General features: G+C 42.1%; 3 protein-coding genes across 7 annotated transcripts; 2 read left to right on the top strand and 1 right to left on the bottom strand.

Annotated features, from left to right (window-relative positions):
• The first annotated feature begins 18,923 nt into the window (after positions 1–18,923).
• Positions 18,924–144,404, top strand: DMXL2 (Dmx like 2). 4 transcript variants are annotated; one of them, XM_060755281.2, is made up of 45 exons: positions 18,924–19,127; positions 43,927–44,049; positions 46,771–46,842; positions 49,881–49,959; positions 50,352–50,508; positions 53,263–53,329; positions 57,515–57,693; positions 59,136–59,325; positions 62,015–62,189; positions 66,716–66,943; positions 67,408–67,685; positions 70,152–70,845; positions 71,236–71,357; positions 72,026–72,115; positions 75,850–75,967; positions 76,345–76,464; positions 77,808–78,035; positions 81,108–82,784; positions 84,045–84,155; positions 84,848–85,017; positions 85,508–85,605; positions 87,700–87,865; positions 89,432–89,696; positions 92,040–93,124; positions 94,840–95,031; positions 95,432–95,508; positions 95,955–96,085; positions 97,456–97,704; positions 101,513–101,554; positions 104,970–105,151; positions 106,696–106,826; positions 108,630–108,715; positions 111,654–111,855; positions 113,598–113,715; positions 114,200–114,259; positions 115,176–115,262; positions 116,628–116,749; positions 117,799–117,949; positions 119,945–120,005; positions 120,145–120,272; positions 126,221–126,298; positions 130,379–130,470; positions 130,573–130,625; positions 138,669–138,886; positions 141,455–144,404. In XM_060755281.2, exons 1-45 carry the CDS (start codon positions 19,041–19,043, stop codon positions 141,662–141,664), a joined length of 9,249 nt encoding a protein of 3,082 aa, XP_060611264.2. In that variant the 5' UTR covers positions 18,924–19,040; the 3' UTR covers positions 141,665–144,404. The 4 variants fall into 4 exon arrangements, with proteins under 4 accessions (XP_060611264.2, XP_060611266.2, XP_060611265.2 ...); XM_060755283.2 differs by lacking the exon at positions 114,200–114,259; XM_060755282.2 differs by lacking the exon at positions 101,513–101,554.
• Positions 144,405–149,460: 5,056 nt separating this feature from the next.
• GLDN (gliomedin) lies at positions 149,461–196,507 on the bottom strand. The gene is made up of 10 exons (XM_060755280.2): positions 196,006–196,507; positions 180,194–180,245; positions 173,691–173,708; positions 169,807–169,905; positions 168,570–168,716; positions 167,597–167,716; positions 160,497–160,580; positions 160,285–160,410; positions 159,117–159,267; positions 149,461–150,121 (listed from the first exon to the last, which is right to left on the bottom strand). Exons 1-10 carry the CDS (start codon positions 196,366–196,368, stop codon positions 149,602–149,604), a joined length of 1,680 nt encoding a protein of 559 aa, XP_060611263.2. The 5' UTR covers positions 196,369–196,507; the 3' UTR covers positions 149,461–149,601.
• Positions 196,508–237,708: 41,201 nt separating this feature from the next.
• CYP19A1 (cytochrome P450 family 19 subfamily A member 1) lies at positions 237,709–280,894 on the top strand. 2 transcript variants are annotated; one of them, XM_060755278.2, is made up of 10 exons: positions 237,709–237,831; positions 259,247–259,418; positions 261,502–261,652; positions 263,269–263,423; positions 267,254–267,430; positions 270,209–270,323; positions 272,933–273,047; positions 276,405–276,567; positions 278,001–278,242; positions 279,710–280,894. In XM_060755278.2, the coding sequence occupies exons 2-10, from the start codon at positions 259,274–259,276 to the stop codon at positions 279,953–279,955; spliced, it is 1,509 nt and encodes a 502-aa protein (XP_060611261.2). In that variant the 5' UTR covers positions 237,709–237,831; positions 259,247–259,273; the 3' UTR covers positions 279,956–280,894. The 2 variants fall into 2 exon arrangements, with proteins under 2 accessions (XP_060611261.2, XP_060611262.2); XM_060755279.2 differs by having other exon boundaries at positions 259,250–259,418.
• Positions 280,895–288,358: the final 7,464 nt, after the last annotated feature.

The raw sequence follows: 288,358 nt of genomic DNA on the forward strand, positions 1-288,358 counted from the left end.
CAAATAAATAAATAAATTTCCTACTTAACAGATGCAACTGTCTTTCAGGCTGCATAGGTCAGCAGCAAGCTAGACTATTAATGGTCGGGAGCTTACTCGCTTCAAACTCATGACCTCTCGATCAGTAGTGATTTAATGCAGATGGCTACTAACTAGCTGCACACAATGGGTTGGCCAATCCACCTAACCATGGTAAGAAAAGCAACGTATAGACTTGATAGTACCAAGAATGGCTCACTTGATCCTTAAGTCCTTGTTCAAAAGCAACAACTGCGCTTCCTTGCAGAGCATTAATAAAAAGCAAAACAGAAATGTCCGAAATATGGTTAGAAACATTCATTTAGGCTTTAGAGTGGCATCAGGGGAGAGATTACCAAGCAGCCATCGACCATGGTATCCTTCTGGGATGACTCTCCAGGATGGGCCTTAGAGGCACGGCTTTGTCATGGCTCCGGTCCTTCCTGGAGGGTCGCTCTCAGATGGTGAAGCTGGGAGACACCTGCTCGAACCCCTGGCTTTTGACCAGTGGGGTTCCACGAGGTTCCATTCTGTCTCCCATGCTTTTTTACATCTACATGAAACTGCTGGGTGAGGTCATCCAGAGTTTTGGAGTTGGGTGCCATCTCTATGCAGATGATGCGCAAATCTATTACTCTTTTCCACCCAACTCCAAGGAAGCGCCTCGGGTGCTGGACAAGTGTCTGACCGCTGTGGCTGTCTGGATGAGGAGAAACAGGCTGAAGATTAATCCTGACAAGACAGAGTTCCTCCTGGTCAATCGTAAACCGGATCGGAGTATAGGGTGGCAACCTGTGTTGGACGAGGTTGCACTCCCCCTGAAGTCACAGGTCTGCAGTTTGGGTGTCCTCCTGGACTCATCACTTATGCTTGAGGCTCAGGCATCGGTGGTGACCGGGAGGGCCTTTGCACAATTAAGACTTGTGCGCCAACTGCGACCATACCTCGTAAAGGCTGATCTGGCCAGGGTGGTCCACGCCTTAGTCGCCTCCAGATTGGATTAGTGTAATGCACTCTATGTGGGGCTGCCCTTGAAAACGGGCCAGAAATTTCAATTGGTTCAACGGGCAGCAGCCAGGTTGTTAACTGGTGCTCCTTACAGGGAGTGGTCAATCCTTCTGTTCAAGGAGCTCCACTGGCTGCCATTCATTTTCCGGTCCCAATTCAAGCTGCAGGTTCTTACCTACAAAGCCCTGAATGGTTTGGGACCTTCCTACCTACGTGATTAGATTTCTGTGTACGAACCCACACGACCCCTTCGATCATCTGGAGAGGCCTGCTTGCCTCCCACCTCCATCGCAGGCGCGATTGGTGGGGACGAGGGAGAGGGCCTTCTTGGTGGTGGCCCCTCGACTATGGAACTCACTCTCCAAGGACATCAGGCATGCCCCAGTTCTGGCAGTCTTTAAGAGGAGCCTGAAAACGTGGTTGTTCCAGTGTGCCTTTCCAGAATAAGGAAACTCCCAGCATCATATCCTCTAAATGCACTTTACTATGGATTTAGGAATGTCTGCCTGCCCCATCCCTCTCTGAAAACTCTATCCTAGTTCATATTCATCTGTTCATGCTCGGCATTATCTTTAAATTTTAATCATTGCATCTGGCCCCGCCATAGGTTTTAACTGTCGCTGTGTTATTGTTAATGTTTATTGCTTTTTTGTTATGAGTTTTATTTTATTGCTTTGTATTATTTGTTGTTATTGCTTTGTGATTGATGTGTTGTGGGCTCGGCCTCATGTAAGCCGCACCGAGTCCCTTGGGAGATGGTAGCGGGGTATAAATAAAGTATTATTATTATTATTATTATTATTATACACAGCAAGTCCAGCAAGTGAAGATTGGTTCCATTTTTCATATCCTGTGCAAAGGCGTCTCCTTTGAAATGCATCTCCATTGCAATCTTAAAGCTGTGATCAGGATGTGAATGAGCCACACTCTATTAGCACCACTACACCCTCCTCCCTGTTGCTATATTTAAACACTGGGAGAAGAAAAGCAGAAATATCAGATATGATTCAGCGTAGGTATTGCAAAACACATAATGGCTGGTTCTGTTAAAGGGATGAAAACAAAAGATTTCTCCTTCTTCCATAATTCAGAGTCCATTTTGCTGAACCTGCTCAGAAATGACCTTGGAGCAAGGACGCTTTACGTGGAAACTAGAGATATATTCATGCTCTCACTGCAGTTCTTCCTTCCTGATATCGTCCCAAATCAGACCATTGAGCAAGCCCTCTGACTTATTCTATGGGTCAATGGAAACTTCATTTCCCACTCTGGTAAACTCACCTGACACTTCCACAGAGCACTCCCATATTTTTATTGGTAACCCACGATACAGTCGGGCTTCCACACATTTTGAACAGAAAATAGCTAATTCTGCAAAGAATTTCCTGTGCAACTAATACTGATTTTGTGCAAAAATGTTTAAATTGTGTGCAGAATAAATCCGTAATGTAATGTTCGTTTGTGGGATTAACATAACTCAAAAACCACTAGACAAATTGACACCAAATTTGGACACAAGACGCCTAACAACCCAATGTATGTCTTTCACTAAAAAAAAAAATTGATATTGTCATTTCGGAGTTGTAGTTGTTGGGATTTGTATTTCACCTACAATCAAAGAGCATTCTGAAACCCACCAATGATGGAATTGAACCAAGCGTGGCATACAGGATTCCCATGACCAACAGAAAACACTAGAAGGGTTTGGTGGGCACTAGAAGGGTTTGGGAGTTGTATTTCACCTACATCCAGAGAGCACTGTGGACTCAAACAATGATGGATCTGGACCAAACTTGGCACAAATACTCAAAATGCCCAAATATGAACACAGATGAAGTTTGGGGAAATATAGACCTTGACATTTGGGAATAGTAGTTAGCAGGATTTATAGTTCACCTACAATCAAAGAGGTGGAAGGCGATCCTGGTCAAGGTTGGTTTGATGTGCCTTCCTCTTGGCACGTTTCTCTCTTTCGCCCTCCATTCGTGCCTCTTCAAATTCTACAGCACTGCTGGTCACAGCTGACCTCCAGCTGGAGCACTCAAGGGCCAGGGCTTCCCAGTTCTCAGTTTCTATGCCAGTATTTAATTCTATGATTATTGTTATATTTAAACATGCAGGCAAATTGACACACTCAACAATATGGTTTTATCACTTTAATTTGATGGGGTTTTCTCCTCCTTTTTGTTGTGAACACTGTGGATTTGTGAGGAAGAATGGTTTAAAAATATATTATTTATTAGATGCAATAATGTTTTACATACCAGGGTCACAGCATTTCTACCAGTACGTTTGTATTTGTTTTGTGAATGTTTTGTGGTTTGGACAGGTTTTGTTTTGCGAGGCTTATAAACGGGAAAGAGTTAACTTTCTTTTACTGCGAGGAGGAACCAGCAGCATTCATCACTGAAAGACAGGCATTTTCTGTCCCTAAGGAGATAAAAGAAAGCTGTTGCAAAGGTGTATTTATAGCTCCTGCTGTCCTCCAGGAAGTGAAAAGACCCAAAGTCACTTCCTGCTGTCTGTTTCGGATGACATAACTCTTGAGGCTTAGAGTTTTGCAAGTAATTCCCTTATTCAAGCAGGGCTTGCATGAAGTCACGCAGCTGCTCCCCCGATGCACAGCTTGCTTTGCATGCAGACTTTTCGCCCTGCCAAATTTACTCAATTTTTCTTTAAAAAAGCAAAGCATTAACATTTTGATCTGTCGTTTTCTGCCCCTCCCTCCCTCCCTCCCTTTCTTTCCTAAACAATGACAACAGCAACCCTCGCCAGCCCTTACAACTTCAAACGTGCTACGGGATTAGATGTTCATTGCTTTTATATCCATATCATTGTGGAATAATCCTATTACAAGTTGGAATAGATTTTGTAGGGCTGAAAGAGGAGATCAGAATGTGGCCCGCTTGTATGCAGCTGCGAATTCGTATACTTACTCATCTAATTGGTTACATTTAAAAACCAAAACTGTTTTACAAAAAAGTAAAGGGAATTTGTTCATAATATAGGCACCTCAGATTTATCTCCTCGGGCTTGTATGACTTGATTCTCTTGCTACAAAATGGTTAAAGGAGTTAGTATACTTACTTACTTAGGCGATCCCTTAATTTCCAATTAGGATTGTCTTCCAAGATCGGTGTCCTGGTGGTGGGTCCATAAGTGACTGTGGAGCCCTATTCTTGATCTGCATCTTCCCCCGCAGTGAGGGCATCGGTTTCCAGGTGGAAGGTGGTCCCAGTTGGGGTTGGCTTGATGTGCCTTCCTCTTGGCATGTTTCTCTCTTTCGCCTTCCATTCGTGTCTCTTCAAATTCTACAGCACTGCTGGTCACAGCTGACCTCCAACTGGAGTGCTCAAGGGCCAGGGCTTCCCAGTTCTCAGTGTCTATGCCACAGTTTTTAAGGATGCCTTTCAGCCCATCTTTAAATCTCTTTTCCTGCCCACCAACATTCTGTTTCCGCTCTTGAGTTTGGAGTAGAGCAACTGCCTTGGGAGACTGTGGTCGGGCGTCCGGACAACGTGGCCGGTCCAGCGGAGTTGATGGCGGAGGACCATCACTTCAATGCTGGTGGTCTTTGCTTCTTCCAGTATGCTGACATTTGTCCGCTTGCCTTTCCAAGAGATTTGCAGGATTTTTGGAGGCAGCGTTGATGGAATCATTCCAGGAGTTGCATATGATATCTGTAGATATTCAATAGCTTTATATACAAGCACTGTTCTGTCGCGCGCTGGGCCTGTAACAGCTGTACTTTTCTATAGGACGTATGAAGCTCCTGGTACAGCCGCACCAGCACAATCACCTTGGTATCCCTACGGATGTCCCAGTCCTCAAACACTCTGTGCTTCATTCGGAAAAAAGCTGCACTTGCAGAACTCAATCAGTGTTGTATTTCAGTGTCAATGTTGACTTTTGTGGTGAGGTGGCTGCCAATATGTTAATTACAAAGTCGGCTGTGCATATTCAGAAGAAGACCTACAAGCCACTCTAAACACCTTCGCAGAAGCATACGAGAAGCTCAGTCTGTCATTGAACATCAAGAAAATCAAAGTGCTCGTCCAGCAGTCACCGGCCAATCCCTCTCCAATGCCAGAAATACAGCTTAATGGTGTAACGTTAGAAAATGTTGATCAGGAGTTAGTATATTGAGTTAGAAGATAGAAAGACTTTGGGTTCAAAATGGTCATTTATCTACAGTGTTTCTTGTAGCATCCTTGTACCTATCATTACAGGTTAAGTACGTGGCAGAATGAAAATCACACATAGTTCATGTCTTCACCAATCCACAAACGTTCTTGCTAGAGAAAAGATATGCCACATAGATGATCCATAAAGAATAAGGTGTTTACTCTTTTTTATGCAAAGCAACATATATACAGTCATGTGAACAGTTGAAATGACTCACACAATGTCCTTTGACTCACACAATGTCCTTTGAAAAATTAGAGAGATGGGCCAAAAGTAACAAAATGAAGTTCAACAGTGACAAATGCAAGATACTCCACTTAGGCAGAAAAAATGAAATACAAAGATGCAGAATGGGGGACGATGGGTTCGAACTACAAGAAAGGAGATTCCATCTGAACATTAGGAAGAACTTCCTGACTGTGAGAGCTGTTCAGCAGTGGAACTCACTTCCCTGGAGTGTGGTGGAGGCTCCTTCTTTGAAGGCTTTTAAACAGAGGCTGGATGGCCATCTGTCGGGAGTGCTTTGAATGCAATTTTCCTGCTTCTTGGCAGAATGGGGTTGGACTAGATAGCCCACGAGGTCTCTTCCAACTCTAGGATTCTATGAGTCAATGATGCCTGGCTCAAGAGCAGTATGTGTGAAAAAGATCTTGGAGTCCTCGTGGGGAACAAGTTAAACATGAGCCAACAATGTGATGCAGCAGCAAAAAAAGCCAATGGGATTTTGGCCTGCATCAATAGGAGTCTAGTGTCTAGATCTAGGGAAGTCATACTAACCATACTCTATTCCACTTTGGTTAGACCACACCTGGAATCACACTGTCTCCAATTCTGGGCACCACAATTCAAGAGAGATATTGACAAGCTGGAATGTGTCCAGAGGAGGGCGACTCAAATGATCAAGGAGGTGGAAAACAAACCCTATGAGTAGCGGCTTAAAGAGCTGGGCATGTTTACCCTGAAGAAGAGAAGGCTGAGAGGAGACATGATAGCCATGTATAAATATGTGATGGGAAGTCACAGGGAGGAGGGCGCAAGCTTGTTTTCTGCTGCCCTGGAGACTAAGACGCGAAACAATGGCTTCAAACTACAAGAAAGGAGATTCCATCTGAACATTTGGAAGAACTTCCTGATGGTGAGAGCCGTTCAACAGTGAAACTCTCTGTCCCGGAGTGTGGTAGAGGCTCCTTCTTTGGAAGCTTTTAAACAGAGGCTGGGTGGCCATCTGTCGAGGGTGCTTTGAATGCAATTTTCCTGCTTCTTGGCAGAAAGGGGTTGGACTGGATGGCCCATGAGGTCTCTTCCAACTCTATGATTCTATGATTCCTTAGGTGTCCATGTGAAGGACCTTCTTCCAGCAGCCAAGAAGCAAAAATATAAAACTGTCCTTGGCCTGCACTTAAAAACAATCAGTGCTGACAAAATTCCCATCTGTCAGCTGCAAAAGGACATCCTACTTGAATCCGCGCACTTTATTCGTCGATAGATCACACAATCCTAGACACTTGGGAAGTGTCTGGCATGTGATCCAATACAAAAGCAAACATAATGATCTTGTTTGCTGTTTACTAATCTTGTTGTGTATCAAATAATAATAATGATGATGATGATAAATATATAATAATGCATAATTTTACATCCTACCTGCCTCACTTCCTGGCTCACAGCGGAGCATAACATAGTTAAACACATCATCATAAAAACATTCAGTAAAGTGCATATATTAAAATGCTTATCACACATATTAAAAATACACAGAACAATTTAAAATTCATAGTTAATAATGGACTGGGTAGGTCTGCCAGAATTGGGGGGCCTGGTGGCGCAGTGGATTAAACCACTGAGCTGCTGAGCTTGTTGACCAAAAGTTCACAGGTTCGAATCTGGGGAGCGGCGTGAGCTGCCGCTGTCAGCTACAGCTTCTGCCAACCTAGCAGTTCGTAAACATGCAAATGTGAGTAGATCAATAGACTCCTTATGCTCCATGGGATTAATCTCAATGCTATTTTCAGCGTCTATTTTCCCCTTGTCTTCAGTTATCACCCCAAGGCAGCTATCAGTCGAGTTGTCTTGAAGTAACTCATACTTATTTTTGCAAAAAAAAAAAAAAAAAGTCAGATATAAAATCCTCCTTTGGAGAAACTTCTCCATTCTTTAGCAATTTGCTTGCTTTGCCATTCTGTTTGTCTCGTTCTCTCTTCCTTTTTCCCATTACAAATTAAAAGAGAGAGAACCAATAAGCTTTGTCAGTGATTAAAAACTGCAACCAAAATAATAATAAAATATGGGTAAAAATATAAAAGAGTAAAATGTCTTTGTCTCTGTGTTTCTTGTTCGTAGAAGGAAAGGACCATCCACTAAAGAAAGGGGGGGGGGAGCCTTTACCTTGCAATAGATATCCATAGAAAAACAACTCAAGAGAAACACTGAGTCTTCTGATAAGAGAGTTCTTCAGGGTTTCAAATTAGCTTAGATAAATTGTCACTCCCTTTCGAAGAAGTCAGGAAATTATCTTGTTAACATGCTTCGACCTTCAGGCTGTTTAGGATTCTTAGTTTTCATTTTTAGAAGTTCTTAGTAAGTAACCCACGGACAGGGGTGGCTCAACCCATTACGCAAAGTAAGCATTTGCAGTATAGTTGATTTTGCACAGGGGCGCTCTTGGGGGAAAATAGACCTTGACATATGCGAGTTGTAGTTACTGGGATGTATAGTTCACCTACAATCAAAGAGCATTCTGAACTTCACCAATGATAGAATTGAACCAAATATGGCTCACAGAACTCCCACGACGAACAGAAAATATATATCAGTGATTGGTTGGGGGGGGGGGGGCACCAAAATACTGTTTGCTTACCGTTGAAAATTACCTAGAGCTGCCTCTGCTCACGGAGCAAAGTTATCAGGGTGTTTCACTCTGCGCCCCTCCTGTGAGTTGTAGTTTGGTAAGGCAGCAGCAGCTCTCTCAAGTAGATCAATAGATACTGCTCTATTGGGTGGGAAGGTAACGGTCCTCCATGCAGTCTTACTGCCCACATGACCTTGGAGGTGTCTACGGACAACTCCAGCTCTTCAGCTTAGAAATGGAGATGAGCACCACACCACACTTAATGTCAGGTGAGCACCACACCCCACTTAATGTCAGATGATCACCACACCACACTTAATGTCAGGTGAGCACCACACCCCACTTAATGTCAGATGATCACCACACCACACTTAATGTCAGGGGGAAACCTTTACCTTTACTAGGCCTGCCGGAAGAGAAAGGTCTTCAATTAAACAAGTCACTCCAATTTGTACTTCTCAGACCAACCTGCCAATCGGAATACACTTACTTTCCAGTCTCTAACAGTTTGAGAAGTGTACGGAGAAATTATTTAAGAACTCCTTTCAGGACTCTAGGGGGAAATGTTTGGGATTAATCATTTTTGGACCACAAGGAAACATCAGTAGACTATCAAAAACTACAGGTGAACATGTATATCGTAACGTTGTCTATATAAATGTCCCTAATATAAGCTTTATTTATTCAGTGTCGTAAAGTTGTGTGTCAAAAGCCTTATTAGGGTAAGCTGCACATTAAAATGAAGGCAATCTATGAGCTCCCCCAAAGCACAAAGTAGCTGCATGCACTAACATCCTATGGAAACTTACTGGCAGCACATGGAGTGCAGACCCAAAATTAATAAGAACATCAGCCCTAGCCTTGTCTTACTCAACTGCCGTGTATCCCTGCCATGTTTGGCATAGGTCTGCCTATGCAAAGCAGGTGAACATAGCATTGAATGAAACATGCAGAATAATCACAGGATGTCTTAAACCTACACTTGTTGATAAACTCTACAAGATAGCTGGCATTGCCCCCCCCCCGCCCCCCCCCCCCGATGTGCGACAGGAAGTTGCTGCTAAATGTGAGAGAAATAAGGTTGAGAGAAACACTGCAAAAGCCATTCACTACATGGCTACCAACCTCCTCCCAGTAGACTCAACTCAAGGAAAAGCTTTACGAGAACTACCACTTCTTTTGGCGTCCGTTCAACAACAGCAAGGGTACCCCTCTGGGCAACTAGACCAGAAATCCCAATTGGATGGCCCCCCACAAGGGTCTTCTCCAGAGGCAAACCAAGAATGGGCGACTTGGAAGTCCCTGAACAGACCCAGAAGTGGAGTGGGCAGATCAAAAGACAACCTGGCAAAATGGCACCACCTAAAAGAATCCCACACCTTGTGTGACTGTGGAGCAGAACAGACCACTTCGCATGTATGTATGCTTGTCCACTATGCCCTGCCTCATGTTCGGAGGAAGAATTTTTGGAGGCTACAGACAATGCTGTTGCTGTTGCCCGTTTTTTAGCCACCTGCGCTCCTTCTATTTTTATCAGTTTTATACTAATTTATGCAATGCTTTTGATATGAAATAAATAAATAAATGCTCCCCCAAACAAGGCAAATGTTGCTGTAGTTTGCAGTACATATTCATGTTATTTTAATGTGTTTCTTTCATTGTCTTGGCATTTCTAGCTGTAGCCCAAATCAGTCAAAGAGTATCCAGCAGGACTAACAGAGAACAGATAGAGCTGATGCCAGTCAGTCCAAAGGTTGTTCAGCAATGCAATAGTCCAGGTAAACAAAGCCAGCAAGAAATAAAACAGAGTTGTGAATTTCAGCCAGTCCAAGGTCAAGAAAACACTGATAGTCATCAAGAAGGAAGGCTGAAAGCAACAAAGCTGTCAAGGAGAAGCTGGGAGATTTATAGACAACTGTCCCAAGGCCCAAGTAGACAATCTCTCTTGCTGATGGCAATGGGATCTCAAATAGGGATCGGACCCCTCTCTGCCTTGACCTCCAGCTGCTCCAACTCAGAGGAAGCACCAGCATCGTGAGCTGTAAATTATTAGCAAATTCTCATTCTCTTTGTCTGAATTTTCTAACTGCAGAGGATCAACTGTGACACCTAAGCCCCTCCTCATTCCTCAAAGAGGCAAAGCATTCCAGGTAAGAAAATAGATGAAAATCATTGTCATGGGACGTGTGCTGGTGCAGACCAATAAAAGCATAGGGGAGGATGGCCTTGCCTTTTCTACAGTTGTCCACCCATTAGCAGGCATGTGCAAACTTTGGCCCTCCAAATGTTTTGGACTTTAACTTCCACAATTCCTAACAGCCTATCACAGTGTTTCTCAATCCAATGCCACGACCCCTCAATACAGTTCCTCATGTTGTGGTGACCCCCAACCATAACATTATTTTTGTTGCTACTTCAGAACTGTAATTTTGCTACAGTTATGAATTGTAATGTAAATATCTGATAGACAGGATATATTGTCATTCACTGGACCAAATTTGGCTCAAATACCCGATATACCCAAATTTGAATGCTGATGGGGTTGGGGAGGAGGGGTTGATTGTGTCATTTGGGTGTTGTAGTTACTGGGATTTATAGTTAATCTACAATCAAAGCACATCCTGAATTCCACCAATGATGGAATTGAGCCAAGCTTAGCACACAGAACTCCCATGACCAACAGAAAATACTGGAAGGGTTGACCTTGAGTTGACCTTGAGTTTGGGAGTTGTAGTTCACCTACATCCAGAGCGCACTGTGGACTCAAACAGTAATGGATCTGGACCAAACTTGGCATGGATACTTAATATGCCTAAATGTGAACACTGGTGGATTTTGGGGGAAATAGACCTTGATATTTGGGACTTGTAGTTGCTGGGATTTATAGTTTACCTACAACCAAAGAGCATTCTGAACTCCACCAACAATGGAATTGAACCAAATTTGGCACACAGAACTCCCATCGCCAACAGAAAATACTGGAAGGGCTTGTTGGACATTGACCTTGAGTTTTGGTGTTGTAGTTCACCTACATTCAGAGAGCACCATGGACTCAAACAATGATGGATCTGGACCAAACTGGGCATGAATATTCCATATGCTCAAATGTGAACACAGATAGAGTTTGGGGGAAAATAGACCTTGATATTTGGGTCTTGTAGTTCCTGGGATTTATAGATCACCTACAATCAAAGATTATTCTGAACCCCACCAACGATAGAATTGGGCCAAACATTCCACACAGAACCCCCATGACCAACAGAAAATACTGTGTTTTCTGGTGGTCTTTGGCAACCCCTCTGACACCCCCTCATGTCCCTCCCCTGGGGTCCCAATCCCCAGGTTGAGAAATGCTGTCCTACCACTGTTAGAAATTGTGAATGTTGAAGTGCAAAACACCTGGAGGGCTGCAATTTGTCCATGCCTGCATTAGAGAGCATCTAAAAGGTCAGGATTTCATATTTAGTAAGAACAAAACCTACTGTATTCCATCCTAATTAATCTAAATATCCCACTATTTGAACTCTCTGCAGTTTGGTTGTGTAAAGGCTAGATATGGGTATGATGCATATACAAATATGTTCACACACTTAGAGCTTACCCTTTCAATATAGATGGGGAAGATCTCAAAGAATCTTCTATCAATATTATCTTGAATGGAAGACAAAGTCTCAAAACAGCTAATGGATGTTTAATTCCAGGGTTGCCCAAGCACTGGGAGCTGCCTGGGGTCCATCCAGAAAGCCACCCAGAACACCAAAAGACATGAGAAGAGGAAACTTCCATGGCCACAGGTCCAGAGATTATCGGGGCACTTCTTCTACCTTCTTTGCCTAGAGTAAAGACTGCAAGTATTCAAAATGCACGGCTTCATAGTAACCAATAAATTCAGGGAGTTAATTTCCTGTCCTTGGCAGAGATAGAACATTTCCAGAAATATCCTCCTCTGTCTCTTCATGCGCAGGCGTTCACAGCTGTAATACAAACCATGAGCACAGTGGAGCTCAATGGAGGATCAAATAGGCGGCAGAAAGACTTCAGGACCATGGACAGCTCTAATACAACAAACTGACTCAAGTTCAGCAGAGGCTTTTGATTCTTGGGCTGGAGTGCATTGTCATAACTCTAACTTGGTATGGTTCTGTGCTCAATGGCTCTGGGTGCTTTTACACTGGAATTAATGCCATTTGATACCACTTTAACTGCTATGGCTCAACTCTGTAGTTTTGATTTTATTTATTTATCGTGTCAGGGGCAACCGGACCGTTGTATTACATTTCTAACAGAACAAAACAAACAGATAAAAAAACACAAAGTTTGCAAACTTGATAGTTAATTAAATGTCCTTTGACCAGTATCTGGCCACTTGGAGTGCCTCTGGTGTTGCCGCAAGAAGGTCCTCCATCGTGCATGTTGCAGGGCTCAGGTTGCATTACAGCAGGTGGCCAGTGGTTTGCTCTTCTCCACACTCGCATGTCATGGATTCCACTTTGTGGCCCCATTTCTTAAGATTGACTCTGCATCTTGTGGTGCCAGAGCACAGTCTGTTCAGCACCTTCCAAGTCACCCAGTCTTCTGTGTGCCCAGGAGGGAGTCTCTCATCTGGTATCACCCACGGATTGAGGTGCTGGGTTTTAGCCTGCCACTTTTGGACTCTCGCTTGCTGAGGTGTTCCAGAGAGTGTCTCTGTAGATCTTAGAAAACTATTTCTTGATTTAAGTCGTTGATGTGCTGGCTGATACCCAAACAAGGGATGAGCTGGAGATGTCACTGCCTTGGTCCTTTCACTATTAGCTGTTACTTCCTGGCTAAACAGTGTAATTTCTCCAGTGATGTAGGGTGCAGACACTCCGTGATAATGCAGCATGTCTCATTCAGAGCCACATCCACTGTTTAGTGTGGTGAGATGTGTTCCACACTGGGCATGCATACTCAGCAGCAGAGTAGCATAGCACACGGGCAGATGTCTTCACTGTGTCTGGTTGTGATCCCCAGGTTGTGCCAGTCAGCTTTCATATGATATTGTTTCTAGCACCCACTTTTTTTTCGCTTGATGTTCAGGCAGTGCTTCTTGTAGGTCAGAGCACGGTCCAGAGTGACTCCCAGGTATTTGGGTGCGCTGCAATGCTCCAGTGGGATTCCTTCCCAGGTCATCCTCAGAGTTTTGATAGTTTTGATAGTAGATGGAGGTAAAAGTAAAAGTTTTCCCATGATATTAAGTCTAGTCGTCTCTGACTCTGGGGGTTGGTGCTCATCTCCATTTCTTTTATTTTAAATAGATTTTTATTTCATATAAAGGAATAAGAATAAAGGAAAATGTTTAATATTCCAAGTAAAGTGTGGGAACAATTTAATTAAAGGAAAGTAGGAAAAAAGATAGAGAGGGAAGTGGGTACAAACTGGGAGAACCGAATAATAGCAAAAAAGAAAACAAATATATAAAAATAATTGTAAAAGTGAAAATGAAAAAAGTGAGAAGTAAAAATAAAAAAATAAAATTGTGACTTCCATCTCATCCTTTGCGATTTAGAATTTATCCCAACCGTGATCTTCCAAATAGTAGCTAATGATAATAAAAGTAGGGTGGGGGGAATTAGAAAATGTTCACAAGAAAAAGACTGTAGCCACCATTATGTCCATTTTGTCCATTCTTGATATATTATTCTTAATATACATATAATATTTATAATATTATAATGTAATACAATGTAATACTAGTAATAATAATACAATATTATAGTTATATATTTTCATTACATGTAATATTACTAATGATATTACAATATAATGGTATAGTGCAATATAGTAATATATAATACTGATATTTTACTAAGCTAATAATATAATATATTGTATGAATATATATATTGTAAGCCACTCTGAGTCCCCTTCGGGGTGAGAAGGGTGGCATATAAATGCTGTAAATAAAATAAAATAAATAAATAAATAAATAAATAACATTCACACCTAGCTCCAGCAGACAAGAGTCCTTTGTCCCACCCTGGTCATTCCATAGATATATAAACCCTTTTTCCTAGTTCCAACAGACCTCACTACCTGTGAGGATGCTTGCCATAGATGCAGGCGAAACATCAGGAGAAATGCCTCTAGAACATGGCCATATAGCCAGAAAAAACCTACAACAACCCACTGATTCCAGCCATGAAAGCCTTCGACAATACAATAAATAAATCATTTTTCTTTTTTCTCTTTTATTCGTATTCCTCCACCTGTAGCCAGTTTGTTTGTTTAATGTCCATTTCTAAGACGAAGAGCTGCCATTGTCCATAGACACCTCCAAGGTCATGTGGCTGGCATGAATGCATGAAGCACTGTTACCTTCCCGCTGAAACTGTACCCATTGATCTACTCACATTTGCATGTTTTCAAACTGCTAGGTTGGCAGAAGCTTGGCTAACAGCAGGAGCTCACTCCGCTCCCCAGTTTCAAACCACAGACATTTCCATCAGCAAGTTCAGCAGCTCAGTGGTTTAACCCACTGTGCCACCTGGGTAGTTGTAGTCTTACTTGGTCTTTTTGCCTTGTCTGCCAAAGAGGACCGGGCCTCGCCTAACTACTCATTCCAGGACTCCACGGCATTGAGCCATGGCAGTTAAACTGGTGCCAAACTGCATTAATTGTACAATGTAGATGTATCCCCCATGACTTCCTCATCTAAACGGTTCCAACTCCTGGCTACTATTCAGGAGGCAAAGCATTTAGCATGGCTAATTAACACTTTTTTGGAAATTTGTACTACAGCCCCAAGTCAGGGAATCTGGGGGAATCTGGGAGCTGTAGTACAAAATGTAGCTTCACCAAACTCTGTTTGACTTCTGCATGACAACAAGGTGTTCCCAAGGAGCTTTTATAGAGAGTTTGCCAGTTCCACAAGTGATGAACCTCTTCTGCTTGTCACATGAATGAGAATCCTATGACTGTATGCACCATTTAGTAATAGAAGACTGGGCTCGACACCAAGGTACCCACAGGTATAAGGAAATTTGACTAAATCCATGGCACTCTCACTAATGGAAAGCTTATGTGCCAAAAAGGAAGAGAGAGATGGGGAATGCAACTTTTGCTAAATGGGAAAATATGATCTCTTTTAGGTGAGATGTTTGCGAATTATTTATAACTCTTTGCTCCATTTGCTCCAACCCTAACACCAAAGGATCACAATCTTAGACTTCAGCGCTTCTCCCAAAACTGGTCCAACCTACCCAAAATCAACAAGATCTGGCTACCAGTATTTATTTACTTTATTTACTGTTATAATTTTAAACTCAAACACAGGAAAACTCCAGACAAGAAACAATCAGGAACACCTAATCACTTCTCAACAAAAGGTTCTCCCAGGCAGTAACAACTCACACCTAAAAATATGTGTGTGTGAATCATATATATCTATCTATATCTATGGCTGGATGGCTCTTTGTCAGGAGGGCTTTGATTACGTTTTCTTGCCCTGGTGAAGGGAGTTGGATTGGATGGCCTTAGGTATTTTCTGTTGGTCAGGGGGGTTCTGTGTGGGAAATTTGACCCAATTTTGTCATTGGTGGAGTTCAGATTTTAGGTGTACTATAAATCCCAGTAACGACAACTCCCACATGTCAAGGTTTACTTCCCCCAACCTCCATCTGTGTTCACATTTGGGCATATTGATTATTCATGCCAAGTTTGGTCCAGATCCATCATTGTTTGAGTCTATAGTGCTCTCTGGGTGTAGATGAACTACAACTCCCAAACTCAAGGTCAATGCCCACAAAACCCTTCTAGTGTTTTCTGTTGGTCATGGGAGTCCTGTGTGCCAAGTCTGGTTCAATTCTATCATTGTGTGGGGTTCAGAATGCTCTTTGATTGTAGGGGAACTATAAATCCCAGCAACTACAACGCCCAAGTGACAAAATAAAAAAAATTGTGATGGTCACTCCTTGCGTTAGTAGCTGTCTTGTGTCCAAATTTGGTGTCAATTCACCCAGTGGGTTTTGAGTTCCGTTAATCCCACAAACGAACATTACATTTTTATTTATATAGACTAGCTGTACCCTCCACACATTGCTGTGGCCAACCTTCCCTCCCTCTTTCTCTCCTTCCTTTCCTCTACTTCTTTCTTCCTATATATCTTCTTCTTTCTTCCATCTCTACCTGTTTCTTTCTTCAATTTCTTTGCTCTTTGGTTACATCCTCCCTTCTTTCCCTTTCCCTTTTTTATTTCCTTCTCTCCTTCCTTGTTTCTCTCCCTTTCTTTCTTTCTTTCTTTCTTTCCTTCCTTCTTTTCCTCCCTCCTTCCCCTTTCCCTCCTTCATTCCTTCCCTCTTTCCCTCCTTCTCTCATTACTTCTTGACAGTCCCTTCCAATTCTATTCTGTAAGTCTATTTAATTTGTATTATATAGTAATATATAATAGTAAAATATTATATAGTAATGTATATAACAATATATAAAATATTGTATTTTTATCTTACATAGAAAGAAGGAAAGGAAGAAGGAAGGAAGGAAGGAAGGAAGGAAGGAAAAGGGGGGAAGGGAAGAGGGAAAGAAGGGAAGGAAGGAAAGGAAAGAAGGAGGGACAGGAAGGAAGGAAGGAAGGAAGGAAGGAAGAAGGGAAAGGAAGGAGTGGGTGAAGAAAGGAGGGAGGGAAGGAAATGAAGGGGAAGGAAATGAAGAAAGGGAAAGGAGGAGGAAAGGGAGGGAGGGAGGAAGGAAGGAAGAAGGGAAAGGAAGGAGTGGGTGAAGAAAGGAGGGAGGGAAGGAAATGAAGGGGAAGGAAATGAAGAAAGGGAAAGGAGGAGGAAAGGAAGGGAGGAAGGAAGGAAGGAAGAAAGAAGGGAAAGGAAGGAGTGGGTGAAGAAAGGAGGGAGGGAAGGAAATGAAGGGGAAGGAAATGAAGAAAGGGAAAGGAGGAGGAAAGGGAGGGATGAAGGAAGGAAGGAAGGAAGGAAGAAGGGAAAGGAAGGAGTGGGTGAAGAAAGGAGGGAGGGAAGGAAATGAAGGGGAAGGAAATGAAGAAAGGGAAAGGAGGAGGAAAGGAAGGGAGGAAGGAAGGAAGGAAGGAAGAAGGGAAAGGAAGGAGTGGGTGAAGAAAGGAGGGAGGGAAGGAAATGAAGGGGAAGGAAATGAAGAAAGGGAAAGGAGGAGGAAAGGGAGGGAGGAAGGAAGGAAGAAGGGAAAGGAAGGAGTGGGTGAAGAAAGGAGGGAGGGAAGGAAATGAAGGGGAAGGAAATGAAGAAAGGGAAAGGAGGAGGAAAGGAAAGGTGGGAAGGTGGAAGGAAAAGAAGGAAAGGAAAGGAAGAAGGAAGGAGGGACAGGATGGAAGGGAAGGAGGGAAAGAAGGAAAGGAAGGAGGGAGGGACAGGAAGGGAAGGAAGGGGGGGGAAGCAAAGGAAGGGAAGGAAGGAAGAAAAGGGGGGAGAAAAGAAGGGAAGGGAGTGAGGGAGAGGAGGAGTGGAGAACATACATTGGGTTGTTAGGTGTCTTGTGTCCAAATTTGGTGCCAATTGCCCCAGGGGGGTTTTGAGTTCTGTTAATCCCACAAACGAACATTACATTTTTATTTATATAGATTATATTATTATGATTATTGTTGATTTCAATGGCTTCTCTGTGTAGCCTGGCATGGTAGTTGTGAAGAGTGGTCCAGCATTGTGAATAATAGCATTGAATGATCATCAAGGCATGATCATCAAGTTTGCAGACGACACCAAATTGGGAGGGATAGCCAATAGTCCAGAGGACAGGCTCAGAATTCAAAACGATCTTGACAGATTAGAGAGATGGGCCAAAACTAACAAAATGAAGTTCAACAGTGACAAATGCAAGATACTCCACTTTGGCAGAAAAAATGAAATGCAAAGATACAGAATGGGGGACACCTGGCTCGAGAGCAGTACGTGTGAAAAAGATCTTGGAGTCCTCGTGGACAACAAGTTAAATATGAGCCAACAATGTGATGTGGCGGCAAAAAAAGCCAATGGGATTTTGGCCTGCATCAATAGGAGCATAGTGTCTAGATCTAGCGAAGTAATGCTACCCCTCTATTCTGCTTTGGTTAGACCACACCTGGAATATTGTGTCCAATTCTGGGCACCACAATTCAAGAGAGATATTGACAAGCTGGAATGTGTCCAGAGGAGGGCGACTAAAATGATCAAGAGTCTGGAGAACAAGCCCTATGAGGAGTGGCTTAGGGAACTGGGCATGTTTAGCCTGAAGAAGAGAAGGCTGAGAGGAGATATGATAGCCATGTATAAATATGTGAGAGGAAGCCACAGGGAAGAGGGAGCAAGCTTGTTTTCTGCTTCCTTGGAGACTAGGACGTGGAACAATGGCTTCAAACTACAAGAGAGGAGATTCCATCTGAACATGAGGAAGAACTTCCTGACTGTGAGAGCCGTTCAGCAGTGGAACTCTCTGCCCCGGAGTGTGGTGGAGGCTCCTTCTTTGGAAGCTTTTAAGCAGAGGCTGGATGGCCATCTGTCAGGGGTGATTTGAATTCAATATTCCTGCTTCTTAGCCGAATGGGGTTGGACTGGATGGCCCATGAGGTCTCCTCCAACTCTAGGATTCTATGATTCTATGAGTAGCCATGAAGCTGCAGTATATCTCATAGGCTACAACCTCCAGGATGCCCTATAATATTTCCATAATATAATATGTCCATAAAATGATAATAGCAATGTGTCCCCTGAACTCCCCTGGCTGGAGGAGCTCTTCTGCGCATGCGCACCTGCTGCGGCCAGACTCCTCTCTTTCTCTCCACCTAGCATGGACTCTACTACATAGCCGGGCTCTATTTCCCTGGCGCGCGCATGCGCACTTCGCCCTTTCGCTCCCAATTGCCGCTGAGGCGGCGCCGGTGTCGGGAGCGCGCACGTAAGAGAGAGAGGGCGAGAGCGAGCCCAGCCGAAGAGGTTCCCCTCTTCCGTCAGGCGAGAGAGAGGGAGGGAGGCGGCGGCGGAGGAGGAGGAAGGAGGCCGCCATGCATCTGCACCAGGTGCTCACCGGGGCCGTCAACCCGGGAGACAACTGCTACTCGGTGGGCAGCGTCGAGGACACCCCCTTCACGGTGAGGAGGATGGTTTGGACCAAGGCAAACCCTCATCATCATCCCCCCCCTTTTTTACTCTGAGTTGGTTTGGCCCAGCTCGGCCTCTCCCTTCAGAAAGGCCGATCTGGGCCAAACCAATACAGAATAGAGGGGGGGGGGGGAGTGTGGGATGTCATTGTGAGAATGATGCCAATGACATTAGGTTTTCCAAATCCCTCTCTGGGAATTCTCTCTCCCCCCCCCCCCCCTTTAAAAAAAAGGCTGACTGGGGCAATTAATATGTCTGAATTGTTGTTTTGTTGTTGTTATTGTTGTTGTTATCATTATTATTGTTGTGATACATTTGCACCCACTTTGCCCCAGGAAGCTCACAGTTTAAACAGCAATATGTGTCATGCTTGCAAACTCATCCTTGTGTGCATTATATAATGTGGACATATCAGATATACTGGTACTGATGCCATTATTATTATTCATTTGTGTGTGTGTATATATATATATATATATATATGGTACTGGTGCCATTGTTATTACTTATTTCTGTTTGTGTGTGTGTGTGTATATATTCACATATCAGATATACTGGTACTGATGCCATTATTATTATTATTTGTGTGTGTGTGTGTGTGTGTGTGTATATGTGTGTGTGGTACTGGTGCCATTGTTATTACTTATTTCTGTGTGTGTGTGTATAATATGTGTGTGTATATATATATATATATATATATATTCACATATCAGATATACCAGTACAGATGCCATTATTACTATTTATTTGTGTGTGTATATATATTCACATACCAGATACACTGGTACTGATGCCATTATTATTATTATTTATTTGTGTGTGTGTGTGTATATATATATATATATGGTACTGGTACCATTGCTATTACTTATTTCTGTGTGTGTGTGTGTGTATAACATATCAGATACACTGGTACTGATGCCATTATTATTATTATTATTATTATTATTATTATTATTTATTTGTGTGTGTGTATATATATTCATATCAGATACACTGGTACTGATGCCATTATAATTATTATTTATTTGTTTGTGTGTGTGTGTGTGTGGGGGGGGGGTACTGGTGCCATTGTTATTACTTATTTCTGTTTGTGTGTGTGTGTGTGTGTGTATTCACATATCAGATACACTGGTACTGATTCCATTATTATTATTATTTATTTGTGTGTGTCTGGTGTCTGCCTATATATATATATAGAGAGAGAGAGAGAGGTGCTGATGCCATTATTATTATTTACTAGCTTGGGGACCCGGCGTTGCCCGGGTTATTAGAGAAAGTGGGTAATGGCGGTTCTGTATGCCAAGTTTGGACTTTATTGGTCTTTGGATAATGGCTGCATTATTTTCAGGAAGTGAGTGAAGGTACCTGAAGTCCCATCATCCATGGGCCATCCTCCTACAAACAGCAGCAGGATATAGAGTGGGTCATGGGGGCTCTGTGTGCCAAGTTTGGTCTTTATCAGTCATTAGATGAGGGTGGCAGTGGTGTCAGTAAGTGAGTGAAGGTACTGCAAGTCCCATCATCCATTGTCAAATTCTTCCAAACCGCACCAGGATGTAGAGTGGGTCATGCTGGGTCTCTGTGTAAATTGTGGTCCTGATCCATCATTGTTGTCAGTTGTAATGGTCTTAGGAAGGGAGTGCAGGTATTGCAAGTCCCATCGTCCATGGTGCACCCTCCTTCAAACTGCACCTGGATGTAGAGTGCGTCATGGAGACTCAGTGTGCCAAGTTTGGTCTTTATCGGTAATTGGATGAGCGTTGCAGTGGTCTCAGGAATTGCGCAAAAGTACTGCAAGTCTCATAATCCATGGTCTATCCCCAGCCAAACACACACCAGGAGGTAAAGTGGGTCATGAGAGGTCTATGTGGCAAGTTTGGTCCTGATCAGACATTGGATGAGGTTAACAGCGGTCTCAGAATGTGAGTGATGGTACTGTAAGTCCCATCATCCAAAGTCGATCCTCCTTCAAACTGCAGCAGGATGCAGAGTGGGTCATGGGGGCTCTGTGTGCCAAGTTTGATCTTGATCAGACATTAGATGAGGGTTGCAGCTGTCTTGGGAAGGGAGTGGTGGTACTTCAAGTCCCATCATCCATGGTCTGTCCTCCTCAAAAGTGCACCAGGATGTAGAGTGGGTCATGGGGACTCTGTGTGCCAAGTTTGGTCTTGATCAGTCATTGGCAAGGATCTCAGTGGTCTCAGGAAGTGAGTGAAGTGACTGCAAGTCCCATCATCCATTTTCAAATTCTTCCAAACCGCACCAGGATGTAGAGTGGATTATGCGGGCTCTCTGTGTAAATTGTGGTCCTGATCCATCATCGTTGGCGGTTGTAATGGTCTTATGAAGGGAGTGCAGGTATTGGAAGTCCCATCGTCCATGGTGCATCTTCCTTCAAACTGCACTTGGATGTAGAGTGCGTCATGGAGACTCAGTGTGCCAAGTTTGGTATTTTTTGGTAATTGGATGAGGGTTGCAGTGGTCTGAAGAACTGAGCAATGGTACTGCAAGTCCCATAATCCACGGTCCATTCCCGGCCAAACCACACCAGGACGTAAAGTGGGCCATGAGAGGTCTCTGTGCGAAGTTTGGTCCTGATCAGTCATTGGATAAGGTTAACAGCGGTCTCAGAATGTGAGTGGTGGTACTGCAAGCCCCATCATCCATCGTTCATACTCCTCCAAACTGCAGTAGGATGTAGAGTGGGTGATGGGGGCTCTGTGTGCCTATTTCGGTCTGTATTGGGAGTGTTCTGACCCAGCCCCCGGCCTTTCCTTTCCTCTCTTTCTCATCTCGGAATGTTGGATTTGAGGCTGGCCAATCAGAGACCATATGCAAATTTCCTTCTGTCATGCCCCGTTTCTGCCATGAACCCTCTTCTCCACCAGGGGCTCCTATTGAAGCTGGCCAATCAGAGACCATATGCAAATAGCACCACAGCGGCAGCCAATCAGAACGCTGGCACATACACCGCCCTCCACAATTCCGATACAAACACTCTTCTTTATTATATATATAGATTTCTGTGTGTGTGTGTGTATTCACATATCAGATACACTGGTACTGATGTCATTATAATTATTTATTTGTGTGTGTCTGCATATATATGGTACTGATTCCATTATTATTGATTTCTGTTTGTGTGTGTGTATATATATATATACATATATATACATATATTCACATATCAGATGTACTGGTACGGATGCCATTATTATTTATTTCTGTTTGTGTGTGTATTATCTATCCATCCATAACTATCTATATATATTCTTATATCAGATATACTAGTACTGATTCCATTATTATTATTATTATTATTATTATTATTATTATTGTGTGTGTGTATATATATATATATATATTCACATATCAGATATACTAGTATTGATGCTATTATTTCTGTTTTTGTGTGTATGTGTGTGTGTGTATATATATATTCTTATATCAGATATACTAGTACTGATGCTATTATTTATTTCTGTTCGTGTGTGTATGTGTGTATATATATACATATATTCACATATCAGATATACTGGTGCTGATGCCATTATTATTATTATTTGTATTTGTGTGTGTGTGTATGTATGTATATATATATATATATATATATATTCACATATCAGATATAGTGGTACTGATGCCATTATTATTAAGTATTTATTTATTTGTGTGTGTACATTTGAACATATTAGATATACTGGTACTGATTCCATTATTATTATTTATTTGTCTCTCTCTCTCTCTCTCTGTATGTGTATGTATATTTATATGTATATACACACATACATATAATGTATGTATATACACACATACATTTAGACATACTGGTGCTGATGGTACTTGTGCCATTGCTATTATATATATATATACATATCAGCACTTTTATCTCGATAGAGATACAAAGCCACTCCCAACCTGAAGAAACAGTGTGGTTTAAAATTCACAACATACACATATTAAAATAGATTTAAGCAAACCAGTCAGTTAAAATCCCATAAAGCATTTAAAACATTTTTAAAAAGTCAAATAACACTACAGCACCCCCTTGGCTTGAGATAGATAGATATGACAGATGCATAGACTCTTGTCTTGTTGGGGGTTTTTTTGGGGGTGGGGATGTTTGTTTTTCTAGTTTTTCTCCCTCTATTTAAGCAGTTTCATTTTTTCTTGGTCTCTACTTGCTGTATAATTTGCTTAAAAGTTGAAAAATTTTAAAGATCATATAGGGTTGTATATATCATACATGTTGTACATACATTAATGCAGGTGTACACATAAGCACAAGCTTAATTTGATTATTTTTGCAATTCTGAATAGAAATCAATTCTGGGAGACAAGAAGCGTCGACAGTGTTCTGTAGGCATATAGGTCTTGCTTTTATGGTTCTCTATAGATGTATATATTAAGTACAAAACTACAGAAGTACATACGATTTGTGTATATATAATTCCTGTGCTGGGTTGTGTAGTTGATCCCAAAGAGGCTCACAATGTAATGTATTTGGTACTGTGTATATGCTGCTTATCTCTGTTTGTCTTTTGGGATAGATTAATGTCTGTGGTTTCCTTTATCTCTCTTTATCTCGCTGAGTTGCTGGGGAACTGGCTGAGGGTTAAAGATTACTAATAAATGCATAGGAATTTCCTATAGTGTCCCAGCGGGGTTTTGAGTGAATAATTGAGGGTGTTGGGTGGGCAATAAAGTTGACCATTGACTAAACATATGTACATACATGGCCTGGCCTCTTTCGTTGGTATGTTTTGAGATAGATCTTGTAGAAATCAGGCAGCAAAGCTTCTCATAACATAGGAGATCAAGTGGCTGTTGGCTTGGCCTATACCTCTCGCCCGTGCCTTCCTTGTAGTGAAGATAACCTATCTTTAGGTAGGGAAAAATGCAATTATTCATGAAGACTGAAACAGTGTGCTGGGCCTTCCTTGTGCAGTGATTATTTATAGATGGGGGCTGTAGGCAGTCTAGCTTCTCAAGTGTGTTGCTAGAGGCGTGTTGAAATACCAGGACAGAGCTGGTGGCAAGTCACTGCTGTCTGGTTTTCCATCCACACTGTAGAATTATTGTACTTTGACTGCCCTAGCTCCATCCTGTGTAATATCGGGATTTGTCGTTTGTTGTAGCACCTTCTCTGACAGGGAAGGGCAAATATCTCACAAAACTACAACCCCCAGATTCCCATGGCAAACAATGTGGTGTCAAACTGGGGTGATTCTGCAGTGTGGATACAACCTAGATTAGGTTGGGTTGTTTAGTTGCTCGGATGAAATACCAGCATTGGCCTTGCCTCCTTTTATGTTTTCCTGATGTAATTATGTGTGTGTTTTTGTCCCCCATTTCCCCCCCCCCCCAGTGCAGTAATGACTTTTTTCATGTCAGGAGAAACTGCAAGTCACTTCTGGTGTGAGAGGATTGGCCGTCTGCAAGGATGTTGCCCAGGGGATGCCCGGCTCTCCCCAGATTCGAACCGCTGACCTATCGGTCAGTAGTCCTGCCAGCACAAGGGTTTAACCCATTGCACCACTGAGGGCTCCAGTAATGACTTTAGCCCCCCCCCCCCTTTTTTTTTGGTCGTGTCAGGAGCATTAAAATGAGAAACTGCAAGTCGCTTCTGGTGTGAGAGAATTGGCCGTCTGCAAGGACGTTGCCCAGGGGACGCCTGGATGATTTGATGTTTTTATCATCCTTGTGGGAGGCTTCTCTCATGTCCCCGCATGGGGAGCTGAAGCTGACAGAGGGAGCTCAACCGGCTCTCCCCAGATTCAAACCGCTGACCTATCTGTCAATAGTCCTGACATCACAAGGGTTTAACCCATTGCACCACCGGGGGCTCCAGTAATGACTTCAGGCCCATTTTTTTTGTCGTGTCAGGAGCGACCTGAGAAACTGCAAGTCGCTTCTGGTGTGAGAGAATTGGCCATATGCAAGGACGTTGTCCAGGGGACGCCCGGATGTTTGATGTTTTTCCATCCTTGTGGGAGGCTACTCTCATGTCCTCGCATGAGGAGCTGGAGCTGATACAGGGAGCTTATCCGCCTCTCCCCAGATTCGAACCTGCAACCTGTCTGTCTTCAGTCCTTCCGGCACAAGGATTTAACCCACTGCACCACCAGGCCCATTGATAAGTGGGGAGATAAATGCTTATCTGAAATAGTCCAGCTTCCCACAGAATATGTAGTAACACTGTTCTCTGATATGACATTGAGAACTGGTCTCTCTCTCTCTCTCTCTCTCTCTCTGGATATATATATATTCAAATTAAATATAATGTATAATGGTATGAAATGCCATGTCCTGTGTTCTGATAAAATTATATTTAGTTGCAGCTGTCTCAAATACTTTTTCAGTCATTGATGAGCTTTGTCATTGAACGCCATTGAATGGAATGTAAATATTGGCTCAAAATAAAACTGGAAGGGAGAGAGAGAGAGATCTGACAGCTCACAAAATGCTCTCTCCTCCTGCCCTGTAGTTTATTAGCTTATTTACTTATAAAATACTGATATTTATAATTTGGGAAAATATGTTGTACATGTTAATCTTTATGACAGGGTAATGCAAGCCTTTTTGGTTATTTCTGCTACATTATGATGAATATTATATCTATAACAAGAACCTCCGGGGCATGTTGACAGACGTTTATGTGTAAAATTATCTTACATTTTTTAAAAGTAGTCTAGTCAGTCTAATGGAAAGTATAGGATTCTGTAGTATTTCTCTTTTCTGCTGCTATGCAGCTTTACTGGTGTCTAAAAGCACTGCATGGCCATTGCTGGTTGTGACATTTGCAGAAACCATAGTAGTTCTTCCAACACAGAGAAATTCAAGTCTCCATTCAGTAATTTGTGGTCGACAGTAGATGACAATTTTGGTCTACTTTTCTCCGAATTTTGATCAAATCAAAAGGAATGGATTCGTTTGTGAATGAGCTACATTTCTTTTCATACTGATTCACTAGTAGTGCCAAAACAGGCCATAAAATGAAGGATTGAAAGAGAGAGACTAGAAAGGGACTCCCTTTCATAGAACATGTTTGGCACAAAAGTGCTCTGTGTATGTACGCTGTGGATGAGAAAGTGTCTGCTTTAAAGTCATGATTAAAGAGAGAGTAATCATTTTAATGCTCCAATAATCTACTTCCGGCCAAGCACTAAATGACGGTAGACTTCAAGGTCTTTCATTGTTGTGATGCCTCCTCCTCCAATAATATTGCTTTTGTTTGCTTGTGCTTTGGTTTTTTTATTGTACCAATGCAGTAAGCTGTTCTATTCCAAAGCGACCTGGTTTTCTGTTGGTCTTGAAGTCTCAGGATTAAAACATTTGAATTACATCCTGAGCCCACGATCTTAAATATTCAATTCATAAGTGGAATCCTAGAGTTGGAAGAGACCTCTTGCACCATCCAGTCCAACCCCATTCTGCCAAGAAGCAGGAAAATTGCATTCAAAGCACCCTCAGTAGATGGTCATCAAGCCTCTGTTTCAAAGACTCCAAAGAAGGAGCCTCCAACACACTCTGGGGCAGAGAGTTCCACTGCTGAACAGCTCTCACAGTTAGGAAGTTCTTCCTAATGTTCAGGTGGAATCTCCTTTCATAGAATCAAAGAGTTGGAAGAGACCTCATGGGCCATCCAGTCCAACCCCCTGCCAAGAAGCAGGAATATTGCATTCAAATCACCCCTGACAGATGGCCATCCAGCCTCTGCTTAAAAGCTTCCAAAGAAGGAGCCTCCACCACACTCCGGGGCAGAGAGTTCCACTGCTGAACGGCTCTCACAGTCAGGAAGTTCTTCCTAATGTTCAGATGGAATCTCCTCTCTTGTAGTTTGAAGCCATTGTTCCGCGTCTTTCATGTACTTTGAATCCATTGTTCTGCATCCTTGTCTCCAGGGCAGCAGAAAACAAAAATAATTAAATTAAACAGATCCGGTAGTGCTGATGTCTGATAATTTGGAGCTATTAATTTCCGAGTGAAGTGGTAACATCATACTATCTGTAGCACTACCTATTTGGGAAATTAAAATATCATATGGTAATGTTGGAAATGTTCCTGGGTAAGCTGGAGTTCCCAGTGATGTTGCTCAGAAAGTGCAAGTTTGTCAGCCATCTACATTTTTTGGAATATTTCCATATATATTATATTATATTATCTATATAAATAAAAATGTAATTTTCGTTTGTGGGATTAACAGAACTCAAAAACCACTGGACGAATTGATATCAAATTTGGACACAAGACACCTAACAATCCAAAGTATGCCCTTCACTCAAAAAAATTGATTTTGTCATTTGGGAGTTGTAGTTGTTGGGATTTATATTTCACCTACAATCAAAGAGCATTCTTAACTCCACCAACGATGGAATTGAACAAAACTTGGCACACAGTTCTCCCATGACCAACAGAAAATACTGGAAGGGTTTGGTGGGCAGTGTCCTTTGGTTTTGGAGTTGTAGTTCGCCTACATCCAGAGATCACTGTGGACTCAAACACTAATGGATCTGGACCAAACTCTACACAAATACTCAATATGCCCAAATGTGAACACTGGTGGAGTTTGGGGAAAATAGACCTTGACATTTGGGAGTTGTAGTTGCTGGGCTTTATAGTTCACCTACAATCACAGAGCATTCTGAACCCCACGAACGATAGAATTGGGCCAAACCTCCCACACAGAACCCCCATGTGGGCCACAGCAATGTGTGGCAGGGGATGTCTAGTAAGATGATGATGATAATAATAATAATAATAATAATAATAATAATAATAAACAACTTTATTTCTACCCCGCCACCATCTCCCCGATGGGGACTTGGAGCGGTTTACATGGGGCCAAGCCCGGACAACATAATACAGCAATAAAAGCAAAGCATATACAACAGACAACAACAACATTATCAAAATGACATTAAAATAATAATAACATAATAAAATAAAATAAAAATTCCAATAGACACAATCATGATAAAGATGACATATTCCGAATAAAAAAAAGATATCTTGGAGATGAGACCCAAGCCTAAGCACAAAATTCATTGATGTATTATATACAATGTATGTGAATAGTTTGAAGGTTATTTTATATACATTATTTTAATAATTTTGTCCCTGAAACAAAAGTTTGTGTAGACAGAACCATCAAAAAGCACAAGTGTCACCATAGCCACCATCATGACCATTTTTGGATTTTGGAGCATTACAGATTTATGTATCAGGGATATTCAGCCAAACTAACTTTGTTTATTAAACTGTATTTTTTTAATGCCACCTGGATAGGGAAACTAGTCTGTGAAACTAAGGTATTGTGACTAAAGCTTGACATGTGAAAGAAGGAGAATTTTAATGGAAGTGTATAGGCACATGGTTTATTATTGGACTCATGCTGCTTAAACATACTGGTCTGGTTTGAAAGAATTGATCTCAATAAGGTGAAGATAAAGGGCTTTTGGAATATTGGAAGGTGATTTGGTCTTCCCTTGTTTGCTTGATAATGGTACAAAACAACATAGTGTTTAAAATTTCTGGCTACTTGTACAAGGGTTGAATGAAAAGTAATTCCTCCACCTTCGTAACTCCTCAATGGATGGCAGTACTGATATGCAGCAGGTACTGGCTTGTTCAGTAGACTCTCCTCTACAGTTCCATTTTGGCAGGAAGCTTTAGCATTGAACGGTTATGTTGTTAAAGTGCAAAGTATGGAGCCCTGCGTAGACAGTCGGTCAATGCAACTTAAGCAACGTGCAGTCATTGGATTATTGACAGCAGAAGGTGTCACCCCAAAGGGTATTCATCAGAGAATGCAAGCTGTTTATGGTGATTGTGTTGATGTGAGTCCTGTGCGTTGTTGGGGGAGTAAGTTTAAAGATGTTGAGGTGGGAAAATCTGACTTGCGTGACAAACGAGTTGGACGTCCTGTGACAGCAACCACCAAGTTTCACAAGCAAAAGGTTGACAGATTGATTCAGGATGCTTGTCCTTTCACTCAGAGAGAAATTTCAAGCATAATTGTAATTTCACAATTACGTGTGGGTCATATTATTGCTTTGCTTGGCTATCAGAAGATCTGTGCACAAAGGGTTGCGGAAACAGAGTATCATCTTCCTCTGTTACGGCTTCAGAAAACTTGTTCATTGTTGGCAGAAATGTATCCAATTGTCCGGCGATTATGTGGAAAAGTGTATAGTGGTAGTTAAAGAGCACATTCTAAGGATTATTTTTGCATTTGATTTATTAAAATATTCCCATCCAAACTCAAGGAACGAAGGTGGAGGCATTACTTTTCATTCAACCCTCGTAAATTAGAGCTCATTAGAGTTGTCTGTTAAGCTCGTCTTTGCTCTACCTTTGCAGTTTTGACTTTTGCAGATACAGTTATTCATAGATTTGATTAAAATGTTCGTACGATTCTCTGGATCCTCCATAGTTACTGTATGGTCAATTGCCTCCAGTCAGATTGGAGGTCCTCGAAATTTCTACAGAGCACACCTTTCTAGAACTCTCTAGATCCTCTAAATAAGTGGTTCCCAACCTTTTTTTTTTACCACTTTAACCAGGGACCACTTTGTCCAGGTACCACTCTCCAACATTAGTACCAAAAGGGTTACGAATCAGTTTTTTGTCAATTTTAGATTTGTTTTGATTATTTGGGATGCTGATACAAAAAAATTGTATTGGATAGACCACATCAATTCTAGCTTCAGATACAGAACATATACCATCCAGTAGTTGCCATCTGCTCACTCACAGAATCATAGAGTTGGAAGAGACCTCATGGGCCATCCAGTCCAACTCCCTGCCAGGAAGCAGGAAAATTGCATTCAAGCATCCCTGACAGATGGCCATCCAGCCTCTGTTTAAAAGCTTCCAAAGAAGGAGCCTCCACCACACTCTGGGGCAGAGAGTTCCACTGCTGAACAGATCTCACAGTCAGGAAGTTCTTCCTAATGTTCAGATGGAATCTCCTTTCGTGTAGTTTGAAGCCATTGTTCCATTGTGTCCTAGTTTCCAGGGCAGCAGAAAAAAAGCTTGCTCCCTCCTCCCTATGACTCCCCCTCAAATATTTACACATGGCTGTCATGTCTCCTCTCAACCTTCTCTTCTTCAGGCTAAACATTCCCAGCACTTTAAGCTGCTCCTCATAGGGCTTGTTCTCCAGACCCTTGATCATTTTAGTCGCCCTCCTCTGAACACATTCTAGCTTGTCAACACCTCTCTTGAATTGTGGTGCCCAGAATTGGACACAATATTCCAGGTATTTAATAAGCCTTGGCGCTAGAAGAGGGTTTCACAAGACCAGTCGCTCTTGTTGCAGCGGTGTAGTAATGGTGAGGCCATGGACCTTATTTTAGTTCTTGTGGAGCTCTGGTGGTTCACGGACCATAAGTTGGGGACCACTGCTCTAAAGCAGTTCCATAGTCAGCACACATTAACCGTAATGCTGGAAGACCTAGAAATTCTTAGAAAAGTGTCCTCTCAGATTAAAAAAATAGCAAATTATTTATTTTTGTAGACATACACCATTTTTGCACACAGAATACAGGAACAGTTGTACACTGAAAACATCTTCCTCTGTTCCTTGCCAACTGGAGTTCATCACCTACATAAGCAACAGGTGTTTTCTGTAGCATTTAATCAAAACCACTGGCTCAGGCATTGCCAACAAGATGTCACTCAAAACGTAAAGTGTCCAGGGACTGCCGACACTGTTTAATTTTATTGGAAATTGCTGATGGACTTTCAAATTCCATTATACCAAGTTATTTAACATTTTGCCACCTGGCGCACAGCTTACCTGATCCTGCAAGAATGTCAAAACAACATGATTTGTACCGAAGTTTAGTTTAGCATTATGTGTGAACCAGGTCTATATATTCCTGACATGAAATGTCTACTTTTAAAAATAAGTATCCTAGGCATGAATTTAGAGGGAATATCCCAACTGAAAGTTTTGAAAGTTTCTGCTTTAAGGGGCCAAAAAAGGGAAAAAAGAATGGAGCTGTAGATATGAATTGCAAAGAGATGCACATGGAGGCGTTTAAAACTAGCTTCTGGAACTCAGAGCCCTTCCACACCACGATCTAACCCCAGAACAGCGTTTCTCAACCTGGGGGTTAGGACCTTACTTTCTTACTTAGGTGATCCCTCATAGTCCGAGGATGATGGTCCTCCAAGTGTAATATCCTGGTGGTGGGTCCGTAGGTGACTGTGGAGCCCTATTCTTGATCTGCATCTTCTCCCACAGGGAGGGCATCAGTTTCCAGGTGGAAGGCGGTCCCGGTCGGGGTTGGCTTGACGTGCCGTCCTCTTGGCACGTTTCTCTCTTTTGCCCTCCATTCGTGCCGCTTCAAATTCTGCAGCACTGCTGGTCACTGCTGACCGCCAAATGGAGTGCTCAAGGGCCAGCGCTTCCCAGTTCTCAGTGTCTATCCCAGAGTTTTTGAGGTTGGCTTTGAGCCCATTTTTAAATCTCTTTTCTTATCCTCCAACATTCCGTTTTCCGTTTTTGAGTTTGGAATAGAGCAATTGCTTTGGGAGAAGGTAGTCGGGCATCTGGACAATATGGCCGGTCCAGCAGAGTTGATGGCAGAGGACCATCGCTTCAGTGCTGGTGGTCTTTGCTTCTTCCAGCACGCTGACATTTGTCCATTTATCTTCCCAAGAGATTTGCAGGATTTTCCGGAGGCAACGCTGATGGAATCATTCTAGGAGTTGCATGTGACGTCTGTCCACGTCTTGCAAACATATAGCAGGGTTGAGCTTTATAAACAAGCACCTTGGTCTCCCTACGGATGTCCCAATCCTCAAACACTCTCTGCTTCATTTGAAAAAATGCTGCACTCGCAGAGCTCAGGTGGTGTTGTATTTTGGTGTCAATGTTGACTTTTGTGGAGAGGTGGCTGCCAAGGTAGTGGAAATGGTCAACATTTTCTAATGTTACACCATTAAGCTGTACTGTATTTCTGGCATTGGAGAGGGATCGGCCGGTGATGGCTGGAAGAGCACTTTGGTTTTCTAGATGTTAGGGTTAGGACCCCTAAGGGGGTCACGAGGGGGTTTCAGAGGGATTTCCGAAGACCATCATATATTTCTGATGGTCTTAGAAACCCCTTTGGTAGAGAAGGCTTAAGATATCTCCACCTGTCATTCTCTTCCTTTTTGGAAACAGGTGGCAAGTCCCCCATCAAAAGCCCTCCTCTGCTGTGATTGACCAGCCTCTCAGCCAAGGGGAGGGCTGTTTCTGAGACTCCAAGGGGAGAGGGGAGAGCAGGCATGCTCGGCGCATGGCAGTTTGGTGTGCATATGCGGGTGAGGGAGAGTGTGCAAGGTGGGAGGGTGGTTCACGCCAGCAAGTTCCTTTAAGGCATGGGGGTTCTGTGTGGGAATTTTGGCCCAATTCTTTTGTTGGTGGAGTTCAAGGGTCTCTGTGATTGAACTATAAAACCCAGCAACTACAACTCTCAAATGTCAAGGGCTATTTTTCCCCAAACTCCATCAGTCTTCACATTTGAGCATATTGAGTATGCTCAAGTTTGGTCCAGATCGATCATTGTTTGAGTCCACAGTGCTGCCTGGATGTAGGTGAACCACAACTCTAAAACTCAAGGTCAATGCCCACCAAACCATTCCAGTATTTTCTTTTGGTTGTGAGAGTTCTGTGTGCCAAGTATGGTTCAATTGTGTCATTGGTTGAGTTCAGAATGCTCTTTGATTGGAGGTTAACTATAAATTCAAGCAACTACAACTCCTAAATGACAAAATCAATCCTCCCCCCAACTCACCAGTATTCAAATTCAGCATATTGAGTATTTGTGCCAATTTTGTTCCAGTGAATGAAAATATATTCCAGTTCAAAGCAGATAATGTGGGATTTTATTCAGTTGTGTGGAAGGGGCCACAAACAGATTTGACCCTTGGAGCTTACCAGAAGGGCATTCCAAACTGCCCATGGCAAATAGAATATTACATAATCATATGCTATTTAAGATGCAAGATACTTTTTATTTATTGAAAGATTATCTCACTGTTTGTTGATTTGAGGCCAGCTACTTAATGTATCTAGATCTTCATCATTAAGGTTAAATAGAGCCAAACAGTTGTGTCTTAATGCAGGCTTTGGTAAACTGAAATTTATCTCACATTTGCTGATCCTGCAAGTCATTCTCACTCCTCTGGTAGCTTGCAAACTCCATCTAGTTTTCTCTTGCAGGTAGCAGTGTGATTAAAAACCAAGCAGACTCTTTGTGTGGGTGGTACTTACGCTTGCTTTCTGCTTCTTGCTTCTGTCAAGCTTTATAATCTGCAGAGCTCGCACACTGCTATCATAACTGCTGCAAGAGACAGCTTGGCTTTCCTTGGTATTTCTGTGTTTTTGGGAAAGCTCTGGTATGTCCTTACCCTCTTAAACTGGTCCAACATGTATTTAGCCTTCTTCGTATTTGAGATCATGATTCAAAAAGCAAACGCCAGTATTGCTGAATGCTTAGAATTTATTGCAGCATTACATATTTTGGCCTCTGTATATTTTCAGCATGCACTGTGGAGTTAATAATATTATTTTAAAAACTTGCTACTGATCCTGATTACCCAGAACAGCATTTCTCAACCTGGGGGGTCAGGGGCCGGGGGGGGGGTCCTGAGGGGGTGTCAGAGCGGTCGCCAAAGACCATCAGGAAACAGAATTTTGTTCTGAGTGGGAAGTTAAGCCCAATTTTATCATTGGTGGGTTCAGAATGCTCTTTGATTGTAGGTGAACTATAAATCCCAGCAACTACAACTCCCACATGTCAAGGTCTATTTACCCCAAACTTTATCTGTGTCCATATTTGGGCCTATGGAATATTGGTGCAAAGTTTGGTCCAGATCCATCATTTTTTGAGTCCAAAGTGCTGTCTTGATGTAGGTGAACTACAACTCCAAAACTCAAGGTCAAGGCCCACAAAATCCTTCTAGTATTTTCTGTTGGTCATGGGAGTTCCGTGTGCCAAGTTTGGCTCAATTCCGTCATTGGTGGAGTTCAGAATGCTCTTTGATTGTGGGTGAACTATAAATCCTAGCAACTACAACTCTCAAATGACAAAATCAATCCCCCTCAACCCCACCAGTATTTGTGCCAAATCATCATTGTATATTTTGGCTTCTGTATTTTTTCAGCATGCACCATGGACAATAATATTTTTAAAACTCTCTATCAAACCTGGCTGTAAACCAGTTACATGGAGTCAGGCATGTAACTGGTTTGTTATCCTAAATCATATATTACATCTTATGACGCAGTGGGTTAAAGCACTTAGCTGCTGAGCTTGTTGTCTGAAAGATCGCAGGTTCAAATCTGGGGAGCGGCGTGAGCTTGTGCTGTTAGCCCCAGCTTCTGCCAACCTAGCAGTTCAAAAACATGCAAATGTGAGTAGATCAATAGGTACCGCTCCGGCGGGAAGGTAATGACGCTCCATGCAGTCATGCTGGCTACATGACCTTGAGGTGGTTACAGACAATACCAGTTCTTCAGCTTGGAAATGGAGATGAGCACCACACCCCAGAGTTGAACACGACTGGACTTCATGTCAGGGGAAACCTTTACCTTTACCTACAGTGCATGTTTGAAAACCTCATCAATGTGCTTTCTCCTTCCTACATCCTATCAAACAATTGCTGTTGGATCTGTGGATATGGAATCTACAGGTTCTTTATTCACAGATTCAGCCACCCACAGCTTGAAAATAGTTCGGATAGCTTGAAAATATTTTGGATAGCTTCCCAAAAAAGCTAACCTTATTTTTACCATTTTATATAAGGAACATAATTACTATTTTTATTATGTCTAATTAAAAATAATTAAATTATTATTATTATTATTATTATTATTATTGCTACTATGTCATTATGTTCAACAGGGACAAATGCAAGATACTCCACTTAGGCAGAAAAAACGAAATGCAAAGATACAAAATGGGGGGATGCCTGGCTTGAGAGCAGTACATGTGAAAAAGATCTTGGAGTCCTCGTGGACAACAAGTTAAACATAAGCCAACAATGTGATGTGGCGGCAAAAAAAGCCAATAGGGTTTTGGCCTGCATCAATAGGAGCATAGTATCTAGATCTAGGGAAGTCATGTTACCCCTCTATTCCGCTTTGGTTAGACCACACCTGGAATATTGTGTCCAATTCTGGGCACCACAATTCAAGAGAGATATTTACAAGCTGGAATGTGTCCAGAGGAGGGTGACTAAAATGATCAAGGGTCTGGAGAACAAGCCCTATGAGGAGCGGCTTAAGGAGCTGGGCATGTTTAGCCTGAAGAAGAGAAGGCTGAGAGGAGATATGATAGCCATGTATAAGTATGTTAGAGGAAGCCACAGGGAGGAGGAGCAAGCTTGTTTTATGCTTCCCTGCAGACTAGGACACGAAACAATGGCTTCAAACTACAAGAGAGGAGATTCCATCTGAATATGAGGAAGAACTTCCTGACTGTGAGAGCCGTTCAGCAGTGGAACTCTCTGCCCCGGAGTGTGGTGGAGGCTCCTTCTTTGGAAGCTTTTAAACAGAGGCTGGATGGCCATCTGTCAGGGGTGATTTGAATGCAATATTCCTGCTTCTTGGCAGAAAGGGGTTGGACTGGATGGCCCATGAGGTCTCTTCCAACTCTTTGATTCTATGATTCTATGTATAGCAAAACTTGAGCATCTATGAATTTGGGTATCCACAAGGGTCCTGAAACTAAACTCCAGCAGATACCAAGGGCCCACTGGATATAAAAGTATAATATACTTATGCATAAATGCAGTGGACCTGATAGTGGATTTCACAAGGTGTGAACCATTAGGTCTGGTGTGTGCTGCAGTTACAGCTCTTAAGTCTTTAGCGTAGGATCCATTTGTCACGTAGATGGAAAAAGTTACAGCTTGCCAAGGCAAGAAGCTAATTTCAAGGGTGATTAATAGTTGTTCATCTTTTTAGGAGATATGGGTTAACAGCTTTAAGAAATAAATGAATCGTAATCATTCTAAATTACCCCCTGCCCTTGTTTCAGTAACAGATACCAAATTATCATAGTATACTAACAGTATGGATCTTTTGCATGTGTAAAGAGAAAAAAAAAACAATTTTGTCACATCCTCACTGAGCAGTTCTTTCTATTCTCTCACATTTCCACTGAAATGTTTATATTTCTCGGTTTTTGAACTGCCTGAAGAGAAGCAGGCACTTGTGCTTGTTTTTATCTAACCTTATTGATTAGGAACTTACTTGCAGTAGCAAAGGACATGTTTCTAATGGTCTCTTCTTCCAGCCAAGCTTCTCTATAATGAAATTAATCTTGAAATAGAGCTACTGCATAAATATCTTAAAAGCACCAAATCCTGTCTGATCTTGGAAGCTAAGCAAGTTCAACCCTAGTTACCGTATATACTCAAGTATAAGCCGTCCTGAATATAAGCCGAGGGACCTAATTTTACCACAAAAAACTGGAAAAACATATTGACTCGAGTATAAGCCAAGGGTGAGAAATGTAGCTGCTACTGGTAATCGTCAGTAGGTTAAACGTTTTTGAGTATTTACACAAAACTGTAATTTAAGATAAGACTGGCCAACTCTGATTCAACCATTATTCTAACCTCCTTCAATGTAAATGTAATGATAGAATAAAAAATAAATTTAATCTATATAAATAAAAATGCAATGTTTGTTTGTGGGATTAACATAACTCAAAAACCACTGGACGAATTGACACCAAATTTGGACAGCATATACCTATCAGGCCAACGAGTGACCATCACTCATAAAAACACTGAAAAACACAGCAGAAGGGACTTAAAAAGCCACTCCCCCAAAAATTACATTGCAACGCATGCAATGTAATGTAAATGTAATGATAGAATAAAAAATAAATTTAATCTATATAAATAAAAATGCAATGTTTGTTTGTGGGATTAACATAACTCAAAAACCACTGGACGAATTGACACCAAATTTGGACACAAGACATCTATCAGGCCAACGAGTGACCATCACTCATAAAACACTGAAAAACACAGCAGAAGGGACTTAAAAAGCCAAAAACCCCACAAAAATTACATTACAACGCATGTGCAAACCACATATATATGCAAACACACATATATGCGCATATACACAAACATACACACACTCATATACACACACGCAAAACACATATACACAGACTGGGCCACAGCAACGTGTGGCAGGGGTCGGCTAGTAACGTAATAAAAATAACAATCGAGTAAATAATGGTAATTTAATAATAATCTATATAAATAAAAATGAAATGTCCGTTTGTGGGATTAACAGAACTCAAAAACCACTGGATGAATTGACCCCAAATTTGGACACAAGACACCTAACAACCCAATGTATGTCCTTCACTCAAAAAAATTGATTTTGTCATTTGGGAGTTGTAGTTGCTGGGATGTATAGTTCATCTACAAGAAAAGGGCATTCTGAACCCCACCAACAATGGAATTAAAGCAAACTTGGCACACAGTTCTCCCATGACCAACAGAAAATACTGGAAGGGTTTGGTGGGCTGTGTCCTTTGCTTTTGGACTTGTAGTTCACCTACATCCAGAGATCACCGTGGACTCAAACAATGATGGATCTGGACCAAACTCTACACAAATACTCAATATGCCCAAATGTGAACACTGGTGGTGTTTGGGGAAAATGGAATCTTGACTTTTGGGAGTTGTAGTTGCTAGGATTTATAGTTCACCTACAATCAAAGAGCATTCAGAACCCCTCCAATGATAGAATTGGGCCAAACCTCCCACACAGAATCCCCATGTGGGCCACAGCAACGCATGGCAGGGGACGGCTAGTAGTAATAATAATAAAGTGATAAATGTAGTACTAACAATAATAGAGTAAAATAATAAAGGCAATAAATATAATAATACAGTAAAATAATGTAAATGTAATAAAAGTAATAATAGAGTAAAATAATGTAAATGTAATAATAATAATAGAGTAAAATAATATATGTAATAAAAATAATACTAATAGCAGAGTAAAATAATAAATAACCTTGACTCGAGTGTAAGCCAAGGGAATTTTTTTCAGTCTAAAAAAGGGGCTGAAAAACTAGTCTTATACTCGAGTATATACAGTAGTACCTGAAAAAGAGATTGTCAGTGAATATCAGGTGCTATAAGATGTATTTCAGAGGAAGGAACTAGAAAAGCCACCTCTGAGGATTCCTTGTCTAAAAACCATATGAAATTCATTGGGTTTCCATAAATTGACAGGCAACCTGAAAGCAAATATATACACACACAACTGAGCTGTGGAGCAAAGGGAAATCTGTTCTGATGCTATTATTAGCAGCGCCAGGACAGCAGCCATCGCAGTCAGGGTAACTCTCTGTGTGTGAATGAAATGGATGAGATGAAGAGAAAGCTTTCCCCTAACTATGTATTTATTAATATACAGGTTATCCAAAATTCTGAAATCTGAAATGCTCCAAAATCCCAAATTGTCCACATGGTGGCCAAGATAGTGACACCCTGTCCTTTGTCCGATGTACGTGAACTTTGTTCCATTCATAAAATTAAATAAAATGTGGTGTATTAAGTTAACACCAGACTCTCTAAAAGATATATCTGAGACAAAAATAAATTTGGACTTGGATTTGAAGCCCATCTCCAAGATATCTCATTATGTATGTATACATTTTTCCTGTCCTAAATATCTTGGTGTCACCTTAGATCAATGGTTCTCAACCTGGTGTCCCCAGATGCTTTTGGCCTACAACTTCCAGAAATCCCAGCCAGTTTACGAGCTGTTAGGATTTCTGGGAGTTGAAGGCTAAAACATCTGGGGGCCCCAGGTTGAGAACCACTGCCTTAGATAGAACGCTAACATTTAGGAAACACTGGATGAACACCAAGCACAAAGTAACTGCATACAATAACATCCTGCGGAAACTTACTGGCAGCACATGGGGTGCAGACCCAAAATTAATAATAACATCAGCCCTGGCCTTGTCTTACTCAACTGCTGAGTATGTCTGCCTGGTTTGCCACAAATCTGCCCATGTGAAGCAGATGAATATAGGATGCCTCAAACTTACAGGATGCCTCAAACCTACACCTCTGGATAGACTCTACAAGCTAGCTGACATTGCCCCCCTCCCTTAGTTGCTGCTAATTATGAGAGAAATAAGGTTGAATACTGTGAAAGCCACCCACAGCCTCCTCCCAATAGACTTAGATCAAGGAAAAGCTTAATGAGAACCACCAATCCTCTAAAAGTTCCCCCAGCAACAGCAAGAGTCTCCCTCTGGGCAGCTAAACCAGGAAATCCCAAATGGATGGCCCCCCACGAGGGTCTTCCTCCAGGGGCAAACCAAGAATTGACAACTTGGATGTCCCTGAACAGACTCAGAAGTAGAGAGGGCAGATTGAAAGATAATCTGGCAAAAATAGGACTACCTAGAACAGTGGTCCTCCACCTTCCTTATGCCGCAACCCCTTAATACAGTTCTTCATGTTGTGGTCACCATCAACCATAACATTATTTTTGTTGTTACATCATAACTTTAATTTTGCTACTGTTATGAATCGTCATGTTAACATCTGATATTCCTGCTTCTTGGTAGGGGGTTAGACTGGATGGCCCATGAGGTCTCTTCCAACGCTTTGATTCGATGATTCTATGTATTTTCATTCACTGGACCAAATTTGGAACAAATACCCAATACGTCCAAATTTGAATACTGGTGGGGTTGGAGGGAGAGATTGATGTTGTCATTTAGGAGTTGTAGTTGCTGGGATTTATAGTTCATCTACAATCAAAGAGCACTCTGAACTCCACCATGATGCAGTTGAGCCAGTCTTGGCACACAGAACTCCCATGACCAACAGAAAATACTGGAAGGGTTTGGTGTGCATAGACCTTGAGTTTTGGAGTTGTAGTTCATCTTCATCCAGAGAGCCCTGGATCTGGACCAAACTTGGCACAAATACTCAGGATGCCCAAATGTGGACACTGGTGGAGTTTGGGGAAAATAGACCTTGACATTTGGGAGCTGTAGTTGCTGGAATTTATAGTTTATCTACAATCAAAGAGCATTCTGAACCCCATTAATGATAGAATTGGGTCAAATTTCCCACACAGAACCCCCATGAACAACAGAAAATACTGCAGTCCCTCTGACACCTCCCAGGGGTCCCACATCCCCAGGTTGAGAAACGCTGGACTATGAGAATCCTCTACTTTTTGTGACTGTGGAGCAGGACAAACATCTCTGCATCTGTATGCTTTCCCACAATGTCCTGCCTCATGCACAGGGGAAGTATTTGCTTAAATCTACAGACAATACGATCGCTGTTGCCCATTTTTGGTCTAAAATTATTTAGCCACTCGTGCTCCCTCTATTTTATGAATTTTATACTTATTTATGCAATGCTTTTGACATGAAATAAATAAATAAATAAATATGCATACACAAACTTAGATATTCTTAAAAGATTAAACAGTGAAAATCCAAAATACTTTTGATTCCACCTTTTTTGGATAAGGGATACTCAGCCTGTAGTTATATCCCACCTTACATCCAAACATCTCAGGGCAATGTAGTTTGATAAACTTTAAAGCAATAATATATATCAATAGTGTTATAGACTCATAGAGTTGAAAGACCAAAATATGTTTAATGTGTTATCAGTTAACAAACAGGCCATTAAAAGCCAATTAATAGATTTTAAGGTAGCACCAACCATAGCACATAGGCATCCTAGATAAATTCAGGTCTGAAAAGCAAGGTTTTGACCAAAGGATACCAGCATTGGACACAGTTGGGCCTTGGGCATTGGGAGGCATTACATAACTAGAGTGTCACTACACAGGAGACCCTATCTAGTGCAAACTGTTGATCGGACTGTGTTCCTTTACACTGAAAGCCTCTTTCAGCCTCAGGTGATCCAGCTTCTGAGATCATTATTTCATATTCTCAGTGGACCCAGGTATCATTGCATAGAATCTAATTTATCCCTGGGTTGCTCTTGAACATGAGTGAATTCTAGATCAAGTAATCAAAATGCAAAGCGTTTTCTCCATTACATGTTGTCTGGGATTTAGAAAAAATAGCACATTTTCTTGCACATCTTTTGAGAGAAAAATCTGATCTGCATTTTTGCTTATTTTTGTCTCACATTCCTTCCTTTCCTGGCAACTTTGGGCTCAGCTGCTCAGAAGCATTAGTACAAGAGCCATGAATTGCTAGAGGTGGGAATAAGGGGGGGGGGGGGAGAAAGGTAGAAAGTACTGGATAGGGTTGGCGAGAAGGAGGGAGGAAAAGCACTGCATGAGAACCATTGTGAAGAAGAAATAGGAAGACAAGAGAGGGCAATGAACCTCGGCCAAAATTATATTGAGCTGGAGTATGCCCCGAAACTATGGATGTGGTTTCATGAGAAGGCTGGAAACCCCATGACAGATTTCTCCTCCATTGGTTCTCAGAGCTGATTATTGGAGATACTACAAATATATGTGTAAATATAATAATAATAATAATAATAATAATAATCCTTTATTTATACCCCGCTACCATCTCCCGAAGGACTCATTGCGGCTTACAAGAGGCCGAGCCCAAATACATCAGTAAAAACAACAACAACAACAATACAATACTAACACCGCGACATATTAAAAGAACCTATGGCAGGTGAAATAGGATAGGTATTTTGGAGATAGGTGGGGCGTGCAGACGATCCTAAATCTCTAATAAAGTGCATTCGGGACAAATTGCTTGGAGTTTACTTATTCTGGGAAGGCACACTGGAACAACCATGTTTTCAAGCTTCTCCTAAAGACTGTCAGTGTTGGGGCATGCCTGATGTCCTTGGGGAGTGAGTTCCAGAGTCGAGGGGCTACCACCGAGAAGGCCCTCTCCCTCGTCCCCACCAATTGCGCTTGCGATGCAGGTGGGATCGCAAGCAGGGCCTCTCCAGATGATCGACGAGATCGTGTGTGTTCGTATATGTTGTAATGTTTGGCACACTTTTGGATGAATAACAACAACAACAACAACAATAGAAGACCACATTACTGGGATCTGCACGCATTATTCGCCGATACATCACACAGGCCTAGACACTTGGGAAGTGTCCGAGGTGTGCTCCAACTCAACAGCCAGCAGAATGTCTGTTGTGGACTTATCTTGTTGTGTTTAAAATAATAATCTTTATTTAATACTTTAGTAGTCTTTGTATTGCTTTAGTAATCTTTGTATTAGCTTTGCAGGAGGAAAAGAGAGCTCTTCAACAGAAAAGCTACAGCTCTGTTAGTTATAACAACATTATAATATTCCAAACATATGTGTTTAGGTTTATAGTTTGCTTAGGCAAGAGGTTTACTAATATACAGAGGGGAAAGGGCTGATTTCTTGTACAGAGAAGTGGCTTATATTGGGCAGAGAGTATTCCTGAATTGCAAAGGTGAGGGTGACATTCAGAACTGCAATTCTATAAGTCAGCTTCTATCCAAAGCTAGCTCTATGTTGGGTTGAGTTGTCCACATGCTTGTGGATTTCAATGGCTTCTCTGTGCAGTCTGACATGGTAGTTGGGAGAGTGGTCCAGCATTTCTGTGTTCTCAAATAATATGCTATGTCCAGATTGGTTCATCAGGTGCTCTGCTATGGTTGACTTCTCTGGTTGAAGGAGTCTGCTGTGCCTTTCATGTTTGCTGACTTGTGTTTGGGCAATGCTGTGGTCCCTTTGTAGACTTGCTCCACAGCTGCATGGTATATGGTAAACTCCTGCAGGGGTGAGAGGATCCCTCTTGTCCTTTGCTGAACACAGGGTTTGTTGGACTAGAGACTAATTCAACCAGAGACGTCAGCCATTGCAACATTCACAGACAAGAGTTCTTTCTCCCACCCTGGACATTCCACAGATATATAAACTGCACTTGCCTTGTTTCCAACAAACCTCACAACCTCTGAGGATGCCTGCCATAGATGTGGGTGAAACGTTGGGAGAGAATACTTCCGGAACATGGCCATACAGCCCAGAAAACTCACAGCAACCCAGTAATTCTGACCATGAAAGACTTTGACAACACAGCTCTATGTTATTCCACAATTCATATTTTAGAAATAGTCCTTTACAATTGCAGTGAGATTCTTGGCATTGCTACTACCTCTAGAGCAGGGATCCACATACTTTTTAAACAGAGGGCCAGGTCACAGTCCCTCAAACTGTTGGAGGGCCGGATTATAATTTGAAAAAAGCATGAATGAATTCCTATGCACACTGCACATACCTTATTTGTAGTGGAAAAGACACTTAAAAACAATACAGTAATTAAAATGAAGAACAATTTTAACAAGTCTAAACTTATTAATATTTCAATGGGAAGTGTGGGCCTGCTTTTGGCTGATGAGATAGGATTGTTGTTGTTATTGTATGTTTTCAAGCCATTTCAGACTTAGGTTGACCCTGAGCAAGGGCCGGGAAAATGACCTTGGAGGGCCGTATCCAGCCCCTTGGCCATAGTTTGAAGACCCCTGCTCTAGAGGAATAGTTTTAGCCATATATATGGTATATCTGTAGTTTAAATGATTTTGCAGTTTAGAATCATAATGGCATTTTATTAAAATAACTTGTTTAATTGTGTTATAACTTTTTATTATTAGAGCATAGTAAGCTGCCTTGAGTTCCATTCTGGGAGAAATGCAGGGTATTAAAAAAAGAAAATATAACTGTGTATTACATCTCCTCAGAATAAATATTCTCACAATAATGTTTTGGTTTCTTTTAGGCATATGGCTCCGGATGTGATATTGTTATTCTGGCAAACGACTTTGAATGTGTGCAAATTATTCCTGGTGCTAAGCATGGAAACATCCAAGTCAGCTGTGTGGAGTGCTCCCAACAAGGAAGGGTAAGGGGTTTAAAGCATTTGAGAGATGGGAGATGGAAAAATGACATTGGAAATCAACAGTAACTTTTAAATAAGACTTTGAAACTTAAAATTTGCAGAACTTGGGCTCAACAACACATACTCACTCATGTCCTCCAGCAACTAATATTGAAAGATAATAATAATAATAATAATAATGTTATTATTATTATAACTAATATTGAAAGACACTCTTTCTCTAATACTAGAGCTAACACATACGTAGTATGGCTATGAGCTCTTGCAAGGCATATTATTCTGTGTGAATTACTATAACTGTCTTTTGTTGATGATCTGTAAGCATTTGCGCTACTATAACTGTGTTCTGTGCATTGAACAGCCTAGTTAAAACAAAGTCTACGCAGCTATAATAGCAAGCATTACCCTAGAATAGATATTCCTTTCATATAAGAGGAAGGGGCAGCCTCTCTATAGCTCGAGGGCATCTACTAACCACCAGGATTCTTGAATTTAAAGAATTAGATTTTCCTTAGCAAAATAAATCATTTTTGAAATATATGCATCTATATAAATAAAAATGTAATATTCATTTGTGATATTAACATAACTCAAAAATCACTGGGTGGACTGACACCAAATTTGGACAGAATACACCTATCAGGCCAACGAGTGACCATCACTCATAAAAACACTGAAAAACATAACAGAAGACACTTAAAAAGCCAAAAAAAAAATTACATTGTAATGCATGCGCAAAACCACATACTGTATATACTCGAGTATAAGCCTAGTTTTTCAGGCCTTTTTTGGGCTGAAAAAGTCCCTCTCGGCTTATACTCGAGTCAAGGTTATTTATTATTTTACTCTGTTATAAATACGTAATAAATGTATTATTATTATTACATTTATTATTTTACTTTATTGTTGTTATTATTACATTTATTATTTTACTCTATTTATTGTTATTATTACATTTATTATTTTACTCTATTATTGTTGTTGTTATTACATTTATTATTTTACTCTATTTTTGTTGGAAAGGTACACAAGCACATTTACATTGAAGAAGGTCAGAATGGTTTATTCAGAATTGAACAGTCTTATCTTAAATTACCGTTTTATGCAAATATTCAAAAACATTTATCCTCCCGATGCCTCAATTAATGTAATTTTATTGGTATCTATTTTTATTTTGAAATTTACCAGTATCTGTTGCATTTCCCACCCTCGGCTTATACTTGAGTCAATACAGTTTCCCAGTTTTTGTGGTAAAATTAAGTGCCTTGGCTTATATTTGGGTCGGCTTATACTCGAGTATATATGGTATATGTACACAAACACACATATACACATTTACAAAATATATACAGACACATATACACACACAAAACACATATACACAGACTGGGCCACAGCAGCGCGTGGCAGGGGACGGCTAGTTATAGATAAAAAAAGAAACTGCTTTACCTAGAAGTGCTTACCAGCTTTTCAATGTCAATTATTCTCCTGATCATCTGTGGTCAGAAGACAAGTGTGGTTACAAATGCAGTCTTGAAGGTCTACCTTCCCTTTTCCAAACAAACAAAAATAACATGTAGAATAAGGAATCTTTCTTGCTTATTTACTCATTTCATTATGAAAGCCTCTTGGTTTGGTAAACAAAATAGAACTAACAAAATAAGCAGATACAAAGGACTATCCCAAGCAGAAGACCTGCTTGTGCAGCACCCTTCCTGTATATTAAAAATATGACCCACGGCTAGTGGAAAGTAGGAGAGAAAGATCGTAGAGACTAGTCATGGGCCTGATATCTGTATCATCGGTTTGATTTGTATTTCTGCTTCGTTCCATCCATTCGGATGGCATGGAACGGGAAGGCCCCTCCTGGAACGAAAATTAACTCGATATGAAAGGCAGGCGGGTACCGGCTCCAAGTCTGCTTTTTGGAATCGATTGCTGTGTGCATATGCCCAAAGCACGTGGCCTTGCCAGAGCCTGCAGCCGATTACTGAGTAAGGAGCACTGCTTAATCAGCGTTTGGGTTCAGGTTCTTGCACGCCCCAGCGTGTTGGGCCTACATTTTGAGTTGCGGAGCAAGGCCACCAGCAGGAAACGTGATGGGTCTTCAGCCCCAGCCATGAAATCCTTTGACTCCCCAGATGAAGGTGAGGCAAACCCCATCCAAACCTGTGCACTGGGAAGGGGAGCCTGGATGGGAAGCCCCAGGTTTACTATTACATATAATATCAATAATTGTATATTGCTAAATCTTATTGATGGGAAGCAGCTATCTGTGGGCATGCATATTTTAACTTCACATAAACTAGACTAGCTGTTCTTCCTGGATATTTTGTCATGATTTGGATCAGTGGTGAAGTTCTGGGTTAGATTCACTATTAACTAATTCTATTTTGGATTTGCAGTGTGTTTCTGCAGTGTGTGTTTCTGTTTTACAGGAGTAAGCAAAATTTGACCTTTTATTGAATGCTACAGTTAACTGACCTGGAAATTATGCCTGTCAGAAATAGCTTTCCCACTGTTTTGCAATATCTTCTCTTAATGGCCAAAGAGTATGGCTCAGTATAGTGTATCCCTTGAAATCTAGCCTCTGGTGCCACCATCAAGTGATATTTGTAGAAATTTACTTTTGCTCTGTAGAAGAGGCATAAATAGAAATAGAGAATGTTTTTTTACTGCTATTTTTGGAGACCTTTAACTTTTTGTCCACTTGCTTTGCTCTAGATTGCAGCCTCGTATGGAAATGCTGTGTGTATTTTTGAACCTCTTGGGATAAATTCTCACAAGAGAAATTGTGTAAGTACTACACTCTCCCATTCCCTTGAATCGTAAAATGGTATTGCGGGTGTCATTCCTTTTGAAACTTCAATATTAAAGCACCACATGCCACAGCCTCCTGGTTTACTCAGCTTGCATGACTAGGAGATGATTTGCAGGGGAGAAGTGGCAGATGTAAGGAAAGGTGCTTCATTCCTTTTGCCATTTTCTTTTTATAACTTCACCTCAACTGAATGTTTGTCATCTCAGATGCATTCTTAACGAAGTAGTGCTACGTTTCTCAACCTGGTGGTTGGGACCCCTAGGGAGGTCTCGAGGCGGTTTCAGGAGGTCACCAAAGACCATCACAAAACATATATTTCTGATGGTCTTAGGAGGAGGAGAAGGCTGAAGGTCTCTCCACCAGTCCTTCTCTTCCTTTTTGGAAACAGAAGGTGAATCCTCTCACCCAAAGCCCTCCTCTGCTGGGATTGGCCATCCTCTCAGCCAAGGGGAGGGCTGTTTCTGAGACTCCAAATGGCTCCCCAGGTATGCTTGGCGCATGGCAGTGAGGCTACAGGGAGACTCGCACAAGCGAGTCCCTTCAAGGCATGGGGATTCTGTGTAGGAAGTTTGTCCCAATTCTATCATTGGTGGGGTTCAGAATGGTCTTTGAATGTAAGTGAACTATAAATCCCAACAACTACAACTCCAAAAGATCAAGGTCTATTTTCATCAAACTCCACCAGTGCTCACATTCGGGCATATTGAGTATTTATTCCAAGTTTGGTTCAGATCCATCATTGTTCGAGTCCACAGTGTTCTCTGGATGGAGGTGAACTACAACTCCAAAATTCAAGGTCAATGGCCACCAAACCCTTCCAGTATTTTCTGTTGGTCATGGGAGTTCTGTGTGCTAAGATTAGTTCAAGTCCATTGTTGATGGAGTTCAGTATGCTCTTTGATTGTAGGTTAACTATAAATCCCCGCAACTACAATGCCCAAATGTCAAGCCTCTTTTCCTCAAACTCCAATTCCCAAATGACAAAATCAATCTTCCCAACCCCACCAGTATTCAAATTTAGACGTATTGAGTATTTGTGCTAAACTTGGTCTAGTGAATGAAAATACATCCTGCATATCAGATATCTACATTACGATTCATAACAGTAGCAAAATGACAGTTATATAAAATAGTTTTTATTAAACATCTTTTACAATGGGGATTGAGATAAAAGAAAAACAAAAAAAAAGAGAAAAGAGATAAGAAAGTAGGGAAGAGACTGGGAAAGGTAAGGGTTTGGGATGGGAGAGGTATCATAAGGGTATGGTGCAAAATTGAAGGGGAGGGAGAGAAAGGGTCAAAGGGTGTGTGTGTAGGAAATAAAAGAGTTGGGAGAGTAGAAAGAGTGATTCCGACTTCCAGTCGTCTTCGTATCCGGCCTCACAGTCTCTTTAATTGGTATTTGGAGGGGGGCGGCTAACCCACTTGCACCTTTTCTGGTTGTAGTATTATAATATTTTAAACTGTCCTTATATATTTATCCTCCATTTAAAATTTTCTTGGATTAGATAATTCTTTACCGGGGACCAATCTGTTTTTATTATTTTTTGATTCACCTTCATCAATTGTATTACTCTGTCCATACTCATAGTATCGATTACCTTAAATCGCCACTGCTCTTGTGTTGGAGTTTCCTTCAATCTCCAGAACCTTGCATAGCAGATTCTGACCGCAGTTATAAGATAATTGAAAAGTTTTTCTTTGCTAATTTCCAAATCTTCCTCTGATATTCCTAGCAGAAAGTGTTCCGGTTTAAATTCAATCTTTATTTCTATTTTTTTTTCAATTTTTCTGTGAATGTCTCTTCAATAAGATTTTGCTATTCCGCATGTCCACCACATATGGAAGAAAGAGCCAGGTTGTTCTTCGCATTTCCAGCACAAATTACTTATATTTGGATAGCATCTAGCCAGCTTTTAAGGTGTGATGTACCACCTATACATCATCTTCATCCAGTTTTCTCTTAGGTCCATTGCATAAGTGTATCCAGGTTCTTGTGGGGTTTTTTCGGGCTATAGGGCCATGTTCTAGAGGCATTTCTCCTGACGTTTCGCCTGCATCTATGGCAAGCATCCTCAGAGGTAGTGAGGTCTGTTGGAATTAGGACAATGGGTTTATATATCTGTGGAATGGCTGGGGTGGGGCAAAGAGCTCTTCTCTGCTGGAGCTAGGTGTGAATGTTTCAACTGACCACCTTCATTAGCATTTGAAGGCCTGGCTGAGCCTGGGAAAATCTTTTGTTGAGAGGTGTTAAGATGTGCCTGGTTGTTTCCTCTCTGCTGTTTTGCTGTTGTAATTTTAGAGTTTTTTTAACACTGGTAGCCAGATTTTGTTCATTTTCATTGTCTCTTCCTTTCTGTTGAACACCTCTTAACACCTCTCAACAAAAGATTTTCCCAGGCTCAGCCAGGCCTTCAAATGCTAATAAAAGCCTTTGACAATACATAAGTGTATCTGATTTTTCTATTCCAGATTTTTTCCCAGTTTTCAAGATTAATTGGGTGGCCTATATTCTCAGCCCACTTGATCATACAATCTTTGATCAATTCAGTCTCAGTGGACCACTCTAATAATTTTTTATACATTTTCGTTATTAATTTATTTTCTGTAGCCAGGACAAACTTACAGTTATGAAGTAGCAACAAAAATAATGTTATGGTTTGAGGGTCAGCACAACATGAGGAACTGTATTGAGAGGTCAGAACCACTGATAGAGAGAGTATTAGCTGTGCATGCAGAACAGAAGGGACACGTTCTCATTTTGGGGTTGCATTCCTGCTAGCCCTGTGACCGTGTTCTAGGAGCTTAATTTGGTTCTGTTGCAGGCACGAATTGTTTTCACTGCAGAATTCTATTTGACAGCAATGTAGTTGCTTAATCTTGTCAAATGAAGTGGTCGCAAATAATGAAATCTGAAGGACAAGTATATAGCTTTGTGTAATAAATAAATAAATAAATTTTCTCTCTCTTGTTATTGTCTCCTAAAAATTAATTCTTAATATTTCCATTGCAGCAACTGAAGTGTCAGTGGCTGAAAACAGGACAGTTTTTCCTTAGTTCCATGACCTTCAACTTAGCCTGGGATCCTCAAGGTAAATTGACGTGGAGACAGTTCTCAATATTGAAAATTATGGAGGTTGCTACAATGGGTGTCTCTATCAGGGGACAACATTTGATGCTCACAAAGCAGCAGTTGCAAGGTGCAAGTAGAAAATACTTTGTTGGCAAATTTGCCCAGCACTCTACAAATAATGTATCATCGGATAAATAATTTTTGGGGTCATCACAGAAATAACCATGTATTGGAAGTGGCCTTGGAATATAATTATGTTCATAATTTTCTTTTGAATATATTTATGTAAACACCCATTTCCCAATACTGTCACTTGAAACTATATTAGAAGGCATTTAATTATGAGTAACATGAAAATATTAATGAATTCTCCACCCTTCTCTATTTCACTTAGTTTTTCTTTGCTTCCAGGTAACCGGTTATTGACTGCAACAGATTACTTGCAGTTGTGGGCCCCTCCTTCTAGTGACATCCTGGAAGAGGAGGAGGAAGATGACCTTGATGCAGTGGCCAAAGAGGATAAAGTCCACCCTGTTCTAAATGACTGGAAATGTGTCTGGCAGTGCAAGTATGTGGTCCATTTCCCTTAGTAGTAATTTTAAAGGACTTGAATTCATGTAATCTGTAGAATTCAAAATAAAATCTTATAACTCACTATTACCTTTCAGTTATATTACTGGAAAACATATTGTAGAGTAGTAAAATGCGTTTGGATATTCTGCTTGAATACTCTTACTTTTTTGTTGTGTTCCAATGTCCAAAGGGAACTACTTACAGGGAGTGAATTGCTAAGATGATTTCTGCAGATGTTTTGGACTACAGCCTCCATTATTATTTACCGTTTGCTATCATATTGCTGGAACTAATGGGAGAGGCATTCCAAAGATATTTGGGAATCTATTGTCAAAGGTTTTCATGGCTGGAATCACTGGGTTGCTGTAAGTTTTTCAGGCTATATGGCCATGTTCTAGAAGCATTCTCTCCTGACGTTTCGCCTGCATCTATAGCAAGCATCCTCAGAGGTTGTTGCAACCTCTGAGGATGCTTGCTATAGATGCATGTGAAACATCAGGAGAGAATGCTTCTAGAACATGGCCATATAGCCTGAAAAACCTACAACAACCCAGTATTTGGGAATACTTTGTCGCCTGTTACTGTTTTAAAGAAAATCTATTGACTATAACATATAACATGGAGCGAGAGTTGCCAGATGTAGAATCTGGGTTTCGAAAAGACAGAGGAACGAGAGACCAAATTGCCAAGGTCCACTGGATAATGGAGAAAGACAGTGAGTTTCAGAAGAACATCTTTTCTGTTTTATTGACTATTCTAAAGCCTTTGACTGTGTGGAACATAATAATAAATTGTGGCAAGTTCTTGGTGGTATGGGAGACCAAGCCGCCTTGTCTGTCTCCTGAGGAATCTGTATAAGGACCAAGTAGCAACAGTAAAAACAGACCACAGAACAACAGACTGGTTCAAGATTGGGAAAGGAGTACAGCAGGGAAGTATATTCTCACCCAACCTGTTCAACTTGTGTACAGCACACATCATGCGACGTGTGGGGTTTGACAAATCCAAGGCTGGAGTTAAATTTGCTGGAAGAAACATTAGCAACCTTAGGTATGCAGATGATACCACTTTGATGGCTGAAAGCGAGGAGGAGCTGAGCAGCCTTCTAACAAGGTGAAAGAAGAAAGTGCAAAAGTTGAGTTAAGTTAAACATAAAAAACCTCAAGATTATGGCAACCAGACTGATTGATAACTGGCAAATAGAGGGAGAAAGCATGGAGACCATGACAGACTGTATTTCTAAACATGAAGATGACTGCAGACACAGACTGCAACAAGGAAATCATAAGATGTTTACTTCTTGGGAGGAGAGCAATGACCAATCTTGATAAAATAGTGAAGATTAGAGACATCACACTGGCAACAAAGATCCGTATAGTTAAACCAATGGTATTCCCCGTAGTAACCTACGGATGTGAGAGCTGGACCATAGCGAAGGCTGAGCAAAGGAAGATAGCCGCTTTTGAACTGTGGTGCTGGAGGAAAATCCTGAAAGTGCTATGGACCGCAAGAAGATGAAACCAGTCCATAGTCCAGGAAATAATACCCAGCTACTCACTGGAGGGAAGGATATTAGAGGCAAAGATGAAGTACTTTGGCCACAACATTAGAAGACAGGAAGCTTAGAAAAAGCTTAGATAACGATGCTTGGGAAAATGGAAGGAAAAAGGAAGAAGGGCCGACCAAGGGCAAGATGGATGGATGGATGGTATCCTTGAAATGACTGGCTTGACCTTGAAGGAACTGGGGGTGGCAACACCCAGCCGACAGGGAGCTCTGGCTTGGGCTGGTCAATGAGGTCACAAAGAGTCAGAGAGATATTGTGTCCAGAGGAGGGCGACTAAAATGATCAAGGGTCTGGAGAACAAGTCCTGTGAGGAGCGGCTTAAAGACCTGGGCATGTTTAGCCTGAAGAAGAGAAGGCTGAAAGGAGACATGATAGCCATGTATAAGGATGTGATGGGAAGTCACAGGGAGGAGGGAGCAAGCTTGTTTTCTGCTGCCCTGGAGACCAGGATGCGGAACAATGGCTTCAAACTGCAAGAAAGGAGATTCCACCTGAACATTAGGAAGAACTTCCTGACTGTGGGAGCTGTTCAGCAGTGGAACTCTCTGCCCCCGAGTGTGGTGGAGGCTCCTCCTTTGGAAGCTTTTAAACAGAGGCTGGATGATCATCTGTCAGAGGTGATTTGAATGCAATTTTCCTGCTTCTTGGCAGAATGGGGTTGGACTGGATGGCCCATGAGGTCTCTTCCAACTCTATGAAATGACTGAATGAATAAACAACAAAATAACAAACCTCTAGCCAGTTCAGACAACTGAGAATTGAAAATGACCTATAGGCCTCCATCTATATAAATAAAAATGTAATGTTCATTTGTGGGATTAACATAACTCAAAAACCACTGGACGAATTGATACGAAATATGGACACAATACACCTATCAGACCAACGAGTGGCCATCACTCATAAAAACACTGAAAAAACACAACAGAAGAGACTTTACTTCCCCCCCCCCCCAAATTACAATTCATGTGCATACACACACACACACACATATATATACACACATACACACATATATATACACACACACACAAAACACATATACACAGACTGGGCCACAGCAACGCGTGGCAGGGGACAGTTAGAGATTTCATAAAATCACATTCTAATTGGCACTAATGGTTACTTAGAAAAGTAATTTCTCCTTAAATTGGTAATTGTGTTGCCTTCTCTCTGTTTTAGGACTGCTGTGTCTGTCCATTTGATGGAATGGTCGCCAGATGGTGAATATTTTGCAACAGCTGGGAAGGTAGGGATAAGCACAAGGGTCAATTTTTATTTTGTGGGCGGTACAAAGACTACTGCCTTTAAATGAAATAATAATATGTTTAACAAAACTCTGTGGCCAGTGACACCTTCCAAAACAGAATTAATAAGCTGTGTGTGTGTGTAAGAAAGAGGGGGATACAGAACGTGAGAGATAGAGAAGTTGACATTGCAGGCTGTGGTCTGCATTAATACTAAAAATAGAAAGTAATGCTATTATTAACTCAGTAAATTGAATTGTTTGTGATTAACCTTAAAAATGACATCTGAGCTAGTGAAGAGACAGAAAGCCTTTGGCCATATGTTTCAGCCATTTAGCATTTATCTCTCTCTCCATCCCCGCCCCCTTCTTTCCGTTTAGGGATTGCTGCCTTTTTTAGAGAAGGAAGCAAACAGAACATAGAAACATGCCTTAAAACAAGTTATTCTCCCATCTAGCACAATTATTCAAATGTCAGAGTTTCCAACAACACACTAGGGAGTCTTATCAAGCTTCTCTCACACTCCTATTCTCAACTCAAGTCCAAGTGATAATAACATTGACCTATATTTCAGAGTTTTCTTAAGGTCACGTGTTTAAAACCCTGTAAATGTAAAGCCATGTAAATGCTCAGTTTTAAAACCCAATGTTATTTTGAGGCAGCTGTTTAACTTCTTAATGAATTACATTTTTAAGGCTGGTACAGCCATTAGAAACTTTCAAGATTTCTGTTTTGAGATGTGTCAAAGGAGATTGAAATCTGGAGCTAGAATATCCCTCTAAGATAATGAAGTGCATCCAAAATTACAGGGAACAAGCAGTCATGTTGCCTGCTACCTAATTGCAGTTGATTCTGGAACTAAACAAATCAGGAGAAACCTCCACCCATTATTTGTTTAGCATTACCATATGTACTCGAGTATAATTCAACCTGAATATAAGCAGAGGCACTTAATTTTACCACTAAAAACTGGGAAAAACGTATTGACTCGAGTATAAGTCGAGCGTGGGAAATGTAGCAGCTACAAGTAAATTTCAAAATAAAAATAAATACCAATAAAATTACATTAATTTAGGCACCAGTATGTTAAATGCTTTTGAATGCTCCTACAAGAAAGGAGATTCCATCTGAACATGAGGAAGAACTTCCTGACTGTGAGAGCCATTCAGCAGTGGAACTCTCTGCCCCGGAGTGTGGTAGAGGCTCCTTCTTTGGAAGCTTTTAAACAGAGGCTGGATGGCCATCTGTCGGGGGTGATTTGAATGCAATATTCCTGCTTCTTGGCAGAATGGGGTTGGACTGGATGGCCTGTGAGGTCTCCTCCAACTCTTTGATTCTATGATTCTATGGATATTTACATCAAACTGTAATTTAAGATAGTACCGTCCAACCCTGATTAGATCATTTTTAAATAATCTTTATTTAATTTAAAACAAAAGTACATGATTATGCTAAAATATCAGATAGGTTTTGATAGACAGTACAGATGTAGGTTAGTTAAAGATAGAAGTGTAGAATAACGGAAAGGTTTAGGATCCGTCAATAGCGACGGGTGGGACAGGGATACGTGATGAACAGTAAAGAATAGTAAAAGTGATAGTAAAGAGCTATGTATTTAGATAGATTTAAAAACAGATAAAGTATAGAGTGCTTGACTTCCTGGTATCTTCTATGAGGTTCTTTCCTTTTCCTTTTTCATATTCCCTCTTTTCTCTCCTCTCTCCTCCCTCTTTTCGTATCATCTTTCACTGTCTCTTCTTTGAATAAGTATTTTCATTTTTTCTTCTTTTAAATATGTTGTCACTTGTTTCCAATCTGTCTCTTCCCTTGGGATGCCCTTCTTTCTAGATAATAAATATTAGGCCTGGGTAACAACGCAAAAATTTGTTTCTAAAATCGATTTGTATTTGGGGGGTTTTTGCGTTTCGATATTTAAAATAATTACAAAACTTTCCTTTAAAAAAGTTCAGTATTTACAAAATTTCGTTAATATTAACGAATCGATTCGTTAAGATGGCGGACCCCCCCCCCCCCCGCATGCGCAAATCACCTCTGAAACTTCGTTATGAAAACGGGGGTCGATTCGTTAAGGTGGCAAAGAATCGATTAGTTAAAAAAGAAATATTATTTATCAGAATATAAAATGGAAAATTAAAATTAACAATGCTTGCCCTGTTGTGGAGCGAACACAGCCACAGGACAGGGACAAACTCACACACACAGGCACACAAGGGTCTTTTCTTTTTTTAGAATATTTTTTGAATTTTTTGAAGAATAAAAGAAAGATATTTTTCAGAAATATTTAAAAATGGAAAATTAACAATGCTTGCCCTGTTGTGGAGCGAACGGCAAAGCCTCCCCACTGCTCCCAGCCCAGGGAATGAATGAATGCAAGCAATGAATGAATGCAAGCAATGAATGAATGCAAGCCAAGCCTCCCTCCCGAACCTCCCGTCTCCTCGCCTTCCCCAGCAATGAGCAATGCGGCCACACGGAGCCGCTTTTAAAGGGCAGCCCGCCCAATCACAATCAGCCACGGTGCTTGGGAGCGCAGGATTGGCTCCTAGCGCACCCAGCATCCTCCATCCCTAAAACGTCATTTCCGAAACGGGCAGAAGCCCGTAAAAAAGATGGAGGATGCCATTTCGATATTTAAAAACACTTCTGGGTTTGAAAATATGTTTTGTAATAGTTTTGTAATTGTTAAAAATAACGAATATTTAACAAATTACAAAATTAACGAACGAAACCGCCCAGGCCTAATAAATATGTGAGTTTGTCTATTCTAACCTTCTTCAATGTAAATGCTTACATATCCTTCCAATAATAATAGAGTAAAATAATAAATGTAATAACATTAATAATAGAGTAAAATAATGTAAATGTAATAACATTAATAATAGAGTAAATTAATGTAAATGTAATAATAATAATAATCATACATACAGTAAAACAACAACAACAACAACAATAATAACAGAGTAAAATAATAAATAACTTTGTTGAAGGCTTTCATGTCTGGAATCACTGGGTTGTTGTAGGTTTTTGAGGCTGTATGGCCATGTTCTAGAAGCATTGAACATGGCCATACAGCCCCAAAAAACCTACAACCACCCAATAAATAACTTTGACTCGAATATAAGCAAAGGGAGACTTTTTCATCCTAAAAAAGGTCTGAAAAACTCAGCTTATGCTCGAGTATATATGGTATGTCAAAATATTTTAGGAGAGCTTGCTGCTCTCCTAAAAAAACTGAATTTATCAGCTAAAATTTATTGCTTTCAACTGTGAATGTACCAATGAAACATCTTTATTTCCACTTGTAATTTTCCCTTAATATTACATTTGACCTGAGTTATTCCTACTATTAACTGGCCTAAAGGAAGATATTCAAAGAATCTTTTTTCATCGATCCCCATCTGTTGTCCATGTTCGTGTGTAGCGCCAGAGTTCTGTGACTAAATAACTGAAGCAGATGGTCTTAGAAGCCATTTTCTCTCTTTGGCAGGAAGGTTTCCATTTCAGTTACTGCATGGAACTCAATTAGCTTTACATTAGCAATTGCAATTTTTAGTGTGTTTGAAGCGTACATTTTCTTGTTAGTTTTATTTTCATTGTGTTCCTATTCAGAAATAATTCTTTTTTTTAAAAAAAAATAGGATCTGTTAGCTATAAATGGTGCACTGACATCTAATCATTCTAATCCCATCTAATTATTATCCCAACTTCATAACTAAGTTATGTTTATTTATTTATTTACAGTATTTATATTCCGCCCTTCTCACCCCGCGGAGGACTCAGGGCGGATTACAATGTACATATACATGGCAAACATTTAATGCCATAGACACACAACATATATAGACAGACACACAGAGGCTATTTAACATTCCAGCTTTTTCATGAGGTTATTCTGGCCACCAGGGGAGCTGTCGCTTCACCGTCCATTTGTGACACTGATGCAGTACTTCCGCATTCTTTACATGCTTTTCACAGATATGCCTGGTTTCAAACAGACCTCAAAACCTCTGAAGATGCCTGCAACATGGCCATCCAGCCCGGAAACCTCACAGCAACCCATTCCTAGCAATGTTGGGATGTGTTGGGAATTTTGGTTTGGGCAGTAGAACTGGTGAGAAGTATTGTGTCATTTTACCTGCCAATTCGCTCTGTGTTGATTTGTCTAGGATGACTGTCTCTTAAAAGTCTGGTACGCAATGACTGGCTGGAAGTCCTCTCTTCTCCCACAAGATATTGATGAGCCAAGGAAAAGCTCCACTCCTGTCCATTTTGCATTTGTGTACCTGGCACATCCTCGAGCTGTGGCAGGATTTTCATGGAGGAAAATGAGCAAGTTTATGCCCAGGTTAGAATGATCTGGTACAACAACAACAAGAATTACCGTTGTTAAATAATAACCTAGTCATGCTACTGGTGTGGTTGAAAACAGCCCCAAGGAGTGAAATATATCTCGAAATGAAAAACATAAACATATATTGCCACTCTAGGAGCCCTCGGTGGCACAATGGGTTAAACCAGCATTTCTCAACCTGGGAGTCGGGACCCCGGGGGGGGGGGGTTGTGAGAGGGTATCAGAGGGGTTGCCAAAGACCATCAGAAAACACAGTATTTTCTGTTGGTCCTGGAGGTTCTTTGTGGGAAGTTTGGCCCAATTCTATTGTTGGTGGTTCAGAATGCTCTTTGATTGTAGGTGGACTATAACTCCCAGCAGCTACAACTCCCAGATGTCAAGGTCTATTTTCCCCAAATTCCCTCAGTGTTCATATCTGGGTATATTGAGTATTCATTCCAAGTTGGTCCAGATCCATCTTTATTTGAGTCCACAGAGCTCTCTAGATGTAGGTGAACTACAACTCCAAAACTCAAGATCCATGCCCACCAAATCCTTCCAGTATTTTCTGTTTGTCATGAGAGTTCTGTGTGCCAAGATTGGTTCAGTTCCATCATTGGTGGAGTTCGGAATGCTTTTTGATTGTAGATGAACTATAAATCCCAGCAACTAAAACATTCAAATGACAAAACCAACCCCCCCTTCTCCCCAACCCCACCAGTATTCAAATTTGGGCATTTTGAGTATTTGTGCCAAATTTGGTCCAGTGAATGAAAATACATCCTGCATATCAGATATTGATATTACGATTCATAACAATAGCAAAATTACAGTTATGAAGTAACAATGAAAATAATTTTATGGTTGGTGGTAACCACAACATGAGGAACTGGATTAAGGGGTTGCAGCATTTGGAAGGTTGAGAAACACTGGGTTAAACCCTTGTGCTGGCAGGACTACTGACTGATAGGTCAATGATTTGAATCTGGGGAGAGTGGGTTGAGCTCCCTCTGTCAGCTCCAGCTCCCCATTTGGGGACATGAGAGAAGCCTCCCACAAGGATGGCAAAACATCAAACATCCGGGTGTCCTCTGGGCAATGCCCTTGCAGACAGCCAGTTTTCTCACACTAGAAGTGACTTGCAGTTTCTCGAGTTGCTCCTGACACGTCAAAAGAAAAATTGCCCCTGTGCAATATATTGGGGTGGGGGTGTTGCATGAAAATTTAGCTTGCCTTGTAGAAAAACACTACAAAAATAATTGAATGACCAGCTTGCAAGGACTGACTACCAGAACCTTGATGTGGAATGCTTCTTTCTTTAGAAATAATTATTTATGATATTTTAATATGTGCCTGCAAGCTCAGTTTGTTATTACTCATCCCCATATACATTGTGTTATTCTGCGCTTCCCTGGTTGCATTAAGTGCCAAATAGTAATGCTTGTCTTTCTCTTTAGGGGCTCTGTCTGCAACGTGCTACTTACTTCATGCCATGATGGCATTTGCCGACTGTGGGCAGAGACATTATTACCTGAAGATACTCTTCTGGGAGAGCAGATCTGTGAAACTAGCACATCCAGCATTAGCAGCAGCAGCAGCTTCTCTCATTCTGGGCGGCACAAAGATAACATTCAACATGCTTTGGAGGTATAGTGAAATGAATACACTGACACCGAGGCTTCATTTTGATTTCTGTAGCTCAGTTTTGGAGATAATGACCTAGGAGTAACCTAGAGGAGTACCTGACGAGACTGTTTTATTGTTTGAATGCTTGTTGATGTATTGTTTTAATTATGATTTATGTTTAATTTATGTTTAATTATGGTTTTACTATTGTAATTGTTTGTATTGGCATCGTATCGGTGCCCAATGTAAGGCATTGAATTTTGCCATTATTTATGTGTAAACCGCTTTGAGTCTCCCTAGGGGTGAGAAAGGCAGTATATAAATACTGTAAATAAATAAATAAATAAATAATAAAGGTACTTGATTCATTCCATGCCCCTTTTAAAGCAGCTCAACTGGCTTCCGACAATTTTCCAGGCTGAATTCACGGGGAAGAACTTCCTGACTGTGAGAGCCGTTCAGCAGTGGAACTCTCTGCCCCGGAGTGTGGTAGAGGTTCCTTCTTTGGAAACTTTTAAACAGGCTGGATGGCCATCTGTCAGGGGTGATTTGAATGCAATATTCCTGCTTCTTGGCAGGGGGTTGGACTGGATGGCCCATGAGGTCTCTTCCAACTCTTTGATTCTATGATTCTGTGCTGGTTATCACCTATAAAGCCCTATCCCAGTGATTCTCAATCTGTGGGTCCCCAGATGTTTTGGCCTTCAACTCCCAGAAATCCTAACAGCTGGTAAACTGGCTGGGATTTCTGGGAGTTGTAGGCCAAAACACCTGAGGACACACTGGTTGAGAACCTCTGCCCTATACGCTTTGGGTCCAACCTATCTTCAAGACCACATCTCCTTCTATGAACCAGCATGACATTGAGATTTGCCAGGGAGGTTCTTCTCTTGGTCCTGTCACCATCTCAAGCACAGTTGGTGGGGATGAGAGAGAGAGAGCCTTCTTGATGGTGGCTCCCAGGCTCTGGAATATCCTCCCTAGAGAGATTACGTTAGTCCCCATTCTTCAAGGCTTTCGGACTAGTTTTAAAACATGGCTTTTTAGGCAGGCCTTTGACATGTTGTAATCTATGGCCAGATTAGAGGATCCGCCAATTGCTTCACTTTGCACTTTGATCTGACATCTTTATTTACAGCTTCTACTATGTTTTAGGAATTTTACAATTTTATCAGATGGGATTTTATGTGTGATATTTTTACGTTGAGCTAGCACTGAACACAAGGATTACCATAAAACAGAGGAAGGGAAAATGCCCTTGTACATTTAAGTATTTATTTATTTACGACATATATATGCTGCCCTTCTCACCCCGAAGGGAACTCAGAGCAAACACACAATATATTATATTATTAGCATAGTACAATGCTATGCTAATATTGTACTATATCATTATATTGTAATATTATTAGTAATATTACATGTAATATAAAATATATAACTATAATATTGTATTATTTATTTACTTACTTTATTTATTTATTTATTTTTATATATGCTGCAGTTTCTCAGCCCGTAGGCGACTCAACGCAGTTAACAACAAACAGCAGAAGCAAAAATTCAATGCTAGCATCATACAAACCATTTAAAAACAATTAACACAATAATATACTAAGTAATTACACATCAATAAACAACTCATTAGCATCTCATAACTAGAATCATGATCCAGCTCGTCATCCATAGTTCCGTTTTCCTATATTCATTGTACTGCCTATCCAAACGCCTGTTCAAATAACCAGGTTTTCACTTTTCTCCGAAATACCATTAGTGAGGGGGCTGATCTAATGTCCGTAGGAAGGGCGTTCCACAGCCAAGGAATTATTATTATTATTAGAATTATATTGTACTATTTATATTATAAATATTATATGTATATGCAATATATTATATTATATTATATTAGCTGTCCCCTACCACGCATTGCTGTAACCCAGTCTGTGTATATTGTTTTGTGTGTATATATATGTGTGTAAAATATCACACATAAAATGTGTGTTTGCATATATATGTGTGGTTTTGTGCATGCCTTGTAATGTATCTTTGGGGGGGGGGTTGCTTTTTAAGTCTTTTCTGGTGTGTTTTTCAATGTTTTTATGAATGATGGTCACTTGTTGGCCAGAAATGTGTATTGTGTCCAAATTTGCTGTCAATTAGTCTGGTGGTTTTTGAGTTATGCTAATCCCACAAATGAACATTATATTTTTATTTATATTATATTATATTATATTATATTATATTATATTATTATATTATATTATTAGCAAAGCACAGGAGACAAGATGGAACTGTCTTCTGCCCCTCGCTCTCTTCACTCTGGTCCAGAGCAACAGTTGGTGCTGGGGGTTGGGGGTGGGGGGCTTCCAAATAGGCACTAACCCACATAGCCAATGATATGAGATGTTGGGAGTTGTAGTCCAATAATACTTCAAGGGCCACATGATTCCGATCAGGTCATAAAGCATCTCCTTTTCTGTTTCTCTTTCTGTGTCTCTTTCTCTACGCATGTCTTTCTCTCCACATCACTAATTCTCTTTCAATCACAGTGTGAAGCAATGTTTAAAAATGTTTATTTGACTAGAAAAGGAAACAAATATTTTAACATATATTAGCTTAGCCCACATTTTTTAGAAATCTGTGTTTTGCATAAGTTCATTTTCATTATAAAAAGCTAGCTACTTATCATTTGTGCTTTTCTCAACTCCTTCAGACAATCCACCATTTAAAAAACCTGAGAAAAGGTCAGCGAAGATCTTCAGTACTTATAACTCACACAGAAGATTTACCTGATCAGCTGGGAACCCATGAAGTGCAGCGACACATTTCTCACCACGCAAATGCTCTCTGTCATTTCCATATAGCAGCAAGCATTAACCCCAACACAGGTGAAATAAGCGATTTGTTCCTCTGAAACCAAATTATCATTTGTCCTAAGAATGTTTGAGCAATTCTCTCTTTGTGTGTTTCACTTCAAATTGTACTTAAATGCACCATTTGTACTTGGAATGTGATTTTCCTGCTTCTTGGCACGGGGTTGGACTGGATGACCCGCGAAGTCTCTTCCAACTATGAGTCCCCTATGAGCTCCTCCCCCACAAATGTACCTTTTCATTGCTATCTCATCCAGTGTTTTATCATTTTATGTCATGCATTTGGCCCGCCCACTGTGATTTATTTTCCATTATGTTATTTTGTACTGTTTAATTTACTTGATTGGTTTATTTATTTTATTGTGATGTTATTTTGTTGTTTATATTTTATGTTGCTGTAATATATCGCTGGGCTTGGCCTCATGTAAGCCACTCTGAGTCCCCTTTGGGGAGGTGGTGGCAGGGTATAAATAAAGATTGTTATTATTATTATTATTATTATTAATATTATTATTATCATAATCATTATTATTATATGTTTCTATGTGCAGATAGAAATAGAGATCTTCATGAAGTTGTCGAAGGCTTTCATGGCCGGAATCACTGGGTTGTTGTGGGTTTTTCCGGGCTATATGGCCATGGTCTAGAGGCATTCTCTCCTGACGTTTCGCCTGCATCTATGGCAAGCATCCTCAGAGGTAGTGAGGTCGCTTGCCATAGATGCAGGCGAAACGTCAGGAGAGAATGCCTCTAGACCATGGTCATATAAGCCCGAAAAAACCCACAACAACCCACTTCATGAAGTTTTCTCTGAAACAATCTTACAAAAAAACATATGCTTTGTGTGTGTGTGTGTGTTTTTTAAAGTAGTTAATTCCTGTCTTTGGTTAGTCAAGGAAGCGGTGTTTGCTCTCCTGACTTATGGGTATGAAATCTGTACAACTTTTATCTTCAACTAGCTGTACCACCACACATTGCTGTGGCGAACTTTCCCTCCCTCTTTTTCTTTCTCCTCCTTCCTTCCTTCCTTCCTTCCTTCCTTCTTTCCCTCCCTCCCTCCCTCCCTCCCTCCCTCCCTCCCTCTTTTTTTCCTCTCTTCTCTTCCCTTCCTTCCTTCCTTCCTTCCTTCCTTCCTTCTTTCTCTTCTTCTTCCCTTCTTTTCCCCCACCTTTTCTTTCCCTTCCTCTTTCTCCCCTTTCTTCCCTCTCTACCTATTCTTGCACTGCAACTCCCAGCAATCTCCTGATCGATCTGTCTGTCTACTTACCTATCTATCTGCCTGGTGGGTTGCTGGGAGTTGCCGTCCAGGAACAAGAAATTGGAAATATGTAGTCATTGGGATGCTCTCAAAGAAATCCAAAGAGAAGAAAGCTTGCAGCTTGGAAGCAGTGCATTTGGATCATCATCCTCTCCTAAAGGGCCTGGTCTAGGGGATGCTGGGAGCTGTAGTTCAGAAGAGAGTGTGGATATGCTATTGTGTGTTTTGTTTGTCAGGGGGAGTCGTTTTTGCACATGCGCTGTAGCATCTTTTTTGCTTTTTTGACTTTTTAAGTCCCTTCAATTGTGTTTTTGAGTGTTTTTATGTGTGATGGTCACTTGTTGACCTCATAGATATATTGTGTCCAAATTTCATGTCAATTAATCCAGTGGTTTTTGAGTTATGTTAATCCCACAAACGAACATTACATTTTTATTTATATAGCTTGTACTTCTTTGAATGTTAATTCTCTGATTGATGCAGAGAAGCAATCCACTTTGGGTTATCCCTTCACCACCCAGAAGATAATTAACTTTTTTGAAAGACTCAAAATAGATATTTTTTAAAATCCTGTTCTAGTTTATCCTTTTCCTACAAAGGCTTACATCTTATTGCTAGTACTAGATAGAACAGATCTTTATATTATAGTTATCCTTTCTGACATCTTTCTCACTCAGGCATGGGCAAAATTTTAACTTAGGGACCACATAATGGGCCAGAGTGAGGTGGGTGGGCCAGGCAGGGAGGGGGAGGTCAGGGGGGTTGGTGCAAGGTGGAGAAGGGTTGGCCTCCACTGCCATGGGGTTCAGCTGCTACTCACCAGCACACTCCCTTCTTCTGGGCCTCTGCCCCTGGTGACAAAAAGGGCAGCTTCTCCTCCTCTTCCTCCTCAACTGCCACCACCTGGGCATGCAACTGCCTAGGGTTCTCCTTCCCTTCCCTCCTGCTCCTGTTGTTCTTCTTTCCAAGGGGGAACTTGCCCTTGAGGAAGGTGGTGACAGCAGAGAAGAAGAAATAGGAGGTGGAAGAGGAGCTGCTGCCCTCCTCCTTGTCAGGGGCAGAGTCCTGGAAGAAAGGGAACACACTGGCTTCACCAGCACCAGTGAGGAACAGCTAAATCCCATGGAGGTGGAGGCCAAGATGCAGGCCAGGAAGAGGTTCTGTCTGGGGCTGCTTCAGCCACATGTGTCTTCTCTAGCCTCCTCTCAGCATGAGGACATGAGCAGGCCACCACGTCCTCATGCTTGTAGGAAGATGAGAGTCTTACTTAGGCAATCCCTCGTCCGAGTAGGATTGTCTTCCAAGATCGATGTCCTGGCGGTGGGTCCGTAGGGGACTGTGGAGCCCTATTCTTGACCTGCGTGTTCTCCCGCAGTTAGAGCATTTGTTTCCAGGTGGAAGGCGGTCCCGGTTGGGGTTGGCTTGATGCACTTTCCTCTTGGCACGTTTCTCTCTTCCACCCTTCATTTGTGCCTCTTAAAATACTACAGCACTTCTGGTCACAGCTGACCTCCAGCTGGAGCACTCAAGGGCCAGGGCTTCCCAGTTCTCAGTTTCTATGCCAGAGTTTTTAAGGTTGGCTTTGAGCCTGTCTTTAAATCTCTTTTCTTGCCTACCAACGTTCCATTTTCCGTTCTGCTTTGGGAGACATTGGTCAGGCATCCGGACAGTGTGGCCGGTCCAGCAGAGTTGATGGCGGATGACCATCTCTTCAATGCTGGTGGTCTTTTCTTCTTCCAGCACGCTGACATTTGTCTGCTTGCCTTCCCAAGAGATTTGCAGGATTTTTCCGAGGCAATGCTGAATCGTTCTAGGAGTTGCATATGACATCTGTAGATAGTACATGTCTCGCAGTCATATAGCAGGGTTGGGAGGACAATAGCTTTATAAACAAGCATCTTGGTATCCCTATGGATGTCCCGGTCCTCAAACACTCTCTGCTTCATTCGGAAAAATGCTGCACTCACAGAGCTCAGGCGGTGTTGTATTTCAGTGTCAATGTTGACTTTTGTGGAGAGGTGGCTGCCAAGGGAGTCAAAATGATCAACATTTTCTAATGTTACACCATTAAGCTGTATTTCTGGCATTGGAGAGGGATTGGCTGGTGACTGCTGGAAGAGCACTTTGGTTTTCTTGATGTTCAGTGATATGCCAAGTTTCTCGTATGCTTCTGCAGAGGTGTTTAGAGTGGCTTGTAGGTCTTCTTCTGAATGCGCACAGAGTGAGAAAGGAGGGCCTGAAAAAGAGCCCAAAGGGCTGCATCTGGCCCCAGGGCCTAGGTTTGCCCATACCTATTGTAACTTATTTTATCTAAGCCTACCCTCCCTCATGGAAATAATATATGTCTTAAGTATCTTGTTCAAGGTCAATAATGTATGGATATTCCACCTCAGACATCAGAAGAGCTGTAAGACCAAGAACAAGCCACAAGAGTAAAGATGAAGATCCACCCAGAGGAAAAGTGTTCCTGCCATACATCAAGGGAACCACTGACCGCATAGGGAAGCTGATGAGGAAACACAACATACAAACAATCTACAAACCCACCAAGAAAATCCAACAAATGCTACGTTCAGCAAAGGACAGGAGGGATCCTCTCACCTCTGCAGGAGTCTACCGTGTACCATGCAGCTGTGGACAAGTCTACATAGGGACCACCAAACGCAGCGCCCAAACAAGAATCCAGGAACATGAAAGGCACTGCAGACTACTCCAACCAGAGAAATCAGCCATAGCAGAGCACCTGATGAACCAACCTGGACACAGCATTTTATTTGAGAACACAAAAATGCTGGACCACTCTCACAACCACCATGTCAGACTACACAGAGAAGCCATTGAAATCCACAAACATGTGGACAATTTCAACAGAAAGGAAGAAACCATGAAAATGAACAAAGTCTGGCTACCAGTATTAAAAAAAAAAAATTCTAAAATTAAAACAGCAGAGAGAAAAACAGGCAGGGACATCTAATCACCTTTCAAGAAGAGTTTGCTCCAGGCACAGTCAGCCCATTGTATGCTAATCAAGGTGGTCAATTGAAAAGATTCACACCTAGCCCACTTACAAAAGCCTTTTGTCTCACCCTGGTCATTCCACAGATATATAAACCCCTCTTTTTCCAGCTCCAGCAGACCTCACCCTCTGAGGATGCTTGCCATAGATGCAGGCGAAACGTCAGGAGAAATGCCTCTAGAACATGGCCATATAGCCCGAAAAACCCCACAAGAACTGAATAATGTATGTGTTTGTTCATTCTGAAAAAATTTTTTTTTCCTTCAGACATTCCAGCTGCTTTGGTTAAGACAGCTTTTAATTTAGAAGACGGAAATGATGGCTTCGTGGTCCATTGGCTTAACAACAAAGAATTCCACTTTACGTCCTCGACTGAAATATTTATGCAGCATCTTCGAGAACTTACTGATCAACAGATGGAAAAGGCCGATGAGTATTTTGAAACAGAGAAGGAAGAAGAGAGAGAGAGAGGTTTACTTATGAAGCTTGATCATGGTTAGCAATGTGCACTTCCTTTCTTTTGTGGGTACAGCTGGATATTTGGGATCAGGACCGCTTTGAGTCTCCTTGTGGAGAGAAAAAGCGAGGTATAAATAAACATAACAATAATAATATTTAAAAGTAATTTTAAATTAATTTTTTGAATTAAAATATCTAAATATTAAAATTAAAATAAACAGTAACTGTTATGTTTGAGATTTCTTGTAGTACAATATTTATTTTAGGAACTATAGCTTTTCCTCAATAAATTTACTATTAATATATTGATCAAGAAACCATAATTACTTTTATACTCATTAATATAATTTGGCCTCATGTGTAAATTGGGTGCAAGATTTGGGACCAGCTTTTAGGTCAATTTTTTGACTAAAATTCCTAGACTTACCCACGATCAATTTGTTTTATCCTGTACTTTATGTGGAAACAGATAATTTCTTGTATGTTCCCTTTAATTTCAGAATTGTCTCTAGATAGAGAGTCTGAGACTGGAACTGGAACGGGTTCCTCAGAACATGAAGATGGGGAAAGAGAAGGGAGCCCCAAAATAGTTTCACCAGCTGCCTCACGCATGCCACTCCCTACCGTCTTGTTGGATCGAAAAATTGAGTGGCTCCTTAAAGAATGGAACAAGAATCCAGACATGCTCTTCACCATTCATCCAGTGGATGGTACCTTTTTAGTGTGGCATGTGAAGTATTTGGATGAGTACAACCCAGGGATCTTTCGACAAGTTCAGGTATAGGTTTGGATTGAATTATTTATTCAGCTACCTTTGTCATAAATACTTTTCAAACATCAAAAAGCATTTAAAATGTGCTTTTATTTTGTTCACATTGAGATAGTATACCACAGAGTAATACAGAGAAAGTAAAAAGACACACAGACTAATATGACTACACCATAATGTTTATGGACTGGATCAACGTGCAAAATAATCTGACACAATGCCACAAGAATGATGTTGTTGTTTTAAACTATTTATTTTATTATGGTTTATACTTATTGATGTATTTGGATTGTTGTTTACATGATTTTAATATGTTGTAAGCCGCTTTGGGTCCTGTGGGGGAGAAAAGCTGGATATATAAAAATATTATTATTATTATTATTATTATTATTATTATTATTATTATTATTATCAGAAACACAACAAGATTAGTACACGGCAAATTTTATTTATTTATTTATTTATTTACTTACTTACGACATTTATATGCCACCCTTTTCACCCCGAAGGGGACTCAGAGCGGCTTACGAGATATATGTACATATTACTGCATTGTATTATACTATTATTAGTAATATTACATGTAATATAAATATATAATTATAATATATTATTATTAAATTGCATTACATTGTAATGTTATAAATATTATATGTATATAAAATATATTATATTACATTATATTATACTATTAACATAGCACAGGAGACAAGGTGAAACTGTCCCCTGGCCCCCTCTCTCTTCACTCTGGCCCAGAGCGGCTGTTGTTGCTGGGGGGAGGGATCCCCAGCTGATGACATTATTGTTGTTGTTGTTGTTGTTGTTATTATTATTATTACTACTATTACTATTAGAGACACAAACTAAGGTGCTTTTTGCATTTTGCTCAACATTCACACACATATACACATTCATTCCTCATCATGCATACATTACCATCTCTTCTTCCTTCTCCTGGGAAACAGATCCCAAAGTAGGCCAGATTGTATTCCCTGCAAATTTGCCATTCTGCGAATACACCATCTTCCTCCATTCCTTGGAGAAGATGGTGGGTGGAGCAGACTCCTCCTGTCTGCCACAATTTTGGAATAGTAAAGTGTCTCTTATAAAGCAATAATGCTGGCTGATGTTGTTCCAAAAAGTTGTAAATGAATGACAGGTATTTTCAGGTATAACGGCCTGACTCTATCAGTTCCTGGACAGATGTTGACTTTTCTTTTTAAGTGATAATTGGTTTTCCTTCTTACATAAGGAATCCTTGTAAATACTTACTTATACAAAAGAGTAATTGTCTCTGTTAATGTAAATATGTTGTTTTCCACCAAAGGTTAATCATTTGTCTCTGGTCATCAATGCAGTTTGTCAACATTTAATTACAATTCATGAATTCTTCTTTTGTAGTCTTCCAGGCTTCATTTCTTAGGATGGCATCTTTAGTCTCTATAGGTCCCAACCTCACACGATTTCATTCAGTCCATACATCATATATTTATCACAACTTGAGAATGCAAAAAGGATAGCTTAATCACTAATACAGGCTGGGACTCCCTTGCCAAAATTCTTGGATTTCAGGATTTTTTCCCCTGTAATACCCATATTTGCATATATGTAGTAAAGGAGAGATAACATGAAAATCATATGCCCAGTGTGACAGCTTTTCCTCAGGAAGCCCTTGCTGCACAGCTTTCAGAAATTTGATAAGGAGGGAAGAGGGGAAGACCCTGTAAACAGCAGATGTAACAGATCTTTTTTACTGTAAGAACTGTTCAGCAATTGAATAATATTGACGACAACAACAGTTTGTTACCCACCTCTCCCTGTGGCCCGAGGTGGAGTACAATATCTTTTAAATAAGAGATTAAACCCTATTGAGACACATACAATAGGGTTGAATTTGCATGTTTTTGAATTACTAGGTTAGCAGAAGCTGGGAATAATAGCAGGAGCTCATCCTGCTCCCTGACTTCAAACTGCCGATCTTTCAGACAGCAAGTTCAGCAGCTCAGTGGTTAACCTGCTGCGGCACCAGGGGTATAATTGTAAACACTTACCTAAAAGAGTCATTGCCTCTGGTAATGTAAACATGTTGTTTTCCACCAGTGGTTGTGGATTCTCCATCTGTGGAGGTCCTTGAACTGAGGTTAAATGGACATCTTTCAACAATGCTTTCTTTGTTTATTCCTGCATGGCAGGTGTTTGTGGTCTCTTCCAATGCTATTATTCTTTCTCTTCCTCTCAATGTTTCTGCCTTTCTCTCTTACTCCTTTCCTCTTGTTTTCCCTTAACTCGCTTTTCTTGCTTTCTCAATTGATTCTGAAAGGCACATGAAGTTTGGCTGAAGCAACAATTAGCCTATGCATGTTTTAACATCAGATCTGGCTCCAGTACTTTCTTAATTAAGATGAATTCTCATTGAGGGTGTTATAGAATCAACAGTAGTTTTGACATCTCCATATCTCCCTTCCTCTTTTCTAGGTCACATTTTCTTCTCAGATACCAGTTGCATTCCCTTCAGGTGATGCAAGCTCCCTTAGTAAAAACATCATGATGTATGCCTGCACTACCTCCACAAAAGGAGTCATCAATGCGCCACTACAAAAGAGGAGTAGCTTTTCTGACAGCCTCTCCGGATGGAGACCGAGCTGTTCCCAGGACAGTTCCACCGTGAACATTACCATTCCTACAGTCATGATGGTTTCCAAGCACATAGATGGCTCCCTGAACCAGTGGGCGGTTTCCTTTGCGGACAAGTCGGCTTTTACGACTGTGCACACTGTAACTCACAAGTTTCGGTATTGCGGGCACCGGTTTCATCTGAATGACCTTGCCTGCCACTCAGTGCTGCCACTTCTGCTAACATCTTCCCATCACAATGCCCTCCTAACCCCTGAATCCAGCCAGCCGTGGGATTCAGATGGGTTAAATAAAATGATGGACCCCATGAGACATTTGAAAGCATCTTCCAGGCAGCAGCTTAGAAATGCTGCAACGCGTACATTCCACGATCCCAATGCTATCTACAGCGAACTGATTTTGTGGCGCGTGGACCCCATTGGACCTTTGTCGTACACCGGAGGAGTATCGGAACTGGCTCGCATTAATTCTCTCCATACCTCAGCTTTCTCTAATGTGGCCTGGCTCCCAACCCTTATTCCTAGCTATTGCCTTGGTAAGTGATGCTGTGCAAAATAGCCTTGTAAAGAAATTGGGAACATCTTAGGTGTTCTTCCTTTGCCTAATAATAATTAAATTGGCAGGGGGTTGGACTGGATGGCTCATGAGGTCTCTTCCAATTCTAGGATTCTATGGTTTTTTACCAGTCACCCATAGAAAACCATATCCAAGGAACTAGAGCTGATATGGTCTATCCAATCCAATTTTCTGAATCGGCACCCCAGATAATCCCAGGAACACACCTAAAAACCGAGACGCCAAGAAACATTTTTGTTGTTGTCACTCTGTGTAATTTGTCACCTGATGGCATGTCATATCTTTCCAGCACTAATTCTTCAAACATGGCTCACATTAAATGCTATATTGGCTTTTGTTTTTAAATTAGGCACATACTGCAATTCTGCTAGCGCTTGCTTTGTGGCATCGGATGGGAAAAACCTGAGGTTATACCAAGCAGTGGTGGATGCACGGAAGCTTTTGGATGAACTGAGTGATCCTGGATCCTCGGTAAGTCCCATGGTTTATGACTCCTGATGTATAAACAGCCAAAAGATATCGACAGAATCTCATTTAGATCAAAATGCAATCTTTATGCCAATATGGAGAGTGAAGTATTTTAGTACAAACCTAGAGAATTACTGAAAAGTTAAATATTTTTGCCTTGTTTGTGTTTGGCCATATCTTATTAAGTATCTCTATCCACGTCCCACCAATCTAAGAAAACACACCGACAACAAATGGAAAACACCAACTTAATTGCTTATTTTACCTTCAGGGAAAACTGTTTTTGTATCGTAAAATGTAGCATTAGTGTTAATTTTGGTTTAGCTCATTTTCTTGTGTAGTTACAGACCTTTTAAGCCAAACACTGCAATTAAAACATAACTATTAAGAAATACAATAATAAAATAAGCAAAAAGGCAGAGAAATGAAATCTTATTCATTTTTAAAAAATCAATATTTAGAGCAAATACTAAAGTAGGATTTGACCTAGAAGGAAAAAACATGAAATATTGCAATTAAGGAAAAGGACTCAGAAAGTCAAGGTGCACATATTATTTAAGTATTTTTATTATAATCATGAGGTGCTGGAAAACAATGGTCCCACTTGAGCATCAGCTTGGTGATGTAACCTAAAATACAAATCATCTTCTAACATTTCCTTCCTTTTTTAGAAACTCATTGGGGAAGTTTTTAACATTGTGAGCCAGCAATCGACAGCTCGACCTGGATGCATTATTGAACTAGATGCCATAACAGACCAGGTATGGATTGATTTTTGTTTCTTAGCTAATGATCCAGAAGGAAAAGACTTAATGCTTTAAAACACAGAGAATTGCATATATTAATGTTTATTTTCTGTAAGTTTTTGGCGCCCCTGGTGACACAGCAGGTTAAACCACTGAGTTGCTGAACTTGCTGAGTGAAAGGTTGGCAGTTCGAATCCAGGGAGCAGGTTGAGCTCCCGCTGTTTGCCCCAGCTTCTGCCAACATAGCAGTTTGAAAACATGCAAATGTTAATAGATCAATAGGTACTGCTTCTGCGGAAAGGTAACAGCATTCATGCAGTTATACTAGCCACATGGCTTTGAAGGTGTCTATGAACAATGCTGGTTCTTTGGCTTAGAAATGGAGATGAGCACCACCCCCCAGAGTCAGACACAACTAGACTTAATGTCAAGGGGAAACCTTTACTTTTTTACTATATGTTTATGGAAGTAGGTTAGATCAGCGATGGTGAAACATTTAGTTGTGGGAAAACATTTTAGAGATGGGGGGCACTCAAGGGGACAAGTGGGGTGGGGAGTAAATTATTATTATTATTATTATTATTATTATTATTATTATTATTATTTTACCAGCCTCTCCTCATAGCTTGAGTTGGATTACAGCATAATTAAATCACATAAATACTATAAAAATCTATACACACATTATAATATATTTCTATAAAACAGTGGTTCCCAACCTGTGGTCTGTGGACTACTAGTGGTCCCCAAGAATGAAAATATGGCCCGCAGCCTCACCATTACTACACCATTGCCTCAAAACCATGTGGCAATGAGAGCAACTGGTCTCGCAAAACCTTCTTATAGTGCCAAGGCAATGGGGATGTTGGGAGGGGAGAGACCGACTACCCATGAAAGATTTCTACTACCACATCAGCTCCAGATTATTAAATACAGTTTTCTGTGTGTGAGCAGATGGCAACTACTGAATGGTATATTTTCTGTATCAGAAACTAAAGCTAATGTAGTCTATCCAATGCAATTTTCTGAATCAGCACCCCAAATAACTAGCTGATGTGGTCTATCCAATGCAATTTTCCAAACCCCAAATAATCAAACCAAATCTAAAGTTGACCAAAAACTGATTAGTAATCCTTTTGGCACTAATGTTGGAGAGTGGTCCCTAGTCAAAGTGGTCAAAGAAAGGTTGGGAACCACTGCGATAAAAGATATGCGTAGAATTGATATGTGCCTTTGTGTTTGTGGTGGAAATGTCCAAACTGGTAAGAATTAAAACTTCCCTTTCACACTTCCTTTTCCCTATCTACTGTATGTACTCATATATATGTCTGGGAAATATAGTCAAAACATCTACCCAAAAAAACAGGGTTGACTTATCCATGGGTCAGTGAAACAAGATGTTGATCTAAATAATGCCACTAATTGATCGCAATTAATATTCATAAGTATGAGGAAGAGTTATTTTGGAATCCTTCAAGGATTTTAGTGCCTATGCTGCAGCCTTACAAGCACTAGGCTTTTTTGATATGCAAAACTAAGTAATGTTTTGCTTTAAAAAATGAAAATGAAATCCTCGGAAAGGAAGTCCCTTACGCATTATGTAAGTTGCCTGACTCCTCGGGGAATTAGCATAATTTTGTTCCCTCCTGTGATAAATTAATCAACCGAGTAGATCCTTTGTAATTAAATTAAAGAGAGCTTTATTCACTGACTACTTCTGTAGCGAGCTGTTGCGTAGGTTTTAGCAACTGATTTTAAAAACACACACATTAGGTTCACTCTTTTTATGTTCACGTTTTATCTTCACTGCAATTTCTGATAGATTAGGTTTGTACTTCAGTTATAGCTGTTACGTTTAAGTTGTCCTTTTATGTTGAGTTATTCTGGGTGATTATATTTGTACTTATTGTTATTGAGGTATTGAATGTTTGCCTTTGGCTACCAGTATTAAAAAACTCTAAAATTAGAACAGCACAACAACAGAGAGGAAACAAACAAGGATATGTAATCACCTCTCAGCAAAAGATTGCTCTAGGCACGTCCAGGCAATCATATGCTAATCAAGGTGGTCAATTGAAACATTCACACCTAGCTCCAGCAGACAAGAGTCCTTTGTCCCACCCTGGTCATTCCACAGATATATAAACCTCTTTTCCTGGTTCCAACAGACCTCACTACCTCTGAGGATGCTTGCCATAGATGCAGGCAAAACATCAGGAGAGAATGCCTCTAGACCATGGCCATATAGCCTGAAAAAACCTACAACAACCCAGTGTTTGCCTTTGTTTGTTGGAATCTACCCTGTTGGAATCTACCCCGGGGAGATAGGGCAGAATACAAATAAAGTTTTATTATTACTCTAAGAAAGACTCTGTTTTTTTAAAAAAATTCTAATCTTGATCTAAACCATGTTGCCTTTGCCATTTTGAAGACTGTGATGGAACATCTGGACCGTGAATCCTCCCACCAAAAGCCCTGCTGGCCTCTCAGCTGGCCTCTCAGGCAAAGGGAGGGCTGTTTCTGTGAAGGGGAGAGCACGCGTGCTGTCTCCTAAATCACTCAATTCTTCCCAAATCCCTCCAGAATTTTCTGTTGGTCATGGGGGTTCTGTGTGGGAAGTTTGGCCCAATTCTATCGTTGGTGGGTTTCAGAAAGCTCTTTGATTTTAGGTGAACTATAAATCCCAGCAACAACAACTCCCAAATGTCAAGGTCTATTTTCCCCAAATTCCACCAGTGTTCACATTTGGGCTTATTGAGTATTTGTTTCAAGTTTGGTCCAGATCCATCATTGTTTGAGTCCACAGTGCTCTAAGGATGTAGGTGTACTCCCAAACTCAACGTCAATGTCCACCAAACCCTTCTAATATTTTCTGTTGGTCATGGGAGTTCTGTGTGCCAAGTTTGGTTCATTTCTATCATTGGTGGAGTTCAGAATGCTCTTTGATTGTAGGTGAACTATAAATCCCAGCAACAACTCCCAAATGACAAAATTAACACCACCATCCCACCACCACCACCCCAATCCCACCAGTCTTCAAATTTGGGCATATGGTGTATTTGTGCCAAATTTGGTCCAGTGAATGAAAATACATCCTGCATACATCAAAGAGCATTCTGAACTCCACCAACAATGGAATTGAATCAAACTTAGCACAGAGAATTCCCGTGACCTACAGAAAATACTGGAAGGGTTTGGTGGGCATTGACCTTGTGTTTTGGAGTTATAGTTCACCTACATCAGGAGAACACTATGAATCTGGACCAAACTTGGCAAAAATACTCAGTATGACCAAATGTGAACACTGGTGGAGTTTGGGGAAAATAGAGTTGTAGTTGCTGAAATTCATAGTTCACCTACAATCAAAAAGCACTCTGAAGCCCAACAACGATTGAATTGGGCCAAAAATCCCACACAGAACCCCCATGACCAACATAAAATACTGTGTTTTCTGATGGTGTTTGGTGACCCCTCGCGACCGCCCATGGGGTCCCGACCCTCAGGTTGAGAAACGTTGTTCTAGAAGCATTCTCTCTTGATGTTTCACCCACATCTATGGCGGGCATCCTCAGAAGTTGAGAGGTCTGTTGGAAACTAGGAAAATTGGGTTTATATATCTGTGGAAAGTCCAGGGTGGGAGAAAGAACTCTTGTCTGTTGGAGCTAGGTGTGAATGTTTCAATATTAGTACAATGCCTGGAATGTTCATTGTGTGTGGCTGTGCTAATTCCTTTCTAATGTGGTTTCTAGTGTGGCTCCAACACACAGCTCCTTCATGTCTTCCAAGAGGACTTCATTTTGGGATACAAACCACATAAGGAAGATGCAGAGCAAAAGGAAGCAGAGATATTTTTCCAGCCCTCAAAAGGTAAAGTTGAAACAGTTCATGGGTTTTGAATAACCAAGGAGCCAAATTTAAGCAACAGCTCCATTACCATACGTTGTGTGTTTGATCTTAGTCTTCATTGCCTAGTTAGCTATACTTTCCTGGATCACATCCCCATTTGGACAAAGGATACAACAAAAAGGAAGCAAAGGTGCATGGGATTTGTGTATATCCAGGCTTAATAAACTACACCATAAACTTACTAAACTTTGCACCATGAATTATTTTTTAGTGCATTAGCATTTTTAATTCTGTCAGAATTTGGCAGTGCCTTACTATATGGTCAGGGTCTTGTAAATGCCACTGGAATTTGCGTTTATTGCAAAATCAGGTTTGCGCTTTATTTGATTTCCGAACAGGCTATAGACCACCACCCTTCTCCGAAAAGTTTTATCTAATTGTAATTGAAAAAGACACCAATGGCTGCTCAATACTTCACATGTGGCACCTCCATCTAAAATCTGTGCAAGCATTTATGGGTAAGTGCAACTTTTCTAGATGTACATATATTTTTACCATAAATATAGTATTTTACGTATTTTGTTTGTTTCAAGCAGTCTAATGAAAAAATCTGTCAGTGCAGCTTAGAAAACATATAAAACAGAACCAACAAGTAACAATTCAGTGAGAGAATTTCCAAACATCAGGAGAATCCTCTCAGAATATATGAATACTTCAAATCACCAGAGCACAGGACGGACTTTTTCTTGGAACCTAAAAATTAGGAGTTCGAGGTTCCAGCTCTGTTTGCATGTAGTATTGGGAAGTATTTAGTGTATTCAGATTCCAAACTTCTGCGCTTTGAAGCATTTGCATATATTAAATTTATGGACACATATAGTGGAAATGTTGCTGGGATTAACCGAATGTACTCGAGTATAAGCCGACTCTAATATAAGCCAAGGCACCTAATTTTTCCACCTAAAACTTGGAAAAATGTATTGACTCGAGTATAAGCCGAGGGTGGAAAATGCAGCAGCTATTGGTAAATTTCCAAATAAAAATAAATAGAAATAAAATTACATGAATTGAGGCATCAGAAGGTTAAATGTTTTGTAATAATAATAGTAGAGTAAAATAATAAATGTAATAACAATAATAGAGTTAAATAGTAAATGTAATAGTAATAACAGAGTAAAATAAGGTAAATGTAATAATTACAATAATAGATAAAAGTAAAATAATACCATAATAATAACTAAAATAATGTAAATGTAATAATAATAATAATAATAATAATAAATTGATTAAAATAATAAATATAATAAGAATAAGAATAATAACACAGTAAAATAATAAAAAACCTTGAATTGGGCATAAGCCGAGGGGAGCTTTTTCAGCCTAAAAAAGGACTGAAAAACCCGGCTTATACTGGATTATATACGGTGCATATCAGAAAGTGATGTCATATTTTGAATTGATGACATATTCCTCTTGCTAGGGTTAAAAGCTGCTTGAAATCTGTTAGATACAGTCCAATATGGAGTCATACATACTGTAGTTAACTTTCAGTGTGATCATGACCGTAATTTTCACTGAGATTTAACTACTCTTTATACAGAATTGTATCTTCAGAATGGGAAAAATATAGAGAAATACAGTATATGTACCTTTAACTACATATAGATAGGATTGCACTGAAATGTTCATCAAGTAAGTTCACTGACACGTTTAAAATCACAAGCAGGGAAGGATAGCATGACCTGCCAAAAATTACAGTGCATATTTTAGCTATTTCTTTAGTTGTGTGCGCTTAATGAAAGATAAAGAAATCTATCCTTGTCGCATACCAATGCTGGTTGTTCACTGCGTTTTTTTAAAGCAAAACCAACTGAGATTCCCACATCGGGCAACCAGCTGAGTATACCTGGGCAAGTGGCTGCCGATTCATTTCCGGATACCTCCCCCGGCGCAACTCCCATGCCACGTTCTTCATCTGTTGCCAATCTTCAGACAGCCAGCAAACTTATTTTGAGCTCTAAACTAGTGTATAGCTATCCTTTGAATCTTCCGGTTGGTGTAGAAGTTGTACGAGCCACTCCTTCTGCAGGTAAAACCGTATTGTGAAATTAGTTGATGCTTAGCCATTGCATTCTCTGTCATTTCATATGGCCATTCAGGCAAATCTTAGCAAGTCAGAAAAGATCTGATTAATTTGTTTGGGCTCTGAAAGCACCATGAGCAACTGACATAGGCTACATTCAGACATCATGAGGATTCAAGAGATGAAGCAAACAAACTGTTAAGTTGGGTTCCCTGGCTTATCTCTCTTCCAATACAACAGAGGAATATTCAGGATTTGTTGTAAGGTTTTCTGGTTTGTCAAGAGAGAAAAAGCTACATTCTGGATTCACACAGTAAACAAGCCACAGACTAAGACCCCTTCTACACTACCATATAAAATCCAGATTACTTTGAACTGGGTCATGTGGAAGTATAGAGTCAGATAATAATAGAATCTATATAAATAAAAATATAATTTTCATTTGTGGGATTGACATAACTCAAAAACCACTGGACGAATTGACTCCAAATTTGGACACAATAAACTTATCAGGACAATGAGTGACCATCACTCATAAAAACACTGAAAAACACAGCAGAAGAGATTAAAAATCCCCCAAAAATACATTACAATGCATGCGCAAAACCACACACACACACACACACACACACACATATATATATAGATACACAAACACACATATATAGACATATACACAAATATATACACACATATACACACATACACACACAAAACACATATACACAGGCTGGGCCACAGCAACACATGGCAGGGGACGGTTAGTATAATATAAAACTTTATTTATACCCCGCCACCATCTCCCAAAAAGGACTCAAGGCAGCTTACAGAAGCACATACAAGTGCCATAACCACATAAAGTACAGGTCAAATCACATCAGGACAAGAGACAGGGCCTTCTCAGCAGTGGCCCCCTGCCTATGGAACACCCTCCCTAGAGATATCAGATTGGTCACCTCCCTCTTGTCTTTTAGAAGGGAAATCAAGACCTGTTTATGGGACCAAGCGTTTGATCAGTGAGCAGAAGGTAGAAGAAGATCACACAACTTAGGGCAATGAATTGACCCAAACTGGTTTTTGGATTTCGATTTTAATGGATGTGTCTTAATTCATTGTTTTAATTGTTGTTTTAATGTTTAATTTTTTGATTGTACTGTGGTTGTTTTTATGATGCTAGCATCTTATGATGCTTTTGTTAGGCCTCCCTAGGTCCCCCTTCAGGGGGAGAAGGGCGGGCTATACATATAGGAACTAGATAAATAAATAAAATATTAGACAATGACAACATCAGTTCACATAAAAACAGCACATTACACAAATAAAAACTCATCCCAATTAAAATCAATAAGCCATATTACTAATTGGCATTAAAATGAAGAGTACAACATTCCAGCCACAGCCCATATTCGACCATTAAAGTACCAGTGTCAATATTATATTGTTTGGTCCATAGATTTACAGGTGTCTTAATCATTTCCAAAAGCCTGCCTGAATAGCCATGTTTTCAGCTCCTTGCGAGAACATTGTAATGTGGGGGAAAGCTTAATAATCCAGTTCAAAGCAGATCATGTGGATGATCTGCTTTGATAATCTGGATTATGTGGCAGTGTTGAAGGGTCCTATGGCACATATTTAAAACTGCAGACTTCAATGCAGACTTCCATGTCTTTTTAGGTGACTCTCCAGATGTTGGGCTAAAACTCCTGTATTCCTCATCATTAGACATTTGGCTAGAGCTGGTGGGAGTTGGGATACAGTAACTCTGGACAATTGCCATTTGTCCCTTTTAGTCAGGATACTAAGGTCTGAATTCAGATACAAGGCTGGTGGAGTTTAAAATGTCCTTTAACCTTTCCCCATCCCCAGAGCCATAAGTGCTGTTGGCTTGCAATTCCCACTATCCCCAGTCCATATGGCAGATAACGAAAAGTAAATGTCATCCAATAATCTCTATGGACCCCCCCTCCCCAAAAATAAAGAGCACTGACCACTATGTAAATACAAATATAAATATATAGTTGGCCCTCTGTATTCACAGATTCAGCAGCCCTTTGAAGGCAGCCATAAGGCGGATGTGTCCCTTGATGAAATGAGTGTGACACCCCTGGACTAAGGGGTAGAGTTTGTTTAACTGCTTTTTTGTTCTCAGTGAGCTAGTATGTACTAACATGCTGTTTATATACGACAAGCTGTGTCCTGTGGTTCCCTGACATTATGTGACATGCAGAGTGGGCCCACTTTTTGTGGTGCAGTGGGTTAAACCTCTGAGCTGCCGAACTTGCTGACCGAATCCGAGGAGAGGGGTGAGCTCCCACTGTTAGCCCCATCTTCTGCCTACCTAGCAGTTCGAAAACATGCAAATGTGAGTAGATCAATAGGTACTGCTTCTTCAGGAAGGTAATAGCGCTCCATGCAGTCATGCCACATGACCTTGGAGGTAGCTATGGACAATGCCGGCTCTTTGGCTTAGAACTGGAGATGAGCACCACCTCCCAGAGTAGGACTTACTTACTTAGGTGATCCCTCGTCTGAGTAGGATAGTCTTCCAGGATCAGTGTACTGGCGGTGGGTCCATAGGTGACTGTGCAGCCCTATTCTTGACCCTGCAGTGAGGTTGCCAGGTGGAAGGCGGTCCCAGTGCCAAGAGGAAGGCTTGACGCGCCTTCCTCTTAGCACGTTTCTCTCTTTCGCCTTCTATTTGTACATCTTCAAATTCTACAGCACTGCTGGTCACAGCTGACCTCCGGCTGGAGCACTCAAGGGCCAGGGCTTCCCAGTCCTCAGTGTCTATGCCAGAGTTTTTAAGGCTGGCTTTGAGACCATCTTTAAATCTGTTTCCCTGCCAAATAGACTTAATGACCTTGGAGGTGTCTACAGATAACGCTGGCTCTTCAGCTTAGAAATGGAGATGAGCACCACACCCTAGAGTCGGACACGACTGGACTTCATGTCAGGGGAAAAGCTTTACCTTTGCTAGACTTAATGTCAGGGGAAACCTTTACCTTGACTATTTTGAAGTCTTAAGTCACTTGTGTGTTTCGTATTGAATAATACTGAATGTTTCTTTGGTTTATCCAGGGCATCTAAGCTCCTCGTCCATTTATCCTGTTTGCCTTGCACCATACCTGCTGGTGACGTCCTGTTCGGATAACAAAGTGCGATTCTGGAGGTGTTCTGTAGAGACAGTGATGTCCAGCAAAGGTGAAATGAAGGAGACCTATCTTTGGAAGAGATGGCCCTTGATGAATGACGAGAGAAACGAGGACAGCAGCACCGTAAGCATCGTGGGAAGGCCAGTTGCTGTCAGCTGTTCCTATACGGGGCGCTTGGCTGTAGCCTATAAGCAGCCTGTGCAACACAATGGCTTTGTTTCCAAAGAATTTTCTATGCACGTATGTATATTTGAATGTGAATCTACAGGAGGATCAGAATGGGTTTTGGAGCAGACAATACACCTGGATGACCTAGTTAAAGTTGGGAACGTCCTTGATTCGAGAGTTAGTGTGGACAGCAACCTATTTGTATATAGTAAGTCGGATATCTTTTTGAACAAAGATCGATATCTTATGCCAAATATCAAGCATTTGGTACACTTGGACTGGGTTTCCAAAGAAGACGGTTCGCACATACTTACAGTTGGCGTGGGTGCAAATATATTCATGTACGGACGGCTTTCGGGAATCGTGACGGAACAAACCAGCAGCAAAGATGGCGTCGCTGTCATTACTTTACCACTAGGTGGTAGCATAAAGCAAGGCATAAAGTCCAAATGGGTGCTATTGAGATCAATAGACTTGGTGTCTTCTGTAGACGGCACCCCTTCGTTGCCTGTCTCTCTTTCCTGGGTCAGAGATGGAATCCTGGTGGTCGGAATGGATTGCGAAATGCACGTATATGCACAGTGGAAGCATGCCACAAAATCAGGAGACGGTGAAAAAAATGGCTTTCTCGGTGATGACTCTCCCATTCAAGACCCATTGAAGACCAGTTTGATGGCTAAAAAAACCAGCGTCATTGATGGAACAGGCGTGGTGGATGATGTCTTTGGAGCTCCCACCGTGATCCAAGATGGCGGCCTTTTCGAAGCCGCACACGTTCTTTCTCCCACGCTTCCACAGTATCACCCAACTCAGCTACTGGAACTGATGGATTTAGGGAAAGTCCGCAGAGCAAAAGCCATTCTTTCGCACCTCGTGAAATGCATCGCGGGGGAGGTTGCCATCGTGAAAGATCCAGAAGCTGGAGATGGTGGCTCCAAGCGCCACCTTTCCCGTACCATTAGTGTGAGCGGTAGCACCGCAAAGGATGCTGTTACTACCGGGAAAGACGGCACGCGGGACTACACAGAGATCGATTCGATCCCTCCGCTGCCGTTGTATGCTCTGCTCGCGGCAGATCAAGATTCCACGTACAAAACGGAGGAAACAAAGAAAAGGCCGCAGGGCCTGGAAGACCACACTAAAAGGAAAACCGAGGATCACTATTCGGACCTTTTCCAAGTTCAACAGGTCACAACTGACGATTTCATTGATTTTGAGCCAGAAAGAAGAGAGCATAAATCCAAAGTGATCAATCTGTCTCAATATGGACCGACATATTTTGGCCAAGAACATGCTAGTGTCCTCTCAAGCCATCTCATGCACTCTAGTTTACCAGGACTCACTCGCCTAGAGCAGATGTTCTTGGTCGCCTTGGCAGACACTGTGGCCACAACAACGACTGAACTTGACGAAAACAGAGATAAGCATTACTCAGGTAATATATTGGTCTTACTTTTATGTATCCATATGACATTGCGGCCTAAATTCTATTACTAATCTGGACTATAATAGAGTCATTTAATAAACATGATTTGCCTACATGTTGACTCAACATTCACCTATTTACTTATTTATTTATTTAGGACATTTATATGCCGCCCTTCTCACCCCGAAGGGAACTCAGAGCGGCTTACAAGTAATAAGTAAATACAATATATTATATTATTCCGATAGCACAATATTAGTATTATATATTACTATATTGTACTATAACATTATACTGTATCAATCAATCAATGATTTATTACGGCCTTTGACTGGCACACTATAGAATGGGGTACAGGTGCCCAAGGAAGGGAATCGCAGTTCCCAAGTAGGTCAGATAAAAAAGCAGATTAAAAACATGTTATAAAAAAGACAGATTAAAAAACAGACTAAACTTACAGTTTAAAGTGCATGTATGAATCTAAAATAGGGGGGCGGCTAATAGGAAATATCAAACCACTGGGAGACTCTAAAGAGGGATGAGAGGGGAGCATTTACAACATTTCAGTTATTACAAATCACTCTAGCTGTATTATACTGTAATATTATTAGTAATATTACATGTAATATAAAATATTATATGTATATACATTAAATTACATTACTATATTATATTATATTATTAGTAAAGCACAGGAGACAAGATAGAACTCTCTTCTGCCCACCCCCCCCCCCCCCCGCCTCTCTTCACTCTGGCCAGAGCAGCACTTGGTGCCGGGGGGGGGGGGGGGGGAAGAGGCCTTCCAACTGATGATATAGGCAGGAGACAAGATGGAACTGTCTTCTGGCCCCCTCACTCTTCACTCTGACCAATTGATTTGGTTCATCTACTCAGCGGAAAGCAAGGAACAAAATGCTATTCTATATGTGTTCATAAAAGTAGAATGGCATTAGTAATAATTACACAAATCTATTACAAGTTTGTGGAACAACAAGAAACTTATTAGATTGATTGAAACTTACTAGCTTGTTATTCCGTACCCTTTATATAATATACTGTTTTTATTCTGACTACTACCTTGAATCTTTTCTCTTATGCATTGATTAAATAATAGTACTTATGAAATATTTTGGGATGTTTTTCAATTACAGCCCTATTGCTTGTCTCTGATTACTATTGAAATGCTTTTAAAATTCGTGGACACAGTAGGGGTGTACAAAAACATGTTGGTCAATATGTGTTGCACTACCGCATTTTAATTTCTTCCAGGGAGAGACACTTTAGATGAATGTGGCTTGAGATACTTATTAGCTATGCGTTTACACACCTGCCTTCTGACATCACTCCCACCTTTATATCGTGTGCAGCTACTCCATCAAGGTAATCTACAATTTTATCTTTGCAATTCACTCTACGTGGGGCTCCCCTTGAAGACGGCCCGGAAGTTTCAACTGGTACAACGAGCAGCAGCCAGGCTCCTTACTGGAGCACACTATAGGGAGCATACAACACCCCTTTTAAAATAGCTTCACTGGCTGTCAATAAGTTGCCGAGCCAAATTCAAGGTGCAGGTCATGACCTATAAAGCCCTAAACGGTTTGGGCACGGCCTATCTCCGCGATCGCATCTTTTTCTGTGAACCAACGCAAACTCTAAGATCTTCTGGGGAGGTCCTCCTTTCGCCACTACCGTTACAAGTCCGGTTGGTGGGGACGAGAGAGAGGGCATTCTCGCTGGTGGCCCTCTGCCTCTGGAACGCCCTCCCCGGGGAAATTAGACAGGCCCCATCCCTCCCCTCCTTTCGTAAGAGCTTAAGACCTGGTGGTTTCAACAAGCATTTGAGAATGACTAGTTCTAGGTCAGCCCTAGACATTGTTGAATATGGCCTTATTCTTCCTACCAATTACCCAGGTCACTTCCTCTAATAGGCCCCAGAAATGAACACCCATAGACCCTGCTGTAGCGTTGCACCATTATTAACAAATGGTGGATTTCTACACCCAGTTCTTTACACTCGAGAAAATATTGGTGACGTTACCAAATACATTATTCGTGTTCTGCTTTTCATTTAGGTGTTTCTACTTGCCACTTTGCCTGGGCTTTTCATTCAGAGGCAGAAGAAGAGTTAATTAACATGATTCCTGCAATTCAACGCGGGGATCCACAATGGTCTGAATTAAGAGCTGTGGGCATAGGCTGGTGGGTCCGAAATATTAACACACTCCGACGGTGCATGGAAAAGGTAACTTGAACCCATCTTTATCGGTTTTCATGCTAACTAGGAAGTCAAGAACCTATGGATCTGCCTTACAACAAATTGGATCATGCGTCCATCTAGTTCTGTATTATCTACACCCCCTGCTGTTTTCTGCCTTAACTAACACAGTCACTGTGTTGGAAGTTGCAGCCCAGAAATGTATAGTAGGCCGCATATTCCCTCTCCACAGTCTGCATTATCTTGTTGCCACTGTCCCATCGTTTTATGAATAATGCCAATTTCGAGGACAGAAGGCTCCCTAAAAAGCATAAGAATCTCTTACCCAAACTTGTATTTTATGATTCTGTATCCTTTTTGAGAGTAAGACCACTCACCACCAGCAAGCCGAAGTATATTAACATATGCAAATAAGTGATCCTGCAGATTTGATGTGACTTCTGTAGTCTAACTTTGCATCCCTTTGTGATAATGCATAAAATTTTCCCTTCTCTCCCTTCTCCCTTAAATGTAACAGGTTGCAAAAGCAGCTTTTCAGAGGAACAATGACGCTTTGGATGCCGCCCTTTTTTATCTTGCAATGAAGAAAAAAGCAGTCGTATGGGGTCTGTTTCGGTAAGTTTTATTAACTTGGCATTGATGAATAATGAAAACATGTTTAAATTTAAATTGTACGTTAATTCTTTTCTTGGTAATTTTTACTACGGTTGATCCTCTATATTTGCAAGTTTAACTTTTGCAGAATTGGTTATTCAAAGATTTGATTAACATGCACCTTCTAGATCAATGTTTCTCAGCCTGGGAGTCAGGACCCCCTGGGGGAGGGGGGTAGCAAAGGGGGTGACAGAGGGGTTGCCAAAGACCATCAGAAAACACAGTATTTTCTGTTGGTCATGAGGGTTATGTTTGGGAAGTTTGGCCCAGTTCTATCTTTGGTGGGGTTCACAATTCTCTTTGATTGGAGTTGAACTATAAATCCCAGTGAGTCCCTTCAAGGCATGGGGGTTCTGTTTGGGAAGTTAGGCCCAATTCTGTTGTTGGTGGGGTTCAGAATGCTCTTTGATTGTAGGTGAACGATAAATCCCAGGAACTACAACTCCCAAATGTCAAGGTCTGTTTTCCCCAAACTCCACCAGTGTTCACATTTGGGCATAATGAGTGTTTGTGCCAAGTTTAGTCCAGATCTATCATTGTTTGAGTCCATAGTGCTCTCTGGATGTGAACTACAACTCAAGGTCAATGCCCATAAAACCCTTCCAGTATTTTCTGTTGGTCATGGGAGTTCTGTGTGGCAAGTTTGGTTCAATTCCATTTTTGGTAGAGTTCAGAATGCTCTTTCATTATAGGTGAACTATAAATCTCAGCAATTACAACTTCCAAATGACAAAATCAATCCCTCCCACCCCACCAGTCTTCAAATTTGAGTGTATCAGGTATTTGTGCCAAATTCCATCCAGTGAATGAAAATACATCCTGTATATCAGATATTATTTACATTACGATTCATAGCGGTAGAAAAATTGTAATTATGATTTTATTTTTATGGTTGGGGGCCACCACAACATGAGGAACTGAATTAAGAGGTTGCAGCATTAGGAAGGCTGAGAAACATTGTTCTAGATCCTCCTGTGCAACTCCAGCAAAGATTGACCATAGAATCACACTGGAGGACCAAGAGATGCCTAGACAAAGTGTTTTTTTCTGGGTTTTTTTTATTAATGGTTTTTCCAGATTTGCAGGGGCTGTGTATTTTATTTATTGATTTAGGTTAAATTCTGTGTCTATTTTATGTATTTCACTTTGCACTGTGTTGCTATATAAGCTACCCCGAGTCCTTTTGGGGAGATGGGGCGGGATACAATTATTATTATTATTATTATTTGAAACACAACAAGATGAGTCCACAGCACACACTCTGCTGGCTGTTGAATTGTATCACACGTTGGACACTTTGCAAGTGCCTAGGACTGTGTCATGTATCGGCAAATAATGCGTGCAGATGGTAATTTTGTCAGCGCCGATTGTCTTTAAGTGCAGGCCAAGGTTTTTAGGCACTGCACCCAGTGTGCCGATCACCACTGGGACCACCTTGACTGGCTTGTGCAACAGTCTTTGCAGTTCAATCTTTAAATCCTCATATCGTGTCAGCTTTTCCAGTTGTTTCTCTTCAATCCTGCTGTCACCTGGGATTGCAACATCGACGATCCATACTTTGTGAGGTCAGGAGTATTGTGCTCCAAAACTCTGTCTGTCTGAATTCGGAAGTCCCAGTTTGGCATGTTCATTCCCTGTAAATTATTATTATTATTATTATTATTATTATTATTATTATTATTAGTGTACATTTAAACCCAGAGTATGTGTGAAGTAGTTTATTAATGGTGTAATTTATTAATGCTTTTGTGTAATGTAATTTGTTGATACTGTTGTTTATTAACGCTTCAGCCTTAGATGTACAAATTATATAAGTGCGATATAAAAGCAGTATATAAAATTAATGATATATAATTAATGAAATATAAATAACATTACTATAGGCAGAGTACTCCCAGAGACAATTCTAGGTTAATTGTACATGGTGCAGTCTTGACTGTGTCTACTCAGAAATGATACCCGTGGAGTTCAGAGAGTCTCGCTTCTAGGTTAATGTGTATAGAACTGTAAACTGGACATAGCTAAGTCTGTTTCCTTTTATTGCATTTTACACAGTTCTCAACATGATGAGAAAATGACGCAGTTCTTCAGCCATAATTTCAGCGAAGACAGATGGCGCAAAGCAGCTTTGAAAAATGCCTTCTCTCTGTTAGGAAAGCAACGCTTTGAACAGTCGGCTGCCTTTTTCTTATTAGCTGGTTCGTTAAAGGACGCTATAGAGGTATCGATTGGAACATATAACGTATTGAGTTTGCATAGGTTTGTCCAATATAGATATTAGGGCTTGGCAGATCAGCAACCAAAGAAAAATGTATGCCCTGTAACAGAAGTCAGATTTAGTCAGTCTGCATAGTTAAATATGAATACCTGTCTGTTCTATTTTCTGCCATAATGCTGCTTCAGAATTGTTGTTCCTTGTCTTTACTGTATAGGTAAGAAGTAGCCTTAAAACAGTGGCACAGTATTTCTTATGTCCATTATCAAATGGATTTTTGCAATGATTGAAACTACTGTATATATTCGAGTATAAGCTGATCCGAATATTAAGTCGAAGCACCTAATTGGGAAAACATATTGACTTTGAGTATAAGCCAAGCGTGGGAAATGCAGCAGTTACTGACAAATTTCAAAATAAAAAGAGATGCCAATAAAATTACATTAATTGAGGCATCAGTAGGTTAATTTTTTGAATGTTTACTTAAAATTGTAATTTAAGATAAGACTGTCCAACTCTGATTAAATCATTATTCTAACATTCTTCAATGTAAATGTGCTTATGTATCCATCCAATAATGATAGATAAAATAATACATGTAATAATAATAATAGAGTAAAATAATGGAAATGTAATAATAATAATAGAGTAAAATAATAAATGTAATACTAATAATAAATAGAGAAAAATAATAATTGTAAATAATAATAATAATGTTAATAATAGAGAAAAATAATGGAAATGTAATAATAGAGTAAAATAATAAATATAATAATAATACAGTAATAAATGTAATACATGTAATACTAATAATAAATAGAGAAAAATAATAAATGTAAATAATAATAATAATAATAATAATAGTAAAATAATGGAAATGTAATAAAATAAAATAAATATAATGCAGATGTTCTTGTATCAGGTCATTATTTTGCACATTATTTATTGATTGAGTGATTGATTGATTGATTTATGCTATTTCTATCCTGCCCATATCAGCCCGAAGGCAACTCAGGGCGGCATACAGAGTCGACACAATTCAATACTATATATATAAAATACATACATTGATAAAAATCGGAAAAAAGAAACATTACAGTACATTTGAAATAATAAAAAAGTGAACAATAAACATTTTAAAAACTATGTCCTCTCGTTCAAATCCTCATCTGTTCCATCGTCTTGGCCGTTACTAGGTCATTTTCTGATTCAAGTTCATTTGTTTATGCTGAGGTTCCGAACGCTTGCTCGAAGAGCCAAGTTTTCACTCTTTTTCGAAAGGTCAGGAGGGAGGGGGCTGATCAAATATCCCTAGGCAGGGAGTTCCACAGTCGAGGGGCCGTCACAGAGAAGGCCCTGTCTCTCGTCCTCGCCAAACGTGCTTGTGAAGCAGGTGGGATCGAGAGCAGGGCCTCCTCCTCCGACAATTTCAAGTTCCTGGTGGGATCATAGGAAGAGATGCGTTTGGATAGATAAGCTAGGCTGGAACCGTTTAGGGCTTCTATCTTTTCACTTCTATCTTTTCATCCCTAAGTAGACATCACTAACATCCTGACTGTGCTTGTTCCATAGGTGTGTCTTGAGAAAATGGAAGATATCCAATTGGCGATGATTATAGCTCGCTTATATGAGTCAGAGTTTGAAATATCCTCCACCTATACAGCCATCCTATATGAAAAGATTTTGGGCTGTGAGAAAGATGGGACGAAGTTCAGCTGTACCAAACTGCACCCGGATCCTTTCCTGAGAAGCCTTTCATATTGGGTCATGAAAGAATACACAAGAGCACTCGACACTTTACTGGAACAAACACCAAAAGAAGAGGAGGAAAACCCAGGTAAAGAAATAGCAAATAGTTCTACAAATGGCCAGGCCAGATTCTGGAAAGATCGTTAAGGAAGTGGTCTGCAAACACTTAGAAACATATGTGGTCATCGCTAATAACCAACATGGATTTATCAAAAACAAGTTATGCCAGACAAATCCGATCTCTTTTTTCAATAGAGTTACAGGCTGGGTAGATGTGGGGAATGCTGTGGATGTAGCGTATCTGGATTTCAGTAAGGCCTTTGACAAGGTCCCCCATGACCTTCTGGCAAGGAAACTAGTCCAATGTGGTCAAGGCATAACTATGGTTAGGTGGATCTGTAATTAGTTAACCCAGAGGGTGATTCTCCCCAGTGCTTCCTCTTCATCCTGGAAAACAAGTGATGAGTGGAGTGCCATCAGGGTTCCCTCCTGGGCCCAGGCCTGTGCAGGATCTTTATGAATGACTTATTTATTTATTTATTTGCAACATTTATATGCCGCCCTTCTCACCCCAAAGGGGACTCAGAGCGGCTTACAAGGTATATATACATACAATATATTATTAGCATAGTACAATATCAGTTTTAAGTATTGCTATATTGTACTATATCAATTATACTGTAATATTAGTAATATTACATGTAATATAAATATATAATTATAATATATTATTATTATTTCTATTGTATTGTATTACATTATAATATTATAAATATTATATGTATAAATATTATATGTATAATTATAAATATTATATTATATGTATATACAATATATTATATTATACATTATATTATATTATTAGAAAAGCACTTAGATGAAGGGTTAAAAAGCACGATCATCAAGTTTGCAGATGGAACCAAATTAGAAGGGAGAGACAATATGCCAAAAAACAGGAGCAGAATTCTAAACGATCTTGACAGATTCAAGCATTTGTTCTCAACCTGGGGTCGGGACCTCTGCAGGGGTCACGAGGGGGTGTCACAGAGGTCACCAAAGATCATCTGAAAACATTCTACAGCGTTAAAAGCAAATGAGATTTTGGCCTGCATCAATAGGAGCCTAGCATCTAGATCCAGGGACGTCATGCTATCCCTGTATTCTGCTTTGGTCAGACCACACCTGGAATCACGTTGTGTCCAATTCTGGGCACCTCAATTGGAGGGAGATGTTGACAAGCTGGGAATGTGTCCAGAGCAGGGCAATTAAAATGATCAAGGATCTGGAGAACATGCTCTGTGAGGAGAAGCTTAAAGAGCTGGGCATGTTTAGCCTGAAGAAGAAAAGGTTGAGAGGAGACATGATGAGGGCCATGTATAAATATGTGAGGGGAAGTCATAGAGAGGAGGGAGCAAGCTTGTTTTCTTCTGCCCTGGAGACTAGGATGCAAAACAATGGCTTCAAACTATAGGAAAGGAGATTCCACCTAAACATGAGGAAGAACTTCCTGACATTGATAGCTGTTCAGCGATGGAACTCTCTGCCCTCAAGTGTGGTGGAAGCTCCTTCTTTGGAGGCTTTTAAACAGAGGCTGGATGGCCATTTGTCAGGGGTGCTTTGAATGAGATTTTCCTGCTTGTTGGCAGATCTTGGAAAGGATAGGTGCTTTTTTTGTAATTATCTTTATCCATTGCTTTATGGTTTGAAATAATCCTTAGGTGATTTACAAAAAATATATAATCAGCACTATGTTTTTAAAAAATATAATGAGATGGGTCCAGGTAGAGATAAGAATCTTCACATCTCTGTGACTATACTCATTTTCTTTCTCTTTGTTTCTCAGTTATACTTTTGATGTTCTCTTCATTATCATCTATACTAATAAAATGTAATGTTAATTTGTTAATTTGGTTAATCCCAAAACCACTGGAAGAATTGACACCAAATTTGGACATAATACACCTATCAGGCCAACGAGTGACCACCTATATAAATAAAAATGTAATATTAGTTTGTGGGATTAACATAACCCAAAAAACCACAGGACGAATTGACACCAAATTTGGACACAATACACCTATCAGGCCAACGAGTGACCATCACTCATAAAAACACTGAAAAGCACAGCAGAAGAGATTTCAAAAGCCAAAAAATAAATGCATGTACAAAACCTCACATATATACGTAAACACATATATACACATATACACAAATATATACACACATATACACAGACTGGGCCACAGTGAGTCGTGGCAGGGGACAGCTAGTATTTTGTAAAATAACAAGCTCCACGTTGCTTACTTGTATCTGTATTTTCTTACGTCTATTTAAAGTCTTGCTCTTCAACCCCAAAGAGGTCTCCAAACAATTAAATTCACCATTTTGATGTTTCTGTGTGTCTTACTGCACCTGTTTCTGCTTTCCCCAGTCATTGTGAAATCCTGCAATCCTGTGGTGTTCAGTTTCTACAACTACCTTCGCACCCACCCCTTGCTCATCCGAAGGAACTTTTGCATACCCGATGGCACTTTAGCCACCTTAGGGCTGCAGACAGAGAAAAGCTTTGTGGACCAAATCAATCTCATTGAAAGAAAGCTCTTTTTCACTACTGCAAATGCCCATTTTAAAGTGGGGTGCCCCGTGTTAGCTCTTGAGGTTCTGTCCAAACTTCCCAAGATAAGCAGCACGTCCAATATTTTTATCAAGAAAGAGGAAGGAAGTCCAAGTCCCACTATGCAAAATGGCGTGAAATTGGAGCCAAAGACATTAGGTGAAGCCAAAGACCTCGACTGGTCACAGCCCATGACAACTACATCGGATTTGCTAAGTCACACTGATTCCTCATCTCTGGTTGACTGGAGTAAGCCAGCTATAACATTTGAAGATGAGCCCCTTAAACTTGACTGGGAGGATGAGAAAAGTGGTTCACAGGAGGATGAAGAGGAAGATGGGTTGCAAATGAAGGCTTCAAAGTTGGAACCAGACACCAAAAAACAGGATGAAAAGAGCCCCGACACCAGTCACAGCGAGGAAGCAGAGGCGGATGAAAGTGAAGTTGATGTGATTGCCGAACAACTGAAATTCAGAGCATGTCTGAAAATCCTCATGACAGAACTGAGAACTTTGGCTACTGGTTACGAAGTCGATGGTGGGAAACTCCGCTTTGAACTTTACAACTGGCTGGAGAAAGAAATTGCCGCTTTGCACGAAATATGCAACCACGAAGCACGTGGCAAAGACTATTATAGAGCAGGTGCCAAAATAAACGGAGACTTACTTGATCACGAAGAAGTGGTGGAAAAGTCGGATGTTGGCTCCTACGAGCGGCATCAGATTGAACGGCGCAGGTTGCAAGCGAAGCGAGAACATGCTGAGCGACGGAAGTGGTGGCTGCAGAAGAACCAAGCCTTGCTGAGGGTTTTCCTGAGCTATTGTAGCCTCCATGGAGCTCAGGGTGGTGGCCTTGCCTCTGTGAGGATGGAGCTGAAGTTCTTGCTGCAAGAATCACAGCAAGTAAGTTTTCCTTACAGTGTCTTTTACTATAGTTCATTCTTTATGGTAGAATTAATAGCAAAGATGATTTAAAGTCAGAGCTTCACCTAAACTCCCTTGTTGTGCCAACGCCACTGGCTGCCAGTTTGCTGCCAGGCACAATTCAAAGTGCTGGCTTTAACGTATAAAGCCCTAAACGGTTCTGGCCCAGCTTACATGTCTGAACGCATCTCCCCTTATGAACCATCTAGGACCTTAAGATCATCTGGGGAGGCCCTGCTCTCGTTACCGCCTTTTTCACAAGTATGTTTGGCGGAGACGAGAGACAGGGCCTTCTCTGTGGTGGCCCCTTGGCTGATCGGCCACCTCCCTTCTAACATTCTGGAAAAAAGTCAAGATGTGGCTTTTTGAACTAGCGTTTACAAATTCAAAGTAACTGACACAGCAAAATGGGACGACTAGACAATGAGTCTGGACAATGTTTTTAAAGAGGAGACACTATGAATTTATATTTTATTGATTTGTTTAGTTTTATATGTTATGTTTTTAATTGCATTTATGACATTGTAAGCATTGAATTCTGCCCTATCGACTGAGGGCAGTTGCCTATGGACTGAGAAAGGTGGTATACAAATGCAGTAAATAAATAAATAATAAATAAATAAACACTGCAACCAGGCTGTTCTTCTGTTTCCGCCATCTGCTTCTCTGGCCCTGGAATTCAACAAAAAAGCTCCTGTTTTGTAGCTGATTTCCTATGAAGCGGGTGAGGCAGTAGTCCTTTGTGATATTATTTTTTTTTCTCCAGAGAAGGCAATGATGTACAGTATCATATGCTGCTGACAGGTCTATAAAAACAGCTCCTGTAATCCTCTTACCTCAGTAAATAGACTTAATTCACTTTTTGTATTTTGTGTTTCTTATGTTGATGTAAGTTACTCTTTCAACAAATTTGTGAATAATGATGCTACGGAAGGCTGGTATACCACCTCCAGGAGCAGAGAAAGTATCTCTCTCAAATTCATTTGCTAAGAAATATGAGCAAGAGGGTCCTATTGGCCTTATGTCATGGAATTATAGATCTAAAGAGGCCACATGGGTCATCCAGCCCAACCACTTGCATGCAGGAATCTGTTGCTTATTGGATTCCCATAGATTGCCCACTGTACAAATAGCATGCTGGACTAGATATAAATTTGAATTTGATCCAGCAGGTCTTTATGATCTTATATTTCAACTTTTTCATGATCTTGTTTCAACATGTAAGTTAGGAGTGCCTGGTGGCGCAGTGGGTTAAATCCCTGTGCCGGTAGGACTGAAGACCAACAGTTCATAGGTTTGAATCCAGGGAGAGCGTGGATGAGCTCCCTCTATTGGCTCCAGCTCCTCATGCGGGGACATGAGAGAAGCCTCCCACAAGAATGGTAAAGCATCAAAACATCCGTGCATCCCCTGGACAATGGCCTTGCAGATGGCCAATTCTCTCACACCAGAAGCGACTTGCATTTTCTCAAGTCACTCCTGACATGACAAAAAAAAATGTAAGTTTAGAAAAGTATGCATAGGTTAGTAAGGTATGTTTTTGTCAGAAGTTAGGGTGCCCAAATTTCAGATATGTTTCAAACTTCAAGAAAAACATGAAAAGATTAGACTTGATGAAGTTTGGATATTCTGAATTCAAACTATAACATGATTGTTATTCTGCTATTTTGTTGGCTATGTTTTTGTTCCCACAGGAAACTACAGTCAAGCAGCTTCAGTCGCCGCTTCCTTTGCCCACAACTCTGCCCTTGCTCTCTGCAAGCATCGCTTCCACCAAAACAGTTATAGCCAATCCTGTGTTGTATTTAAACAACCACATTCATGATATCCTTCATACTATTGTACAGATGAAGGCACCGCCACATCCCAATGTTGAAGATGTAAAGGTAAGATGAGGAAAGAGGGCAACACGTTTTATGTGCACAGTTCATATGGGTTTTGCAAGAACTGTATGTGTGTAGGCAAAGCCTTGTAGAGAAGTATTCCCCAATCTCAAGCACTTTAGATCTATTGACTTCAATTCCCACCATACTCATGCTGGAGGTTTTCTTTACTTCCATTGTGATAGTTGTCCCAAAAATACCTTCTCTGAAGTTCGCTCAAACCCACATCCAGGTTCAGCCAAGCCCAGGAGCACATCTAGAGGGAATGCATCCCCATCCAGCACAGGGTCAATCCCTATTCCCTGGTCTACCTTTTGACTGAGAAATACAGTACAACCCTACTTTGCAGAGCTGTATGTTTATGGCACCATAAAATAGTTGTTTATTTGTTTGTTTCCATTAGGTACATACTCTCTATTCATTAGCTGCTTCCCTCTCTGCATCAATTTACCAGGCATTGTGTGACAGCCACAGCTACAGGTAATTCATTCATCTATTAGTATTTAAGAGCTATTATCCACTGGGATTTAGGGCATGCTCCTCTGAGCAGATATGCAAGTGCAGATTTAAAGACACTTCAGAAGGGAGTAACCTTGTTGAAAAGTAACTAGGCTGAGGTGTTTCTAGGTTGCAAAAGTTATATCAGCTATATTATGACAAGAAGCTAGGGGACTGCCTGTACACTTAATTAAATAGCTGATACAGACTCCTTGCTATTGTTTCTAAATGCAGCAAAAGTTAATAGCTTCTGCATTTGTAAATACTGTTGATTTTGCAGTACTAACCTCACTCTATGTGTTTGTCATCCAAGTATATAATAAGCTTCTGGTCCAAATGTAAAAGGCATTGAAAGTAATTAGTGACTTTTTTTTTATACACAATTCTGCCATCGCACATTAAGAAAAAAATTAAACTTTGTTTTTAAGCACCCCAACAGAAACAAATCAGTTTACAGGAATGGTTTACCAAGGATTATTACTGAGTGACCGCCGAAGACTCAGGACTGAAAGCATTGAAGAACATGCCACACCAAATTCATTGCCTGCCCAGTGGCCTGGTAGGAAATATTACATACATTACCCATTGTCTTTCTAATGTTTGTAGTGATGCATAGGCTAAGTTCATGTCGATCATATTGCAATAGCAGAGAATCCACATGTAGTCTCAGTTGATTTCTCCAGTCCTGGTTTTGAGCCAGTTAAATTCATGTTCAGGCAGTTAAGATGTTCATTTCCTCTCAAAATGTGATGGTTTTTAGTGTTTAGCTCAGTTATATCCTACATATATGAAAACTGGTGTGATATACATTGTTGAGAGCCCTTCACATATGTTAGGACTTGTGACTCACATAATACCTCATGTAATTGTGTCAATGCGCACTAAAATGGATCAGAGCTACAATCAGTAACATTTGGAGAGGGTGACTTGAGAAACTTCAAGTCGCTTCTGGTGTGTAAGAGTTGGCCATCTGCAGGAATGTTACCCAGGAGATGCCCAGATGAGTTATCATCTTGTGGGAGGTTTCTCTCATGTCCCCGCATGAGAAGCTGGAGCTGACAGATGGGAGCTCACCCCACTCCCCGGATTCAAACTGCCAAACTTTCGGTCAGCAGTCCTGCCAGCACAAGGGTTTAATCCATTGCGCCACCAGGGGCTTTATTGCCCAGACTGATGAAGATGATGAGGAGGAGGAGGATGATGATGATGATGATTATTATTATTATTATTACTAATCTGTATCATCTCCGCATTTGTATGCTTGTCCACTATGCCCTGCCATCAAGGTTACTAAGATCTTCTGGAGGGGCCCTGCTCTCGGTCTCACCACCTTTGCAATCGCGTCTGGTGAGAATGAGGGACAGGGCCTTCTCGGTGGTGGCCCCTCGGCTTTGGAATTCCCTCCCACCAGAGATTAGATCTGCTCCTTCCCTCCTGACCTTTAGAAAGCTAATAAAAACCTGGCTTTGGAATATGGCATTCAATGATTGAGTCAATAACCCTTGTCCACACGGAAGGATTGCGATGAATTGTGACTGTATTTGATGACTTGGCTTGTGTAATGTGATGATGTATTTTATTGTATTTTATATTTTAATGTATAATGATGATGTACTGTGCTGTTTTTATATTACTGTATATGAACACATGCTGTGAACCGGCCTGAGTCCCTCCTTGGAGGTGAGAAGAACGGTATATAAAACTTCTAAATAAATAATAAATAAATAATAAAGAGGAAGAATTGTTGGAGGCTACAGACAATGCCGTTGCTGTTGCCCATTTTTGGTCAAAAGATATTTTGCCGCCTGCGCTCCTTCTATTTTTATCAGTTCTATACTAATTTATGCAATACTTTTGATACAAAATAAATAAAGAAATCACCTTCTGTTGTTCATTATCTCTTCTTTTCTTTGCTTTTGTTTTATACAGGTGTGAGCTCACTTATAAACCTATTAAGTACAGCCCAAGATGAGGACCAACCAAAGCTCAACATCTTGCTGTGTGAAGCAGTCGTAGCTGTCTACCTAAGTCTTTTGATCCACGCCCTCGCTACTAACGCTTCGAATGAATTATTCCGATTAGCTGCTCATCCTTTGAACAACCGAATGTGGGCTGCTGTCTTTGGAGGAGGAGTGAAGCTTGTGATCAAACCAAGACGGCAGTCAGAAAACATTCCAGGTAATCATAGCATCTTCTAAGAAACTAGAACCAAGGGGGGAAATGCACAGGGCAGATACTTTGCACAGAATTTCCCACAAAAAGAATATTAAGTAACAGAATGAGCAGCAGACTTAAAAAAAAAAGTTTTTTCGAATTCGGAACTATGGTGCTCAGGCTTGTCATGCATTATAAGGGCCCACTAAAATAAACAAAGAGCATGCCATTTTGTGAAAACTTTATTTTTGAGAAGGTAAAGTCTTAAACAGAGATTTGATGGGTGTCGGATGGGAGTGCTTTGATTGCATATTCCAGCATGGCAGAATGATGGTCCTTACAGTCACTTCCAGATCTAGGATTATATAATGATTATTTTTTTCATGTCAGGAGCAACCTATGAAACTGCAAGTCTCTTCTAGTGTGAGAGAATTGGCCGTCTGCAAGGACGTTGCCCAGGGGACGCCCGGATGATTAGATGTTTTATCATCCTTAGGGGAGGCTTCTCTCATGTCCCCGCATGAGGAGCTGGAGCTGATAGAGGGAGCTCAGCCGTCTCTCCCCGGATTTGAACCTGCGACCTGTCGGTCTTCAGTCCTGCCGGCATAGGGGTTTAACCCACTGCGCCACCGAGGGCTCCTCTATATATAATGATTGGCTTCCAGTTATTTTTATTTTTATTTATCGTGTCAGTATCAACCAGACAATTGTATTACATTTTTAACAAAATTTTAACAAACAGACAAAACAGAATTTGCAAGCTTGGTAGTTGATTAAATGTCTTTTGACCAGTATCTGGCCACTTGGAGTGCCTCTGGTGTTGCTGCAAGAAGGTCCTCCCTTGTGCATGTGCTGGGCTCAGGTTGCATTGCAGCAGGTGGTCAGTGGTTTGTTCTTCTCCACACTCGCATGTTGTGAATTCCACTTTGTAGCCCCATTTCTTGAGGTTGGCTCTGCATCTCGTGGTGCCAGAGTGCAGTCTGGCTTCCAGTTGACCTAATGTAACACAACTATATAAATAAAAATGTAATGTTTGTTGTGGGATTAACATAACTAAAAAACCACTGGGCGAATTGAGACCAAATTTGGACACAATACACCTATCAGGCCAACCAGTGACCATCACTCATAAAAACACTGAAAAACACAGCAGAAGAGACTTAAAAAGCAAAAAAAAAATTAAAATTAATAATATTATTAAAATAATAATAATAATAATAATAATAATTAGAAATCCAGCACTGCAAAGCTAGGCTACTGTTCCTGAGCATGTGCTGTGGGTCATAGAAATATAATAATAATAATAATAATAATAATAATATAAAATAATAATAATAGAATAATAATAAAATCTATATAAATAAAAATGTAATATTAGTTTGTGGGAGTAACATAACTCACAAACCACTGGACGAATTGACACCAAATTTGGACACAGTACACCTCTCAGGCCAATAAGTGACCATCACTCATAAAAACACTGAAAAACAAAGCAGAAGAGACTTAAAAAGCCAAAAAACAAAAAATACATTACAACGCATGCACAAAACAACATATATACACAAACACACATAAATACACATACACACACAAAAAACCACATATACACAGACCAGGCTACAGCAATGTGTGGCAGGAGATAGCTAGTAATAAATAACACTGCGCCCCCAGTAGTGCAGTGGGTTTAACCACTGGGTTGCTGAGTTTGTTGACCGAAAGGTCGCAGGTTTGAATCTGAGGAGTAGGGTGAGCTCCAGCTGTCAGCCCAGCTTCTGCCAACCCGGTAGTGCAGTGGGTTTAACCACTGGGTTACTGAGTTTGTTGACTGAAAGGTCGCAGGTTTGAATCTGAGGAGTGGGGTGAGCTCCAGCTGTCAGCCCAGCTTCTGCCAACCTAGCAGTTCAAAAGCATGCAAATGTGAGTAGATTAATAGGTACTGCTCCGGCGGGAAGATAAAAGTGCTCCATGCAGTCATGCCGGCCAAATGACCTTGGAGGCATCTACGGACAACACCGGCTCTTTGGCTTAGAAATGGAGATGAGCACCAACCCCCAGAGTCGGACACAACTGGACTTAATGTCAGGGGAAAACCATTACCTTACCTTTTACTTTTTAACACATCATAATCCAGATAATTTAAAATAATTAATGTAAATATGTTTCAAAGGGCTGTGTGAAATCTATAAACATGTAGGGCAGGCGTATCATTTGGTTTTGTGTGGGGGTTTTGTCTTGAAAAGGATCAATTGATGTCCAAGTGACTGTAAGGGAAGGCTTAAACCTCTCTGGAGAAATCTCAGATCCAGCCACTTGGGTTTTTATGGTCTCTCTTTGCATTATGTTGTCTCCAATAGAAGCAGGATGAATCGTGTGGAGCAATAAACAAAGATGCGACGTTGCTTCCCTTACAAGTCAAGACAGAATTATTTCCTTTTTTTGGTGTAAAGCTTTTGCAGGAGTTGACAGAAACATCTCTGTGTTATATACCGTCATTTTCTTAATGTGTGCAATTCAGCCTATTTATTGCTGCAGAAGCTAAACTCTCACGGCCAGTAAAATAATTGTTTTCCTAATCTGTTCAATTCAGATGAACCGCAGTGCTTAACAACCAACGCAGAAATTGTAGCACCCTTAGAAAATCCACAGTCATCACACCACATTATTTTATCAAATAGCAATGAAATTGCTGCTGGCGATGATACAAAGCATCGAGGGCAGAGGGATGGTGAGGCACATGTGTGCTGATTGCTGTGCCTTTTCTTTTCCATTAGAATGATGTTCAACAGAGAAATATGTAGCATGGATTGCTTCCCTTTTTATGAGACTATTCTGTTTCTTCCTTTGCCCTTTCTTTGTGATTTTTTTTTAAAAAATGAATGAGTTGTAATAGAGGCAATTTCCAGATTGAGATGTTGGGTTTGTTAAAAATAATCATGGAAGGGAAGGTAAATAGATGAACAGAATTTTTGAAAAAGTAACGTTTCTTTCCTCAAATAACATGCCCAACTATCCATTCAATTCAGTATCAATCCAAGGCAAATCAAAGCTTTCCACACCAAACAGTTCCTGAGTAGTTAGCAAGTCCCTGAGAGTGACAAAACTTTACATCTCAGTGGAATTACTCAATAGAGTTACAAGCTGGATAGACACAGGTAGCGCCATGGATGAAGCTTATCTGGATTTCAGTAAGGCCTTCAACAAGGTCCCCTATGACCTTTTGGCAAACTAGTCAGATTTGGGCTAGGCAAAACTACATTTAGGTGGTTCTGTAATTGGTTAAGTGAACAAACCCAGAGCAGGGCAAAACAAACCCTCAATCTGTCTCCTCTCAGCCTTCTCTTCTTCAGGCTAAACATGCCCAGCTCTTTAAGCCGTTCCTCATAGGGCTTGTTCTCCAGACCCTTGATCATTTTAGTTGCCCTCCTCTGGACACATTCCAGCTTGTCAACATCATACTAAACCGCAGACACAGTGTGATTTTTGAATACTAGTTGTGTTTCTATTAATAATCGTAATAACAATAATTATATAATAAATATAATAATTATTATTATATAAATGTTAAATAATAATAATAATAATAATAATAATAATAATAATAAAGTAAAATATTAAATATATTTGACCCAAGTATAAGCCGAAATGGCTGAAAGCCTCGGCTTATACCCGAGTGAATATGGTAATAGTTGTGTCATAAGAAGACAGCATATTTAATACATAAGGGAGAGGAGCATCCAGCTTTCTTTAAACTATATTCTCAAAATAGGTTTCAAAATTCAACTTCTGCCATGTCTTTTGCCCTTCTAATGAAGATTGCTTTCTTTTAATCTAGTAGCTGATCCTGTTTCTGGTGATACAAAGGACATTAATGAAGGTCTGTAAAGGTGTGCACTGTAGCCAGAAGCTGCTAGTGTGTAGGAGTGGGAAGTCAATCAGTTTGGCCAATCAGCTGATACTGTTAGTTCACCGTGGTCAAGTATTGTCAGATATTCTGTGAGACTAAGGGCATTTTGGACTACAACATTGTTTATTTAATATCCCTCCTTTCTTCTCAATGACTTAGAGGCTGACTTTCATATTTATAGTTGCTCTGCTTATTTTTTTTTTTCCTAATCCAAATGGGTCAGCAAAGCTGTTCACTTTAAATTTTAGTAACCTGGAGATACTAGTATTCAAAAAAATTAAAAAGAGGAGGAAAAGTATATAGTATCAATACAACAAACTATGTTTCTTTCTTTCCTCTTGTGATTAGAGTCAATCTAGAGTTTTATTTATTTTAGATATTTACATTTATGCCTTCTCACTGCACAGGGAACTCAGAGCGGCATACAAGATATATATACATACAATATATTATGCTATTAGCATAGTACAATATCAATATTAAATATTACTATATTGTACTATAACATTATATTGTAATATTATTAGTAATATTACATGTAATATAAATATATAATTATGATATCATATTATTAGTGGTAGTATTATATTGCATTACATTATAATATTATAAATATTATCTGTATATACAATATATTATATTATATTACAAGCATAGCACAGTTTGCTGAACAATGAAAGTCTCCTTGCTACCCCTTTCTGACTCTAAACTGATACTTTTAAAAATATTTGACAATATTTGAGCAACGTTACAGAGGTTTGTCTGTTTCAAATCCAGCCTTGCTTGTCTTGGAGAGAAGACCTGTACTTTATATTTGAGCACTTTTCTTATAAAGTAAGTGTAATCTTCAGGCCCCCTGGTGACGCAGCAGATTAAACCGCTGAGCAGCTGAGCTTGCTGAATCAGCAATTCAAATCTGGGGGGGTGGGGTGAGCTCCTGCTGTCAGCCCCAGCTTCTGCCAACCTATTTATTTATTTATTATATTTGTATACCGCCCTTCTTGGCCCTCAGGTGACTCAGGGCGGTTGACAGAGTCAATGATTCGATGCCCAAGAACATCATAAAACAGTTAAAACATTAATACATAGTATAAAACCAAACAAAAATAATGAAAACATAAGCCATTTGCATCTCCTAATTAAAAACATTATCCATCTCGTCGTCCAGTCATTCTATTTCATCCAGTCGTCCTAGCAGTTCAAAAGCACGCAAGTAGATCAATAGGCAGCACTTCTGCGGGAAGGTAACATGCTGGCCACATGACCTTGAAGGTGTCTATGGACAACGCTGGCTCTTCGACTTAGAAATGGAGATGAGCACCACCCCTCAGAGTTGGACCCAACTAGACTTAATGTCAGGAGAAACCTTTACCTTTAATCTTCAGGGCTGTCTAGCCAAAGAAAAGCGGGGAAATCCAACTTTGTATATGCATTCTTTACATTTTCCATTACTGAAGCACCATCATAATGTGATGTGCACTTTGAAAAGGCTACATTATAAACAAGTGTATTTCTACTACTTTATTTATTTATTTATTTATTTATTTACAACAGTTATATGCCGCCCTTCCCACCCCAAAGGGGACTCAGTGCGGCTTACAAGATATACAGGGTTAGTCAAAATGAATAGGCCAATAAGATATACAATTAATTTTCTTATTGGCCTATTCATTTTGACTAACCCTGTATTTTTTATTTATTTCCTATATTTATACCCCGCCCTTCTCTTGTTAGGGCGGCCTAACAAAAGCATCATAAAAACAACCACAGTACAATCAAAATATTAAACATTAAAACAACAATTAAAACAATTAATTAAGACACGTCCATTAAAATCCAGTCCGGGTCAATTCATTGCCATAAGTTGTGTGATCTTCTTCCACTTGCTGCTCATTGATCAAGCACTTGGTCCCATAAACAGGTCTTGATTTTCCTTCTGAAAGACAAGAGGGAGGTGGCCAATCTGATATATCTAGGGCATTCCATAAGCAGGGGGCCACTGCTGAGAAGGCCCTGTCTCTCATCCCCATCAACCGTGTTTGTGATAGTGGTGGGATCGAGAGCAGGGCCTCTCCTGAAGATCTTAAACTTAGTAATGGTTCTTGGCAGGAGATACGTTCGGACAGGTAGTTTGGGCCAGAACCGTTTAGGGCTTTAAAGGTTAAAACCAGCACTTTGAATTGTGCTCGGAAGCTGATCGGTAGCCAGTGGAGTTGGCGTAACAAAGGAGTTTTATGTTCCCTGTACGTTGCTCCGGTGAGCAACCTGGCTGCCGACCGTTGGATTAGTTGAAGCTTCCAGGCAGTCTTCAAAGGCAGCCCCACGTAGGGCACATTGCAGTAGTCTATTCGGGATGTCACAAGAGCATGGACCACCGTGGCCAAGTCAGACATCTCAAGGTACGGGCGCAGCTGGCGCACAAGCTTTAATTGTGCAAAAGCTCTCCCGACTACCGCCGAGACCTGGGCTTCCAGACTCAACAGTTAGTCCAGGATCATTCCCAAACTCCCAAATAATATTATATTATTAGCATAGTACAATATCAGTATCAAATATTACTATATTGTACTATACCATTATATTGTAGTATTATTAGTAATATTACATGTAATATAAATATATAATGATAATGATAATATATTATTATTATTTTAGTATTATATTGCATTATATTATAACATTATAAATATTATATGTATATATAATGTATTATATTACATTATATTATTAGAATAGCACAGGAGACAAGATGGAACTGTCCCCTGCCCCCCTCCCCTTCACACTGCCCCAGATACTATATGTCCTCTGACTGAGTTATAGCTTATAGCTGAGTTAAATTGCCTCCAGAACATGGCCATATAGCCCGGAAAAACCTACAACAACCCTGAGTTATAGCTTGATTTTTTATTTATTATTCGAACTTATATGCCGCCACTCCCCTGGGGCTCGGAGTGGCTTACAAGAACAGGCTAATATCTAACACAATTTAAAAACATTTTAAAACTATTTAAAAACAGCAGAGCCTAAAATAAATCTGTTTTTTGGCTATAACTTCCAGAATCCCATATGATTATTGGCTGGAGGATCACATAAGTTGCAAATTGTACAAGCTTTCCAATCATTGCCACTCTTAATGTTGTCACCAGGGAAGTAGCAGTCCTGTTTGAATAGGGTCTGTCTGAAGATTACAGTTATTTTTATGGTATGAATTTTAGATGTAGCAGCAAATAGTTTTAGCACGTCTTATTATTTTTTTCAATCTAACAGCTTTTATTATTCTCGCACTTAAAAAAAAAAAAAAAGATTGGAACTGGCACACAAGGTCCGGAGAGTCATCAAAGCATCAATGTGCAGCTGTAACTGTTTGAACTCTCTCTGCATTCAGCTCCTCCGGTTCCTTCCGAAGAAATGGATAAGCACCGTCGCAGATTCAACATGAGGATGTTGGTGCCCGGGAGACCAGTGAAAGACAGCGTCGTCCCTCCCCCTGTCCCCGCAGAAAGACCGTCGTACAAAGAAAAATTCATCCCCCCAGAACTCAGCATGTTAGACTACTTTGTCGCAAAGGTAGATTCTTCTGAGTATCATAAACTTGTCCATTTTGGTCATTAAAATAAGGGTAGGGAACGCATAGCACATCAGTGTTGCTAGACTATTTTTGCTAACTCTATAGCTTACAGTAGTCGGAATCGTAACACCATTTGGAAAGCCACAGACCCCTCCTTCCTTTCCAATATGGTTATGCGATGCTGTGAGTTTTCTGGGTTGTATGACCGTGTTCCAGAAGCATTCTCTCCTGACATTTCACCCACATCTATGGCAGGCATCCTCAGAGACTGTGAGGTCTGTTGGAAACTAGGCAAGTGAGATTTATATATCTGTGGAATGTCCAGGGTGGGAGAAAGAACTCTTGTCTGCTAGAGGCAAGTGTGAATGTTGCAATTGGCCACCTTGATTAGCATTGTATAGTCTTGCAGCTTCAAAGCCTAGCTTCTTTCCTGCCTGGGGGCATCATTTGTTGGGAGGTGGCCCTGATTGATTTAATATGTAGCCAGATTTTGTTCATTTCATGGTTTCCTCCAAATTTTCTCCAAAATGGACATCCCAGGGTTCCTTTCTCTTTCCAAATTTGTTTTAGCCTTGTGGACATTTCCATTTTGCCATGCAAGATTTGAGTCATAGTTGGATGTAGATCCCATGTCATCTTTCTCACATCTATAAACATAATAAAAGTGAAACTGTATGTGGGGGGGGGGGATTCATGGTATCCCCCTTTTCTGTTGAAATTGTCCACATGCTTGTGGATTTCAGTGGCTTCTCTTTGTAGTCTGATATGGTGGTTGTCAGGATGGTCCAGCATTTCTGTGTTCTCAAGTACTGTGCTGTGTCTAGGTTGGTTCATCAGGTGCTCAGCTATGGCTGACTTCTAAAGTTGAATTAAAGAGCAACACTAAAAAACAGGAAAATTCCTGACAAGAATCAATCAGGGCCAACTAACAACTCCCAACAAAGGATTTCCCCAGGCAGCAATCAGCGAAGCTACGAAGCTGCAAGACCATAAAATGCTAATTGTTGAGGCATCGAATTGTTGCCAATTTGTGAAGCGCTCCGAGTCATCTCTGGATTGAGAGGGGCGGTATATAAATATAGTAAATAAATAAATATTTAAATTAAGGTAGCCAACTGCAACATTCACATTTGCCTTAAACTGACAAGAGTTCTTTCTCCCACCCTGGACATTCCACAGGTATAAATTTCCCTTGCTTTGTTTCCAACCGACCTCTCAAACTCTGACGATGCCTGCCATAGATGTGGATGAAATGTCAGGAGAGAATGCTTCTGGAACATGGCCATACAGTCTGGAAAACTCACAGCAACACAGTATATGCATTGTTGTGTATATTATATGTAAAGATATACCACTTTTTAAAAAGACAAGGCTGGTTACAGTTTCTTCGTTAACTTGAAGTCAAGGGAGCGACTCCATCTCCTTCCAGTCAAAGATTCCTATGTTTTTTTGTTTTTGTTTTACTTGTGTGAAATACAATAACTTGTAAACATATGATATGGAAAAGCCTATTTTGATATCTCATTTTGTCCTCTCTTTACAGCCATTCCTTCCTTTTTCAGACAGTGGTGTGATATATGATTCTGATGAAAGCATCCATAGTGAAGATGAGGATGATGATGCTTTCCTTTCTGATACGCAGATCCTGGAACACAAGGATGCCAACTCTTACAGGTAGCACACGACAAAAGCAGAACTGCAATGATAGAGAGGCATTCTGTCGTTGCAGATTCTTTCCAATGAAGAGTCTCTTTGACTGTCCTTTTAATGTACTCTATACTTTTGCATCCCATTGTTTACCCATCTTGCAATTCGAAGCAACATTTGTAGGATATCCAAGTGTATACGTTCCAGTAAATGCAGTTTGTGAACCTCAGTAAAATGAGCTGGGAATTACATCATTGAACATAGTGAATCTTTGGGATGAATAACCTTAGGATCAGAAAGTAAATGTTCCACGAGGCTTATGGCGGAATATGATTATTTTGTAGGCCAGCGATCTGTTTTGGTCTCGCACCGTATCAAAAGGAGAAACCTGTGATGCTTGTAAGCTGGAGTACTGAGAGGGTTTGATAGCACTTTAAGTGCCAAGACCTGGGAGTTGCAGTTTTACAAGGTCTTTCGACTGTCTGCCAAAGAAAGATGTGCCTCACCAAACTACAACTCCCAATATTTGATAGCAATGAGTCATGACAATTAAAATGAGAATTAATATGTAGATGCATCCATTTTTGTAATTTGATTTTTCTTTTCATTACTGAGATGAATAAAAAATTAAATGACAAAGGCCTTGGCCTTTGTAAGCCGCATCGAGTCCTTCGGGAGATTTTGCGGGGTATAAATAAAGTTAATAATAATAATAATAATAATAATAATAATAATCAAGGGTCTGGAGAACAAGCCCAATGAGGAGTGGTTTAAAGAGCTGGGCATGTTTAGCCTGCAAAAGAGAAGGCTGAGAGGAGACATGATGAGGGCCAGGGATCAAGATGTGAGGGGAAGTCATAGGACTGAAGATTGACAGGTCGCAGGTTCGAATCCAGGGAGAGGCGGATGAGCTCCCTTTATCAGCTCCAGCTCCCCATGTGGGGGCATGAGAGAAGCCTCCCACAAAGATGACAAAACATCAAATCATCCGGGCGGCCCCTGGGCAACGTCCTTGCAGACGGCCAATTCTCTCACACCAGAAGCGACTTGCAGTTTCTCAGGTCGCTCCTGACACGATAAAAAAAAATAGGGAGGAAGGAGAAAACTTGTTTTCTGCTTTCCTGGTGAATAGGATGTGGAATAATGGATTCAAACTACAGGAAAGGAGATTCACTCCGAACATTAGGAAGAACTTTTTTTATGTTTGTATTGATTCTGTTGTGGCTTTACATTATATATTAATGTTTTTCATTATATTTATGGTATTGTGAGCATTGAATTGTTGCCTTGTAAACTGCCTTGAATCGCCTGTGGGCTGAGAAAGGTGGTATACAAATACAGTAAATAAAAATAAATAAAATAAAGTTCCTAACTGTGAGAGCTGTTCAGCAGTGGAACTCTCTGCTCCAGAGTATGGTGGAGGTTCCTTCTTTGGAGGCTTTTAAACAGAGGCTGGATGGCCATCTGTCGGGGCTGCTTTGAATGCGATTTTCCTGCTTCTTGGCAGAATGGGGTTAGACTGGATGGCCCATGAGGTCTCTTCCAACTCTAGGATTCTATGTTGTATATATGCATCTTTTAAACCCTTATTGCTTTGCTAATTTAGGATGCAACCCTATGAATTTCTTCTGCTAGTAAAGTACTAAATCAAAGGCACTTCCCTCTGACAAAACGCGTGTAGAAGTTGACTTTTGGTTAATAATTTGTCAATAATTTACTTCTGCCTAATTCAGCTTTAATAATTGTGGTTGGGGTCATTGGACTAAAAGAGAATTAATGTATAATTTTGCATTTGTTCTGCGCTCTATAAGACTTCTGTCTTTTCCACAGCTGGGCGCTTATCCATTTGGCGATGGTAAAACTTACTTTGCAAAATGTGAAGACCTTTTTCCCCATTGCTGGTTTAGAAATATCTGGTGAGTGGGCCTTCACTTTTTACAGCTTTCTGTATGAAGGGACAAACCCTGAGAATGAGCTGGATGATGTATTCCAGTGCTCAAAAACAAGTCTTACTTAATGAAATGGGGTTACTTAATGACCTCCTGATGTTTTGTATGCATCTATGGCAAGCATCCTCAGAGGTTGTGAGGTCAGACCTCACAACCTCTGAGGATGCTTGCCATAGATGCAGGCGAAACGCCAGGAGAGAATGCTTCTAGAACATAGCCATATAGCCCGAAAAAACCCACAACAACCCACTGAAATGGGGTTGATAAAAATATATTTTAGCATACCACCTTTTTTACATAAATGGCACCCAAAGCTCCTGATTTAATTGTAACAGAATTAATTCAGTTGCAAAACAAAAACACCAAACATCAAGAAGAGAAATTGGCACAGTATTGAGCTGACAGGTATCTCCGAATGCAACATTTATGGAGTTAGTGTTGGATAGTTAAAACCTGAATGCTAAACCAAAACTAGAATCATGTAGAAAACTGAAACAAAACAATATGCATAAGTTAATTACCAAAGCCTAAGTAAGCAGGTTCATTTTTCCCAGGTCTTTAAATAAGATAAAAAAGGAATTAACCCGGTCTTTCATAGGATGAAACCCTCAAATTTTGTCTGCAATGCTAGTAAAAACCTTTTATTCTGCAGACAAAAGGCCTCTCAGTAAACAGTAGCCTTGTGCATTTGTATAGAATCACTATCCATTTCTGTTTGTTTTATTCGTAAGGCCCCACTTTTGTTTTTGAGCACCTCTCCCAAAAATGGGCACCTTTCTAAGTGAGCTTTTTCATCCCAGGTCCAAAAAAAAATAAATATTTTGTCCCATTGGCAGAAATACGAGGGGTATTTTTTAAGTAAGGTCCATTTGAACATAAGTACACAACGAAAGTTTATTTCAAAAAAGTAAATTTATTTTCAGAAAGTACATACTTCACTCTATTTTTCGACATAGTTGCCAAGTTTGTTCAAACACTTATCATACCTCTGAACCAATTTTAAAATACCCTCTTCACAAATCCTCGCTTCAACTGAAGCCACCAAATCGTCTGTAATCAAAGAAGGGCGACTGGAGCGGTCCTCATCATGGACGTTGTCGCGGCCATCTTTGAATTGTCGTACCCACTTACGCACTTTGCTCTCACTCATAACAGTATCACCGTACACTTCACAAATCTGTCGATGAATTTCTGCAGCAGGCAGGTTCCTTGCTGACAAAAACCGTATCACTGAGCGAACCTCACATGCGGAGGGTGAGTTGATAGTCTTAAACATTTTTAAATCACAGAACAGAACCGTACAGGTTAGCTACAGAGCGGAAACTGAGGACAGTTGTTCCCGAGGCATGCCGGTACACGACGCACGCGCTCGTTGCGGTATGCGCGCGAACTACTAGTGTCTACAACAAAACGGACCTTACTTTAAAAATACCCGTCATAGATGGCCTTCCCACACTCCCCTTCCTTTCAGTTTTAAACACTGGCAGGTGTGGGTGCTTTCTGGGCCTGCACGCCACACACACACTCTCCTTGGAAAGAGAGTGCATGTGTGGCTTGCAGGTCCAAAGCGCTCTTACATGCCAGGGCCTGCAGCTGAGTAAGAGGCGCTCGGTGCTCCGTGGGCACTTTGGGTGTGCAAGCCACACACGCACTCTCCTTGGAAAGAGAGTGCATGTGTGGCTTGCAGGCCCAAAGTGCTTGCGCTTGCCGAGGCCTGCATCCAGGTGTCAAAAATCAGGTGACCAAATGGTTAATGTTCCCACTTTCCTTTCATTTCACTGATATCTCCGTACGAGAGGGGTGTGTACCGTTTTGTGCCATCCAAATGAAACAAACGGTACGAAAACACGAATTAAACGGCTGAAACAGTTACCAGGCCCATGACTAATAAATAGTAGTAAAATTTTATCTCTTCTGTTTGTTCCCAGTGTGCTGCAAACAACTCTAGGACATACTCCAAGCCATGCCTGACATTTTGGTCTGTTTCTTCTTGACTTCTTTGTCTCAGCCTTTAAGAAAACATTCCCAGCGCTTGGATGTATGCTTACAATGCCCGAATCCCTCAGCCAGTATGGACTTGAAGGATTCTGGGTATTGTAGATACCTAGAGGAAGCATTCCAAGCTTTGCAGCGGTCCCCGTGCTCCTCTACATCTCTAGATAGAAACTGGAAGTTTTTGTGATGTGTGCAAGCCATCCTATAAAGCTTGTACACTTCAGGTCCAACCTATTTTCATTACCACATCTGCTCCTCTGAACCGGGACGGGTTCTGAGATCTGCCAGGGAGACCCTTCTCTCGGCCCCACCACCATCTCAAACATGGTTGGGGACGAGAGAGAGGGCCTTCTTGGTGGTGACCCCTCGGCTCTGGAATGCCCTCCCTAGAGAGATTAGGCAAGCCCTATTTCTTGAAGCTTTCCTGATCCAGTCTAAAAGCCTTTGATCTTGAGTAGATTTTAAGGGTTAGTCTAAGGACTTGGCAGCAACATTTTGGCACTGGGTTCATTGTTCAACTAGTTTTGAACTGCGTTTTATGAATTCAGAATTTTAATTTTATTATGTGATATTTTATTGATACCTGCTTATGTTTTTGTTGCTTTTATGTCTTTGCAATTGTTTTTATTGTATGTGTGGCACTTTGGAGTGCTTTGTTAGCCACACAAATCTCTTTGGGGAGATGGTGACGGAGTACAAATAAATTATTATTATTATTATTATTATTATTATTATTATATTCTATAGTTATTAAGACCCATTCCTCCACAGAAGTGCCATGAGCACACAGCACAGAGTGTAATAATGTAAAGAATTGCACAGAGCTTTTGCTTTGCCTCAAGGGAATGTTTTATTGTTAGTACATACTGCGTTACATGAATGGAGGCTGAACTTTTGATTGCTGATTTAGAGCTTCCTGTTACATCGCCATTGGGCATTGCGGTGATCAAGAATCTGGAGAATTGGGAGCAGTTCCTGCAAGAAAGAATGGACCAGTTTGAAGGCCCACCACCAAATTACATCAATACCTGTTTCCCTGAATCTGGAATGGGAAGTGGAGCTGCTGCGGCCCGAATAAAAGCAATGGTTGACCCTGAAAACACACCATTCAAGTATGAAGGGTTTGGGGTTTTTTTCAAAAAAGAAATAATACTCTATGTTTTTATCTAAAGGGATCACTGTTATTTAAAAACAGTGAACATTATTTTGGTTATTAAGAACACTGTTAATACACAAATTACTTTACATTGACAATAACTTCTTAATTGCCTTTTATTTTTCTTGTTTTTCAATAATGTGGGCAGTAGGCTTGGTTGATTAAAAAAATGGTTCATAACTAGTTTCGGATGTAGGGGGTTCGATTCGAAAGTCAATTCTGATTTTCACAGAAAAAAAATTCAAAACTTTTGGAAATTTCCAAGATTTCTGAATCTTTTCGTTAATGGTTTGAAAATGTTATTTCCTGTTTCATTGGGTGGTCTTTACTTTGAAAGTAGTTGTTTTACTCCAGAAGCGGGGAAAATCAAGTGGAAGAAATTCTTTCCTTCACTAGTTTCGGATGTAAGGGGTTCGGTTCGAAAGTCAATTCCGATTTTCACAGAAAAAACATTTCAAAACTTTTTGAAATTTCCAAGACTTCCGAATCCTTTCGTTAATGGTTTGAAAGTGTTATTTCCTGTTTCCTTGGGTGGTCTTTACTTTGAAAGTAGTTGTTTTACTCCAGAAGCAGGGAAAAGCAAGAGGCCAGGAAATTCCTTCCTTCTCTGGTTTAAAAATGGCTTCTCTGGCTTTAAAACTGGCTTCTCTGGCTTGAGCCGAGGTCAGGAAATTCCTTCCTTCTCTGGTTTAAAACTGGCATCTCTGGCTTTAAAACTGGCTTCTCTGGCTAGAGCCGAGGCCAGGAAATTCCTTCCTTCTCTGGTTTAAAACTGGCTTCTCTGGCTTTAAAACTGGCTTCTCTGGCTTGAGCCGAGGTCAGGAAATTCCTTCCTTCTCTGACTTTAAAACTGGCTTCTCTGGCTTGAGCCAAGGTTCGGAAATTCCTTCCTTCTCTGGTTTAAAACTAGCGTCTCTGGCTTTAAAACTGGCTTCTCTGGCTTGAGCCAAGGCCAGGAAATTCCTTCCTTCTCTGGTTTAAAACTGGCTTCTCTGGCTTGAGCCGAGGCCAGGAAATTCCTTCCTTCTCTGGTTTAAAACTGGCTCCTCTGGCTTGAGCCAAAGCCATGGACCAGAAGCGAGGAAAAGCTGAATCATTTCCTACTCACTTCCTGAGTCGTAACAAAAATGGCGGAAAAAACTTCGGAAGGGCAAAGGGACTTCCGGTTTTTTAAAAAGCTTCGATATCGCTTCAAAAAGATAATTTTAATGAAAGTATTACGACCAACGAGTTATCTGACGCGACTCTATCCATGCCTAGTGACCAGTTTAAAAATTCCATTCCCAACCAATACTATTTATCACTGCTTCATTGAACAGCAATTCATTATGCTTCTGGTTAATAAAACTGTATGAATAGAACTGAATGTGATCCTATTCTTAAAAACATTTATGAAATCTGGTAATGGATAGTTAAATGTATGCTTCGTTCATCAGTGTGGTGCATCGAAGTGTTGTGTGGTCTGTAAGGACCAAATCAAATATATTCTTTGTTTGCAAGACTCTTTGTAGTTCGGTTCTAGCAATACCCCTTGAATTCTGCACAGCTTCTGAACTTATTGTATACACTTTGATAAATTGTGTACATACAACATTTCCGTGTGATATGTGTGCCTTGCGTGACCCTGTTGCATTTCTTGCATGTTGGAGTGAGGAATATTACAATAATGCCATTTTCTCCCCCTCTTCCTTTGTTTAGATCAAAAGATTATTCAGCACTGCCTGCAAAGAGACTCTGGCATTTTCTGGTGAAGCAGGAATTGCTACAAGATACTTTCATCCGATATACATTTACAAAGAAGAGGAAGCAAAGCGAGGTATACAAAAGGCAGCATTGATTGAGATTCCTTCTGTCTTGAAATGGTTTTTTCTTTTTGGTGCTTTTTATAGTGTTTCTTCTTGCTGTATTTTGGTTTAACAATGTGTTACATTATTTCAGCCTTCCCCACTGTGTATTTTGAGCAGCAACTTCTATCAACCACAAACAGCATAGCCAAATGTCAGTGTGAGAGGGCAACTCGAAAAATATAATATTAATTTTACAATATAGTTTAGAATTAGAATCCGTCCTCACATGTCGTCCTTTGCTGCGCTTGGTCTACTTAAGTATTTCTATTCCTCTATAAGACCTTGCTTTCAAAACAATCCAAGTGCCCATCCCTAAAATAAAGAGATAATGCATTAATTATTGTTAGTTGGCATAAGAGGGGGTCCGTTTAAGTTCGGAATGTTTTCATTCATTTTTTTTATATATTTGTTTGTGCATGTGTTTTGTGTTTGTGGCCCTGTGGTGTGGTGTAGTCTGTAGAAGTCCGTGCGGAGCAGGTCACACAAAACAGCCTAGCAGAAGACAAAAACAAGGTAGTATCCCATCTCCCAAATCTATCAGCAGCTTAAAGATATTACTATCGGGCTGTATTTCCTTTTTCTCGCTTGCTAAAGAGAAAATAATACGCTCTGTGTAACCTTTCTGGCAAATACTTGATCTTTCTATTAACACAATGAACACTATAGCTGGGATCGCACTGACACATTAGAACATTCACTTGTACACTGATTTGTGTGCTAGGCTTCCAGAAGTACAAAGGTACAAAACTACAAGGGTTGAATGAAAAAGTAATGCCTCCACCTTCTTAACTCCTCAACAGATGGCAGTACTGATATGTGGCAGGTACTGGCTTGTTCAGTAGACTCTCCTCTACAGTTCCATTTTGGCGGAAAGCCTTAGCTTTGAACAGTTGTTTTGTTAAAGTGAGAAGTATGGAACCCTGCGCAACGTGATCATTGAATTCTTGACAGCAGAAGGTGTCACCCCAAAGGAGATTCATCAGAGCATGCAAGCCGTTTATGGTGATTGTGATGTGAGTACTGTGCATCATTGGGCAAGTATGTTTAAAGATGTTGAGGTGACACATGCTGTCAAGAATTCAATGATTGCACATTGCTTAAGTCGCATTGACCGACCGTCTGCGCAGGGCTCCATACTTCACACTTTAACAACACAACTGTTCAATGCTAATGCTTCCCGCCAAAATGGAACTGTACAGGAGAGGCTACTGAACAACCCAGCACCTGCCGCATACCAGTACTGCCATCTGTTGAGGAGTTACGAACATGGAGGCATTACTTTTCATTCAACTCTCGTACTTTCTGGAAGAATGCCATATCTACTAAACTTCTTTTTGCTTTCTTCTTTGTATCATTTTCCATTTATTCATGCCAGTCTAAATAGATGAATGCAGTCATTCAGTGTATGTTGTGTTAATGTTTTTTTTAGGTCGAAGCAGAGCTTGGCTATCCTGGAGGAAGAGCAAAAATTATTCATAAAGAATCTGATATGATAATGGCATTTGCTGTTAATAAGGTAAGGCCCCTGCGGTGTTCTGGACTATTGTACGAGTGTTGTTATGTTTATATACAAGTGTGGATTTCTTCCGTGACAGCTTCAGAAATGTATCCAATTGTCTGCTGATTATGTGGAAAAGTGAATAGTGGTTTTTAAAGAGCACATTCTAAGGATTATTTCTGCGATTGATTTATTAAAATATTCCCATCCAAACCCAAGTAACGAAGGTGGAGGCATTGCTTTTCATTCAACTGTCGTATTTGTATTGTGAGTATTATGCAAGATAAAGTGCATAATAGGAGCCCAAGGTGGCACAGCGGGTTAAACCACTGAGCTGCTGAACTTGCTGACTGAAAGGTTGGTAGTTTGAATCCAGGAAGGGGGGGTGAGCTCCTGCTGTTAGGCCCAGCTTCTGCCAAGCTAGCAGTTTGAAAACATACCAATGTGAGTACTGCTCCAGCGGGAAGGTAACGGCGCTCCATGCAGTCATGCCGGCCACATGACCTTGGAGGTGTCTATGGACAATGTCTGCTCTTTGGCTTAGAAATGTCCCCAGAGTTGGACATGACTAGACTTAATGTCAAAGGGAAATCTTTACCTTGAAGGTTCGCAGTGTTTTGGGAAGAAGAGAAAATGGAATCTTGGGGTTGGCTGGCTGAGAAATTCAACCAGAATTTTAACAGGTTGATGTGTATGGAATAGGAATTAGAATAATAGATATTGACAGAGAAGAATGGAGTGGGGTATGAGACTGAAGGGAAAGAGTTTGCATTCTGGGTCACTTAACAGGTAGGTCATGGGTTACATTTAAAGTTATGTCAAGTAATGTTTTACTGGTCTTTTACCTAGCATTATTTTCATTTATTTATTTATTTATTTATTTATTTAAAACTTTTGTATCCCAATCTTCTCTAACTCCGTAGAGGGACTCAGACCAGCTAAGAGCAAGGATTCAGTGCTAACAATACAATCTAAAACATCGTACATCAACAATAAATTAAAATACATAAAAGCCAGTTTGACAAGATAAAATCATGTCCCACTCAGTCCGCATATGTGGTCAGTAACTTTAGTCAATTGCCAGTCTCTGCCATCATTCTGGGAATACCTCATTCCATAGCCAGGATTTCACTAGCTTCCTGAAGGTCAGGAGGAAGGGGGCAGATCTGATCTCAATCAGGAGAGAGTTCCATAGCTGAGGGGCCACCACAGAAAAGGCCCTGTCTCTCGTCTCCACCAGCCGCGATTGCGAGGGTGGTGGGTCCGAGAGCAGGTCTCCTCCAGAAGATTTTAACAGCCTTGATGGTTCATAGGGGAGAGTATGTTCGGCTATATGACTGGTCTCAGGGCTTAAGGTGTCACTTTTGTCCTTGTGCTTTGCAGGCAAACATCAGTGAAATAGTTTTAGCTTCGACACACGACGTACAAGAACTTGATGTCTCTGCTCTCTTGGCTGCACAGTCATATATATGGATTGGAGAAGAGTATGACAGAGAATCAAAAAGGTCAGATGGCCTTCTGCTTTGCATGTAATTCAAGCCTAACTAGCAGGGTTTTTAAAAAATATATATTTTATTAGGGTTTTGTTTAAAGAAATGAAAAAGAAAATGCATATTGTAACATTGAAAGTGGGAGAACAATATCATATATACTAAAGTAGGAAATGTAAAAAAAGAACAAAGAAAAAATAGAAGGAAAGAGAGAAACACCTCTCTCTCTCTCTCTCTCTATATATATATATATAGAAAAAAGAGAAAAAAGTATATTAAAAGTAATAATAGTAAGGGAGGGGGGAAAGGGGGATATTTTAACATTGAAAGTGGGGAAACAGGTATAGTACTTTACTTAGGCGATCCCTTGTAGTCCGAGGACGATGGTCCTCCAAGGTCGGTGTTCTGGCAGTATGTCCGTAGGTGACTGTGGAGCCCTATTCTTGACCTGCATGTTCTCCCGCAGTGAGGGCCTTGGTTTCCAGGTGGAAGGCGGTCCTGGTCGGGGTTGGCTTGACGTGCCTTCCTCTTGGCATGTTTCTCTTTTTCGCCCTCCATTTGTGCCTCTTCAAATTCTGCAGCACTGCTGGTCACAGCTGAACTCCAGCTAGAGCACTCAAGGGCCAGGGCATCCCAGTTCTCAGTGTCTATGCCACTGTATAGTATAGTAAAGTAGAAAGAAAGAGAGAGAAAGAAGAAAAAGAAAGAAAGAAAACCACCAAAAATATTGTTGACTTTCTTCTTTCCGATGGTCATTTAGTCTTTCTTAAGATAGCGTTATCTAGTAGTTAGTTTATTTCCCCTCCGTGTTCTTTGTCTTTATGATTGATTCTATTTAGCATATCAATTCTATTTTCAACTGAAAAAAAAGCCTAACTAGCAGTTGGCATACAGAATAACTCAAGGACCAACATTATTAGTATTTAAATGTGTTCAGTTCACTACAGCTGAATAATAGATGCATTCTCATTGTTACCAATGTCATCCCAATGCCTGATGACAAGTTAACTTCTAAAATGACCGCAGAGATGAAGAATTACAATGCTCTATTTTTGCTTTTACAGTTCAGATGATGTTGACTTTCGGGGTTCCACTACGACACTCACCCAGTCGAGCACAGCCTCTTTTGCGGTGGCTCAAATGCAGCCGACGTCTTCAGTGACATCATCGATGCCGTGGTTAGGCAGTGGGCAGACCAGTACAGGAGCTGGTATTGTACGTCATTTGGGCTTTTCATATTGTTCTAAGCCAGCCTTTCTCGTACAGATGATCGCCATGGGTCTCAGTTCACACACATTGAAGAACACCAGGCTTCTAATCCTTTGTAATACAATCAGATGTTTTGTCTTGGTGCAATGACCACTAGATGGCAATAAATACTAAATTATTTGTAAACTAAAATTGCCCAGGTTATTTGAAGATGTCATTTTTTAAATTGAACAAACTGCATAACAAAATATAATATAATGTACTATAATATAAAATATTGTATATACATGTAATATTTATAATATTATAATGTACAGCAATATAATGCTAATAATAACAAAATGATATTCTAATCATATATTTATATTACATGTAATATTTCTAATAATATTACAATATAATGGTATAGTACAGTATAGTAATATTTAATACTAATATTGTACTATGCTAATAATATAATATATTGCATGTGTGTGTGTGTGTGTGTGTGTGTATATATATATATATATATATATATATATCTTGTAAGCTGCTCTGAGCCCCCTTCCGGCATATAAATGTCGTAAATAAATAAACAATAAAGGTGCTAATCATATATATATAATATTACATGTATTATATATGTGTGTGTGTGTATGTTATATTATATGATAATGTAATACAATATAATAATAATACAATACTATAATTATATATTTTATATTACATGTAATATTACTAATAATATTACAATATAATGGTACAGTACAATATAGTAATATTTAATACTGATATTGTACTATGCTAATAATATAATATATTGCATGTGTGTGTGTGTGTGTGTGTGTGTGTGTGTGTATCTTGTAAGCCGCTCTGAGCCCCCTTCCGGCATATAAATGTCATAAATAAATAAACAATAAAGGTGCTAATCATATATATATAATATTACATGTATTATATATGTGTGTGTGTATGTGTGTGTGTATGTTATATTATATGATAATGTAATACAATATAATAATAATACTATACTATAATTATATATTTTATATTACATGTAATATTACTAATATTACAATATAATGGTACAGTACAATATAGTAATATTTAATACTGATATTGTACTATGCTAATAATATAATATATTGTATGTATATGTGTCTTGTAAGCCAGTCTGAGTCCCCTTCGGGGTGAGAAGGGCAGCATATAAATGTCGTAAATAAATAAGTTTGTGGGTGAACTACGATTCACATCATGCCAGGTTAACCCCCTGAAACTCCCATCAGTGGTTGAAGTCAGTGGTTGAAGTCATGGGGGGTCTGTGTGTCAGATTTAGTCCAGGTACATCATCGGTGAAGGTCACCATTTCTCTGGTTGTGGGTGCACTACAAGTCCCAGAAAGGAAGGTCAGTTCCCTCCAAACCCCTCCAGTAATCAAATTTTGGCATATCAGATATGTGTGCCAAGTTTGGTCCAGATCCATCATGTTTGGGTTCACAATGCTCTCTGGATGTAGGTGAACGACAACTCCCCCAAATCAAGGCAAAATTTCCCCAAAGACCTCCAGTATTTTTTGCTAATCGTGGGGGCTCTGTGTGCCAGGTTTGGTTCAGTTCCATCTTTATACTATATACTTAATATCCTTAATACTGTAGCTTTCAGTCTGGAACCCAAATATCATCTGAAGCCCAAATTTATTTTATTTATTTATTTATTTCAGGCACTCCCCCCCCCCCCCCCAGAAGGAGGACTCAGGGCGGCCTCACACAAGCATCATACAATGCTGCCAACAAGTAAACAATTTGAAGTACAATTAAAGCATTAAAAACCGTTAAAACATTTAAAATCATTAAAGCACATTATACAATTCATTACACAGTAGATTATACACGCCGGTAAAACCAAATCCAAGTCTAGGCAGATTCAGTGTCCTAAATATCCTAATAAATGATCCTTTCTTTTTAAAAATGATGGTAAAATTTTCCCTTTCTCTCTCTTTTTTTCTCCTTTTTTTGCATGAAGCTCATCAAGCGGAATTTGAATAATGTGAAACGAATGACTTCTCATCCAGTCCATCAGTATTGTAAGTAATCCAAATTTGCACAGTGTGTGGGGCGGTTACAGTATGTGTTTAGTTAACTTTCCGTAACATTTTTCTTTCTTCCATTTCTTTGTTGTTAATACCTTGGCCTCTCACGAGTGCGCATGTGGCTCTTTTCCAGACCTTACAGGTGCTCAGGATGGTAGTGTTCGAATGTTTGAATGGACGAGACCACAGCAGTTGGTGTGCTTTCGTCAAGCAGGCAATGCGAGGGTTACTAGATTGTATTTCAATTCTCAGGGCAACAAGGTGAGTGCTTCCAATTGTGCTTCTAAAATTGTCATAAATTTTGTAATCCTGTACCATCTTCAGAGAAGAAAGAGTAGATGGATGGAATGATGGGTGGATGGATGGAGATAGATAGATAGATAGATAGATAGATAGATAGATACACACACACACACACATAAATACATACATATACATGCACACACACATATACTGAAATAGAAAAATAGATAGGTGTGTGTGTGTATATATATATGTGTGTGTATATGTGTGTTTGTGTATGTGTGTGTGTGTGGTTTTGCGCATGCATTGCAATGTTTTGTGTTTTTTTTGGCTTTTCAAATCTTCCGCTGTGTTTTTCAATTGCTTTATGAGTGATGCTCAATTGTTGGCTTGATAGGTGTATTGAGTCCAAATTTTGTGTCCGTTCGTCCAGTGGTTTTTGAGTTATGTTAATCCCACAAACTAGCATGACATTTTTATTTATTTTTATTTTTATTTTTATTTTTATTTATATATATATATATAGAGAGAGAGAGAGAGAGAGAGAGAGAACTTTTATATACCGGTCTTCTCACCTCCTACAAGGGTACTCAGGCCGGTTTACAACAAGGGAGTTCATACACAATAGTTAAAAAACATCACATCAATAATACACTAATATAAACACATTAAAGTACTATCATATAATTATATAAAGCCTATATATATATATATATTCAGGAGACTTGAATATATATACCCTATATACTTGAGTATAAGTCGGGTTTTTCAGCCCCTTTTTGGGGCTGAAAAAGCCCCCCTTGGCTTCTACTTGAGTAAAAGTTATTGATTGTTTTACTTTGTTGTTATTATTATTTTATTGCATTTTACTCTATTATTATTATTAAAGGTAAAGGTAGTCCCCTGACATTAAGTCCAGTCATGTCTGACTCTGGGGTGTGGTCCTCATCTCCATTTCTAAGCCGAAGAGCCAGCGTTGTCCGTAGACACCTCCAAGGTCATGTGGCCGGCATGACTTACATTTACATTATTTTACTCCATTAGTGTTACATTTATTACTTCACTATTATTACATTTATTATTTTACTCTGTTATTACAGTTATATTATTTTACTCTATTATTATTGTTATTATTATTATTACATTTATTATTTTGCTCCCTTTATTATTATTGGAAGAATACATAAACACACATTTACATTGAAGAAGGTTAGAAGCATGGTTTAATCAGAGTTGGACAGTCTTATCTTAAATTACAGTTTTATGTAAATATTCAGAAACATTTAACCTACAGATGCCTCAATTCATGTAATTTTTGGTATCTATTTTTATTTCTAAATTCACCAGTAGCTGCTGCATTTTCCACCCTTGGCTTTACTCAAGTCAATACATTTCCCCAGTTTTTTGTGGTAAAATTAGGCGTCTCTGCTTATACTCGAGAGTGTGTGTGTGCACGTGTGTGTGTATTGCAGTCTCCTGAAGCCAAATGCTAGGTCACAACATCTGAGGAGAAGACCTCTTCCATGTTTGAGGGCTTCCCAGAAGTATCTTAAGATGTTGTGTTATTATTCTGCTGCATACAGCAGGGTTCTGGAATTTTTAGCCATAGTCTTACACAACTTTGTGGAGTTTTTCTTCTCTGTCTATGTTGCAGAGATGTACCACCTCTCCCAGCTTCTTGTTGTCCACATTTGGTCGGGATCCAGCTCCCATTAGTTCTTGCCAGCTTATCGATAATAAGGAATTGTTGGAATCTCCATTCAGCAACATCAGGAGATGTTCCTTATCTCTGAGATAGACATAGCAGCAGGACTATCCCTTCTGTTCTTGTAATTAATAGTGCTCTTCTCTTCCTGTAGAGACATATGGCTATAATTACTTTTTTTCATGCCTGGTATTACTTTCCTAAAGTGAGAGCAGTGGTTCATGAAAAATTCCATATGGACCCAGTTGGGAAATGTTGCTCTCCTCTATGCACAGTGAGGAAGAAGAAAGGGGCGTGAAAAAGGTCGACTGTTGATGTTACGGATTAGAGAGCATGACGCTAATTAGGAAGTGAAATGCTGCAGGGATTGGGCTGGAGCAAAACGCACATCTTCTCAGTTGCTCAGTCACTCCATCAACGAAGAACCTGCCAAGTTGGGGGAAGTATTCTTCCATCATAGTTTTCACATTAGGAGAGTTTGACTTTCCTGACTTTTGCAGGAAAACTTGTTCTTCTATTTCATTATAAAAAGAGACACTGAAGGATTTGATTTATAACCATGGTTGTTGTTTGAATAAGCTTCCATAGCTTTTCTGGCTGTGAATGGCCATTTCAACATGGAACCCTACCTACAGTGCTACCATGGAATAATAATACTATGGAATAATAATAATAATAATAAGGTTCTTGTGGGTTTTTTCGGGCTATAGGGCCATGTTCTAGAGGCATTTCTCCTGACGTTTCGCCTGCATCTATGGCAAGCATCCTCAGAGGTAGTGAGGTACCTCAGAGGTAATAATAATAATAATTACTTAACAAGAAGCAGGGAGAGGTGGTACATCTCTGCAACATAGACAGAGAAGAAAAACTCCACAAAGTTGTGTAAGACTATGGCTAAAAATTCCAGAACCCTGCTGTATGCAGCAGAATAATAATTACTCAGAGGTAATAATAATAATAATGTCATTATTAACCATGGAATAATAATAATAATAATAATAATAATAATAATAATAATAATAATAATTGGAATAATAATAATAATACCATGGAATAATAATAATAATAATAATAATAATAATAATGTCATAGTTAATAATGATAGTAAATAATGTCAGTAAAATAATAATAATAATAATAATAATAATCTATATAAATAAAAATGTAATGTTCGTTTGTGGGATTAACAGAACTCAAAAACCACTGGACGAATTGACACCAAATTTGGACACAAGACACCTAACAACCCAATGTTTGTCCTTCACTCAAAAAAAAATGATTTTGTCATTTGGGAGTTGTAGTTGCTGGGATTTATTGTTCATCTACAATTAAAGAGGATTCTGAACACCACCAACGATGGAATTGAACCAAACCTGGCACACAGTTCTCCCATGACCAACAGAAAATACTGGAAGGGTTTGGTCGGCAGTGTCCTTTGGTTTTGGAGTTGTAGTTCACCTACATCCAGAGATCACTGTGCACTCAAACAATGATGGATCTGGAGCAAACTACACAAATACTCAGTATGCCCAAATGTGAACACTGGTGGAGTTTGGGGAAAATAGAATCTTGACATTTGGGAGTTGTAGTTGCTGGGATTTATAGTTCACCTACAAACACAGAGCATTCTGAACCCCACCAATGATACAATTGGGCCAAACCTCCCACACAGAACCACCATGTGGGCCACAGCAATGTGTGGCAGGGGGCAGCAAATAATAATAATAATAATAATAATAATAATAATAATAATAATAATAATAATGGAAAAACTCAGCTACTATCAAGACCTCAAAATCGAACTGCAAAGACTCGGGCATAAACCAGTACAGGTGGTCCCAGTGGTCATTGGCACACTGGGTGCCGTGCCAAAAAATCTCAACCGGCATTTGGAAACAATAAACATCGACAAAATCATGATCTGTCCACTGCAAAAGACCACCTTACTTGGATCTGCGCGCATCATTTGAAAATACATCACACAGTCCTAGACGCTTGGGAAGTGTTCGACTTGTGATTTTGTGATACGAAATCCAGCATAGAGATCTTGTTTGCTGTGACATACTGTGGTTTTGTGTCAATAATAATATTAATGCCATCAAAGCCAGAATTGAAAAGTCAACGACAGACTCCAAGTGTAGACTCTGCAAGGAAGGAGATGAAACAATAGATCACATTCTCAGCTGCTTCAAGAAGCTCGCGCAGACAGTCTCCAAGCAGAGGCACAACATTGTTGCTCAGATGATCCATTGGAACTTGTGCCACAAAAACCATCTGCCTGCGACAAAGAACTAGTGGGATCACAAGCCGGAAAAAGTTACAGAAAATGAACACGTCAAACTACTCTGGTACTTCTGAATTCAGACTGACAGAGTTTTGGAGCACAAGACTCCTGACCTCACAATCATGTTAAGGAACAAAGTATAGATTGTCGATGCCTCAATCCCAGGTGACAGCAGGATTGAAGAGGGACGGGGCTTTCTCTGTGGTTGCCCCCCAACTTCGGAACACCCTCCCCAAAGACATTAGAGTAGCACCCACGTTGGCAGTCTTTAGAAAGAACTTGAAGTCTTGGTTATTCCGATGTGCCTTTCCAGAATAGGGTAACTTCCAGCACTCTGTCCCAGAAGAACTTTATTAGAGTTTAATACTCTCTGCACATTGCAGCTGCCCAGAATTCCAACATACCACCTCACACACCCAGCACACCTGTACCCATCATTGGCCCGGCCCTGATTTTATTGTGTAATAGTGTAATGTTTTGTTGTGTTATTGCTTATGTTTTTAATTTGCTTGCATTGTTATTGTTTGTTGTTGTTATGTTGAGGCCTTGGCCTTTGTAAGCCGCATCGAGTCCTTCAGGAGATGCTAGCGGGGTACAAATAAAGTTTAATAATAATAATAATAATAATAATAATAATAATAATAATAAACAATTGGAAAAACTGACACGATATGAGGATTTAATGATCGAACTGCAAAGACTCTGGCACAAGCCAGTCAAGGTGGTCCCAGTGGTGATCGGTACACTGGGTGCAGTACCTAAAGACCTTGGCCTGCACTTAAACACAATTGACACTGACAAAATTACCATCTGTTAGCTGCAAAAGGCCACCTTACTGGGATCTGCACGCATTATTTGACAATACATCACACAGTCCTAGACACTTGGGAAGTGTCCGACGTGTGATCCAATACAACAGCCAGCAGAATGATTTTGTTTGCTGTGAACTCATCTTTTTGTGTTTCTAATAATAATAATAATAATAATAATAATAATAATAATAATAATGGATCATTGATGTTGCAATCCCAGGCGACAGCAGAATTGATGAGAATCAACGGGAAAAGCTTACACAATACGAGAATTTAAAGATCAAACTGCAAAGACTGTGACACAGGCCAATAAAGGTGGTCCCAATGGTGATTGGCACACTGGGTTCAGTGCCTAGAGACCTTGGCCAGCATTTGAAAACAATTGGCACTGACAAAATTACCATCTGTCAGCTGTAAAAGGCCACCCTACTTGGACCTGCATGCATTATTTGCTGAGACATCACATAGTCCTAGACACTTGGGAAGTAAGTTGCTGCGAGTTTTCCGGCTTGTATGGCCATGTTCCAGGAGCATTCTCTTTGAAAGAATGCTTCTGGAACATGGCCATACAGCCCGGAAAACTCACAGTAACCCAGTCATCCCGGCCATGAAAGCCTTCGACAATACACTTGGGAAGGGTCCGACATGTGATCCATAGGATCTTGTTTGCTGTGTACTAATCTTGTTGTGTATCAATTTTGTAATAATAACAATAATACCCCACTTTTTTCTGTTCAGGAAACAGACTCAAAGCGACATAAAGTAAAACGGATATAATACAATTTAAATCCCCAAAATCATACAAACATTAAAATAGAATTAAATATTAGCGGTATTAAAATAAACAGTTTAATGATAAACGTTGATGTGCTTGCATAGGGTAGGGATGTGGAATATTTAGCCTTCCAGACAGTGTTGGAGTGCAGGTCCATTTTGTCTCAACCCGAACCCATTACTTGTTTAGAATGATGGTTGCAGTTTTCTTAAATGTTCCTTATAAAAAATTCTGAAAATTAACATTCATATCTAAGTAAAAAAGAAAAATCTGTAGCCTAGCGTATCAGATATCTTTAGAAATATATGCCCTAATTGCAGACAACCGCTATTGGAACATTTTCAGTAAAATCACAAATGTTATTAAGAAAAATGTGTCTTTTTTATGCAGTGTGGCGTAGCCGATGGAGAGGGATTCTTAAGTATCTGGCAAGTAAACCAAACTGCATCCAATCCTAAACCTTATATGGTAAGTAATCAGGTTAATTCTTTACAGTTTTTTATTCTGAATGCTCACTTATTATAAGAGACACTTCCAGATGAAACTAAAATTATGCCGTCAGTTACAGCTTTTATGTTTGTCTTTCATTTGGAAAGTAGGACTAATAACTGTATGGCGTTCCAGGTGGTTTTGAACTATGGCTCCCAATACTTAGGCGATCCCTCATAGTCTGAGTAGGATAGTCTTCCAGGATCAGTGTACTGGCTGAGGGTCCGTAGGTGACTGTGGAGCCCTATTCTTGATCTGCATGTTCTCCCGCAGTGAGGGCATCGGCTTCCAGGTAGAAGGTGGTCCCAATCAGGGTTGGCTTGATTCGCTTTCCTCTTGGCACGTTTCTCTCTTTCACCCTCCATTCGTGCTCTTCAAATTCTGCAGCACTGCTGGTCACAGCTGACCTCAGCTGGAGCACTCAAGGGCCAGGGCTTCCCAGTTCTTGGTGTCTATGCCAGAGTTTTGAAGGTTGCCTTTGAGCCCATCTTTAAATCTGTTTTCCTGTCCACCAACATTCCATTTCCATTCTTGAGCTCGGAGTAGAGCATCTGCTTTGGGAGATGGTGGTTGGGCATCCAGACAACGTGGCCGGTCCAATGGAGTTGATGGCGGAGGACCATTGCTTCAGTGCTGGTGGTCTTTGTTTCTTCCAGCACTCTGATATTTGTCTACTTGTCTTCCCAAGAGATTTGCAGGATTTTCTGGAGGCAGTGCTGATGTGATGGCTGTAGACAGTCCACGTCTCACAGGCGTATAGCAAGGTTGGGAGGACAATAGCTTTATAGACAAGCACCTTGGTATCCCTATGGATGTCCCGGTCCTCAAACACTCTCTGCTTCATTCGGAAAGATGCTGCACTCGCAGAGCTCAGGCGGTGTTGTATTTCAGTGTCAATGTTGACTTTTGTGGAGAGGTGGCTGCCAAGGGAGCGAAAATTGTCAACATTTTCTAATGTTACACCATTAAGCTGTATTTCTGGCATTGGAGAGGGATTGGCTGGTGACTGCTGGAAGAGCACTTTGGTTTTCTCAATGTTCAGTGACAGGCCAAGCTTCTTGTATGCTTCTGCGAAGGTGTTTAGAGTGGCTTGTAGGTCTTCTGAATGCGCACAGACAACATTGTCATCATCATATTGGAGTTCTATAACAGATATTGTTGTAACCTTGGTTTTGGCTTTCAATATCCCTTACCTTTGGCTATACTTTCTGGGCCTTCTATTATCTTGACCTCCCTAGGAATCTCTAGGTTCTCCAGCACAACATAGAATCACAATCAAAGACCAGAGATTCTGAAAGAAGTGTTCTTTAGAGGAATCCCTAGCTCCTCCAGCATGACTCTATGAATAACATCCAGCAAAAGCTGAGTAAAGAGTAATTCTGGAGGACCTAGAAATAACATTTTAACATTTTAAAAACATTAGTGAATAATCCAAACTTGCAAGTGTGGAGAGGCAAGTGTACTATATTGAAAGAGGAGAGGAAAAGTGTGGCCTGTGGGTTGTATGTGGTTTGGTTCCCCCTCCCCTTCTGCTTCATTTCAATTAAAAGGAAAGCAAGCTGTTAGTCGCAAACTGTGACTAATATAATTCCGTGTAATATTCTGCCCAGTAGCAAAACACGACTAAAGATGCCCAGCAGAAGCAGCAGATTCAATCTATCTCCTTCCTGAATGTCTGGCTCTGGAACTAAGTTTTGTCGGAGAGGCAGAGCAGGATAGCAAAGTTGTGTACACCTTATTACAGAGCCAGGGAATCAGAAGTGGCAGTGATGTAAAGGCCTCTTTGCCTCCTTTCAGAACCACTCCTGTACTTCCTCCAAATCAGTCTCTTCCTCCCTGCATTGGGCCTGAATTTAAGGAAAGATTTGTAGTTTTCGGAGGGCCATTTTTGTTTAATTTCTGAAAACAGAAAGGGGAAGAAAGGGACAATAAGACTAGTGAAACAAATTCAGAAACAATATTTTCGGAAAAGTTAAGTACACAAAATACCCGAAGCAGGGAGATCTCTGGCGTCTTTTTCTCTCCCCGGCAGAAGAAGTCTCCTTTTTCCTTGGAAAGTTCCCTCCTCCCTTAGAGCTCACTTTCCCAGAGGCACTCACATAGGGTGGTCCTTGAAAGTTTGTCTCGGAGCATGAAGTTTCTCTCTGAGTGTGTCTGTCACCTAATAAAAGATAATTCATTGACACAACCAGTGACTACAATTCTCAAATGTTATGGTTAAAACTTAAAATAATTTTAAAAAAATCAGTAGATTTGTTACCTTTTGCATAACTTTCCAGTATTTATTTATTTATTTGTCATGTCAGGGCAACCAGGGGGGAGTCTCTCATTTGGTATCAGCCATTGGTTGAGGTTCTGGGTTTGAGCCTGCCACTTTTGGACTCTCGCTTGCTGAGGCATTCCAGTAAAAAATGAGGAGTCAGGCGGTTTGTCTTATTTTTTAAAAAACACGTTTAAAACTTAAAATAATTATTAAAAACATCAATAGATTGGTGAATTGTTTTGAATTTTAAATGGGGTCTAAAACTGAGGTAGGTTTCATGCAGATAGGCCGTAAAATGACTGAGGATTGAGCCTTCAAAGTTTCCCCTTGTAGCCAATGGGCCAAATCTCTGCCAAATGAAATGGAAAACACCCCTTCCCTTTTGCGTAACAAAATGAGACATCAGATGAAAACGGACGTGGAAACTGTATGCTTTTTGACCTAAATGCACATGACTAAAGACCACACAATGTAAGAAGTAGTAGGATGGCCATGTGGGCACCAGCCTGCTGCCCTTTCTTCCTGGAGCCAGCTAAGCCTTAATGTGGGAGTTAATGTCTTCCACCCCTGATGAGAAAGTCACAGGTTCAGGCGGAGCTGAAAGAAAGGGGCAAACCAGAATTCCTTCTTTCCATTTCAAGCCCTGATCCCAGTATCATGAGTGGGAGAGGGATGCATGAGGAATGGAGAGAAGGGCAGAGGGTCAGACCTCTTCTTTGATATCGTGAGCCTCACAAATAAGAAGGGCATTGTTTTGCCTGGTTTTTCAGTTCCAACGCGATGGTAAATATGTGTATTCAAAACATTGTCGACTGGGAAAGATATTTTAAAAATCAAAACCAAAACAACATGCCTGGGGAGTCCAGTGGAATCTCCTTCTCTGGGAGTTTTTAAACAGAGACTGGATGGACATCTGTCAGGAGTGCTTTATGTATTCCTGAGTGGCAGGGGGTTGGGCTGGATGGCCCCTGGGGTCTTTTCCAACTGTTATTTATTTATTTGTCGTGTCAGGACAACCAGTCATATTATATTACATTTCTAACAGAACAAAGCAAACAAACAGACAGAATACACAATTTGTGAGTTTGGTAGTTTATTAAATGTCTTTTGACCAGTATCTGGCCACTTGGAGTGCCTCTGGTGTTGCTGCAAGGAGGTCCTCCATTGTGCATGTGGCAGGGCTCAGGGTGCATTGCAGCAGGTGGTCAGTGGTTTGCTCCTCTCCACACTCGCATGTCGAGGATTCCACTTTGTAGCCCCATTTCTTGAGGTTGGCTCTGCATCTCGTGGTGCCAGAGTGCAGTCTGGTCAGCGCCTTCCAAGTCGCCCAGTCCTCTGTGTGCCCAGGGGGGAGTCTCTCATCTGGTATCAGCCATTGGTTGAGGTTCTGGGTTTGAGCCTGCCACTTTTGGACTCTCGCTTGCTGAAGTGTTCCAACTCTGTGATTCTATGTTTAGTTTTGATCAACGCTGAAATGAGTACACATGGCATACTTTGCTAAGAGTGAATCATGATTTCTGATCCAACATTCCTTAGAAGTGTCATGTTTTCATTATCCTGCAGTCACCTTCGCATTTACAAAACAAACAACACCCACATTTATAAACGAGAGTTTGTACCTTTCCATTATCTGTACTTTAGAGTTGATATTATACCAGTATTTTTTTTTAAAAAAAAAACTAATCCATTTTCCAGCTGTTTTACTTGCAATTACGCTGCTCACTAGACATATTGACATTGGTGCAGGGAATTTTATACTGTGCTACAGGCAATATTGTGTCACTTGTTTTTCACAGAGCTGGCAGTGCCACAGCAAAACCACAAGTGACTTTGCGTTTATTACCTCTTCAAGTCTGGTGGCGACTTCGGGGCAGTCGAATGACAACAGGTGCGTTCAGAGGGCAAGACAGTGGAAGCACTGTTACTGGGAAAGCTAATATAGACTCGGTGAGGAGCACTGATTTATTTTTGTGTCTGCTTCCTCCTGCAGAAATGTGTGTTTGTGGGATACCCTGGTGTCACCATCGAATAACCTCATACATGGTAGGTTTATTACAGATCATCTCTTTATGGACAATATTCTAATTGTTGAGTTGATTGTTGATCCTTTCCTTTGTTTCTGAAAGTTGTAATATTAGTTTTGTGCAAAGCTGGCAGTTCATTATTGTTCTGAATAGGCATTGTTTTTATGCTTCTGCTTCCCAAGATCACATGTCAATTATTACCAAAGCACTTACCATTGGGTGAACTCGTTTTCAGAGTGCTAACTTTTGCATTCATCCCTGTAACTAGGAGAATTTATTTTCTCCTTCTTTAATTACTAGAATCCTGTGGACATCCAGTGAAGCTGAATTATGGGAGATATGGGACATATAGAATTATGTCTTCACACAGGACATAAACTATGGAATCCAGTATGTATTGTTGACCACCAGCTTGGATAATAATAATAAAACTTTATTTATACCCCGCTACCATCTCCCCAAGGGACCCGGTGCGGCTTACATGAGGCCGAGTCCACAATACAACAATAATAAAGCAATAGCAACAAACAATACAATACAGTTAAAATATAACTCATAAGCAAAAATAAAAATAAGCAATACAGTAACACAACAAGAATTTAAAAACCTATGGCTGGGCCAAATGTAAAATTAAAATTTAAAAAATAATGCTGGGCATGAGCAAGGAGATAACTGAGATAGAAATTTCGTGCAAATCAATCCTAAATCAATAATAAAGTGCATTTTGAGGACATATTGCTGAGAGTTTCATTTATTCTGGAAAGGCACCCTGGAACGACCACGTTTTAAGGCTCCTCCTAAAGATTGCCAGAGTTGGGGCATCCCGGATGTCCTTGGGAAGCGAGTTCCAGAGTCGAGGGGACACCACAGAGAAGGCCCTCTCCCTCGACCCCACCAATTGCGCCTGCAATGGAGGTGGGAGCATGAGCAGGGCCTCTCCAGATGATCGAAGAGATCGTGTGGGTTCGTACACAGAGATGTGGTCAAACGGGTAGGCGGGTCCCAAACCATTCAGGGCTTTGTAGGTAAGAACCTGCACCTTGAATTGGGACCGGAAAATGAACGGCAGCCAATGGAGCTCCTTAAACAGGAGGGTTGACCGCTCCCTGTAAGGAGCACCAGTTAATCTTGATAGGTGGTCAACAATACATATCTTCCTTTATGTACCACCTCAGAGATTAAGATCATCTGAAAAGACCCTGCTCTGAGTCCACCTTCCTCGGATTTATTTATTTATTTATATATTTATACCCCGCCCTTCTTACCCTTGGGTGGGGGGAGGACTCAGGGCAGCCTCACAGAAGCACCATACAATGCCAGCATCATAAAACATTCAACAATACATTTAATATATTAAAAATAATTAAAACAATAGATTAAAACATGCCTATTGGTTCCGCCTTCCTCGCAAGCATGACTGGTGGGGATGAGGGACAGGGCCTTTTCAGTGGTGGCCCCTCGGTTGTGGAATGCCTTCCCCAGCGACATTAGATCAGCCCCCTCCTTCCTGGCCTTTAGAAGGAAAGTAAAAAAAAAACTTTGCTTTGGCATCAGGCTTTAGGAGAATGGTGCAGTGCAATAACAAATTTGGAATATGTGCAGTGACTGCAATTATGGATGGCATGATTTTAGTATTGAATGAAATGCTTTTAAATGCATAATATGTATTAATTTTAATTTAATTTTATCTTAATGTTATTGGAATGGTATGTGTTTCAAGGCATTGAATATGCCTATATGTAAGCTGCCTTGAATCCCCTTCGGAACAGAGAAAGTCGGGGTATAAATAGGGTAAATAAATAAACAATACATATCAAGGCAATCATTGGCCACTACATTAAGGTGCTGCATGAGATTGTCTCCTGTACAAATCTCCTTGTACATTTGTTGAAAATTTCATGGGTTGACAAAGTCAGATCGAAGATGATATTTGGGGTGTGGTGAGATTGTGGGCGATGACTCTACAGGAGTGGGTCCCCAGGTGTTTTGGCCTACAACTCCCAGAAATCCCAGCCAGTTTACCAGCTGTTAGGATTTCTGGGAGTTGAAGGGCAAAACGTCCGAGGACCCACAGATTGAGAATCGTTGCTGTATGGGGAAATTTACAGAGGACTCTTCCAGAGGAAAGTTCATCAACAGAGCTGTAGCAGGTCAAGTCAAGGGTTTGTATGGTCCAGCATTTTTATTCCCACAGTGGCCAATTACCGTATTGTATTGTATTGTATTGTATTGTATATTTTTTTTCCTTTTTTTAATTATTTCTATTGCATTTATTCAATTTAACATAAACACATTAAGTAAAAATACCTTTGTCACTAAATTATTCCTATACTCTATAACTACTACAAATTCTAACTAACTATAAATCAATTCAGACTTCTCTCAATTTACAAAACAAAATAATAATAATTAGAATCTGACCAATCCTTATAATCAAGTCACTCATTCACTCTCCAAATACAATATGATAGTAACATATATGCAACATGCAAATTCTAGACATGTCCCATCATTCAATCTTATTCTGTTTTGGTATATTATATTATATTATATTATATTATATTATATTATATTATATTATATTATTATATTTGAGGTTTTTTAAACAATGAAGGTTAAAAATGAAGAAATTTCTCAGATAACTGAAAAAAACATTAAAAAAAATAGATAGGAAGTGAACTGAAAGCAAAAGCAAAAGATATTAAAGAGGAGTAGGGAAAAGAAAGAAGAAGGAAAGAGGAAAGAAAAGAAAAAGATAATGATGAGGAGGAGGAAACCGCATTGATCTTCCCAGACTTCTTCATTGTGGTTTATTTTAGTTCTTTCTGTTTTTATTTGTCCGTCCGCTCCTCCTCTGTCTAACCTTTTTGGAGCTCTTTATCTTCAAGTTAACTTTGGTCTCTTTCAAATAGTCCTTAAGTAGTGTCCAGTCCGTGGTTTTTATACCTCTTTCTTGTGATTTTGCAACTAAGAAGGTCAAATTCCAATTATCAATAGGACATCTACAAGCAGTCCTGAGTGAATTGAATATTTACTCCTGAGTGAACTGAACATTACTGTTTGTCAAGTACGCACTCCTGAATAGACCAGTGATTAAAATATTTAAATATTTTATGGAGTACTTTGAATGTTTTATTGGAAGGTGCTCAGGAACAGATTTAACCAAAAAATGTTTGAATTGTTAGCAAAAGCTGGGCTTCCTTGATTCTTGGCAATGAGCGCCAGCAATGGCATGCATCCTAGATCTACAAGTGTAAAGGATTTGCACCTCTAAGCTACTTCAGATGTTGTCAACAGACAAATGTGTTCCAAAGTCTCTTTTGTGTGATGCATCCTGTTTTATGGAGATCTTTATGTCTGACTGCTTTGTAAATAGGCTTTATACTGCTTCATAGACACAATAATCTCATCACATCTCCAGAATGCATCCAGATCCATTTAAAAACTTTATTACATACTAGCCGTCCCCTGCCACGCATTGCTGTGGCCCAGTCTATGTATATGTGTTTTGCGTTTTTTTGTGTGTCTATGTGTATATGTATATTTGTGTATATGTGTATTTATAAATACACATGTGGTTATGCCACAGCCCCCGGTGGCACAGTGGGTTAAACCACTGAGCTGCTAAACTTGCTAACCGAAAGGTCGCAGGTTCAAATCCAGGGAGTGGCATGAGCTCCTGCTGTCAGCCCCTAGCAATTCGAAAACAGGCAAATGTGAGTAGATCAATAGGTACCTCTCTGGTGGGAAAGTAACTATACTCCATGCAGTCATGCTGGCCATGGAGGTGTCTATGGATAATGCCGACTCTTCAGCTTAGAAATGAGCACCACCCTCTTGAGTCGGACACGACTATACTTAATGTTAAGGGGAAACCTTTACCTTTTTAGCAGTGGGTTAAACCACTGAGCTGCTGAGCTTGCTGACCAAAAGGTCGCAGGTTCGAATCCAGGGAGTGGAATGAGCTCCCGCTGTCAGCCCCTAGCAATTCGAAAACATGCAAATGTGATTAGATCAATAGGTACCTCTCCGGCGGGAAAGTAACAGTGCTTCATGCAGTCATGCCAGCCATGGAGGTGTCTATGGACAACCCCGGCTCTTCGGCTTAGAAATGGAGATGAGCACCAGATCCCAAGGTTGGACTCGACTAGACTTAATGTCAAGGGGAAACCTTTACCTTTTTAGCGGTGGGTTAAACCACTGAGCTGCTGATCTTGCTGACCAAAAGGTCGCAGGTTCGAATCTGGGGAGCGGCATGAGCTCCCCCTGTCAGCCCCTAGCAATTTAAAAACATGAAAATGTGAGTAGAGTAATAGGTACTTCTCCGGCGGGAAAGTAACTGTGCGCCATGCAATCATTCCAGCCATGGAGGTGTCTATGGACAACGCCGGCTCTTCGGCTTAGAAATGGAGATGAGCACCACATCCCAAAGTCGGACACGACTGGACTTAATGTCAGGGAACAATATGGTTATGTGAATGTACTGTATTTCTTATTTTTTGGCTTTTTACAGTCTATTCTGCTGTGTTTTTCAGTGTTTTTATGAGTGATGGTCACTTGTTGGCCTGATAGGTGTATTGTGTCCAAATTTGGTGTCAATTCGGCCAGTGGTTTTTGAGTTATGTTAGCCCCACAAACGAACATTACATTTTTATTCATATAGATGTGCAATCTCTGGCTGTTTGTCTCCCACTCACACATACATATACACATGCCTTCCCTCCCTCCCTAAGTAGATAGGGAACTGAATGGCCTCAGAGCTTTAAGAACTTTGGCTCTTCCTATGCTAGACTAAACACCAGCTAATCATTGTGATAAAGAGCCCAAACACTGCCAAGTATGCAATGATAGGCAAGCTCCATCGTAACAACCCGAGCTCAGTTGGAGAGTGTCATATGTTATAGAAGAATCCTAGTAAAAAAGAATGGGTGCAAAATCTTTTTACAGAGAAACCATGGAGTATTTGAATGCAGCAACCACGACACTGCATCATTCTTAGCTTTGACTTCAAGGGCAGAGCTTGAAAGTAATGCATTGCAGATAATGAATCCCTTGAAATGATTTCCTTTTCCCAAGAAGAAAAATATAATTACATGAATGGCGGACGATGCCTGGTTCGACAGCAGTATGTGTGAAAAAGATCTTGGTGTCCTCGTGGACAAGAAAGTAAACAAGAGCCAACAATGTGATGCAATGGCTAAAGAAGCCAATGGGATTTTGGCCTGCATCAATAGTACAGTGTTTAGATCAGTGGTTCTCAACTTGTTGTTCTCCAGATGTTTTGGCCTACGACTCCCAGAAATCCCAGCCATTTTACCAGCTGTTAGAATTTTTGGGAATTGAAGGCCAAAATATCTGGGGATCCACTGGTTGAGAACCACGGGTCTAGATCCAGGGAAGTCATGCTACCCATTCCGCCTTGGTCAGACCACACCTGGAATATTGTGTCCAATTCTGGGCACCACGATTGAAGGGCAATGTTGGCAAGCTGGAAAGTATCCAGAGGAGGGCGACTAAAATGATCAAGGGTCTGGAGAACAAGCCCTATGAGGAGCGGCTTAAGGAGCTGGGCATGTTTAGCCTGAAGAAGAGAAGGCTGAGAGGAGACATGATAGCCATGTATAAATATGTGAGTGGAAGTCACAAGGAAGAGGGAGCAAGCTTGTTTTCTGCTGTCCTGGAGACTAGGATGTGGAACAATGGCTTCAAACTACAAGAAAGGAGATTCCACCTGAACATGAGGAAGAACTTCCTAACTGTGAGAGCTGATCAGCAGTGGAACTATCTTCCCTGCAGTGTGGTGGAGGCTCCTTCTTTGGAGACTTTTAAACAGAGGCTGGATGGCCATCTGTCAGGGGTGCTTTGAATGTGATTTTCCTTCTTCTTGGCAGGGGGTTGGCCTATGAGGTCTTTTCCAACTCTGTGATTCTATGATTTCATGACATTGTGACTAACTTACTTGAGAGATGATACATGCTGAGCCTCCCTTATCCGAAATACTTCCAATCAAAGATTTTTCAGATTTCAGACTTTTTTTCATTTTTGGGAATACTTGTATTTGTTTATACATAGTAAAGAAAGCCTGGCAAGTTGTAAGGAACTCAAGCAGGCAGTCTCCATTTTTTATTCCATTGCATCCAACGTTTTTTAGCTGTTGAACTTGCTCAGTATTCAGTGTGATATTTGGGGAGAGTTAACCTCTTGGATTAATATATCAGAAGTGAACAATGGCTAGACCATTATATGTTGTGGAATGCAGTTCTCATTAGCCTGACCTGCATAGCCTACACTGAAGGAAGAGGGAAATCGCAGTCCGACAATGTCTGGAGGCCCCATGTACCCTATCATGAGTTCAAAGCCAACCCGGATCAGAGTGAGCTTCCGACCATCTGTGTAGCTTGCTGTTGACTTTTGCAGCCCGGGCCAGAGTGAAGAGAGAGAGGGGCAGGGGGCAGTTCCATCTTGTCTCCTGTGCTATGCTAATAATATAATATAATATAATATAATATAATATAATATAATATAATATAATATAATATAATATAATAATGTATATACATATATTTGCAATATTATAATGTAATACAATATAATACTACTACTACTACTACTAATAATAATAATAATAATAATAATGTCACTCTTTTAGCAACTCCTATGGACAACTTTGGAGTATTGTATTCCTATTATATTTATTTAATCTAAACTGTGTTTCATGCTCAATATAATTTAAAATATGAGTGTATAAAATGGACTGGGTTGTGTTTCAGCTGGTTGGGAGTCAGCTGCATTAAAATCACTACTGACCGAAAGATCATGAGTTCAAACCTGGCTCGGGTCGGAGTAACCTCCCGACCATTTGTCTAGCTTTCTGACGACCTTTGCAGCCCAAAAGTCAGTTGCATCTGTCAAGTAGGAAATTTAGGTACCGCTTATGCAGAAGGATAATTTAACTAATTTACGATGCCATAAAATTTCCAGCAAGCAAGCAAAAGAATGAGGAAGTACTCCATCAGTGTCACAAATGGACAATGAAGCGACAGCTTCCCTGGTAGCCAGAATACCCTCATGAAGCTGGAATGTTAAATAGCCTCTGTGTGTCTGCCTATATATGTTGTGTGTCTATGGCATTGAATGTTTGCCATGTATATGTAAATTGTAATCTGCCCTGAGTCCCCTGTGGGGTGAGAAGGGTGGAATATAAATACTGCAAGTAAATAAATATCTCTGATCTGAATAGTAGTACCTCTGGAGGCCTCAAGTGTAAAATAGTACGTCTATGGTCTCTTTTTAACTGTAAAACAGTGGTGCATCAGGTATACTGAGACTTCCTTCTCATGGCTTCATTTCAGCTTGGTTCATTATCATAGAATCATAGAATCATGGAATCATAAAGTTGGAAGAGACCTCCTGGGCCATCCAGTCCAACCCTCTGCCAAGAAGCAGGAATATTGCATTCAAATCACCCATGACAGATGGCCATCCAGCCTCTGTTTAAAAGCTTCCAAAGAAGGAGCCCCCACCACACTCTGGCAGAGAGTTCCACTGCTGAACGGCTCTCACAGTCAGGAAGTTCTTCCTCATTTTCAGATGGAATCTCCTTTCTTGTAGTTTGAAGCCATTGTTCCATTGCGTCCTAGTCTCCAGGGAAGCAGAAAACAAGCTTGCTCCCTCCTCCCTGTGACTTCCCCTCACATATTTATACATGGCTATCATATCTCCTCTCAGCTTTCTCTTCTTCAGGCTAAACATGCCCAGCTCCTTAAGTCGCTCCTCATAGGGCTTGTCCTCCAGACCCTTGATCATTTGAGTCGCCCTCCTCTGGACACATTCCAGCTTGTCAATATCTCCCTTCAATTGTGGTGCCCAGAATTGGACACAATATTCCAGGTGTGGTCTAACCAAAGCGGAATAGCGCATGACTTCCCTAGATCTAGACACTATGCTCCTATTGATGCAGGCCAAAATTTCATTGGCTTTCACAACACAACTTCCCTATAATCGGGGAACTAACCAAAACTTGTAAATTATTTAAAATGTATTTTGTGTCCATCTCCTTTAGCCTTCACTTGTCATGACCATGGTGCTACAGTGCTTCAGTATGCACCGAAGCACCAACTGCTGATTTCCGGAGGCAGAAAAGGGTACATTTCCCTCTTTGACATCAGACAGAGGCAAGCCCTTCATACCTTCCAAGCGCATGACTCTTCAATCAAAGCCCTGGCGCTTGATTCCTCCGAAGAATGTTTTTGTACCGGTTCTGCTGAAGGCAATGTGAAGGTAAGCTTCTCCTATGTCTTATGGGAACATCTCTGATCCAAATGTTTTGGTGTGGCCCAAAGTAAAGATAACATGTTTTGTCCTTGTGTTCCATGTAAAGACATGGTTATGGAACCAAGCTTTTGGCTTATTTATTTATCGTGTCAACCAGACAGTTGTATTACATTTTTTTAAAAACAAACAGACAGAACACAAAGTTTGCAAGCTTGGTTGTTGATGAAATGTGATTTGACCAGTATCTGGCCACTTGGAGTGCCTCTGGTGTTGCTGCAACGAGGTCCTCCATTGTGCATGTGGCAGGGCTCAGGTTGCATTGCAGCAGGTGGTCAGTGATTTGCTCTTCTCCGCACTCGCATGTCATGGATTCCACTTTGTGGCCCCATTTCTGAAGGTTGGCTCTGCATCTCGTGGTGTCAGAGTGCAGTCTGTTCAGCGCCTTCCAAGTCACAGTTTTCTGTGTGCCCAGGGGGGAGTCTTTCATTTGGTATCAGCCATTGATTGAGGTTCTGGGTTTTAGCCTGCCACTTTTGGACTCTCGCTTGCTGAGGTGTTCCAGTGAGTGTCTCTGTAGATGTTAGAAAACTATTTCTTGATTTAAGTCATTGATGTGCTGGCTGATACCCAAACAGGGGATGAGCTGGAGATGTCACTGCCTTGGTCCTTTCACTATTGGCTGCTATTTCCCTGTGGATGTCAGGGGTGCAATACCGGCTAGACAGTGTAATTTCTCCAGTGGTGTAGGACGCAGACACCCCATGATAATGCGGCATGTCTCATTAAGAGCCACATCCACTGTTTTAGCATGGTGAGATGTGTTCCACACTGGGCATGCGTACTCAGCAGCAGAGTAGCATAGCGCAAGGGCAGATGTCTTCACTGTGTCTGGTTGTGATCCCCAGGTTGTGCCAGTCAGCTTTCGTATGATATTATTTCTAGCGCCCACTTTTTGCTTGATGTTCAGGCAGTGCTTCTTGTAGGTCAGAGAACGGTCCAGAGTGACTCCCAGGTATTTGGGTACGCTGCAATGCTCCAGTGGGATTCCTTCCCAGGTAATCCTCAGAGTTTTGATAGTTTTGATAGTAGATGGAGGTAAAAGTAAAAGTTTTCCCCTGATATTAAGTCTAGTCGTCTCTGACTCTGGGGGTTGGTGCTCATCTCCATTTCTTTCTTATTTAAAAAATAGATTTTTAAATACACCAGCTCTCCCAACACATTATCACAACTGAGGATGATCAAGAGTTTTCAAATGGCAGGAAATTATTAAAACTTTCAGGGATTTATAGTTCACCTAGAGGCCCTGCTCACGATCCCACCTGCGTCACAAGCGCGATTGGTGGGGACGAGGGACAGGGCCTTCTCCGTGGTGGCCCCCTGACTCTGGAACTCTCTCCCCAAGGACATCAGACAAGCCCCAACGTTGGCAGTCTTTAGGAAGAGTTTAAAGACGTGGTTGTTCCAGCGTGCCTTCCCAGAATAGGAAACTCCAAGCATCATGTCCCAAATGCACTTTATTAGAGATTTAAGATTGTCTGCACACCGCACCTATCTCCAAAAACCTATCCATTTCACCTGTCATGTCCAGAATTTTTAAAAATTTTAATCATTACATTTGGCCCGGCCTGAGTGGTGTTATTGTCTAATGTTTACTGCTAGTCTTTTAATGTTTATTGTTTTGTTTTATGAGTTTATGAGTTTATTTATTGTTGTATTTGTTATGCTGTTGTATTGTCGAAGGCTTTCATGGCTGGAATCACTAGGTTCTTGTGGGTTTTTTCGGGCTATAGGTCCATGTTCTAGAGGCATTTTTCCTGACGTTTCGCCTGCATCTATGGCAAACATCCTCAGAGGTAGTGAGGTCTGTTGGAATTAGGACAATGGGTTTATATATCTGGAATGGCTGGGGTGGGGCAAAGAGCTCTTCTCTGCTGAAGCTAGGCGTGAATGTTTCAGCTGACCACCTTCATTAGCATTTGAAGGCCTGGCTGAGCCTGGGAAAATCTTTTGTTGAGAGGTGTTGAGAAGTGTAAACAACCAGGCACATCTTAACACCTCTCAACAAAGGATTCCCCCAGGCTCAGCCAGGCCTTCAAATGCTAATGAAGGTGGTCAGTTGAAACATTCACACCTAGCTCTAGCAGAGAAGAGCTCTTTGCCCCACCCCAGCCATTCCACAGATATATAAACCAATTGTCCTAATTCCAACAGACCTCACTACCTCTGAGGATGCTTGCCATAGATGCAGGCGAAACGTCAGGAGAAATACCTCTAGAACATGGCCCTATAGCCCGAAAAAACCCACAAGAACCTTGTTATGCTGTTGTTTTATTGATGTGTTGGGGCCTCGGCCTCTTCTAAGCCTCACCGAGTCCTTTGGGAGATGTTAGCGGGGTATAAATAAAGTATTATTATTATTATTATTATTATTATTAGGAAGAGCTGCATTCGGATAGGGTAAAATTGGGGTCCGCCACTGAGCTGTGGCTCCTTCTTCAGAGCGGGCATGATAGGATGACTCTGGACCCAGGTTCTACTAACAAAGCTGCTTATTTGCCCTTGTTTTTGATCTAGGTGTGGAGACTGACCGGCTATGGCTTAATCCATTCATTTAAGCATGAGCACGCCAAGCAGTCCATCTTCCGAAACCTGAGCACCGGAGTCATGCAGATCGAAATGGGGCAAGGCAATCGCCTCTTCTCCTGTGGAGCGGATGGCACGCTGAAGATGCGGGTGTTACCCAATGCTTTCAATATCCCTTCGAGCCTTTGTGACATTCTGTAGGCTTTGCTGCTGCCGCCGCTGCTCCGTTGTGACAAGGTTTACGTTCCGAGAGAACTGTTAGGTGCTGTAGGAAGCATTTCAGAAGGAACGCTATCATACTTTGCTATCTGAGTAGTTTATTATGGCACTTTAATGCTACAGTTGAGTCACAGAAAGACCAATGTTTTGATCTTTTTACAAACAACACACACACACACATATTTGTATTGTTTCGAGCACTGCATCTATGGATTCATGGGGATGGAAATGCATGTTGCGATCCAGCAGCGCACTAGCTGGGCCTATGCTCTCTGACCCACGAACCTTGTTTACTGAAGTAAGCGGAAATCTGCTTACATTCCTGCAGTTGCAGCAAATTACCTAAAATAAGTGGGTTTTTTTGATGTAGGTTTGGAATATTCTTCCAAATCCACGCCACTGATTTGAAGCATGTCTTGCATTATTTTTTCCCTCTGTTTTCAACATAATTCTCTATAATGAAGGATATTCCAAGTGAGTGTGGTTTTACGTTGTTTATTATAATTATTATTATTATTAATTATTGTTGCTATTATTTTGGGTCATACCACTACGACTTTGTGATAACCACCCAATCAGTGGACCAGTGTGCAATGAGGAATGTACTGTGGGCTAAGTGTGAATATTAATTTAATGCTGGGATCCTTTTCCCCCCTCCTCCCCGGTTAGTATTAATGCACAGTCGGCGCTTAAGTTGCACAGAAGCACATTTCTCAGAGCCTTGTGGGATTTTCCTGAAACTGCATACTGTTTGCGCTTTATGTTTTGTTTGGGCAGCAGACACAGACATTGTGAAATGCATGGGGCCGCCATTGAAAACGAGAGCCTAGTGTCTATTCCTTCCCTTTTCGATAATATATAACTTTAATCCTTTCCTTGGTGCATTTCGTCGCCTCTTTCTTCATACCGTTGACTGGGGAGGGCTAGGAATGAAGGCATTTAATGACATTGGAATAAGTACTTACTTACTGAGGTGATCCCTCGTTGTCTCAGTAGGATAGTCTTCCAAGATCAGTGTACTGGCAGTGGGTCCGTAGGTGACTATGGAGCCCTATTCTTGACCTGCACGTTCTCCCGCAGTGAGGGCATTAGTTTCCAGGTGGAAGGCGGTCCCGGTCGAGGTTGACTTGACGCGCCTTCCTCTTGGCACGTTTCTCTCTTTTGCCCTCCATTCGTGCCTCTTCAAATTCTATAGCACTGCTGGTCACAGCTGACCTCCAGCTGGAGCACTCAAGGGCCAGGGCTTCCCAGTTCTCAGTGTCTATGCCAGAGTTTTTAAGGCTGGCTTTGAGCTCATCTTTGAATCTCTTTTCCTGCCCACCAATATTCTGTTTTCCGTTCTTGAGTTCTGAGTAGAGCAGCTGCTTTGGGAGATGGTGGTCGGGCATCCCGACCACGTGGCCGGTTACAGCTGAGTTAATGGTTGAGGACCATCACTTCAGTGCTGGTGGTCTTTGCTTCTTCCAGCACGCTGATATTTGTCTGCTTGTTTTCCCAAGAGATTTGCAGGATTTTCCGGAGGCAGCGCTGATGGAATCGTTCCAGGAGTTGCGTGTGACATCTGTAGACAGTCCATGTTTTGCAGGCATATAGCAGGGTTGGGAGGACAATAGCTTTATTGGTCTTTGCTTCTTCCAGCATGCTGAATTAAATTGCATGAGACATTACGGAAGGAAAGAAGGAATCCAGTCAGAAGGACTTCCGTGTTCTCCAGTTGCTCCATGTCTTTTGTAACATCAATTCCATAATTTAAATTCCCACTCTTTTTTTTACTCCTGCTTTTGAATTAGGAATCCACCATTTGTAGTGAACACAAACCATCCTTTGAAAACTTTTGGCCACCCAGTGGTGCAGCAGGTTAAACTGCTGAACTTGCTAACCAAAAGGTTGGCAGTTCGAATCTGGGTAGTGGCGTGAGCTCTCGCTGCTAGCCCCAGCTCCTGCCAACCTAGCAGTTCGAAAACATGCACATGTGAGTAGATCAATAGGTACCACTTCTTGGGAAAGTTAACAGCACTTCATGCAGTCATGCCAGCCACATGACCTTGGAGGTGTCTATGGACAATGCCGGCTCTTCGGCTTAGAAATTGAGCTGAGCACCAACCCCTAGAGTCGGAGACGACTAAACATGATGTCAAGGGAAACCTTTACCTTTTTCTTTTTTTGGAGGACTTTTAAATTTCTATTTTATTTTGAGAGAGAAATAATTTTGAAAAGCACTGCAGTCACTAAAGCTATAGAAGAAGCTACCGGTAGACCCATACAAATGCCACATTTCAGATGAATGTCAGGCTTACATGTGGCCAGCTAGTAAATAGTTGACAAAACTGGTAATCTAAACTGTTTTCGCAGCATATTGTATAAACTATGCAGAGGTCAGTATTGTTTGCTTGTAATATACCAGCTATCGTCCGTCATCTTTAGATGTATTTTTTCTCTGTTGTAAACAGGAAGACAGGCTCTCACTATGATAACGGAGCAGATGTCTGTGTATTTAAATGTTAAACAAATTGTATTTTTTTTTCTCCTTCATCGGGAACCTTGATGTCTGTGTTGTATTGTAAAAGGGGGGGAACGGGGGCGAAATGCTGAGATAAAACTGCACCTTTGTCTAAAGGCAATTTTTAATTGCAAGCTGTGAAGTATGTATATGAAGAGAAAGCAAATGTCATTTGTTGGTTTTACCTTTGTAACTTAAATAAATTCCTTTTATTTCACGGAACACCCTTGAGTCTCTAGTTTTGAAAGTATTAACAGGAGGTTGTTGTAGATTTTTCGGGCTGTATGGCCATGTGCTAGGAGCATTCTCTCCTGACGTTTCACCTGCATCTGTGGCAAGCATCCTCAGAAGTTGTGAGGTTTGCTGGAAAATTGGGTTTATATATCTCTGGAATGTCCAGGGTGGGAGAAAGAACTCTTGTCTGTTGGAGCTAGGTGTGAATGTTTCAATTGGCCACCTTGATTAGCATTTGATGGCCTGACAGTTTTTAGTTGTGACTTGTTACTGCCTGGGGGGATCCTTAGTTGAGAAGTGATTAGCTGTCCCTGATTGTCTGGATTTCCCCCGTGTTTGAGTGTTGTTCTTTATTGATTGTTATAATTTTAGAGTTTTTTAGTACTGGTAGCCAGATTTTGTTCATTTTCATGGTTTTCTCCTTTCTGTTGAAATTGTCCACATGTTTATGGATTTAGAATCATAGAATCATAGAGTTGGAAGAGACCTCATGGGCCATCCAGTCCAACCCCATTCTGCCAAGAAGCAGGAATATTGCATTCAAAGCACCCCTGACAGATGGCCATCCAGCCTCTGTTTAAAAGCCTCCAAAGAAGGAGCCTCCACCACACTCCGGGGCAGAGAGTTCCACTGCTGAACAGCTCTCACAGTCAGGAAGTTTCAGTGTAACCTGACATGGTGGTTGTTGGAGTGGTTCAACCTTTCTGTGTTCTCAAATACTATGCTGTGTCCAGGTTGGTTCATCAGGTGACTTCTCTGGTTGAGTTAGTCTGCAGTGCCTTTCATGTTCCTTGATTCGTGTTTGGGCAATGCTGCACTTGGTGGTCCCTATGTAGACTCCACACAGGAAACAATCAGGAAATCAAGACAGGAAACAATCAGGTGACCTGGTCACCTCTCAACAAGGGAATTTCCTAGGCAGTAACAAGCCGCACAAGGACTGTGGCACAGCTGGCTGGGAGTCAGCTGCATTAAGATCACTACTGGCCAAAAGGTCATGAGTTCAAAGCCAGCCCGGGTTGGAGTGAGCTTCCGACCATTTTGTGTAGCTTGCTGTCAACCTTTGCCCAGCTTGTCTCCTGCATATGTCATCAGTTGGAGACCCTTTCCCCCAGCAACAACTGCTGCTCTGAGCCAAAGTGAAGACAGGAGAGGCCAGGGGACAGTTCCACCTTGTCTCCTGCGCTATGCTAATATATAATGTAAAATAATATATTATATATACATATACTATTTATAATATTATGATGTAATACAGTATAATAATACTAATAATAATATATTATAATTATATATTTATATTACATGTAATATTACTAATAATATTATAATATAATTATATAGTACAATATATTTATTTATTTATTTATTTATTTATTTATTTATGACATTTATATGCCGCCCTTTTCACCCCGAAGGGGACTCAGAGCGGCTTACAAGGTATATATACATACAATATATTATTAACATAGTACAATATCAGTTTTAAATATTGCTATATTGCTCTATATCAATTATTCTGTAATATTATTAGTAATATTACATGTAATATAAATATATAATTATAATATCATATTATTAGTAGCATTATATTGCATTACATTACAATATTATAAATATTATATGTATATACAATATATTATATATTACATTATAACATATTATTAGAATAGCACAGGAGACAAGGTGGAACTGTCCCCTGGCCCCCCTTTCTTCATATATATAGTGATATATAGCCCTGATATTGTACTGTGCTAATGATATAATGTATTGTGTGTGTGTGTGTGTGTATCTTGTAAGTCGCTTTGAGTCCCTTACGAGGTGAGAAGAGCAGCATATAAATGTTGCAAATAAATAAATGAATGTGCAGCCCGAAAGACAGTTGCATCTGTCAAGTAGGAAATTTTGGTACTGCTTATGCAGGGAGGCTAATTTATGACACCATAAAAATCTCCAGCAAGCACGCAAAGAATTAGGAAGTACTTCATCAATGTCACAAATGAACGGTGAAGCGACAGCTCCCCTGGTGGCCAGAATACCTTCATGAAAAACCTGGAATGTTAAATAGCTTCTCTTTGTCTGTCTATATATGTTGTGTGTCTATGGCACTGAATGTTTGCCATGTATATGTACATTGTAATCCACCCTGAGTCCCCTGTGAGGTGAGAACAGCGGAATATAAATCCTGCAAATAAATAAATAAATAAATAACTGTCAGGCCATCAAATGCTAATCAAGGTGGACAATTGAAACATTTGCACCGAACTCCAACAGACAAGAGTTCTTTCTCCCACTCTGGACCTTCTACAGATATATAAACCCAATTTTCCAACAAACCTCATAACCTCTGAGGATGCTTGCCACAGATGCTGGTGCAATGTCAGGAGAGAATGCTTCTAGAACATGGCCATATGACCCGAAAAACCTCCAACAACCCAGTGATTCCAGCCATGAAAGCCTTCAACAATGCATAGTAGTAGGAGTCTTTGCCCAAAGCTGTTACGTTGCAACCCTTTCTTTCTGGTATTGTAATTCACTGCACTGATTGTCAGATATAAGATGATAGCATCTCAGAAATTTAGAGTTTTTTAAAAATGAAGCATATGTGAAATTGACAGATGTATTCCTCTCGGCTCAGGACTTTGAGCATCGGGCTTTGAAAAGGTTGCCTTTGCATTCCTGTCTGATTGAAGCACCTCTTTTTGTGTCCTGTTCTTTTAACACATTTGCATCAAATAGGCACCTAAAAATGGCACCTGGCAAGTGCAAACGGGGAAGAATTTTGTTTTGGTTCACATTTGAAGAATAGACTTGTGCCTGAATCACTGTTAACGAAAAGATTTGTAGTTTTTGGAGAGCCATTTTCGTTTGATTTCCAAAAACAGAAAGAGGAAGAGAGAGACTAAAAGATCAGCGAAACGTATTAAGAGAGACAATATTTTCAGAAAGAGTTAAGTCCACAAAATACCTGAGGCAGGGGGATCTGTGGCATCTTTTTCTCTCCCCAACAGAAGAAGCCTCCTCCATTTTTTCTTGGAAAGTTACCTCTTCCTCTAGAGAGAGCCCTGGGAACTCGATTTTCCAGTAGCACTAGCATAGGGTGGCCATTGAAAATTCCTCTGGGATCATGATGGGAGTTGAAGTTTTTCTCTCTGTGTGTCTCTAAGCCCGTAAAAAGAGACACACAGAGAGATTGGAAAGTTACCCAAAAGGTAACAAATCTACTGATTTTTTTAGAATTATTTTCTATTTATTTATTTATTTGACTTGTATACCGCTACTCCCAATTTGGCTTGGAGTGGTTTACAGCAGTAGATTAAAACAATACAATTAACTTTAAAATACAATAAAAACGAGAACAGACATAGTCCCGAGTTATTCACCCATCAAAAGCTTGTCGGAAGAGAAAGGCAGGCTTTCTCAACCTGGGGTCGGGACCCCTGTGGGGGTCACGAAGGTGTATCAGAGGGGTCACCAAAGACCATTAGAAACACAATATTTTCTGTTGGTCATGGGGGTTCTGTGTGGGAAGTTTGGCCCAGTTCTATCGTTGGTGGGGTTCAGAATGCTCTTTGATTGTAGGTGAACTATAAATCCCAGCAACTCCAACTCCAACATGTCAAGGTCTATTTTCCCCCAAACTCCACCAGTGTTCACACTTGGGCATATTGAGTATCCGTGCCAAGTTTGGTCCAGATCCATCATTGTTTGAGTCCACAGTGCTCTCTGAATGTAGGTGAACTACAACTCCAAAACTCAAGGTCAATGCTCACCAAACCCTTCCAATATTTTCTATTAGTCATGGGAGTTGTGTATGCCAAGTTTGGTTCCATTTCATCGTTGATAGAGTTCAGAATGCTCTGATTGTGGGTGGACTATGAATCCCAGCAACTACAACTCCCAAAATCAATTTGCCTGAACCCCACCAGTATTCAAATCTGGTTGTATTGAGTATTTGTGCCAAATTTGGTCCAGTGAATGAAAATGCATCCTGCATGTCAGATATTTACATTATGATTCATAACAGTAGCAAAAACACAGTTGTGAAGTAGCAACAAAAAATAATTTTATGGTTACCCCCAACCACAACATGAGGAACTGTATTAAGGGGTCGCAGCATTAGGAAGGTTGAGAAACACTGTTTTACAGGCTTTCCGAAAAGCAAGTAGGTCTCGAATGATTCGGGTTTCAACTGGCAAGGCATTCCATAAATAAGGGGCCACAATCGAGAAGGCTCTGCCTAGTCGAGGACAAATGATAAGTCCGGATGTTGGGGACTTCAAGCAAATTTTGGTCTTCGGACTGAAGTAATCTCTGGGGTTGGTAGGGGGATAAGCGGGCCCTCAGGTACGCCGGCCCCAGACCATATAAGGCCTTAAAGGTTAGTACCAGCACCTTGAAAGTGATCCAGTACTCAATTGGTAGCCAGTGCAACTGTTGGAGAATTGGGGTGATACGACACCTCGCGGGGCCCCCGGCGAGAAGATGAGCCACCGCATTTTACACCAGCTTCAGTTTCCGGATCACTGACAAAGGAAGGCCAATATAGAGGGCGTTACAGTAGTCAAGCCTCGAGATGACCATCGCCTGGATCACCGTAACCAGGTCGTTCCTAGATAGGAAGGGAGCCAGTCGCCTAGCCTGACGTAGGTGGAAAAACGCAGATCTGCTCACAGCAGAGACCTGGGCCTCCATTGTGAGCATTGGGTCCAATAAGACACCAAGACTTTTTACAGAAGATGACGGACGTAGTGTCTTGCCATCCAGGGTAGGCAGCTGGATTTAACCATAACATTTGGGAATTGTAATCACTGGTTGTGTCCATGCTCTGATTGGCTGAAAATGAAAACAACCAGTGACTACAATTCCCAAATGTTATGGTTAAAACTTAAAATAATTCTAAAAAATCAGTAGATTTGTTACTTTTTGGGTAACTTTCCAGTAAAAACTGAAGAGTCAGACGAAAATGGACCTGAAAAATGCATGCCTTTTGGCCCGAATGCACATGGCTATTGAAGGAGTTACCCAAATTCACAAAGCAGACTTTCAGAATGAGAGGGTTTTTAATCAAATACAGGAGAAAGCAAACAATGATTGATGTCAACAACAACAAAAAAAACCCTGCTGTTTTTATGAAGGCCAAAAATAATCATCTTAATATATAAAATTTCATCTCGAAATGAGTTCAGCGGATAAAATGGATGGGGTACTGCATTAGGAAGCCATGCTCCCAGGTGTAGAGTTGCTTATCGACCTGATTGTAGGAGAGCATGGCTAGTACAGGCACAAACGTCGTGTCGTTCTTCTTGAGAGCGGATACTTTGAGTGGAAAACCCGCATCGGAGAGGGACAGTTTCAGCTCAAAGCTTGTGTCCAGCTGCTTCTCTCGCAAGAGGTCAAAAGCAAATGCCACGTGGATCTGGTTCTTGTCGGTGATGTACAACACTCCGCAGGCAACAAAGGCGCTCCCCGCTTTGGACTGTGGGTAAGTTGTATTGATGTGCCGCAGCACTGAAAATGCTTCTGGGTCGACGTGCGCAACCACAATATGCTCGTCAGGCCTTGATAGATACATCACCCAGAGCCCGTTTTCATCGGCAGCGATGCTGAAGTAGGACTTGGACGTGTTAAAAAGGTACATGCGCTCATAGTACCAGGCGTTCTCGATGGAGAGAGTTTTGGCCAAACCTGTTGCCAAGTCATATCTGCAATAGATTTTTTTAAAAGTTAAAAACTGTAGAATTCAGGCATATATATTTATATGATTATTATTATTATTATTATTCATTCTCTTAACGCTGAAATGAATGAAAGACCGTGGTTTTCAAAGAGTCATAGCATATTCAAGATCATTTAGTAGGGATGGGCAACTGTAAGGGAACCAGGGGCCAATTGCTACTCTCCAAACCACTCTTCAGTATTTTAGTCACATTACTCCGAACATGTTCCAGCTTGTCCATATCATTCTTGAATTATGGAACTGGACACAGTATTTTAAGCAAGATGTATCCAAAGCAGAAGAGAGTGGTCCTATTAAGTCCTTCAACCTAGAACAGTGGTTCCCAACCTTTTTTTTTTTTTACCAGGAACCACTCTCCAACATTAGTACAAAAAGGGTTACGAATCAGTTTTTGGTCAACTTTAGATTCTGTTTGGGGTGCTGAAAATTGCATTGAATAGATCACATAGAGCTCTAGTTTCTGATGCAACAACATCCATACACCCATCAGTGAGCAAACAGTAATTAAAAAATATCCCATCACATTGTCCAAAATTAGTATACATGGTTTCAAGTAATACCCCTATCCAAGGTTAGTTTATTTTGTAAACCTTGTTGCCACTGCGAGGAATTTTGCCACGATGAGGGTCACCCTGTGGCACTTGTCCTCTAAAAGATATCTAACAATCCTCTGTGGGGGATGGTTGGTCATGTGGGACAAAATCGGATATAAACGTCATTTCTAGAAATGTTGGATTGCACTGGGCCCAGGCAAGAATCCTGTGGCACCCTATCCGTCCCTTTTCTCAAGGATGAAGAGAAATTATATATGCAGATGACACCACTTTGATGGCCAAAAGCGAGGAGCTGAGTAGTCTTCTAATCAAGGTGAAAGAAGAAAGTGAAAAAGCTGGGTTGCAGCTAAACAAAAAAACCAGGATTATGGCAACAAGAATTATTGATAACTGGCAAATAGAGGGAGAAAACGTGATTGATAACTGGCAAATAGAGGGAGAAAACTTGGAGGCTGTAACAATCCTCTGTGGGGGATGGCTGGTCATGTGGGACAAAATCGGATATAAAAGTCATTTCTAGAAATGTTGGATTGCACTGGGCCCAGGCAAGAACCCTGTGGCACCCTATCTGTCCCTTTTCTCCAGGATAAAGAAGAGAAAATATATATGCAGATGACACCACTTTGATGGCCAGAAGCGAGGAGGAGCTGAAGAGTCTTCTAATCAAGGTGAAAGAAGAAAGTGCAAAAGCTGGGTTGCAGCTAAACATAAAAAAACCAGGATTATGGCAACAAGAATGATTGATAACTGGCAAATAGAGGGAGAAAACGTGGAGGCCGTGACAGACTTTGTATTTCTAGGTGAAAAGATTACTGGAGACGCAGACTGCAGCCAGGAAATCAGAAGATCTTTCCTTCTTGAGAGGAGAGCAAAGACCAATCTTGAGAAAAGAGAAGAGTAGAGACATCATACTGGCAACGAAGATCTGCATAGTTAAAGCAATGGTATTCGTCATAGTCAGCTACGGATGTGAGAGCTGGACCACAAGGAAGGCTGAGTGAAGGAAGAGAGATGCTTCTGGACTGAGAGTGCCTTGGACCACCAGAAGATCCAACCAAATCCAATATTGGACCACCAGAAGATCCAATCCAAATCCAATATTGGACCACCAGAAGATCCAACCAAATCCAATATTGGACCACCAGAAGATCCAATCCAAATCCAACCAAATCCAATATTTGGATTTGAGAGCTGGACCACAAGGAAGGCTGAGCGAAGGAAGAGAGATGCTTCTGAACTAAGAGTGCCTTGGACCACCAGAAGATCCAACCAAATCCAATATTTCAAGAAATAAAGCTTGGCTGCTCATTGGAGGGAAGGATAGTAGAGGCCAAGATGAAGTACTTTGGTCACATCATGAGAAGAAAGGAAAGCTTAGAGAAGACAATGATGCTGGGGGAAATGGAAGGAAAAAGGAAGAGGGGCCGACCGAGGGCAAGATGGATGGATGGCATCCTTGAAGTGACTGGATTGACCTTGAAGGAGCTGGGGGTGGTGACGGCTGACAGGGAGCTCTGGCGTGGGCTGGTCCATGAGGTCACGAAGAGTCGGAAATGAGTGAACAAGTGAACAACAACAACAAAAAAGAGCCATTGATGAGCACCTTTTGGGTTTAGTCAATCATCCAATTACAAAATGAATGCAGGATACAATATATAGAAATATATTCTAAGAAACAAACATAAGAGTAATATAATTAAGGGCAAGTGTTGGGGTGAGATTATCTTGGTATGGTTTCCAGTGCCGGAGTTAAATAATCAAAACTAGGACTAAAATCATGCATTGTTTCCAAGCAAGGAAATTCAGCCATCACCCGACCTTGCCTTCGCAGAACTGCCTGAATGTTTAGTCTCCAAAGTACTGTTAACCTGTTTGAGTGTTTAAATTGCCGTTATTCCTAGAATTTTTTTTGAATGAATACTAATGAGAAAAGCTCAGGGATTAGTGTGTCATGGAACACAGTTTAACGAGTGCTCTGCTGCCAAGAAAGACCTTGTGAATTTCATAGGGTCTTCTTATGTCCACTCGTAAATACCTGGAAGTTCAGAAAAGTTGGGTTTCAAACTAGTAGGGCTTTGTAGACTACTACTAACACCTTGAGTTGGGTTTGGCAACTCACTTTGGCTTCTTCCATTCTGTAAGCTAGAGGAAACACCTCATTTTTCCCATCTAGCACAGAGTTCCTTAACCTGGTGGTTGGGACCCCAGGAGGGGATTGCAAGGGGGGTGTCAGCGGGGCCGCCAAAGACCATTAGAAAGCACAGTATTTTCTATTGGTTATGGGATTTCTGTGTGGGAAGTTTGGCCCCATTCTATTGTTGGGGGGCGGGGGGGGGGAGTTCAGAATGCTCTTTGATTGTAGATGAACTATAAATCCCAGCAACTACAACTCCCAATTGTCAAGGTCTATTTTCTCCGAATGCCACCAGTGTTCACATTTGGGCATATTGAGTATGTGTGCCAAGTTTGGTCTAGATCCATTATTGTTTGAGACCACAGTGCTCTCTGGATGTAGGTGAACTACAACTTCAAAACTCAAGGTCAGTGCCCACCAAACCCTTCCAGTATTTTCTGTTGGTCATAGGAGTCCTGTGTGCCACGTTTGGTTCAATTCTACTGTTGGTGGAGTTGGAATGCTCTTTGACTGTAGGTGAACTAGAAATCCCAGCAACTACAACTCCCAAATGTCAAGGTCTATTTTCCCTGAATACCACCAGTGTTCACATTTGGGCATATTGAGTACGTGTGCCAAGTTTGGTCCAGATCCATTATTGTTTGAGTCCACGGTGCTCTCTGGATGTAGGTGAACTACAGCTTCAGAACTCAATGCTAATGCCCACTAAATCCTTCCAGCATTTTCTCTTGGTCAGGGGAGTCCTGCGTGCCACGTTTGGTTCAATTCTACTGTTGGTGGAGTTCGGAATGCTCTTTGATTGTAGATTATCTATAAATCCCAGCAACCTCAATTCCCAAATGAGAAAATTTGGGAGACCCTCTCACACTGGAAATTGCAATAAAAAGAACCAATGCTTTAAAGTTCATAGAATCATAGAATCATAGAATCAAAGAGTTGGAAGAGACCTCATGGGCCATCCAGTCCAACCCCCTGCCAAGAAGCAGGAATATTGCATTCAAATCACCCCTGACAGATGGCCATCCAGCCTCTGCTTAAAAGCTTCCAAAGAAGGAGCCTCCACCACACTCCGGGGCAGAGAGTTCCACTGCTGAACGGCTCTCACAGTCAGGAAGTTCTTCCTAATGTTCAGATGGAATCTCCTCTCTTGTAGTTTGAAGCCATTGTTCCGCGTCCTAGTCTCCAAGGAAGCAGAAAACAAGCTTGCTCCCTCCTCCCTGTGGCTTCCTCTCACATATTTATACATGGCTATCATATCTCCTCTCAGCCTTCTCTTCTTCAGGCTAAACATGCCCAGTTCCCTAAGCCGTTCCTCATAGGGCTTGTTCTCCAGACCCTTGATCATTTTAGTCGCCCTCCTCAGGACACATTCCAGCTTGTCAATATCTCTCTTGAATTGTGGTGCCCAGAATTGGACACAATATTCCAGATGTGGTCTAACCAAAGCAGAATAGAGGGGTAGCATTACTTCCTTAGATCTAGACACTATGCTCCTATTGATGCAGGCCAAAATCCCACTGGCTTTTTTTGCCGCCACATCACATTGTTGGCTCATGTTTAACTTGTTGTCCACGAGGACTCCAAGATCTTTTTCACACGTACTGCTCTCGAGCCAGGCGTCCCCCATTCTGTATCCTTGCATTTCATTTTTTCTGCCAAAGTGGAGTATCTTGCATTTGTCACTGTTGAACTTCATTTTGTTAGTTTTGGCCCATCTCTCTAATCTGTCAAGATCCCTTTGAATCCTGCTCCTGTCCTCTGGACTATTGGCTATCCCTCCTAAGTTATTGAAAAGTTATTCATGACAAACCAAGCCAGTTCGAATGTGCCAACCTGAGTTAATTCGACTCTGTAAATGCACCCCTGGAGAGCCCTGATTCCACTGCTTCTTAGAATCATAGAATCAAAGAGTTGGAAGAGGCCTCATGGGCCATCCAGTCCAACCCCCTGTCAAGAAGAAGGAATATTGCATTTAAATCACCCCTGACAGATGGCCATCCAGCCTCTGTTTGAAAGCTTCCAAAGAAGGAGCCTCCACCACCCTCCGGGGCAGAGAGTTCCACTGCTGAATGGCTCTTACAGTCAGGAAGTTCTTCCTCATGTTCAGGTGGAATCTCCTTTCTTGTAGTTTGAAGCCATTGTTCCGTGTCCTAGTCTCCAGGGAAGCAGAAAACAAGCTTGGCAGGGGGTTGGACTGGATGGCCCATGAGGTCTCTTCCAACTCTTTGATTCTATGATTCTATGATACCCAGAAGGATACCAGAAGGACAACCAGAGACATCTAGGTAGATCTTGGGGGAAAAAAGTGAAGTCTAGGCAACAGCTCCCAGAATCATCCAACCAGCATGGGAATAATAAGTGTTACAACCCAGAAAAGGAAAAACTCTTAAACTCTTATTATCTTTTCTGCCAAGGATCTTTAGGAATGGCTGCAAGGAAATGAGTTCTAACCCCAGGGACCTCCGTCATTCCATTTCTGGCGGAGTAGACCAAGGAGAGCCTTGCACCTGCTTTTAAAGGCGGATGTTATTGTTGGCTCACAGATCAAGAGCGAAGTGGGGAAGCAAGGAAGCCACAGAAGTCGGGCCGGATTTGGCTTCACTGAACCACCCCGAGCAAGTGAAGGCTCTGATCTCACCCACTCCCACTCCGACACCCATACAATGCAATCTAACAACACGGAAACTGGGCTTTGAATCAAGGAATTGTGGAACGGCAGCATGTTAAGAAAATGAGCAGCAAAAGTAAGATTTTTCTGCCAGCAAAGAAGAGAAAAGGAAGGGGTGTGTGCGGAATGGGGCAAGACAGAGGTCCTCCTGGTCAGTCGAAAGGCTGAACAGGGCGTAGGGTTACAGCTTGTGTTGGATGGGGATACACTCCCCCTGAAGACACAGGTTCGCAGCTTGGGAGTGATCCTGGACTCATCGCTGAGCCCGGAACACCAGGTTTCGGCGGTGGCCAGGGAAGCTTTTGCACAGTTAAAACTCGTGCACCAGCTGCACCCGTACCTTGGGAAGTCTGATCTGGCCACAGTGGTCCATGCTCTGGTTACATCCCAAATAGATTACTGCAGTGTTTCTCAACCTGGGGGTCAGGACCCCTGAGGGGGTCGCAAGGGGGTGTTAGAGGGGTCGCCAAAGACTATCTGAAAACAGTATTTTCTGTTGGTCATGGGGGTTCTGTGTGGGAAGTTTGGTCCAATTCTATCGTTGGTGGGGTTCAGAATGCGCTCTGGTTGTAGGTGAACTATAAATCCCGGCAACTACAACTCCCAAATGTCAAGGTCTACTTCCCCCAAACTCCACCAGTGTTCACATTTGGGCATATGGAGGATTCGTGCCAAGTTATGTCCAGATCCATCATTGTTTGAGTCCACAGTGCTCTCTAGTTGTGGGTGAACTACAACTCCCAATCATATGTATTTACTGTATTATTATAAGTGTCTTATTTTAACTTTCTACGTGGAGTGTGATCAGGTTTTGTCAGGCCTTGTTGCTCTGTTTCTTATTGTGATATGGCCTAAGGGCTAATCAATAAAATTACTACTACTACAACTCCCAAACTCAAGGTCAATGCCCACCAAACCCTTCCAGTATTTTCTATTGGTCATGGGAGTTCTGTGTGCCATGTTTAGTTCAATCCCATCATTGGTAGAGTTCAGAATGCTCTTTGATTGTAGGTGAACGATAAATCCCAGCAACTACAACTCCCAAATGACAAAATCATTTCCCGCCCCCGTCCCCCAACCCTACTAGTATTAAAATTTGGGTGTATTGGGTATTTGTGTCAAATTTGGCCCAGTGAATGAAAATACATCCTGCATATCAGATATTTACAAAATTGCTGTAATGAAGTAGCAATGGAAATAACTTTATGCTTGGGGGGTCACCACACCATAAGGATCTGTGTTAAGGGGTCACGGCATTCAGAAGGTTGAGAAACACTGGATTACTGCAACGCGCTCTACATGGGGCTGCCTTTGAAGACAGTTCGGAAACTTCAGCTAGTTCAACGAGAGGCAGCCAGATTACTAACTGGGGTGGCATATAGGGAGCATACCACCCCCCTGCTATACCAGTTCCACTGGCTGCTGGTCCATCTCCAAGCCCAATTCAAAGTGCTGGTCTTGACCTATAAAGCTCTATACGGTTCTGGCCCAGCTTACTTTTCCGAACACATCTGCCCCTATGTCCCACCTCGTAATCTAAGATCATCCGGGGAGGCCCTGCTCTCACTCCTGTCAACAGCACAGATGTGCCTGGCGGGGACAAGAGACAGGGTCTTCTCGGTGGTGGCCCCCTGCCTATGGAACACACTCCCAAATGAGGTAAGATTTGCTCCCTCCCTCCTGGTTTTTAGAAAAAAATCGTGGTTTTGGGACCAGACCTTTGGACAGTAGAAGAAAACGTATGCAGCATTTCAGGAAGACAATGACTATGATGGCGATTTGACGAACGAGACTGTTTTATTGTTTTAATGATTGTTTTATTGCTCATGGATGTATTTTTTAATTTGATTTAAGTCTAATTGTAGTGTATAATTGTAATTGTTTGTACTGGCATTGAATTTTGCCATTACTTATGTGTAAACCACTTTGAGTCCCCCTCGGGGTGAGAAAAGCGGTATAAATATTATAAATAAATAAACAACAGAATTATTTTCCTCCTTTTCTTTCCCAAATTGTTCTGGATTTTGGCTTCGTAAGCTTGCATTTCTCTTGCTCAGAGTACAGCAAACAGATGGATCTTGCATGATTAGTCATGATTTTGACAATGTTACCACTATCGTAATCCCATCTATTTTAACCTATTTTGCCAGGTATCCGCTGAATGGCAGAAGGAAGTCCATTCCACCTTTCTGCCAGGTTCGAGGGCATTAGCCCAGCCGGAGACTTAGCACAGCTGGCAACTCTAAGATCTATCAACCGAAAGGTTGCAAGTTCGAAGCCCCGGGTCGGCGTGAGCAGCTGACCATCAGCCCTGCTCACTGTTGACCTAAGCAGTTCGAAAACAGCTTTAGCTGTAATTAAAGAAATTAGATACTGCTAAAAGCAGGGAAGGTGTTTTACAATGCCATAAAGAAAAAGAAGATCAGAAAATGCTGGAATAAGGAAGTCCTGATGGCTCTTCGTCATAGAGGATGGAGCGACAGTATCCCCTGTGGACTCGAGCCCAACCATCCATGGCTTCGAAACAACACACCTCTTTCTGTTCTGTCTGTCTGTGTACTGTCTATACAAACGGCACTGAACATTTGCCGTGTGTGTGTATTGTGATCTGCCCTGAGTCTCCTTCGGGGTGAGAAGGGCGGAGTATATATATAGTGTTGTTGTTGTTGTTGTTGTTGTTGTTGTCGTTGTTGTTGTTATTAACTATACTTAAGTATATTTAACTAAGTAGCTGATATAAAGAGCACCCAATGGTTGGGTTAAACCGCTGAGCTGCTAAACTTGCTGACCGAAAGGTCGGTGGTTCAAATCTGGAGAGTGGGGTGAGCTCCTGCTGTTAGCCCCAGCTTCTGCAAACCTTGAACCTAGCAGTTTGAAAACATGCAAATGTGAGTAGATCAATAGGTATCGCTTTAGCGGGAAGGTAATGGCACTCCTTGCAGTCATGCTGGTCACATGACCTTGGAGGTGTCTACGGACAACGCCTGCTCTTTGGCTTAGAAATGGAGACGAGCACCACCCCTAAGAGTCAGACTTGACTAGACTTAATGTCAAGGGGACACCTTCAGCCCAGCAAAAGTTAGTTAGCTATACTTAAATATATTTAACTAAGTAGCTGATATAAGAAGCGGCGGGTTAAGCCGCTGAGCTGCTAAACTTGCTGACCGAAAGGTCGGTGGTTCAAATCCAGGGAGCGGGGTGAGCTCCCGCTGTTAGCCCCAGCTTCTGCAAACCTTGAACCTAGCAGTGGTTCATGTGAATAGATCAATAGGTACCATATTTATCGGGAAGGTAATGATGCTCCATGCAGTCATGCCGATCACATGACCTTGGAGATGTCTATGCACAACGCCAGCTCTTCGGCTTAGAAATGGAGATGAACATCACCCCTCAGAGTCAGACTTGACTAGACTTAATGTCAAGGGGAAGCCTTTGCCTTTAAGGCACTGCTATATATTCAATGGAGATAGATAGATAGATAGATAGATAGATAGATAGATAGATAGATAGACAGACAGACAGACAGACAGACAGACAGACAGACAGACAGATGATATGTCAATGCTAAATTAGCCACAATCTCCACTCCGACTTCTCTACTTACTTCACAATGATGTTGCGTCCCACACGTTGATAGTACAGAGCATTGTCATAGACAGCATGGCCGCATCCATAGTACGACCATGGGAGCTCAGTGATGTTGTAGCTGTTGTTCCTCAATGCATCCAGGTCTTGGTATTCTTTTATGATATGGCCTGTTCAGAAAGCAAGAGAAATAGTTGGAATAGTCCAGACTTTTTTGGCTCATCCAGCTAAACCTTCCTTAAAGCAGTTGGAACACTGCGAGTTCTGAAAGGACCTGGCTATGAAAATTCAATCTTGTGCCCACTTTGACCAGGGACCACTTTGACCAGGGGCCATTTGACCAGGGACCACTTTGACCAGAAACCACTTTGACCATGGGCCACTTTGACCAGGGATCACTTTCACTAGGGGCCATTTGACCAGGGACCACTTTCACCAGAAACCACTTTGACCAGGAACCACTTTGACCATGGGCCACTTTGACCAGGGACCACTTGCCCATGGACCACTTTGACCAGGGGCACTTGACCAGGGACCACTTTGACCAGGGGCCACTTTGACCAGGGGCCACTTTGACCATGGGCCACTTTGACCAGGGGACACTTGACCAGGGACCACTTTGACCAGGGGACACTTTGACCAGGGGCCACTTTGACCATGGGCCACTTTGACCAGGGGACACTTGACCAGGGACCACTTTGACCAGGGACCACTTTGACCATGGGCCACTTTGACCAGGGGCCACTTTGACCAGGGACCACTTTGAACAAGGACCACTTTGACCAGGGACCACTCTCCAACATTAGTGCCAAAGGGTTACGAATCTGTTTTTGGTCAACTTTAGATTTGGTTTGGTTATTTGGGGGTGCTGATTCAGAAAATTGCATTGGACAGACCACATCAGCTCTAGTTTCTGATACAGAACATATGCCATCCTTTAGTCGCCATCTGCTCATCCACAGAAAACCATATTTCATAACCCTTGACACTATAAGAGGATTTTTGTGAGACAAGTTGCTCTAGTTGCAGTAGTAATGGTGAGGCCACAGACCATCTTTTAGTTCTTGCGGACCACTGGTGGTCCATGGACCACAGGCTAGGGACCACTGGTCTAGCTGCCAAATTGTGGTCAAGATCAGACAATTTGTTTTGTAGCTGTGTGCGGTTTATGGGGCTACAAAACCTACCTGTAAAATGCTCAGCAATCCAAATTGTTTCATCACTTCTGTTGGCAAGATCCATCATCCACGCTCCATAGCTTTGCTTCAACTGTATAATCTCATTTGGGCTCCCAATGGATTTGATGATGCACTCTGGCAAGGAGAAACAAAGTCAACGCAACCAAGCCATTCCCCGAACTACACAAGCAATCAGCTAGAACAATCTCAAAACCGATTACCTGGCTTTCTGTGCTGGTAAAGGTGTGCCCTTTCTTTGGGTTTCCCCATCAGAGTGTCATCGTTTGGGATAGCACATGTCTCCCCTGAAAGAAGAGAGAAAAAGAGGAGAAATTGAAAGGCAATCTTATTTTTGTATTGTCAAAGGCTTTCGTGGCTGGAATCACTGGGTTGTTGTAGGTTTTTCGGCTATATGGCCATGTTCTAGAAGCATTCTCTCCTGATGTTTTGCCTGCATCTATGGCAAGCATCTATGGCAAGCATCCTCATCACCTCTGAGGATGCTTGCCATAGATGCAGGCAAAACATCAGGGGAGAATGCTTCTAGAACATGGCCATGTAGCTCGAAAAACCTACAACAACCCAATCTTTTTTTTTTAATGTAACTTTGATCATCTTTGCCCTTGTAAGCATTTCTGACACACACAACTGTCTAAAATATTTTCACTCTTCCTAGTTTCTGGCACACAGAGTCTGTATGTCCTTTTCATTCCTGCATAGGCAGACATATCCTCTGCATACCTGAATTCTGCATTGCTTTTTGGTGATCCGTTCTTTCCAGCTCCCCCCACCACACCCCATGGTCCAATCTGGAGTTGGCACCATGGGGCACACACAAAGCAAGTTTCCATAAGGAGGAAGATCGGGCAAAACCCACTTTTTGAGTTATGTTACTTGGAAATTAGAGGACTGTCGTATTTTATGTGTGTTATACATATGGGGAGTGGGGAGCCCCCAGTGGCGCAGTGGGTTAAACTGCTGATCTGATTCAACTTGCTGACTGAAAGATCAAAGAGCATTCTGAACTCCACCAATGATGGAATTGAACCAAACTAGGCACACGGGACTCCCATGCCTGATAGAAAACACTACAAGGTTTTGGTGGGCATTAACCTTGAGTTTTGGAGTTGTAGTTCACCTACATCCAAAGAGCATTGTAGACTCCAACAATGATAGATCTGGACCAAACTTGGCACGAATCCTCAATATGCCCAAATATGGACACAGATGGAGTTTGGGGGAAATAGACCTTGACATTGGGGAGTTGTAGTTACTGGGATTTATAGTTCACCTACAATCAAGGAGCATCCTGAATCCCACCAACGACAGAATCAGGGCAAACTTCCCACACAGAACCCCCATGACTAAGGCCATCCAGTCCAGCTCCCTTCACCAGGGCAAGAAAACGTAATCAAAGCCCTCCTGATAAAGAACCATTCAGCCATAGATATGGATAGATATATATTATTCACACAGATTATATATATATATATATATATATATATATATATATATATATATATATATGTATGTATCATAGATTTGAAAAGGACCCCTAAAGAAGGACAATTCTAGGTTGTGTGTTCCAGAGTAGGCAAACCAGACACTCTCCACATCAACACTGACAAAGAAACAACAAGAAATAGTGTTTACCCACAAGCGTAAAGAAATTCCATATATTAGAAACCAACACTGTCTCATTACTTTATTTTCCAGATCACAGACTGGGCCACAGCAACGCCTGGCAGGGGACGGCTAGTAAATAAATAAATCTACTTAACTGAGTAGTTGATCCTAGAATCTTAGGCAATGTTTCTAGTCTCAATCCCTCACACACAGATGCACACATTTTCTGTAGTTCACGTTCTGGGAGTGCCAATTGTACCCTTAGATGGCATTTTATCTCTGTGTGGAGCAGTCAAGGACCACATTGGCATTTCCAGTATAGGCAGGACCAGGCTGTGTGTTTAGGAATAACTTTTAACAGAAAGGAACAAAAAGTCTAAGGCCAATGATGTTTTCTGCCAGCATTTACTCAAGGCCTGGAGAGCACTGTGAGATTGCCATCTGTCTGAAAATCATAAGTATGTGCAGCACTGAGATAAGGTTTACTATTTCAGGGTGAAGGAGCAGATTCATTTACACAGCAACGCAATAGGTGTTGTTTGATAGGTGTCAGCCAAAACAGCTTCCTTCATCAGCTCTGTGGGGTAAATCCCTACACCAGCATTTCTCAGCCTGGGAGTTAGGATCCTTAAAGGGGGTCATGTGGAGGTGTCAGAGAGGTTACCAAAGACCATCAGAAAAAAACAGTATTTTGACCAGGGACCACTTGACCAGGGACCAATTTTACCAGGGACCACTTTACCAGGAACCACTTTTGACCAGGGACCACTTGACCAAGGACCACTTTGACCAGGGACCACTTGACCAGGGACCACTTTGACCAGTGATCACTTGACCAGGGACCAGTTTGATCATGGATAACTTGACCAGGATCCTTAAAGAGGTCATGAGGAGGTGTCAGAGAGGTTACCAAAGACCATCAGAAAAAACAGTATTTTGACCAGGGACCACTTTGACCAGGGACCACTTGACCAGGGACCACTTTGACCAGTGATCACTTGACCAGGGACCACTTTGATCATGGATAACTTGACCAGGGACCAATTTCACTAGGGACCACTTAACCAGGGTACATTTGACCAGGGACTATTTGACCAGGGAACATTTTGACCAAGGATCACTTGACCGGGCAACAATTTTGCCAGGAACCACCTGACTGGGGACCACTTGACCAAGGACCACTTTGACCAGGGGACACTTGACCAGGGACCATTTGACCATGGATCATTTGACAAGGGATCACTTAGACCAGGAACTACTTGACAAGGGACAACTTTGACCAGGGACCACTTGACCAGGGACCACTTTGACCAGGGATCATTTGTCCAGGGATCAATTTTACCAGGCACCACTTGACCAGGGACCAATTTTACTAGGGACTACTTCACCAGGGACGACTTGATCATCACCACTTTGACCAGGGGCCACTTGACTACAGACCACTCTCCAACATTAGTACCAAAAGGATTGGGAATCAATTTTTGGTCAACTTTAGATTCAGTTTGATTATTTGGGGTGCTGATTCAGAAAATTGCATTGGTAGACCACATCAACTCTAGATTCTGACCCAGTAGTCACCATCTGCTCACCCACAGAAAATCTAGAGCTGATGTGGTCTATCCAATGCAATTTTCTGAATCAGCTCCCCAAATAACTCCAAGAACAGGCCTAAAAGACACCAAGGCGCCCCTGCTTCCAGGTGCCACATGGAACAGCTCCACTCAAGGAGGGAGAAGAAGGAGAGGCAGCAGTCAGGAGACTTGTTGTCATGCCTTTTGTGGGTAGTCAGTCTCTCCCCTCTCAACACCCTCATTGCCTCAGCACTGCAAGGTGGTTTTGCAAGACCAGTCACTCTTGTTGCAACGGTGTAGTAACGGTGAGGCTGCGGACCACATTTTTGTTCTTGGGGTCCACTGGTGGTCCATGGACCACAGGTTGGGAACCACTGTTCCAGGCAGGGTGCAAGGCAGGACTCTTTCTGGTCCTACATAGTGATGCTAGGGAGTGAACTTGGGACTCTCCACTGGATGATAAGAAATAAGATGGATGTAGATACCAGCATGCATTTGAGCCTCCCACACAAGCCAAGGCTTACCTTGCAAACGGCTGCTCGCATCCATTTCCCCAATTATCTCCTTTTCTTCTCCTCAGATAAGACAGAAGCTAGACACAGCAGGGGATGGAACCAGTGGGGCGCCAGTTCTGCATGCGAGCTAATCAAGCAGCCCCCAAAATAGTACAAAGAGGAGAGGGCAGGAGCAATGTTCTCCTCCAACATCCTTGAAGAGGCACGTTCTGTTCCGAGGACTGGAAGAGGGCCATGTTCCCACTTCACAGGCTCATTACTGGAGAAGGGGGTCTGTCTTTCACTGAAAGGTGACATGTTTCACAAAATAGCATGGCAGAACTGTGTGCTTTTCTTGATGAGCTTGGACTCAATACCAGAGATGGAAAAGCAATCCACTGATGAAAGAAAAGAACTGACCAGAGGGTTGAATGTATGTGTTACGATATGAAATGGCCCATGTGATCAAAAATGGTCTGAAGGTGAAATGAGGCTACCATACCAAATCAGCTGAGAAATTGCCATCTTCATGGTGTATTGTGGAGGGGCCCTTGGAAAAATGATATCGAGTTGCTTCCAGATGTATCCCTTATTTCATTAATTCAAATTTATGTTATGGAAAGACACATTCCAGTTCATCAGAAGAAGAATACTGGTTCTGTAATCCCAGGAAGTGTTGCCCAAAAACTTAACAGTCTCAAACACAGAAGTCTGGAAGGCCATCTAGCCTACCTTCTTCCTCTATACACGAAATCTCAACCTAGGGCATCCCCCAAAGGATAGCTGTTCAGTCCCTTCTTGAAGGCCACCTGCGAGAGCCTATCACCAATGTGCTGAACTTCCAATGGAATCTACTTTCCAGGAACTCAAATTCATGGATCTAATCTTAGTCTTTGAGGAAACCCAAGGAGATACACAACAAAATTTTCCAGTTCCCTGTAGGACCATCACATAGAAGAGGGCGTAAGCTTCTTGAAGGCCACCTGCAAGAGCCTATCACCACCATTCTGCTGAACTTCTGATGGAATCTACTTTCTAGAAACTCAAATTCATGGATCTAATCTTAGTCTTTGAGGAAGCCCAAGAGATACACAACAAAATTTTCCAGTTCCCTGTAGGACCATCACATAGAAGAGGGCGTAAGCTTCTTGAAGGCCACCTGCAAGAGCCTATCACCACCATTCTGCTGAACTTCTGGTGGAATCTACTTTCCAATAACTCAAATTCATGGATCTAATCTTAGTCTTTGAGGAAGCCCAAAAGATACACAACAAAACTTTCCAGTTTCCTGTAGGGCCATGACATAGAAGATGGCATAAGCTTGTTCCCTACCATCATAGAGGGCATGACCCAATGTAAGAAGCTTGAATTTCAGTGTTGATTCTTAGCAGTAAAGATGAAAAATTAGTTGACTCTGAACTAGGCAGACAGTATTAAAATCAACCATCTTAAACATAGAGGTATGGAAAGCCATCTAGTCTACCTTTTTCCTCTATACATGAAATCTCAACTTAGGGCATCCCCCAATAGATAGCTGTTCAGTCCCTTCTTGAAGGTCATCTGCAAGAGCCTATCACCACTATTCTGCTGAACTTCTGATGGAATCTACATTCCAGGAATTCAACTTCATGGATCTAATCTTAGTCTTTGAGGAAGCCCAAGAGATACACAACAAACCTTTCCAGTTTCTTGTAGGGCCATGACATAGAAGATGGCATAAGCTTGTTCCCTACCATTATAGAAGACATGATCCAATGCAAGAAGCTTGAATTTCAGTGTTGACTCTTAACAGTAAAGATGAAAAATTAGTTGACTCTGAACTAGGCAGACAGTATTAAAATCAACCATCTTAAACAAAGAGGTATGGAAAGCCATCTAGTCTACCTTCTTCCTCTATACATGAAATCTCAACCTAGGGCATCCCCCAATGGATAGCTGCTCAGTCCCTTCTTGAAGGCCATCTGCAAGAGTCTATCACCACCATTCTGCTGAATTTCCGGTGGAATCCACTTTCCAGGAACTCAACTTCATGGATCTGATCTTAGTATTTGAGGAAGCCCAAGAGATACACAACAAAACTTTCCAGTTTCCTGTAGGACCATCACATAGAAGAGGGCATAAGCTTGATTCCAACCACCATAGAGGGCATGACCCAATGTAAGTGTTGACTCTTAATAGTAAAGTTGGAAGATCAGTTGACTCTGAACTAGGCAGGCAGTGAGTTCAACTCCATGGTTCTCTGAAGAATAGTTTTTCACATCACCCAAGATCTCAGTTCAACTCACCCAAAGCATGATCAAAGGCTACACTGAAGAACATCTTTAGATTTTTTTTTTTACTGGAGCACTAGATGAAAGAGTTACATATGTCAAGGCATGCTCCAACTCAAGACCACCAATTGAGTTTTTCATTTAAGCACAGCCTTGGCACCTCCTGCAAATCTTTGCTTCTTTCCGACATAAGTCAACATTATCTCCCCTTCCTCCCTATACTCCTATCTCTTTGTGTATGTTTACATGGCTGGGCCTAATCTCCACAACCGTGCTCCAACAACTGCTTTGATTCCACATTCAAGGAGTAAACCAGAGTGAGACGGAAAGGTGAGATGAAAGGAAAGACTTTCATTTTGTGCCATTGACCCTTTGCAAGACCCTGAAGAAGAAAAGGCTGAGAGGGCAAGGATGAGAATGCTCTTCAAAGACCCAAGGGCAGGCGAGCAGGAAAGAATTACAGGAAGGTAGATTTTGGCTCTCACGTTAGCAGCCGCCAAGGTAGAGAATTACACAAAAGCAGAGAAGACTGTGAAAACTATGACCCTGTTATCCATGGATTTGATAGTCGTGGTATCATTTACTCATGTTCAAAAACAATATCCCTACTCCACCCCCAGAAGTGATTCTTGGTCCTTCTAGATCCAGTAGTGCAGCCCTATGGTAAGCAACTGCACATGTGGATAGTTTTGGCTTTTGGAGTATTTTGGATTTCTGGAGTTGCTCAGCCTACAGTATCAATATTTACAACAACGCCATAAGGCAGTGTTCCTCAACCTGGGGGTCGGGACCCCTGGGGGGAGGTTGTGAGGAAGTGTCAGAGGGGTTGCCAAAGACCATCAGAAAACGGAGTATTTTCTGTTGGTTATGGGGTTTCTGTGTGGAAAGTTTGGTCCAATTCTGTCATTGGTGGGGTTCAGAATGCTCTTTGATTGTAGGTGAACTACACATCTCTGCAACTACAACTCCCAAATTCCAAGGTCTATTTTCTTCAAACTCCACCAGTGTTCACTTTGGGCAAATTGAGTATTAGTGCCAAGTTTGGTCCAGATCCATCATTCAATCCACAGTGAGTCCACAGTGCTCTCTGGATGTAGGTGAACTACAACTCCAAAACTCAAGGTCCATGCCCACCAAACTCTTCCAGTAAAGTAAAAATTTAACAAATTTGATATAATTTACAATTACTAATGAAAAAATTGCACACCTCTAGTAGCCAGCTCTCTAGATGTTGCTAGACTCCACCTCCCATCAGTCCTACATATAATAGTCAGTGTTGAGGAATGGTGAGAACTGCACTACAGCAACACAGAGAAGACCACTCTCATATACACATACTACAATGTTGAGAAATACTTACCTTTGCACTCGGCACTGTACATCTTCTCTTCCACTTGAGGTTTTGCTTTGCGCTTTCCTGGGGGTCCTGGAGGTCCTGGGGGTCCTGGTGGGCCAGGGGGCCCTGGTTCCCCCTTGGGCCCTAAGATTAAACAGAATGCAGGACAAAAATGTTGAAATAATGATCTCTACAATGTTTGTCCCTATCATCAAAGTAATTTTTTCATATGGATCCTACTCTTGCCAGGAAATACAGTAAGATACTTGCATCCACAAGGGAGACATTTCCAGATAGAACCAAATGCCATTGAATTGTCAGACCTCTGGTCCCAGCATATAGTAAAATTGTGTTAAAGAAAATAATAACAATCATCATCATCAACAACAACATCAACAACATCATCATCATCAAACTGCAAAGACTCTGGCACAATCCAGTCAAGGTGGTCCTAGTGGTGATCGGCACACTGAGTGCAGTGCCTAAAGACCTTGGCCTGCACTTAAACACAATCGGCGCTGACAAAATTACCATCTGCCAGCTGCAGAAGGCCACCTTACTGGGATCTGCATGCATTATTCGCCGATACATCACACAGTCCTAGACACTTGGGAAGGGTCCGACATGTGATCCAATTCAACAGCCAGCAGAGTGCCTCATCTTGTTGTGTTTCAAATAATAATGATAACACTAATTAATTAATTAATTAATTACGGCCAGGATTGCAAAATCAGCTGATGACCCAAAATGCAGACTGTGCAAAGAAGCTGATGAAACCATTGATCATATCCTCAGGTGCTGCAAGAAAATTGCACAGACTACAAACAGAGGCACAACTCTGTGGTCCAAATTATTCATTGGAACCTATGTCACAAGGACCACCGGACAGTAGTAAAGAACTGGTGGGATCATAAGCCTGCAAAGGTAGTGGAAAATGAACATGCAAAAATACTGTGGGACTTCTGAATCCAGTTTTTGGAGTATATTTTGACCTCACCTTCTGCAATCACTTCATTATTGGCCTCTCCTTTGTCACCCTTTGGCCCTCGGGACCCTTTCTCTCCTCGCGTCCCTTCTTTCCCAGGGAGGCCAATTTCACCAGGATCCCCCTTTTCACCGTTCTCTCCAGGATCCCCTTTAGGCCCTGCAAACAATGAAGACAGAGGAATTAATTTTGACAGGATTTTTATTTTGTATTATAATCAATCATATTACATTTTGTACATATATTCCATACACATCATTTATCTATTGCCATATTTGCCTTGGTTAGACCACACCTGGAATACTGTGTCCAATTCTGGGCATCACAATTGAAAGGAGATGTTGACAAGCTGGAGTGTGTCCAGAGGAGGATGAGTAAAATTATCAAGGGTCTGGAAAACAAACCCTATGAGGAGCGGCTTAAAGAGCTGGGCATGTTTAGCCTGAAGAAGAGAAGGCTGAGAGGGGACATGATAAGGGCCGTGTATAAACATGTGAGAGAAAGTCAAAGGGAGGAGGGAGCAAGCTTGTTTTCTGCTGCCCTAGAAACTAGAACGCAATGGAACAATGGCTTCAAACTACAAGAAAGGAGATTCCATCTGAACATTAGGAAGGACTTCCTGTCTGTGAGAGCTGTTCACCAGTGGAACTCTCCACCCTGGAGTGTGGTGGAGGCTCCTTCTTTGAAGGCTTTTATACAGAGGATGGATGGCCATCTGTCGGGGGTGCTTTGAATGCAATTTTCCCACTTCTTGGCAGAATGGGGTTGGACTGGATGGCCCACGAGGTCTCTTCCAACTCTATGATTCCATGATTCTATATTTCCCATCTTCCTAATTCTCACTGTTAGAATCATAGAATCATAGAGTTGGAAAAGACCTCATGGGCCATCTAGTCCAACTCCCTGCCAAGAAGCGGGAAAATTGCATTCAAAGCAACCCCGGCAGATGGCCATCCAGCCTCTGTTTAAAAGCCTCCAAAGGAGGAGTCTCCACCACACTCCAGGGCGGAGAGTTCCACTGCTGAACAGCTCTCACAGTCAGGAAGTTCTTCCTAATGTTCAGGTAGCATCTCCTTTCCTGTCATTTGAAGCCATTTCTCTGCATCCTTGTCTCCAAGGCAGCTTGCTCCTTCCTCCCTATGAATGCTGTAAATATGCTGTATATTAATCTGTAAGCCACTGTGAGTGTTTTACAAATGAAGGGAAAGACAGTTCATAAACAACAACAACATTAAAGAATAGAATATACCCATTTTCCCTCTTTTTCCAGGATCTCCCTTTTGCCCTGGGATTCCAGGAATGCCATCTGACCCATTATATCCAGGTAATCCATCAAGCCCAGGAGGACCTGTTAGAGCCAATGAAAGTTGCATTAGATAGTTCAAAACCCGCAAAACAGTGTTACAACTCATCAAAAAGGTTTTAACTTATTTCACTGTGTTTGTGCACCAATCTACTCTTGGCATCCAAAAGTCATCAAGGTTGTAAACAAAGCCCTTACTTCTCATGACTTCCAATACTACACTGAAATGAATATGCTAGCATGCAGTCTGAAAATAGTATTGCATGCACAGGGAGAAGCATTCCTATAGACCAGTGTTTCTCAACTTGGGGGTCAGGACCCCTGTGGGAGGTTTGTGAGGGGTTGTCATTGGGATCACCAAAGACCATCAGAAAGCACAGTATTTTCTGTTGGTCATAGGGGTCTGTGTGGGAGGTTTGGCACAATTCTTTCATTGGTGGGGTTCAGAATGCTCTTTGATTGTAGGTGAACTATACATCCCAGCAACTACAACTCCCAAATGTCAAGATCTATTTTCCCCAAACTCCACCAGTGTTCACATTTGGGCATATTGAGTATCCGTGCCAAGTTTGGTCCAGATCCATCACTGTTTAAGTCCACAGTGCTCTCTGGTTGTAGGTGAACTACAACTCCAAAATTCAAGGTTAGAGCCCAACAAACCCTTCCAGTATTTTCTGTTGGTCATGGGAGTTCTGTGTGCCAAGTTTGGTTCAACTCCATTGTTGGTGAAGTTCAGAATGTTCTTTATGGAGCCCCCGGTGGCGCATTGAGTTAAACCCCTGTACCGGCAAGACTGAAGACCGACAGGTCGCAGGTTCGAATCCGGACAGAGGCGGATGAGTTCCCTCTGTCAGCTCCAGCTCCCCAAGCGGGGACATGAGAGAAGCCTCCCACAAGGATGATAAAAAACATCAAATCTTCCGGGCATCCTGTCAGGTTTTACAATGTATTGTAATGTAATATAGCTGAGTCATGCACTGCTAACGGGCTTCTATTGGAAATGCTGAGTCATGCATTAACTGTATATAGAACTTCATTTGGGGAATGTGTTCTGGCCTAGTCCAGGTGATTGTGAATGATGCAATCCTGGGTTTGAGTTGAGTCAATGAGTTGGGAACCAATCGGTGATTGCTATGTGTAAATGAATTGTATATAAGGAAGTCATGTACAGTGTATATTTCTCCTTGTGTCATGATGTTGTTTTGTCAAAGGCTATATGTAATTAAAGAACCTGTCTGCAAAGACAAGATGTAACTGTGTGCTGTGGTAAGTCTGTAATATCATCTAGACTGGGGGAAAGACAATGGTAAAACTGACAATGGCCGGGCATGTGCTCAAGTGTCTGCAAAAGGTTCCAGCGTGACTGCAGGCTGTGGGAGCAGTTGACTGAAAATAGTGTGCAGGAAGAAGCTACTGGAAAGCGCTGAAGTTGTGCAACTGATCTGCTGCTGAATTGTGAAGTTAATCTCAATACATCCCCTGCGCAACATCCTTGCAGACGGCCAATTCTCTCACACCAGAAGTGACTTGCAGTTTCTCAAGTCGCTCCTGACACAACAACAACAAAAAAAGAATGCTCTTTGATTGTAGGTTAACTATAAGTCCCTGCAACTACAATGCCCAAATGTCAAGTCTCTTTTCCACAAACTCCACCAGTGTTCACATTTGGGCATACTGAGTATCCATGCCAAGTTTGGTCCAGATCCACCATTCTTTGAGTCCACAGTGCTCTCTGGATGTAGGTGAACTACAACTCCAAAACTTAAGGTCAATGCCCACCAAACCCTTCCAGTATTTTCTGTTGGTAATAAGAGTTATGTGTGCCAAGTTTAGTTCTATTCCATTGTTGGTGGAGCTCAGAATGCTCTTTGATTGTAGGTGAACTATAAATCCCTGCAACTACAATACCCAAAGGTCAAGTCTATTTTCCCCACACTCCATCAGTGTTCACATTTGGGCATATTGAGTATTTGTTCCAAGTTTGGTCCAGATCCATCATTCTTTGAGTCCACAGTGCTCTCTAGATGTAGGTGAACTACAACTCCAAAATTCAAGGTCAATGCCAAGCAAACCCTTCCAGTATTTTCTGTTGGTAATAAGAGTTATGTGTGCCAAGTTTAGTTCTATTCCATCATTGGTGGAGCTCAGAATGCTCTTTGATTGTAGGTGAACTATAAATCCCAGCAACCATGCTATTTTAGATTGTAAGTTGCTCAGAGCACCTTGGTGGAGAGCGACTAATTAAGAAATAAAGTGAAGTGAAGTGAAGTGAAGTGAACTACAACTCCCAAATGACAAAATCAACCCCCCCCCCCCCTCACCAGTATTCAGATGTGGGCATATAGGGTATTTGTGCCAAATTTGGTCCAGTGAATGAAAATACTTGCATATTGGATATTTACATTACGATTCATAACAGTAGCAATGGAAATAATGTTATGGTTGGTGGTCACTACAACATGAGGAACTGTATTAAGGGGCCACGACATTAGGAAGGTTGAGAAACACTGCTATAGCCTATAATTCCCATTTGTCCAAGCTTGTCAAGAAAATCTCCAAGGCTCACATAAGTAGCACATTTTGTACTCGATGTAAATAACTAGGACAGATGTTAGGACAATGAACATTCCCATCCAACCGAAGGGATAAATGGTTCCAATGACTTGGCTCAAGTATATGATATTACGAAACAAATGGTACAATTTGCATCAGAACATTTGTCAGATCTCTCAATACACATTCAAGGAAAGGTCCGCCTCCATGGTGAAGGAAGCACACCTGGAGCTAAATGAACTTCATATGTGCTACCGACATCAGTAAAACTGTATGATCAATCTACATGAACATCAGACTTTGTGAAACGATCGCTGCTTTGAAAGAAGCACCCAGCGCAATAACAATAGCGCCATTGGAATTTGGCATGCGCCGTATTTAATTAGCATCAGATGGATGGCAGGAAACCACTATGAAGTAGAAATCAAAAATGGATATATAGTATTTGTGTTTTGAATTTAGTGGGTTTGGGGGGGGGGGTTGTCATGTCAGGAGCGACTTGAGAAACTGCAAGTCGCTTCTGCTGTGAGAGAATTGGCCGTCTGCAAGGACGTTGCCCAGGGGACGCCCGGATGATTTGATGTTTTATCATCCTTGTGGGAGGCTTCTCTCATGTCCCCGCATGAGGAGCTGGAGCTGATAGAGGGAGCTCATCCGCCTCTCCCCGGATTCGAACCTGCGACCAGTCGGTCTTCAGTCCTGCCGGCACAGGGGTTTAACCCACTGCGTTACCAGGGGCTCCTCGATTTGGGGGTTATTTTACAGTGTGAGCAATGGAGGGAAATACAAGATGCTGAAAACAACACAGAAATAATAATAATAATAATAATAATAATAATAATAATACTTTATTTATACCCCGCCACCATCTCCCCAAGGGGACACGGGGCGGCTTACATGAAGCCAAACCCAGCAATACAACAATGCAAATATACAACAATAAAATACAACAATAAAATATAAGAAAATAATATAAAACACAAGGAACAGTATAAATAAACACATCAGAACAGTATAAATGCAAGTTGGAACCAGTCCTAGGCTAGACCTAGACTGCCATATAACTGTAATATATGGTCAGTGTGGCTCCATATAATGTAGTTCAATGCTTACAGTGTAGAATAGCAGGGAAAACAACACTGGAGGGGAGAAGAACATAAAAACAGGGGTGAACCAAGAAGACAAACATTGCTGTTTCAATTTTGTCTGCTTAGGTGTAGTCACACGTTCCAGTTATAGAAGGGCATGGGAACATAAAAGGAGAAAAGATTTATTACCTGGCAATCCTGGTGGCCCTAGACAGAGAATAAACGAAAAGAAACAGAAAACAAATAGTAAGTGAAGTTTGATCCTAAAATACTTAGGAATAAGACTGTGCAAATATAATAATAATAATAATAATAATAATACACCTGATCTCACCGTGTTAAAAAACAAAGTATGGATTGTCGATGTCGCAATTATTTATTATTATTATTAACTTTATTTGTATCCTGCTAGCATCTCCCGAAGGACTCGATGCGGCTTACAAAGGCCAAGGCCTCAATACACAACATAACAATACACCTAAAGCAAATTAAAACAATTAAAGCAATATTAAAACAACAAAACAATAAGCAATAAACAATACACCAATCCCAGGTGACAGCAGGATTGAAGAGAAACAACTGGAAAAGCTGACATGATGTGAGGATTTAAAGATCGAACTGCAAAGACAAGCCATTCAAGGTGGTCCCAGTGGTGATTGGCACACTGGGTGCAGTGCCTAAAGACCTTGGCCCGCACTTAAAAACAATCGGCCTTGACAAAATTACCATCTGCCAGCTGCAGAAGGCCACCTTACTGGGATCTGCACGCATTATTCACCGATACATCACACAGTCCTAGACACTTGGGAAGGGTCCGACGTGTGATCCAATACAACATCCAGCAGAGTGTCTCATTTTGTTGTGTTTCAAATAATAATGATAATGATAATAATTAATTAATTAGTAAGTAAGTAATTTTATTGATTAGCCCTTAGGCCATATCACAATAAGAAACAGAACAAGGACTGTCAAGACCTTATCACTCTCCAGTTAGTAAGTTAAAATACGACACATATAACAATACAGTAAATAAATATGATAAAACGTGATAAAACTGATAAACTTATCAAGCTGAGTATATACATCATATTTCATTATCACCCCTACAATTTAGGCCAGGATTGCAAAATCAGCTGATGACCCAAAATGCAGACTGTGCATGGAAGCTGATGAAACCATTGATCATATCCTCAGGTGCTGCGAGAAAATTGCACAGACAGACTACAAACAGAGGCACAACTCTGTGGTCCAAATGATTCATTGGAACCTATGTCACAAGTACCACAGGACAGTAGTAAAGAACTGGTGGAATCATAAACCTGCAAAGGTAGTGGAAAACGAACACGCAAAAATACTGTGGGACTTCCAAATCCAGACTGACAAAGTTTTGGAACACAATACGCCAGACATCACGATGGTGGAAAAGAAAAAAGTTTGGATTATTGATGTTGCCATACCAGCTGACAGCCAAATTGAGGAAAAACAACAGGAAAAACTTAGCTGTTATCAGGACTTCAAAATTGAACTGCAAATGCTCTGGCATAAACCAGTCCAGGTGGTCCCAGTGGTAATCAAAATGAACACCAGACTTTGTGAAGTGTCTAAAACGACCCCTGCTTCGTTTTGGGTGCCTTTTGGGTGCCATGCCAAAAGATCCCAGCCAGCATTTGGAAACAAGAAATATTGACAAAAATCACAATCTGTCAGCTGCAAAAGGCCACCTGACTTGGATCTGTGCGCATCATTCGAAAATACATCACACAGTCCTAGACGCTTGGGAAGTGTTCGACTTGTGATTTTGTGATACGAAATCCAGCATAAATATCTCATTTGCTGTGACATATTATGTTTTTGTGTCATAATAATAATAATAATAATAATAATAATAATAATAATACACTTTATTCCCAGGGGACTTGGAGCGGAATACAACATACTCAGATAGGCAAACATTCAATGTCTTAATACAATAGAATAACAATGACATATTAATACAGAGAACAATGGTAAAGGCTTCCCCTTTCATCTCCGGCTTTCATCTCCATGCTCAACTCTGGCCCTGGGGAAGTGCTCTTGTTCCATTTCCAAGCTGAGTAGCCTGTTGTCCATAGACACCTCCTGGTTGTGTTGCCAGCATGGCTGCATGGGCACCTTTATTACCTTCCTGCCAAAGCGGTACCTATTAATCTCACATTTGCTCATTTTCGAACTGCTAGGTTGGCAGGAGCTAGGGCTAACAGCGGGAACTCACCCCCACCTGCAGCTTTGAACTGTTTTCAAATTGCTAGGTTGGCAGGAGCTAGGGCTAACAGTGGGAGCCCACCCCGACCTGTAGCTTTGAACTGCCAACCTTATGTCAGCAAATTCAACTGTTCAGCAGTTTAACCTGTTGCACCATCACATCCCTATGGCTTGGAAAATGGCATGGAAATGTCTTAGAAGATATTTGGCACCTTAGTAAGGCCTGGAAACATTTGTTGTTGTTCATTCGTTCAGTCGTCTCCAACTCTTCATGACCTCATGGACCAGCCCACGCCAGAGCTCCCTGTCGGCCGTCACCACCCCCAGCTCCTTCAAGGTCAGTCCAGTCACTTCAAGGAAACATTACCTTTCTGAATATATCTCCCAGCCAGCATGAGGGTTATAGTCCAAAAAATACCTTTTCCAAACTATGAACAAGGATGGGAAACTTGTCCTTCAGACTAGAACACCACTCCATAATATTTATTTATTATTTATTTATTTATTTAGAGTTTTTATAACCTGGTCTTCTCGACCTCCGAGGAGGGACTCAGGCCGGCTAACAACATAAGATTCAATACAATAAGAAAAGCATTCTAAATCGTCAATATAAAATACATTAAAATACAATTCATACAAGTTGCAGCAAAAATCAGTTCATCAGAATGAATCACAAATTCATCGCCATCTGCCAGAAAGGTCAGCAGTTATTGACTCAGTCATCATTCTGCAAATGCAGTATCCCAAAGCCATGTTTTTACCAGCTTTCTAAACGTCAGGAGGGAAAAGGCAGATCTAATCTCCATCAGGAGGGAGTTCCAAAGCCGAGGGGCCGCCACAGAAAAGGCCCTGTCCCTCGTCCCCACCAGATGCGATTGCAAAGGCGGTGGGACCGAGAGCAGGGCCCCTCCAGAAGATCTTAACAACCTTGATGGTTCATAGGGGAGAATCCGTTCGGACAGGTAAATAGGGCCAGAGCCGTTTAGGGATTTATAGGTCAACACCAGCACTTTGAATTGTGCTCGGAAGCTGATTGGCAGCCAGTGGAGCTGGCGCAACAGAGGAGTAGTATGCTCCCTGTACTCCGCTCCCGTTAGTAATCTGGCTGCCGCTCGTTGTACTAGTTATAGCTTCCGGGCAGCCTTCAGAGGCAAACCCATGTAGAGAGTGTTGCAGTAGTCTATACAGGATGTAACCAGAGCATGTACCACTGTGGCCTAGTCAGACTTATGTCAGCAAATCAAAGTGATTGATGATGGGAATTGTGGTCCAATATAATCTGGAAAGCTAGAAATGTCTCCAGCTTTATAGCATGATAAGATCATTACACAAGGAAAATTAATTCCTATGTGGACAAGTCTACATAGGGACCACCAAACGCAGCGCCCAGACACGCATCAAGGAACATGAAAGGCACTGCAGACTACTTCAACCAGAGAAGTCAGCCATAGCAGAGCACCTGATGAACCAGCCTGGACACAGCATATTATTTGAGAACACAGAAATGCTGGACCACACCAACAACCACCATGTCAGACTACACAGAGAAGCCATTGAAATCCACAAGCATGTGGACAATTTCAACAGAAAGGAAGAGACCATGAAAATGAAAAGAATCTGGCTACCAGTATTAAAAAACTCTAAAATTACAACAGCAAAACAGCAGAGAGGAAACAACCAGGCACATCTTAACACCTCTCAACAGAACATTTTCCCAGGCTCAGCCAGGCCTTCAAATGCTAATGAAGGCGATCAGCTGAAACATTCACACCTAGCTTCAGCAGAGAGCTCTTTGCCCCACCCCAGTCATTCCACAGATATACAAATCCATTTTCCTATTTCCAACAGACCTCACAACCTCTGAGGATGCTTGCCATAGATGCAGGCAAAACGTCAGGAGAAATGCCTCTAGAACATGGCCCTATAGCCCGAAAAAACCTACAAGAACCTAGTGATTCCAGCCATGAAAGCCTTCGACAATACAATTCCGTAATTCCTAACTCAGACATCGCTACTAGAGAGACTACTCTACTCATCTGCGTTGTGAGAACAGCCAATTCAAGAAGTATGAAAGCTGAAGGATTGTGCCCATTTCAATCCAAAACTTTAGTTGAGGAGTTTTGATTTAAATTGCAGACTGAAGTGCAACCTCAAGCATTTCTCACTAGCATGGATCCTGGTCCTTTAGAGAGAGAGAAATCAGGTTATCTTCTTGAAAAAGTTCTCTGCCATCTTACTAAGCTGGCTGTTGTGTTGGTAGAAGAACTCTTCTGAAGCTGCATGAAAACGAACGCTTGGGAAATGATATTTAAAAGCATTTTTTTTTCTCAAGCTCAGAAGGCAGTAAACAAACTCCAACTCAAGCACCAGTTTCAATCACAGTGGATGGCTTTTGGGCTAAAGATGTATTCTGTAAAGGACTCTCTCCTTGCATCTCAAGACAGTCTCGTGGAGACTGTGGTTAAAATAAATGTGTGCCTTTTCACAAATGCCAACCAAGCTTGAGGCATTTCCAAAGTGCAAAATGAAGTGCAGGGTCAGAAACAGGACAGAAAATATAGAGAATGTTCTGGTAAGGTTTAAAAAACAGCTTATTTTTAGTGTTGTGGGTGATACATCTCAGTTAAAAGAGTAGATAGACAAGAGAAAGTTATCCAACTTTGGTAGGAGGGTCCCTAATGCTGACTCCCCTGTGCCGGCAGGACCAAAGACGGACAGGTCGCAGGTTTGAATCTGGGGAGAGCGTGGATGAGCTCCCTCTAACAGCTCCAGCTCCTCATGCAGGGACATGAGAGAAGCCTCCCACAAGGATGGTAAAAACATCAAAACATCTGGGTGTCCCATGGGCAACATCCTTGCAGACGGCCAATTATCTCACACCAGAAGCGACTTGCAGTTTCTCAAGTTGCTCCTGACATGACAAAAAAAATGTCTGTGTACAAGGGATTTCAAGGCAGAGGGAAACCTCCTTGTGCTCCTTTCTCAAACAAAGTGGAATAAGACACCAAAGACTTCTAGGAAGAAGGGGGAAGTGACTTCTATATGCAGGCAAGGAGCAAAAACACTTTAAGTTACATAGATTAAGAAAAAGAGGTGAAAACAAAAAGGCAGATGTGAACCATGGGGATTCCTCTGTCCCCAGTTGCTCTATATCAGGGGACCTCAAACTATGCTCCATGGAGCCCTTAGGGTTTCTGCTATTAGGATTAGAGATGTGCACAGTACCCATTTCTCCTGTTTCATTCGGGGTTTTTTTTCCGATTCCTTTTGTTTTGGGTGGGAGCACAAAACAGGAACCCCTCCCCCAGAATGAAAATAACCTCTGGGTTGTTGTAGGTTTTTCAGGCTATATGGCCATGTTCTAAAAGTATTCTCTCCTGACGTTTCACCTGCATCTGTGGCAAGTATCCTCAGAGGTTGTGAGACCTTATAACCTCTGAGGATGCTTGCCATAGATGCAGGTGAAACATCAGGAGAAAATGCTTCTAGAACATGGCCATATAGCCCGAAAAACCTACAACAACCCAGTGAATCCAGCCATGAAAGCCTTCGACAATACATTGAAAATAACCTCGGAATGAAAGAAAGCGGGAGTAAGTACCATTTCCTTGCCTGCCTTTCAGCCCATGTGGCACTCCTCGTGTGCTATTTCCCTCTGAGCCCTGCCTCTTGCACAAATCAAAGGAGAAGTGAACCAGGACTGTGGCGCAGCTGGTTGGGAGTCAGCTGCATTAAGATCTCTACTGACTGAAATGTCATGAGTTCGAAGCCAGCCCAGGTCGGAGTGAGCTCCCGGCCAAAATTGTGTAGCTTGTTGTCGACCTTTGCAGCCCGAAAGACAGTTGCATCTGTCAAGTAGGAAATTTAGGTACCGCTTATGCGGGGAGGCTAGTTTAACTGATTTACGAGGCCATAAAAATCTCCAAGAAGGATGCAAAGAATGAGGAAGTACTTCATCAGTGTCACAAACGGACGATGAAGCAACAGCTCCCCTGGTAGCCAGAAGCTGGAATGTTAAATAGCCTCTGAGTGTCTGTCTATATATGTTGAGTGTCTATGGCATTGAATGTTTGCCATATATATGTGCATTGTAATCCGCCCTGAGTCCCCTATGGGGTGAAAAAGGCGGAATATAAATACTGTAAATAAATAAATAAGAAGAATGCTGTCTACCTGGCTCACCTTGCCCACCAATTTTTGTCTCCTCAGCAATCATGTCTTGGGGCTCCACAAGAAACTTTGGCTTCAACTAAGACTCCATGGCTGAAAAAGTTTGAGACCTCCTGCTCTACATACAAGTAGGCTTCTGCACTTCTAATGCACATTAAACATGGAACATACAGGATGGAAACAAACAGTCCTGGATATTGCTACTTTCAATTTTGAGGTGCCTGCCAATATACCCTATGAATGAACATTCGTTTGCAGAGTCAACCAAATTGCAAGCCTACCTGTTAAACACACTCCTTTGGTGCTGTTGCAGAGCTCCACCATTACACGGACCTAAAACCACAAAAAGAAATGTCATTGATGGCAATGCACAAGATTAATGATATGAGACGAAACCTCTCTTTGACTTATTCTAGTGTCAGAGAAAATACCAAATTATAAACAATCAGTTAGAGAGATAAATAGATAGATAGTAGGCATGGTTAGGGTCAGTCGGAATCTTGATGGTAAAACATCAGGAAAGAATGGTTCTGGAACATGGCCATACAGCCCAAAAAACTTACAACAACCCATTCCACTAAATGCCACAATGGCAATGAAAGTAGCATTAATACATATGCATCTACTATATACACAAAGAGCGGGGCATCTAGACTTTAGATTTCAGGACCTTCCTGCCCACTTGTTTCATTGCCTGGGGCCGGGGGAGCAATAACTGACCATTCAATATCCAAATATTCATCTTCGCCTGAGCTTTGTGAGTGCAGCATTTTTCCAAAAGAAGCAGAGAGTGTTTGAGGACCAGGACATCCGTAGATGCTTGTTTATGAAGCTATTGTCCTCCCAATCCTGCTGTATGCCTGCAAAACGTGGACTGTCTACAGACGTCACATGCAACTTCTAGAATGATTCCATCAGCGCTGCCTCCGGAAAATCCTGCAAATCTCTTGGGAAGACGAGTGGACAAATGTCACCGTGCTGGAAGAAGCAATGACCACCAGCACTGAAATGATGGTCCTCCGCCATCAACTCCACTGGACCAGCCACGTTGTCCGGATACCTGACCATTGTCTCCCAAAGCAGTTGCTCTTCTCTGAGCTCAAGAACAGAAAACAGAATGTTGGTGGGCAGGAAAAGATATTTAAATATGAGCTCAAAGCCAACCTTAGAAAAACTGTGGCATAGACACCGAGAACTGGGAAGCACTGGCCCTTGAGCGTTCCAGCTGGAGGTCAGCTGTGACCAGCAGTGCTGTAGATTTTGAAGAGGCATGCATGGAGGGCGAAAGAGAGAAACGTGCCAAGAGGAAGGTACATCAAGCCAACCCTGACTGGGACCGCCTTCCACCTGGAAACCGATGCCCTCACTGTGGGAGAAGATGCAGATCAAGAATAGGGCTCCACAGCCACCTACGGATCCACCACCAGCACACTCATCCTGGAGGATTATCCTACTCTGACAATGAGGGGTCGCCTTAGTAAGTAAAGTATTCATCTTCAAAGTTCTCCCAGCATCTTATGGGCTTTTAAACTAGATGGACAGCTATCTTTTGAAAAGTAGCCATCAAAATTCAATCCCTGCCACCCAAACAAGAGGACGAGTAAAAATATTATGAGCGCATACAATCTCCTCAAGGATGTGCTACGATGTGAACCCCAGGAAAGGGGGAAATCTAACACAAAGTCATGGTCAGTAACCATTAAGTTCAGGGCTTACATTTCTTCTCAAAGGGAAGGAGCACTGGCTGTTCTTTGTACAAAGATCATTGCTTACAGACAAGGAAAATGTAATGTCCCGAATGAAGACAGACGGGGCCATTGCCTAAGAAGCAAGCTAAACTAACTCTCAGAGGAAGGCCATGAGTTGACCTTACTCAATAATGCAATGTGTTTGTTTAAAAATGGTTTTCAAATCAGTCCGGGTAATGATTGGCTGCGATGCCCGGCCTCATCCAAAACATTACACACTGGAGTAAACTCACAGCAACTTGCCAGTGTTGTGACTTTGAGATGTTGTGACTGGGAGCGTAGCATTTCATATGCTCCAGCCTAACCCCTTCTTTGCCGCTTCTAGTCCTGAGACCTTTCTGATGCTGACTAGTTCATCCAGATGAATGGTTTGGTGTTGTTGGACTGCAACTCCCAGAAGTCTCTGCCAGTGTGGTCAATGGCCAGGGATTCTGAGAACTAAAGCCAACAACATCTGGGAGACCAAAAGTTGAGAAGCCACTATCCTAGATTGGCTGTCCGGATGTTTTGAACTTTGCTGGTTATGACCTAGGGATGCATCTACACTGTAGAACTGATGTTGTTGTTGTTGTTTATTCCTTCCGTTGCTTCCAAATCTTTGTGAACTCATGGACCAGCCCACGCCAGAGCTCCCTGTCGACCATCACCACCCCCAGCTCCTTCAGAGTCAAGCCAGTCACTTGAAGGATACCCTCCATCCATCTTGCCCTTGGTCGGCCCCTCTTCTTTTTTCCTTCCATCTTCCCCAGCATCATTGTCTTCTCTAGGTGACCTCCTGGACCAGCCCACACCAGAGCTCCCTGCTGGCCATCACCACCCCCAGCTCCTTCAGAGTCAAGCCAGTCACTTGAAGGATACCCTCCATCCATCTTGCCCTTGGTCGGCCCCTTTTCTTTTTTCCTTCCATCTTCCCCAGCATCATTGTCTTCTCTAGGTGACCTCATGGACCAGCCCATGCCAGAGCTCCCTGTTGGCTGTCACCACCCCCAGCTCCTTCAGAGTCAAGCCAGTCACTTCAAGGATACCCTCCATCAATCTTGCCCTTGGTCAGCCCCTCTTCTTTTTTTCTTCCATCTTCCCCAGCATCATTGTCTTCTCTAGGAGACCTCATGGACCAGCCCACACCAGAGCTCCCTGTTGGCCATCACCACCCCCAGCTCCTTCAGAGTCAAGCCAGTCACTTCAAGGATACCCTCCATCCATCTTGCCCTTGGTCGGCCCCTCTTCTTTTTTCCTTCCATCTTCCCCAGCATCATTGTCTTCTCTAGGTGACCTCATGGACCAGCCCATACCAGAGCTCCCTGTTGGCTGTCACCACCCCCAGCTCCTTCAGAGTCAAGCCAGTCACTTCAAGGATACCCTCCATCCATCTTGCCTTTGGTCGGCCCCTCTTCCTTTTTCCTTCCATTTTCCCCAGACTCATTTTCTTCTCTAAGCTTTCCTTTCTTCTCATGAGGTGGCAAAAATATTTCATCTTTGCCTCTCATATCCTTCCTTCCAGTGAGCAGTTGGGCTTTATTTCCTGAAGTATGGACTGGTTGGATCTTCTCATGGTCCAAGGCACTCTCAGAACTTTCCTCCAACACCACAGTTCAAAAACGTCTATCTTCCTTCGCTCAGCCTCTCCTATCATCCAGGTCTCACATCCACAGGTTACTACAGGGAATACCATTGCTTTAACTATGCCAATCTTCAGTGTGATGTCTTTACTCCTCACTCTTTTCTCAAGATTGGTCTTTGCTCTCCTCCCAAGAAGGCAACATCTTTCTGATTTCCTGGATGCAGTCTGCATCTTCAGGAATCTTTGTATCTAGAAATACAACTGCCTCCATGTGGTCTCCCTCTATTTGCCAGTTGTCAATCAGTCTTGTTGCCATAATCTTGGTTTTTTAATGTTTAACTGCAACTCAACTTTTTCACTTTCTTCTTTCACTTTGGTTAGAATTAACCCACCCATCCCCCTGAGCAAAAATGCCTAATAACCAGGGATCCTGGTGGTTTGGTCCTGATCCAACAGGCAGAAACAAAATCGACATGCACCTTGTGTTTCTCAGGGCCCATCCAGACAGTACCTTTATCCCAAGAGCTTCTGCAGCAAACAGGAGAATGGCCAGACACCATTCCCTGTAAACGCAGAAGCAATCACTACAAAAGGCAAAAAATATGGCATTTCCAAGTGCAGAAATATATCGGTTTTGAGCTGAATATCTGCATTTTCCAATGTCTGTATGTCCCTGCAATTGGAAATCATGGTATTTTTTTTTAATCTGGGTTTGTTCCCGGATTTTAGATGCTTGTTCCTGATTGGTTGGTTCCTAAAAAAAAGGTTTGTTTTTTTTTCAAGTCAGAAGCTACTTGAGAAATTCCAAGTCACTTCTGGTGTGAGAGAATTGGCCATCTGCAATGACATTGCCCAGGGGACGCCCGGATGTTTTGATGTTTTACCATCCTTGTGGGAGGTTTCTCTCATGTCCCTGCATGGGGAGCTGGAGCTGATAGGGGGAGCTCATCCATGCTGTCCTCAAATTCTAACCTGTGACCTGTCAGTCTTCAGTCCTGCCGGCACAAGGGTTTAACCCACTCAAGGTGACACTTAAGTAGAAGGGAAAAACTTTGTTTGTGTGCCCGAAACTTCATAAAACATGTGGAGGGCGCATTTTCTCTGGCCAGGACAAAGTTGTGGCCCCCAAGTCAATGTTGTAAATCTTTTCACAAGAAGAGCAATCAGGAACAGCCAACAAATCTGTCTGGATAGATGGCCAGGCAGCCAGACTCTAAAAAGTGTCAATAATGACAAAGCTGTTCCTGGCTTGAAAGTGTGTGTTCCTGTTTCATTGTGTGGTGCTGACTTGGATAGAAGTAGTCCTATCCCATAAACTTTGTGTGTGCGCCAGAAACTTCATGAAACATGTAGAGGGCGCATTTTCTCTGGCCAGGACAAAGTTGTGGCCCCCAAGTCAATGTTGTACATCTTTTCACAGAGGAGCAATCAGGAACAGCCATGTATAACCCAGGAACAGCACCCTGTTGTTTGATGCCACAAGTACACAACCAAATCTGTCTGAACAGATGGCCAGGCAGCCAGGCTCTAGCAATAGTAGATAATGACAAAGTTCTGTTCCTGGCTTAAAAGTGTGTGTTCCTGTTTCATTGTGTGGTGCTGACTTGGATAGAAGTGATCCTACCCTGTAAACTTTGTTTGTGTGCCAGAAACTTTATGAAACACTAGCCATCCCCTACCATGCATTGCTGTTCCCCAGTCTGTATATATGTGTTTGTGTATGTGTGTATATATATTTGTGTAAATGTGTATATGTGTGTTTGCGTATATATATATGGTTTTGCACATGCATTGTAATGTAATTTTTTTTTTGACTTTTTAAGTCTCTTCTACTTTTTTCTGGCGGCCAGAAAAAGTTAAATAGCCTCTGTGTATGTCTGTATATGTTTGTATGCCAAAAATTGGCATTGATGGTTGCAATATATGTGTAAACTGTAATCCGCCCTGAGTCTCCTGCGGGGTGAGAAGGGCGGAATATAAAAGCTGTAAATAAATAAATAAATAAATAAATAAATAAATAAATAAATAATTTCTCAGTGTTTTTATGAGAGATGGTCACTTGTTGGCATGATCTGTGTCTTGTGTCCAAATTTGGTGTCAATCCGCCCAGTGGTTTTTGAGTTATGTTAATCCCACAAACAAACATTATATTTTTATTTATATAGACTAGCCATCCCCTGCCACGCGTTGCTGTGGCCTGGTCTGGTGATCTGAAAAATAAAGTAATGATAAAGTGTTTTTTCTATTATATGTAATTTCTTTATGCATGTGGGTAAACAGTATTTGATTACGTTTTCTTGCCTTGGTGAAGGGAGTTGGACTGGATGGCCTTAAGTATTTTCTATTGGTCATGGGGGTTCTGTGTGGGAAGTTTGCCCTAATTCTATCCTTTGTCAGGTTCAGAATGCTCTTTGATTGTAGGTGAACTATAAATCCCAGTAACTACAACTCCCAAATGTCAAGTCTATTTGCTCCAAGCTCCATCTGTGTTCCTAGATGGGCATATGGAGTATTTGTGCCAAGTTTGGTCCAGATCCATCATTGTTTGAGTCCACAGTGCTCTCTAGATGTAGGTGCACTACAACTCCCAAACTCAAGATCAATGCCCACCAAAACCTTCCAGTATTTTCTGTTGGTCATGGGAGTCCTGTGTGCCAAGTTTGGTTCAATTTCATCATTGGTGGGGTTCAGAATGCTCTGTGATTGTAGGTGAAATATAAACCCCAGAAACTGCAACACCCAAATGACAAAAGCATTTTTTTTTTTAGTGATGGTCACTCATTGGGTTGTTAGGTGTCTTGTGGCCAAATTTGCCGGCAATTCGCCCAGTGGTTTTTGAGTTATGTTAATCCCACAAACGAACATTACATTTTTATTTATATATATGTCGAGGGCACAGTTTCTCTGGCTTGCACAAAGAATGGAAATTTTGCGGTGATCCGAATATCCACATCTCGTGGGCTTTTTAAAAAACTGCCTGTTTTTGGTGGAAGTCCCGTAGTGACCATCTTGGGAGCCTCTAAATCTCAGAACAAAACATCAAGTCTGGACAACGGAGGCACAAATCCCAGGACCAACAGGTATGTATGTGGACCTCTCCTGAAGTCCTGGGATTTTTTGCACTCACTAAAACCCGTGATTTAGTGCTGCCTGGAAGTGCCCTCAGAACCCAAAACTTGTCAAATAATATAGTCAATGGCATCATAGCATCCTAGCACTGAGATACTGCGAGGAATCAACTCCCCTCCCCAATAGAGAACACCCACCAGGACCATAGAAGCAGTTTAAGTCCCTTTGCAAAACACTCTGAACTCCCACCTTTGGGCCGAGAAAAGAATAGACCCTCATCAAGCTCTGTTCAATGAAAGAATAAAAATGAATGGATCGTCTTGATGAGCATTCATTTAAGACTTCTATGGAAATCCTCTTCTCACATTCCAACAATGGCTTACTCATTATAGATTTGGACTTGCTATTTTCCACCAAACCCAAAACAGTAGCCAAGACTATCATTACTGGGACACCCTGCACCTCAAATCCCACGCTCCTCTTTGCTCTTCTAAGCCTTTGTTCCAAAGACAGAAGACTAATTGCCTTCTCTTTGGAGGGCCTCGTCATCCTCATTTTGTTTCCTCGACTGGCATATGCACAAGAACCATCTTTTAAGGAGAAAGAGCCAAAACGAATAAAAAGAGAATGTACTCTATAATATTATCCTGGCACAGGGATAAACCGGAAGAAGCAAGAATGCGGACTGATTTCGTTGTTGTTGTTCAAGAGTTTATCTCTTCGATGTGTTTGCTGAAGCCCACACCTGGCAGATGCGAACACACTCCAACACAAAAGGACACAGAAAGAAGTCCTCCTGTATGGGACACCCAACCTTCAACCCACAGCAGACCACCAGCAACTGCCATTCCCATGGAGTGAGAGATGCAGCACCCTCATAAATGTGGGAAAATATTAATTAAAAACATTGTTTTTAGCACAAAGGAACACCTTTCTAGGAAACTCTAGGTCTGCTAGAGGCATAGGCAAACTTTCTTACTTGGGGGCCTTATGCTAAGAAGGTAGAGAAAGAGGATGGAAAGACAGGAGGAGGAAAGGAGGAAAGAGGAAGGGAAGGATGGAAGAAGAAAGAGGGAGAGGGGGAAGGAAGGAAAAGGGAGGGAGGGAAAGAAGGACAAAAGGGTGGAAGAGAAGGATGGAAAGAGAAAGAGAGAGAGAGGGAAGGAAGGTAGGTAGGAAGGAAGGAAAAGGGAGGGAGGGAAAGAAGGACAAAAGGGTGGAAGAGAAGGATGGAAAGAGAAAGAGAGAGGGAAGGAAGGTAGGTAGGAAGGAAGGTAGGTAGGAAGGAAGGAAGGAAGGAAGGAAGGAAGGAAGGAAGGACAAAAGAGTGGAAGGTTGGAAGAAAAGAAGGAAGGGAAGAAAGAAAAAGAGAAGAAAGGATGAAAGGGAGGAATGAAAGGATGGAAGGAGAAAGAGAAGGAAGGATGAAAGGGAGGAATGAAAGGATGGAAGGAGAAAGAGGGAGAGAGGGAAGGAAGGAAGGAAGGAAGGAAGGAAGGAAGGAAGGAAGGAAGGAAGGAAGGAAGGAAGGAAGGAAGGACAAAAGAGTGGAAGATTGGAAGAAAAGAAGGAAGAAGGAAAAAGAGAAGAAAGGATGAAAGGGAGGAATGAAAGGATGGAAGGAGAAAGAGAAAGAAGGAAGGACGGAAGGAAGGACGGAAGGAAGGACGGAAGGAAGGAAGGACAAAAGAGTGGAAAGGAATGGCGGAAAGAAAGAAAGAAGGAAGGAAAGTCAAAAGTGAGGGAAGAAGGGAAGGGTGGTAGGGAAGGGCGGAAGAATAGGAGGAAAGAGAGAAGGGAGGGAGGGAGGGAGGGACAAAAGAGAGGAAGGGAATTGAGGGAGGAAAAAAGAGGGAGGGGTAGGAGGAAAGAGAGAAGGAAGGAAAGACAAAAGAGCAGGCATGGGTAAACTTTGGGAAGGAAGGAAGGAAGGAAGGAAGGAAGGAAGGAAGGAAGGAAGGAAGGAAGGAAGGAAGGAAGGAAGGGGAAAGAGGGAAATAGGGAAGGAAGGACGAAAGGATGGAAGGGAAAGAGAAAGAAGGATGGAAGGAGGAATGAACAAGAGAAGGAAGGAAGGATACGATGATGAGAGAGAAAAGAGCCCAAGGGGCCGTATCCGGGCACTGGCCTTGAGTTTACCCATACCTGCTATAGAGTCACACTGGAGAATGTAAAGATTGCTAGGGATCAGGCATGTAGCCAGGGGGGGGGGCTCGGGGGGCTTCAGCCCCCCCCACCCCCGAAATTTTCATGGTGGTTCGCGAAAAGGCCTTACTGGTGCATTATTTAAACTGTTATGTTTATTCATATCATGATCTGATCACCATACTCAATATATCCCATATGAATGGGGGTATTGGGGTAATGATACAAAAGGTTTGCTAGGCTAGACCCTCTTTCACTCAGACTCAACCCCCCCCCCCCGAAACTCAGCCCCCCCCCCCGAAACCCCCCCTGAAAAAAAATTCAGCCCCCTCCCCCCCCCCCCCCCCCCCCCCCCCCCCCCCCCCGAAACGAAATCCTGGCTACGGGCCTGCTAGGGATCATATATTAATAAAATCCATGACTAATAATATCCACAAAAGTTAAATCTACAAATATGGAGGGCCAGTTGTACTGTAGGTGCCATCATACATAGCCCTGACATTTTCAAATTTGGCAGGGATAACTGTGAGATGGTAGAGGTAGTAGTAATGTAATTCAGAAGATCCCCTGCCTGTCCACAAGGTGGGGCATTCCCATCCCTTCTGGGGTTGATGTGAGCTGTAATCTATCACTCTGGAGAACACAAGTTGGGAGAGACTGTTGCCAAGTCTTTTGCCATCTAATTCCTGTCATTTCTGTCTCCATTCTAGAACATAGGGACCTTGAGTTGTAACTTTTTGGACTACAGATCCCACAACTCCTTCAGACTGAAGCACAATATGCTTGAGCTCCTAGGCCTATTCTGGATCCAATCCACACCTGGTTGGTTAGTTGGTAGTTTTGCCGCTGACCCTCTTATGGAGAACAGAACCCCCCTTATGGGCACTGTTTAGTTCAAGAACTTGAGACAGAAATGATGAAGGGGTTTGCTTGAATTACAGACGCCAGAACTCCACAAGAAGGGGGATCCTGGAGGATGGAGTCCCAAAATGTCACACCTTTCAGCTCCTAAGACAATTATGGTCCAGGGAGCATCCATGTCCAAGCGAAATCAGGTGTTGTTTGGTTGTTTGTCTGCCCTCTGACCCGCTCCTCTAGAGCAGAACACCATCCACCACCAACATCAATTCCAGAGCTTGGCAAGTAGCATTCCAGAACTACCTCAAGAATGGGACATCTTGGAGTTATAACCCCAAAATGCCACACCCTCCAACTCTTAGGTCGATTCAGTTGAGATCAGGTTGGTTGGTTTCCCCCAAATTCTCTTTGCCAGTTCACAACACCCAGTTGGCACCATTTCTCTCCCCTCCACTATAGAGCTTGGGAAATCTGGGAAGGAGTTGCGACTTTTTCGATGACATTCTGAGAGTTGCACTTTTCTGTGGCATTTCCCTAGCAGTTGGTCTTTCAGAAGCTTTGGCCATAGATCGAGAGCATTGCAAATCTCATGTGAACAAGCTGAACAAAACCCAGTAGGAAGCAGACCATATAAGGTGGAGTAGACTTAAAACTCATTCTACAATGGAGACCTGGCTGGTCGGTTAGTTGTTTGGTTGCTTGCTTTTTCCCTTTGACCCTTTAGGTGTTTGGCACTTTAGCTTCCAGAATTCCTAACCATTGGCCAAGCTGGCTAAAGCTTTTGGGAGTTGGAATTCCAAACACCTGGGGGATGAAAGCTTGGAAACCATGGACCTGGAGCATCCTAAATCTCATGCAAAAAAAAAAAGCTGAAGAAAAGCCACCATATAAGGTCGAGTAGACTTGAAGACACATGAGGAGAAGCTCATTCTACAATCCAATCCTGGTTGATTGTTTGGCTGCTTTTCACCCCTTCACCCTCCAGGTGTTTTGGACTTCAGCTCCCAGAATTCCTGACCATTGGACAAGCTTGGCCAGGGCTTCTGGGAGTTAGCATCCCAAACTCTTGGGGGATGAAACATTGAGAACCGTGGACCTGGAGCATTCCAAATCTCATGAGAACAAGCCTTTTCAAGAAAACTCAATTGGAAGGACATCATATGAGATGGAGGAGACTGTAAGACACACAAGGAGAACCTCATTCTACAAATCAATGCCTGGTTGGCTATCTCCCCCACCCCACCCCCTTCAGCCTTCAGGTGTTTTGGACTTTAGCTCCCAGAATTCCTGACCATTGGACAAGCTTGGCCAGGGCTTCTGGGTGTCGGAATGCCGAACACCAGGAGGATGAAACCTTCGGGACCAAGGACTAGAGCATCCAAAATCTCATGCAAACAAGCTGAAGAAAACACATCATACAGTATAAGGTAGAGTAGACTTGAAGACACACAAGGAGAAGCTCGTTGTACAAATTGATGCCTGATTGGTTGGTTGGTTATTTGATTGTTTGCTTTTCCCCCTTGACTCTCCAGGTGTTTTGGACTTTGGCTCCCAGAATTCCTGACCATTGGGCAAGATGGCTAAAGTTTCTGGGAGTTGGAGGCCCAAAGACTTGGAGGACAAAAGCTTAGAGTCAATGGATTTGGAGCATCGCAAATTTCAGGTGAACAAACTGAACAAGAACCAATAGGAAGGACAATATATCAAGTGAAGTGGACTTGAAGACACACAAGAAGAATCTGATTCTACAAATCAATGCCTAGTTGGTTGATTGATTGATTGGTTTTTCCCCTTGACCCTCCAGGTTTTTGGAACTTCATCTTCCAGAATTCCTGACCATTGGGCAAGCTTGGCTAAGGCTTCCGGGAGCTGGAGGACCATAGCTTGAGAACCATGGACCTGGAGCATCCCAAATCTCATGCAAACAAAGTGGTGGAGATTTGAAAACACACAAGGAAAAGCCCACTCTATAAAGAGAAATTGTTGGTTGACTGATTTTCCCCTTGACCCTCCAGGTATTTGGAATTTCAGCACCCAGAATTCCTGAACAAGCTGGCTATGGCTTCTGGGAGTCAGAGTTCCAAACACCTAAAGGACCAAATCTTGGGAGCCATGTACATGGAGCATCCCAAATCCCATGTGAACAAGCTGAAGAAGACACAATGGGAAGGACACCATACAAAGCAGTGGAGACTCTCCAGATGTTTGGAACTTCAGATCCCAAAATGCTTAACCATTGGACAGGCTGGCTAAAGCTTCTGGGAATTAGTGTCCCAAACACCTAGAAGACAAAAGCTTCAGGATCATGTACACACAGAGCACTGCAAATCTCATGCAAACAAGCTGAAGGAGACCTAATGGGAAAGACATGATATCAAGTGAAATAGACTTGAAGATACACAAGGAGAAGTTCATTCTACAAATCAATGCCTAGTTGGTTGGGAGACTTGAAGACACACAACCTCATTCTACAAATCAATGCCTATTATTTGATTATTTGGTTTTCCCCTTGACCCTCCAGGTGTTTTGGGACTTCAGCTCTCAGAATTCCTGAGCATTGGACGGCCTGACTTGAGCTTCTGGGTGTCAGAGTCCCAAAAACCTAGAAGATAAAAGCTTGGGGCTCATAGACATGGTGTATCCTAAATCTCATGCCAAGGAGCTGAATAAGACTCACCATAAAGACACACAAGGAGAAGGACAAAAGCTTGGGGCCCCTGGACCACTTGGAAGACAAAAGCTTGGGGACCCTGGACCTGGAGCATTGCAAATCTCAAGTGAACAAGCTGAAGAAGACCCATTGGGAAGAACATTGGTTGGTTGGTTGGTTAATTTTTCTCCTTGACCCTCCAGGTGTTTGGAACTTCAACTCCCAGAATTCCTGAGCATTGGACAAGTTTAGCTGGTGTTTGTGGGAGCTGAAGTCTCCAGCACTTGGACCTGGAGCATTGCAAATCTTAGACAAACAAGCTGAAAAAGACCCATTGGGAAGGACATTGGTTGGTTGGTTGGTTGGTTGGTTTTCCCCCTTGACCCTCCAGGTGTTTGGGACTTCAGCTCCCAGAATTCCTGACCCTTGGACAAGGCTTGGCTAAGGCTTCTGGGAGTCGGAGTCCCCAACACTTAAAGGGCAAAAGCTTGGGGACTCAGGACCTGGAGCATCGCAAATCTCATGCAAACAAGTTGAAGGTGATCCATTGAGAAGGACATTGGTTGATTAGTTGGTTTTTCCCCTTGACCCTCCAGGTATTTGAGACTTCAGCTCCCAGAATTCCTGACTCTTGGACAAGCTTGGCTAAGGCTTCTGGGAGTCGGACTACCCCAACACGTGAAGGACAAAAGCTTGTGAACCCTGGACCTGAAGTATCACATATCTCATGCGAACACGCTGAAGAAGATCCATTGGGAAGGACATTGGTTGACCCTCCAGGTATTTGGGACTTCAGCTCCCATAATTCCTGATCCTTGGACAAGCTTGGCTAGGGCTTCTAGGAGTCAGAGTCCCCAACACTTGGACCAAAACTTGAGGATCCTGGACTTGGACCATCCCAAATCTCATGCAAACAAGCTGAAGAAAACCCATCATATAAGGTAGAGTAGACTTGAAGACACACAAGTTGATGCCTGGTTGGTTTGTTAGTTAGCTTTTCCCCTTGACTTTCCAGGTGTTTGGGACTTCTAGGGTGGGCTTTTCCTTGGGTGTTTAAATCAGCTACATTGGACAAGCTTGGGTAGGTCTTCTGGGATTCAGAGTCCCCATCACTTGAAGGGCCAAAACTTGGGGACCCTGGACTTGGATCATCCCAAATCTCATGCAAACAAGCTGAAGAAGACAAGTGTATCAAGTGGAGTAGACTTGAAGACACACAAGGAGAAACTCATTCTACAAATCAATGCCTAGTTGGTTGGTAGACTTGAAGACACACAAGCTCATTCTACAAATCAATGGCTAATTGTTTGGTTGGTTGTTTTTCCTCTTGACCTTCCAGGTTTTTGGAACGTTGGCTTCCAGAATTCCTGACCATTGGGCAAGCTTAGCTAGGGCTTCTGAGAGCTGGAGAACCAAAGCTTGGGGATCATCAACCTGGAGCATCCCAAATCTCATGCAAACAAGCTGAAGAAGACCTAACGGGAAGGACATGACATAAAGTGAAGCAGACTTGAAGACACACAAGGAGAAGCTCATTCTACAAATCAATGCCTAGTTGGTTGGTTGATTATTTGGTTTTTCCTCTTGACCCTCCATGTGTTTGGGGATTTCAGCTCCCAGAATTCCTGAGCATTGGACAACATGACTTGGGCTTCTGAGTGTCAGAGTCCCAAAAACCTAGAAGATAAAACTTGGGGATCATAGACATGGAATAGACTTGAAGACACACAAGGAGAAGCTCATTCTACAAATCAATGCCTAATTGGTTGGTAGACTTGAAGACACACAAGCTCATTCTACGAATCAATGGCTAGTTGTTTGTTTGGTTGTTTTTCCCCTTGACCTTCCAAGTTTTTGGAACTTTGGCTTCCAGAATTCTTGACCATTGGGCAAGCTTAGTTAGGAATTCTGAGAGCTGGAGAAGCAAAGCTTGGGGACCGTTTACTTGGAGCATCACAAATCTCATGCAAGCAAGCTGAAGAAGACCTAATGGAAAGGACATGACATCAAGTGAAGTAGACTTGAAGACACACGAGGAGAAGCTCATTCTACAAATCAATGCCTAGTTGGTTGGTTGATTATTTGGTTTCTCCCCTTGACCCTCCATGTGTTTTGGGACTTCGGCTCCCAGAATTCCTGAGCATTGGACAGCCTGACTTGGGCTTCTGGGTGTCAGAGTCCCAAAAACCTAGAAGATAAAAGCTTGGGGATCATAGACATGGAGTAGACTTGAAGACACAGAAGCAGAAGCTCATTCTCCAAATCAATGCCTAGTTGGTTGGTAGACTTGAAGACACACAAGGAGAAGCTCATTCTACAAAGCAATGCCTAGTTGGTTGGTAGACTTGAAGACACACAAGGAGAAGCTCATTCTACAAATCAATACCTAGTTGGTTGGTAGACTTGAAGACACACAAGGAGAAGCTCATTCTCCAAATCAATGCCTAGTTGGTTGGTAGACTTGAAGACACACAAGGAGAAGCTCATTCTACAAATCAATACCTAGTTGGTTGGTAGACTTGAAGACACACAAGGAGAAGCTCATTCTACAAAGCAATGCCTAGTTGGTTGTAGATTTGAAGACACACAAGGAGAAGCTGTTTCTACAAATCAATACCTAGTTGGTTGGTAGACTTGAAGACACACAAGGAGGAGCTCATTCTGCAAATCAATGCCTAGTTGGTTGGTAGACTTGAAGACACACAAGGAGAAGCTCATTCTGCAAATCAATGCTTAGTTTGTTGGTAGACTTGAAGACACACAAGGAGAAGCTCATTCTACAAATCAATGCCTAGTTGGTTGGTAGACTTGAAGACACACAAGGAGAAGCTCATTCTACAAATCAATACCTAGTTGGTTGGTAGACTTGAAGACACACAAGGAGGAGCTCATTCTGCAAATCAATGCTTAGTTGGTTGTAGACTTGAAGACACACAAGGAGAAGCTCATTCTACAAATCTATGCCTAGTTGGTTGGTAGACTTGAAGACACACAAGGAGAAGCTCATTCTACAAATCAATACCTAGTTGGTTGGTAGACTTGAAGACACAAGGAGAAGCTCATTCTACAAATCAATACCTAGTTGGTTGGTAGACTTGAAGACACACAAGGAGGAGCTCATTCTGCAAATCAATGCTTAGTTGGTTGTAGACTTGAAGACACACAAGGAGAAGCTCATTCTACAAATCTATGCCTAGTTGGTTGGTAGACTTGAAGACACACAAGGAGAAGCTCATTCTACAAATCAATACCTAGTTGGTTGGTAGACTTGAAGACACACAAGGAGAAGCTCATTCTACAAATCAATACCTAGTTGGTTGGTAGACTTGAAGACACACAAGGAGAAGCTCATTCTCCAAATCAATGCCTAGTTGGTTGGTAGACTTGAAGACACACAAGGAGAAGCTCATTCTACAAATCAATGCTTAGTTGGTTGTAGACTTGAAGACACACAAGGAGAAGCTCATTCTACAAATCAATACCTAGTTGGTTGGTAGACTTGAAGACACACAAGGAGAAGCTCATTCTACAAATCAATACCTAGTTGGTTGGTAGACTTGAAGACACAAGGAGAAGCTCATTCTACAAATCAATACCTAGTTGTTTGGTAGACTTGAAGACACACAAGGAGAAGCTCATTCTCCAAATCAATGCCTAGTTGGTTGGTAGACTTGAAGACACACAAGGAGAAGCTCATTCTACAAATCAATGCCTAGTTGGTTGGGAGACTTGAAGACACACAAGCTCTTTCTACAAATCAATGCCTAGTTGGTTGGTTGATTGATTATTTCTTTTTTCTCCTTGGCCCTCCAGGTGTTTGCAACTTCAGCTTCCAGAATTCCTGGCCATTGGACCAGCTTGGCTAGGGCTTCTGGGAGTCGAAGTCCCCATCACTTGAAGGACCAAAACTTGGGGACCCTGGAGTTGGAGCATCCCAAATCCCATGTGAACAAGCTGAAGGAGACCCAATGGGCAGGACAGCATATCAAGTTGAATAGAGTTGAAGAGGTGCCTGGTTGGTTGGTTAGTTCATTGGTTGGAGAGTTCTGTCCTGAGACCTACCGGTACCATGGAGTAGGTCATCATCATGAGCATCTCATCGCTCTCGGCACGGATGTGGCCCTTGGAAAGACCCCTCTGGCGGTGGCTCCTCTTGTTCCTGCCGAGGGAGGGGTCCTCATCCTGGTGCTCTCCCCAGGGTCCGGGGGAGGGGCGCTGGAGGCCTCCCTGCTCTTCCTCGCTCCTTGGAGGAGACCTGAGGAGCTGCATCTCCTGCTTCTCCTCCTGCAGCGCCCGCAGCGCCCCTTGCATCTCTCTCCACTGGCAGAGCAAGAAGAAGGTGCCGGCGGCGCTGAGGGCGGCGAGGAGCCCCACGGCGCCCAGGACCCACCTCAAGGCCTGGCCCTCGCCCCTCGGAGCCCGCATGGCCCCCCCAAAGGAGCCCACCGAGCCCTCGCCGCTCTCAGGACCGACGCCAAGGCTCTTCTGGCCCCGAGGAGGAGGAAGAGCTGGCCCCGACCAAAGTCGGGAAGAATGGAAGAGGAGGAGGAGGAGAGCAAGGGAGGGGCAGGGAGGGAGGAAGGGGCCCAAGAGGGAATCTGGGAAGCATCTGCTGGGAAATGACACCCCCAGTATTCCCCAGTCAGCACTCTTTTATGGGAAGGACACCTCCCAGTATCCCCAGTAGACAAAGGATGTCTGTAGGCACCAAACAATTCCAAGGACATTTTGGGGAAAGGAGATCTCCCAGTATCCCCCAGTCAGGGTTGTTTTGGGGAAGGACACCTCCCAGTATCCCCCAGTCAGCAGTGTTTTGGGGGAAAAGACACCCCCCCCCCCTCGTATCTCAGAGTCAGCATTGTTTCAGAGAAGGATGTCACCCAGTATCCCCCAGTCAGCATTGTTTTGGGGAATGACATCTCCTAGTATCCCCCAGTCAGGGTTGCTTTAGGGAAGGACATCTCCCAGTATCCCCCAGTTAGGGTTGTTTTGGGGAAGGACATCTCCCAGTATCCCCCAGTCACAGGCCCGTAGCCAGGATTTCAATTCGGGGGGGGGGGGCTGAGTTTTTTTCAGGGGGGTTTCAGGGGGGGGGGCTGAGTCTGAGTGAAAGAGGGTCTAGCCTAGCAAACCTTTTGTATCATTACCCCAATACCCCCATGCATATGGGATACATTGTGTATGGTGATCAGATCATGATATGAATAAACATAACAGTTTAAATAATGCACCAGTAAGGCCTTTTCGCGAAACACCATGAGAATTTCGGGGGGGGGGGCTGAACCCCTCAAGCCCCCCCCCCCCCCCGGCTACATGCCTGCCCAGTCAGCATTGTTTTCGGGAATGACATCTCCCAGTATCCCCCAGTCAGGGTTGTTTTGGGGAAGGACATCTCCCAGTATCCCCCAGTCAGCATTGTTTTGGGGAAAGGAAATCTCCCAGTATCCCCCAGTCAGCATTGTTTTGAGGAAAGGACATCTCCCAGTATCCCCTAGTCAGTATTGTTTTGGGGAAAGGACATCTCCCAGTATCCCCCAGTCAACATTGTTTTGGGGAAAGGACATCTCCCAGTATCCCCCAGTCAACATTGTTTTGGGGAAAGAACATCTCCCAGTATCCCCCAGTCAACATTGTTTTGGGGAAAGGACATCTCCCAGTATCCCCCAGTCAGCATTGTTTTGGGAAATGACATCTACCAGTATCCCGCAGTCAGTATTGTTTTGGAAAAGGACATCTCCCAATATCTCCCAATCAGCATTGTTTTGGGAAAAGGACATCTCCCAGTATCCCCCAGTCAGTATTGTTTTGGGGAAGGAAATCTCCCAATATCCCCCAGTCACCATTGTTGCTGTGTGTTTTTTGTTTTTTGTTTTTTTTTGGGGGGGGGGGTGTGACATTTCCCAGTATCCCAGAGTCACCATTGTTTTGCAGAAGGATGTCACCCAGTATCCCCCAGTCAGTGTTGTTGGGGGAAAAGACATCTCCCAGTATCCCCCAGCAAGCAATGCTTTATACAATGACAACACCTTCCCCAAATCCTCCATCCAGCATCCAGCACTACTTATGGGGATATACGTACCTCTCCTGGAATGGAATGATTGTTCCTGAAACTATAGATATACTCGATCCTTTCTTTTCCAAAAAAGGGGAATTTTGCATTCTCCGCTTCCTAGCAGAGTGCTCGATTTCCCCTCCAGTCCTACGCCCAGATGCCTGGGAGGGAGCCCCAACGAACTCAGTGGGCCTTCCTTTGCAATAGGTGCTGTATAGGATAGCACGATATACGTAGCTTCATTTCAAATTGACATTTGGAGCCTAGCAGGAGGGACATCTCCCTCGGTTCTCCATCTGTGCAATTTTGCTGGAAAGTTGGGCTTTGAGAAATGTGTCGTTATTTCCCTCAGATTCAATAGAGGTGTGAAAGGAAGAGGAAAATGGTCCCCATAGAGCCAACTCTGCTTGTTTTCGACTCCTCTTGACGTGATAGATTCAAATTGCATCTGAGGATGCTTGCCATAGATGCAGGCGAAACGTCAGGAGAAATGCCTCTAGAACATGGCCCTATAGCCCGAAAAAACCCCAAGAACCTAGTGATTCCAGCCATGAAAGCCTTCAACAATTCCTTCTAAACATTTGATGCTCAAAGTAGAATATGTCACTGCTTGGGGGCCTGACAAAGTCTAGATGGCCATCGAGGTGTATGATCATCTGTCGAGAGTGCTTTGGTTGTGCATTCCTGCATGGCGGAGTGGGGTTCTGTGTGGGGAGTTTGCCCCAATTATGTCATTGGTGGGATTCAGAATGACTTTGATGGTAGGTGAACTATAAATCCCAGTAACTACAACTCCCAAATGTCAGGGTCTATTTTCCCCAAACTCTATCTGTGTTCATATTTGGGTATATGGAATATTCGTGCCAAGTTTGGTCCAGATCCATCATTGTTTGAGTCCACAGTGCTCTCTGGATGTAGGTGAACTACAACTCCAAAAGTCAAGGTCAATGCCCACCAAACCCTTCTAGTGTTTTATGTTGGTCATAGGAGTCCTGTGTGCCAAGTTTGGTTCAATTCCATCATTGGTGGAGTTCAGAATGCTCTTTGATTGTAGCTGAACTATAAATCCCAGTAACTACAACTCCCAAATGTTAGGGTCTATTTCCCCCCCAAACTCCATCTGTGTTCATATTTGGGCATATGGAATATTTGTGCAAAGTTTGGTCCAGAACTACAACTCCCCAACTCCAAGTCAATGCCCACCAAACCCTCCCATGTTGGTCATGGGAGTCCTGTGTGCCATATTTGGTTCAATTCTATCATCGGTGGAGTTCAGAATGCTCTTTGATTGTAGGTGAACTATAAATCCCAGTAACTACAACTCCATAATAATAATAATAATAATAATAATAATAATAATAATAATAAAATTGGGAGACCCTCTCACACTGGAAAGGGCAATAAAAAGAACCTATGCCCCCGGTAGTGCAGTGGGTTAAACCACTGAGCTGCTAAGCTTGTTGACCGAAAGGTCACAGGTCCAAATCCGAGGAGCGGCGTGAGCTTCCACTGTCAGCCCCAGCTTCTGTCAACCTAGCAGTTTAAAAACAAACAAATGTGAGTAGATCAATAGGTACCACTCCGACGGGAAGGTAATGGTACTCCATGCAGTCATGCCAGCCACATGACCTTGGAGATGTCTACAGTCAACGCTGGCTATTTGGCTTAGAAATGGAGATGAGCACCACACCCCAGAGTCGGACACGACTGGACTTAATGTCAGGGGAAAACCTTTACCTTTTTTTAAACCTATGCTTTAAAGTTATTGAAAAGTTATTCATGACAAACCAAGCCAGTGTGAATGTGCCAAACTGAGTTAATACGACTCGGTAGATGCACCCCTGGAAAGCCCTGATTCCACTACAGTTCTGGTGATATTGATCCCGAAAAGTCCAGGGTTGGATCATCATCCGGCAGGAAGATAACAGCGCTTCATGCAGTCATGCTGGCCACAAGACCTTGGAGGTGTCTACGGACAACGCCGGCTCTTCAGCTTAGAAATTGAGATTTATTTATTTATCGTATCAGGTAACCGAACAGTTGTATTACATTTTTGACAGAACAAACAAACAAACATACCAAAGACACAGAGTTTGCAAGCTTGGTAGTTGATTAAATGTCCTTTGACCAGTATCTGGCCAGTTGGAGTGCTTCTGGTGTTGCCGCAAGAAGGTCCTCCATTGTGCATGTGGCAGGGCTCAGGGTGCATTGCAGCAGGTGGTCAGTGATTTGCTCTTCTCCGCACTCGCATGTCGTGGATTCCACTTTGTGGCCCCATTTCTTGAGGTTGGCCCTGCATCTCGTGGTGCCAGAGCGCAGTCTGTTCAGCGCCTTCCAAGTCGCCCAGTTTTCTGTGTGCCCAGGGGGGAGTCCCTCATTTGGTATCAGGCATTGTTTGAGGTTCTGGGTTTGAGCCTCCCACTTTTGGACTCTCTCTTGCTGGGGTGTTCCATCGAGTATCTCTGTAGATCTTAGAAAACTATTTCTTGATTTAAGTCGTTGACGTGCTGGCTGATATCCAAACAAGGGATGAGCTGGAGATGTCTCTGCCTTGGTCCTTTCACTATTGGCTGCTAGGCCTGGGTAACAACGGAAAAATTTGTTTCTAAAATCGATTTGTATTTGGGGGTTTTTTTTGTTTCGATATTTAAAATAATTACAAAATTTTCCTTTTTAAAAGTTTGATATTTACGAAATTTCGTAAATGGTAAAAAAATTAACGAATCGATTTCCGAAACAATAACGAATCGATTCGTTAATGGCGGACGCGACCGCGAAATACGCTAAAAAACCTCCAAAACCTTCTGAAGCTTCCCTCTCCCTCTGTTGTTGACTGTTGGTGTGATATTATAATTTTTTTTCACTAATTAAACCATAAAACTGGCCCAGACATGCGGAAATAATAACGAAACGACCTCAAAACAATAACGAAACGAATACAATATCGAAATACGAAGCATTTACAAAACGTTTTTGAAAATTCGTTTTTTTTAATAATTGCTCCAGAATGGTTCGTTATCGTTTTGTAATTGAAAAAATTAACAAATTATTAACGAATTACGAATTAACGAAACGAAACCGCCCAGCCCTATTGGCTGCCACTTCCCGGCAGATGTCAGGTGGTGCAATACCGGCTAAGCAGTGTAATTTCTCAGAGCTCGGGATGCTTGTCTGTTCTTAACGTGAAAGGCACATGTCTGTGTTTTAGATAGATTAGGGATCAGCTGGTTTTCCCTGTATTGGGCAGTAAGAGCACCTAGAGCTTCGGGGAGCTTCTGTTCAACCATCTCAAAGCTCCCTGCTTGAGCAGTAATGGCACGATCATCAGCATAGATGAAGCTCTCCATCCCTTCTGGCAGTGGCTGGTCATTTGTGTAAATGTTGAACACGGATGGAGCAAACACGCTCCCCTGAGGCAGACTGTTCTTCTGTTTCCGCCATCTGCTTCTCTGGCCCTGGAACTCAACAAAAAAGCTCCTGTTTTGTAGCAGGTTTCCTATGAGGCAGGTGAGGTGGTACTCCAGAAGCAACCAGAAAAGGAGATGAGCACCAACCTCCAGAGTTGGACACGACTGGACTTAAACCTTTACCTTTACTACCTCGATTTAAGCATGCGGGATAGGAAGAAATAAACATCATTGTTCCTCTCTCCTTGATGGAAACATACAAAAGCCTGTGGGATCCTTGGATCTGTTTCTAGCTCTACGAGGAATGATGACTCAATGCCAGGAAGATACAAAGAACCGGGGTGTGATGAAGAGAAGTCTGAAAGAGAGGGGGAGAGACTGGCTTGCCGGCGACTGAAGGAAGAATCTGGTATTTGTAAAATGCAAGATGAATCAGGCAGGAAAGGTGACCCGGAAGGAGCAATCAAGCCGACTCAAGGGACACGAGTCAAATGAATGAATCAAACAGAACAAAAGCAGCCGGTTAGAATAAAGACGTCTATGATGCAAAGCAAGGGATCAAAGCGATTGGTCAAAAGTTCAGAATAAGAGCAACAGACTTGGAGCATGCAATATTGGCAAGGGCTATTACATTACTTCACCCAACCCGTGACTTTCTGAATTGCCATTGGCGTCCTGCTGCCTGCTGCTACGCATTGCCTCCCAAGCACTTTGTGTTGGGCGTATCAATGGAGATGTCAGTCCCCTTCTTCATGAGAAATCTATGACATTCAGAGGCCGAGATCCTACATACATAGCTCCACTTGCGCAGTTCAAGAACCTCCCACCACCTTGCAAATGTGAAGCCCAAAGAGGCCACTGTTATTGTCCCTTACAAGGGGTTGGCTATTCAGACTATGAAGATCTGTCTGCTCTGGACTTCTGGGGGGGGGGGGGGGGAGAGAGAGAGAAAACAGGGTAGTCCACTCAAGAGGAAAAGCTCATTCCACCCCACAAGATGAGACCAACTATTTCTCTAGGGCAGAGCTTTCCAAACTGTGGGTTGCGACACGTTAGTGCAGTGGTTCTCAACCTTCCAAATGCCGTGACCCCTTAATACAGTTCCTCATGTGGTGGTGACCCCCAACCATCACATTACTTTCGTTGCAACTTCATAACTGTAATTTTGCTATTGTTATGAATCATAACATAAATATCCGATATGCAGGATGTATTTTCATTCACTGGACCAAACTGGGCACAAATTCCCAATACGCCCACATTTGAATACTGGTGGGTTTGGGGGAGTGGGTGATTTTGTCATTTGGGAGTTGTAGCTGTTGGGATTTATAGTTCACCTACAATCAAAGAGCATCCTAAACTCCACCAATGATGGAATTGAACCAAATTTGGCACACATAACTCCCATGAACAAGAGAAAATACTTGCAGAGTTTGGTGGACATTGACCTTGAGTTTTGGAGTTGTAGTTCACCTACATCTAGAGAGCACTGTGGACTCAAACAATGGTGGATCTGGACCAAACTTGGTACGAATACTCCATATGCCCAAATGTGAACACTGGTGGAGTTTGGGGAAAATAGACATTGACCTTTGGGATTTGTAATTACTTGTATTAGTGTGTCAGCTGCAGTGTGTAGGTGTGTCACATGAATGTAAGGACAAACCTCTAAGTCTAAGTGACCCATTTAAAGTGGAATCAGGTGTCAAACAGGGATGTGTTATTGCCCCAACCTTATTTTCCATCTTCATGGCTATGATACTTCACCTTGTTGACGGGAAGCTTCCCACCAGAGTGGAAATAATCTGTGAGACAGATGGCAAGCTGTTTAACCTCAGCAGACTGAAAGCCAAAACAACATCTGTTATAGAACTCCAGTATGCTGATGATAACGTAGTCTGTGCTTATTCAGAAGAAGACCTACAAGTCACTCTAAACACCTTCGCAGAAGCATATGAAAAGCTCAGCCTCTCATTGAACATCGAGAAAACCCAAGTCCTCTTCCAGCAGTCACCAGCCAATCCCTCTCCAATGCCAGAAATATAGCTTAATGGTATAACATTAGAAAATGTTGATCATTTCCGCTACCTTGGCAGCCACCTCTCCACAAAAGCCTGTGAAACGTGGACTGTCTACAGACATCACATGCAACTCCTGGAACAATTCCATCAGCGCTGCCTCCGAAAAATCCTGCAAATCTCTTGGGTAAACAAGCAGACAAATGTCAGCATGCTGGAAGAAGCAAAGACCACCAACATTGAAGCGATGGTCTGCCGCCATCAACTCCGCTGTGCCGGCCACGTTGTCCGGATGCCCGACCACCATCTCCCAAAGTAGTTGCTCTACTCCGAACTCAAGAATGGAAAACGGAATGTTGGACACTGAGAACTGGGAAGGCCTGGCCCTTGAGCGCTCCAGCTGGAGGTCAGCTGTGAGCAACAGTGCTGTGGAATTTGAAGAGGCACGAATGGAGGACGAAAGGGAGATATGTACCAAGGGTAAGGTATGTCAAGCCACCCCTGACTGGGATTCCCTTCTATCTGGAAACAGATGTCCTCAATGCTGGAGAATATGCAGATCAAGAATAGGGCTCCACAGCCACCTATGGACGCACATCTGGAAGACCATCATCCTTGAGCTACAAGGGATCACCTAAAAAAAAAAAATCAGAGCACCTGATGAACCTATCTGGACACACTATATTATTATTTGACAACACAGAAATGCTGGACCACTCTAACAACTACAAACAAAACACAAAGTTTGCAGACTTGGTATTCTATTAAATGTCCTTTGACCAGTATCTGGCCACTTGGAGTGCCTCTGGTGTTGCCGCAAGAAGGTCCTCCATTGTGCATGTGGCAGGGCTCAGGTTGCATTGCAGCAGGTGGCCAGTGGTTTGCTCTTCTCCGCACTCGCATGCCGTGGATTCCACTTTGTGGCCACATTTCTTGAGGTTGGCTCTGCATCTTGTGGTGCCAGAGCGCAGTCTGTTCAGCGCATTCCAAGTCACCCAGTCTTCTGTGTGCCCAGGGGGGGAGTCATTTGGTTCCAACCATGGATTGAGGTTTTGGATTTGTGCCTGCCGCTTTTGGACTCTCACTTGCTAAGGTGTTCCAGTGAGTGTCTCTGTAGATCTTAGAAAACTATTTCTTGATTTAAGTCATTGGCGTGCTGGCTGATACCCAAATGTGGTGGGCGGAAGATGTCATTGCCTTGGTCCTTTTACTATTGGTTGCTACTCCCCGGCGGATGTCAGGTGGTGCAATACCGGGTAAATAATGTAATTTCTCCAGTTGTGTAGGGCGCAGACACCCCGTGATAATGCGGCATGTCTCATTAAGAGCCACATCCACTGTTTTAGCATGGTGAGATGTGTTCCACACTGGGCATGCGTACTCTGCCCTTAGCAAAGAGTAAGGGCAGATGTCTTAACTGTGTCTGCTTGTGATCCCCAGGTTGTGCCAGTCAGCTTTCGTATGATATTGTGTCTGGTGCCCACTTTTTGCTTGATATTCAAGCAGTGCTTCTTGTAGGTCAGAGGACGGTCCAGAGTGACTCCCAGGTATTTGGGTGTGCTGAAATGCTCCAGTGGGATTCCTTCTCAGGTAATCCTCAGAGCTTGGGATTCTTGGCAGTAATATTGGTGCTAATCAGGACTCCATGATACATGTTCATTCTCCCCCATAAATGCAGGTGGATGAAGATGAATGAAGCACGTGTTTAGGGTCAAACCGGGCTGGCTGTCTCCTTCCCTAGGCTTCTTCTCATGTTCTTTCAGTAACATCTGAGCTGATCCTCAATTTCCCAGTAGTCTTAACTAGTCTTTTTTCCACAGATCTGGAAACATTCTCATTTCTCTGCAAGTGGGACTCAACATCCAGTTATTTCTGAAGAGGAAGAAGGATGGAGTGCCGGAACAATCTTGGCAGAGGATGCAACTGTTCCCAGACGCTGCCCACAGAGACCAGTGAGTAATTGGGTAATATTCACAGTTCATTCCTGTCCCTATTTATCTTGAAGAAAACCCCACTGCCTTCAATGGAATTTATTCTCTTTGGTGTTTATGTTGCAACCTCCGAGAGCCTCAGAAACGCCTTTTTGGGAGCAATGATGCTGAATTTGTTTCAAACATTCAGTGTTCTGCTGTCCAAAAAGATTCCCAAAGCAGTTGACAAACTATTTTCTTATATACTAAGTCTCTTCCATATCCACACATTCTGTATCCATGGATTTAACCATGCACAGTTTGAGAATACTTGTTTTTAATTCCCCAAAGCACACCATGATTTTGCCAGTTTATATTCTATTATTATACTAGCTTGGATACCCTGCGTTGCCCAGGTTATTTGAAAAAGTCACATTTTTATTTTTCAAAATGCATAGGTTGTGGGTGAACTACAACTCACATCATGCCAGGATAACCCCCTGAAACTCCATCAGTAAAGTTTGTCATATTGGGCAAGTTTACTCTCTAGATGCAACATCGGTGGGGTTCCGTATGGTCTCTGGCTGCAAGGTAAACTACAACTCCCACTATGGTGAGTTAGTCCCCTCAAACTCCTCCAGTAGGTTGAGTTAGTCATGGGGGTTCTGTATGCCAAGTTTGATCCAGGTACATCATCGGGAAAGGTCACGGCTTCTCTGATTGTGGCAGTACTACAACTTCCAGAAAGGAAGTTGAGTTCCCCCAAACTCCTCCAGTATGTTCAGTTGGTCATGGTGGTTCTGTGTGCTAAGTTTGGTGGTGGGCCCATTGTAGGTGTACTACAACTCCCGGAAATGAAGGTCAGTTCCCCTCAAATCCCTCCAGTAGGTCCAGGTGGTCATGGGGGTTCTGTGTGCCAAGTTTGGTCCTGATCTATTGTCGGTAGTAGTCCTGGTGTCTCCGGATGTAGGTGAACTACAACTCCCAAAAATGAAAGACAGTTTCCCCCAAACACCTCGAGTAGATTCGGTTGGTCATGGGGATTCTGTGTGCTGAGTTTGATCCAGGTTCATCGCCAATGGGGTCCACAGTGTCTCTGGCTGTAGGTGAACTACAACTCCCAGAAATCAAGGTCAATCTCTCCCATACCCCTTCAGTGGGCATTTTGGGTATGTGTACCAAGTTTGGTCCAGATCCATTGTTAGTGGGGTCCAAAGTGCTCTTAGATTGCAGGTGAACTATAAATCCCAGTATTTACAACTCCCAAATGTCAAGACCAGTTCCCACCAAAGCCTACCAGTATTCAAATTCGGGCATGTCGGGTATACATGCTAAATTTGGTACTGATACATCGTTGTTTGGGTTCACAGTGCTCTCTGGATGTAGGCAAACTACAGCTCCTATAAATCAAAGTGAACCCCCCCCCCCCCAAAAAAAAAAATCCCTCCAGTGATTTTTCTTGGTCATGAGGGTTCTGTGTGCCAAGATAAGTCCAGGTCCATCGTTGGTGGTGATCAGATTACTATGAGATTGAAGGTGAAATATAAATCCCGGTACCTACAACTCCCAAATGTCAAGGCCGATTCCCCCCAAATCCCTCCAGTATGTTCTGTTAGTCATGGGGGTTCTGTGTGCCAAATGCGGTCCAGTTCCATTGTCGGTAGGGGTCACAGTGCTGTGTCCTGATGCAGGGTGAACTACAACTTCCATCCTGTTGAATCAGTCCCTAAACCCCTCTAGTATGTTCAGTTGCCTAATTTTAGAGGGGTTTTTTAAAAAAAAAATACTGGTATTGAAGTCGAGCATGCCCCCCCCCCTCCCCAACAAGGGATGGTAACTTATAGTTCTGCAAAGGACAAGGGTACCAGACTGCACCATAGGGGAGTCTTCGTCAATTTGCCAAGACACTAACAGCAATGTGAACCCCACGAGACTTCGGGAATGGCTAGACCTTGGGGTCTCTGCCTCTCTCTCGAGAGCTGTAGTTTCCCCAAGGACCAAGGACCTGCTTCGTTCTCAGCTCTGCAGAATTCCATCCTTTGGCTCAGTGGAACTCCATTAATTCTTTGCATGACTTATTGGTTTCTGCCCCTATTCTGGACTTCACTCTCCCCAAGGGCTAAACAGTGTAATTTCTCCAGTGGTGTAGGGTGCAGACACCTCGTGATAATGCGGCATGTTTCATTAAGAGTTACATCCACTGTTTTAGTGTGGTGAGATGTGTTCCACACTGGGCATGCGTACTCAGCAACAGAGTAGCAAAGCGTAAGGGCAGATGTCTTAACTGTGTCTGGTTGTGATCCCCAGGTTGTGCCAGTCAGCTTTCATATGATATTGTGTCTAGTGTCTAGTGCCCACTTTTTGCTTGATATTCAGGCAGTGCTTCTTATAGGTCAGAGTATTGTCCAGAGAAACTCTCAGGTATTTGAGATGGTTCCATCCATGTTCAACATTTACACAAATGACCAGCCACTGCCAGAAGGGACAGAGACTTTCATCTATGCTGATGATCGTGCCATTACCGCTCAAGCAGGGAGCTTTGAGATGGTTAAACAGAAGCTCTCCAAAGCTCTAGATGCTCTTACTGCCTATTACAGGGAAAACCAGCTGATCCCTAATCCATCTAAAACACAGATATGTGCTTTTCACCTTAAGAACAGACAAGCATCCTGAGCTCTGAGGATTACCTGGGAAGGAATCCCAGTGGAGCATTGCAGCACACCTAAATAAATAAATTGTTAAATTGCATCCGTTTATCTCTCTTTTTGATATGCGGCAGCCTTGGATGCCCAACTGGAATGGGGCCAGTGTTCAGAAGGAACGATTTGTGTACGAAGCCTTATGTCAACACTGCCCGAAGGCACCGCTGGTCTTTGAAAGATTTACTTCCATACTTAATAGGAAGCACATTCCCATTTTTCAAGCAGCATTTGCCATTATAGAAATTGGTCCGGCTGTCAGTCTCTTCTATGTACTATTTGGGTAGTGGTTAGTTCATGGGAGGAGGAGAGGTTCCTCCCAATTCCTCTTGTCATGATTTTTTAAATACCTGAGTGCCCATAGGCTGCAAACTTGGGAAAGGACTTCATTTTCCCACATTACACCTATTTTGTTATTTATGCTCATAAATCCCAAGAATGAAAGCTGATGTGAATCAGTCATTGGGCATTTTCAAAAAGAAGAAGAATTTGGACATCATTCTGTGTTTTCCTCTTGGCTGAATTTGCCTCTGAAAGGTCTGTGGGCTCGTCATATTTGAGGGATGAGAAGTCAGGGCAGGAATTTCCCCAAACTCTCTTTGACATGAGCTGCAAATAAATCCATCACAGAAGGGCCGATTCAGCCAGGATTTCAGAGGGATCACATTTCCTCTTTGTGTTATCCTCACAGGTCAACTTGCAGACAGTTTGCCTTCAAGCAAGCAACGTGGTCACCACTGAGCCTAAGTAGATATGAAGGGATCTGGAGCCAGGTGAAAAGATGCAGCGGATGTGGAGATATTGGAAATATAAATATTTATACATACATTGTATGTACATTACAAGCACTGAAATGTAGAAAAAATCAAGTTCTCTCTGTATTAGAAAGCCAAGCTGACAGGACAAAAGGAAGCTGAAGTATCTGGGTCCAAGGCACAGGCAAAAGGGGCGGGGCGGGGGGGGGGGGGGCTGAACATTCCAATCGGGAGAGATAAGAAAGGACAAGACAGAGGTCATCCAGGTCAGTCACCGGTCTGACCGGGCTACCTTTGTGACTGTATCTCCCTCCATGAACCAGCCCGGGCCCTCCGATCTTCTGGGGAGGCCCTTCTTTCACCCCTGCCAGTTTCACAATCTTGCCTTGTGAGCACAAGAGAGAGAACTTTTTCCTCTGTGCCCCCCCCCCCCCCGACTCTGGAAATCATTACCTGGAGAGATTAGGAAAGCCCCTCCCCTAGAAACCTTTAAAAAGAACCTTAAAACCTGGCTCTTCCGCTGAGCCTTTGGTGAGTAGGTATACAACCTCACATTATTGCTTAGCCTCAACGTTTTTGTCATTGGAGTATACGTCCCCATCCCCCGTCCCCGTCCCCCGCCCCCCCGGTGGGAAAGCTTGATTACACAATCCCCATTTTAATGAGCCCCCCCGCAAATAATCTGCTTCTCCTTTTATCTCACCTGAGTTTTTAATCAGTTTTTTAAATCTTTTTTTTTTTGCACATGTAGGCCACCCATTGTCACTGTGACTGTGTTTATTGTAATCTTATATCGTTAATGTATTCATATGTTTTATGTAATTATGATATTGTTGTTTGTTGCTTGTGTTTTTGGTTTTGTTTTGTTGTAATTTGTTGTTTGGGCTTGGGCTCATGTAAGCCGCCCCGAGTCCCTGTTGGGGAGATGGTGGCGGGGTATAAATAAAGATTATTATTATTATTATTATTATTATTATTATTATTATTATAGTCCTGGTACCAACAGATATAAGTAAAAAGTAAGGTGTTTCTCCCCCTCCCTCCTGACAGGTCAAAAGTAGGCCCCTGATGGATGTAAGCTGTTCCTTAGAAAAAATATGAAGACATTTGCATGTAGAAGATGTAATTTGATATTTCTATGATGCTTAAGGTGACGTACTGATTTGGGTACAGGTTCACAAACATACACAAAATATAATTAAAACAAAATTCAAACTGAAACCCGAGTATTATTTACTGAATATAACAAACCTCGATCTAAAGAACTACGAGGAAAAAATCTTTTTCTATCTATCTGCAGCTGCAAGAATATTAATTGCAAAAAAGTGGAAAACTAACAAAACCCCCTCTAACGACGAATGGTTCAAGAAAGTAGTAGAATTTATGGACTCGGATAGACTCTCATATCTATTAAAGGATCAAAGTAAGGAAAAACCAACAAACTGGAACCAACTAAAAGAATACCTGAGAAAGAAAAACAAACTCAATATATAATACTAGGCATCAGGGATTTAATCAAATAAGAAAGGAATGTGAGACCAAAAGAAGATGTGTAAAACTAAAGACATTTCCTCAGCGGACCGAACGGAAGCCACCAAAGACCCCTTTTCTTCTTCTCCTTTTTCTTTTTCTTTTTCTCTTCCTCTTTTTATCTTTTTTGCACAGGTAGATGGACTGGCCCTCTTCGTAATCCCCTACGTTCCCACTTCCCCCTCCCCCTCTCCCATCTTTCTACCAACCTATCAATTTTCTAACCTTTTCTATCACATCCATTGTTCCCCCTCTTTCGTTGTTATAGTGAAAATCACAATAAAGACTATTTTTTAAAAAAAGGTGACGTACTGATGATGTTATATATGTAGAAGCATGTTTCTTTGTTTGCCTGCATTTGAAGATGTATAAAAGGTGAAAGTCAATGCCTTTATCATTACTCTGGTTTGCGTTTGGATGAGATTCTATGCCAGAGTCTCAGCTGAAAATAAAACGTATTTTTCTGTCTCCCAGAAAGGATCGCTCTTGGTATTATCCATATTACAAATCTGCAAACAGAAGTTGCTGATGTATGCATGCTCCCTACGAGAGCTTTCCTATCTATTCCATCACCTAAATAAGGGACAAATTTAGACAGGGTGCCAAATGTGTCACTTGCAATCGTGTCAGTCAAGAAAACGTTAGCAGCTGGCTTTAGGGAAGGATTTTCATCAAGGCCACAGTAGTTGGGGTCAGAGAACATGGCTTGAGGTCCAAATAGATGGGAGGCACAATAGAAGAAGCAATGGGGTCATTAGTTTGCAATCTAGCCTCCTCCTTTGTTGCCTGAAGACACCTTGATTGAGATCTTGAATCAGGAAGTGCAACTATGGGGCAACTCTATACAGATTCTTCATATTGAAATGACAGGGAGAAGGTTTGAGAAAAAGAGACAAAAGAGAGTTCCTGAGATCTGCAAAAGTACGGTTTATTCTCGGTTGGCACCAACCAGATATGGACCCTGCTGGTATTCCAGGAAACAGGGTGGTGACCAAAGGAATTGCCTTGATTTATATACCCTTTAAAATAACATGTATACATCATACAAGCTTCATAATGTGCATCACAAAATGTCACTTTACATTGTTTCCAACAGCATATTTTTAATTTCAGTACCTTTAATCTTCCATTAAGCACCTTTATCTAAAGAGTTGCTACTGAAGGACCATCTTGTACTCCAGAGCGCCAGAGTATCTACCACCGGCTACTGATAGCAAGAACTTCCACCCATCTTGAGACAAGTCTTTCTTGGTATGAAGAAGCCTCTTGATGACAAGGCTACATCATGAATCTTAGGATAAGCCCTGCGTTGTACAAAAGGGTCTCTTGATATTTGCTAGAAGCCTTAGACATTCCTTTCCTAGACCCTGGCCTCTTGTGGCATCTAATTTGCAGTTTTTAAGAAGAGCATATTTTCCCAAGTGAAGTGACGTTCATGCATACATATTCCTCTGTGACTTCATATATATTTTCTAATACTTATTTCTAATATAGTTACATCCAATATATTTTCCAATACATGTATTATGTATTTCCATCATGCCTTCATCAATATCTGTGTCATGGCAAATCCGGCAACTGTCATTGGGGGGCACAGGGAACTCATCAGCTCATGCCCTTCATCACCTGGCTCATGAGGCAGCTGATTCCATGGGGGGGGGGGAGGTATCAACCACATGACCTCCCCCCGTTTCTTCTTGCACAACATGGGAAGCTTCACATGTTGCTGCCACAGCAGCATATGCCGGCTCTGCTCTAAATCATCCACGGAGCCCTACCAAAAGTTCCTGTGCATTGTTTGAGGAGAGCCATGGATGATATAGGGCAGTATATATTATATTTATGTAATCTAAACTGTGTTTCATGCCCAATATAATATAAAATATGAGTGTACAAAATGGACCGGGGTGTGGCTCAGCTGGTTGGGAGTCAGCTGCATTAAAATCACTACTGACCGAAAGATTATGGGTTTGAAGCCAGCTGAGGTAGGAGTAAGCTCCCAACCATTTGTCTAGCTTGCTGATGACTTTTGCAGCCCGAAAGACAGTTGCATCTTTCAAGTAGGAAATTTAGGTACCGTTTATGCAAGGAGGCCAATTTAACCAATTTACGACGCCATAAAAATCTTCAGCAGTGTGCAAAAGAAATGAGAAAGTACTCCATCGATGTCACAAGTTGACGGTGAAGCAACAGCTCCCCCGGTGGCCGGAATTCGAAGCATACCCTCATAAGATGGAAAGTTAAATAGCCTCTGTCTGTCTGTCTATATATGTTGTGTGTCTATGGCATGGAATGCTTGTCATGTATATGTGCATTGTGATCTACCCTGATTCCCCTGTGGGGTGAGAAGGACAAAATATAAATACTGCAAATAAATAAATAAATAATATGATATTATAATTATATATTTTATATTACATGTAATATTACTAATAATATTACAATATAATGGTATAGTACATGTGCTGGTACGGCTGTACCAGGAGCTCCAAACTCCCTTTCATTCTTTGAGCGTTTTCATATGCTTGTTCTGGCCATGCATTTTGCAGTTGGATGGTTCCTGCTAGGCTGCAGTCATGGGGCTAGCCATCTGTCTATCATCGTTAAGTTTTAGTTCCGCCCTTTTTTCCAGGTTCAGGAGGGAAAGGGAACCATTTTAGTTCAATCTTACAGTTGGAAGCTCAGCTACAGGACGTAAAAGTTTTCTACCTGTAGAGAAGCTTCGTTTCTTAAAAAATCCGGGGGGAAACAGTCCCAAAAGCTCTGGCTGTGGAGTTTACAGCCTCACAGCTTTGAGAACAGTCTCTAAAGAAAGACTTTTAAGAGAAACAGCTTTACAGCACAACCCTCATTGGGGTTAGAGAAACAGACCTACAACTTTCATGGGAAAAATCCTAAGGACTCCAGCTTGAAATTCTTCAGAGCCTTGGCTGGTAGGTCTACTCGGGAGTCGGGAGTAGGGTCCACACCAGCAAAGCCTAGAAAGCAGATTGCCCAGGGAGGGGTTAAAAAGGGTTTTCCTCATAAAGGAAATAAATAGTTCTCCAAGCAAGCTGCCTGTCCATTATAGACAAGTTAAGAAGCATTTGTTTGATTTGTTGAAGATCTAAGATTGTTTGTTGAAGACCTAAGCGATAATAAAGAACTTTGTTAAACTTTTAAGCTTCCAAAGACTTTGTATAGGAAAACCCATAGGGCCTCTCATCCGAGGCACCCCCGCTTCCCGCTGGGCACAAAGCCAATTGCTATAAGCCCAGCGCACGACAGCACAGTACAATAGAGTAATATTTAATACTGATATTGTACTATGCTAATAACAAAATATATTGTATGTTTATATATCTTGTAAACCGCTCTGAGTCCCCTTCGGGGTGAGAAGGGCGGCATATAAATGTCATAAATACATACATACATACATACATACATACATACATACTTTGATGTTGGTCTCAGCATGTCAGTTGATATGTGAACGAAAAACAGTAAGCAATGTAATGAAAAATTAGAAAAGAACCTTGGCTCCTTGACTTTATTTGGTTGCACCACATCATCTATTGCAACTGAATTGCTCTCACATGGCAGCATGTTTTTAAAAGGCCTTGACAAACAAGAGGGTTTGGAATTTGTAGGTCTTTCGCTTCAAAGATAACTCAGTACACTGGCATTGGTATGACTCTACCAATGACTACCAGATTCTCTCAAACTTCAAGAAGCAACCACATCATCCTGCTTATATTGGAATCGTATTTTCTTCCCTTGGGTTTCAGTGGGATTCCTTGGAGCACATGCCGCTGCATGAGCAAGGCGAACTGAACTGAGTCCAATACAAATGCATCCCAAGACAAGCGATCCACTATGAAGGTGTGGGCAAACGTCGCAAGCGGCCTGGCAAGGAGATTGGTAGAAATTGTGAATCCGGGACTTGGCGCCAGGCAATCGTCCCGGCACAAGATGGGGGAATCGGCACACAGTGGCATTTCACCGGCACTTTTGCCAACTCGAAAGAACTTGAGCTTAAGCCTCGTGAGAATATTTGTCTCCAAGTGGCATTGAGTCTCCAGTTGCCAAGGAGGAAGATGCCATGGAAAGAGAGCAAGACGGATTGACTAATCCAAGGCTACATCTGCTGGGTTATCCTTGCTCTTCTCCTGAGGTCTTGCAGAATAAACTCCTCTCTTCCCATTCGAACAAAGCAGGTGAGCACGTTGTTTATAATATTTGGTTGCGGCATAACCACAATGAAGCCTGAATTGACAGAAACGTTTGGATAGAGAAAGGATGTCCACCACCATCATAAGTCTAACAACCTATGATGGTGGTGGGCATCCTTTTCTATTTCCAAAGATCTCTATCAAATGTATGGCAGAAAAGGGAAGTACACTTGCCATTTCTTTCTGCCAAGCAATAAAGAATTTTACTGAGATGGTGGTAGGGTATAAGAATAAAGTTATTGTTGTTGTTGTTGTTAGATACACAACAAGATTAAGTAAACGGCAAACAATATCACTCTTCCAGATTTTGTGTCCAATCACACATTGGACACTTCCCAAGTGCAGCTCCAAGCAGGGTGGCCTTTTGCAGCTGGCAGATGGTAAGTTCCGATTGTTTTTAGGTGCAGGCCAAGGTCCTTAGGCACTGCACCCAGTGTGCCGATCACCACTGGGACCACCTTTACTAGCTTGTTGTTGTTGTTGTTGTTGTTAGATACGCAACAAGATTAAGTAAACAGAAAACAAGATCACTATGCCAGCTTTTGCGTCCAATCACACATCGGACACTTCCCAAGTTTCTAGGACTCTGTGATGTACTGGCGAATAACGCGTCCAGCTCCAAACAGAGTGGCCTTTTGCAGCTGGCAGATGGTAATTTTGTCAGTACCGATTGTTTTTAGGTGCAGGCCAAGGTCTTTAGGCACTGCACCCAGTGTGCCAATCATTACTGGGACCACCTTTACTGGCTTGCTGTTGTTGTTGTTGTTGTTGTTGTTGTTAGATATACAAGATTAAGTAAACAGCTTTTGTGTCCAATCACACAACGGACACTTCCCAAGTGTCTAGGACTCTGTGAGGTACTGGCGAATAATGCGTGCAGCTCTGAGCAGGGTGGCCTTTTGCAGATGACGGTTGGTAATTTTGTCAGTACTGATTGTTTTTAAGTGCAGGCCAAGGTCTTTAGGCACTGTACCCAGTGTGCTGATCACCACTGTGACCACCTTTACTGGCTTGTTGTTGTTGTTGTTGTTGTTGTTGTTGTTGTTGTTGTTGTTAGATACATTCTACCCCGTCATTTAAGATCGTCCAAGGATGCCCTACTCTCAGCCCTGCCAGCTTCACAAACGCATTTGGCAGGGATGAGGGACAGGGCCTTCTTGGTGGTGACCCCCCGTCAGTGGAACTCGCTCCCCAGCGGGATTCGATTGGTATCATCCCTCCTTTCATTTAGGAAGAAATTGAAATCATGGTTTTGGGACCAGACGTTTGGACAGCAGGCATGAAAGCACCTTGGATGTGAAATTGGACTGGATGCAACCATTGGCTTGATAATAATGTTTTTAGATTGTTTTTAATTTACTGTTTTTACTGTTTAAATTCTGTTATATTTATTGTATCTGTTTTTTACGTGTCGGCATTGAATTGCTGCCAGTGTAAGCTGCTCTGAGTCCCCCCCTTGGGGGTTGAGAGGGGTGGGGTAGAAATGTTAGAAATAAATAAATAAATAAGATTAAGTAAACAGCAAACAATATCACTATGCCAGCCTTTGTGTCCAATCACACATCGGACACTTCCCAAGTGTCTAGGACTGTGTGAAGTATCAGTGAATAATGCATGCAGATCTGAGCAGGGTGGCCTTTTGCACCTGACAGATTGTAGTTTTGTCAGTGCCGATTGTTTTTAAGTGCAGGCCAAGGTCTTTAGGCACTGCACCCAGTGTGACAATCACCACTGGGACCACCTTTATTGGCTTGTTGTTGTTGTTAGATACACAACAAGATTAAGTAAACAGTTTTTGTGTCCAATCACACATCGGGCACTTCCCAAGTGTCTAGGACTGTGTGATGTATTAGCAAATAATGTGTGCAGCTCCGAGCAGCGTAGCTTTTTGCAGCTGGCAGATGGTAATTTTGCCAATACCAATTGTTCTTAAGTGCAGGCCAAGGTCTTTAGGCACTGCACCCATTGTGCCAATCACCACTAGGACCACCTTTACCGGCTTGTTATTGTTGTTGTTGTTGTTGAAGATGATGATGTTATAAAATATATGGTAAACTATCAACTGCTACATTGGACTTTTAGTAGATAGGAAAGGATACACAGTAAGCCCTGTAATAAATGGTTGTCTTTATTCTCCCAAATATGGAGATTTATTTGCATTCTGTGCCACATAAAAAGTGTAGCAAACTAATAATCTGAGCTTGCTAATCTCTTACTTTAACGCACTTGCCTCACCTTTGCAAATATGGGGAATTTACTCTCTGTGTGATGAGTCTGCAATAGGAGGGAAATGTGATAAAATATTTCTTGATGTAATTCTCTTAAAATGTGGTGGAGGATCCTTCTTTGGAGGCTTTTAAGCAGAGGCTGGATGGCCATCTGTCGGGGGTGCTTTGAATGTGATTTTCTTGCTTCTTGGCGGGGAGTCATTCTGGATGGCCCACAAGGTCTCTTCCAAATCTATGATTCTAGTTACAAAGTGTTTCTCATCCTTCCAAATGCAGAGAATTATAGTACACATCGGGCATGTTAAGTGGTATGAAATGTGATGTCAGTCACCACATTTGTCATAGTCACTTTATGCTCATTTCCTAGGTGCTTGTTTTCCCCTCAATCTATATAAATAAAAATGTAATGTTTGTTTGTGGGATTAACACAACTCAAAAGCCACTGGACGAATTGACACCAAATTTGGACACAAGACATCTAACAACCCAATGTATGTCCTTCACTCAAAAAAATTATTTTGTCATTTGGGAGTTTTAGTCGCTGGGATTTATAGTTCACCTACAATCAAAGAGCATTCTGAACCCCACCGACGATGGAATTGAACCAAACTTGGCACACAGTTCTCCCATGACCAACAGAAAATACTGTTGCTGTGCAGTGTCCTTTGGTTTTGGAGTTGTAGTTCACCTACATCCAGAGATCACTGTGGACTCAAAAATGATGGATTTGGACCAAACTCTACACAAATACTCAATATGCCCAAATGTGAATACTGGTGGAGTTGGGGGTTAAATAGAATCTTGACATTTGGGAGTTGTAGTTGCTGGGATTTATAGTTCATTTACAATCACAGAGCATTCTGAACCCCACCAACGATAGAACTGGGCCAAACCACCCACACAGAATCCCCATGTGGGCCACAGCAATGCGTGACAGGGGACAGCTAGTCTATATAAATAAAAATGTATTGTTCATTTGTGGGATTAACATAACTCAAAAACTGCTGACGAATTGACACCAAATTTGGACACAAGACACCTAACAGTCCAATGAATGTCCATCACCCATAAACACACGCACACACACATAAAATCCCAGCAGAACAGTCTTAAAAACCCTAAAAATACACCGTATATACACATACACTCATATACATATGCACATGCACTCATTCATACACACAGACACATGTATATGCAAAAACACACACAAATATACACATATGCACGCATACATATACATACACACATATACATATACACATGCACATATATGTGCAGACATACATATATACATATACGCATGCACATATATATACATATCCACATACATACATATATACACACAAATATGCATATAAACAAGCACACACATATACACAATATGCACGTACTCATACAAACATACAAATATACAAATATATACACACATATATACACACACACAAATATATGAACCCATATATATATATATATATATATATATATATATATATATACTTTATTTGTACCCCACTACCATCTCCCAAAGCACTTGGTGCGGCTTACATGAGGCTGAGCCCACAATACAACAATAAACAATAAACAGCAATAATACAAAAACAATACATAAACTCATAAGCAAAATAAGCAATAAACATTGACACGATGCATTTAAAAAAACCTATGGCTGGGCCAAATGTAATAATTAAAATTTAAAAAAATAAATCTGGGCATGAACAGGTGACATGTAATTGGGATAGAGGTTTTGGAGAGGGAAGAAATGTGCAGACAATCTTAAATCATTATTAAAGTGCATTTAAGGACATATTGCTGGGAGTTTCCTTATCCTGGCAAGGCACACTGAAACAACCATGTTTTCAGGCTCCTCCTCAAGACTGCCAAAGTTGGAGCTTGCCTAATGTCCCAGGGGAGTGAGTTCCAGAGTCGAGGGGCCACCACCGAGAAGGCCCTCTCCCTCGTCCCCACCAATCGCGCTTGCGATGGTGGTGGGATCATGAGCAGGGCCTCTCCAGATGATCGAAGAGATTGTGTGGGTTCGTACACAGAGATGCGGGTTCGTACACAGAGATATTTATTATTATTTATCTCAAACTTTTATATCCCGATCTTCTCAACCTCCACAGAGGGACTCAGACCAGCTCACAGCAAGAATTCAATGCCACAATACAGTTAAAAACATCATACAACAACAATAGATTAAAATGGCGCAGTGGGTTAAAGCACTGAGCTGCTGAGCTTGTTGATCAAAAGGTTGCAGGTTCGATTCCGGGGAGCGGCGTGAGCTTCCGCTGTCAGCCCTAGCTTCTGCCAACCTAGCAGTTCGAAAACATGCAAATGTGAGTACATCAATAGGTACCGCTCCGGCGGGAAGGTAAGGGCGCTCCATGCAGTCATGCTGGCCACATGACCTTGGAGGTGTCTATGGACAACGCTGGCTCTTCGGCTTAGAAATGGAGATGAGCACCACACCCCAGAGTCAGACATGACTGGACTTAATGTCAGGGGACTACCTTTACCTTTACCTTACATAAAAAGTAAAATACATATAAGCCAGTTCGCCAAGATAAAATCATGTCCAACACAGTCCGCATATACCAATAACTTTAGTCTGTTGCCGGTCTCAACCATTATTCTGGGAATGCTTCATTCCATAGCCAGGATTTCACTAGCCTGATGAAGGATAGGAGGGAGTGGGCACATCTAACCTCATTTGGGAGAGAGTTCCATAGCCGAGGGGCCACCACGGAAAAGGCCCTGTATCTCATCCTCACCAGACGCAATTGCGAAAGTGGTTGGACCAAGAGCAGGGCCCCTCCAGAAGATCTTAACAACCTTGCTGGTTCATAGGGGAGAATACGTTCGGACATACACACATATATACACACACAAAACACATATACACAGATTGGGCCACAGCAATGTGTGGCAGGGGGTGGCTAGTTATAAATATATCAATACATGTATTGTCGAAGGCTTTCATGGCCGGAATTACTGGGTTGTTGTAGGTTTTTCCAGGCTATATGGCCATGTTCTAGAGGCATTTTCTCCTGACGTTTCGCCTGCATCTATGGCAAGCAACCTCTGAGGAAGCTTGCCATAGATGCAGGTGAAACCTCAGGAGAAAATGCCTCTAGAACATGGCCATATAGCCCGGAAAAACCTACAACAACCCATATCAATACATCTTCACCAACAGCATCTTATCAAAGACCTTTGGGAAGAGACTCATAATGGATTATTTCATTTCTTTAAAGTTAAATGTTGCAGTAACAAAAATAGTATGCCCAATTATCCGATGACTGCCCTTTGCAGAAATAGCATAATGATTTCCTTCCGGGTACATTAATGTTGGAGAAGGAAGATTGCTTCACTGAATGAAAACATCTGGGGTTTTCTTTTTCTTTAGAGCTGTTAGAATGCGTTCAACAGCCAAGTTTTGCATTCTTTGTGTTTTTTTCCCCTCCTGAGCACTTCAGTTCCAGCTGGTTGAAGGGTTTCTTCCTTGGCTGAGCAATTTATGGGATATTTTTCAGAGAAAGCAGGGCAGAACATGTGTGAGAGGATTCATGAAGGAGGGTTCTAGGATTCAGAAGTGGACACCCTCTGAATTGTCTTCTTTTCCCAAGTAAACAACCCCCAGGAGGAAAGGAGGAAGGAAAAAGGGAGGGAGGGAAGGAAGAAGAGAAGCGTGGAAGGAAAGGTGGAATGGAATGGAGGGGAGGAAGGGAGGTATAGGAGAGAGGGAGAGAGGAAAGAGAGAAGGAAAGAAAGACAAAGGAAGGAAGGAAGGAAGGAAGGAAGGAAGGAAGGAAGGAAGGAAGGAAGGAAGGAAGGAAGGAAGGAAGGAAGGAAGGAAGGAAGGAAGGAAGAAAGGGGAAAGAGAGATGGAAGAAGGCTGGGAAGAAGGGTGAAAGGAAAAAAGGACAAAAGGGTGGAAGGGAGGGAGGGGGAAGGAAAGAGAGAAGGAAGGAAAGACAAAAGGGAAGGAAGGAAGGAAGGAAGGAAGGAAGGAAGGAAGGAAGGAAGGAAGGAAGGAAGGTGAAAGAGAGAGGGAAGAAGGGAGAAAAGAAGGGTTAAAGGAAGGAAGGACAAAAGGGTGGAAGGGAAGGAAGGAGGGGGGATGGGAAAGCAAAGAGAGAAGGGAGGAAAGACAAAAGGGAAGGAAGGAAGGAAGGAAGGAAGGAAGGAAGGAAGGAAGGAAGGAAGGAAGGAAGGAGAAAGAGAGAGGGAAAAGGGAGAAAAGAAGGTTTAAAGGAAGGAAGGAAGGAGGGAGGGAAGGGAGGGAGGGAAGGATGGGGAAGCAAAGAGAGAAGGGAGGAAAGACAAAAGGGAGGGAGGGAGGGAAGGAAGGAAGGAAGGAGAAAGAGAGAGGGAAGAAGGGAGAAAAGAAGGGTTAAAGGAAGGAAGGACAAAGGGTGGAAGGAAAGGAAGGAGGGAGGGAAGGGAGGGTGGGATGGGGAATCAAAGAGAGAAGGGAGGAAAGACAAAAGGGAATGAAGGAAGGAGATAGAGAGAAGGAAGAAGGGAGGAAAGAAGGGTGAAAGGAAGGAAGGACAAAAGGGTGGAAGGGAAGGAAGGAGGGAGGAAAGAAAGGGAGGGAAAGGGGAAGAAAAGAGAGAAGGAAGGAAAGACAAAAGGGAAGGAAGAAAAAAAGAGAGAGAAGAAGGGGGAAAGAAGGGGGGGAAAGGAGGAAGGGAAGGAAGGATGGAGGGGAGGGAGGGAGGGAGGGAAGGAAAGGAGGGAGGGAAGAAAGAAGGAAGGAAAGACAAAAAGGAAGGAAAGACAAAAGGGAAGGAAGGAAAGAAAGAAAAAGAGGGGGAAGAAGAGTGAAAGGATGGAAGGACAAAAGGGTGGAAGGGAAGGGAAGGAAGGGAGGGAGGGAAGGAGGAAGGAAAGAGAGAAGGAAGGATAGAATGGTGAGAGAGAGGAGGGTCGGAGAAAAGAGCCCAAGGGGCTCCACCACGCCTGGGTTTGCCCATACCTGATATATAGTGTATATATACGAGACATGGGTTGGGCCAGTGGCAGATGGATGTAGAACAGGCATCCCCAAACTGTGGCCCTCCAGCTGTTTGAGCCTTCAACTCCCAGAATTCCTGACAATTGAACAAGCTCATTAGGGCTTTTGGGAGTTGGAGGCCCAAACAGCTGGGGGGCCACAGTTTGAGGATGCCTGGTGTAGAGTGTATTGACCAATGGCAGTTAAAGTGGGGTCAAACCTTAGTAAAGTGGGGCCAAACATTAATACAGTGAGGTCAGACTGATGTGCATGGGGGATTTTAACGGAGGTCCTAATACAGATGCAGCCTTGGAGAAAGCAATCTGAGAGCCGAGGTTCTGATAGTCATTCAGCAAATGGACAGCAAAGCTTCTTTGCTTCATTTTCACCAGTAGCTGAGACATGGGAAGATGGAACCCATTGCTTTCAATTTCGACAGCAATTTTGTATATTTGAATTCTCAGAATTTGCTATTTGAACGCAAGAGTGTCTGTTCAGAAACTATAAAGAGGGCGAATACGGTGCCCAATGAGAAGCCATTGGCTGTACTTTAAAGCTAATCCAATATGATTACTGAGATTATCTCTCAGGAACAGTTTTTCAGGGAGAAAAAGGCATTAGATGTGAGAAGACGTCTGTCCTCCTCAGGAATTGGAAAGTAGAATGTGGTCATTAGAGGATAACCCAGCTTCAGAGAAACTGCAAGAACAAGGAGGAAAGAATCTCTAAAAACCAAGTGAGAGATTTAGGAAGCCTCCAAAGAGACTTCGATCTCATCAGAATATTTATCCTGAGGATGAGGTTGGTCTTCTTGCAAGATATTTCAAAATGTTCACACCAAAATGTCTTTCTGAATCCTAAATGTCAGGGATAGAAAATGAAGTAATTTGAGGACAGGGGCAGGTAGGTAGTGGAGAAGAGTGGCATTTAAAAGGCAGCGCAAAAACTGGGATGACAGAGGATTAATTGGGATTATTATGACTAACTTTTCTATAATGTTATTGTTATGACTAACTTTTCAATAACTTTAAAGCCGTGCTCTGACCTACAAGAAGCACTGCCTGAACATGAAGCAAAACGTGGGTGCTAGAAACAATATCATACGAAAGCTGACTGGCACAACCTAGGGATCACAACCAGACACAGTGAAGACATCTGCCCTTGCGCTAGGCTACTCTGCTGCTGAGTACGCATGCCCAGTGTGGAACACATCTCACCATGCTAAAACAGTGGATGTGGCTCTTCATGAGACATGCTGCATTATCACGGGGTGTTTGCACCCTACACCACTGGAGAAATTACACTGCTTAGCCGGTATTGCATCACCTGACATCCGCCGGGAAGTAGCAGCCAATAGTGAAAGGGCCAATGCAGTGACATCTCCAGCTCATCCCTTGTTTGGGTATCAGCCAGCACGTCAATGACTTAAATCTAGAAATAGTTTTCTAAGATCTACAGAGACACTTGCTGGAACACCTTAGCAAGCGAGAGTCCAAAAGTGGCAGGCTCAAACCCAGAACCTCAACCAAATAAAAGACTCCCCCCTGGGCACACAGAAGACTTAGCGACTTGGAAGGCACTGAACAGACTGCGCTCTGGCACCACAAGATGCAGAGCCAACCTCAAGAAATGGGGCCACAAAGTGGAATCCTCGACATGCGAGTGTGGAGAGGAGCAAACCACTGACCACCTGCTGCAATGCAACCTGAGCCCTGCCACATGCACAAGGGAGGACCTCCTTGCGGCAACACCAGAGGCACTCCAAGTGGCCAGATACTGTTCAAAGGACTTTTGATCAACTACCAAACTTGCAAATTTTGTGTTTTGTCTGTCTGTTTGTTTGTTTGTTTGTTTCTGTTAGAAATGTAATACAATTGACTGGTTGCCCTGACACAACAAATAAATAACTTTAAAGCATGGGTTCTTTTTATTGCAATTTTCTAGTGTGAGAGAGTATCCAAACGTTTACATTTTTACACAAAGAACAACATTGGACATACGTCGCTCCATGGGTTACTTACTAAAACTAAAAACTAAGAATCCTAAACAGATTGAAGGTCATGTCATGTTAACATACGAGGGTTGAATGAAAAATATTGCCTCTACCTTTGTAACTCCTCAACAAATGGCAGTACTGGTATGCAACAGGTACTGGCTTGTTCAGTAGACTATCCTCTACAGTTCCATTTTGGCAGGAAGCCTAAGAATTGAACGGTTGTGTTGTTAAAGTGCAAAGCATGGAACCCTGCACAGACGGTCGGTCAGTGTGACTTAAGCAATGTGCAGTCATTGAATTCTTGATAGCAGAAGGTGTCACCTCAACATCTTTAAACTTACTCCCCCGGTGGTTGCTGTCACAGGACGTCCAACTCGGTGGTTTCTGTCACAGGACGCTCAACTCTTTCCTTGTCATGCAAGTCAGATGTTCCCACTTCAACGTCTTTAAATTTACTCGCCCAACGACGCACAGTACTCACATCAACACAATCACCATAAACAGCTTGCATTCTCTGATGAATCTCCTTTGGGGTGACACCTTCTGCTGTCAAGAATGCAATGACTGCATGTTGCTTAAGTCGCATTGACCAACCGTCTGTGGAGGGTTCCATACTTCACACTTTAACAACACAACCATTCAATACTAAGACTTCCCATCAAAATTGAACTGTAGAGGAGAGTCTACTGAACAAGCCACAGCTGAGGGGCCACCACAGAGAAGGCCCTGTCTCTCATCCCCGCCAGACGTGCTTGCAAAGCAGGCGGGATCGAGATCAGGGCCTCCTCGGACGATCTCAAATTCCTGGAGTGTTCATAGGAAGAGATGCTTCAGGTAGATAAGCTGGGCTGGAACCGTTTAGGGCTTTATAGGCTAAAGCCAGCACTTTGAATTGAGCCTGGTAGTAAACTGGCAGCCAATGGAGCTGATGCAGCAGAGGAGTTGTATGCTCCCTGAGCGCTGCTTCTGTTAGCAACCTGGCTGCTGTGCGTTGGACCATTTGGAGCTTCTGGGCCGTCTTCAAAGGCAGCCCCATATAGAGCACGTTGCAGTAATCTATACGGGATGTAACCAGAGCGTGAACTACCGTGGCCAAGTCAGACTTCCCAAGGTACGGGCGTAGCAAACCAGCAAATATTTAGGGATGTTCTTTCCTTAGTTTTTGTCTTCCAAAATTACTGAAAGTTCTGACATGCTTCTGTAACATAATTCCCATGTGCCGTCAATACAGGGTTTTGGACACTATCTCCAGAATCTGCAAAAATGGCCAGGAATTATAACCCCCAAATTAATGTTTGACAGTTGCAAAGAGCCTTAAAATATCTCATTCTGATTTTTTTAAAAAACTCCATCTTAAGGATTTAAAAATACTTGGGTAATGTAAGAGATTTTCTAATGTCTCGTCTTGCTTGCTTCTCAAGAGAATTGTTGCAGAACGATGGATCAGAAAGGTTGTGTTTGTTGTCTGCTCAGTACCCAAGGAGATAAGCCTAACTCATGTTCCTCTTCTGAAACATTCTTCAAAGCATGTTGGAGTATCATGCTTTGAAGAATGGTTCAGTAAGGGACAACCAGAGAGAGGAAGCCGGTGAACGGGCTGCTTATTAGATTTCCAGATGGGACTGCAGCTGTTTGGCTTGAACATCATATTCTTAGGCAGCTGCAGAGCCGCAACAGAAGTCCCATCTTCCACAACATGAGAAGTAGCATAAAGGCACTTTGTGTTCTACACAAATTCCACGTAGGATTTTTTTCCTCATGCATGCCAGTCCAAGAGGGAAGAGGCAGGAGTAGGAGAAGCAAATCAAAATGTCAAAATTCTTGCATGCAAAGAGGATGAAGCGAGGAGGAGAGTTCAAAGATGGCAAGCGAGATAGGCAAGCTCCCAACACCGCCAAAATTGGCCTTTCTATTGGGCAATGGATTGGTACGTTACATAAATGCCCTGGCAGCTTTGGCAGCTTTGGTAAAACAACAGGCATCCATGGCCCCAAAAATGTGGCAGGGAACACACTGCAGAGGTTTGTGGGAATTCACCTGAATTTTGGGAGCTGTAGTTCACCCTTATCCAGAGAGCACTGAACCCAGCCAACATCGGATCTGGACCACACTTGGCACTCAGACCCAACATGGCCAGCTGTGCCCTTGTTTGGGGAGGAATGACCCATGATTCTGGGAATTGCAGTTCACCCACATCGTTATGTATTTTCTAATGGGAGCATTCATAAACAACAAAATTAAAAACTGGCTTTTTTCTAATAAACAGTATTACTCATTAACTACATGATATTACCTAACCTCATGTAACCTCAGCAGAGTGAAAGTCAAAACCAAGGTTACAACAACATATGTTATAGAACTCCAGTATGCTGATGACAATGTCGTCTGTGCGCCTTCAGAAGAAGACCAACAAGCCATTTTAAACACCCTTGTAGAAGCATGTGAGAAGCCCGACCTGTCATTGAACATTGAGAAAACCAAAGTGCTCTTCCAGCAGTTACCAGCCAATCCCTCCCCAATGCCAGAAATAAAGCTTAATGGTGTAACATTAGAAAATGTTGACCATTTCCGCTCCCTTGGCAGCCACCTCTCCACAAAAGTCAACATTGACACTGAAATACAACACTGCCTGAGCTCTGCAAGTGCAGCATTTTTCTGAATGAAGCACAAAGTGTTTGAGGACCAGGACATCTGTAGGGATACCAAAGTGCTTGTTTATAAAGCTACTGTCCTTCCAACCCTGCTATACACCTGCGAGACGTGGACAGTCTACAGATGTCACATGCAACTCCTAGAATGATTCCATCAGCGTTGCCTCCTAAAATTCCTGCAAATCTCTTGGGAAGACAGGCAGACAAATGTCAGCGTGCTGGAAGAAGCAAAGACCACCAGCATTGAAGCAATGATCATCCACCATCAACTCCGCTGGGCCAGCCATGTTGTCTGAATGACAGACCACTGTCTCCCAAAGCAGTTGCTCTACTCCGAACTCAAGAACGGAAAATGTAATGTTGGTGGACAGGAAAAGAGATTTAAAGATGGGCTCAAAGGCAATCTTAAAAACTGTGGCAAAGACACAGAGAACTGGGAAGCCTGGGCCCTTGAGTGCTCCAGCTGGAGATAAGCTGTGACCAGCAGTGCTGTAGAATTTGAAGAGGCACGAATGGAGGGCAAAAGAGAAAAACATGCCAAGAGGAAGGATCATCAAGCCAACCCCAACTGGGACTACCTTCCACCTGGAAACCAATGCCCTCACTGCGGAAGAAGATGCAGATCAAGAATCAGGCTCCACAGTCACCTACGGACCCACCGCCAGGACACCAAACTTGGAAGACAATCTTACTAGGACAACGAGGGATTGCCTAAGTAAGTAGGTATTACCTAACACCCCAAAACAAACAATGCCTTTTCAATGTATTGTTGAAGGCTTTCATGGCTGGAATCACTGGGTTGTTGTAGGTTTTTTTCGAGATATATGGCCATGTTCTAGAGGCATTTCTCTCCTAATGCCTTTAGAGCATGGCCATATAGCCTGAAAAAACCTGCAACAACCCAATGCCTTTTCAAATAACCCAGGCATTGCTGGGTGCCAAGCTAGCACGTTATATAGATGGCATTTAATAATTGATTAAAGCCCTCTATCCATCTCTGTTTCTACCACATTGTTGTTCTTTGGTGTGTGGTTAATATCTGGAAAGTTTCCTGTTTAAAAAAGTGAAAATAGCATCCACCACTCACCCTGAGAAAGGATAACAGCAAACCAGTAATGCACAAGTGAAGAGGGAACTGGAACTGAGAGTATCTGATGCTTTGCTATCAAGTTCTGGCATGGGTCATATTGACCTCTACGGAACCAATGGAGAACATTTAGAACAAAGAGTGGAAAAGTGAGAAAACTCAACACTGGAGAGTTGAAGCCATGAGCTCTCTTTGAACAAAAAGTGAATAATGATCATTAATGTTGTGTTAAGTTGCGGGTCCATGGGCCGTAATAAAGTTTGTTGTTTTGTTAAGATGAAGGAAAACACTTAAGTGCTTAATATTTAAGAGTGCAATATTTAAGAGCAGTGCAAACAGCCGAAATTTGGTAAAATAAAACTCCTATGAAGGATGCCTGAATCCTCCAACGGTTGATCCGAAATGGGGAAAAATTGGTACAAGTGGATATTCTGAAAGTATATTAGATTTCACGGTATTCGGCTGAGATCTTGAAGAGGTCCTCCTTGTTCTCCGAGTGATGAGCCTACAATTGCAAAGAGAAAATTGCTTCTGCCCTAGGCAAGCCTGTTCTCTTCTTACTGTCTGAACTTTTAAATAAGTAATCACAGAGACAAATTCTCCGGTATAGTTCTGGGCCTCTTCTTCAACCATGAAACCCAGCGTGGAGTGTAAAAATGTAATAATGAATAATAATATTCTAGCAAAACCTCAGAGAAGAGCTTGAATGGAAGGAAATATTTGTGGCTGCAGCCTGGCCTCTCCCCCTCCCCTAGGAATGACCAATGAGATTGATTACCATTGCTTCTATTTTTATTTTATCTGGCCTCCAAGTGATCTGGCAACAATGTTTCCTAGATTTATTTATTTCGTATCAAAAGCATGGCATAAATTAGTATAAAACTGATAAAAATAGAAGGAGCATAGGCGGCTAAATGTCTTTTGACCAAAAACGAGCAACAGCAATGGCATTGTCTGTAGCCTCCAACAATTCCTCCTCTGTACATGAAGCAGGGCATAGTGGACAAGCATACCGATGCAGAGTTGTCCTGCTCCACAGTCACACAAGGTGTGGGATTCTTTTAGGTAGTGCCATTTTGCCAGGTTGTCTGGTCAAAGTGGGCCCCGGTCGAGTGGACCCCAGTCAAAGTGGTCCCTGGTAAAAGTGGTCCCTGATCAAAGTTGGCCCCGGTCAAATGGGGCCCGGTAAAAGTGGTCCCTAGTCAAAGTGAGGCCCAGTCAAAGTGGACACGGTCAAAGTGGTCCCTGGTCAAAGTGGGCCCCAGTCAAAATGGTCCCTGGTCAAAGTGAGGCCCAGTCAAAGTGGACCCCAGTCAAAGTGGGCCCCGGTCAAGTGGACCCCAGTCAAAATGGTCCCTGGTCAAAGTGGGCCCCGCTCAAAGTGGGCCCCAGTCAAAATGGTCCCTGGTCAGAGTGAGCCCTAGTCAAGTTGTCCCTGGTCAAAGTGGGGCCCAGTCAAAGTGGTCCCTGGTTAAAGTGGTCTCTGGTCAAAGTGAGCCCTAGTCAAGTGGATCCCAGTCAAGTTGTCCCTGGTCAAAGTGGTCCTTGGTCAAAATGGTCTCAAGTCAAAGTAGTCTCTGCTCAAAGTGGTCTATGGTCAAAGTGGTCTCTGGTCAAAGGGTGCCCCAGTCAAATGGACCCCAGTCAAAGTGGTCCCTGGTCAAAGTGGTCTCTGGTCAAAGTGGGCCCCGGGCAAGTGGGCCCTGGTCAAAGTGGTCTCTGATCAAAGTGGTGTCTGGCCAAAATGGTCTCTGGTCAAAGTGGTCTCTGATCAAAGTGGTCTCTGGTCAAAGTGGGCCCCAGTCAAAGTGGGCCCTGGTCAAGTGGGCTCCGGTCAAGTGGGCCCCTTTCAAAGTGGGCCCCGGTCAAAGTGGGTCCCGGTTGAGTGGTTCCCAGTCAAAATGGGTCCTGGTTAAGTGGACCCCAGTCAAGTAGGCCCTGGTCAAAAAAAGGTTGAGAACCACTGTTGTAGAGTCTATCAACAGGTGTAAGTTTGAGACATCCTGTGATTATTCTGCATGTTTTGTTCAGTGCTATGTTCACTTGCTTTGCATGAATATACTTTCCGTGACAGACTGGTCTACTGCCTCAGATTCATTGAAATACATTCACTCCATAAAAGCTTATGCTACCAATTTCATTTTCTCAGCTCATTGATAAGGTGCTAAAAGATGCCTTTTGCATGCTGATATTCTAGATTAACATGGCTAGTTTTCTCTTGAATAATATGCCCGAAGTATTCAGCCATGCGTGTCCTTACCTGAACCCGAAAAACACAGGTGTGCCATCTCAGTACAGAGTTGGCCTCGATGTCCATCAGCGTATAAAGATAGCACATAATGATACAATATCTCATCATGATGTGATCCTTCCCTGCTGAAAAGAAGCATTTAAGTCTAATGCCGAGAAGAAAAAAGAGGCTAATTTCACCCAATTCACTTCTCCTAGTGCTGATGGGATCTTATTATTCTTGCAAAATGCCTCTTGAGAGGAATCATGGTTTTTCTTTTTTTGAGAAAAAAATAATAAAGTGTTGATTTTAATTCCATCCCTTCTATACTGGAGGTGCTGGGTTCAAGGAAAAGGTTACTGGCTGATGTTTCAGCTCGGCAGCATAAACAGCCAACAGCAGAAGTTTGAAACCTAAAACCCACCAACAGAAATGTATTGAATGTAAGTTTTAGGCGTACTTGATAAAAAAAAACCTCGTTTCGGTTCAAAACTCATTTCGGATGCAGGGGGAGCTGGTGGTTCGATTCTAAAGTCAATTCTGATTTTCACAGAAAAAAATGTTCAAAGCTTTTCGAAACTTCTGAGACTTCCATATCCTTTCGTTAATGGTTTGAAAGTGTTATTTCCTGTTTCATTGGGTGGTCTTTACTTTGAAAGTAGTTGTTTTACTCCAGAAGCGGGGAAAAGCAAGTGGAGGAAAGTCCTTCCTTCTCTGGTTTAAAACTGGCTTCTCTGGCTTGACCCGAGGCCAGGGACCAGAAGCAGGGAAAAGCAAGTAGAGGAAATTCCTTGCTTCTCTAGTTTAAAACTGGCTTCTCTGGCTTGAGCCAAGGCCAGGGACCAGAAGCGGGGAAAAGCAAGTGGGGGAAATTCCTTGCTTCTCTAGTTTAAAACTGGCTTCTCTGGCTTGAGCCAAGGTCAGGGACCAGAAGCGGGGAAAAGCAAGTGGAGGAAATTCTTTCCTTCTCTAGTTTAAAACTGGGTTCTCTGGCTTGACCCAAGGCCAGGGACCAGAAGCGGGGAAAAGCAAGTGGAGGAAATTCTTTCCTTCTCTGGTTTAAAACTGGCTTCTCTGGCTTGAGCCAAGGCCAGCGACCAGAAGCGGGGAAAAGCAAGTGGAGGAAATTCCTTGCTTCTCTGGTTTAAAACTGGCTTCTCTGGCTTGACCCGAGGCCAGGGACCAGAAGCGGGAAAAGCAAGTGGAGGAAATTCCTTTCTTCTCTGGTTTAAAACTGGCTTCTCTGGCTTGACCCGAGGCCAGGGACCAGAAGCAGGGAAAAGCAAGTAGAGGAAATTCCTTGCTTCTCTAGTTTAAAACTGGCTTCTCTGGCTTGAGCCAAGGCCAGGGACCAGAAGCGGGGAAAAGCAAGTGGAGGAAATTCCTTGCTTCTCTGGTTTAAAACTGGCTTCTCTGGCTTGACCCGAGGCCAGGGACCAGAAGCGGGGAAAAGCAAGTGGGGGAAATTCCTTGCTTCTCTGGTTTAAAACTGGCTTCTCTGGCTTGACCCGAGGCCAGGGACCAGAAGCAGGGAAAAGCAAGTAGAGGAAATTCCTTGCTTCTCTAGTTTAAAACTGGCTTCTCTGGCTTGAGCCAAGGTCAGGGACCAGAAGCGGGGAAAAGCAAGTGGAGGAAATTCTTTCCTTCTCTAGTTTAAAACTGGCTTCTCTGGCTTGACCCAAGGCCAGGGACCAGAAGCGGGGAAAAGCAAGTGGAGGAAATTCTTTCCTTCTCTGGTTTAAAACTGGCTTCTCTGGCTTGAGCCAAGGCCAGCGACCAGAAGCAGGGGAAAGCAAGTGGAGGAAATTCCTTGCTTCTCTGGTTTAAAACTGGCTTCTCTGGCTTGACCCGAGGCCAGGGACCAGAAGCGGGAAAAGCAAGTGGAGGAAATTCCTTGCTTCTCTGGTTTAAAACTGGTTTCTCTGGCTTGACCTGAGGCCAGGGACCAGAAGCAGGGAAAAGCAAGTAGAGGAAATTCCTTGCTTCTCTAGTTTAAAACTGGCTTCTCTGGCTTGAGCCAAGGCCAGGGACCAGAAGCGGGGAAAAGCAAGTGGAGGAAATTCCTTGCTTCTCTGGTTTAAAACTGGCTTCTCTGGCTTGACCCGAGGCCAGGGACCAGAAGCAGGGAAAAGCAAGTAGAGGAAATTCCTTGCTTCTCTAGTTTAAAACTGGCTTCTCTGGCTTGAGCCAAGGTCAGGGACCAGAAGCGGGGAAAAGCAAGTGGAGGAAATTCTTTCCTTCTCTAGTTTAAAACTGGCTTCTCTGGCTTGACCCAAGGCCAGGGACCAGAAGCGGGGAAAAGCAAGTGGAGGAAATTCTTTCCTTCTCTGGTTTAAAACTGGCTTCTCTGGCTTGAGCCAAGGCCAGCGACCAGAAGCAGGGGAAAGCAAGTGGAGGAAATTCCTTGCTTCTCTGGTTTAAAACTGGCTTCTCTGGCTTGACCCGAGGCCAGGGACGAGAAGCGGGAAAAGCAAGTGGAGGAAATTCCTTGCTTCTCTGGTTTAAAACTGGTTTCTCTGGCTTGACCCGAGGCCAGGGACCAGAAGCGGGAAAAAGCAAGTGGAGGAAATTCCTTGCTTCTCTGGTTTAAAACTGGCTTCTCTGGCTTGACCCGAGGCCAGGGACCAGAAGCAGGGAAAAGCAAGTAGAGGAAATTCCTTGCTTCTCTAGTTTAAAACTGGCTTCTCTGGCTTGAGCCAAGGTCAGGGACCAGAAGTGGGGAAAAGCAAGTGGAGGAAATTCTTTCCTTCTCTAGTTTAAAACTGGCTTCTCTGGCTTGACCCAAGGCCAGGGACCAGAAGCGGGGAAAAGCAAGTGGAGGAAGTTCTTTCCTTCTCTGGTTTAAAACTGGCTTCTCTGGCTTGAGCCAAGGCCAGCGACCAGAAGCAGGGGAAAGCAAGTGGAGGAAATTCCTTGCTTCTCTGGTTTAAAACTGGCTTCTCTGGCTTGACCCGAGGCCAGGGACCAGAAGCGGGAAAAGCAAGTGGAGGAAATTCCTTGCTTCTCTGGTTTAAAACTGGTTTCTCTGGCTTGATCCGAGGCCAGGGACCAGAAGCAGGGAAAAGCAAGTAGAGGAAATTCCTTGCTTCTCTAGTTTAAAACTGGCTTCTCTGGCTTGAGCCAAGGCCAGGGACCAGAAGCGGGGAAAAGCAAGTGGAGGAAATTCCTTGCTTCTCTGGTTTAAAACTGGCTTCTCTGGCTTGACCCGAGGCCAGGGACCAGAAGCGGGGAAAAGCAAGTGGAGGAAATTCCTTGCTTCTCTGGTTTAAAACTGGTTTCTCTGGCTTGACCCGAGGCCAGGGACCAGAAGCGGGAAAAAGCAAGTGGAGGAAATTCCTTGCTTCTCTGGTTTAAAACTGGCTTCTCTGGCTTGACCTGAGGCCAGGGACCAGAAGCAGGGAAAAGCAAGTAGAGGAAATTCCTTGCTTCTCTAGTTTAAAACTGGCTTCTCTGGCTTGAGCCAAGGTCAGGGACCAGAAGCGGGGAAAAGCAAGTGGAGGAAATTCTTTCCTTCTCTAGTTTAAAACTGGCTTCTCTGGCTTGACCCAAGGCCAGGGACCAGAAGCGGGGAAAAGCAAGTGGAGGAAATTCTTTCCTTCTCTGGTTTAAAACTGGCTTCTCTGGCTTGAGCCAAGGCCAGCGACCAGAAGCAGGGGAAAGCAAGTGGAGGAAATTCCTTGCTTCTCTGGTTTAAAACTGGCTTCTCTGGCTTGACCCGAGGCCAGGGACCAGAAGCGGGAAAAGCAAGTGGAGGAAATTCCTTGCTTCTCTGGTTTAAAACTGGTTTCTCTGGCTTGACCCGAGGCCAGGGACCAGAAGCAGGGAAAAGCAAGTAGAGGAAATTCCTTGCTTCTCTAGTTTAAAACTGGCTTCTCTGGCTTGAGCCAAGGCCAGGGACCAGAAGCGGGGGAAAGCAAGTGGAGGAAATTCCTTGCTTCTCTGGTTTAAAACTGGCTTCTCTGGCTTGAGCCGAGGCCAGGGACCAGAAGTGGGGAAAGCTGAATCATTTCCGATTCACTTCATGAGTCACAACAAAAATGGCAGAAAAAGCTTCAGACGGGCAAAGGGACTCCCAGTTTTCTTAAAAACTTCAAAATCATTTTGAAAAGGTAATTCTTCCGAATTTATTCTGAATTACGAAGATTCCAAAGGTACCTAACCATGCCTAGTAAGTATCTATGCTAGGATGGACTGGACTAGGTTTAATAAATACCCTTCCATCATCCCATAGGATCCTGGGAACTGTTACTCTTTTGGGGTTAGGAAAGAGTGACCAGGGATCTCCAACCTTCATCAAACTATGGGTTTGTCTACATTAACTAGAAAACCTGGAGTCAACTTGAACTCACCTTTGTCTGTTACCATGTCCCTATCCAAACAGCCATATTACTTCGTCCCTCCAGTTGTTTCGGATTTGAACTCCCACCATTCCAGTAGGCTGTTAGGAATTGTGGGAGTTGAAATCCAAAATACCTGGAGGGCCAAAGTTTGCCCATGCCTGCCCAATGGTATTCTTGGGGTCATCATAAGTCAACAGGTGACTTGAAGTCACATGGTACACAAACATGTACTCATGAGCACGGTTGTTCTCCCACATGCAGCCTCTATATTAGTAAATAATAGATTTTAACATGCTCTCTCACACTGAAATACTGTTCATTTTCCCACATCCTGCCTATATCAATGTAGGAGAGGTGTCTGGAAACACTGCTGAAGGGTCGAAGAACAGGTTTCCAGTTATGTATGATGATTAAGTTTGTCTATCCTCCAAAAGCAAAAGCTCTTCCTTTGCTGTCAAGCAAAGCATTTTGCATCTTTGCAACACAAAAGTCCATTGTAAATTTAGACTTACTTCATCTCTGAATTGACTCGAAAGCCTACAGAGGCTGGAGAATTTACAACATTCGAGTTGAGATCTTTGTGGAGAACAACAACTCCAGTTATTCTAGTTTCATTAGACAACGTTCCAGGGATTCTTTGGCATGAAAGAAGCCTTTATGGGATCCCGTTTTATTTATTTTTTAATGTCCCTGAAAACAACAACCACAGAAGTTTATTCTTTGTTTAACCTCTTTTATGCTGACTTTACGAGATGTGCTTGGGGTGATACGGTCACAATGGTTCATGTGCAAAAATCCTTTGCATCGCAAAGTGAATGCATTGTGAGGCAAGGGAATGTAACACCAACAATTATCCCGTAAGGCTAAAACATTGTACAAGGCAACTGCTTGTACATTTGCTGTGACATCCTGTTGTGTGCCTTCAAGTCATTTCCAACTTCTGGTGACTTTAAGATGAATTTGGCCTAGGATTTTCTTGGCAGGACTGGTTCAGAGTGGGTTTGCAATGGTCTTTCTCTGGAGCTGAGAGAATGGAACCCTCTTGAAGATGAAACTGAAATAATAACAACAACAACAACAACAACAACAACAACAATCCAGAGCAGAAGAGAAAACTGGTGAAAGAAGGCGCTCCATGGACAGTTCCTGGGAAAAACTGAGAGTCAAATTGACAAAGAAAAAACATGGATGTGGCTCACAAATGGAACTTTGACAAAGGAGACAATGGAGGGCCTGAGTCTTGCAGCCCAAGAACAAGCCATTAGAAGAAATGCCATCAAAGCCAGAATTGAAAAGTCAACAACAGATCCCAAGTGCAGACTCTGTAAGGAAGCAGATGAAACAATAGATCACATCCTCAGCTGCTGCAAGAAGATCGCATAGATAGACTACAAGCAGAGGCACAACACCATTACTCAGATGATTCATTGGAACCTATGCCACAAATATCATCTGCCTGCAACAAAGAACTGGTGGAATCACAAGCCGGAAAAAGTTACAGAAAATGAACACATCAAACTCCTCCAGGATTTCTGAATTCAGACTGACAAGAGTTTTGGAGCACAAGACTCCTGACCTCACGATCGTGTTAACAAACAAAGTATGGATTGTCGATGTTGCAATCCCAGGTGACAGCAGGATTGAAGAGACACAACTGGAAAAGCTAACACAATACGAGGATTTAAAGATCGAACTGCAAAGACTCTGGCACAAGCCAGTCAAGGTGTTCCCAGTGGTGATTGGCACACTGGGTGCAGTGCCTGAAGACCTTGGCCTGCACTTAAACACAATTGGCACTGACAAAATTACCATCTGCCAGCTGCAGAAGGCCACCTTACTGGGATCTGCACGCATTATTCGCCGATGCACCACACAGTCCTAGACACTGGGGAAGTGTCCGATGTGTGATCCAATACAACAGCCAGCACAGTGATCTTGTTTGCTGTGGACTTATCTTGTTGTGTTTCTAATAATAATAATAATAATAATAATAATAATAATAATAATAACAACAACAACAACAACAACAACAACAGCAACAGCAGCAACAACAACACTTGGGAAGTGTCCGACATGTGATCCAATACAACAGCCAGTACAGTGATCTTGTTTGCTGTGGACTTATCTTGTTGTGTTTCAAATAATAACAACAACACTTGGGAAGTGTCCGACGTGTGATCCAATTCAACAGCCAGCAGAGTGTCTGCTGTGGAGTCATCTTGATGTGTTAATAATAATAATAATAATAATAATAATAATAATAATAATAACACCAGATCCCAAGTGTAAACTCTGCAAGGAATCAGATGAAACAATAGACCCCATGCTCAGCTGCTGCAAGAAGATTGCACAGACAGACTACAAGCAGAGGCATAACACCATTGCTCAGATGATTCATTGGAACTTGTGCCACAAATACCATCTGCCTGTGACAAAGAACTGGTGGGATCACACACCTGAAAAAGTTACAGAAAATAAACACTCCAAACTACTCTGGGACCTCTGAATTCACTTTTCCTCATGGGGACTCAAGGTGGCTAACAACCTTTACCAAAAAAAGTAGTAAACACTATTGCTTTCAGTAACAACAATGCTTGTATTATTATTATCAGAAATCAAGAGTCCAAAAGTGGCAGGCTAAAACCCAGAACTTTAACCCATGGCTTTATACCAAATGAGAGACTCCCTCCTGGGCACACAGAAAACTGGGTGACTTGGAAGGCGCTAAACAGACTGTGCTCTGGCACCACGAGGTGCAGAGGCAACCTTAAAAAATGGGGCTACAAAGTGGAGTCCATGAGATGCGAGTGTGGAGAAGAGCAAACCACAGATCACCTATTACAATAAGGAGCCCCCGGTGGTGCAGTGGGTTAAACCCTTGTGCCGGCAGGACTGAAGACTGACAGGTCACAGGTTCAAATCCAGGGAGAGGCGGATGAGCTCCCTCTATCAGCTCCAGCTCTTCATGCGGGGACATGAGGGAAGCCTCCCATAAGGATGATAAAAAACATCAAATCATCCAGGCATCCCTTGGGCAACGTCCTTGCAGACGGCCAATTCTCTCACACCAGAAGCGACTTGCAGTTTCTCAAGTCGCTCCTGACACACACACACAAAAACCTATTACAATGCAGCCTGAGCCCTGCCACATGCACAATGGAGGACCTTCTCACAACAACACCAGAGGCACTCCAAGTGGCCAGCTTCTGATCAAAGGACATATACTATAATGGCAAGTTTTCAAACTTTGTGGGTTTTTTAATACAATGCAAATGTAACCTTGGTTGGCTCCTGATATGATAAATAAATAAATTCTAACACCTAATTCCTTGGCCCAGTGTATAATGCTGAGTTTACCCCCAAATGAACCCCATCTCTTTGCTTTCCCTCTTTTGTAACCAATTCACCTCTTTGTATTTCCACGAGTTCCAACAGGTTGAATTCTTCTCTCTTGAATTACTTTCCTCCTCCCCCACCCCAAAAAAATCTATCATTGGATATTTGGCTTAAGTGCAGTTTTTCCTTCAGAGGTTAGATTACAAAAATCTCTTTTCGGCTACAAAAGCCCCCCTGACCTACCACCAAAAAAAAAAAATCTCTTAGCAACCGATCTCTTAGCAACAAGGAGTACCTTTATAGGAGAAATAAAGATGCTACATAAAGAGTGATCACCAGAAAGTCTTTTCTGATCTTTGAAAGGACCGCATCATTAGCAAAGGTAGCCGACTTCCCGAGTAAGAAACCTAGGACAAAGAAGTGAGAAAAGGGCAAGGTAACTTTTAAAAACTTTTTTATTCATATTATCATATGTCTAGAGGGATGAAATGAAAAACATATTGTAAAAATGTTGGAGTCTTTGGGGATAATCGAGTTGTCTTGAGGCAGCATGTTCTGGTTATACACCTTAAGGTAGTTATTCCAATTCAGTGCAGATTTCAAACATACTTTCAAGTATTTTGGAAAGTATTTTTTTTAATGGTTGGGCTTTCTAGAGGGGCAAAGTAGCTTCTTTCAAGGGCAGTCTTGTTTCTCTCCTTCATTCACTTGGGAATCCATTCCCATTAGTTAAAATTCAACAACAACATTAGCTTTTCTATGTTCGGATTATTCAAATTCAGACAGAATTCTTCTAAATTTTGCAATTAGAAAAGAGATTCTGAAATTCAGCTTCTGGAACAAGAATCCAACTGAGAAAATTGGTGATTTTTTTTTTCAGAGAGAGAGGAAAATAGACATTTTTTAAATTAAACTGATATAGATCTAACAATTCTCTGTCCATGGTATTGGTATTAGTATTGGTGACACTTGAAAACCTGTAATGATTTGACAGCTTTTCATATGGTGCTATTTTTTCAAAGTATTACACAAATGTGTGCAGCAATGTGAAGTAGGGAAGGTCAACTTTCAAAAGTCTTGAATGAAATGGCATTGGTCAAAAATTAAAGTATTGTGCAAATGTGCAGCAATGTGAAGTAGGCAATCTCAACGTTCCGGAGTCTTGAATGAAATTGCATTGATCAAAAATTAAAGTATTGTGCAAATGTGTGCAGCAATGTGAAGTAGGGAATGTCAACGTTCCGGAGTCTTGAATGAATTGGCATTGACCAAAAATTAAAGCATTGAGCAAATGTGCAGCAATGTGAAGTAAGATATGTCAACTTTCAGGAGTCTTGATTGAAATGGCATTGACCAAAATTAAAGTATTGTGCAAATGTGCAGCAATGTGAAGTAGGAAATGTCATCTTTCAGGAATCTTGAATGAAATGGCATTGACCAAAAATAAAGTATTGTGCAAATGTGAAGCAATGTGAAGTAGGGAATGTCAATGTTCCGGAGTCTTGAATAAAATGGCATTGCCCAAAAAGTAAAATATTGTGCAAATGTGCAGCAATGTGAAGTAGGCAATGTCATCTTTCAGGAGTCTTGAATGAAATGGCATTGATCAAAAATTAAAGTATTGTGCAAATGTGCAGCAATGTGAAGTAGGAAAAGTCAACTTTCAGGAGTCTTGAAACGACATTAACCAAAAACTAAAGTATTGTGAAAATGTGCAGCAATGTGAAGGAGGGAATGTCATCTTTCAGGAGTCTTGAATGAGATGACATTGGCCAAAATTTAAAGTATTGTGCAAATGTGCAGCAATGTGAAGTAGGGAATGTCAACGTTCCGGAGTCTTGAATGAAATGGCATTGCCCAAAAAGTAAAATATTGTGTAAATCTGCAGCAATGTGAAGTAGGCAATGTCAACTTTCAGGAGTCTTGAATGAAATGGCATTGATCAAAATTAAAGTATTGTGTGTATGTGTGTAGCAATGTGAAGTAGGGAATGTCATCTTTCAGGAGTCTTGAATGAAAAGGCATTGACCAAAAACTAAAGTATTCTGAAAATGTGTGCAGCAATGTGAAGCAGGGAATGTCATCTTTCAGGAGTCTTGAATGAAATGGCATTGAACAAAACCCAAAGTATTGTGCAAATGTGCAGCAATGTGAAGTAGGGAATGTCACCTTTCAGGAGTCTTCTTGCATTCTGTTGTCATTTTCATGCCGGAGGACGAAGTGGGGAGATGTTGATTATTTGCTTTGAACAACAAGAAAGAAATATTCAGGCTCCTCATTCAAGGATCTTGAGGCACTTTAGAAATTATCAAATTTATTATAACGCAGACTTTTGTGGATGAATTTTAAATGTCGCACATTTTTATGTGTCAAAATACAGGATATATTGAAAGTGTGACAGCGTTTGGTATTGTTCATCTTGCAACAGATGGACTCTCCTGTCTTTTCAGAAGGCTTCAGGCTGTTGTTCTTGTTATCGGCTGTCATGCTGACTTCAGCTTATGGCAATTCTATGAATGAGTGAACTCGAGTCACTTTGTTATCCACTGTCCTGCTTTGGTCTTTGAGTTGCAAACTCAAAGCTGTGGCTTTGAGTTTGCAAGTCTATATCTACCTGTAGTGGGGTCTTCCTGCTTTCCTACAGCCTCTTAGCTTGCAAAGCATTGTTGTTTTTTCTAATAAGTCTTGTTTACATAGAATCACAGAATCCTAGAGTTGGAAGAGACCTCGTGGACCATCCAGTCCAACCCCAGCCAAGAAGCAGGAAAATCACATTCAAAGCACCCCCGACAGATGGCCATCCAGCCTCTATTTAAAAGCCTCCAAAGAAGGAGCTTCCATCACACTCGGGGGCAGAGAGTTCCACTGCTGAACAGCTCTCACAGTCAGGAAGTTCTTCCTAATGTTTAGGTGGAATCTCCATTCTTATATGTCCAAAGCAGTGCTTCTCAACTTACTAATACCATGACACCTTAATGCAGTTCCTCATGTTGTGGTGAGCTCTAACCATAAAATTATTTTCATTGCTACTTCATAACTATCATTTTGCTTCTGTTATAAATTGTAATGTAAATATCTGATACGCAGGATGTATTTTCATTCACTGGACCAAATTTGGCACAAATACCCAATACTCCCAAATTTGAATACTGGTGGGATTGGAGGGGGATGATTTTGTCATTTGGGAGTTGTAGCTTCTGAGATTTATAGTTAATCTATAATCAAAGAGCATTCTGAATTCCACCAACAATGGAATTGAAACAAACTTGGGACACACTGGTCAAATGGTCCCTGGACAAAAAAAGATTGGGAACCACTGATCTAAGGCAATGGTTCTCAACCTGTGGTCTGTGGACCACCAGTTGTCCACAAGAATGAAAATATGGTCTGTGGTCTCACCATTACTATGTCGTTGCCTCGAAACCACACGGAAATGAGAGTAACTGGTCTCACAAAACCCTCTTATGCCGAGGCAATGGGAATGTTGGGAGGGGAGAGGCTGACTACTAATGAAATATTATTACTTCCACATCAGCTCTCAATTATTAAATATGAATTTCTGTGGGCAGGCCCGTAGCCAGGATTTTGATTGGGGGGGGGGGGGGGGCTGAGTTTGATTCGGGGGGAGGGGGTGAGTCTGAGTGAAAGAGTGTCTACCCTAGCAAACCTTTTGTATCGTTACCCCAATACCCCCATGCATATGAGATATATCGAGCATGTTGATCAGATCATGATATGAATAGACATAACAGTTTAAATAATGTACCAGTAAGGCCTTTTCACAGACCACCATGAGAATTTCAGGGGGGGGGCTGAAGCACCCCAAGACCCCACCCCAGCTACATGCCTGTCTGTGGGTGAGCAAATGATGAGTACTGGGTGGCATATGTTCTGTATCAGGAACTATAGCTGTGGCTTATCCAATGCACTTTTCTGAATCAGCACCCCAATTAACCAAACTGAATCTAAAGTTGACCAAAAATGGATTCATGACCCTTTTGATACTGATGTTGGAGCGTGGTCCCTGGACTAAGAGGTTCCTGGTAATGTGGTCCCTGATCAAAGTGGTCCCTGTTCAAGTGGTTGCTGGTCAAAAAAAGGTTGGGAACCACTGGGCTGAGTTTGCATCTAAACTGTAGAATTATTGCAATTTGATACCAATGCTATGGAACTTTGGGATTATTAGTTTGGAAAGGCATCAACACTGGGTTGTTGTAGGTTTTTCGGGCTATATGGCCATGTTCTAGAACATGGCCATATAGTCCGAAAAACCTACAACAACCCAGTGATTCCAGCCATGAAAGCCTTTGACAATACATTGGCACCAACACTCTTTGGCAGAAGAATCTAAAGCAGTGGTCCTCAACCTGTAGGTCCTCAGATGTTTTGGCCTTCAACTTCCAGGAATCCTAACAGCTGGTAAACTGGCTGGGATTTCTGGGAGTTGTAAGCCAAAACACCCAGGGACCCACAGGTTGAGAACCATTGGTCTAAAGTCTATGTAAAACATCAGCTCCCTTGATTTCATTGCCTTGAGCCATGGCAGTTAAAGTGATGTCAAACTGGAGTAATTCTGTGGTGTAGATCCTCCAGGATTTATGTACCAGTTGTTAAAAATTATCTTTTTTGGATAGAAAAACTAGGAAGGAGAAGAAGCATGTACTTACACACACACACCTTCCAAAACATAGATGTATCTGTCTAGGTTCTAATTGTACTGGAGGTAATTGGTTCTTATCTATCTAATGAGTCCGTGTCTTTCTGATTCTTCTTTCAATGACCCATGTTTATGAAGCAATGTTCCCAATGTTCTCCCATAATAAGGCGAGGAAAGTACAAGGTGAAATTCTCACCTCTTTTGGAAGTGACTTCTTTGTATTGTTTGCCACGTTGAGGACCTCTTTTTAACTAAAAGGTAACAGCCTAATGGTATGGGCTTTCAAGAAGGGAAGGACAGGAAGGGATCACAGTGGAATTAACACTTTGAGATGGAACATCTTGCCTTCTTGTTTGAGATGAGTGAGACATCATCATCCGACCCAGTTTTTGTGCCCAGTTTCTGAACAGTATGTCTTGTACTCACCTCATTGCTCTCTCTTCTATAAAGAATAGCCACTGATGTCATGATGGGTAGGTGGATGGGTGCAGATAATACTCAGAACTGTGAGGTCTCCTGGGATTGCATATAGTTAAGGTCTCCCAGTATCTGGTTATGCAGAAGATGCAGATGTTGCTCCAAAAAGGGAGCTTTGAAAAAGATTGGATGCAAGGGATGGTAGGATGATGCTCTGGGTGCCAAGGCATCATCTTGCCATTGTTCAGTTATGGATGGCTTCAGCTTGTTATTACATCCATTTCTCTTTCATAGAATCATAGAGTTGGAAGAGACCTCATGGGCCATCCAGTCCAACCCTCTCCCAAGAAGCAGGAAAATTGCATTCAAAGCCCCCCTGACAGATGGCCACCCAGCCTCCTGTTTCAAAGCCTCCAAAAAAGGAGCCTCCACCACACTCCAAGGCACAGAGTTCCACTGCTGAGCAACTCTCATAGTTAGGAAGTTCTTCTTCATGTTCAGATGGAATGTCCTTTCTTGTAGTTTGAAGCCATTGTTTCGTATCCTAGTCTCCAGGGCAGCAGAAAACAAGCTTGCTCCATCCTTCCCTATGACTTCCTCTCATATATTTATACTTGGCTCTCATCATTTCTCTTCTCAGCCTTCTCTTCTTCAGGCTAAACATGCCCAGCTCTTTAAGCCGCTCCTCATAAGGCGTGTTCTCCAGATCCTTGCTCATTTTAGTTGCTCTCCTCTGGACACATTCCAGCTTGTCAATATCTCCCTTCAATTGTGGTGTCCAGAATTGGACACAGTGTGATTTCAGATTTCAACCATAAAAATATTTTCATTGCTACTTCACAATTGTAATTTTGCTTCTGTTATGAATCATAATGTAAATATCCGATATGCAGGGTGTATTTTCATTCACTGGACCAACTTTGGCACAAATACCTGATATGTCCAAATTTGAATACTGATGGGATTAGAGAGGGATTGATTTTGTAATTTAGGAGTTGTAGTTGCTGAGATTTATAGTTCACCTACAATCAAAAAGCATTCTGAACATTACCAATGATGTAATTAAATGAAACTTGTCACACAGAACCCCCATGACCAACAGAAAATACTGAAAGGGTTTGGTGGGCATTGATCTTCACTTTTGGAGTTGTAGTTCACCTACATCCATAGATCACTGTGGACTCAAACAATGATGGATCTGGACTAAACTTAGCATAAATAATCAATATGTCCAAATGTAAACACTGGTGGAGTTTGGGGAAAATAGACCTTGACATGTGGGTGTTGTACTTGCTGAGATTTATAGTTCACCTACAATCAAAGAGTATTCTGAACCCCACCAATGAGAGAATTGGACCTAACTTCCCACACAGAACTCCCATGAAGATACTGTGATTTCCGATGGTCTTTGGTGACCCATCTGACACCCTCCAGGTTGAGAAACATTGCATTAGCTAGATACTGCATAGCCCATCTTGTATGGTTGGTTGAGATGAATGGGCTACACCAGTGGTCTCTAAGCTGTGGTCCCCTAGGAGTTTGGGACTTCAATTCCCAGATGTCCCAGCCAACTTAGAATTTCATAGGAAGAGATTCTGGAAGCTGAAGTCCAAACTATGTGAAGAACCAAAAGTTGAACTGTCTTCATAAATCCTTTTATGATCTACTAGCCATCCCCTGCCACGCGTTGCTGTGGCCCAGTCTGGTGATCTGGAAAATAAAGTAATTAGAAAGTGTTCGTTTCTAATACAGTATATGTAATTTCTTTCTGCTTGTGGGTAAACTGTATTTCTTCCTTTTTCTTTGTCAGTGTTTATATGGAGATTGTTTGGTTTGCCAAAACTCAAGGTCAATGCCTACCAAACCCTTCTAGTGTTTCCTGTTGGCCATGGGAGACCTGTGTGCCAAATTTGGTCTAATTCCATCTTTGGTGGGGGTCAGAATGCTCTCTGATTGTAGGTTAACTATAAATCCCATCAACTACAACTCCCAAAAGACAAATTCAATTTTTTGAGTGATGGTCACTGCTTGGGTTAGTAGGTATCTCGTGGCAAAATTTGGGGGCAATTCGTCCAGTGGTTTTTGAGTTATGTTATGTTAATCCCACAAATGAACATTACATTCTTATTTATATAGACTAGCTGTATCCGCCACACATTGCTGTGGCCAACCTTCCCTCCCTCTTTCTCTTCTTTCTTTCTTTCTTTCTTTCTTTCTTTCTCTCCTTCCTTCCTTCCCTCCCTTTTTCCTTCCTTCTCTTTTTTTCTTCCCCTTCTACTTTCCCTTCTTCTTTCTTCCTTCTCTGTTTCTTTCCTCGCTTCCTTTGCTCTTTGGTTCCATCCTTACTTGTCTATTTCCTTCCTCCCCCCCCCCCTCTTTCTCTCTTTCATTCCTTCTCTCCTTCCTTCCCTCTCTCTTTCCTTCCTTCTTTCACTTTTTTATTTCCTTCTGCCCCTCCTTCCTTCTCTATCTTTCTCTCTTTCCTTCTCTCTCTCCTTCCCTCCTTCTTTCCCTCTTTCTCTCCTTCCTTCCTTCTCCCCCTCTTTCTGTGTATATGTGTATTGTGTGTGAATATATGTGTGTGTGTGTGTGTGTGTGTGTGTGTGTATAGGTGTGTTTGTCTATATATGTGGTTTTGAACAGGAGTTGTAATTTTTGGGGGGCTTTTTTTGGCTTTAAAAGTCTCTTCTTCTGTGTTTTTCAATGTTTTTATGAGTGATGGTCACCCGTTGGCCTGATAGGTTATTGTGTCCAAATTTGGTATCAATTCGTCAAGTAGTTTTTGAGTTATGTTAATCCCACAAACAAACATTACATTTTTATTTAAATAGACTAGCCATCCCCTGCCACACATTGCTGTGGCCCACTCTGGTGGTCATGGGGGTTCTGTGTGGGAGATCTGGCCCAATTCTATCATTGGTGGGGTTCAGAATGCTCTGTGATTGTAGGTGAACTATAAATCCCAGCAACTACAACTCCTAAATGTCAAGATTCTATTTTCCCCAAACTCCACCAGTGTTCATATTTGGGCATATTGAGTATTCATGTAGAGTTTCTTCCAGATCTATCATTGTTTGAGTCCACAGTGCTCTCTGAATGTAGGTGAACTACAACTCCAAAACCAAAGGACACTGCCCACCAAACCCTTCCAGTATTTTCTGTTGGTCATGGAAGAACTGTGTGCCAAGTTTGGTTCAATTCCAGCGTTGGTGGTGTTCACAGTGCTCTTTGATTGTAGCTGAACTATAAATCACAACAACTACAACTCCCAAATGACAAAATCAACTTATTTTGAGTGAAAGACATACATTGGGTTGTTAGGTGTCTTGTGTCCAAATTTGGTGTCAATTCGTCAAGTAGTTTTTGAGTTCTGTTAGTCCCACAAACGAACATCACATTTTTATTTATATAGATGATGCTTAGTGATTCCTCTCCATTTTCTGATATTAGGGAGCTGGCGACTTCCAGTTCAGAAGGACAATAAATCTGCTCCGAGTTTTCAACCAAACCCTGTAAGGAAGTAATTTACCTGTGTTTAATCTCAGATTAAAATTTGGAGGGGTTTCATCATATTGTTGCTACAGAAGCCAACGGTAAGACCAGATGCCAACAGTCAAACTAGAGGGACAGAAAAGCAAAAGAACACGTTTCTTCTTGCCTTGGATATGTTTCCTTCTTTGTTTCAGATCTGCCCTTGGGGGGAAAAATGATCACCAAAATATTTGGAAAAAATTGTGTAAATATTGCAATACAATTTTAAGAAAAACAAAACAGTAGCATGGGGGGTGGAGGAGATGGTGGAAACATTCAGCCAAAGTTGGGACAGGAAGAAAAAGAACACGTCTGACTAGGTGCCTTGGGAAAATAAAAGACGTCTTTGCTTGGCACTGAAAAGACAACTTAGTAGGGAAGCACCCCAATCATGTCCTGAGACTGTGAAAAAGCAAAGTTTGGAAGTGTGACTTTGCTGGACGACAACTTTCAGAATCCCCAGGCAATGTGGCTACTTGGAAATCTAGAAGCTGTATTCTAAACAAGGTAACTTCTAAAGCTTTCTGTAGATTATATAGAGTCAATACCGTATACTCAAGCCAACCCATATATAAGCCGAGGCACCTAATTTTGCCACAAAAACTGGGAAAATGTATTGACTCAAGTATAAGTCAAGGGTGGGAAATGCAGCAGCTACTGCAAAATAATGTAAATGTAATAATAATAATAATAATAATAATAAATACTGAATAAAATAATAAATATCATCATCATAATAGAGTAAAATATTAAATGTAATAAAAATAGTAATAGTGTAAAATAATGTAAATGTAATAATAATACTAGAGTAAAATAATAAATGTAATAATAATAATGCAAAGACTCTGGCACAAGGCAGTCAAGGTGGTCCCAGTGGTGATCGGCACACTGGGTGCAGTGCCTAAAGTCCTTGGCCTGCACTTAAACACAATCGGCGCTGACAAAATTACCATCTGCCAGCTGCAAAAAGCTACCCTACTGGGATCTGTAAGCATTATTCGCCAATGCATCACACAGTCCTAGACACTTGGGAAGTGTCCGACATGTGATCCAATACAACAACCAGTATAGTGATCTTGTTTGCTGTGTACTAATCTTGTTGTATTTCAAATAATAATAATAATAATAATAATAATAACAACAACAATAACAACAACAACAACAACAACAATAATGATCAGCACACTGGGTGCAGTGCCTGAAGACCTTGGCCTGCACTTAAACACAATCAGTGCTGACAAAATTACCATCTGCCAGCTGCAAAAGGCCACCTTACTGTTATCTGCACACATTATTCGCCAATACATCACACAGTCCTAGACACTTAGGAAGTGTCCGACATGTGATCCAATACAACAACCAGCAGAGTGATCTTGTTTGATGTGGACCCATCTTGTTGTGTTTCAAATAATAATAATAATAATAATAATAATAATAATAATAATAAACTAAATAAGGTAATAAATAACTTTGATTCAAGTATAAGCCAGGGGAGGGGCTTTCAGTCTATAAAAGGGCTGAAAATCTCGGCTTATACCCGAGTATATACGGTAATAGGCTGGTGTCACCGGTCATCTGCATGGGATGGATGGAGTATTTATTTATTTATTAATTTCAAAGTTTTATATACCGAGCTTCTCACCTCATTAGAGGGACTCAGCCCGGTTTCCAACCATAAAAACACATACAATCTGTAAAATATCAAAGTACATAATTACAATAAAACACTGGAAAAGCACATATGTTTAAAAACTACAGTGGGCAGTCGTCATTCTAAAATTGAATATACACCGTCTTCCATCCAAATCGTTGTCTCATTCTTCAAAAGCCTGTCTCCACAACCACGACTTCACCTGTTTCCTGAATGTCAGGATTGTTGGGTAATCTTCCATTGGAAATTTGAAGTTTGGGGCTAAATCCCCCAGAAGTCTCCATCCAGCATAGTCCCTGTGAAAGCTCAGATATATAGATATAGATATAGATTGATATGGTTCAGGAGTAAATGAGACAAACTGTAAATAACAAGGCCAAGGGAAATAAATCTGGACATCCCAAGTGGGTTGTTTTTGTTTTGCTTTGCTTTGCTTTTTCATGCAGACATAGATTTTTCCATGGGCCAGATGGAAAATTTGGAAGAGCATGCCCCCATTCCTCACACAGTGTTTTCTCTCCCAAAGTAATTAGAGTGAGTATTGTCAAAGGCTTTCACGGTTGGAGTCACTGGGGTGTTGTATGGTTTCCGGGCTGTATGTCCAATGTGTTCTAGCGGCATTTCTCCTGACATTTCGCCTGCATCTGTGGCTACGGGCATCTTCAGAGGATTTGAAGGATCTGAATTAGGGTGAGTTTTGAAAAAGTCACAATTTAAAAGATCAAAAACAACTTTTACTAGATAATTGGTAGACTCAAGACTGTGCTTTGTGAGTTGCCAAAACATGTCTGGCCAAAGTGGTTTTGTTGCCTGGCATGTAAGAGAAGCTGCTTCTCGCATTATGTCTCATAATGGACCTGGCAGGATGGTAATAGTTTACATACTTTCCAATTGTTCTGGTGTGGCTTGGGCAGTCCTGCTTAATCCTATTTTTACAGCTCCTTATAAAATGTCCCAAAGTTTTTCTTTCCTCCTCCTTCTCCTCCTAGTTTCCCTCCTACTCCTCAACTTACTTCAGTCTCTGAAAATTGAATTCAAAGTGCAAAAGTATTTATTTATTTGTCCCGTTTGTATCGTGTCCTTCTCACCCTGAAGGGAACTCAACAGGCAGCAATTCGATACCATACACATAGATGTCCATAAAATAAACAAATACAATTCAAAACCAAACAGATAATAATAATAATAATAGCAATAATAATAATAATAATAATAATAATAATAATATCCTATATATATATAAATGCTCAGTGCATAATGAGTACCTTTGTACAGGAGTTGATTATAAATTGTATAATTTTAACTGTATTTAGATTGGCTGCAGTAAGGCTGGAACGGCCTAAGTCAGAGGAGTCCTCCATGTGCGTTGCCATGGAGACTGATGCAGGAGAGAGGGAAGTGGGAGGAGCTTAGAGGGGAGAGTTTTAAAAAATGACAGTTAAAAATCAGTTAGAAGTTTAGGTTTAGAGAAGTGAGCAGTCAGGAGTTAGGTTCAGAGGAGTGAGGAGTTAGGAGTTGGGAGAGAAGGAAAGGAAAGGTGGTGGAGTGACTTGTGAAGCAAAGCTTTGAGGCTTTGAAAAGCTGGGTTTGGCTATTGGAAGTTTCTCAGGCTAGTGCAGCCGAATGGTGAAACATAGCTGGTATTCTTTTAGTCTAAGGAGAGGCTAAAGAATAGTTTACTTAGTATTTGATCTAGGGAGGATCAGCTAAGGGAAACATCCCTGTATGGAAACTTTGTCTGAAACAAGTGCTCTACGTCAGAAAGATACTGTGTTACTTGAAAGTATGAACTGTTAAAGTTACAAGTATTATTCCAAGTGCTACAAGGAAAAGTTACGTCTTGCAACCACACTCTGTGTACTTAATAAAATTGTTAACTTTTATTTGAAGATTGCCTCAGCTCCGTCTATTCTGTGTACCAAGTGCCATTTCTCACAATATTACAACTTACCTCACGTGGTAGCAGAAACGTAGGGAAAAGTAACCAAATAAGTCTACATTCTTCTCTCCAGTCACGCTACAGTATATACAGTGTAATTACTACTAAGTTATTACTTTCTTAATAAAGGAGGAGGTGCAATTGAATAGCCTCCCTTCCAACTTGATGGTAAATTTGGTTCCTAATCAGTAACCTCCATTGCAAATCGGCCAGTTCTTTTTAAAACTGGGAACTGGGGTAAAATCTCCTGAATACTGGTTCCTTTTAAATTGGTGGCAACAATAAATCATCCCTCAGCTCCCCTGCTTCTTCTCAACCTTAAAAACAAAAGAACCAATGAACTAAATCGCACTAAATTTGGCAACAAAACGTCTCCCTACACAAGGAGTGATCATCACTCAAAAAATTATGATTTTGTTATTTGGGAGTTGTAGTTGTTGGGTTTTATAGTTCACCTATAATCAAAGAGCATTCTGAACTCCACCAACGATGGAATTGAACCAAACTTGGCACACAGAACTCCCATGACCAACAGAAAACACTGAAAGGATTTGGTGGGCATTGACCTTGAATTTTGGAATTGTAGTTCACCTACATCTAGAGAGCATTGCAGACTCAAACAATGATGGATCTGGACCAAACTTGGCACGAATATGCAATATGCCCAAATATAAACACAGATGGAGTTTGAGGAAAATAGACCTTGATATTTGGGAGTTGTAGTTACTGGGATTTATAGTTCACCTACAATTAAAGAGCATTCTGAACCCCACTAATGACAGAATTGGGACAAACCTCCCACACAGAACCCCCGTGACCAACAGAAAATACTTAAGGCCATCCAGTCCAACTCCCTTTACCAGGACAAGAAGACATAATCAAAGCCCTCCCGACAAAGAGCCATCCAGCCATATATATATAGAGAGAGAGATATGACTCTCTCACACACAGATATAGTATCATAGATTTGAAAGGAACCCCCAAAGAACGACAACTTTATGTTGCATGCTCCAGAGTAGGCCAACCAGACAATCTCTACATCAACACAAGCATAAAGAAATTACATAGATTAGAAACCAACACTTTCTCATTACTTTATTTTCCAGATCACCAGACTGGGCCACAGCAACGCATGGCAGGGGACGGCTAGTAATAATAATAAAACTTTATTTATACCCCGCTACCATCTCCCCAAGGGACTTGGTGCAGCTTACATGAGGCTGAGCCCATAGAACAACAATAATAAAAGCAATAACAAAACATCAATACAAAACAATCAAAATAAATCTCATAAACAAAAAATAAACAGTAACAGTAACAACAAACATTTAAAAACCTATGGCTGGGCCAAATGTGATAATTAAAAATTAAAAAATAATGCTGGGCATGAACATTAATTAGTAAGACATCAGTTAAAATCACATCACCCAAATCATAATCCAGGGCCATTCCATTTGTCAATCAAATAAGTTCATAGTCACTTCTAGAATCATACAATCCTAGAGTTGGAAGAGACCTTGTGGGCCATCCTGTCCAACCCCATTCTGCCAAGAAGCAGGAAAATTGCATTCAAAGCACCCCCAACAGATGGCCATCCAGCCTCTGTTTAAAGGCCTCCAAAGAAGGAGCCTCCACCACACTCTAGGGCAGAGAGTTCCGCTGTTAAACAGCTCTCACAGTCAGGAAGTTCTTCCTCATGTTCAGGTGGAATCTCCTTTTTTGTAGTTTGAAGCCATTGCTCCATTGCATCCTAGTCTCCTGAGCAGCAGAAAACAAGTTCGCTCTCTTCTCCCTATGACTTACTCTCACATATTTATACATGGCTATCACGTCTCCTCCCAGCCTTCTCTTCTTCAGGCTAAACATGCCCAGCTCTTTAAGCCACTTCTCATAGGGCTCCTCTTCCTCCTCAACTTACTTCAGTCTCTAAAAATTGAATTCAAAGTGCAAAAGTATTTATTTACTTACCCCATTTGTATCCCAGGAGCCCTCGGTGGTGCAGTGGGTTAAACCCCTGTGCCGGCAGGACTGAAGACCGACAGGTCGCAGGGAGAGTGTGGATGAGCTCCCTCTATCAGCTCCAGCTTCCCATGCAGGGACATGAGAGAAGCCTCCCACAAGGGTGGTAATACATTAAAACATCTGGGTGTCCCCTGGGCAATGTCCTTGCAGACGGCCAATTTTCTCACACCAGAAGCAACTTGCAGATTCTCAAGTCGCTCCTGACACGACAAAAAGATAATTGTATCCCACCCTTCTCACCCTGAAGGGGACTCAAAATGACCTTATAACAGGCAGTAATTTGATACCATATACATATATGTCTGTAAAATAAACAAATACAATTAAAAACCAAACAGTTAAAACATCAATTAGTAAAACATAAATTAAAATCAGGCCACCCAAATCATAATCCAGGGCCATTCCATTTGTCAATAAGTTCATAGTCACATATTGCACTGCTCCAATTACTGGTCAAAGGCTTGGTCCCAAAGCCACATCTTAAGTTTTTTTTCCTGAAGGTCAGGGGAGAGGGAGCTGATCTGATTTCGTTGGGGAGGGAGTTCCGTAGATGAGGGGCCATCACTGAGAAGGCCCTGTCTCTTGTCCCCACCAGTCGCACTTATGAGGGAGGTGGGACTGAGAGTAAGGCCTCCCTCAGCAATTTTAACCCCAAAAATGGTTCATAGAGGGATATATGTTCAGACAGGTAAGCTGGGCTGGAACCATTTAGGTCTTTATAGGCTAAAGCCAGGACTTTGAATTTTGTTTGGTAACAAACTGGCAGCCAGTGGAGCTGATGTAACAGGGGGATTGTATGCTCCCTGTACACTGCCCTAGTGAGCAATCTGGCTGTCACCCAATGGACCATTTAGAGCCTCCGAACAGACTTCAAGGGCAACTCCACGTGGAGTGTGTTGCAGTAGTCTATTCTGGTTTTAACCAGAGTGTGGACTACCATGGCCAAGTTTGAATTCCCAAGGTATGGGTGCAATTGCTGCACAAGTTTTAATTGTGCAAAAGCACTCCTGGCCACCGCCGAAACCTGGGGTTCCAGGCTCAGTGATGAATCCAGAAGAGCTCCAAAGCTGTGAACCTGAGTCTTCGGAGAAGTGTAACTCTATCCAACACAGACTGTAACCTTAAACCCTGTTTGGCCCTTCGGCTAACCAGGGGCCCTTCCACACAGCCCTATATCCCAGAATATCAAGTCAGAATATCCCACAATATCTGCTTTGAATTGGGTTATCTGAGTCTACACTCAATAGTGTGGGATTTTTTGCCTTGATATTCTGGGATATAGAGCAGTGTGGAAAGGCCCCCGGAGTACCTCTGTCTTGTCTGGATTCAATTTCAGTTTATTCACCCTCATCCAGGCTGTCACAGCTGCCAATCACCAATTCAGCATCTGGACAGCCTCCTTGGCAACAAGTGGAAAGGAGTGATAGAGTTGGACGTCATCTGCGCACAGATGTAGTTTGCACTCAGTTGCGTTCCATCTTTCATGTGTCTATATTGGAGGGTGAGCTTCCACTGTCAGCCCCAGCTTCTGCCAACCTAGCAGTTCGAAAACATGCAAATGTGAGTAGATCAATAGGTTGTTGTTGTTCTTTCGTTCAGTCGTCTCCGACTCTTCGTGACTTCATGGACCAGTCCATGCCAGAGCTCCCTGTCGGCCGTCACCACCCCCAGCTCCTTCAAGGTCAGTCCAGTCACTTCAAGGATGCCATCCATCCATCTTGTCCTTGGTCAGCCCCTCTTCCTTTTGCCTTCCACTTTCCCCAGCATAATTGACCCAGATCAATATTGACCCAGATCAATAGGTACCAGTCTGGAATGTGTCCAGAGGAGGGCGACTAAAATGATCAAGGGTCTGGAGAACAAGGCCTATGAGGAGTGGCTTAAGGAGCTGGGCATGTTTAGCCTGAAGAAGAGAAGGCTGAGAGGAGACATGATAGCCATGTATAAATATGTGAGAGGAAGCCACAGGGAGGTGGGAGCAAGCTTGTTTGCTTCTTCCATGGAGGTTAGGACATGGCACAATGGCTTCAAACTACAAGAAAGGAGATTCAATCTGAACATGAGGAGAGCCGTTCAACAGTGGAACTCTCTGCCCCAGAGTGTGGTGGAGGCTCCTTCTTTGGAATCTTTTAAACAGAGGCTGGATGGCCATCTGTCAGGGGTGATTTGAATGCAATATCCCTGCTTCTTGGCAGAATGGGGTTGGAATGGATGGCCCATGAAGTCTCTTCCAACTCTTTGATTCTATGATTCTAGGTAGGAAGGTAATGGTGCTCCATGCAATCATGCTGGCCACATGACCATGGAGGTGTCTATGGACAACGCCAGCTCTTCGGCTTAGGAATAGAGGTGTGTACCACCCCACAGAGTCGGACATGACTGAATGTCAGGGGAAAACCTTTACCTAAGGATTTCCCTTACCGTTATAGGATTGCTGAGATTATGGCTGGGTCCTGTTGGTGTGCTAGTCTAGTTATGGCTTTCCCACAGTGACACAATGCTAGCAAGTGAAGGCCAATTTCTGCTAAGATTTGAAAGCTGAACATAGAATTGCTATTCAAATCCTCTCTTCTGCAGAACCATTAAAGCCCTGTCCTTCATTCTTCCTGTGAAACTTAATTCTCCCAAAAAGAAAATTCAAAACAATGTGGGGGTTGTTGTGTATATGTAATACAAAGTCTTAATATTAACATGAAGCCTTAATAAATGTGCACACTTTAGCTCCCCCTGCTGCCACATGTGTGGCAGACTTGCAATGGAAAAGCAGAACTGGATTCATGTGCAAGATCCTCTATGCATGTCGTTGCATTTTCTTGACTGATGTCTAATGTCTATATTCAGCTGGTTGCAAAAGTTCAATCCATGCATATAGAATCAAAGAGTTGGAAGAGACCTCGTGGACCATCCAGCCCAACCCCATTCTGCCAAGAAGCAGGAAAATCTCATTCAAAGCACCCCTGACAGATGGCCATCCAGCCTCTGCTTAAAAGCTTCCAAAGAAGGAGCCTCCACTACACTCTGGGGCAGAGAGTTCCACTGCTGAACATCTCTCATAGTTAGGAAGTTCTTCCTAAGGTTCAGAGGGAATCTTCTTTCTTGTGGTTCTATTGCATCCTGGTCTCCAAGGCAGCAGAAAACAAGCTTTCTCCCTCCTCCCTGTGACTTCCCCTCACATATTTATAAATGGCTGACTGGCACAACCTGGGGATCACAACCAGATACAGTGAAGACATCCGCCCTTGCGCTGTGCTACTCTGCTGCTGAGTATGCATGCCCAGTGTGGAACACATCTCACCACACTAAAACAGTGGATGTGACTCTTAATGAGACATGCCGCATTATCACGGGGTGTCTGCACCCTACACCACTGGAGAAATTACACTGATTACATTGCACCACCTGACATCCACCGGGAAGTAGCAGCCAATAGTGAAAGGACCAAGGCAGAGACATCTCCAGCTCATCCTCTGTTTGGGTATCAGCCAGCACGTCAACAACTTAAATCTAGAAATAGTTTTCTAAGATCTACAGAGACACTCTCTGGAACACCTCAGCAAGCGAGAGTCCAAAAGTGGCAGGCTCAAACCCAGAACCTCAACCAATGGCTGATACCAAATGAGAGACTCCCCGCTGGGCACACAGAAAACTGGATGACTTGGAAGGCACTGAACAGACTGCGCTCCGGCACCACAAGATGCAGAGCCAACCTTCAGAAATGGGGCTACAAAGTGGAATCTCCGATATGCGAACGTGGAGAGGAGCAAACCACTGACCACCTGCTGCAATGCAACCTGAGCCCTGCCACATGCACAATGGAGGACCTTCTTGCAGCAACACCAGAGGCACTCCAAGTGGCCCGATACTGGTCAAAGAACATTTAACCAACTACCAAACTCACAAATGCTATATTTTATCTGTTTGTTTGCTTTGTTCTGTTAGACATGTAATACTATAATTGACTGGTTGATCTGACACGACAAATAAATAAATTTATAAATGGCCATCATTATGTCACCTCTCAGCATTTTCTTTTTCAGGCTCAACATGCCCAGCTCTTTAAGCCGCTCCTCATACGGCTTGTTCTCCAGAAACTTGATCCTTTCAGTCACTCTCCTCTGGACACATTCCAGCTTGTCAATGTCTCTCTTCAGTTGTGGTGCCCAGATTTGGACACAGAATTCCAGGTGTGTTCTGATGTAATTGCACATCAGTTGTTGCAACTTGTGCATTGTGGTGCCTTGTTTGCATGGTTGGGCATGGTCGGACATGGTTGTACATTGCACAATATCTTCATTCCAACCCCATCCAAACCCTAATTGTGCTGGAAACCTATAGAAATGCTGCTCTAGTCTAGACCAGGACCAGGACCAGGGCTCAAGGAGGAGGATGTTTGTCCAACTGTTGTGTTTTTGAAATCATATTTACCCTGTGTGCCAAGCAAATTGTGTTTCTTCAAGGAGAGCTGGTGTCCTTTTCAGTGGCTACATCCCACACAGTAGCTGCTCTTCGGCATCAAGTTCATGCATCATTTGTTATCTAAACAACTCTAACCATGCAAGGACAATAGTACTCACTAGTTATCTCACTCTTTGGGTGATAGCCTGGCGGATGAAGACATTTCCAAAGCATAATATTTGAGGTAACAAAACAAAAAAAGTTTTTTTCTACAACAGGAATACTGTGTCCAGTTCTGGGCACCACAATTGAAGGGAGAAGTTGACAAACTGTAATGTGTTCAGAGGAGGGCAACTAAAATGATCAAGGGTCTGGAGAACAAGCCCTATGAGGAGTGGATTGAAGACCTGGCATGTTTAGCCTGAAGAAGAGAAGGCTGAGAGGAGACATGATAGCCATGTATAAATATGTGAGAGGAAGTCATAGGGAGGAGGGAGCAAGCTTGTCTTCTGCTGCCCTGGAGACTAGGATGCAGAATAATGGCTTCCAACTACAGGAAAGGAGATTCCACCTGAACATTAGGAAGAACTTCCTGACTGTGAGAGCTGTTCAGCAGTGGAACTCTCTGTCCCATAGTGTGGTGGAGGCTCCTTTGGAGGCTTTTAAGCAGAGGCTGGATGGCCATCTGTCAGAGGTGCTTTGAATGCAATTTTCCTGCTTCTTGGCAGGGATTGGACTGGATGGCCCAGGAGGTCTCTTCCAACTTTATGATTCCATGATTCTATGATTCTAAGTATCTACAATGTACTGAGCTAATAAATGAGCAAAGTGAGTAGACCACAAATATGGAGTTTTTCCATCTCAAATATTGACCTTGAAAATCTAGAACACTATCTCCTGAAATGTAAATTCCAAAGTATCAGTGGGCTTCTTACATTTGAAACATCTCTGTCCCCTGCCTCATCCCTAATTTTCACACATGTGGACACTTAATGTACCCAAGGCACACAATGATAAAGAGACAGTGTTTTCACAAATGGCCCAAAACACTACAGGATTGGAAGCGTTGGATGCTTCCCAATGGACACCAGAATATGTACAGAGCTAGGAGATTCCTCAACTATTTGTTTGGACCAAATAAAAGATATTGGTGACATTTTCCATGTCCACAGATCTATCTAGCACAACATTTCTCAAAATGGGGGGCAGGGACCCGTAGGGGGTTGCAAGGGGGTGTCAGAGGGGTCTCCAAAGACAATCAGAAAATATAGTACTTTCTGTCAGTCATGGAGGTTCTGTATGGGAAGTTTGGCCCAATTCTATCATTGGTGGGGTTCAGAATGCTCTTTGATTGGAGGTTAACTATAAATCCCAGCAGCTACAATCCCCAAATGTCAAAGTCTGTTTTCCCCAAACTCCACCAGTGTTCACATTTGGGCATATTGAGTATATCTGCAAAGTTTGGTCCAGATCCATCATTGTTTGAGTCCACAGTACTCCCTAGATATAGGTGAACTTCAACTCCAAAACTCAAGGTCAATGCCCACTAAACCCTTCCAGTATTTTCTGTTGGTCATGAGAGTTCTGTGTGCCAAGATTGGTTCAATTCCATTGTTGGTTGAGTTCAGAATGCTCTTTGATTGTAGGTGAACTATAAAATCCCAGCAACTACAATTCCCAAATGACAAAATCAATCCCTCTCTAATCCCATCAGAATTCAAATTTGGGCATATCGGGTATTTGTGCCAAATTTGGTCCAGTGAATGAAAATACATCCTGCATATCAGATATTTACATTATGATTCATAACAGTAGCAAAATTAGTTATGAAGTAGAAATGAAAATAATGTTATGGTTGGGGGTCATCACAACATGAGGAACTGTATTAAGGGGTTGCGCATTAGGAAGCTGGAGAACCACTGAATTCATTCATCATCACTTTGCATTAATTGCGGAATAAGTAGAGCGAGATCTTTGCACAATCTTTTGTTTTAAGCCCCAGAGTAACTTGGGGCACATCCATACTGGAAAGCTAATTTTATGGTTGGGGGTCATCACATCATGAGGAACTGTATTAAGGGGTCACGCATTAGGAAGGTGGCAAATCACTGAATTCATTCATCATCACTTTGCATTAATTGCGGAATAAGTAGAGCGAGATATTTGCGCAATCTTTTGTTTTAAGCCCCAGAGTAACTTGGGGCACATCCATACTGGAAAGCTAATTTTATGGTTGGGGGTCATCACATCATGAGGAACTGTATTAAGGGGTCACGCATTAGGAAGGTGGCAAATCACTGAATTCATTCATCATCACTTTGCATTAATTGCGGAATAAGTAGAGCGAGATATTTGCGCAATCTTTTGTTTTAAGCCCCAGAGTAACTTGGGGCACAACCATACTGGAAAATTAATTTTATGGTTGGGGGTCATCACAACATGAGGAACTGTATTAAGGGGTCACGCATTAGGAAGGTGGCAAATCACCGAATTCATTCATCATCACTTTGCATTAATTGCGGAATAAGTAGAGCGAGATCTTTGCGCAATCTTTTGTTTTAAGCCCCAGAGTAACTTGGGGACATCCATACTGGAAAGTTAATTTTATGGTTGGGGTCATCACATAATGAGGAACTGTATTAGGGGGTCGCGGCATTAGGAAGGTTGAGAAACACTGATCTAGCATTGTGCGGTTTCCACACATGAATCCATGGCTGCAGGTTGAATTTCCCCATGGTGTGATTCTCCATCCAGGAGCATTGCCTTTGGATATCTTAGAAGCCCAAGGCCATTCCAGACCCCCTACAGCAGATGTTGGAAGGTAATAAGGCTGAAAGAGAAGATAGAGCCTCTCAACCCACAGCAAAGGCTTTTCATTCCTTTTGCTTTGATTAGGAACTTGGCACCAGGCCTTCAGGTCCCCATTTGATTGACTCCTCAAGGGTAATAGGGGAGATAGGAACCCAACTGGTGCAAAGAGTGGTAAGCAACCTGCGCTTCAATACCAAGGCCGAAGAGGCTGTGTTTGGTAGGGCAAGAAGTGTATCTTTTCCTACTCTTGTTTTGACTTGTCGCTTGTGTTGTCTAATCAAAACCTCCGCCTTTGTTATAAAGCAAAGCGAAGCGCGGGCGGGTTTGCTCACTTCTCGGGATCAACAAACGAGTTTGCACAACATTCTTGGAAGTTGAAGCAGAAAGGCTCTGACTTGGCTCCCAAATTGAGTTTGCTTTTCGTCCAGCAGTGTTGCCGCATCGACTTGGAAGAGATGGTCATGGAAGCCCTGAATCCCATGCACTACAATATCACCCGAGCCGTCTCAGAGACGATGCCAACGGCCACCCTGCCCCTGCTGTTCTTCATGGGCTTCATTTTCCTAATCTGGAGCTACGAAGAAACATCAACAATCCCAGGTGAGCTTTTCTGAAAGTTTGGTAGGTGAGAGATGGATAATAGAACAAGAGAGCTGTTCACCTTTTTGGAAAAAGCAGTCCAGAATATTACTGCGACTGGAAATATCTTTCCAGCCATTGGCTTTATTTTTCCATTGCAAATCAAAATTATTTTGGTCACCTATTTGGTTGCTGAAAGGAAACCGATGCATCCTATGCATTCATACATTTCTTTCAGTATCTGTTGTTACTCTATTGAAATAATGTACTGAAAACAGAGTTTACACCACTGGACATTTTTCATTGAAATGTTGTCTTCGATGCATGGTTGTGCATTTCACATCTGTGTGCAATGTGCTTTTGGGTGCACAACACCATTGTTGTGTAAAAGGATGACATTTCAGTACTAAGGGCCCTTCCACACAGCCCTATATCCCAGAATATCAAGGCAGAAAATCCCACAATATCTGCTTTGAACGGGGTTATCTGAATCCACACTTAGATAATGTGGGATTTTCTGGGATAGAGGGCTCTGTGGAAGGGCCCCAATCTGTAACTCTCAAACTGAAATAATAATAATAATAATAATAATACTTTATTTATAGTAAAGGTAAAGGTTTTCACCCAACATTAAGTCCAGTTGTGTCCAACTCTGTGGGTTGGTGCTCATCTCCATTTCTAAGCCAAAGGGTTGGCATTGTCCGTAGATGCCTCCTAGGTCATGTGGCCAGCATGACTGCATGGAGCGCTGTTACTTTCCCACCAAAACTGTACGTATTGATCTACTCACATTTGCATGTTTTGGATTGCTAGGTTGGCAGAAGCTGGGGCTAACACCCTGCTCCCTGAATTCGAATTTTGGTCAGCAAGTTCAGCAGCTCAGCAGTTTAACCCACTGTGCCACCCTTTTGTTTTTCCACTGCAAATCAAAATTATTTTGGTTGCCTATTTCAGGGGGGTGAAAGGAAACCGATGCATCCTATGCATTCATACATTTCTTTAAGCATCTGTTGTTACTCTATTCAAATAATGTGCTGAAAGCTGAGTTTGCACCACTGAACATTTGTCAGCATTGGTCATTGAAAGGTTGTCTTCAATGCATAGTTGTGCATTTCACATCTGTGTGCAATGTGCTTTTGGGTGTGCAACACCATCATTGTGTAAAAGGATGACATTGCACAACCAAGGGTCCTTTCACACAGCCCTATATCCCAGAATATCAAGGCAGAAAATCCCACAATATCTGCTTTGAACGGGGTTATCTGAGTCCACACTTAGATAATGTGGGATTTTCTGGGATAGAAATGCAAACTTTTGAAAACTCTGTTTTTTTATAAATGCATTACAACTAGACCCTTGGTTCGCTCCTCATAGGATAAATAAATAAATAAATACAGTTACAACGGATAGCTGTGGCAATGCAATGGGTTAAACCCTTTCAGGACATCTGAAAGGTCGACAGTTTGAATCCGAGGAGTAAGGTGAGCTCCCATCTGTCAGTTCCAGCTTCCCATGCGGAGACATGAGAGAAGCCTCCCACAGGATGGTAAAAAAATTGAACATTCCCTCAGCAACATACTCATACAGCCAGTTCTCTCACACCAGAAGCAACTTGCAGATTCTCAAGTCGCTTCGGACATGATAAAAAAAAACTCAGTTACAACAGCATTGCAAATCATTTGGTTTTGTCTGCTCACACAAACATACCCTGTTGTTGGGTTTTATAGCAAATTCTCTGGTATTTCAGCTACAATATTGTGGTATAGTCTGGTAGGGCAAGAGGTCTATGGTGGTATATGTGTCTGGAGCAACTTGAGAAACTGCAAGGTGATACCATGTTACCATAGGGTTGTTGTAGGTTTTTCCAGGCTATATGGCCATGTTCTAGAGGCATTCTCTCCTGACGTTTCGCCTGCATCTATGGCAAGCATCCTCAGAGGTAGTGAGGTCTGTTAGAAGTAGGAAAATGGGTTTATATATCTGTGGAATGACCAGGGTGGGACAAAGGACCATGTTACCATAGTTTGCTTATCATGCAAAGAGTACTGCTGATAAAAATAAACAACAACAACAAACATCCATTTTTTTCTCTTCTTTCTTTTAGGACCTGGCTACTGTATGGGAATTGGGCCCCTGATCTCCCACGGCCGATTTCTCTGGATGGGAGTGGGCAGCGCTTGCAATTACTACAACAAGATGTATGGTGAATTCATGAGAGTCTGGATCAATGGAGAAGAGACCCTCATTATTAGCAAGTAAATTCACACTTTTTTCCAGTCCGTCTACTATCATTATTTGGATCTACACTGCCAAATAATGCAGTTCGAACTTTTGATCCAAAGTATCATGCAATTTGGATTGCATTGAATTGCACATGAATCTACACCAGGCATGGGCAAACTTTGGCCCTCCAGGTGTTTTGGACTTCAACTCCCACAATTCCTAACAGCCGGTAGGCTGTTAGGAATTGTGGGAGTTGAAGTCCAAAACACCTGGAGGGCCAAAGTTTGCCCATGCCTGGTCTTCACTGACAATATAACACAGTTCAAACTGGATTATTATTTTCCGTGTTGATCCAGGCTAAGATTATTGCCTCATTGTGCTCTTCTCATTGGACACTTTCCAACGCTCTATTTGTGACCCTTTATCTCTTCCCAAAATGTGGCTAGATTCTTTACTTTCTTATACTTAGGCGATCCCTCATTGTCTGAGGATGATGGTCCTCCAAAATTGGTGTACTGACGGTTGGTTTGTAGGTGACTGTGGAGCCCTATTCTTGACCTGCATCTTCTCCCACATTGAGGGCATTGCTTTCCAGGTGGAAGGCGATCCCGGTCAGGGTTGGCTTGATGCGCCTTCCTCTTGGCACATTTCTCTCTTTCACCCTCCATTTGTGCCTCTTCGAATTCTACAGCACTGCTGGTCACAGCTGACCTCCAGCTGCAGCACTCAAGGGCCAGGGCTTCCCAGGTCTCAGTGTCTATGCCAGAGTTTTTAAGGTTGGCTTTGAGCCCATGTTTCAATCTCTTTTTCTGCTCTCCAACATTCCGTTTTCCATTTTTGAGTTCGAAATAGAGCAACTGCTTTGGGAGACGGTGGCCGGGCATCCGGACAACATGGCCAGTCCAGCGGAGTTGATGGTGGAGGTCCATCGCTTCAATGCTGGTGGTCTTTGCTTCTTCCAGCATGCTGACATTTGTCCGCTTGTCTTCCCAAGAGATTTGCAGGATTTTGCAGCGTTGATGGAATTGTTCCAGGAGTTGCACGTGACGTCTGTAGATAGTCCACATCTCGCAGGCGTATAGCAAGGTTGGGAGTGCAATAGCTTTATATGGTATCCTATGGATGTCCCAGTCCTCAAACACTCTCTGCTTCATTCGGAAGAATGCTGCACTCACAGAGCTCAGGCTGTGTTGAATTTCAGGGTCAGTGTTGACTTTTGTGGAGAGGTGGCTTCCAAGGGAGTGGAAATGGCTAGATTCAGCTCCATAGCATAAAAGTCTTCACCTGATGATTCCTGGTGTTTTTTTCATGGCAAAACCAGGGTTTAGGAAACTTCCTTTAGTGGATTACAGCTCCCATAATCCCCCACTTGTGTGGGCTGGATGCTTTTGGGTGTTATCATAAAGGAAATAATGTTTTTCTGTGTTGTGAAATCCCGATTAACAGTCGCTTGACAACTTAATCTGCTTCGATTTATGTGCCTCGGATCTGATCACTGTGGCATTTTTTAGCTTCTAGCTCCCTCTGAAGGAAATTCCTGGTTAAGTTTTTTTTTTTGGGGGGGGGGGGGGGGGAGTTTTTAATTTAATCCTGAAAGTTGGCTAATGAAATCTGTTGATGCCGTGTGCCTTTTCACCCCTTTCATCAGATCGTCAAGCATGTTCCACATCATGAAGCACGGACACTACATCTCAAGATTCGGGAGCAAGCCTGGCTTGAAGTGCATTGGCATGCATGAAAACGGCATCATATTTAATAATAACCCTACGCTCTGGAAAGAGATCCGACCCTTTTTCACCAAAGGTAAAGTAAAGGGTGGCCTATTGTGGCCTAAAGCCTTTTTCTGCTTTTGTTCATGTGCTATAAGGATGTGTAGTTGTCAAAGCTACATGTCAAAAGAACAAAAATAGCTCAAAAAAACCATGCTACTGCCTGTTGGGCTGCTCCCTCTGGTGTTCAAAATGATTTCTGAAAATGCTCAAAAGCGAAAGAATTCAGATATTCTATTCTATGCACATCAAGTAAAACACAGTGAGACTGTATGGCCTATATACCACTTGGAGATCCTTGTGTTGTACACCAGTGAATCAACAACAGGTTTTAGTCTAGAAGCTGGGTTGCTGTGATTTTTCTGGGTGGTAAGGCCATGTTCCAGAAGCATTCTCTCCTGACGTTTCACCCACATCTATGGCAGGCATCCTCAGAATCATAGAATCATAGAATCAAAGAGTTGGAAGAGACCTCATGGGCCATCCAGTCCAACCCCCTGCCAAGAAGCAGGAATATTGCATTCAAAGCACTCCTGACAGATGGCCATCCAGCCTCTGTTTAAAAGATTCCAAAGAAGGAGCCTCCACCACACTCCGGGACAGAGAGTTCCACTGCTGAACAGCTCTCACAGTCAGGAAGATCTTCCTTGTGTTCAGATGGAATCTCCTCTCTTGTAGTTTGAAGCCATTGTTCCACGTCCTAGTCTGCAAGGAAGCAGAAAACAAGCTTGCTCCCTCTTCCCTGTGGCTTCCTCTCACATATTTATACATGGCTATCATATCTCCTCTCAGCCTTCTCTTCTTCAGGCTAAACATGCCCAGCTCCTTAAGCCGCTCCTCATAGGGCTTGTTCTCCAGACCCTTGATCATTTTAGTCTCCCTCCTCTGGACACATTCCAGCTTGTTAATATCTCTCTTGAACTGTGGTGCCCAGAATTGGACACAATATTCCAGGTGTGGTCTAACCAAAGCAGAATAGAGCATGGGGAGCATGCCTTCCCTAGATCTAGACACTAGGCTCCTATTGGTGCAGGCCAAAATCCCATTGGGTTTTTTTGCCGCCACATCACATTGTTGGCTCATGTTTAACTTGTTGTCCACGAGGACTCCAAGATCTTTTTCACACCTACTGCTCTCAAGCCAGGCATTGTCCCCCATTCTGTATCTTTGCATTTTGTTTTTCCTGCCAAAGTGGAGTAAGAGGTCGTGAGGTCTGATGGAAACCAAGCAAGTAGGTTTTATATATCTGTGGAATGTCCAGAGTGGGAGAAAGAACTCTTGTTTGTTCTAGGCAGAGGTAAATGTTGTAATTGGCCACCTTGGTTAGCAATGAATATCCTTGCAGCTTCAAAGCCTGGCTGCTTCCTGCCTGGGGAATCCTTTGTTGTGAGGGTCGGCTAACACCTCCCAAAATAGGATCCCCCAGGCAGCCATCAGCCAGGCTTTGAAGCTACAAGTGTGAATGTTGCAATTGGCCACCACTGGTCAGCCAGAGAAGTCAGCCATAGCAGAGCACTAGCTGAATCAACCTGGACACAGCATATTATTTGAGAACACAGAAATGCAGAACACAAAATGCTTTGTTGGGAGGTGTTAATTGGCCCTGATTGTTTCTTGTCTGTAATTGCCGTGATATTTGAGTGTTGCTCTTTATTTACTGTCCTGATTTCAGAGGTTTTTTTTTTTTTAGTAATGGCAGCCAGATCTTGTTCATTTTCATGGTCTCTTCCTTTCTGTTGAAATTGTCCACATGCTTGTGGATTTCAATGGCTTCTCTGTGTAGTCTGACATGGTGGTTGTTAGAGTGGTCCAGCATTTCTGTGTTCTCAAATAATATGCTGTGTCCAGGTTGGTTCAGCAAGTGCTCTGCTATGGCTAACTTCTCTGGCTGACCAATGGTGGCCAATTGCAACATTCACACATGTAGCTTCAAACCCTGGCTGACTGCTGCCTGAGGGGAATCCTATGTTGGGAGGTGTTAGCTGACCCTCCCAGCAAAGTATTCCCCAGGAAGGAAGTAGCCAAGCTTTGAAGCTGCAAAGCCATACAATGCTAATGAAGGTGGCTATTGCAACATTCACACTTGCCTCAAACAGACAAGAGTTCTTTCTCCCACCCTGGACAGTCCACAGATATATAAACCTCATTTGCCCAGTTTCCAACAGACCTCACCACCTCTGAAGATGCCTGCCATAGATGTGGGTGAAATGTCAGAAGAGAATGCTTCTGGAACATAGCCGTACAGCCCAGAAAACTCACAGCAACCCAGTGATTCCGGCCATGAAAGCCTTCGACAACACATTAAAAGAAGTGCTCTTTGGAGGTGAAACATTTCCTGCAAATAAGATCCAGCACTTTGGATAGCTCCTCTGTAGCAATCCAAACCTTGGAAGTGGATCCATTTCCCCACTGACATGGGCTCCATCTATACTATGATGCAGTGAGTTGGATTAAATTACTCTGTTCAATACAGTTAAACTGCATTATGTGGCAGTGTAGATGGGCCAAGGAAATCACTAGCCTTCTCTTTGCTATACCTCGAAGCCTCAGTTTAGCTCCCAGTCCCCCCAGTCCTCCATTACTGGAAAATAATACAATTGAGAATCAACTGGGACTTTTGCAAATGGATGGAACCAATCTGTGACTGTCCACAGTGCTTGAAAATTGAGTCAATCGGAGCCAAGCTATTTCCAAATACGTCCCATTATAATAAGAGTATCTCATGACAATATAGAGCAGGCATGGGCAAACTTCAGCCTTCCAGGTGTTTTGCACTACAACTCCCACAATTCCTAACAGTCTACTGGCTTGTTGAAGGCTTTCATGGCTGGAATCACTAGGTTCTTGTGAGTTTTTTCGGGCTATAGGGCCATGTTCTAGAGGCATTTCTCCTGACGTTTTGCCTGCATCTATGGCAAGCATCCTCACTACCTCTGAGGATGCTTGACATAGATGCAGGCGAAACGTCAGGAGAAATGCCTCTAGAACATGGCCCTATAGCCCGAAAAAAACCCACAAGAACCTAGCCTACTGGCTGTTAGGAATTGTGGGAGTTGTAGTGCAAAACACCTGGAGGGCTAAAGTTTGCCCGTGCCTGATATAGAGTTGCTGGGGTAAATCCTTCTAGAACAGGTGTGGGAAAACTTCAGCCTTCCAGGTGTTTTGGACTACAACTCCCACAATTCCTAACAGCCTCAGGTTCCTTCCTGTGTGTATCCCATTTGCAATTCCTAATAGTCCCAGGTCCCTTCGCTTACGCAGCTGAGGGGGGAAAGGAAAAGGAAAGGGCCTGAGGCTATTAGGAATTGTGGGAGTTGTAGTCCAAAACACTTGGAAGGCTGAAGTTTGCTCATGCCTGTTCCAGAGAGTCCGTGCTATTAAAATACCATTTGACCTGGTGTGTATCTACACTGTAGAATGAATGCAGTTTAACATCACTTGAACTACCATGTTTCAGCGCTTTGGAACAATCGTACAAGGTCGTTTGCCTTTTCGGCCTAATGGCGCCCAAAAATACAACTTCCATAGCATTGAACCTGTAATAAAAAATTCAATATGCAGATTTGGTAAATGTGGAATGAATTGAGTTGAATGGAAGAATGAATGCGTGGAGCTAATAATTTTGGAGACACCAATTCCAAAAGACCAAGGCCTGCAGTGACTAACTACCTGCTTGCTGGGACTATAATTAAAAGTTGCACATGAGACCTACCAAAGTAAACTGTGTTAAGAACTGGGGCAGTGATGACAGAAATGTTTACAACATTCCTTATGTTAAGAAAGAAGTCAACACAAGCTTGTGGCACAATTCACACAATTCTCACTCTTGCTTCTGAGTTTATAATGGTCTTTGTGAAATTCCAGCTCTGTCGGGCCCAGGTCTTGTGAGGATGATCTCCATTTGTGTGGAATCCACCATTGAACACATGGACAAGCTGGAAGAGGTGACCACCAAGTGTGGCTACATCAACAGCCTGAATCTTATGAGGCGGATCATGCTGGACACTTCAAACAGGCTTTTTCTTGGCATTCCTCTCGATGGTAGGAAAATGATTTTCTTGGATTTCATATATATATGCAGCGTGTCCAAAGCAGATAAATAAATATGGCCATAGCTCAGTGTTATGGAATGCTGGGAGTTATAGTTTGGTGAGGGTGGAAGAGAAGGTGGAAGACCTTATAAAATTACAGCACCCAGAATTCCCTAGCCCTGAGCCACAGCAGTTAAAGTGGCATCAAACTGCATTAATTCTACAGTGTAGCTGCCCCCTCTTGTTACTAACTTACTTGAATGCACATTTCAGAAGTTTGTTTCTACACTGCCTAACCTTTTGGACTATGTCTTCCATCCAATTTGACTTGGAAGATGACAAATTGCTTTGTTAGCCAGGAATATTTTGGTTAGAATTAGTTTTTTAGGAGCCCCCTTCTATCATTGTCTCTGAATGAATGTTGAACTCCCATCAGGGAAACAAATGGAAATGCTTCTCTGCTGTATGTATCCCATTTGCAACTATAAATCCCAGAGTTCCATAGGATGGAACCATGGCAGTCGACGTGGTACCAACCTGTTATAATTGTGTGCCAATGGCTTCTACTTAACAGAGATCTTCCTCTAGGCCAGTGGTTCTCAACCTGGGGGCGGGACCCCTGGAGGGGTCATGAGAGGGTGTCAGAGGGGTCTCTAAAGACCATCAGAAAACACAGTATTTTCTGTATTGTCGAAGGCTTTCATGGCCGGAATCACTGGGTTATTGTAGGTTTTTTCGGGCTATATGGCCATTCTCTCCTGACGTTTCGCCTGCATCTATGGCAAGCATCTTCAGAGGTAGTGAGGTCTGTTGGAACTAGGAAAATGGGTTTATATATCTGTGGAAAGACCAGGGTGGGACAAAGGACTCTTGTCTGCTGGAGCTAGGTGTGAATGTTTCAACTGACCACTTTGATTAGCATTTGATAGCCTGGCAGTGCCTGGAGCAATCTTTTGTTGAGATGTGATTAGATTACAATACATCAATACAATACATCTAATCATCTCTCAACAAAAGATTGCATAGATGCAGGCAAAACGTCAGGAGAGAATTCCTCTAGAACATGGCCATATAGCCCGAAAAAACCTACAACAACCACAGTATTTTCTGTTAGTCATGGGGGTTGTATGTGGGAAGTTTGGCCCAATTCTGTTGTTGGCAGAGTTCACAATGTTATTTGATTGCAAGTGAACTATAAATCCCGGCAACTACAACTCCCAAAATATCAAGGTCTATTTTCCCCAAACTCCACCGTTTGGGCATATTGAGTATTCGGTCCAGATCCATCATTCTTTGAGTCCACAGTGCTCTCTGGATGTAGGCGAACTACAACTCCCAAACTCAAGGTCAATGCCCATCAAACCCTTCTAGTATTTTCTGTTGGCCATGGGAGTTCTGTGTTTGGCCCAATTCCATCGTTGGTGGAGTTCAAAATGCTCTTTGATTGCAGGTGAACTATAAATCACAGCAACTACAACTCCCAAATGACAAAATCAAACCCCTCCCAACCCCACCAGTATTCAAATTTGGGCGTATCGGGTATTTTTGCCAAATTTGGTCCAGTGAATGAAAATACATCCTGCATATCAGATCTTTATATTACAGTTGATAACAGTAGCAAAATGATAGTTATGAAGTAGCAAGGAAAATAATTTTATGGTTGGGGGTCACCACAACATGAGGAACTGTATTAAGGGGTTGCAGCGTTAGGAAGGTTGAGAAACACTAATTGTGCTGGTATGGCTGTACCAGGAGCTCCAACTTCTTTTCCTTTCCATTGAGTGTTTGCATGTATTCCAAAGTTCCATGCATTTTGCAATAAGGTGGCTTCCCTTGGTTTGCAATCATAGGACCAATGACCCATCAATTATCATTATGTTCTTTAGCTCCACCCCTTTTTCTGGGTTAAGGAGGGAAAAAGGGGACCTCTAGTTCAGTTCACACAGAGAAGCCTTTCGTACAGGACGTGAATCAGTTCCACCTGTAGAAAGCTTCATCTTTTCCAGCTTTGCTGGGGGGATCCAGTCCCACAGCTCTACAGAAAACTACAGCATAGCCTTTGTTGGGGAATTTAGTTCCACAACTCTACAGCCAGCTCTTTGCTGGAGAAATACAGCTCCACTGTTTTCCAGCCAGCCTTCACTGGGAATTGAAAGCCTTATTTCCTCTTGGAAATCTACCAACGACTTTGCCTGGTAAGGTCTATTCAGGTCACCCATAACGCAGATCAGAACCAGGAGTAGGGCCCACACCAGCAAAGTAAATAGATTGCCCAGGGAGGGGTCAAGGATTTCCCTTGTAGAAGGAAGAAACAGTTTATGAAGAAAGTTGCCTGTCCCTTGTGGACAAGATTTAAGCAAGCCACCAGTTGATTCAAAGTCTTGAAGTATTTGTTTGATTTATTGAAGATTTAATCAACAATAAAAACTTTGTTGAACTTTCTAAGTCTTTAAAAGAACTTTGTGTGGGGAAATCCGAAAGGCCTCTCAGCCGAGGCACCCCCGGTGTCCTGTTGGGCATTCAGAAAACACGTCCTGTCTACAGACTCTTTCACAGGCCCAGCGCGTGACAGCACACTGCTCTAGGCTGCCCATTCCATTCTGAACTAAACTAATTTTAAAAAGGGAGACTTTTGCGTTCTCCTTTGAGCTAATCTGGTTAAAAGAGGGATATGAATGGAAATAAAAAGAAAGAAGAAAGGAAAGGAGAGAAGGAAGCAAATTGGTGCCTTGTGCAAGTCTCTAACCCTGCCTATTTCCCTTGTATTTTTACCCATATCCAATTCCAGAAAGCGCCATTGTACTTAAGATCCAGAATTACTTTGATGCCTGGCAGGCCCTTCTGCTGAAACCTGATATCTTCTTTAAGTTCTCCTGGCTGTACAAGAAATATGAAAAGTCTGCGTAAGTAGAGCTGGCGAGACATTTGCTATTATAAGTGATGCTACTGAGCGGAGAAGGCAGGGAAATGACAGCTCTTTCCATTGATGTAAACGTGTGCTGCCAGAATTGTTGAAATCTGGCAACAAAGGCAGGTAGGAGTTTGAGACTCAAGATCTAAACAATCTCTTACGTTCTGGTTCACCATTTAACAATTGATTTAATGAGTCTGTATTTTTAATGATAAGGTTCAAGCCAATGTAATGTTTATGAATCTTACTTACTTACTTACTTACTTACTTAGGCAATCCCTCGTAGTCTGAGGATGATGGTCCTCCAAGAGTAGTATCCTGGCGGTGGGTCCATAGATGACTGTGGAGCCCTATTCTTGATCCACATGTTCTCCCACAGTGAGGGCATCAGTTTCCAGGTGGAAGGCGGTCCCTGTCAGGGTTGGCTTGACGCGCCTTCCTCTTGGCATGTGTCTCTCTGTCGCCCTCCATTCATGCCTCTTCAAATTCTACAGCACTGCTGGTCACAGCTGACCTCCAACTGGCACGCTCAAGGGCCTGGGCTTCCCAGTTCTGTGCCCAGTTCCCAGTCTATGCTAGAGTTTTTAAGGTTGGCTTTGAGCCCATCTTTCAATCTCTTTTCCTGTCCTCCAACATTCTGTTTTCCGTTTTTGAGTTCAGAGTAGAGTAACTGCTTTGGGAGACGGTGGTCGGGCATCCGGACAATGTGGCCGGTCCAGCGGAGTTGATGGCGGAGGTCCATCACTTCAGTGCTGGTGGTCTTTGCTTCTTCCAGCACGCTGACATTTGTCCACTTGGCCGTCTGCAGGATTTTTCGGAGGCAGCACTGATGGAATACTTATCAATCTTATCTTTTATCTCCTTTGTAATTCGAAGTATTCCTGTGTATCTATTTATTTATTTATATCCCACTTTATCTCTCCATACGGAGACTCAAAGCAGCTCACAATCAAAATCATTACAACTTCAGATATACGAATATACAACAATAAAGCAGTATATCATTATATATCATTATATATTATCAGTAGTAATAACATTAAATACATTAGCACTACCACACCATTATATTATTATGATATTATTATTATTATTATTATTATTATTATTTTATTATTAAACTTTATTTGTACCCCGCTAGCATCTCCCGAAGGACTCGATGCAGCTTACAAATGCCAAGGCCTCAATACACAATATTATATTGCACTACTATTAATACTTCACACCATAACATCACCATCAATATTATATGGTTATACAATACATTACATTACCAGCACAACACAACAGCAGTACAATACATTACTACATTGTACCACAACACCTCACTGCAATATCACAGGCAATATATAATATACAACCACTTTTTTGTCATGTCAGGAGCGACTTGAGAAACTGCAAGTCGCTTCTGGTGTGAGAGAATTGGCTGTCTGCAACAACATTGCCCAGGGGATGCCTGGATGTTTTGATGTTTTACCACCCTTGTGGGAGGCTTTTCTCATGTTCCTACGTGGAGAGCTGGAGCTAACAGAGGGAGCTCATCCACGCTCTCCCCGGATTCAAACCTTCAAGCTGTTGGTCTTCAGTCCTGCCAGCACAAGGATTTAACTCACTGCTCCATCGGGGGCTCCTTATAATATATTAATTATATTGTGTTATAATGCAATTCAATATAATACTAATAATAATACAATATATGCAACCACTATATTGTATTATTATTAGTATTATATTGTATTGCATTATAATATTATTGTAAATATTATATGTCTATACAATATATTATATTATTAGCATATATTAGTATTATATATTAATTTATATATAATATATATAATATAAAGGTAAAAGTGAAGGTTTCCCCTGACATTAAATCTAGTTGTGTCCAGCTGGGGGTTAATGCTCATCTCCATTTCTAAGCCGAAGAGCCAGCATTTTCCATAGACACCTCCAAGGTTGCATGGCCAGCATGACTGCATGGAGTGCCATTATCTTCCCACCAGGGTGTTACCTATTGATCTACTCACATTTGCATGTTTTCGAACTACTAGGTTGGCAGGAGCTGGGGCTAACAGCCAGAGCTCACTCTGCTCCCTGGATTTGAACTGCCAACTTTCTGGTCGGAAAATTCAGCAGCTCAGCGGTTTAACCCACTGTGCCACGAGGGGACCCACCATAAATTAATATATAATATTAGTATTATATATTAATTTATATATTATATATTTTGAAAGCATCATTAAGACCCATTCACCTTAAATTATTATTATTATTATTATTATTATTATTATTATTCCATCCATTCTGGATGGAAATCGAATTGTTAAAACAAATTATTGATATGGATCAATGCAAGCTAGACCATTGTTTATTAGGGGACTCCATTCCCTTTCTTGCATCAGCTACAAGAGGAAGACTTGAGCCAAGCTCAAAGGTGACAGAGAAGTTTGGGGTGAAAGAGGTGGCAAAATGTTGCCACCTCTTTCAACTCAAATCTAAATGGCCTTTTAATTCTAATAGCTCCAACTCCCAATACATCATGGAAATCCAACAGGAAAACATTGCAGATCTTAATGACAAATGAAATCCCTTCTGTTCTAGGAATGATCTGAAAGAAGCCATTGAGGACCTAATAGAGCAGAAACGACAAAAGCTTTCCACGATTGAGAAACTGGAGGACCATATGGATTTTGCATCCCAGTTGATTTTTGCACAGGTAATCTTTCCCTTTTCTGCACCACAGTTTGGTCTCTTGCTATTTTCTGTTATGAGTTTTATTTTATTGTTTTGTATTACTGTTGTTATTGGTTTTACTGATGTATTGTGGGCCTGGCCTCATGTAAGCTGCACCGAGTCGCTTGGGGAGATGGTAGAGGGGTACAAATAAAGTTTTATTATTATTTATTATTGCTGTTCTCCAAGGATTGTTGAAAGGAGGGGGAAGTCAATTTGCTGCTCTTCTACGAAGTTGCTTTATTTTTGAAAACTAGCTCATCTGGGTTGCTTTTGACCAACGGCAGTTCTCCAAGTCTCAAGCAAAGCTCTTTCACAATCACTTAACTAAAGAAACCAGGGATTGAATTTATTTATGTATTTATTTGCAGTATTTATATTCCGCCCTTCCCACCCCACAGGCGACTCAGGGCAAATTACAATGTACATATACATGGCAAACATTCAATGCTATAGACACACAACATATATAGACAGACACACAGAGGCTATTTAACATTCCAGCTTTTCCATGAGGGTATTCTGGCCACCAGGGGAGCTGTTGCTTCACCGTCCATTTGTGACACCAATGAAGTACTTCCTCATTTGTTGCATGCTTGCTGGAGATTTTTATGGTGTCATAAATTAGTCTCCCCACATAAGTGCTACCTGAATTTCCTACCTGAAAGATGCAACTATCTTTCGGGCTGCAAAGGTCGACAGCAAGCTACACAAATTGGTTGGAAGCTCACTCTGACCCAGACTCATGACCTTTTGGTCAGTAGTGATCTTAATGTAGCTGACTCCCAGCTAGCCACGCCACAGTCCCAGTGCAAAGATGTTTGCAAAGCAGGTGTCTGGTCACAGAGTTATGATCTCTTCTGATCACTGAACAAATAGATTGCTCTATTTGTTCATGGTTTCTTAACTAAAAATACACCTGTCTATCTGTTACCTGATGGAATGATGTATAACTGTCCCAGATTCTGGCAGGATTTTCAGCGGAAGCGTACTAGGCCCATAGCCTCTTGTTGGGAATCAGAACTATTAGGCTCAAAATAACCCTCACTTGGGGTGATCCCACCATAAATACAGCAGAGGCTAGAAGCAAACTTCATAACCAGCAGAAACTTACCTGGGGCGAGTCAGGATTAGCTTCCATTCAACAGGATGGTACAGGTTTGCAGATTCACAACTTTAGGTTCAAAATGTTTATTGAAGTAAAAAGAAATCCATTCTAGATAGAAAAAGTCTTGGAGCTAAGTAGCTTACTAAGCTCATCTTCTAAGGAAGGTAAAAGGATAAAATATCAAAAGTATCCATGCAGCCACATTTTGCCTGGAGAAAGGCAAAATATGTCCTTACTGGAAGGGAGACTTATTTGTTTGTTTATTTATTTACAACATTTATATGCTGCCCTTCTCACCCCAAAGGAGACTCAGAGCGGTTTACAATATATTATGTTATTAGCATAGTACAATATCAGTATTAAATATTACTATATGGTACTATCCCGGCGGTGGCCGGAAGAGCTTTTGCACAATTAAAACTTGTGCGCCAGCTGTGCCCATAGCTTGGGAAGCCTGATCTGGCCACGGTGGTCCACACTTTGGTTACATCCCAAATAGATTACTGCAATGCGCTCTACATGGGGCTGCCTTTGAAGATTGCTCAGAAACTTCAAGTAGTCCAACGGGTGGCAGCTAGACTATTCACTGGAGTGTCATACAGAGAGCATACCACCCCTCTGTTATGTTAGCTCCACTAGCTGCTGGTCCAATTCTGAGTACAATTCAAAGTGCTGGTTTTGACCTACAAAACCCTATACTGCTCTGGCCCAGCTTACCTGTCTGAACGTATCTGTCTCTACGTCCCACCTTGAAATTTAAGATCTTCTGGGGAGACCCTGCTCTTGGCCCTGCCTTTAGCACAAACATGCTTGGCGGGGACAAGGGACAAGGCCTTCTCAGTGGTGGCCCTTCGCCTGTGGAACTCGCTCCCCAGTGAAATCAGGTCCACAACATCCCTCCTCGTCTTCAGGAGGAAACTGAAAATGTGGTTATGGGACCCGGCCTTTGGGTAGCTGGCAGACAATTGACAATAGTAATAATGATAATGTTACGAAAAATGGACTAAGGACAGGTTTCCAATTGTGCTGTGCTCGCTGAATTTGTTTCTACATAAGGCTAGACAGTCAGTATTATTGCATTTTCATTGATGTACTTTTTATTTTAAAACAATTTTTTTAAAATATGCTTTTATATGTATTACTGTATGTATTATTTATATGTAATGGCATCGAATTATGCCGGATATAAGCTGCCCTGAGTCCCCCTTCCACCCCGGGGGGGGGGGGGGATTGAGAGGGGAGGGGTAAAAATGTTTGAAATCAATCAATCAATAAATACAATTATATTGTAATATTATTAGTAATATTACATGTAATATAAATATATAATTATAATTATTTATTTACTATTATTTACAGTATTTATATTCCGCCCTTCTCACCCCACAGGGGACTCAGGGCAAATTACAATGTACACATATATGGCAAACATTCAATGCCAAAGACACACAACAGATACAGACAAACAGTCAGAGGCTATTTAACTTTTTTCTGGCTGCCAGGGGAGCTATCACTTTCATCGTCCATCTGTGACACTGATGAAGTACTTCCGCATTCCCCGTATGCTTTTGCTGGAGTGCTTTGCTGGAGTCTTTTTTTATGGCCTCGTAAATTTTGTTAAATTAGCCTCCCCACACATAGGTGGTACCTAATTTTCCTACTTGACAGATGCAACTGTCTTTCGGGTTTCAAAGGTTGACAACAAGCTACACAATTGGTCGGAAGCTCACTCCGACCTGGGCTGGCTTCGAACTCATGACCTTGTGGTCAGAAGTGATCTTAATGCAGCTGACATTCAGTCAGCTGCGCCACAGTCCCAGTGCATATTATTATTAGTAGTAGTATATTGCATTACATTATAATATTATAAATGCTATAAATATTATAAGGGAGAGAGACGGCAATGAAGAGTGGCCACATGGCCAAAACCCAGGCAATAAAAAGGTACCTCGTCCCTCACATATGCTACATCTTCAAAGGGGGGAGGAGATAGTGGCAAGCAAGAAAAGTATAGACAAAGCCTCTTCTGGGAAAAGCATGCATCGGAATGTGAAGAAAGGAATCCCTCGCTCTAACCCTATATCTAAGTCTAGCTACTCATTGAGGACTGGAGACTTGTGCAGTCCAGGGATGAAACCCATCAGTTTGATACTCTGCTGAGTTGAGTCTGACTTCACAATGTTGTTGGCACCTGGATCTGTAAGTCACTATCTACTTGGTTCAACTTTCTAGAGCCGCGGGGAGCTGACAGCTGAGAACGTCAACCAGTGTGTTTTGGAGATGCTCATCGCTGCTCCGGATACCCTTTCGGTGACTCTGTTCTTCATGCTGGTGCTGATCGCAGAACACCCCCAAGTTGAAGAGGCCATGATGAAGGAAATACAAACCGTGATAAGTAAGGAAATGGCAATTCCTCAAATCATCTCATTGTGCTTTCCATTCGAACAGGTCCAAACTATAAGTAATCCTCAATGAAGACATGGCTTCCCAATCGGCTAGAGGGGCAAAAACAGCCTGATCTATTTTCATACTTATACCAAAAGCTCATGAGATATATATCCCTAATAGTCTATCAAGAGGAATAGTCAAAGTCATCCTGAAAAAATACAGACAGTTCCCAAGTTGGGTTCTTGTAGGTTTTTCGGGCTATATGGCCATGTTCTAGAAGCATTCTCTCCTGGCATTTCGCCTGCATCTATGGCAAGCATCTCTGCTTACGAACCCACATGATCTCTTCAATCATCTTGAGAGGACTTGCTTGTGATCCCACCTGCATCGCAATCGCGATTGGTGGGGACGAGGGACAGGGCCTTCTTGGGGGTGGCCCCTCAACTCTGGAACTCTCTCCCTAAGGACATCAGGCATGCCCCAATGTTGGCAATTTTTAGGAGGAGCTTGAAAACGTGGTTGTTCCAGTGTGCCTTCCCAGATTGAGGAAACTCCAAGCAATATGTCCCCAAATGAACTTTACTAGAGATCCAGGATATCCGCATGCCCCACCCCCCTCCAAATACCTACCCTTTTCACCTGGTCATGCCCAGTATATTTTTAATTTTAACTATTACATTTGGCCCTGCCATAGATTTTAATGCATCATGGTGTTTTGTTAATGTTTATTGCTTTGTTTTGATTTCATTTTGTTGTTGTTGTTTTTGCTGATGTATTTGGGCTCGGCCTCATGTAAGCTGCACCGAGTCCTCCAGGAGATAGTAGCGGGGTACAAATAAAGGTTTATTATTACTATTATTATTAAGCATCCTCAGAGGTTGCCATAGAGGCAGGCAAAACGTCAGGAGAGAATGCTTCTAAAACATGGCCATATAGCCCAAACAACCTACAACAACCCAATAATAATAATAATAATAATAATAATAATAATAATAATAATACATCCAATACAATAGCCAGCAGAGTGTCTGCTGTGGACTCATCTTGTTGTGTTTCAAATAATAATAATAATAATAATAATAATAATAATAATAATAATAGGTGTTATTTATATCCCACCCCCTCTCCCTGAAAGGACTTGGCCAAACTACGTACTATTTTATAGCCTAGGAAGATGAACAATTTGTACTAGCTTTCCCCCCACCAACATTGTTTGGAAAGCATTAGAAGGTATTTTGGGTTGTTGTTGTTGTTGTTGTTGTTGTTGTTGTTATACAGGAGGTACATTCAGCCACACAGTCGTTTCATCTGATCTTTGAACTGGAAACTTTGGAAATTGTTAACATATTTTTCAAAGGGGAAATGTTATTCTGGCTCTTGCTTAAAGGTGGCAATACCAGAAGCCAGTGACCAGTGATTTGTCTTCCGTATTCCTTGAAGGTGACAGAGACATCCAAAGTGAGGACATGCCGAAGCTGAAGGTGGTTGAGAATTTCATTCTGGAGAGCATGAGATACCAGCCGGTCGTGGACTTGGTCATGCGCAAAGCTCTGCAAGACGATGTGATTGACGGCTATCCTGTGAAAAAAGGCACCAACATCATTCTCAATATTGGGCGCATGCATCGTCTCGAGTTCTTCCCAAAGCCCAATGAGTTCTCGCTTGAAAACTTTGAAAAGAGTGTGAGTGTGTGTTGCTTAGGACCATGGTGGCGAACAACTCCAATTTACATCCATTTCAGCATAGCGTTCAGTGACAATGGGAGTCAAGTAACTTCTGGAAGTACATGGGTTGACTAACCCTTTGCTTAGGGTTTTGCTTTGGGATGGGGACTAAAACATTTTACAGTTGCAGGGTGCAACTACATCAGTGTTTCTCAACCTTCCTAATGCTGCAACCCCTTAATACTGTTCCTCGTGTTGTGATGACCCCCAACCATAACATTATTTTCATTGCTGCTTCATAACTGTAATTTTGCTACTGTTCTGAATCGTAATGTAAATATCTGATATGCAGGAAGCATTTTCATTCACTGGACCAAATTTGGCACACAAACACCCAATATGCCCAAATGTATATACTGGTGGGATTGGGGTGGGGAATTTATTTGGGAGTAGTAGTTGCTGGGATTTATAGTTTATCTACAATCAAAGAGCATTTTGAATTCCACCAATGATGGAATTGAACCAATCTTGGCACACAGAACTCCCAAGACCAACAGAAAATATTTGGTGGGCATTGATCTTGAGTTTGGGAGTTGTAGTTCACCTACATCCAGAGAGCACTGTGGATTCAAACAATGATGAATCTGGATCAAACTTGGCATGAAAACTCAATATGCCCAAAAGTGAACACTGATGGAATTTAATACTGGAAGAGTTTGGTAGGCATTGACCTTGAGTTTTGTAGTTCAGCTACATCCAGAGAGCACTGTGGATTCAAACAATGGTGGATCTGGACCAAATTTGGCATGAATACTCAATATGCCTAAACACTGATGGGGTTTGGGGAAAATAGACCTTGACATTTGGGAGTTGTAGGTGCTGGAATTTATAGTTCACCTACAATCAAAGAGCATTTTGAACTTTACCAATGATAGAATTGGGCCAAATAATAATAGTAATAATAATAATAATAATAATAATAATAATAATAATTGTCGAAGGCTTTCATGGCTGGAATCACTGGGTTGTTGTAGGTTTTTCAGGCTATATGGCCATGTTCTAGAAGCATTCTCTCCTAACGTTTCGCCTACATCTATTGCAAGCATCCTCAAAGGTTGCCATAGATGCAGGTGAAATGTCAGGAAAGAATGCTTCTAGAACATGGCCATATAGCCTGAAAAACCTACAACAAAACAATAATAATAATAGTAGTAATAATAATAATAATAATATACAAAATCCAGCATATAGATCTTGTTTGCTTTTGTGTCAGAATAATAATAATAATAATAATAATAATAATAATAATAGGCTTTATTTATATCCCACCCCCTCTCCCTGAAAGGACTCGGCCAAACTACTAGAAAGGATTTTTAAAAAAGAAAGAAAGAAAAGATAGGGATCACTCTTCATGACTTTTTCAAAGTTTACCTGGACTTTTTCTGACTGCTTTGTTTGTCTGTTTCCCCAAACATTTTTCTGCAGGTCCCTTACCGCTATTTCCAGCCCTTTGGGTTCGGCCCCCGTGGCTGTGTTGGGAAATTCATCGCCATGGTCATGATGAAGGCCATCCTGGTGACTCTCCTGAGAAGGTGCCGCATCCAGACAGAGAAAGGCGAAGGGCTGAACAACATCCCCAAAAACAACGATTTGTCGTTGCATCCCAATGAAAGGCAGCCGTTGCTGGAGATGCTATTCACACCGAGAAGTAATAAGGGCGAGAAGGAATAAAAACAACCCACCGAGGCGTGGGACGCTGATCGGTTGGACTGTCCTAACCAAAACTGATTGGTTGGGCTCCTCAAATCAAAGGGGAAAGTCATCCATTTCCATTTTTCAGTAATTCAGTGAAATGTTTTGTTTTCTCCAAACCGATTGCTGATACAAGTGGTAACTGAAAGAGAAAGTGGGTCCTAGAAAGATTATAGGGTTTTTTGGAGTCTAGAAAAGACTCTGTTAATAGTTAAATAACCACACACAAGAGAACCTCTTTGCAAATAATCATGTTCAAGTGAAATTATGTGTTGGATGTTCCATTCTAGCAAATGTGTGATGGTCCACTGAGATGAGAGACATCCAAAGATGCTGGTTGAGAAGTCAATGAATTTGTGTGCAATGCTCATCAGGAAGCAGAAATAATGTTTTGAGATAATCAATAAGGCGTCATTTCAAAGCAACGAAACAATGTGAATGTATTGTGATGCTGCCTACATGTCACTGAAGGCTGTGCTAAGCTGCTCTCCGGTTATGCTAAATCCTCTTGACTCTGGGGTAAAGCAAGCCCACAGCATAACACTTGTGTTCATCATCTCTGAAGTGTGTCTATATTTTTCTAGATTATAGAGGCCTGCTGTTCCTCACAGTTCTCCCTTTATTAGGTTAGGTCTTATAACTGTTTTGCTGGAATTAGAATATAATGTAAGCTAGCGATAGCATTTGCTTTCCGTAAAATGGGTCGCCATCTTTTCCATAAGCCATCATAGATCGGCAGACAAAGCAACATCCAGTTCAGCTCGGATGTCCATTGCAATGCCAACAAGAGATGCATTGTAGATGCAATAGAAGGCATCTACAAGGCTTTCTACCTAGTGCAGCTCCTTGTATCATGAATCTTAGAATGATATGTCTATATGTTGACTTAACATTCAACCCATCTGCATAAAATCCACATTGAAGGCGACTCCTATAATCCAGTTCAAAGCAGATATTATGGATCTGCCTTGATATTCTGGCTGTGTGGAAGGGCCCTTAGAGTTGGAAAGGACCACAAAGGCCACCTAGTCCAACTCAACCTTCCTCAATTCTACTGTTCTCCAATCCATCTAGATCAGTAGTTCTCAACCTGTGGGTCCCAAGATGTTTTGGCCTTCAACTCCCAGAAATCCTAACAGCTAGTAAACTGGGTGGGATTTCTGGGAGTTGTAGGTCAAAACACCTGGGGACCCACAGGTAGAGAACCACTGACCTCTACAATTAGAATGATATGTCTATATGTTGACTTAAAATTCAATCCTTGATTGACTAAATATGTTCTAGTTGGGGCTAACGAACAGGTTGCTAGACAAGGTCAACTTCAGGACAGCCAACTCAACTTGTGGACTCTGTAGGCTACAGATGTTTTTGGCCTTCAACTCCCAGAAATCCTAACAGTTGGTAAACTGGAATTTCTGGGAGTTGTAGACCACAACACCTGGGTACCCACAGGTTGAGAACCACTGATCTAGATGAAACCAGATGAATTACAGAAGGACCAATACCTGTTATCACTCCTGACTAGAGTAGACCTATACCAGTGGTTCTCAACCTGTGGGTGCCCAGATGTTTTGGCCTTCAACTCCCAGAAATCCTAACAGCTGGTAAACTGGGATTTCTGGGGGTTGTAGACCACAACACCTGAGGACCCACAGGTTGAGAGCCACTGGTCTAGATGAAGCCAGATGAATTACAAAAGGACCTATACCTGTCATCACTCCTGACTAGAGTAGACCTATACCAATGGTTCTCAATCTGTGGGTCCCCAGATGTTTTGGCCTTCCAAAAGTCCTAACAGCTGGTAAACTGGCTGAGATTTCTGGGAGTTGTAGGCCAAAATATCTGGAGACCCACAGGTTGTGAACCACTGATCTAGATGAAGCCAGATGAATTACAGAACGACCTATAATTGTTATCACTCCTGACTAGAGTAGGCCTATACCAGTGGTTCTCAGCTTATGGGTCCCCAGTTGTTTTGGCCTTCAACTCGCAAAAGTCCTAACAGCTGGTAAACTGGGTGGGATTTCTGGGAGTTGTAGGCCAAAACACCTGGGGAACCACAGGTTGAGGACCACTGACCTATATGATTAGAGGGATATGTCTATATGTTGACTTAACATTCAATAATTGATTGATGAGTCTGTTCTAGTTGGGACTAACCAACAGGTTGCTAGACAAGGTCAGCTTCAAGACAGCCAACTCAGCTTGTGGACTCCGGTCCTAATTCAATAGCTGGTCCTAATTCAATAGCTATTCAATAGTGGCTTCAGATTTTTATCTGTAGGCCATAATGGCTTTTGATAGACTAAGGTTTGGCAATGACATAGTACCAAAGTAATCACTTAGACTATGATCTCATAGGTGTCTTCTAAAATTCTCCTTGTTGTCTCTTGCTCTGTCTCCAACCTTCTCCATCAAGTTGGAAAACTTCCCAAAATTGATTTTTAGGTGGCAAGGAAGACCCAAGTCATAATCATTTTAGCTTGAACTAGAATAGATTCATTGAATCAACTATGTTTGGAATGGATGGCCCATGAGGTATCTTCCAACTCTATGAATCTATGATTTAGGCCTCCAATGGACAAGAGAGGAAAAGAAATCCCACTGGTCCTCCAGTTGACCACTAGCTTAATGTGGCATTTCAGTTGTAGTAGATGTGCCCTGAGGCCAAGTCAGCTTTGCTAAGCATTTGGAGAATTCTGTTCACATCCCTCTAAACACAAAACCATTGTGAGAAAGGCATTTAAAAACATTTCTTCTTGGGGCCGATGGAAAATTTAGTGCTGAAATCTTGCCAGATCACTGTATGAAATCATGTGTTCAAACGCTGGAAGAAGAAAAAAGCAAATCTGTGAACTTGTAAATGCTTAATTTATTTATTTTGTATATGAGCAACAGCACTGCCTATGGATGTCTTCAGCTAATGTTGTGTCTTTCTTTTTTAAAAAATAAAAATGAATTAAAGTTGTAAATATGTCATTAAACTGTGAGTGGACATGGAGCTAAAAGTGGCCTTTGCAATTGCAGCAATAGTGTCACAATTGTGAGTAGGTTGTATCCACATTTTCAAATTAATGCGCTTTGATACCACTTTAACTGTCATGGCTGAATGCTATGGAGTTCGAGTTTGTTGAGGCATGAACCCACCTTGTAGGGAAAGCTAAAGGACCTTGGAAAACTACGACTCCCATTATTCCACCACATTGAGTCGTGGCAGTCAAAGTGGTGCCAATATGGGTTAATTCTGCAGTGCAGATGCACCCTAATTTGCAGTTGTGAATATAGCCAGGTATGTGGTGGTGCAGCGGGTTAAACCACTAAGCTGCAGAACTTGCTAACAGGAAGGTCAGCAGTTTGAATCCGTGGGATGGGGTGAGCTCCCATTGGTAGCCACAGCTTGTGCCAACCTAGCAGTTGGAAAACATGCAAATATGAGTAGATTAATAGGTATCACTTTGGTGGGAAGCTAACGATGCTCTGTGTAGTCATGCTGGCCACATGACCTTGGAGGCATCTATGGACAACGCTGGCTCTTCAGCTTAGAAATAGAGATGAGCACCACCCACAGAGTCAGACTCAACTAGAGTTAGGCCCCTTTCCACACAGCTAAATAAAATCTCAGATTATCTGCATTGAACTGGAATATATTTATTTATTTACCATTTATTTACCATATTTATATACCGCCCCTCTCAGCCCAAAGGCGACTCGAGGTGGTTTATGTTTGATATATGGCAGTGTGGACTCAGACATCCCAGTTTAAAGCAGATATTGTGGGATTTTCTGGCTTGATATTCTGGGTTATATTGTTCTGTGGAAGGGCCTTTAATGTCAAGGGAAAATATTTACCTTTACTATGGGTGAGTAAATTAGGTAACTGTTACATATGCACAAAGACAGTGGTGGCTTGGCATGTGTGATCATGAATCAACCCCAGATTTTAATCCTGAGTTTAAGGGAGCTTTCCAAAGTGCTGAACGCAATTCCTAAATCCAGAACTTTGGACAGCTCTTTTGAAAACAGGCCAAATCCTGGATGAATAAGAAGAGCACCAAGTTCTGTATTAGAGAAGCGTTAGCTTAAAAATTATAGTAAGTGTCTACCAGCAGATGGCATGCACGGGTCTTTTCATAGCCGCAATAGCGCATGGCTAGGTAGCAAAATTAGGTACATGACGGCCATCCATTTAAAGCAAAACAGAGCCATCCAAAACATAAATGTTCACGTCTACAAATCTGTTCAGCTCCCCAGTGATATGTTTGATCGTTGCAGTGTCACAAGTTTGCCTAGAGAAAATTGACATTCAACCTGCAATGTTTCAAGGGAAACAATAAATCCTACCATTCGAGGAAGCAAGGTCATAGAATCAAAGAGTTGGAAGAGACCTCATGGGCCATCCAGTCCAACCCCATTCTGCCAAGAAGCAGGAATATTGCATTCAAAGCACCCCTGACAGATGGCCATCCAGCCTCCGTTTAAAAACTTCCAAAGAAGAAGCCTCCACCACACTCCGGGGCAGAGAGTTCCACTGCTGAACGGCTCTCACAGTCAGGAAGTTCTTCCTCATGTTCAGATGGAATCTTCTTTCTTGTAGTTTGAAGCCATTGTTTCACATCTTAGTCTCCAGGGAAGCAGAAAACAAGCTTGCTCCCTCCTCCCTGTGGCTTCCTCTCACATATTTATACATGGCTATCATATCTCCTCTCAGCCTTCTCTTCTTCAGGCTAAACATGCCCAGTTCCTTAAGCCGCTCCTCATAGGGCTTGTTCTCCAGACCCTTGATCATTTTAGTCGCCCTCCTCTGGACACATTCCAGCTTAGAGTCAATACCTCTCTTGAATTGTGGTGCCCAGAATTGGACACAATATTCCAGGTGTGGTCTAACCAAAGCAGAATAGAGGGGTAGCATTACTTCCCTGGATCTAGACACTATGCTCCTATTGATGCAGGCCAAAATCCCATTAGCCTTTTTTGCCTCCACATCACATTATTGGCTCATGTTTAACTTGTTGTCCACGAGGACTCCAAGATCTTTTTCACACATACTACTCTCGAGCCAGGCATTGTCCCCCATTCTGTATCTTTACATTTCATTTTTTCTGCCTAATTGGAGTATCTTGCGTTTGTCCCTGTTGAACTTTATTTTTTTAGTTTTGGGCATTCATCTCTCTAATCTGTCAAGATCATTTTGAATTCTGCTCCTGTCCTCTGGAGTATTGGTTATCCCTCCCAAATTGGTGTCATCTGCAGGCTTGATGATCATGCCTTCGTTAAGTCAAGAAGGCCACAGCATGGATGAACATGGAAATTTGGCACAGTCCACAGCCTGGTGGAAAGAGACAAGTGCAGCATGAATGCCATTGATTGCAATGCAAGGAAATGGCTCGATTGTTCATTCCTTGCTTTATAAAGTTCTAGGTTGCTCTACAATTTGATTTCATCCTTCTCAAATCAAATTCCACACTCAACCAAGGATTAATACATGACAACATAAAGTGCATTGCTTGGGAAATGATTTGTGATGTCTCAAAAGAAAATAAAAGTCATTGATTTAGCGTATCTGGACTTCAGTATGACCTGCAACAAGGTCCCCCATGACTTTCTGTCAAGGAAACTAGTCAAATGTGGGCTAGGAAAAACTACAGACAGGTGGATCTCTAATTGGTTAAGCGAACGGGCCCAGAGGGTGATTCTCCCCAATACTTCCTCTTCATCCTGGAAAGAAGTGACGAGCAAGTTAAGCAGCTCAGCGGTTTAACCCACTCTGCAAAAAGAGGACGACCCAAACAATTACCATCTGGGCAGCCTCACGTCAATATCAGGCAAGATTCTGGAAAAGATAATTAAGGAAGTGTTTTGCAAATTCTTAGAAAGGAATGTGGTCATTGCTAATAGTCAACATGGATTTCTCAAAAACATGTCATGCCAGACTCATCTGATCTCTTTTTTCGATGGAGTTACAAGCTGGGTAGATGCAGGGAATGCCGTGTATGGAGCATATCTGGATTCCAGGAAGGCCTTCCTTCAACAAGGTCCCCCATGACCTTCTGGCAAGGAAACTAGTCCAATGTGGGCGAGGCAAAACTACGGTTAGGTAGATCTGTAATTGGTTAAGCAAACAAACCCAGAGGGTGATTCTCCCCAATGCTTCCTCTTCATCCTGGAAAGAAGTGACGAGCGGAGTACCAAAAGCAGGGTTCCGTCCTGATCATCAAGTTTGCAGGCGACACCAAATTGGGAGGGATAGCCAATACTCCAGAAGACAGGAGAAGAATTCAGAACAATCTTAACAGATTAGAGAGATGATTGGCCAAAATTAAGAAAATGAAGCTCAACACTGACAAATGCAAGATACTCCACTTAGGCAGAAAAAATGAAATGCAAAGATACAAAATAGGGGACGCGTAGCTCGAGAGCAGTATGTGAGAAAAAGATCTTGGAGTTCTTGTGGACAACAAGTTAACCATGAACCAACAATGTGATGCTGCTGCTAAAAAAGCCAATGGGATTTTGGCTGCATAAATAGGAGTCTAGTGTCTGGATCAAGGGAAGTCATGCTACCCCCTAAACTGCCTTGGTTAGCTCACATCTGGAATATTGTGTCAAACTCTGGTCACCACAGTTGAAGAGAGATATTGACAAGCTGGAATGTGTCCAGAAGAGGGCAACTAAAATGAGCAAGGTTGTGGAAAACAAGTCCTATGAGGAGCGGCTTAAAGAATTGGGCATGTTTAGCCTGCAGAAGAGAAGACTGAAGAGGCATGATAGCCATGTATAAGTATAAGTTATAAGTATAAGTTATAAGGAGAAAGGAGCAGGCTGGTTTTCTGCTGCCCTGGAGACTAGGACGCAATGGAACAATGGCTTCAAACTACAAGAAAGGAGATTCCATCTGAACATGAGAAAGAACTTCCTGACTGTGAGAGCTGTTCAGCAGTGTAATTCTCTATCCTGGAGTGTGGAGGAGGCTCTTTCTTTGGAGGCTTTGAAACAGAGGCTGGATGGCTATCTGTCAGGGGTACTTTGGAGAAAAGCAAACCACTGAGCACCTGCTGCAATGCACCCTGAGCCCTGCTACATGCACAATGGAGGACCTCCTTGCGGCAACACCAGAGGCACTCCAAGAGGCCAGATACTGGTCAAAGGGCATTTAATCAACTACCAAGCTTGCAAAATTTGTGTTTTGTCTGTTTGTTTTGCTTTGTTCTGTTAAAAACGTAATACAATTGTCTGGTTTCCCCTGACACGATAAATAAAATAAATAAGGGGTGCTTTGAATGCAGTTTTCCTACTTCTTGGCAGGGGATTGGACTGGATGGCCCATGAGATCCTTCAAGTTCCACATCACTACCTAATTAACCCTTCAGTAGGTGTGTGACCACATGTCCATTAGAACTGTATTTTCCAACCAGGTTTGCACAAAGGGACTACAGTCAATGCATTCTTATCTAACAATGCATTATCTACCTAACAGAACAAGTCACATCTTTCTGCCTCAAAGGAAAGCAGTGGTAAAACAGCTTTGGATAAAGAACCGTGGAGTGGCATACTAAAAGTAACTTTCCAAACTCTAGATGCTGCTCTGTGGGCTATTCCCATATCTGATCGCATTTGGCTGTGCTTGATGTCTTCGCTTGTATACACCATTCCTCCATATGTTCACAATATCTTTATTCATAAATACCATTATTTATTACCCCATAGTTGCTATTCCTGCCATGGCTCCATGCTGGCACGTATGCGATAGTAGATAACAATTTCTTCTATTTTGATCATTTTTAATTGAAAACAGCTTTCCTAAAGAGTCCCAAACAAAGAGCACTCCATGTGCAAGAGATGCTTAAGTCTCCCACTCATTGAACAAAGGCTTGCTCGAATTAGACATTAGAGATAAAACAAAATGTCCTTCTTTGTTCTGGCAGGATGATAAACTATTAGCAGACCACAGGTTTTTCTCTTCTAAAATCTTCTAAAGATGGAACTAAGGGATGACTTAAACATGTCCACGCTTTTCATGTGCCTTTTTCTTTTGTTTGAGGATATGGTTTATATCAGTGTTTCTCAACCTGGGGGTCGGCACCCCTGAGGGGGTCGTGAGGGGGTGTCAGAGGGGTCGCCAAAGACCATCAGGAAACACAATATTTTCTGTTGGGCATCAGGATTCTGTGTGGGAAGTTTGGACCAATTCTATCGTTGGTGGAGTTCTGAATGCTCTTTGATCGTGGGTGAACTATAAATCCCAGCAACTACAACTCCCAAATGTCAAGGTTTGTTTTCCCCAAACTCCACCAGTGCTCATATTTGGGCATATTGAGTGTTTGTGCCAAGTTTGGTTCAGATCCATCATTGGATGGATTGAGTCCACAGTACTCTCTGGATGTG

This window comes from Anolis sagrei, chromosome 9 (genome assembly GCF_037176765.1).
Source record: "Anolis sagrei isolate rAnoSag1 chromosome 9, rAnoSag1.mat, whole genome shotgun sequence".
Lineage (NCBI taxonomy): Eukaryota > Metazoa > Chordata > Lepidosauria > Squamata > Dactyloidae > Anolis > Anolis sagrei.

Excerpts from the sequence above, each read along its gene's own strand:
- DMXL2 (XM_060755281.2), top strand. The coding sequence starts at position 19,041 with ATGCATCTGCACCAGGTGCTCACCGGGGCCGTCAACCCGGGAGACAAC. Across the intron at positions 66,944-67,407 it reads ACTTATGAAGCTTGATCATG|AATTGTCTCTAGATAGAGAG; the intron begins GTTAGCAATGTG and ends CTTTAATTTCAG. Across the intron at positions 78,036-81,107 it reads ACGAGCCACTCCTTCTGCAG|GGCATCTAAGCTCCTCGTCC; the intron begins GTAAAACCGTAT and ends TGGTTTATCCAG.
- CYP19A1 (XM_060755278.2), top strand. The coding sequence starts at position 259,274 with ATGGTCATGGAAGCCCTGAATCCCATGCACTACAATATCACCCGAGCC. Across the intron at positions 267,431-270,208 it reads TCTTGGCATTCCTCTCGATG|AAAGCGCCATTGTACTTAAG; the intron begins GTAGGAAAATGA and ends ATCCAATTCCAG. Across the intron at positions 276,568-278,000 it reads GGAAATACAAACCGTGATAA|GTGACAGAGACATCCAAAGT; the intron begins GTAAGGAAATGG and ends TATTCCTTGAAG.
- GLDN (XM_060755280.2), bottom strand. The coding sequence starts at position 196,368 with ATGCGGGCTCCGAGGGGCGAGGGCCAGGCCTTGAGGTGGGTCCTGGGC. Across the intron at positions 160,411-160,496 it reads TTACCAGCACAGAAAGCCAG|AGTGCATCATCAAATCCATT; the intron begins GTAATCGGTTTT and ends TCTCCTTGCCAG. Across the intron at positions 159,268-160,284 it reads GATTGCTGAGCATTTTACAG|GCCATATCATAAAAGAATAC; the intron begins GTAGGTTTTGTA and ends CTTTCTGAACAG.